Source organism: Lontra canadensis, unplaced genomic scaffold, assembly GCF_010015895.1.
Source record: "Lontra canadensis isolate GAN:19392208 unplaced genomic scaffold, GSC_riverotter_1.0 scaffold6, whole genome shotgun sequence".
NCBI classification, from domain to species: domain Eukaryota; kingdom Metazoa; phylum Chordata; class Mammalia; order Carnivora; family Mustelidae; genus Lontra; species Lontra canadensis.
In genome coordinates this window covers 12,142,437-12,430,794 of record NW_022631000.1, presented here as the reverse complement: position 1 = coordinate 12,430,794, position 288,358 = coordinate 12,142,437, and the positions used below count along the sequence as shown (strand labels likewise).

At 41.9% G+C, this 288,358-nt stretch overlaps 6 protein-coding genes across 30 annotated transcripts in view; 1 reads left to right on the top strand and 5 right to left on the bottom strand.

Annotated features, from left to right (window-relative positions):
* SLC9C1 (solute carrier family 9 member C1) overlaps positions 1-24,670 on the top strand; it is an 80,190-nt gene extending 55,520 nt beyond the window's left edge. For 4 of the 7 annotated variants that reach the window (XM_032852187.1, XM_032852185.1, XM_032852184.1 and 1 more), the window contains 14 exons: positions 351-546; positions 1,688-1,873; positions 3,694-3,843; positions 5,181-5,232; positions 6,512-6,660; positions 9,416-9,541; positions 10,083-10,181; positions 10,893-11,066; positions 16,928-17,059; positions 17,192-17,377; positions 18,852-18,972; positions 19,874-19,920; positions 22,160-22,247; positions 24,561-24,670. In XM_032852187.1, coding sequence (XP_032708078.1) covers positions 351-546; positions 1,688-1,873; positions 3,694-3,843; positions 5,181-5,232; positions 6,512-6,660; positions 9,416-9,541; positions 10,083-10,181; positions 10,893-11,066; positions 16,928-17,059; positions 17,192-17,377; positions 18,852-18,972; positions 19,874-19,920; positions 22,160-22,225 — 1,684 coding nt within the window. In that variant the 3' untranslated portion in view covers positions 22,226-22,247; positions 24,561-24,670. The other 3 variants (XM_032852190.1, XM_032852188.1, XM_032852189.1) reach the window with 3 other exon arrangements.
* A 24,422-nt stretch (positions 24,671-49,092) lies between these two features.
* Positions 49,093-75,193, bottom strand: CUNH3orf52 (chromosome unknown C3orf52 homolog). The gene is made up of 6 exons (XM_032852183.1): positions 74,992-75,193; positions 69,143-69,272; positions 62,135-62,262; positions 56,616-56,686; positions 53,057-53,238; positions 49,093-49,137 (listed from the first exon to the last, which is right to left on the bottom strand). The coding sequence occupies exons 1-6, from the start codon at positions 75,127-75,129 to the stop codon at positions 49,133-49,135; spliced, it is 654 nt and encodes a 217-aa protein (XP_032708074.1). The 5' UTR covers positions 75,130-75,193; the 3' UTR covers positions 49,093-49,132.
* A 7,143-nt stretch (positions 75,194-82,336) lies between these two features.
* Positions 82,337-113,862, bottom strand: TMPRSS7 (transmembrane serine protease 7). The gene is made up of 16 exons (XM_032852653.1): positions 113,740-113,862; positions 111,358-111,425; positions 109,776-109,969; positions 108,743-108,781; positions 107,581-107,809; positions 106,150-106,280; positions 104,165-104,277; positions 98,310-98,416; positions 94,950-95,086; positions 92,943-93,050; positions 90,595-90,705; positions 89,654-89,770; positions 88,370-88,541; positions 86,102-86,370; positions 84,403-84,539; positions 82,337-82,566 (listed from the first exon to the last, which is right to left on the bottom strand). The coding sequence occupies exons 1-16, from the start codon at positions 113,830-113,832 to the stop codon at positions 82,396-82,398; spliced, it is 2,196 nt and encodes a 731-aa protein (XP_032708544.1). The 5' UTR covers positions 113,833-113,862; the 3' UTR covers positions 82,337-82,395.
* A 17,730-nt stretch (positions 113,863-131,592) lies between these two features.
* On the bottom strand, positions 131,593-146,426 carry TAGLN3 (transgelin 3). The gene is made up of 4 exons (XM_032852182.1): positions 146,099-146,426; positions 144,775-144,949; positions 133,477-133,579; positions 131,593-132,077 (listed from the first exon to the last, which is right to left on the bottom strand). Exons 1-4 carry the CDS (start codon positions 146,276-146,278, stop codon positions 131,936-131,938), a joined length of 600 nt encoding a protein of 199 aa, XP_032708073.1. The 5' UTR covers positions 146,279-146,426; the 3' UTR covers positions 131,593-131,935.
* A 7,500-nt stretch (positions 146,427-153,926) lies between these two features.
* ABHD10 (abhydrolase domain containing 10, depalmitoylase) lies at positions 153,927-169,868 on the bottom strand. The gene is made up of 5 exons (XM_032852179.1): positions 169,692-169,868; positions 166,336-166,519; positions 160,432-160,543; positions 159,972-160,109; positions 153,927-155,047 (listed from the first exon to the last, which is right to left on the bottom strand). Exons 1-5 carry the CDS (start codon positions 169,828-169,830, stop codon positions 154,703-154,705), a joined length of 918 nt encoding a protein of 305 aa, XP_032708070.1. The 5' UTR covers positions 169,831-169,868; the 3' UTR covers positions 153,927-154,702.
* A 3,932-nt stretch (positions 169,869-173,800) lies between these two features.
* Positions 173,801-276,531, bottom strand: PHLDB2 (pleckstrin homology like domain family B member 2). 19 transcript variants are annotated; one of them, XM_032852152.1, is made up of 22 exons: positions 276,450-276,531; positions 257,191-258,530; positions 236,343-236,705; positions 230,588-230,731; positions 229,222-229,359; positions 217,399-217,527; positions 211,975-212,130; positions 210,949-211,059; positions 208,206-208,295; positions 204,702-204,845; positions 203,893-204,081; positions 201,965-202,105; positions 200,673-200,772; positions 197,682-197,696; positions 196,607-196,627; positions 194,592-194,627; positions 192,878-193,085; positions 182,496-182,586; positions 181,416-181,562; positions 179,108-179,327; positions 174,789-174,874; positions 173,801-174,170 (listed from the first exon to the last, which is right to left on the bottom strand). In XM_032852152.1, exons 2-22 carry the CDS (start codon positions 258,514-258,516, stop codon positions 174,030-174,032), a joined length of 3,996 nt encoding a protein of 1,331 aa, XP_032708043.1. In that variant the 5' UTR covers positions 258,517-258,530; positions 276,450-276,531; the 3' UTR covers positions 173,801-174,029. The 19 variants fall into 19 exon arrangements, with proteins under 19 accessions (XP_032708043.1, XP_032708048.1, XP_032708046.1 ...); XM_032852157.1 differs by having other exon boundaries at positions 204,702-204,776; XM_032852155.1 differs by lacking the exon at positions 194,592-194,627.
* Between the last annotated feature and the right edge of the window lie 11,827 nt (positions 276,532-288,358).

Here is a 288,358-nt window from a genome sequence, read left to right as displayed (position 1 = left end):
TAATCATGTCTGGCAGGTGGAAGGAATTCCCTTTGTTTATTATTATTTTTTACTATTTTTAATTTGAATTATTCCCATCTCCTGACCAAAGTATTTCTATTAAAACTAAAAATGGATGAGAGTTGAGGAAGATGGGGTAAAAAGAGGCAAAACAAGCCTCAAGACATCTAGCAGAGGAGGAAATTAAAAGGACAATATCTGAAGGGAGATGCCAGAAAGTGTTAGGTAGTGATTGCTCCTACCCAGAACTAAGCTGGGCTGTGTACTATAAATGATTAGAACAGAACTGAATATATAATGAAAGTCACTCAGTGTAATTATTTTATTAGATAAAACTCTTTTTTTTGTAGACATTGCATTCTTCGTTTATGCCATAAAATTGTATTTACGGATGAATTTGAGTATATTGGATATCTTGTGATACTAATGAATATGTTTCCTATTATAATTTCTTGGATACCTAACTTAAGTGATATCTATGACCACGAATTAAGATACTCTAACTACTCTTTTCTTGCATTTTATATTGTGGAGTCCCTATTTAAGGTAATCCAAAATTGTGGTGTGTGTGTATCTGTGTATGTGTGAATATGTTATATGTTTCACAGAGAGATTCTGTAACTTCATTTTCCAACACTAACTACACACAATTTTCTAAAGGAGTGTATGAAATTCTTTCTCACTTCCCAAACTTTAATTTTTAAAGGTAAATTTTTAAGGCAACTCAATAGAAAACATCCATACTGTAAGAACTGATTTTGTATTTGTAAACATAAATTTTAAAATGGTGTGTGTCAAAGGGAGTTTCAAAGGTATTGACAGTGTTCATAAATTTAGCAGGATAGTGTTCATTTTAATTTTTTTTAATACTAGATAGAGATAGGTAGAGTGATAGAGACCCCTTCATGCCTGAAAAACATTCATGATTTGATTTTTAAATCTAATATAAAGGTAGTTGTAAAATGAAGAAAGGGTCAACAAATTGATAATAGTATTGATAAAGCATTGTGTTATATAGACCAAAAAGTGAAGACTAAGAATATGAGTATACATGATGGACAAAAACAAGGCAAAAGCTAGAAGCAAAACCATTGCATGCACAAGGGACATCACTCCCAGTGACTGGAGCTTGGGATGGATTGGTCAGCATGGATATTAGAGAGATGTTAGATTTGTGTGGAGGGTATGGAAAACGAGACATGGACATAAAGAATAAAGAGCTTCATAGGCCATGCTATCTCTTTCACTTCTGGCATCATCTGGCATCATCTACCATTTATAGTCTAATAACTTCCAAATTCACATTCCCAGCTCAGATCTTACCAAGAACCTCAGATCATAGAGAAACTGATGACTGGATCTCTCCAACAAAATGCTATACAAACATCTCAAACAGCATATTCTAAAAAATTTATCTTCTCTAAACCTACTTTTCTTTCAGAATTCCACTGAAAACCCAATTTCCCAGACTAGCATCCACAATCATCTTTAATACTTCCCACTCCCTTAGCTATGCTTTAATATTTCAACCATTTGAATTTTAAATTAATATGCTTCCTTACTAGTATTTCAGACAAGTAATCTTAAGGTACATCAGAAAAGAATCTAACTAGTGATGTTTCAGTTATTGTGGAAAATGTTACAGTAAAAGCAAAAACAAGATAATGTATTTTTTTTTAATCAACAGATGGCTGCAATGAGGAAAGAATATTTTTTACAGGCCTGGAACCTATTTGAGTTAGCGATTACATCAGTTGGCATCATAGATATAATTCTTATTGAGACAAATTCTATTACTTATACTCTTGATTTTATTCTAACAGTAATCTTTATAAAGATTGTTCGATTTCTTCGCTTACTACGTATTTTGAAGGTAAAGAACTATTAAATCATTCAATTTCAAATTTCTACTGACTGCTTCATGAAATATGGACTAAGATCAGTTTAATAGTTTTATGATTTCCACTTTTTATTGAGATGATGTTTATATTTTAAATTTCATAACCCTTCTACAAATTAAATTTTATAACATTATTTTATGACTATCCAAATTGTATGTGCAATTTATTTAGTACATGAAAGTATAGAAATACTCAGTATAGCTTTTTCTTTGAATAGAGAGCACATAAAAAATTCCATAGTAATGTAAGTATAAATTAACCCCAAAGTAATGTTAATTTTTATAGCTACCTGGTATAAAACCTGGAAATCAACAAAACAACCATGCACACCATTCATAATGACAAAGCAAATAGTATAAATTCATACATGTTAAGAATCCAAAAATTATGCATTTCATGTTTCATAAATTCGTAGTAACATAAAATCACAACATCAAAAATAACCTTATTTGTCTAATCATCTTTCTATAACAAGCATGATATTCTTTATTATCTATACAGTTATTTCAATGACATGGGACTCACTCCATCACAAGGCATGTGAGGTATATATATGGAGCAGGTGTACATCCCCTCTCTCTCACTGGCTCGCTCTATTCATACAGAAACAAGACACGCGCACGTTTAAGCACCGTGAGAGGTACAAACCTAAGTGAGACACGGTTCATCTAGAGGTAAAACTAAGAGATTAGAATCTGTACCTTGAGAGCTTTCTTACATATGCTTAAAAAATACTTTTGCTAAGGTCTAAAAGGATGCAACTAGTAGCTTTTCCCATTTTAGTGTTAAATAAGACTGCAAGTAATGCCAGTGTGCAATTTGACCTAAGGAAGACAAGCAAAGTGTATTCCAAGGACTAGTTAATTCTTTCCGATTGGAGAATATACGGGGTCGACCAAATATTTTAAGTGAAGAAACTGGTAAGCCACCTAAGGAAATTTTGTTTAGGTATTCAGGAAATTCTGAACCCTTAAATTATGTCAAATGGTAGGCCGTGGAACATGAAGACAGATTAGACACACTCTAGAGAACTTGTAGAAGGAAAATGACGTATCATCTAGATGTTCCAATGTTACATTGTAAGGTAAGTGCAAAACAGAGTATGTACAAAATGCTAACGAGATTTTTTAAAAAGATGTCTTTTATTAGGTGATGCTTAAACTGAATCTTGAAGGATGAGCGTAAATTAGTGCTTTGAGGATTAATGGCAGTTGGTCGGAGGGGAGAGTATGAAGATTATGGAGCATAGATGGGAAAACATGGGAAACAGCCAACTCTGGGGAAGTTAAAGGACTGCTGAGTGGTAACAGATAATCTAGAAAGTTAAACCTCAGCAAAGAAACAATGAGAAATTAATGGCGGGGTCAAACAAGAAGTATAGTTGTGGTGGATTCTAACTCCCAAATAAACCTTCTGATAAGAAGGTTAGTAGAAGATTTCACAGGTAAAAGTGGCAGTACTTTATACACATTTATGACAAGCCCAGAAGATTAATTGCATTGTTTTCCAAGAATTTAAACCAGTTGGAAGTAGTATTCAATGCCCTATAGGGGACATAAGTAAAGAGTAAATTCATAATTTCACATAGGTGTCCAGCATTATTAATTATAGGGAAATCACTCTGGTCATGAAGTTATAAAAGTACCATGAATAAAATAACCTTGACAGCTTACTATAGTTACTGTTGAAAACATGTTATTTCTTAATATTATCTACTTTAGTTAAACTAATCAATATATAACTAACTAATTGTGTACAATTTATAGTAAATGGTAGTTCCATTTTTTTCCAGCTCATAACCCCAAAGTTGCTGCAAATAATAGATCAAAAGATGAGTCACCAGCTGTCCTTGAAATATGCTATACTAAAAGGATATGTCCAAGGTGAAGAAGATATAATGACTATAATTGATCAGATTTCAAGTTCTAAGCAGGTTAAACAGGTGAGAAAAACTTTCATTAGTAAGGTAAGGTTTATTCCTCCAATCTCTCAGTTGCCCCCACCCATTATGTCCTCTCTATATATGTAGATGTGGTCTTTGACACAATTTGCTAAGTAATTTCTGTAAAAACTTAAACTAGTCTACATATGTATTATTCAGAAGCTGAATATGTCTGTTACTGAATTGTCTGTGTCACAGTAGCAAATCACGAGGCTTTTGCAAGCCACCTTTTGGGGCACATGAAACATATGTGCGGTGGTCATCAGCTCCCTCCTGATGCAAATTCCACGATCTGTCAACAACAGGTGCACTAAATAGGAAATATTGGAAGATGAGATGTAATGGTAATGTTAAACAAAGGGAGACTCCTCATAATTCCCGAAGGCTCCCTTCCTCTCTCCTGCCTGATTTTCCCACAGTAAAAGAAGGAAATGAAGGGGATCTGCCAAATGGAAAAAGTAAGAATAGCTCATCTAGAAGGAAACCTTGTCTAATTTCTTTATTACACAGAAAAAGAACGAAAAAAAAAAAAAGCCAAGAGAGATTGAATGATTATGCTCAGTCACATGGCTAGTAAACAGCATAGAGAATTCTAGGGCTTAAGTTCTGGATTTTCACTTTTTTGACTGAGGTGGTTGTTCTCACAAGTTTGTCAACTATGTGAAATACTTACCTTTCAAGGCAACGTGGAACATGTGAATGTCAAGTAATATATACCCAAAGCTCTGTAGTTGAGAAAATCGAACATGTGTTATGTAGTAGAACACAAAAAGCAGTATCTTTCCTTTCTTCACCACCTGTAATTTTAAAACTCTTTTCCTAAATGTTGTTACCTGTTCTTACCTGGAAACAGATATTTAGCACTGGAATTTGAGGATACACAGTAGGAAAAACAAGGGGAACTGAATCCCTGAGATGTCCAGCTTTAGTGCTCATTTTTGTTCTAACACAGTTCAGCCAAACCTTCTACCTCATTTAAGATTGAAAGCTTTCCCTGTGGCCCCAAAGTTGAATAGGAAAGCATCAACCGTGCTTGTGTTTTTCAGAATCAATAGTACCCTAAAGCAGGTTACTTTAAGGAAAAAGAAAAAAATATGACTTGCCTTTGGGGTTCTCAAAATCAACCTGGTAATGCCACTTTTTATTCTCTTCACCAACTTGCTGGAGAAACATAAAATTTATTGCACAAAATTGAATTCTAATCCCTGAAAATTTCCTCATCACATGTTTTCTTTAAAGTTATTAGTTAAGTGAAAAAAAAATTCATCAGTTGCAAATGTAAAGATATTTTATAACAGCTTGTTCTCCAGGGGGATAAATCTTCTTTTATTTTGTAGATGTTGTTAAGGAGGATAATGAAGAATACAGGACATGCTATGAAAGAGCTGGGTATGTACCCTTCACCCTAAAGATTAAGCACAACCATCCCTTATTATCACTACTTCAGAGAGAAAATTATTTTGATAACTAAACTGATATTTGAGGAAACCTATTTATTACTAATAATAAATTATATAACTTCAACAATATCATATCTTTGGTTTGGATGGGTTTCGTGTAATATTACCTCTCCACACTTGTTTTTCCTGTCTTATACCTCAATAAAGACCTTTCAAATTCTTATTAAACACATTAACATTGCATGCTTATACATACTATTATCACCTTATAAATTCTATTTTCCTCCAAACCAAAAGTACACACACCATCCTGAGCAATACAAGGAATAAAAGTTATTTTTTTCCCCTTCACTTGCCACAGAGCTACCATCTGAGGATTTGGGATTTATAAACTGAAATCAGAAAAGAGTCTCACTAACATCTGAGGATTTAGGATTTATAAGCTGAAATCAGAAAAGAGTCTCACGGATCTCTGATATGACTGCTGGGAGCCTCTATGCCTAAATATGGCAATAGCTTCTTCTCTGAATCATGCCATGTCATGCTCCTAGTACAGAGTAAATCCTGGGAGTGGGACAGACACACTCCTATAGCATAGAGTTCATGTGGGAGGAGAAGGAGGTTTGGTACCAGGTAGTGGGCAAGAAAATGACACAGCAAATCTGAGAATTGACCAAGACTTGAGAGATTTTGCATGGCAGATAGTTGTCAAGTGAGACAAGAAGCCATCACAAAGGAAAAGCCAAAATAGAATCTAAGTGAAAGCAACTCTCATGGGCATTCAGGAATCTTCTGCCTGATAAGACAGGCAGAAGAGCATAGATGAGTCCTCTAGATGCTCAGGAATGCTGGGTGGACAATAACCAAAGATGGATGAGAAGACTTAATCAGAAGCCATACCTAAGGCACTGTTTGAAGTCCAAAATCGTAATTCAAACAGAATAGAAAAGTAGAACATAAACTCCAGACCTAGGGCCCAGAGGAGCCTTTCAATATCCTATACAGGTATATCAGTATAATTGTTAATCCTAGGGCTAGGGTTGTCTGTCCTTCCTTATGGGCTTAGCTATAAGCTGACAAGAAAATAGCAAGCAGAACTCTGTAGCCACTGGTGAATTATGATTGATTGCAGACACCTCATCAGGAAGATATACATTTATCTGTGTTGAGGGTTGTAGTCCATGGATTTAGAGTGGAAACACTAGCTTATTGTCCACATGAAATATTTAAATAATATTCTTATTTTATCTGAAAATGTTATTTTTCAGGCTACTTAGAGTATGATCACCCAGAAATCGCTGTTACTATGAAAACAAAGGAGGAGATTAATGTCATGCTCAATTTGGCTAGAGAAATTGTTAAGGTTTTTAGGTCAAAAGGTATTATTCATAAAATTGAAGGCTGTGAAATTAATAAGGTAAGGTAGCATATTTTTAAAGCAAATATACTTACTTGATATATAGTTGTTTATGATCTTCAAACCTACTTCTGTTTTTCTAATATAGGCCATCTCTGAGATCAGAATATCTCTAACTTAAAATAATTGTCTAGCTTAAAATAATTGTCTAAAGAAAAGCACCTACCCTAGAGCATTTCCTTCCTGATCTCCAATGCTCAATTTCTCATTCCCTTTCTTGGCACAGTGAGAGACCATCTCTTTCTATGCTTTTCTCCCAAACCATTGGTATGATTAAACTATTTCTCATCCTAGACTACAGTGGAAATCAGTATCTAGGAACTATCTACACCACTGAAATAACTTTTCCAATAGACTCTCATAATTTATAAAAGCATTAAGTTATATGGCAAAAATTCACTACATTTTCTTTAAGTTATTTAAATGGTACCATGGCATATAAAAAAATATAGAGGGTCACAACTAATTCTGTAAGTACAAAATTTACTCTCCAGATTGGGAATGGTATGAGAAAAAAAACAAAAGCTATTATGCTTGTGAATATATATACAAAACTTTTAAACATAATGGTAGCTAATTAAATCTGGTGGTATATTAAAAGTTTAGTATATGACTAAGAATGTTTTAGCTCTCAAAATAGCTATATAACTTATTAAGAGTTTAAAAAATTGAAGAAAAAGAAAAAGAAAAAAATTGACAAAATTTATTACTCAAAATATTTTTAAAAATTCTCATGAGGCTAATAAGAGAAGTAGAATCCTTCACTGAATAAAGAGTTTCTATTTAAAATTTAAAAGAAACATTGTATTAAATGGTAAAACATAAGTATTCCAACTAAAGTCAGGACCAAAAGGAAAATGAACAGTGCCTCTCCAAATATTGAATGCCTTGCTGGAAATCTTAGCCAGGTGAAGAAAAGAAAGCAAGGAAATTGAGAGATAAAATTTTTGGAAAGATGAAAAAGTTATCATATATTGATTCTTTAAAATCCTAGGAAAATAAACTAAAATATGTAGGATTAATAAGGTAAATCATAGGGCATTCAGAAATAATATTGACATTCAAAATCCTTCCTCAACTAAAGAAAAATATTCTATTCACAGTATTGATTAAAAACTCAAAATCCTTAAGTGTGAACCTAAGATAAAATATATAACATCTATGTGGCAAGAACTGAAAGGCGTATTTGAGCAGGCAGAAAGATCAGTCACCTTAAAGATAAAACAATGGAAATTATCCTATTTGCGGAACAGAAATAAAAAGATTGGTGAAAAGTGACAAAATCTAAGAGACCCGTGAGATCCAATCAAGAGGACCAACATGTGCATTGTGGAAATTCCACAAGGTGAGAGACAGAGAGAGAATATTTGAAGAAGTAATGCTGAAAACTTCCCAACTTAGATGAAATACATAAATATTAATATCCAAGAAGTTCAATAAATTCCAAGTAGGATGACCTGAAAGAGACCCACACCAAGACACATTATAATCAAACTGTCAAAAGACAAAAGAAAATTTTGAAATCATCAATAAAGAAGTAACTCATCCCATATAAGCAATCCTTAATAAGATTATTATCAGATTTCTTATCAGATACTTTGGAGACCAGAAGGAAGTTAAGTGATATATTTGAAATGCTAAAAGAGAAAAAAATCTATCAACCAAAAATCCTATATCCAACAAAACTGTCCTGCAGAAATGTAAAAGAAATTAAGACAGTCCCAGATAAACAAAAGTGAAGGGAGTTTATTACCATAGAACTGAAAGAAATGATAAAAGGAGTCATGCACATTGAGTAGACACCTCACAAAAGAGGATATTCAAATAACTGATACATAACAAAAGGTACTAAATTTTATTGTCATAAACTTAACACAAATTAAAACCAAGTGAAATACCAATACACAACCATCAGAATACTTAATTTTTTTTAACTGACAATATTAGCTATAGGCAATTATGTGGAACTGGAATATTAGAGTAAGAGTATAATTTAACGTAATCACTTTGGAATCGTTAGGCAGAATCTACTAAATGTGAAAATACACATATGACCTAGCAATTAGATTACAGAACCATATATCCACAGAAATGTGTACATATGTACAGCAAACAAATACAGCAGCATTACAAAAGGCCAAAGCTGGCACACTCCAAATGTTGATCAAAAGTAGACAAAACTGTGGTATATCCATATAACATAATCCTCTACAACAATGAAAATGACAGGAATAAACTTCTGCTCCCTCTAATATTAAAGATGAATCTTATAAACATACTACTGAACAAATGAAACCAGACACAAACAAGTACATACTTGTTGATTTCATGCAGATAAATCTCAAAACCAAACAAAGTTAAACTCTGATAAAAGAGGTTATCTTTAGATAAACGAAATGACTAGAAGAAAATATAAGGATTTTAGGTGTAGTAAATGTTTTATTTCTTAATCTGGGTGCTGGTTACCAAGATCTTTTCACATTGTAAATGTTCTTTGAGTGGACATTTATAATCTGTGCACTTTTTGTTTTTGTGCTATAATTCAGTTAAAAAAAGTTTACTTTAAATATTTAATCTGTGACTTCAGAATGATGATAACAGAAAAATGCTGTCAGTGGGGAGAAGTTGAAGGTTTCCATAGAACAACAAAAATCTCAGAAGAGCAAGTAAAAGAAAGAGTACCAAATCATAATTTCGTAAGCATTCTGTGAACACCAATTTTGTTCATCTTCTTTCTTAAATTTTGTGGTTTTAGTTAATAATGGCCAAAAAAAGAGAGATACTTGATTTCCTACCTGTTATCAAGCCCCTTACTATTGAAGAAGCACTCTACCATATTCCATGGCTAGACAAAGACAAAGACCATATACGCTTCATTCAGGTAATATTTTCATTTTCTGGTAATACCATCTATAATGTACCAACAAATGATTTTTTTTATTTAAAGATTTTATTTATTTATTTGACAGACAGAGATCACAAGTAGGCAGAGAGGCAGGCAGAGAGAGAGGAGGAAGCAGGCTCTCCACGGTGCAGAGAGCCCAATGCGGGGCTTGATCCCAGGACCCTGGGATCATAACCCAAGCCGAAGGCAGAGGCTTTAACCTACTGAGCCACCCAGGCGCCCCAAATGATTTTTTTTAACAAATGATTTTTTTAATAAAGACTGTGATAATCTCCAGCTTAAAACTCCATGCATAAACATCACATCTGAAGTTATAAAGATCTATGGATATCCACCTTCATCTCTTTGATATTCATAATTCCTATTTTCTCTTACAAATTTATCACTAACACAATAAGTTGGATCTTACTGACTGATATTTTAATATGTAAGAACTTTTATTAAGATGTAAACCTCAACATCCCCAACCACTGCTAATATAGTGTTTATGTCCTATATATTTGGTGATATTTTTAAGGAAAGAGCCAGGGTTGTAACATTTGACTGTGGAAATGATATATTTGAAGAAGGTGATGAGCCCAAAGGAATTTATATAATAATATCAGGTATGATAAAGGTAAGTCAGATTTATTCAAAAATGCACTTGTGAACATTAGTTAAAAATTCGATAAAATTGAGAATTCATAGTTTTCCATGTTAAGAACTGCATTGTTCCTCTTTTAGGACAATAGCCACCGTTCACTTTTCTTGTTCAAACACAATGGTTAACATTACCTATCACCTTTTATTTTATTTTATTTATTTGAGAGAGAGAGAGAAAATGAGAGAGAGGGAGCATGAGAGGGGAGAGGTCAGAGGGAGAAGCAGACTCCCTGCTGAGCAGAGAGCCCAACATGGGATTGGATCCTGGGACTCCAAGATCATGACCTGAACTGAAAGCAGTCACTTAACCAACTGAGCCACCCAAGTGCCCCTACTTATCACCTTTTAAGTGTTGCTTTCCTGTAGATAACAAGAAACCATCCAAAGGATCATCTTTAAGAGGCAATATTTTAAGTTGTTTTCATCTTGTGTTTATCTGAACTGGGCATTTAGCCACTTTAAGGCAGGTATAAGTTGGCTGAGTAGAAGGAATCAGAAAGATTGCAATACCTAAGAATACTTTTGCTAATTTAATAAATTCACTTTAAAAGGCACAAGTAAGAAGCATCCTCAAAATCGTATTTACATATTAAAATTGTTAAAACCAAAGGAAAAAATAAAAAATTAGAGAGTTTTGGTAATTAACTGGCATTTTTTTTTTCCTTCTTTCTTCATTCTTTAACAGCTTCAAAGATCAAAACCTGGTTTCGGAATTGACCAAATGTTCTGGGAGTCAGAGGAGAAAGATTATCAGCTAATGTACACAGATTTTGTGATCAGTGGGGAAATAATAGGAGAGCTAAACTGTTTAACTAATAAGCCCATGATGTATTCTGCTACCTGCAAAACCGTAGTGGAGGTCAGAAAATATCATCTTTTTTCCTATTGCTGTAACTTATTAAATATCTAGTATCAAATACCAAGGTTATTTCTGTACTTAGCATATATTTACAGTCTAGTAACTTTTTTTTAAAAATAGGAATAGTAAAGGAATAAAACTTGCTACCAAATTATACTTATCCAGTATACTGTCCTGGCAAAATGGCTTGCAAAATTAACATACCATATTGAAAGTTTTAATGAAAAACTGATTAAATGAGGACTCTCATGGGGAAATTAGAGGACATATTTAGCTATCAATACCATAATTTGGGAGGTAAGGAAGGGAAAAAGTCAGAGAACTAACATTTATTAATAAAGAAGTTGAGCAAAGTGGATGGAAGTTTTCCCAGGCACAATGAGGACAAAATTCTCAAAGCAACAAGGGCTATCACTGGCTTAATTTAAACTCAAAAAGAAAAATGATTGCAAACAACTGAACCCCATGATATACAAAAATCCATAAGTTGATGATGATACCAAAGTTTGTTTAGTTTCCAATAAGATTGTTGGGATACGAACTTACTATTCTAAAAATGGATTTTTTTTTTAAATCGAAGGTATTCAACATTTATCTGCCTTTCCTCTATGAATTCTTTCAAGGTAACCAAAAAAAAAAAAAAAGAAGAAGAAGAAGAAGAAATTTTCTTCTGTACAGAATTCCAGCTAACAAATATAGAAACAGAGAATTAGAGTATTTTCATTTTGCCATCTCAATGAAGTAATGGATCTAGGCAACAGCCATCAACTGATGCTAGAACTACTGTGTGGAATGTTAATGGGAAACTTTATAATGAAAGGACCAGGCTAGGCTGGCATCACCTAAAAAACAATCATAGTGTTACTAAAAGTGGGACAATTGGGCCTCATCCACCTCTGGAGATGATGCTGCAAAGCTGGCTCTTTGAAAAAAATCAACAAAATTGATAAACCTTCAGCCAAATTCATAAAAATAAGAAAGAGAGAGAGATGATTCAAATCAACAAAATCAAAAATGAAAGAGGAGAAATAACTGACATCAGAGAAATACAAAGGATTGTAAGAGAATATTATGAAAAACTATATGCCAACAATTTGGACAAGCTAGAAGAAATGAATAAATTCCTAGAAACATGTAACTTCCCAAAACTGAATCAGGAAGAAATAGAAAATTTAAACAGATCAATTACCAGCAATGAAATTGAACAAGAAATCAAAAAACTCCAACAAACAGAAGTCCAGGACCAGATGGCCTCACAGGTGAATTCAACCAGACATTTAAAGAAGAGTTAGTACTTATTCTTCTCAGAATATTCCAAAATCAAAGAGGAAGGAAAGCTTCCAAATTCATTCTATGAGGTCAGCATTACCCTGATACTAAAACCAGATAGACACTACAAAAGAGACAACTATAGGCCAATATCTCTGATGAACATCAAGTTACCTACTCATAGATGCAAAAATCCTCAACAATATATTAGCAAACTGAATCCAACAATACATTAAAAAAAAAAAGTTCACCACTATTGAATGACTTTTATTCCCAAATGCAAGGGTAGTTCAATATTTACAAATGAATCAACATGACACATCACATCAATAAGAGAAAGAATAAGAACCATATGAGAATTTCAGTAGGTGCAGAAAAAGCATTTGGCAAAGTACAAGACCCATTCATAATAAGAGACCTCAACAAAGTGGGTGTAGAGGGCACATGTCTCAACAAAATAAAGGCCGTATATTAAAAACCTACAGCTAACATCAGACTCAAAGGTGAAAAGCTGAGAGCTTTCCCCCTAAGGTCAGGAACAAAACAAGGATGTCCACTCTTACTGCTTTTATTCGACAAATATTGCAAGCCCTACCCACAGCAATCAGACAAGAAAAAGAAATAAAACTCATCTAAATTGGTAAGGAAAAAGTAAAATTTTCACTCTTTGACATGATACTATATATAAAAAACCCTAAAGGCCATCAAAAAGAAAAATTCTAGAACTGATAAGTGAATTTAGTAAGGTTGCAGGATACAAAACCATGTATAGAAACCCATTGCATCTCTATACACTAATAATGAAACAGCAGAAGGAAATTAAGAAAGTAATCCCATTTCCAGCTGCACCACAAATAATAAAATACCCAGAAATAAATTTAACCAAGGAGGTGAAAGATCTGTACTCTGGAAACTATAAAACCTTGATGAAAGAAATTAAGATGTCTCATGCTGATAGGTTGGAAAAACAAATATTGTTAAAATTGTCTGTATTATCCAAAGTAGTCTACAGAGTTAATGTAATCCCTATCAAAATACTAACAGCATTTTTCACAGAACTAGACCAAACAATCCTAAAATATGTATGGAACCATAAAAGAAAGTGAAAGCAATCTTGAAAAACAAAGCTGTGGGTATCGTAATTAAAGATTTCACATTATATTACAAAGCTATACTAATCAAAACAGTATGGGACAAAAATAGAAACATAAATCAATGGAACAGAATAGAAAATCCAGAAATAAACCCACAATAATATGGCCAATTAATCTTTGACAAAGTAGGCAAGAATATGCAATGGGAAAAAGTCTCTTCAACAAATGATGTTGGGAAAACAGGGTGGTTAAATGCAAAGAAGTGAAAGTGGATTACTTTTTTACACCACACACAAAAATAAATTCAAAATGGATTAAGGACCTAAATGGGAGACCTGAAGCTATAAAAATCTTAGAATAGGGGTGCCCGGCTGGCTGTCTTAGTCAGTAGCATGTGGCTCTTGGGACCATAATTTAAGCCCCACATTGTGCATAGAGTTTGCCTAAAAAATAAATGAATAAAAAATGAAAATCCTGGAATGGAGAACAGGTGATCATTTCTCTGAAACTGGCCATAACAACTTCTTTCTAATTATGTCTCCTGAGGCAAGGGAAACAAAAACAAATATAAACTATTGGAACTACATCAAAGTAAAAAGCTTCTGCACAACAAAGGAAACAACAAACAGAACTAAAAGATAATCTACTGAATGGGAGAAGATATTAGCAAATGGTATATTTGATAAAAGGTTAGTATCCAAAATATATATAAGAACTTATACAACTCAACACCAAAAAATAATAACAATAATAATCCAGTTTAAAAATGGGCAGAAGACATTAGGGAAATAAATATCAAAACCACAATGAGATATCACCTCACACCAGTCAGAATGGCTAAAATTAACAAGTCAGGAAACAACAGATGCTGGCGAGGATGCAGAGAAATGGGAACCCTCCTACGCTGTTGGTGGGAATCTAAGCTAGTGCAACCACTCTGGAAAACAGCATGGAGGTTCCTCAAAAAGTTTAAAATAGAGCTACCCTATGACCCAGCAATTGCACTACTGGGTATTTACCCTAAAGATGCAAATGTAGTGATCCGAAGAGGCACGTGCGCCCGAATGTTTATAGCAATAATGTCCACAATAGCCAAACTATGGAAAGAGCCTAGATGTCCATCAACATATGAATGGATACAGAAGATGTGGTATATATATACAATGGAATATGATGCAGCCATTAAAAGAAACGAAATCTTGCCATTTGCAATGACGTGGTTGGAATTAGAAGGTATTATGCTAAGCAAAATAAGTCAATCAGAGAAAGACAATTATGTGATCTCTCTGATATGAGGAGTTTGAGAGGCAGAATAGAGAGGTCGTGGGGGGAAGGGAGGGAAAAAATGAAACAATATGGGACTGGGGAAAGAGACAAACCATAAGAGACTCTTAACCTCACCAAAAAACTGAGGGTTGCTGGGGAGTGTGAGCGGGGAGGGATATAGTGGCTGGGTTATAGACATTGGGAAGGGTACGTGCTATGGTGAGCGCTGTAAATTGTGTAAACCTGGTGATTCACAGACCTGTACCCCTGGGGATAAAAATACATTATATGTTTATTTTAAAAAATAAATTAATTAATTTTTTAAAAATGGGCAGAAGACATAAACAGACATTTCTCCAAAGAAGACTTACAAATGGCCAGCAGACACATGAAAAGATGCTCATCATCACTTATCATCAGAGAAACACAAATCAAAACCACAATAAGATGTCACCTCACACCCATCAGAATGGCTAAAATAAAAAACCCAATAAACAATTGTTGGCAAGGATGTGAAGGAAAAGGGACCCTCATGCACTATTGATAGGAATGTAAACTGGTGCGTCACTACGGAAGACAGAATGGAGGTTCTTTAAAAAATTAATAGAACTCCCCTAAGATCCAGTGATCACACTAGTGGGTATTTACTCAAAGAATTTGAAGGGATATATGCACCTCTATGTTTATGGCATCATTATTTAAAATAGCCAAATTACGGAAGCAACCTAAGTGTCCATCAATAGATGGATGGATAAAGAAAATATTGTGCGTGTATATATATAATGGAATCTTATCTGGCCATAAAAAAGAATGAAATCTTGCCATTTGCAACAACATGGATGGAACTAGAGAGTATAATGCTAAGCAAAATAAGTCAGGGAAAGACAAATACCATATGATTTCACTTATGTGTGGAATTTAAGAAGCAAAACAGGGACACCTGGGTGGCTCTGTGGGCTAAGCTGCTGCCTTCGGCTCAGGTCATGATCCCAGGGTCCTGGGATCGAGTTCCACATCGGGCTCCTTGCTCGGCAGGGAGCCTGCTTCTCTCTCGGCCTCTGCCTGCCTCTCTGCCTGCTTGTGAGCTCTCTCTCTCTCTCTCTCTCTCTCTGACAAATAAATAAATAAATAAAATCTTAAAAAAAAAAAAAAAAGAAAACAAATGAACAAAGGAAAAAAGAGACAAACCAAAAACAAACTCTTAACTATAGAGAATAAACAGATGGTTACCAGAGGGAAGGGGGGCGTCAGGGGATAGGTGAAATAGGTGAAGAGAATTAAGAGTACACTTATCTTGATGAGCACTGGAGTAATATATGGAATTATTGAATCACTATATCGTACACCTGAAATTAATGTAACACTATGAGTCAACTACACTGGAATTAAAATTTAAAAAAAAATAATGTTAGATGACCTTTACTGTCTGACTTGAAGTCTTATTATAAATCTGTTATAACCAACACCAAATGGTATTAGCTTAAGATAATATAGATCAGTAGAACAGGGAAGAGAATCCAGAAATAGATTCATATATACACAATCAATTGATCTTTAATGATAATGGTATTCTCAACAAGTGATCCTGAAAATCCCAAATATCTGAGTGGAAGCTCTGAGCTTCAGCCCCATATATTATGCAAAAAATTTGACTTGGAATGATGATAGACCTAAACATAAAAATTAGAGCTATAAACACAGATCTTGAGATAGGCAAAGATTTCTAAGCCGGGTCAGAAGAAATACAAACCGTAAAAGGAAATATTGATAAATTGAATGTAACTAGAATTAAAATCTTCTGCTTTTTGAAAAGACACCGCAAAGAACATGGAAAAAGCAAGCCACAGACCATGGGGTGGGAGCTTTTCACAATACCTTTATCTGAAAAATTACTTGACAATGGAATCTACAAAGAATTCTTAGAGCTCAAAAATATTATTATTATTCTTACAGTTTCTGAAAAAGTAGAAAACAACATATCAAAAATCATGGAAACTTTTAAACTAAAGAGATAATATTTCATTGGAGCATGTAACCTTTTACTACTTAATTTATGAAAAGATACACAAATATTTACTACTACACACATTTTATTAGGTGTCCAGGGAACAACATGAATCTTACATAATTTAAATTCTTAGCTTTAATGTTATATGTAAATAAGAAAACCTTATATCCTTAAACTATAGGTGTACAGAATGAAATATTACATTTATATCCTCCATTTTTCAGTTGTGTTTTATTCCTATACAACACTTGTATGAAGCTTTTGAACAATGTTGTCCTCACATCGAGTATAAAATGTGGCTAAAACTTGGACTTTCAATTGCTGCAAAAAAAATGAGGGAACATTTATCTTATGAGGTAAGAGGTGTTTATATATAAACTCATCCTTCTGTCTGAATAGAATTATATTAAAATGCTGTTATCAATTAACTCTTTAGGAATTGGTATTAAACATAAACAGTAGACTACGAAATCGTGTTTTCCTTATAGGACTGGAACTACAAGATGCAGTTAAAACTCCGTAATGTTTCTGTAAAAGATATACCAAAGAACACCAAAACTGGTATCTATGATGAAACTGTGACTTATGTCATCCTCATCCATGGAGCTGTAGAAGATTGTCAATTACGAAAAGCTTATAAGGCACCTTCCTTAATTCCTATAACATGCTGTCAGGTATAGAAATGTTGATTCCTGCCTTCCAGTCAATATGACATATGTCCAGACAATGTATGAACATTAGAAAAATTGTCACTTTTCCACCTTCCCATCCTCTGTGTTTCCTCTATCACTCCATAAACACACACCACACACACCCAGTTCACTGATTGCTTTGGTCCTTGGTAGCCCAAACATCAAGGTATCCTGTTCAGTGTCAATGAAGCAGACTGAGCTGTACATTTTGGCAGTGGTTAGATTTTGGTGCTATAGTACATAACAAGAGAGGGCCTGTTAAGTTCATTTACACGTTGCAGAAAGACCACTTTCCGTGGACTGTGTCAACAGTACTCTAGGAAAGTTCTGACAGACCCATGCTGAACTGAGTATCAGTGCTATTTGCTCAGCTACTTTGAAAATGAATGTAAGATGAAGGACTTGCCATGTTTAAGGGGCTGAGTTTTCCTGGCAATCAGAATGAGAAGTTGTGCATATGCAGAAAGAAAGAAGGCAGACTGTGTGTGTGTGCGTGTGTGTGTCGGGATAGAGAAAGAAAGGCACTTGTCAGGAGGAATCAGGGGACATACAATATGTATCTAGAGAAAATAAATTGAAAGACCTCAAGTCAATTAAATTAGGCATATATTTTGAAAGCAATGAATATATGGCAGAAACCACGCTAGATGCTAAAGTGATCAAGACAAATGAGATTTGCAACTTACTCTCAGAAGAGCTCTCAACCAAGTGAAAAGAAACATATATATGTTAATGAAACATGTACAGCTATGATAGAAGTACTTTAGAGGTAGCTTTGGATCAGGAGAAAAACATGAGGTGGGGATAAGAGGAATCCAAAGATGAGAAAGAGACATAAGAAAAATTTTCTGAACAGATGCCACCAGTTCCAATGTGATAGACCCACTGAGAGGAAGGGAGATATTACTATTAACTATGGTGCGGCCTACCACTCTATTCCTGAATACATAATAGCAAAGTTCCCCTGTGGGTGCTGACCGGGAATGTAGATGACCAAGTAAGATATCCTCAAGGCAACCTAAAACCTACGAAACTCTAGTCTACCCTCCTAGGCAGAAAGCCCTGCTACTCTAGATGTGGGTACCAATGTGATTCAAAACATATCAAAAATAACCACAGGTTGAAGGATTTCTTGACGTCTACTGTTTTTTAAACTTTCTTTTGCCACATAGGTAATCTCTCTAGGTGATATTTTAAAGCATCTTTAATAATTAACTCATAATGATTTTTCTCATTTCTAAAACAAATGAGCAGAGCATTTAAAAATCAATGAAAGTACATGGGATGTTGACTTTGAAAAAACCAACATAGTCCGGTATTTTAAGATATCTATCTCATAGAGACATGTTTACTTCTTATCCCGGATACTTAGAGAGGTCCTAAGAGAGTTTACCAGAGAAACATTTAATTGTATGATATGTACTCAGAAATTAACTTATAGTCTGTCAAACTTCAGGTACAAGGCACTGAAGATTTTACAAAGGTAATGATTGTTCAAACTTTGGTTGATTTGAAAAAATTCAGATGGAACACCAGAAAGTATGTACCTTCACGTAAAGCGTCTCTTCCAGTATCATGTGAGTTAGATTTCTCTGAGTAATTGAGACCTTAATTTCCATTTATAAAATTTTATATATTTATAAAATAGCCATATATGTATTTGGAAACTATTGAATACATTCTACCTAGAGTATTGGAAAATTAATTAATTTTTCCAATTAATTAATTGGAAAATTAATTGCCATATTTGATATCTGATGGGGGAATCCAGATTGACAATATCCATGTCATAGTAGGAATTATTCTATACTTCATCTATAAGAATAAACATACATAATTATCAAAATACTATGGAAAAATTGTTAATGAGGGAATTTTTATTTTTTAAGATTTTATTTATTTATTTTAGAGCACAGTGGGTGGGGTGGGGAGAGGAGCAGGAGAGGTGGGAGAGAGAGAATCTCAGACTCCCCACTGAGGGCAGAGCCCACCTCAAGGCTCAATCTTACCACCCTGAGATCATGGCCTGAGCTAAAACAAAGATTCAGACTTTCAATTGACTGAGCCACCCAGGCCCCCAGTGAGACAATTTTTAGCTCTTCCCTCAAATTAACATATTTTATATAGCAGTAATAATGGAAATACTGTGGTACTGTCTGACTCTTCCAATTACCCACAGCCTGGCATTCATTCTCAACACAACTTAACATTGATGTATTTGGGGATGATGGGACAATAGATCATTTTTTTTATCTCTTTACAAACTTCCTGCACGTTTGTTACATAATCTTTACAATAAAAGACTTTTAAGCCTTTTTTAAAAATATGACCCTTCTTCCCACCAATTGAGACTACCACCAATTTCAGATCATAGGCCCTGAGTGTGAATGACTTGAACCTGGTCTAATGTGACAGTTGAACTAATAGAAACAGTGCTTTGTTCCAGTGCTTGAACTAACACAGTCTTTCTTGAACTAGCAAGCAAACTCTATAAAGAAGACCTTCAATTTGATACAAATATTGAGGTAAATTTAAAACAGTCTTTTTAAAAGTTTTATTTTGGGGAAAAGAGAGTCTGGAATGTATGAAAATTATCAGTGTGTTTCTCTTAATCTGAAGGAATTTACCTGCTAATCATTTTGTAAATATCGATATGAACACTGTCTGTCTTAGTCCAGGGTAAGTATAAATTGTATTTATATTTTTGGGTAAATATCAGATAAATGACAAAGAAAAACAAAGGTCAGAAGATACCAGAATATTTATTTTGAATCACATGAGCCACCACGCACTATTGAGTACCTAGTTGAGTAGCTAGTCACTAGGGTTGTCATGTACATGAGCCCCTCCCACTTCTCTGCCTTGGGATGAAATTTTGACTGGTCTGAAGCCTTCATTGCTACCTCAACTATGCATCTGAGATCTTCCAAATGGAGGCAGTTTGCTCATCTATTCACAAAGCCTGTCACAAAGCAGGAGCTCAGTGATGACCGTACTAATCTAATCTGCCCCAGGCTAACCCAGAAAAACCCATAAATATTGGTTCATTTCATAGTCCCCTATGAACTTGGACAGGTCACTTAGGGATCTTGGGATCTTCAAAACCCTGGGCCAACTTGGCAACAAGATCCCAAGTTCTGAAACATTACAGAGCCCTGGAATTGAAAGTGGGGCACAGAGAAATAGGATGGCAATACCTCACTACCTCTACACCAGCTTGCTTGTAGACTGAATCCTGGGGAGATCCAGACGAGGTAGAGAATTTATTTGTAATTCTAGTTTGTGCCAAGCTGGTCATATTACTCCAGGGAATGTTGATTATAATACCCAGAATCTGAGAGATATCTTGTACAAATACGCAATCCAGAAAATTGTGTATTTGGTTGTTAAAAATTAGTTTCACATCAAGTCCATTTGCTCTATTAGCACTAGGCATAAAATTCTAAGAACACATGTTCCTTCTCCCCTGAATCTCTCAACAAGAGTATGTTGCAGGGAAGGTGGTTACAGGTTCTGGGGAGAAAGCTGAAGGCCGTTTCTCTCATGTCTGTCTGGTCTTCAAGAGGCCAACACTTTTCTTTAATATCCAATTCCCATCCAGCATAAAAGCAAGAGGTTCACCTCCTCCCTAAACATTTTGGAGTCTTTCTGGGGAAGCTGTTCCTCAAACTTCCCTGATTATTCCTTGTTGCCTGGAACTACTGACCCAATAACATACAGGCTGAGAGTATTTGCTCTGACGTGAGACTCCTGGTTTCCTTACTGGTTCCATCACTTCTTAGCCATGTGATCTTGGACAGATTTCTTAACCTCTTTAAGCATCCACAAAACAGAGACAATAACCATACTTGCCTTGTATAGTGCTGCCGTGCAGATTAAAGAAATGGAAAGTAGACTGCAAATTGTTTGGCACATAACAAGCAATCCATATGCATAATTTCCATTATTTTCTGCTAACCCCTTCCTCACATTGTAAACTACTTCTCCAGACTTCTTGTGCTCTCCAGATAACTTATTTTCTAAAAAATACAGATATAGGTACCTCCTCTAATTCTCCCAAACACAGTTGCTGTTGAAGACTAGGAAGTAACAAAAGTAAATTACAATTTAAAAAATGAAGAAGATGAGGAGAACATTTAAGATAAAATATTAGATGGTTCCTAGGGGCCACTGGGTAGCCTATCTTTCTCTTTAGCCTGGGCAGGCTGCCAAGCTTATAAGAGTCAGCTTAATAGTGTATTTTTAATAATGAGGGAGCAGGGAAACCAATGCTCTCCTGTACATATTCCCCGAAGTGCTGCTTTTTCAAAATTAAAGAAAACCTGATGGCATGAGGTTGTTAAGATAGAGAAACTAGTGTGGAAGTAAAGGTCCATTAAATGGTAGAAACATCAACTACTGAGCCTATATAATATATAATAACTGTCAAATTGTGTTATTTAGTAAATGCTTTTTCTTCTTGATTAGATCCTGGCTCTGTTTCTGGGCCAACTCCCTTCATGCTCCCCCAAACCCTCCTCCCACCAACACCCCAGAACTGTAGATTTACCTTCACATAGCAAAAAGGCCTGTTGCCACATCCATCAGCTCTTTACAAAGTGTTTTGGTCCCCAGGATGGGAATAAAAACAGTGCTGCTGTTGTAGAAGTCCTCATCCTCAGTCCCTTGCTCCATAGACCAGATTTGACACCAGCCCTGCTTTATAACTCTAACCCATTATAATAGTCTTGGAATTTGACTCCTATCTGCTATCTCAACTTCTAGATTCAACAGCCTACAGGATTCCTTGATAGTATTAAGGAGGAAATGGACATCTATCCGGTCACCTAGAATGAGACTCAGTGAAAATCTGGTAAGCTGCCTCAGTTTCCTCAACATGATCTGGATCACACCTGTTCCTGGAGATACAGGCTGAAGCCAAAAGTTCAGGTCCCCTTTGGTGTGACAGTGTGAATTATACCCCTTTCCACTAGCCATTATTTGCTATATAATCACTTCCACTAACCTGCTGATTCTTCTAATGACACTATCTCTGAATTCTAATTTGGAAAATTAACTCTAAAATAAGATTCCTTTATCGAGATTTCTGAAATAGACTCCTGGCTTCCTCTCTTTATTCTGCTACTTAATCCCACGTGCAGCATGCTCATTTTTTAGGCTGCCCTGCACCGTGGAAGATATAAACAAGTAACAAAGATATAAACAGGTGATAAGTGATGACTTAATTTTCAAGAGCTTCTGTTCTAGTTAAGGAGGCAAAACAGATCAGAAGGCAGTCCAATAGCCATTTGAGATATACTGTGGATCATGCCAACTGAAACTAAAGGAATTCAAAACAGAAACAACTGCTGGTGAACATAAAGTCTTTGTGGAGAAGGGAAGAGGATGTTTGGAGTAGGGGACACAAGAGACCAAGACTTTTGGGAAACAATGAGTTGACCAGTCTACCTTTGGTTGCTCAAAATGCAGCGTCAATGAAGAAGTGCATGTGGGAGGGGAGGTGCACGCTTTATATGACTGTGTTACATAAAGCATATCGCTGGGTTTAAAAATGACCTTCTGATAAATCTTTGTGTCTCCATTTAAAAAATCTCAACTCTTGCATGCTACTTTCTATGACAAAGACCAAATTTAAAAATAGAGCCAAAAGGTAACAATACACTATGAAAAAGTATTTTTAGGAATTACTTGTAATATGATCAGTATCTTCATGTGGGGATAAAGATGTATACAAAATGATAAGGAAAACACTATGACTCCAATAGGCAAATTTAAAAACAGCCAGTTCAGGAGAAAGACAATACCCAGAATAGGGAGAAAATAAGAAGCACCAAGTTAAACAACAATGAAGTATTAACACTGACTTTTTAAAATTAACAATATTTACTCCATGGAAAGAACTATTTCTTTTGAAATAGCTGAAAATAGCATGATACTTGTTTTCTTATATTTTGCTGGTAGTTGAGTAAAAGGAATTTGAAGTAAAAGTTATAAAAATGTTTATATACTTTGACTCCACGAATTTGCTTCTGAGAATTAACCCAAAAAGAGTAATCCAAAGTAATAAAGTAGACATATGCACAAACTGCCCAGTGCACCACCATTTCTAATGGTAAAACATTAAAAAGAGTCCAGGTATGTGCTATGGTGCTGTGAATTGTGTAAGACTAATGAATCACAGACCTGTAACCCTGAAACAAATGATACATTTAATGTTAATAATAAAAAAGGTAGCAAAAAAAAAAAAAGAGTCCAAGTGTCCAATAGTAAGAAAGTATATAATTTCACTACAGACCATCCTTTAGAGGAAATCCACAACCATTAAAAAGATTGGTTGTATAGTCCAATGTAAAATATAAAAATGAATGCAAACCCATACATACAACTTTCTTAACATGAAAAGAGGTCAGGGGTGCTTGGGTGGCTCAGTCAGTTAAGCATCTGCCTTTGGCTCAGTCCTGGGATCAGATTGAGCCCCACACCAGTCTCTCTGTTCAGCAGGGAGTCTGCTTCTCCCTCTTCCTCTGCCCCTCCCTCTGCTTGTGCTCTCTCCCTCTCTCTCAAATAAATAAATGAAATCTTTGAAAAAAAAAAAAAAAAGAGAGAGAGAGGCCAGAAAAGATAAACACAAATGATTCAACCAGATGTTAGAAAGGTAAGAGTAGGGACAGGTGTGTTCACCTCTTATCATATTTTCCATGGTTTTATTGCTCTTGTAATAAAAAAAATGATTGTGAGCATTATTCAAATAGAAATACTCTGGAAGTTGTCTGTTCCTTTCTGCCCCTCTTTACACTCAGCAATCCCTGAGTGGTGAAAAGGAGAGGTAGCTACCAGAGCTGAGAGACCTCACTGGTGCTTCCCATAGTGGAACATACTACTCCTCTAGTCCCTAAACTAACCCTGTCCCATTCAGCAGGCCCCAGGGGCTCTCAAACTGTGACCTCCAGTTTAAATCATGCCACCACTACTTTGGGAAAAATGACTGACTCACACTTACCCACTCGATGTCCTTTCTTGTCCTCAGCAATAATGACCAGGAGGTATTTCCTGTGGGAATTAAACTGACCCTCTAGTGCATCCTGTTTGGGGTTGTAAGTCAATGTTGAAAGATTCCAAAGCTCTTTTGCATTTGTTTTTTTCCCCCCCTCCCTACTTCTGTTAGGAATGGTTGACAACACTGTTTTGAAGACTGACGCCCATATAGGATCTGCTGTCAGGGGACACCACCTGTTTGTGAAACACATTCCCCTGCATCCAAAGGGAACAACCTCAAGCCGGACCCCGTATGGTTGATCCTGGTGCCACAAGGAAAGATGTTTGGACATTGCAACCATTCCATCTAAAATATATTTTTTGGAACATTTTCTTGATCGAAAATATCTTTTATGTTAAATAGTCTGAAACATCTCAGAAAATCAAAGAGTAAGTTTTCATTTTAGAGCCAGAAAATAAGCTTAGGCTACCTAGGATAGTTTGCATACTGCTCTTAGAGCAAAAGTGGTTTGATTCACTTTATGAAAATGTATTAAAATGTAGTTTAAATGTTGATCTTAAACCAAGTATTGATTTTTGGCCTTCATTGTACTTCATGAATCTTGGAAGCACTCAGTGAATAAAATAGTAAAGAATGGAAACTAATTTACACTTGAACAATGTAACTCAGTGTCCATTTTAGTAATTATCCCATTACAACAATAAGCCCAATGCCTGGCACATCATTTTTCTTTTTAGGGAGAGAGAGAGAGAAAGAGAGAGAGTGAGCTGGGGCAGGGGGAGAGAGAGAGAATCCCAAGCAGGCTCCACACTCAGCATGAAGCCCAACATGGTGCTTGATTTCACAACCCTGAGATGATGACCTGAGCTGAAATCAAAGGTCAGCTGCTCAGCCCCACAGGTGACCCTGGCACATCATTTTTTAAAATGGTCTTAACCAGGGGCACCTGGGTGGCTCAGTTGGTTAAACATCCAACTCTTTTTTTTTTTAAGATTTTATTTATTTATTAGAGACAGAGCGCACAGAGAGAGAAAGAGAGCATGGTGGGGGGAGGAGGAGGGAGAGGCAGACTCCCCACTGAGCAGGGCAGATGTTTCACCAACTGAGCCACCCAGGTGCTCCACGCATCCAACTCTTGACTTCAGCTCAGGTCATGATCTTGTGGTTATGGGATTGAGACCCACACTGGGCTTAGCGCTCAGCAGGGAGCCTGCTTGAGATTTTTCTCTCTCCTCTCTCTCTCCCTCTGCCCCTCCCCCTACTCTCTCTCTCTCTCTCTCTCTCTCAAATAAATAGATAAATCTTTAAAAAAAAAAAAAACAGTCAGAACCAGTTAAGAGTTACTGCATGCTTCCTATATGCTATGTGTCTGACAAATGCTATGTACTTACAGACTTACTTAATCTTCACAACAACCATATAAGGCAGGTACTATTATTTCCATTTTACAAATGTGTAAACTCAAAGAGTGTGAGTAATTTGCCAAATATCTCACCACTGGTAATAGGCAGAGCAGAGATTTGGAAACAAGCCTGTGACTAGCTATTATACCATACATCTCTCAAGTATGGTAAGTCCTAAATAAATATCTGAATAATTAATAAAAATTTAAATATCTGTCTTCAGGTACACACTTCCATCCAGAGATTAGAAATCTGAATACTAAATCTTACCCTCTATAACTGTTGTAAGCATATTTTCAGAAGCCAGGTGTAGAGCTTCCATTCACAAAAGGTCCTTGCAGAGAAGACAATTTGGTTTGTTTATACTGGGAAAGTCAAATCAAACTACTATCACCTCTCTCCAAAACTGAACTCAACTGGTTTTTTATTCCAATGATAATTGACTAGCAGATATTATAGTGTTTGAGGGAACCCCACTAATGAGTACCCTTTTTCTCCTGAGGGCTGAACCAAATGAAAATTAAAATAAATGCTTGAGGCAGTTAGAGATTAAACCCCACCCCCAACATACACACACTCATGCACATGCCTTTATTAATAACTGAACTGACGTAAAGAACATGGTTGCCTTCTGACCCACAGAACTGGATGTACTGATCATCCAATGTATTGACCATTGTAGGCGTTTATCATTAAGCTTACTGCATAGCTGAGAACAACAGACAATGCAAGATTTGTAAAGTCAAATTTACTCTCTCAAGAAATCAGGAACAAAAGGCTGAACAAAGACTGTCCAGATTCTGCTTCCAAATTCATCAACCTGATAAGCCACTCCACCTCGGCAGAATGAATGAGGTGGACAAGCCATGAGCACTGGGGTAAGGGAGAGTAAAGCCCTCAATCCCAAACAAGACGCCAGGTGGGGAAAGGTCTCTCCACCAATAGCTTGTCATTGACAGTGAGTTTGGTAGGCACCGGACTCTCTTCTGAGTGTTTTGCCCTCTTTAGCCCAGGCAATCATCACAGGAATTTTAGGAAGTGGGTGCTATCATTGCCTCATTTTACAGAGGAAATAGTGAGACTTAGGGAATTCAGATAAATTACCCAAAGTCACATCTAGATGAAATGACATTGGGACTCAAATCCTCTGAGCCCATTCAATATAATTTGTGAAATAAAGTCCCTAGGCTTTATTTTGGAAATCTAAAGCATCAGAGAAGAGGATAGACTCCACAAATACTGACCATGATCAGCGTCTTGCCAGGTTTGTGTTCTGGAGTATAATCATTTTCAAGTAGGGAAAGAACCCCAAACAAGGTACTGAGATAAGAAGTAATCCCAACACCAGGCATGGTATATACCCACACACCCCCATCAGCAGGAGCTGGGTGGTTGTGTGCCCAGGACTCTTCTCTCATCTGAAAGAATGTAATACACAGACATTGACCAGAGGAGAATGCTTAGAGCTCACTTCCATTTGACTCCTCAGAGGAAACCCACTTATTTGCTTAGAGAGCCCAGAACGTCTGCTTTTAAAATTTTTAGCTAGAAGGTTTCCTTGGTCCTTTGATTCTCAGATTTCTTTTTAATTTAGCTTTTAGCTTTTATGGTGCTTAAACCCAGTTTGTATTGTTGCCCTAAATGCTTAACTTAATCATCTATGTTCTACAATAGTTTTACTCATGAGAAACCAGAAACACTGCAAATGAAGGAACATTCTTCCCAAGGTCATTCATGGCTCAAACAGTGACAAGGAGTGCTATATCCTTCACCTGCCATTAGATTCGTAAGAGCCCTCTCAGTGAGCTGAACAAATCTCCATTTTGTTGCCAAAGAGAGCTCTTACCATTAAAAATAACTCCCTGTGTTATTATGGTTCCTGGAAAGTCAGCAGAGCTATATGCGAAAATCCCTCCACCAGAAAGCAAAATCCCATCCCAAAAGTTCACTTAAGGAGGTACTGAAACTCTGCTGCTACCTCCTGTTTCAAAACAAATGCATATTAGTGGGGAATGTCAGCAATGAAGAGCCACAGTTTCAAAGACATAACTGACTCCCTGATATTAGCCAGCACTCCTACTCAGCTCATACTCTGCACCACAAAGTAAGCAGTTGGAAAATTACCCTCAACAAGGCATCTCGATAATATCACACCATGAAGTCTTCGTCCTCTCCGTAAGACCTCTGGGAAGGAAGCGGAATAGGGAAATCTTAACTAAGCTATTAGTTTCATGACTGTACAAGAACTCTTAAATAAACCAGCTTTTTTCCTTCCATAAAATGATCCATGAGGATTTTCCTTTCACATAAACATCTCCCCCAGTTCCCTTTACTAGCCATAGGAGTCTACAAAGGAGTAAGCTGAAGCCATATCTATCCCATCCAATTCTTTGAGACTGAAGAAGCTCAAAGAATCACTTATTTGAAAGGCCTCTAACCTGCCTTAGCAGCTGAAGTCAGCCAGGTGTTGCACAGGATATGAGGTGGCTCAGTCTGTTAAGTGTCTGCCTTCAGCTCAAGTCATAATCCCAGGGTCCTGGGATCAAGCCCATATCGGGCTCCTTACTCAGTGGAGAGTCTGCTTCTCTCCCTTCCTCTTCCCTGCTCCTGTGCTCTCTCTCTCTCTCTCTCAGAAAACAAACAAACAAAACAAAACAAAATACAGAATTGGGAAGCACTCTAAACACGCAAGTATGTTTCAGTCTTTCCAGACACACTGGAGTGATAACACACCAGAATTCAAAGCTAAGTATTTATTGAATAGGGCAACGAACAGAGAGAAAAGGTCCACATTCTTTTTAAACTCAGATTCTAGCTCTCTTGCTTATTATGGTGTGTCCTTGAGCAAGTCACTTGTCTTGTATGAGCCTGCGTGTCCTCATCTCTAAAATAGAGGAAATAGTATTTATCCCATAGAATTTTTGCATAAACAAATGAAAAATTATATCTAAAACATTTAAACTGTGCTTGGGTTATATAGGAAGCTCTCAACAAATAGTTATTTTGATATTAGCCTATGATCTTGAGATACAGCAAAACAGTCTTTACATTCGTCATCAATTCTCTGCAGTAATGCCAAAAGGAAAGTAAATTTCAACTCAACCTTCCACTGATTTCACCATCATCTGTTTACAAAGATCCAGGCTTCTATTTCCACTTCAATTCCTATAGTTTCTCATGTATTAGGCACTGGGGTCAGCACTAAGGATAAAAAGGATGGTCTGATTCAAAGATTTGTTATTTTGGCTTCTTTTTGTGGAGATGTGTGCTGCTCTACTTCCATTTGTGAAGTGGAGGTAGATTATGGAGTCCAGAGTCGTTTGCACAGCAATAAACGTGTGTATTATCCATGCCTGCTCTTCCCAGCTACCTCACACAATCATAGGAAATTTTCATGATGGGGAGATAACACTTCCACTCAGCTCAGCTTCTCCATCTAGTGGCCTGAGGAAAGGTGACATTTGAAGGTCAAGGAGTGATCTATCCCCAGCAATGGTAAATTGATTTCTAACCTTCACCCCTGTGGCATTGATCCTTTGGCTTTGCTCAAAATTGGAACAAATTAAGCCACCCATGGGGCAGTGTCCAGACTGTTTGCACAATCTGTTCCATCCAGAGTCTGGAATATCTTAATTCATACAGATGAGGAGTCAGCAATAGTCCTACTCACTGGCTAAATGTCCTTGACCATTTTGTTTTCCCCATGATTCGAAGAAATTATGGTTCCCTTCTGCTGACCCATAGGCTGTGTGAAAGGTACAGAAGCTATTGAGGAGGGGCACCTGGGTGGCTCAGTGGATTAAGCCTCTGCCTTCAGCTCAGGTCATGATCTCGGGGTCCTGGGATCAAGCCCCACATCGGGCTCTCTGCTCAGCGGGAGCTTGCTTCCCCCTCTCTCTCTGCCTGCCTCTTTGCCTACTTGTGATCTCTCTCTATGTCAAATAAATAAATAAAATCTTTAAAAAAAAAGCCATTGAGGAGAGGGTCTTTCAGATTGAACTTTTTTCCCCAATTTTTCCTGAAGGTAATGGGAAAGAGAAAGGTTATTTATAAGTTATAACAATTTGTCAAGACTACTTCATTTTCTCTCTCTCCCTCTCTAACACACACACATAGACACACAACTACTTTCTTCATACACAAAATGGCAGACCATTGGCTGTTACCACAGATTTCTGACACACAGAAAAGAAGGCTTTGGATAACTTGAAGACATTCCCTAAAATGTACTGTAGTTGGCCAGTCTGGAAAAGAAAGTGGTTTTGTCAGAGGAGAATGGGAGAAACAGATTAGTGCAGCCCTGGATCTCTTAGACCTGTATTCAGTGGACACCCCTAATTTTAAATATATGCTTTGTTAAGAATTTTCTTTCTTACTTCACTGCTTCACCTAATTGGCTGAGGAAAGAGTTTCCTGAACTTTATGTATTCCACAGGTAAGAAAATCTGCCGCCCTATTTTTCCTAGAGTTAATTACCTGAAGGATTAATGAAAACATTGAACAGAGGTAACTTTGGAGAAATATAATAAAAAACAAAATCTCTGGCCATCCCAGAAAAATCTTTCCATAAAAGTAGAATAAAAAGAAAACAGTTTTATTATTCAATAAGCATTGAACCAGAATGCGCAGTGAGCCACAAGTGATTGAGTGGAATCTTGACTTTTTATATAACCAAGCAGATACAACTCATCGTATACATTTTCTCAAGACAAACAGTGACTAGTCCTCAAATAAGATTTGACTGTCCCACTTGCCACACTTAATTCATCCTAAATGCATCTGGTAACGTATTTGCTGATTGTTCGTAAAAGAGAACATTTCCTCTTTTTAGCTGGAAGTAGGCTTGCGATCTGGAGTCAGTTTCCGGCTGAATTTCTGCAGCTATTCCCCAAGGTGGAGGTGGGGGGACTGGGAGGTCAGGCACTTTCTTAATTGATGGTTACATTTCCAAGAGATAGCTCCCAGATCCTGGAGGAAACATTCCTGGGTTGCTGATTCAACCTTTACCAAGATGTCCTTGCCTTTCAAAGACAGAAAGAACTTACAAGTTTTCTTGAATAAAAGAGAGGGGAGAAGGCCTCCGTCCTCATTTTCAGCAGAGAAAATAAAACTTCTTATCTTTTAATTTGTATTTGCCCTTAGAGTACCAAAATGTTAGAATCACTCATGTATTTTGCCTTGAGCATCCAGTGCCCCTAGATTGGCACTGTCCCCTTCCTTTACAGTTCCTCCTCATGCCAGAATGTGTTCTCCACCTCCCCAGGGACTGTGGTCTCTCTGCCCATTGGTAGTAAAGCCCTCCTGGAAACGCTCCAAGCCTGGGGAACAGCTTCAAGGGCGGCCGCAGAACTTGTACCCTCCCATGCTGCTCCTGACTTTGGCAAGTGTGGCCTCTGCATTACTCAAGGAAAAGCAAGAAATCAGCTTGCATTTGGTTTTATCTCATTTCAAGGAGCTCCATGAGGACAAGCATGGATCTGCTTTGCTCCACGTTGAACCCGCAATGCCTAGCATACAGTAGGTGCTCAACATATACTTGTTAAAGAAATGAAGAAACAAATGAGTGACCAAACTGGAACTGGCCCTCAAATAAAAGGATAATACCAAAAATCCATGGTTCCTGTCCCCAAGTTCATTTCTTTGTTTTTTTAACTTCTTTTTTTTTCTCCCACTGAGACATAATTTACATACAGTAAAATGCACCCTTTTTGGTATACAGCTATTCAGATTGTGAGACATGCATGCAGTCATGTTGCCACAACCACAGGACACAAAAGAACAGAAAAATTCCCTCCTGCCTCTTGAAGGTCAATCCTTCCCCTGCCCCTCGCTCCTGGCCACTGCTGATTATTTTCTGTCCCTGCTATTTTGCCTTGTGTTGAATGTCATAAAAGGTAGCCTTTAAGTTGGCTTTTTTCCCTTAGTGTGACCATTTGAGATTCACCTGGGTTGTTGCATAGATCTGTAGTCCATTCCTTTTTATTATCGGTCAGTCTTGTAGGGATGCGTCACAGTTTGTCTAGCTGTTCAGCGCTTGAAAATCATGTGGGTTATTTCCAGGGTTTGAGGAATGATTCTGAGTAAAGCCGCTGTTGCATGCAAGTTCCTGGAGATCTTGGTTTTATTTCACTTGGGTTAATGTCTAAGAGTGGGACTGCTAGGTTGTATGATGAGGCTTTGGTTACCTTTATGAGAAACTACCATGTGGTATTTCAAAGGGGCTGAACCACTTTGGATTCCCATCAGCAGCGCGTGCAGCAAGCCCTGCGTTCCTCACCGGCACTTGGTATCTTCAGTTTTTCTGTTGTTTTCAATGTTAGCCGTTCTAATAGGTGTAAATAAGAAAACCACAGACCCACAATGGCTTTTTTAGGCTAAGTCACCAAGTGGGGACTTAAGACCCAACTAACTGCAGCTTCAATCTCCTCCAGAAATGTAAGTCTTAACTGGTGAGTCAGGAATTTTCTCGTCAACATCGGTGATCTCATGGGTCCTCTCCATTTCCAAAAAGAAGAGGTAATCCACCTAATAAGATCCCCTATCCCTGTCCCTCTAAGGGAAAGTGACCTTGTCTGGAACAATTCTTTCTTTTCTTTTGCTAATAACGTTCCTGCCCCACCCTCCTACAAAAACCTTCCATTTCCTACACTGCTCAGAGCGTTTGTTTCTCTACTTGCTAGATGGGATGGCTGCCCAATTCATGAATCGCTTATAAAGCCAATTAACTCTTCAAATTTACTTGATTGACCTGTTTTTTAGCAAAAATGTAAAAAGTGCTGCATTGTGGTTTGATTTACGTTTCCTAATGACTATGGTATTGAGCATGTTTTTATGTGTGTATTTGCCATCTGTATATTTTCTCTGATGAAACGTATGTTCAAATATTTTGGCCATTCTGTTATTGACTGTTTTCTCACTGAGTTTTGAGAGTTCTTTATATGTTCCAGATTAAATCTTTTTATCAGTTATATGTTTTGTTGATAATTTCTATTGGTCATTGGGTTGACTTAACTTGTTTGAATCTTTACTTTAAAAGAAAATTCCCCCTCCGAACTCTTCCAAGACTAGAAAGTGGTTTAATAAATTTAGGAATCCTAAGTGAAAAACTCCCATGGCCTGCCTGTAATTGCAGATGGTGCTTCCCCAGAAGCTCAACGCTCTCCTTGACCAGCTGCTTCTGGTTCCCTCAGAAGTTAGGAAGAAAATTTTTTCCTCTGTTCCAGCTGACCTAAAAATTAAATTGACATGAAACACATTAACAGGAGAAAACCAAAAGCTTAATAACATGTATACCACCTCAGTATAATGGGGAGACTCAGGGAAACTGAGCAACTCTCCCAAAGGGCTGAAGCCATCACTTTAAATATCATCTTCAGTTAAAGACAAAAGAAGATGTTGGGGCTGGAGGGTCTGTTGTGGGAGGAAAAAGCAGAGTAAACAAGGGTCATGCTATTAGGCCAATTTAATTGCCTTCTACCTTACAACCTTTTCTGGAGACTTAGAGCTCCCTCTTCCTGATACCCTTACACGTGGAGATTTCCCTTGTCAACGAAAAAGTCTCTTAAAGTAGGGTAATTTCTACTTGATTTTCAGACCTTGTTTTATATCTGAAGTTTCTTTAAAGTAATCAACTTAAAATAATCAATATGCCAAAGAGGCATATCTCGGGGCGGCAACAATTGCTCCCCTCTAGGGGCTCTGACATTTTAGGAAGTTGTGCACGCGTGAGTGCTTGCGTGCACCTCTGACTCTCCTCCCCCTGGGGTCCTCCTCCTGCTGCAGGGAGGTACTCTTCTTCTTTCAGCTCTCAGCACCAGTGGCCAGAGCAACACGCTGTAAGTCAAGAGCTGACCCCATTAGAGCACCAGGCTGGCAGAGGGGAAGTCACCCAGGAGAACAGAGAGAATGGGGAACGCTCCGCCGAGGGAAAACAGGTGAGTCCAGACTCTCCAGAGGAAGGCAGGGGAGATGGGACAGAGCATTGCAGCCAGAAAAAGAAAAAGAAGTCCTTGGGTGAGGGGAGGGAACTGGGTAAAGAACTGAAAAAAATTAAGTTCCTACTGATGGTCATACACTAAGTTCAACTCCTTATAGAACTGGCCTTCTCCCCGGAATCAGAGTGAGCCAGCAGCTAGTGGAGAACTCCTAAAAGGCAGAAGGACTTTCTCAAGGGAGGTCAATCCAGTAAACTATGACTTCAGAAATGGAACTCTTTCGGAGGGCTGGCGGGGCCCTGGGGCTGGGTGCAGGGAGGTCTCCTGAGTTCCTAATGCCTGCAGGGAGCTGAAAGACATCACTACTCTTTTAATTACTATTTTAGTTCAAAATAAATAACAAGCTTCTGCCCACAGTGAGGCCTCTTCCTGTATACATTCCCTGCAAAGGGTAAGCAAAGTTCATTAAAATCGGTCAAGAATTTGACTTTTTCTAGAGCTCAGTTTCCAAATTTTAAGAGGAAATACTAAGACAATGCCTATCTTCTAGTGTGTGTGATGCTAGCACAGTGCCTTACAGTAATGTTCAATAATAAGCTATCGTTTTGGGGGACCATCATCTTCATTAACATCAAAGCAGTCATTACAAAAATTAGTACCATCCAAAACAAGAGAATCCCTGGTGAGCTGGTCTAGAGAGGATGAGCTCAGTGGGATAGGGAGAGGGAAGGATTTTTAAGGATTACATTCAGCATTCCAAGGCTCAGTCCCTGCCACTGGGAGCAAAGACACAGCACTCAAAATGCCACCTGCCAAAAGGAGGCTTGGTGAGCCCATGGGATGTGTCCTGCCCCTCCCTGAACCCAGTGTTTTCTAAAACTCCTCCCTGGTTCGTCACAGGCCTTGAGCCATCTGCAGCTAGGGCATGTCATCAGCTTATAAATCCTTATTCTCATATCTATGTGTGACTTCCTTAAATGTAGAGACTGTTTCTTAGTCATCTTTGAATTCGTTTCCTGGCATTATTTCTAACAGTAGGCACTCAAAAAAGAGTTTGATGAATGATTGGAAATGTGCAGAAATCACTGTCTTGAAAAGAAAAATTAAACAAAATACAGGTATAATGTGACTGACAAAGTCATGATTTTTATGACATTTGTAGGGTTTTTTTTCTTTTTTAGAATTTTGGTGTGCAGGTGAAGGATTAGGACATCAATACATGTTGTAGAAACATTGAAAAATACATAAAGTATAAATAAAATAAAATGGTAAATCACAGTTATAACTATTGACAATATTAGATACATTTTCCTTATTTTTTTAAGATTTTATTTATTAGAGACACAGCAAGAGGGGGAACATAAGCAGGGGGAGTGGGAGAGGGAGAGGGAGAAGCAGGCTTTCCAGCGGAGCAGGGAGCCTGATGCAGGGCTCCATCCCAGGACCCGGGGATCATGACCTGAGCCAAAGGCAGACACCCAATGGACTGAGTCACCCAGGTGCCCCAGTAATATTTAATGTTTAGTTTCTTTTTCTCTATATTCTCAAATCCCCACAAGTGAGAAAAATGGTTATCAGAAACCCAACCTGAGCAAGGAGCAGATTTATTTTCTTTATCTAGTCCTTTCTTCTCCTCTTATCCCATGTTCTCTGTCTTAGTGCTGTGAAAAATGATGACTTACATGAGACAGGCCAGTACCCTTCCACATCCCTGTGCACTGTCCCAAAGACTGCACCAAGTGGTTAGGCCTCTCCATTCACTGATAGTCTCGTGGTCATCATGAGCAATCCCAGCCATGTGGGAACAAATGACTTAGGACCAGTTGTGTGTGGAGGTTGTCGGAGAATGTTGGTGGGCTGTTGCCATGGCAATGGAGGAACCATCAGATAAAAGGTTGCCATGTTTATTAAAGAGAAGATGTGAACAGATCTGAGAGGAACAGGTGGAAGCTGAGGTGACACACAAATGGCAGAAATGACAAAAATTGGAAAAATTGGGAACTGAGGAAGGAAGCCCGAAAAGGAAGAACTTAGCTCATTCCTGATTATGTTGGATTTTAGGTGGTAGCAGAACACTCAAGAAATACCCTGGGCTCCAAAAAATCAAAGCTTCAGGGGCGCCTGGGTGGCTCAGAGGGTTAAAGCCTCTGCCTTTGGCTCAGGTCATAATCCCAGAATCGTGGGATCCAGACCCACATCAGGCTCTTCTGCTCAGCGGGGAGCCTTCTTCCTCCTCTCTCTCTCTCTCTCTCTCTCTCTCTCTACCTACTTGTGATCTGTATCTGTCAAATAAATAAAATCTTAAAAAAAAAAAATCAAAGCTTCAGAGAGAGGACACCCAGGTGAGAACAATTCCACCAAAACTTCTCCCAGCCTTTGCCCATTAAGAGTAGTCTGTCAGGTCCTAGACTTCACATACGCCACAATGGAGCATGCTGCTTTGCCCAGCAGCAGTTGTAATTACAGTAAATGTGAAGACAAGACAAAAGACAAAAACACTTTGAACCTTGGGACAGGAGAGATGCCATTTTGCTAGGAGCCTAGTGTAACCCCCAACAACCAGAAATAAGACTGCTAGTTCCTGCTATCTCTGTTCATTTAGTTCAAGTATCTTTGTGCTCCAGCTCCATCCTGACCATTCCATTTTAAACTCTATGTTTCTATTTCTGAGGTGACCACATCTCCCACATCATCATGATCATTGAAAGGTTTGTGGAGAGAGACTCTTGCAATTACCCTGATGCTGTTAAACCAAGACTTCCTCATTAATCCTTTCTGACTAGTCCCTTTGAGTGCCAGGGAATCAGTAGACTATGGAACTAGGGTCTCAGGGTCCAAGAATTCCCAAGAGTGGCAAAGCTGGGTGTTCTGTGGCCTATAGAATTATTTTCCTTTTTCCCATGGTTTCGGAGAATCTCTTGAAAGAATATCAATTAAATTAAAAAGCAACCACTGAGCCAAAGTTTGTGTCAGGAGTTGGGGACCCAGAGATCCCCCAACAGGGTACATGTCTTCAGGGCAAGCGAAGGATCATATATTTGGGGGACATCCCTAGACATGTATGAATGCATACAATGCAAAAGATGAAAGAGACCAGAGGGGTCATGGGCCTTATAACAAGGGAGAGACTGGGTGAACTACAGGGCCAGGGAAGCTTTGCATTAAGAGACAAGAACCTGGAATTGCTGTCACAGAGATGCATCTGGTATCCCTCAGAATGCACCCCAAACCAAAACATCCGAGTTGAAATGCAAGAATACAGGGCAAAAGAATTGCATGGAACAAATAACCAGCTTAAAAACAGTTTTTGCCCGAATTTAACTTTACACGACCCTTACAGCTCCATGTGGGTAAGCCGTGTAAGCATCCTTATTTTACGACAAAGGAACTGTGGCTCAAGTTTTCCAGAGATCCTGGTCCAATCAGTAACTCAAAATCGGCTGTCTGTTTTCATCAACTGACTCTCCTCAGAGAATCCAGTTTCTTAGCACTGACGAGGTTCAGTGGTTTCCTTGTGTTTCTTTAGCCATAGAAACAGAAGATAGAAACAATGGCTGAAAGTAGCACGAAGAGGATCCATGCCTTTCAGTCCTCAAACTCTGGGGTTATAGGGAGCCCCTGTAGCTATCAGAACACTCCACCATGCCAGGGCCTATGACCTCTCCTTCAGAGCTCTTTGCAAGGGAACTCCCTGGGAAGCTCACTGGGAGGGATATTTCGGGGTGGTATTTTCACAGATGCTTTACATAGTGTTATAGGGACATGGAGGGCTTTCACATTCAACTATGACTCAAGTTCAGAAAGATGCCCGGCATGATAGACCTCAGCTTGGATGCCTGACCGCAGAAAGATCCCGACCTTTTCTGCCTGCCACAAAAGAGATCCCAAATCCTGTTAATTTACCTGCCCCTTGGGTCAAAGAGGCAGATATGATGACCTGAGTCAGTTAGAGTTGCTCTGTCTTCGGCTACTTGTTCATTTATCAAGGATTTATTGAAAATAGATTTACCAGACACTCTGGCACAAGCTGGTGATCTTTGCTGGAGATGAACAAAATAAGTCTATAGGGTCCCCAACTTTATGAAGCTCTAGTGTAGGATGTGAACAAATGAATTCCATTCTACACTAGAGCAGAAAGTTCCTTCCCCCATTAGGAGTTGATAAGCAACGTCTTCACATTTCCTAAGGGTCAGTTAATGTCCTGGGAGGAAGGAGTCATTGTAGCATGATAGATGTGTCCAAGTCCTCTAGAATAAATGCCGTCTTTGGGGTTGTGGGGAGAAAAAAGGTTTTTCACAGAACCGGCAAAAGGAAGAGAGTCACCCTACTCAAGCTGTAGAAACCAGCATGGTGATTTGTGTCATCTCTCGGGGTTATTTCAGATGCTGGGACGGCTGCGTTGCCCAAGGTTGTTTCTGCCTTCCATGGTGAGTGAGAATTGTTTTCAAGAGTTATTTCCCTAAGTGTGGTTTCAATGTGGTATTTACTGTAAATCACCTGTAACTGCCCACTGTCTGTGGCCACAGGGGAAGCCTGTGACTCCCCGGACGCTCATCTGAGAGTCAGTCAGGGAAGTGATAATTCGAGCCTGGTGAGAAACAGGAACAATAGTCTTGATGGTGGTCCTTGAACCGGAAAGCCTCAGAAGCAAGGATGAAAGTGGCTCCAGTAGAGAGAAGGGACTGCTTCCTCACAGGGCAAGGGCCAGACTCCACGTATGGAAGCACACGTTTCTGTCCCTTGCACAGAGAACTCACAGCCGGGGTGATCATTCAAGTCATCCACCACAGTGGGAAAGCGTTGAGAGTGAAAGACATGCTAAAAATAGTTCAGGGTCCCGAAGTGACTGGTAAGGACATTAACTAGACTCCCTAAGCCAAGCCAGACCTATGGTCATGCTGCTTGGCGCACATGTCATTGTCTCCTGAGGTGATAATGAGCTTCCTTTATATCTAGACTGTGTTCCTCTGGGGGACTCATCTCTACAGAATAGTTACCCCTGTGGTCACATGGGCTGTGTTTGCTTGCTTGCTTGCTTGTTTGCTTGGAGATCAGAGATGGGGCTTGGGATTGGAATTGGAAATAACCTTGGCTCCTTATGTCACATGATATAAAAGAAATTGATATTTTGTTAGAAAAAAATCCCCCCAAATAGTTACCAATGACGTCACCATTGATTCTCCATTTATAAATCAATTCCACCTCAACCCAGAAAGGGGAGAAGGGAGGACACAGACACAAACACACACACACACAAGTGGAGATTTCTACCTGTCTTATCTTTCATATTTCCTTTTATCCATCTTCATTTTCCTTGATGCTAAAGGAGGTATAACTTTAACAAATGGAAGAGTTAAAGATAAAGTTTTAGAGTTCAGTGTCATTTTCTCGGAAAGTTTCAGAATATTGAAACCACCAATTTTCCTTCCTTTTCTTTTTTCAGGAAAAAAGGACGCATTTGTAAAGCAAAGCCAGATTCCTCAGAGGAGAGTAAGTCATTGCTTTCTCATCTTTTCTACTTTGGACAGACTTACATTTCCACACTGTCCCTTCTCTGGGCTTCCCAAGCTCCTTGGGCATCCTTCCAGTGTCATACTTACACATGAATCTGTGTCACTCGTCCAGTTGCTTTTATCTCTCTCCACGGGACTGTGAGCTCATCAAAGCAGGAACTGGCTACTGATCTCCGTGTCCCTTCCTAAAGTCTGGAGGCCAGAGGAGTGAACTGGAAACAATAACTGGAAAGGTGGAGGGGCTCAGAGAGCAACAGGGAAGGGCAGGCTCTTGTGGGCAAGCTTAAGTTGGGGTTTTTGTCTTGAGAACTGCAGAAGTATTGAGGACCTTTAAACAAGGGGCCGGTATGATGCTCTTTGCATGGAAAGACGCTGCGTGGGTTGCTGTGTAGAGAACACGCTGGACTCGTGCGTGGCAAGAGTGGATGCTGGAAGATCACTTAGGAGGTGAGGCAGTGGTCTCTGGAGACAGAAGAGAACTGCAGCTAGGAAGGACTTCGAGAAGGAGAGGGTGCTGAATAGCAACATATGTAAGAAAGAGAGAAAGGAAGTATAGGCGAGGACAGCCCACTGTGTTTGTAAAGAATAAAAGGGATGGAGTTTTGCCTCTGCCTTCCTGGGTCCAAAGAGCAGAGCCTAACTCATTCACTCTGAATCTTGCAAACTAGCTCTGTCAAGTGTGTGAGTCAATAATCCGGTCCTCCCACCCCTAACGTCACCTCCAGGAATCGGGAATCGTGGATCCCAGGAAACCTCAATCTCCATCAGAGCAAAACATGGTTGAAACAAAACCTTTAGGGATGCCTGGCTGCCTCAGTCTGTTAAGTGTCTGCCTTCAGCTCAGGTCATGATCCCAGAGTCCTGGGATGGAGCCCCACATCGGCTGCCCAGTGCGGAGTCTGCTTCTCCCTCTCCCTCTGCCTCTCTCTCCAGCTTGTACTACTATCTCTGGAAGAAAGAAAGAAAGAGAAAGAAAGAAAGAAAGAAAGAAAGAAAGAAAGAAAGAAAGAAAGAAAGAAAGAAAGAAAGAAAGAAGGAAGGAAGGAAGGAAGGAAGGAAGGAAGGAAGGAAGGAAGGAAGGAAAGAAAGAGGTAGAGGAAGGAAGGAAGGAAGGAAGGAAGGAAGGAAGGAAGGAAGGAAGAAGAAGGAAGAAAGACATCTAATGGTAAATCTCACAGATGTTCCTTATAGTGATACTCAGGGATGTCATAGATGGCCATGGGAATTTATGGAGATGTGAGAATCTGGGATGTCAGTCCTTGGGGAAGGTAAATCCATAATATAATAAACCAGAGGGCCTGCAGGGGCACACCCACCTCCTGTGTAGGAGGACATCCTGGGACTTCCATATGAAAGCTTACGTTGGCTTATTGAGTTGGTGTGTTTGCGAGGGGTTAGTGAGTGTGTTCGTTTGTGTCTTTGCTGAGAGACTAGAGCCAGTTGCTTTTAAATAAACTGGCTTTTGAAAAACTGGCCTGCTTTTGTGTGTCTCTGCTATCAAATTCAGGAATGGGATTGCTCAATTTAAGAATTTCGTTCCCTTGAGCATTTCCTGAGCACTGGCCCCCCACTCCTACCATCCCCTGTCACCTGCAGTAGACATGACAGTCCTGTTTTGCACTATGGATCCTTAGGGGTTCTTGTGTACTGTCTATGCTAGCCTGTGAGCCCCTTGAGGAGAAGAACTGTTTCTGATTTTTCTTTGTCTCCACAGTGCCTGGTACAGGGTAGATGTGCAATGAATTTTGCAGGAGGGAGGGAGGGGTGAGGGGATGGAGGGAAGTGTGGTTTCTCTTCCAAAGCCCCACCAAATGTGTCTCCCTCCACTCAGACTCTCAGTCTGCACAGCTCTGCTGTTTCTTTAGATGGTCCTGTCACTCCCCAGGAATGTGTCGCAGGTCATGATAACCTGCTCGGCTGCTGTTTGGGTCTCCGACTGCTCCTATCCTAGAGTCCAACCCTCCCCCCCCACTCTCCACCCTCTCTCCTCAAATCTCCCCATGACCTGAAATTGATTGTATTTTCTTTCTCCAGATAAAAGAATGTCATCTGCTCCCATGCAGGTAATGCAAACATCTCTGAGCTTTTTTCTGAGATGCCGGTGGCAATGCAGATACCCCAGATGGCAGAAGTTGGGCTCCAAGACTCCTTCAAACCTCGATATGAAAGAAGGACTTTAGATGCCAGTGCTTGTTAGCCCAGGGCCCTATATGGGGCCTGGTGGCAGTGACATCAGCCACCTCTGTTGTACATCTTACTGAAAGGAGCTAATATATATGGAGTCTTTTGTTGATGCTAGGCAGTGTGCTGGGAGCTTTGCCTGTAGTGGCTAATGTCACTGTTATAGCAACCCTGTCAGACTGGAACTATTATTTCTCCTGTAGTACAAATGAGAAAACCGAAAGATTAAGTGATACTCTCCCCCAGGTCAGACAGCTGACAAGAAGTCAGGGACATGATTCAAAACCAAGTCCCAGTTCTAGATCCAGACTCTCCCTCTTGTACTTTGCTTCTTTGCTTTTTATCTTCTGAGATTCCATTGCCTGGGATCTTGTCTTGAGGGTTTCCTTTTTGAATAATGCCAAAATCTCTAGAATAAGTGGTTAAATATCATAAGAAGTCATCTTAAGGTGGCCTCAGATTATTCTCTTATATAAGAATGGGCTGCCCTAAGGACCTGAGACTTGGGAATTATATGTGTGACTTGGGATCGTCAGGGGTCACTCTGGAACATGGACCAGAGAGGACATGTCTGGGTAGGCTGAATACTCTGGACAGCATGAGCTCTCTGGATGTCTGGGCTAGAGGTTGGGGTAGGGGCAGTCATTTAGGAAAAACAGCCAGGGGGTGGAGGAGAGATGGTCATGGAAGACAAACTTTGGCCGGGGTTGGGTCTGTGTTGAGCCTGGAGCATATAAAGGGAATGGCACGAGGCCCACACTTGATCAGGTTCTTCTTTGACCAGCAGGACAGTGCTGACCAGAGCTCCTCGGAGGATCTCTGCTACACCCTCATTAGTCACAGCGTCCTTGGGAGAAGGCCATCAGGGATCTCTGCTGAGAGGTGCTATGAGAATGTTTCCCCTAAGACCGAGAAACCCAGGAATTACTTGAGAGAAACTGAGACTTCGTATGCACTTCTCCGGGTGCATTCCTCTCCAAGCAATTTGTTTTCCCCAGAAGATGAATATGAACTTACCTAGTAGAATCTCCTTCTATGCCCTGCAACAGCCACATCTACCTCTGCTACCTTCGAAGGCTCAGGTTTCCTATTTATAATGAAATAGTTGGACCAGCACTTGTCTAATAGCAGTAAATAAAAACCGGGGGTGCAGGGCTCTGGTTGAGGCAGGTGTAGGGTCTAGAGTCTTTTAGGCTTACCCCCACTCCACACACACAACAGCCTTTGCTACAGGGGTCTCTGCAGAATCTGATTTGCCAACCACAGGACCTCTTAGATGCAGCTCACTATTCATCATCCAAAAACCAACCATCTATCCTGAACACCACTCTTTGAGAACAGAGTGGCCATCTTTGATTCCAAATGGCTTTGGAAATGGGCTGCTTTGCTCAGTGGCAGATGGGGGGAGGGGCGGTGGGGGGATGGGGGTTTCTTGGTGCTCTGCAACTATGAGCATCACAAAGGCAGACCCTTCTCCATAAAATGTCCACATGATTGTCTCCTAGAATCACAAGGAAACTTTATCTGTTATACTAAGTGTGCCAAGAGGGGGACCCACTGGTTCCACCATGTTTGAAGGCCCAACCCCTCACTCTGAGCCTTCCAGGTGGGCACCTGTGTGTTCCTCTCACCCTGTGCCACTTTGCCATGTCTTCTGCATCATGTTCGTCAACCCTCGTGGCTTTGTTGGTTACGTGAGTGGAATCAGTAAGATCTACATCATGTTTTTATATAATTTTTAATATAATTTTAATCTATATTTTTTAACTTTGTATTTTTCTCTAGAAATCTTAACAAGAAAATCATAGCATTAGAGAATGGTAGAGTAGAAAGACCTGTAGAGACATTCTAATCCCACTATCCTTTTTGCTCAGAGAGAAGCAGCACAATGTACATTGCAAATTAGTGACAGAACGTTATTCGGAGCCTGATTTCCTGGCTTCCAATTCAGCACTCTTCCAACATACTACATAGAAGAGGCTCTACTCAACTGTATGGTGCATGTCTGGTTGAACTAACATGTCATGTATAAAATTTGGGGGAAAAAATGTCCACATGGGGAAAGTAACACCCCCACACCTCCACACCATACCCCTTCTCAAATGAGCCTTTCTCCATATGTTCTGATTATTTTTCCTAATTTTTTCTTCATTGTTCCTAGAATTCCACCTATCCCCTAAAACAGGGGTCAGCAAACTGTGACCCACAGGCTAAATCTGACCTACTGTCTTTCTTTGTATAAATAAAATGTTATCGTAACACAGCCAGTCTTATTCACTTACACTGCATACATGTTCATACTGACGATGGCTTCTCAGCCACAGAAGAGTTAAGTAGTTGTGACACACACTGGAGGTCCTGCAAAGCCAAAAATATATATATATTTTTTGCCTTCTTCAGAAAAAAAAAAATTAGGCCCCCAGGCCTAAACGATAATACTTGGAGATAACGGTAACAGAAATGTGTTTGAGTATTGCAACTCTTAAGAGCTGGTACCAATAAACTGGCATGAAAATATTAAACCACAAACGATATGAATGAGACCAAGAATAATTAGCAAATTAGACTATTTCTATCCTATATTTACACCTGTGTTCTCCACTTCCTGTTTTATTTAACCCGTGGCGATTGTCTTAATTTTAAGGATGTTAAAATAGTAGAGGTTTGTTGACGAAATAGTAGATAACATTATGTGTTTAATTACTGATTTGTCCCCAAAGGCACCTAAAGTTAAATAACTGTTATTTAAAGTGCACTAAATGCCAGCGAGGAGAAATGTGGTGACAAGAGGTTGGATGAGTCCACACGCATTTGCTGAGACTTCAGGCAGTCGATGGCCTTCAGCTAAGAGCCAGTCACTTCTGGGTATCTTGTCCTCTGCCAACTTCCCATTTTCAGCCATGGAACCCTGTGGAACTCTAACCTTCACCCTTGGCCAGGATTCACTTAGGGGAAAGAGTGTGGACACTAGAGTCAGCCAGTGAGTGATTCCAATCCTGGCTCTATCCCTTCCTCCCTCTGTGACCTTGAACATATAAATTGAAGGTTAGGCTTTATCACCGGCAAACGGGAGAGTGGCATCTAGTGTATGTAATTCCTTTACCGCAGACCTTGAATAAATGATATCAAGGAGCAAAGAGGAACAAACACCTTCGCGACGTGTGGAGGAAAACGTGTTGACGGGCGTGATGACCAGAGTCATCCAGCGATCTTCCAGTGAGTTAGAAATGGCACCACTGGGTTTTAGACTGGAGTTTTTCATTTGGACATTGAACCATTGCTGGAGTTGACTGGTTTAAATACTTTTAGTACAATATAAGTTATACTAGTTTGAGTCTTCTCCTGTGAAAATATTACTTGTCCCAAATAGTATATGCCTCTTTCCTGCAATGTATTAAATATAAATGCTTAGCTAGGGAAATTTGTTCTTATAATGAAAGCCAGAGAGCTGAGGGAAGGGAATGATTTTCGAGCAAGAGAGCCGTTCGGGAGTGCTCTGTCTGCATATAATGCTAATCCTGTTTTCCAAACACTTCAGGATTTTGGTGAAAGCCCTGTAACCCTCTTCACAGAAAATGCACATTCACACACACTCACACACACAGTATTTTACACAATTTCTAGTGGTCGGGGATGCCACCCATCCCTGGAAGAATTCCTGGGTTCTTTTTTTTTTTTTCCTTTAAAGACTTTATTTATTTATTTATTTGTTTGTTTGTTTATTTGTTTATTTATTTAACAGACAGAGATCACAAGTAGGCAGAGAGGCAGATGGGGGGGGGCAGGAGGGAGCAGGCTCCCTGCTGAGCAGAGATCCAGATGTGGGGGCTCCATCCCAGGACCTTGAGATCATGATCTGAGCTGAAAGCAGAGGCTTTAACCCACTGAGCCACCCAGGCACCCCATAAATCCTGGGTTCTTGATAAGAAATGGAGACTGAGGATTTAAAATGCTCCCTTGGGTCATAGATACAATCAGGAAACTCCCCTCCCCCACGCGCTCCTTACACCTGTACACAGCCAGTTCAGAGGCACACTTCAGGCGGCAACGGCAGGTTTTGTGGTTTCCGTTTTACCTTCATAGTAGCATCTATAAATAATCCTTTAGCCTATGCATAAATTCCTATTCAGAACAGAAGAGAGGTACAAGAAAAGGGCAAAGCTAGGTCAGAACAATCTACCATTGATAACAAATAATTTCAAATGCTGACATTTTTAGGACAACCTTGGGTGACAGGTGCTTTGAATATTCTCAGGAATGGAATGGAAGGGCATAGGCAGAACAGAGCAGAGGAGTCCCCAAGATATCACAGGAGCCTTCAGACAAAAGGAGATTCTGTTTACATGTATCTGACTCTGTCCTATTTCCAGCCAGCCTCTTGTGTTCAGAAAGCAACTGGAAAGTCCCCAGATCTGAGTGTACCTCAGTTCTGCCATCTGTTAAATGGCCCAGTGTAAGTTCTTCCCACTTTCCTACAGAGGGTGCTTTTGTAAGGCACTCAGGGGGAGCCCTGGGTGATCATTATCATCCCAGGGAGACTTCTACAGTCTGATGATGACATCTCTTAACTCATCCCTTCCCCTCTCACCACCTGTGCTCTTTGTGGATGGAGTCAAGCCTGATCTGAACATGACCCGAGGGTGCCTGCCAAAGTCAGAGGCCATTGACGGTATGAGTTTGCCTAGTGGGCTGGACATTGCTCTCCAAGACTGTGGAACTCTAGACTCATCGTTTCACTTCTCCAGACCTCAGTTTCCTAAGTATGAGATGAGGGGACTGCTTGTGGACACCACTGCCAGTGACACAGAGACAATGTGAAGGAGCCTTTTATAAGGCAAGGAACCATAGTGCGAGCAGGGAAGGGAAGACTTCCAGAGACTTCTCTCATATTTCTCAGTACTGATGAGACTCTGAATGGGGCAGGGATCCATGCAGAGCCCACAGAACTAAAATGGAAAAGAGGGGTCCCTGGGTGGGCTCAGTCAGTTAAGCATCCAACTCTTGATATCAGCTCAGACCTTGATCTCAGGGTCATGAAATCAAGCTCCACATTGGGCTCGACATTGGGCTCCACACTGGGCATGGAGCCTACTTAAAAATAAAAATAAATAAATGAATGTATTAAAATGTATTAAATGAATTTAAATGAATGTATTAAAAATGTTCTAAAAGAAAGAACGTGACCTTATCCTAATCAGACGCAAACAAGTGTAAAGGAAAGCAAATCTGTTTATTCCAACCCCACCACGGCTTCAGGCTCAGCTGTGTCATCCTTCCTAGGCAAGGCCTTCTCCAATGAAAGGACACTGACCACTTTCTTCTCTGACTACCCACACCCCCACAGTCTGTCTCCAGGTTCACACCAGGCTGTTTTTTCCTGCTGTTTCCTATCTGGCCTGCACAGAGTCTTATTGCCTAATGAGACCAGCAGCTTCTTTTCTTATTATTATCCTCCCCTTCGCCATTTTTCCTGGACTCATTGCAAAACACATCATTAAAATGATCTACAGAGCTAAGTAATTGAAAAGTAGAAAAGAATTGGATGCATGGACAGAATTTTCTCTGGGGATGGGAAAAGTGGCACATACCACTATTCTGAGTGTACCCCTTTCTGCCCGCATCTTACAGACTTCCAGAAAAGACCAGTGTCTCTTCTCAAATCCTTCAGTGACGTCACAGAGAACTGCTGAGACCTCATGATGCACCAGGAGTTATGCTCATCATGAAAACGTATGACAACCAGTAAACTCATCTCCTACAGCAGAACAGTGTAGACGTGAACACCATTTTTTTTTCAGACACCTCAAAAGTCTTTAGGCACAAAGTTACAAAGTTCAGCTCTTCCCACACCACCAGCCAGAGTCAAACCTATGGAAAGTCTTCCATATGACTTGCAAGAGGTCAAGATAGTTGCGTTTTAGTGCTTTCCAAAGGAGAAGGGAAAAGCCCACTGTCCTGGCACTTCCTTCCAGCCCTGGCCCTTAGGACACTTGAGCCTGCCAGGAAAGTGCCCTGGAAGGAAGCAGAGGGGAGGAAGGGAAGACAGGGGTGGGAGGGCACACCCTGCTCTCCCTGTAGCCGAGGAGGACCTAGTCCACTCCAGCCCCTCCAGCTCAGTCTTACTCAGAAGGGGAAACTGCCCTCCGGGAAATGAAAAATCAGTTCCAGCACCATTCCCTATAAGAAAATGCCAGCCCCCATCACGCCACAGAGACTCCACACCGTGAAATCAATGTGACTGTGACCATGCCCGCACAAAAAATAATTTATTGTAAATAGTTTTAAATCCCTCCCCGTGAAAGTTATTCGTTACATTCAAAAAAGTACACACACACTATGATTTATATTGGACACGTAAAAAATAAAGAGGAACACAGGAAATGCACCTATTTGGCTAGTTTGAGGAACCGGCCTCAAAATGAGACACCAGGTTACAATAAACATATCCTCTAGTTAAATAAGGAAGCAAATTCACATTATCCAGAGTCCTGGTTCACAAAAAGACCAGGGCAAATCTAGCCCGAGACTCATGCTTGGACACGTCCCCATCCACGGCAGCCCCTCATACTGACGTCCACTTACAACCCATTTAACTGAGATCCTGGGGCTAAGAATCTCTTGTGATAGGACCACCACACTCTCCCCTGGAAAATTCCCAGCAAAACAATTTTCCCAGTGAAACAAATCCTCGGTTTCTTCATGCTAGGCCATGCTATGTCTGCAGATGATCAATACAGTTGCTAATATTGTACCCCCTTCCTGTTAACAAATTGGCATCAAGCCTCCAACAGGTTATTTCAAACAGAGAGCGGCTCTTCCTGTTTCAAACCCTCTTCAATAGGATACACATTCAATGCCTGAAGACACTGAGTTTTAGAAGAAGGCTAGTCACATGAGACAAGAAAAAGCCAGGCGCCAGCATGCACATGGTTAGCAGCCTTAACAATCCTCTGATGAAGTCTAGAAACTCTTAAAGGTCAAACCATCCCCAAGGACAGCAGTGTGTCCAAAACTCAAAACACACAGGGACCCACATTTCCAAAGGCAGTGTTCAAGAGTCACCAGAGCAATGAGGCGATGAGAAGTAAGAAACACACACCATATTTCTGTAGCCACACGTGACCCAGTAATATTGGATGATGTGCCTGAGGCTGGCTTGCTAAGACAGGCAGCTCCAGGTTATGGAACTAGACACAGAATTTCGCTGCTTTGTTGGGTAAAGTGCCTTCCTCACAGTCTTGCTCAGAGGTAGATCAAATACCACAATGGGAGTGGGAGGAGGACTTCAGCGAGAGATTGGCTCAGTTGTCCCTCACCTCCTGCCTGCCCACTCTTTCCACCAGCCCGGGTTGGGGAATCCTGCCTGAAAGGTCACCTTCGCCCTAAAGAGAAAGTGTGCACCTGTAGGTGGAGGCAACTGGCAGTGACCCTGCACTGCAAGGCCTACCCACCTTCCCCGTCACCCCCAGCCAAACCGGCTTCCTGCCTTTGCCAAGACTAGACCCCGTGAGGGGAGCTCACAGAGCTGGACACAGAGCCCAGACTTCAGAAATGCAGAGTCAGGAGGAAAAAGGACGGTCTCCACCCCTCCAGACATTTGCCAGGCCTTCTGTGGTAATTTGCAAGATCTTCTCTGGAAAACAATGTGAATTCTCTCTTCCCCAGACTTAGTGGAGCACTGCCTTCAGACACACACCAACATCCTCCCTTCATTCTGAAAAGAGAAGACAGACAAACGGAAGTCACTAATTTTTTTAAATCATGATTATTTTAAAGATTTATGCTTTCATTTTATTTCATTGGGTTTCAATATAAACTGTTCTGCAAAACTGAAATGCCTGTAAATTCCTAACAGAGTTATTTCCTTTTCAGTCAATATATATACATACATGCACACCTCTGAACGCTTTTCAGAAAGCAAATAACACAATGCTCATTTGCTTTGGCATAATTCATGATAAATAACATTTTGATGGGGTCTATTGGGTGCCGAGGACATTAAATATTCAGTCCTTCTTCATAATCTCACTACTAACCTCTAAATTTTCAGTTTGTTAAAACATATACAGCAGCTTCTGAGAAAGTCTGCTGAGAGAAATGGTGAGGACCTGGCCTGACTGAGGAGGAGACATCTGTGCAAGGACCTAGGGACACCACATAGACAGCCCACGCTCTACCACAGGGTCCTCGTGGTTGACATTATGGGCTGGATAATTCTGCATAATAGCTGTCCCGTGCTTCGTATGATGTGCAGAAGCCTCCTTGCTCTCCACCCATGAGATGCTAGCATCTCACGTACACACCCAGTCTTGAGGACTACAAATGTCTCCAGATGTTGCCAAATACCCCAGGGGTGCGGTGGGGGTGCAAAACTGCCCCACTTGGAAAGTAGTGGTCCTTGGCTAAACGTTCCAAGGGGAATCTATAAACAACCCAAACCATTTTCCTTGATACCAAGTAGTCCTTTCAAGGACAGAACTCACACATGGGTTCCTCTACCAGCAGGCAGCTCATCGGTTCACCACAAAAATATGCAAGCAAGATTCACTGTTCTCTCCGCCTACAAGTTCTTCTCCTTTCTCTCACACAAATCTGGTGTTTGCCTTAGTTTCTCATTTAGTCTACTAGCTGACTCCTTCCCATATGAGAACACAGCACAAAATAACGAACTCAGGTCAAGATGTTTAAAATAACTCATGCTGCCATTTTAAATTTGTAAAACAGAGCTTCCCTCCTCATTCCTGGGCCTCCAAACATCCATAAGGTGAAGTAGCCCAAAAAAACAGGGGAAGAGGGAGATAACATCTAGTCCAACAATTCCCTGAACATTGAGGGCTTCATGCTGCATGAAATTAGTCAGACAGAGGAAGACAAGTGTTGCATCATCTCACGAGAAAAAACAAACTCATAGAAAAAGAGACTGGACTGGTTGTGGGGCAGGGGGTGGGGGAGCTGGGTGAAGGTGGTCAAAAGGCACAAATTTCCAGTTATAACATAAATAAGTTCTGTGGATGTAGTGTACAACATGATGGCTGGTGTTACCATTGCTGTTTGGTACAGCTGAAAGTTGCTAAGAGTCAATCCTAAAAGTTCTCAGTATGTGGAAAATATTTTAATTTCTTAAGTCATTGCTCTTCCATTATCAACAACAGCCAAACTATGGAGAGAGTCTAAATGTCTATCGATGGATGAATGGACAAAAATGATGTGCTATATACAATGGAATATTATGCGGCCATGAAAAAGAATGCAAACTTGCCATTTGTAATGACATGGATGGAGCTAGAGGGTATTAGGCCAAGTGAAATAAGTCAGTCAGAGAAAGACAAATATCATATGATCTCACTCATATGTGGAATTTAAGAAAAAAAAACAGATGAACATATGGGAAGGAGAAAAAAGAGAGGGAAGCAAACCATAAGAGACTCTTAATGACAGAGAACAAACTGAAGGTTGATGGAGGGAGGTAGGGGGATGGGCTAGATGGGTGATGGGTCTTCAGGAGGGCACTTGTGATAAGCACTGGGTATTGTATGTCAGTGATGAGTCACTGATTCTACTCCTGAAACAAAGATTGACTGGTTAACTAACTAAAATTTAAATTAAAAAAAAAAGAATCATTGTTCTTTGCAAAACTGGAATATTATCTCTGTAGAAAACTATCTGCCAGGCTCACCACTAATTGCCCAGATGACCACGGTGTGGGGTAGTGGTGGTTATGGGAGGGGTAGGTTAACCCTCAGTCCCACACTGCATATGAACATGGAAGACTGGTGTAAGAACACACAGGGTCTCACTGGGCCCCTCCCAGGGGCCTCTACCTCTCCTACCTATCCCTGCCTGAGTGTATCCCCTCCCTTGGCCTGCCTGCCTTTTCTAGGTCTCTCTTCTTCCTTCTACATTTCCCAAATGGTGACAGTGTCCTCTTCCATTTGACTGATACTCATAGTCCTGAAAATACCAAATGGCTCAAATATTTCACAAGCATGTTCTAGAAAGTGGACATTGGGTCATAGAAACACTCTCTCCCCCGAAGCAGAAATGTCTCAGAGGAACAGTAAAATCTCCTATTTAGCTCTCGGATACATTCATGGGGCCCGATGCCTAGTCAGGACCTGGGCAAATGTCTCCAGGGCCATCTGCTCAAGGTCTTCTCAAAGTCTTCTTGAGCTCTCCCTGGGCTCATAGGCCGCCTGCCCTTCCCAACCCCATAATCTTCTCAACTTTTTCTCACCATCCTCCTCTATCTTCCTTACCTACATTTGGAAAAAGCTGGTAACCACCGTAGGACAGAGGGGGCTCAGAAAATCAAGACCAGTCACAACACAGCAGCTGTCACCACACCCAGCTCAGGCAGAAGCACCTCCCCTCTCTCACCTCTTTACACAAGAGGGGGTCGAAGGGCTTGCTTTCTTTTCTTCTTTCTTTTTCTCTCTGGCCTGCCTTCCTTCCTTCTTTCCTTCCTTCCTCCCTCCGCCCCTCCCTCTTTCCTTCCTTCTTTTCTTTACTTTCTTCTTAAAATTCCTGTAAGGGGCGGTATAACCTCTTCACTCTACAGATATATGCCCTCCATCTGACCCACAGGCGTGATTTATTTAATTGATCTGTGAGGAAAAAATTCATTCCCAGCAAACTAAGATTTGGCCTTCTGAACATCATCCTTTCTATTTATTTGGGAAAAAGAAAGGTTTCAGAACTGCTTTATATAACTCTTTGCCTTCTTAGACAAGGATTAGCCTACTTTCATTTCCCATCATAAATAAGTGTCACTATAACAAACTCCTTCTTCACATGATGTGGTAACAGGGGTGTTTTCCAATCTCTCAGGTCTATCTTCCGATGTGAGGCCGGCTGGCATTGTGCCTATTGCTAACCCAACCCCTGATTGGTCGTTTTCATTCATTCAACTAGCATTTACTCCTACTAGTATAAGGAGAGTATTTCTGATGGATCATGGATGACGGAATATCAGAGACAGACGGCATCAGTGGCGGCTGACATGCCTCTCCCAGCGAGGAATCAGGGTGAGGCACGAGGCCAGACACCCGGCCAAAGTTCTTGTGCAGACGCAAGGGAGGCACCTGTCTGAAGCTTGTCACCAGGTTTTGCGTGAAGTCTTAAAAGTTCTCAGATTCTAACAAGCGGTGTGTCCTCCAGGCTTATTATATGATGTGCCAATTTTCTCATTGCTCTCTTGGTTTCAAAAGTAGGTAGGTAACTTTATTATACCTTTCTAAAGAAAGAGGCTGCTTTGCCTTGTTCTGCCCTCTACTAATGTAATAGACTCAGTGACCTTCAACATAAAGAAAGATGGGTTCCCCATGTTGGGATCATTATTTGTTTCAAATTCAATACTTACTTTTCTTGTGAAACCAAGACATTTCCATGGAGCTTACAAATGATACTGCCAAGCTTCAAATGTGGGTGAACAGTAACAAGGAAACATTTAGTCATCCTCATCTTTACAATTGTTTTTTTCCCCCCCAAACACTGTCGGCTTGTGGAGGGCAGGGGCCGTGTGACCTCCACAGAGCGCAAATCTCACCAGTGCAGGCAGCAAACCCCACCCGGCTGCCCTCAGTCTGGCTCACGTGCTGACACCACAACCCACTGTCCTGACTTCCTCCACTTACCATAGAGCAAGAGGGATGCTGGATCCAGTCCCAAAGTCTCACAGCCAGACACTCCCTGATCGTGCAGATTCTGTAGTAAAACGCCCCGCACCAACTCCTTATTCATCCTGTACTTCATAAAACCGTCATCTTCCGAAGGAACCCCAAACTGCAGGTGGAAGGCTACCGTGGCATTTTCACCGCTGAAAGGCACGCCAAACAGAGAAGCCACAAAGGTCAACAGAATCCCACTGCAACTCAGGAAACGGACTTATGCGGGACCATATTTGTAGTTCCTCGTGTTCTTTCAGGACAAAATAACAAAGCGTACCCTGTTCTAGGAGAAGCTTCTTCTGTAGTTTCCTCACAGAAAGTTGAGGTGACCCTAACTTCTTCCTTCCACCTAAAACGCAGCCTCTAGGAGTCCACCAGAAGAGGCCACTGAAGGAAGAGTCACGACCCAGCTATTGTCAAGGAAGATCCAAGGCTGGCCCACTACTGGCCCCAATGTCAGCCTTTTACTCTCCCCCACTCCCCTTCCCCAGGGCAGGAAAGCCTATTGTCCTCTGTATTCTCTGCTCCTCTCCCTGCCCAGACAAGCAACCGTCAGAGCTGTTGGGTTCAACCAGTTCACTCCTTAACCTATAAAATGCTTAAGGCAGGACGCAGCCCTCCCTGCAACCCACTCCTTGGAGAACTCCTGAACTCCCACAGACCTTCCTGTGTAGTAGTAGCAAATCAGATCCCCCTGGTTTGTCTCTAGAGTGAGAAACTTGTTCTGTCCCATTTCCACCTTCCGAGACTCTCAGTTTTGCAACTCTCAATAAAAGAACCTAAGGAAAAGGAGTTTTCATCTTCCCAGAACATATTTTTCATTTCCAAAATAAAAATAATCATAGGGCTATCCTCAGTTAATTAGCAGCTTATACTGTTCTTTAAATGCTAGCTCAGCATTTAGGTGTTTCAAAGCTATCCTGTTACTTTGGTTCAAGGAGGCCCAGATCAAAAGCCAGAAATAAAATAATTAAGAAGTGACCACATCTGACATTCCCCTTGAAGTGGGTTTTTTTTTTGTATTTTTTTTTAATTTTATTTTTTATAAACATATATATTTTTTTTCCCCAGGGGTACAGGTCTGTGAATCGCAGGTTTACACACTTCACAGCATCTTGAAGTGGTTTTTTAAAGACTGGACAAGCTCCCAGAAGCCAGAATCAGGCCGCTCTTCCTGCTAAGGACAGGGAACGAGCTCCCTCTTGTGGCCGGAGGTCACATAGGCCAATATTCTGGTCAATGGGGGGCCGACAATCCCTTTATGAGCTTTGCGACAGCCAAGCCCTTTGTCAAAACCTGCCGTTCCAATGAACAATATACCACCAAGACTCTGGAGAGACTCTCGGATTACGGATGCATCCACAAGGAGGCTGGAAATGTAGGTTCACACTGTTAGCCGTCTACCCAAGTTTTCAGGTGTCCTCATTTGTTCCCTGTGTTCCACCTTCCATTTATGGCTGCCCATGGTCGCCGTCTAGACGCGCAGCCACCCTGTACTTCCACAGGTGAGTGGCCAAGGGCTCAGGCTGCCTTATGGAAATGACCGGAGGCTGACTTCCAGAAGACAGGCCAGAAGGTGAAAGACAGGGCTGCCCTGCCTAACCCAGTCCCGCTAGCCCAACCTAATCCCACTGTGTCTGGTCACCCACCGACGGAGTTCACATTACCGCTAGATTTTGAGGGGAAAGGAGGGATTTTCAAGAAAACAGAGAACCCAGCAGGCTTTGCCTCGGCCGCCCATTAGAGTGAGTCCGGCAGCTGGTGAACCAATGGGCATTTTGACAGGTTCCTGTAGTGGGATGGCTGAGGCAGAACGGGGGTCCATATGCCCCGGGGACCCAAACCCAGCTGCCAGGGGTCTGGCTGTCTCCTGCCCTCTAGCGGCAGCACATTTTGCGGGAGCAATGGCTTTTGCTTCTCAAATCAACATTGTTTTAAAACTCTGCCTGCACCTCTTAATATGAAACAAAATTCTTCCCGGACAGAGCTTCCTCTATCCCAAATTCTAAAACCCTTGGCTTTTTCTTTCAAATAACTTTTAAAAACAAATTCTCTAACATTAAGTCCTCAGCTTTCTAGCCATGTTTGACTCAATTTTCGGATGTTTTCTCCCCCAATGTCAATCCCAACCCATTATGCAATCCCACCTCCCCTGAACCCATAATATGGGGCTGGATTCTTGGAAAGACCCTTCTGGTTGAACGTCTTCCCTTTCTCAGCTCTGTCTTGAAATTGCAAATCCGGGCAAGTACACCGAGGAAACTGTGTTGGGCTTTTTTTTATTGGCAATTTAATACCAGTAATTTGTGATTAAAATGAGCAATGTCAGAGACATTACCATAAGGGAACATGCACAGTGGGGGGTCCATAAAGAGGATGAAGAGTGTTGTTGCCAAGGCAACCCACCATTGTAGGCAGTTTCAGACTTCAGGGCCCTTTCAGTCCCATCCCACTGTGCTACTGCCTGCTTTCCATGCTTCCTCTCTCAGATATATAAAGATCATGGTCTGGGAAATGTATAGTTTGAAAGGAGGGATTTCAGTCCAATACTATCTTTGATGGACACAGTTAAAAGATATTTTAGGAATAACGGATAATAAAGCTTTGTCATGTAAACCTTGTCCTAACAGTACAAAAAGATAATCAAATGACTCCTCAACACGTATACACCTTTGATCTAAGTTCAGTAGACAGAGACAAAAACATTTAAGATTAAGAGATGTAAAAAGAAAAATCATATTCACATGTATAAGCTACACATATTTAGTGTATAAAGTCTGTGTGGTAAATACGCATATAAAAAAATCACACCAAACCACTGATGGCAGTCCATTCATTCAGTAGAAGGGAGTGAAACATATTCTGTGTATGGAATTGACTGGAACATCCAGTATCCAGGGGTAGTAGGCTGAGGCAGAAGGGAGAAGGTAGACTTTTCCTGTATGCATGTCTTTACATTTTTAATATTATTCAAGGATCATGGACTCCTGTATTATGTTCCTCAAAAGCAAAAGCTAGTGTATGAATTATATCATTTACAGCACATCACGATCTGAGAACTGTTTGTTTTTTTTTTTTTTTTTTCAAGCAAGCTCCATGTCCAGCATAGAGTCCAATGTGGGGCTTGAACTCATGATGTAGAAATCAAGATAATGGAGACCTAAGCTGAGATGAAGAGTCAGATGCCTAACTGACAGAGCCACACAGCCACTCTCTGAGATCTCTTTCTAGTCCTACCCCTAGCTTATCTGAGCATCTGCTGTGAAACAGGAATGGTATACCCGGGACTGGCTTTTCCTCTCTTCCTTGTGACCTTGTTGCGGTATTTGATTAATCTGGCTTCACTCTGCTCCTTTGTAAAATCAGGGAGTGGAGCTAGTGGGTGTCCAAAGACCCTTCCAAAGCCAATGATCTGTGATTCTATCATCAGATCCTTCTGTGCTCTGAGACTCAAAAGTCCTAGATCAATGGTGATGGGGGTCGCTTCCCAGGAAAGAGACCAACACGGAAGGCTCCACACTCTTACCTGAAGTCCGTCATTTCCACTGAAGTAAAATAATGGCTCAGCGATGGGGATGATGCATACACATGGGTCAACTAAAACAAACAGCAACACGTTAAACAACCACACGCATCACAGATGGATTATCTTGCATATCACGTGACAAAGCAAACCCACTCATAGAGATTCCAAGCTAGCTCGGAATTCACTTATTCGGAAGCTCTGAATGGAGAAATAGGAAGGTGTGGGCCTTACCTATCCCAACGAAAACTCAGCATTCATTTAAAAGAACCTCATTTCTAAGGAGCAGGTGAGCAGGCTGGGAGTTTCGACATCTCTCACATGTCGTGTGGACACCTGCAGCCTTTGTGGTGAGCGTGGTCACCATGGACCCTGGAGCCCCCACAGACTCCGAGGACCCTGGGAAGAAGACAACACTGAAGTAGCTGGGAAGGCAGCACAACAGGCCCCTCAGGACCCGGCCCTTCACCAGACAAGGGCTTGTTCTCTCCTTTCCGTGGAGCTTCGTTGTAGGGAGACATGGCCATGGAAGCCCCGGGTGTGGCACTTTCCCCAATGAAGGGACCGAGGGAGGCTGGCCTGTAATCGCAGAGTTCTTATTTTATGCATCAGATTCTGCAGCCACACACCAAAAATGACACCTGTGTACCCAGGTTTCACACCCACATGTTCTACCGTAGTTACTTCAGCCTTCCACTCCAAGAAACAAAGCAAAACTAAAGCTACTCCTACTACACACCGTTTTTCCTAATTTTCTCCCTCCCAAAACCCCCCCAGCACTAGCCATGGTCCTGAAGTTGGCACGTATCCTTTTCATGCAGGTTTTTATAAATGTAATACGCCCTCATGTAATCATAACAATGTGTAGTTTGTGTTTTTATTCAAATAAAAGATGCCATATTCTACATTCTTCTGTGACTTTTTTTTTTTTCACCCAAAATTACATTTGATAGTTGCTCACAACAGTATGTCGAGACGGAGGTCATTCACGCTGACTCCTAACTACTGCAGAGATCCTATGAAATGATTACACCAACTTTTCCATTCCCTTACTCTGGTGATGTGCAGCATTTGCAATTTTCTCTTATCACAAACTATGCCCAAGTCATCTTCCAGGAACATTTCTGTGCCTCTCTTCTGATACTGTGACAGTTTCTCTTGAGTATGTGCAGACGAATGGGATCGTGGGGTCCAAGAGTGGGTGCATCCCCAACCCACCTAAATCTTGCCAAATTGTTATCTCAGCACTTGGCAGTGTTCCATTTCCCACAGCCTTGCTGGCACTTCATGTTTTCAGATTTTTTAAAAAATTATTGCCAATTTAAGGAGTATAAAATTGTTTTACATTGTTTCAATTTGCATTATTACAAGTAGGGTTGAGTATCTTTTCAGGTGTGTTGATGAACTCCTTTGGGACTTTTTACCTTTGATTTGCCTCTTGGTTTCCTGTCTTTCTCTCGGGTTGTCTGTTCCTTGGTATCTGTATTTTCTGTATCTGAAGTGTTTGGTGTTATATTCTGGACACTAGCTGCTCTTCTGTTACCAGTCTCTTCTTGTCTTTGATTAGCCTTTTCATCACCTTTCGGAGGTGGGAATCCTAGCCTGGTAGGACTTGAGGTCAAGTAGTTGAATGTACTTACATTGTACTTTTGTGAAACTGGCATTTGAAGGTTAAATGCCTTGGTCTTCTGCAGACAGCTTCCAGCACAAATAAGGAGGACCGCTCTTGGATTTGGCTACACTCTCTACCAGGGACCCAGCTCTGGGGCTGGAGTGAGCCCACTGCCAGGCTGACTCCTGCCTCGGCTGAAGTCAGTCAGCCTTAAAGGTGTTTTGGAAGGTTCAGTGGCCTCCAATGGCACCCTGGTGCTGAGGTGAGTGGCCCAGCTGCACCCATGACGGCTCAGTGCCCTCTCACGCCAATGAGTAGCAAGCAGCAGACACACCCCCAAAAAGCAGTGCCTGAGGGCACCTCTGCTCATTTTGTTTCCCACCCAATTCCAAACAGAATCTCAAGGAGCTTACATTCCCACAGTACACTCCCACTGAATTCACCTGGTGACAATTCAGTCCCTTCAAGGTGGAGCAGAGGGGTTCAGAGGACCTACAGTAAGTACGCTTCCAATCTTGTATTTTTGCTGTGATCTTTATAAGAACATGACATAAGTGGCATTACCACCCCTTCCCTTCTTACTAATAAAGAAAACAGCATGAGGGAAGTGTATGAAACCTGCTCAAGGTCACTCTGCTCATAAGGAATTCAGTCCTAGAGGTTACAGACACTAAAACCCACTTTCTTTACATTGGAGGATGAAGTGAGAAGGAAAGTGCCCTGAATATCAAAGAGGAAAGAAGCAGAAAGTGGTAAGAACTTTAAGGGAAAAAAATGACTGAGTCATCTTATAGTTTTTGAGCCCCTGAGAAAAGAATCCTGCCAGAGGCGATGCAGGAATAAGAAAGTGGCTCTCACAGGGCTGCTGAGAACATCGGGGAGGAAGAGGAGGAGGACGTTATAGATGGGATTTATTTTTCCAAGCACTTCCCTACATACACACACATACACAGATATACATACACACACGCACACATACACACGTACACATAAACATACGTACATGTGTGTACATGCACACAGATATATACATATATACATTTGCAGACATAAACAAATGTGTTATGGCAGGGGTGATGTCCTTCCAACCTTCTCTATTCCCACTCTCCCCTCCTTCTTCTTTACCCTTTAGGGCCTAGTATTGTTTTGCACATAGTCCTAGTCTCTCAGAAAAAAAAAAAAATTAAGCTAAAATTTTACATTAAGAGCTGGAATGACAAACCAGATCACTTTCAGTGTCCACTCTGATTCTTTTCAGTGGCATGGTCCCCTGCTATCATTGAGACATGTCCACATACCTGGGAACAGTTAACCACACTACTATGGGTCCAAAGACATGAAAAGGGGGTCTTCTCACCCCTGGCTCTGGATTCCTACGCCGTGCCTACAAGGCTGGATGCACACTGAGCTAGGCACCCGTTGAGTTGACTACCAGAGTTGGGCAGAGTGGCTAATTTGAGACCAGGGACATATCTTCCTGGTGTTAGCAAAGGAGTGATTGTTAACGCCTCCATCAAGCACACGGGCCAGGGTAACACAATCCGTAGCTAACCTAACCGACTGGTTTAGCAAAGCAAGCACCCCAGTGGGAAGAGAAGAAAACTGGCAGTGGAATAAGGGAAGGGCTAGGAAAACTGTTTAGAAGGGAGGTGGGGTAGAGGTGGGGTAAGCCTGGTGGTGGGTATTAAGGAGGGCACGTATTGCATGGAGCACTGGGTGTAGTGCATAAACAATGAATTTTGGAACACTGGAAAAGAAATAAAATAAAATAAAATTTAAAAACAAAACAAAATACTATGGGAAGGGTATGTGCTATGGTGAGTGCTATGAAGTGTATAAACCTGGCGATTCACAGACCTGTACCCCTGGGGCTAATAATACATTATATGTTAATAAAAAATTTAAAAATTTAAAACAAAACAAACAAAAAAAAGATCTCACACTTAACTATTAAAAAAAAAAAAGGGCAAGACGATAATGCAAAAGCGAGGACATGTGTTCCACCATCCACTCCCATTTACCTTCCATATCCGGAAACTTCTAGAAGTTGGCCTGAGTGAATGAAAGAAAGGGGCTCTTGACCCAACAGTAAGACTAATATCCCTAAGTTCTCACTTCTGTTTCTGAACATATTTGGTTGGGATCCCAGGGGGCAGAAGATTTGTCACCTCTCTGGGCCTTAATTTTATCATCTGTAAACTAGACCATTCTTTAAAAAAAAAAAAAATGTTGTACAGAGTTCCTTATATGCATCCCATAGGCACCTGTGGATATACAGGGGAAGTGTAGTGATTTCTATTTATCAGAGAAGGAAGCAGTTCGAACAGGCCTGTGCACTTGCCTCAGGGATCATGCCAGACCTTGTTCCCTTGCCACTACACACCGATGAGCTAAAATACCTACAGGATCTGCTCCTGCCAGGCTCTGCGCACGAGATATGGCTCTACAGTGGATGATTAACCTCCACTCCCCTTTGATATAAAGAATTCAGTCTGGAACACGCGACATGTGTGGATGTTGAATCATCTCATTTCTGCTCAGCAAATGCAAAACCCCGGGATGAAAAACGCAATCAAGAGGGAAAAGGCAAGAGGCTATTCACTCAGCAGCTTGATCTGGAAGCAGGTGAAAGAAAAAGAGGAAAGGGGGCTCTCAGGTAAGATTTAAACACGGAAAAGAAGGAGGAAGAAATGCCCAATAATCATCCCAGAACACAAACCCCTGTGACCAAAGCAGCAATCAAATTACACGCCCCTGGGTGTCCAGAAACTAACTCCGGGGTGACCAAGATGGACTTGCCTCCTGGCGAAGCTTTCATAGGAATCAGATGGAAACCAGAAGGGGACCCACACCAGTCTACCGGTCAGCTGCAGAGAAGGCTATAAGAGATGGCAGGCTGGTCTTGCTTAGACCCTTATCAAATACTTTTCTGGGTCTGGCTGTGAACCCAACCAGCCCTCATGCAGAGGCTGCACGCCCTCATCTTGCACCAAGGACATTGTCCTGCATTTCATGCTCTAAGAATGAAGCCACCATCTACCCATTCACCTCCCAGGAGCCTGGAGTCGTATTCTCCTGCATCCCCACATGCAATCAGCCATGAAGTCCCCTTGAGTGAGAAGACCTCTTAAACCTCACTGGAATCTTCCTTATCCACCCTGCCACTGCCCTGGGTCAAAGACCCCCATCTATCACTGGGACTACTGCTGTACCTTCTAACTAAGCTCTCAGCCTCCAGTGTTTCTCCACGACCACCAGGAAGGGCTAACATGAACAGCTGACCATGTCAACAAGATGAAAATGTTTCAGTGCCTTACCAAAGAGTAGGAAAACCTTCACGCTTCATCCCCGAAAGGCCCCATCGTACAGTAGGCAAGAGGCAACTGGACACTGCAGGACAGATCCCCTAGTATCACCAAGAACACTCCTACCTCATATTTTAAGACTCATCCTGAGTATCACCTCCTGCAAGATGCCCTCCAAGCTTCCAGCCACACCTCAGGTAGTGTAGATGACCCTCCTTTGAGCTTGCAAGATATTCTGTACGCTTCTCCTCTGTAGAACATATCCCACTATCTAGAACTGTCTGTCTAACCACGACTCTGTGACTGTGACTGGCCCAGACTCTGTGACTGTGGCTTTCTGGCACATCACCAGTCCCCCATGACATGACAGGTCGAATCAAACTTAAGACCAGAGTGAGGAGACCGAGCACTGTCCTCCAGGACGCATTTTGCTGGAGGGCAGGGCTCCTTTCTGAGGCTTGGCACCACAGAAAATCCATTTCTAAGCATCAGTTTCTGCCAAAATGCAGACAAAGAATCCAAGCCTGAAGCTACTTACGTAATCATTCGAAGAGCCCACATTCTACTGTTAAGAACTCTGTAAACAATGCTTATGATATAATTACCCTCTCCATGAGCAGGTGCGGCCATTGCTCCTCAGCAGCACACTCCTCTGGAATCTTGAGCACGACCAAGAAGGTTTTATTCGACGATAACTCAAGTATTTCATTTGCATCTTCATCGATGTAAGTTACTAAAGGGCGGAGGGAGACAAAAAGTAAAAGTAAAGTAAACACATGCTTCAAATAACAATTTGTGCCACTGGCTGCTAGAAATGACACTGAACATTCATCAAGGATAAAGGCCAGACACAGGAAGCAAGGACAGGCGGAAATGTTCTGTCTTCTTGGAGATACCACATAAAGACAGAAGCCTCCATTTATGATAAAACTTGTTCGTTTTATACCGTAAGAGCTCCCAGATTCCACTGAATACAAGCTGGGGGGGAAAGCCGGTGGGAGGGAGTGGGAAGAACGTGAATTTCTTGGTTGAACAGAACCTGCAGCCTTAACTATGTCCACAGGTGTCTGTCAAGGCAGGCGCTGGGCTAGGCTCCGGGAGCGAACAATGGGTGACGGGGGCCAGGGACTGTGAGCAAGGAACTTCAGTGAATCACCCCAGTTCCAGGCTATCAAAGACCCTGAGGAGGAAGAGACATCATGGACCAGAACCGAATGGGGACGTGGGGACTAGACATAAGCACGTGAGCCACGTCCAGACATCTCCTGGAAGACGGAAGATGGGCAGGGAAGCCACCACTCTGCAGTCTGGCAGTCTGTCCCACAGGAGAGAAATGTTGACACACTCTTTTTTTTTTTTTTTTACACTCTCTGTTTATAGAAGGGAAACCAAGCTGCACTCAGAGCCCTAAGGCCAGAGGGCCTTGCATTCCTGGCACAGTGAGTTCTGCGTGGCTGCTGGTGCTCTAATGATGGTGAGCTAATTGATTTTTAAGCAGTTAAAGCTAAAGGAAAAACACACAAGGCCAGGAGCCAGGAGCTAGAAGCTGGCACTCGTGGTAGCAGCTCTGCTCCCCTGGCTCTCCGGTGGCCTCCCTTGCCAGGCCCTCACAGGAACGCACAGGAACCACCTCTCCAGCCCTGAGAAAGGCGTGGGTGGCCGAACCAGGAGCTCACCTTGTCCATAGCCTTGACTCTCAGATCTCATGCTTCAGACAGAACACAAGCAGCCTCTCTGGCTGGACTTAGAAAAGGCCCTCGGTGTTTGATAGAAAGGCAGATGAAAAGCACTAAGAATCCTAATACTTATTCCCTGGGAAGGATGAGGAGAAAGGGAACATGCAGAACAGAGTTCCCAGAGCCTGAGATGACCAGTTCAGAGGGGCCGGCTCAAGGCTGGACCCTGGCTGGCCTATGCGAGCCTGGATCTGGGGAGGGTTCCCTCCATGCCCTCCCAGTTGGTACCTGCTGTTGGTACAAACAATGTAGCTTATGCTGATCACCGTGCCTTCCGGGGATCTGGAATTTTAGCATGGGTCGGGCAGAGGCTGCCTCCTGGACCAACCCAGGAAAACCCTGGGCCCTTAGACTCTGATGAGCTTCCCCGGTAGACAACACTTCTCACGTGTTGTTACATCTCATTGCTGTGGCAGTTAAGGGGGTCCTCAAGTTTGTGCCTGGTTTCCTCTGGATTTTGCTTTATTTCATTTTGCTATGATAAATCACAAGTGATGGGATTTGACATGTGGTCCAGGAGCAATTGGTCAAGAAAGAATTCTTGATAAGTTTTTCGGTGTAAAAAGGGTGGTTTTATTAAAGCAGGGGGACAGGACCCAGGTGCCCTGGGGTTGTGAGGAGCAATTCACGAGATACTTTTAAGTTGGGAGAGGTAGAGACAAAGGAAGTTTCCAAAAGGATTTTCATACGTCAAAGAGGACTTCAGGGATCCTGGAGGCCTATCAAGCTTAGGTGTGTTTTTTGTTTGTTTGTTTGTTTGTTTGTTTTGTTTTGTTTTGTTTCCTCTAGAAAGGCATTAACTTAAAGACACTTGGGAGTTCCTGGAGGGGTGTCTTGCTCTGCCTTGAGTCAAGTATTTGTCAACAAGCTGCAAGTTTGAAAGAATTTAATTTTATATACATTTCCTTTTGCCTTTGTTCCCCACATCAGTAATCATCTCTATGACAATATGCTGAGTCCCATGAATTCTCCCAGCAATTCACTGCATCTCGGAGGGATCCTGAGGACCCCAAACACAGGGAATTATCCCCTGCACCCTTATTTGTTGTAAGTCATGATATTATTTCCTCTGACAATAAAGTTATGTCTTCATAGCTGAAACCTTGCCAAGTACAGGAAATTGTAGCAAAATAAGAAAAAAAAAATACTAATAATCCTTTAATCAACAAGTTTCCCTCACATTTTATGTTATATATTTTAAGTCTTGGGGTGCCTGGGTGGCTCAATCGGTTAAGTGTCTGCTTTCTGCTCAGGCCGTGATCCCAGGGTCCTGGAACCAATGGGTAAGGAGTGAGCAGGAGGCAAGATCCAAATGCAGACCTCAATTTCTAGAAGTCTGCCAATGAAAAAAGAGAAAGAGAATAAACATTTCTAAAATGTCGCAGCAAGATTCTGATGAAAGAAGGTTTTGAAGGACAAACAATGCTAGCACATTTCAAGAGGCCCAAGTTGAGAAAAGTCTGAGGATGCTTAGTGAGATGTGGACAGATTTGATGGTCCATGGGTCAGGAGAAGCTGGGAAGGCTCCTGTGGAGAGCACAGGTGAAGACATTGGTCCTGGGAAGGTGGAGAAACCTATGAGAGTGGAGGGCAAGAGAAACAGGGAACAACACAATGAAATTTCAAGGACCAGGGCCTACAGATTTGCTACTAAGTTCCTGTCCCCAAGGACCTTGCTAGTTTACAACTTGCTAATGCTGTCTGCTGAGGACTTTCCCATGAGTCACCCTACACCTGGAGCATTGCCTTGTGCAACACGTCTGCCTGCCAACATGCCTTGACAGTATGGCTCTTCCACCTAAGGCAAAGACAAAACAACCTATTCAACACATGGCACTTCTAACGTCCCTGCTTACATCTCAGGACCATAGCGCTCCTACTCATGGAAACACCTGTATGGAAAGACAGTAAAGAAGTCAGGCAGAAAGCTGTAATGTTGGAGAATATCACATAAGGGTCCTTAGAGTGCTAAATCTGATCACCTTTAAGTTACATCTCTAAGTATCCACCTACTTGTCACCCTTTGGCTTGCATAATACTTAAAATTCTTTGCCCCGTCCAACAAGACTTTCATTAGTAGCATGTTACTCGGGTCTCTCTCCTCCCTGGCTGGGGTAACTCAGTGAGAAAAGCAGAACTCCTAAAGATGCTTAACGGATCTTCTAAATTGTCCAGAAAGAAGATGACTTTGAGAGAGAATGAAAGAGAGGGGAAAGCTCTTTTACCATTTATTTACATCAAGGAATTTATGCTTCTTTAGGGAGAAGAAGAGACTCCATCATTATCTTTTCCCTGAAGTATGGAGACAAAACCAAGCCTCCAGACCCAACAGGACTCCCTGGGCTCTGTTCCCCAGATTGGCCACTTCAAAAAGATTTCATTGTCTGCCATGTGTGTAAACAGCCCCGGCTCCATGCCTGGAGCTCAGCCACGATCCTGAAGTTGCCATCACCTGAACAGCATGTCAAGGGCAAAGTGACGGGAGACCCGCCCCAGATGCAGGCAATAAAGTCTGTACAGTCTGTAGAAAATTAACAGTAATAAAACAGACCACAGCTGACAATAGTTCTTAACAATGTCAGTGACAAGATACACCTCCGTGCTGAACACCCCACCCTAAGTACCCCAATGTCCCCTCCTCAATGCATTATCCCTTCTATGCTGGGACCTGTTGATTGTCCACACCTGTGTGCACTCCAGCTCCACAGTTATTAACATCTCTGCCTCTGAGCCTCGATCTGCTTGTTACAGAGCCTGGCGACAGGAGACTGAAGAGATGGCGGGGTGGCGGGCAGGGTGGGACAACAGAGGAAAAATGGCGAAGCCAGCTCCTGAGGAACCTCGCTTCTTAACGAAGCCAACCCTACATGCAGCCTTTGACTCTGTCAACACTGAGCTTTTCCAGACAGCAGTGTTTTCCCCACAGTGCCCAGAAGTTCTATGAATTCGATTCCTATCACCAGCTTGGCCATGAGGCAATGCCCAATTACTGCACATGCTCATCCCACAGTTACTTACAGAGCCACTCTGGGTGAGGCTGGGACCATAAAGGAGGGGAGCCCTGTCCCTGCCCTTTTCACCCATGGAATTTCCTCCATCCCACACTGCCTACTGTGACTCTCCCCAAAGGCCCAGACTCCTGAGGGCTGAGATGCCAAGTGAAATCAAAGTATTTCTCAGATTTAAAAAATATGAAAGTGTGCAAATCTCTGTACAGAATTAACATTTGAAAATATAATTTTTTAGTTATTTATTTGAGAGAGACAGTGAATGAGAGAGAGAGACTGGGGGTGTGGGGAGAGGGAGAGGGCGAAGCAGACTCCCCACTGAGCAGGGAGCCCAACATGGGGCTCGATCTCCGGCCCCTGGAATCATGACTGGGACTGAAGGCAGACACCTAACTGACTGAGCCACCCAGGTGCCCCTGAAAATACAATTTTACAATAACATTGAAAGTGAAGTTTGCACTACAAGCATTACAGAGTTCTTCCCTGGATATTATCCAATGAACTCTAATGTCCCTTGAGAAACGATGGAAGGAGAGAGAATCCCTTCCTCTGCAGATTGCTGTTGGGCAGTTGAAGAGGTCCGCTGATGTTTGAGAATGGAAGATAGTTCTTGGGTCTTGGGCTTTAGAATCCCTAACATTAAACCAACTGGATCTGCTGCATGCTCCATTGTTCTAGGCTCCAGAGGCCAACAGACAAATCAGCCAATGCTCAGGAGAGCACCACCTAATTGTGATGGGACAAGTTTGCATGGCTCAACTTCAGTTTCAACATCCACGTGTGGGAGTTGATAGTAAGAGAGAGTATGAAAGCTCACACTAAAACTCCTACCCTCAGCATGTCGGATGAGGTGCAGCACCTCTTATCAACTTGTTCCTAACTCGAAACCAGCCTGTGGCCTCAATGGATCACCGTCCCACCTCAATTATACCCTAAGTAATTAAGCAAACAAGGCACCTACCTGAGAAACCCACATGCTGGAGGTTGGCATATACCATCAAATTTCCCTGTTCTTTGAGGGACTTGAGACAGGAGAGGAAGAGGCTGGGAGAAGAATAGGAAGTGAAGGGCAAATGTAGTTTCTGAAGAAAACTCCCAGGACCCCTTCTGGAGAGACTCTGGGACTCCTCATCCAAGACTGGGTTTATTAAGAAGAATCTGACTCAACCCAAATCCATGTGGAGACCAGGTCACCCTCAAGAGTATCCCAACTCCAGAAAAAAACCCTACCCCTGCAATAGCCCTAATTACAAATAAAAACAATTTTCTTTTTTCTTGTTTTAAAACTGAAATGACTGCCCACTGGAGGGTACTCTATTTATGTATCATGAAAACCTTCATATCAATAATCATAGAAAATTTTAAAAGCTTTAAAATGGCATGGAAGACTGTATCATGCAGTCATTTAAAAAAAAAGTGCCACAAATAACTTTTAGTGGATTAGCAAACGGTCTCAATATAGCATTAAAAATCCTAAAGGTAGGGGCGCCTGGGTGGCTCAGTGGGTTAAAGCCTCTGCCTTCCGCTCAGGTCATGATCCCAGGACCTGGGATCAAGCCCCACATCGGGCTCTCTGCTGGGCAGGGAGCCTGTTTCCCCAGCTCTCTCTCTGCCTGCCTCTCTGCCTACTTGTTATCTGTCTGTCAAATAAATAAATAAAATCTTTAAAAATCCTAAAGGTAGGCCCCAAAATAATTAAAAAACAATGATTGGGGTGCCTGCGTAGCTCAGTCGGTTAAGCATCCGACTCTTGATTTCAGCTCAGGTCATGATGAAAGGGTGGTGAGATCGACCACCACAAAGGGTTCCACACTGGGAGTGGAGCCTACCTAGGATTCTCGCTCCCTCTCCCTCTGCTTCTCCACCCACCCACCTTGGCACATGGTCATGCTTTCTCTCTCTAAAAAAAAAAAATAATAAAATTATATATATATATATATATAAAATACAATCACATCTCAAATTATTTTTAAAATGCAAGTAAGAAAAAGAAGAAAGTATAGTGAAATTTTAATAATTTGGATGTGTTTTATGGGTAACTGAACACATATTATTTTTAAATTCATAATAAATAATAAGAATGAGGGCACCTGGGTGGCTCAGTCAGTTAAGTGTCTGCCTTTGGCTCAGGTCACCTTCCCAGGGTCCTGGGATCAAGCCCAGCATTGGGATCCCTGCTCTGCGGAGACCCTGCTTCTTCCTCTCCCTCTTCTGCTCCCTTTGCTTGTGCTCACTCTCTCCCTCAAATAAATAAGATTTTTTTAAAAACTTTTTTTATTTTAAAAAATAAATAAGTAGTAAATAATATATGTAAATTACATAGTTAGCACCATGTATGGTTTTGGTCTGTAAACACATACAACACAAATATAATGGTTATTTCCAAAATAAGTTAAAGTAATGACAGCATATAGAGACATGATTCTACAAAGTTTTTAAGACGCTTTCAAATGAGCTATTCATTATTCATCATTATAATAATGTACTGGGTATATCAAATGAAGTACAATAATTATTTTACCAAAAAAATGATAAAAAATTTCAACTAAACAGGTGTAGAGAAACAATAAAATATAAATTAGTGTCTAAGTGAGTTAAAAGTTAAGAAATTTTCAGGATCTGGTGGGCAGAGTTTGAAGTAAAACATTGGTCTCCATACTTCAGTCAGAACTTACTAAATAAAGAAACGAAATAAAACAAAGAACCACAGGATAGCTACCATCCGCACAACAATCCCAAGCCCGTTTTCAATTCATATTATAAGTAATGAAATAGCAATGAGCACATCTTCCATATCAATGGAAGTCCTGCACAAGCATTAAACAAGTTCTTAAAATGCATCAACTTAGTCCTGTTTAAATCCTCTTACCTCCAATAAGACATAAGCTTATTATGATGACTATAATGAGACCTAGGAAAACAGAGGCGATGACCATCCACAGTTTGCACTTTCCAATCAATTTCTTATTACAGGAACTCCAAGGGTTCTCCTCCTTCTCCTGGAAAGCAGAGGGACACTGTAAGGCAGTCACTGGTTTCCAGAAGCACTTCTGTACTCTCGCGAAGGCAGCAGGATCCTGCCCTCTCCAGGCCACACTTCAAGGAGTCAGGTTTACAAAGAGGCAGAATGGAACCTCACAAGAAGTGGAGTAGAGGGGGCACCTGGGTGGCTCAGTGGGTTAAAGCCTCTGCCTTCAGCTCGGGTCTTGATCTCAGGGTCCTGGGATCGAGCCCTGCATCGGGCTCTCTGCTCAGCGGGGAACCTGCTTCCTCCCTCCTTCTCTCTGCCTGCCTCTCTCCCTACTGTGATCTCTCTCTCTCTCTGTCAAATAAATAAATAAAATCTTAAAAAAAAAAAAAGGAGAAGAAGAAGTTGGCGGGGAGGGGGGGTCCTGGGTGGCTCAGGTGGTCGACTCAGGTAATGGTCTCAGGGTCCTGGGATCAAGCCCCGCATTGGGCTCTCTCTCTCATAAATAAATAAAAAAAAAAAATTTTTTTAAGTGAGGGGGAAAATACCCTAGGGGCTCTGAAGTGGGGAGGTGGGGGCGAAGCAAGACTTTGGAGGATGGACAGAGAAAGGCAGATGGACAGAGCAACCTCAATGTTGAGTCATAACCAGGCGGGCCAAGAGAATCCTCTGCCCACGTGGGTTCCAGAAGGAATTCATGGTCGTTAAGATTAGAGACAGTGAAACGTCCGAGCATCCTTGGGAAGGTTTTCAGTGCCGCCAGAGCAGTCTGGACTTAACTGGGTGTGCGCTGGGGAACTGTGAAAGGTTTTGGAGCACAAGAGCTGAGTTGAAGATGAAGAGAAAAACGATGTGTAGTTTAGAGTGAGCATGCCAAGGACAAGCAAAGAGACTACTGCTGTGCCCTGTGCTACGTAATTAGGGCCTGGGAAGGGAAATGAAAGGAAGGATGGGAGCGACACCACGAAGCAGGCTGCAGTGGGTGTAGTGAGGCCACAACTTGGTCGCTTGGTTGGTCGCTGACACCATTTCCTTTCAGTCAAATGGTCCTGCAAGGGAGGCATTAGCCCGTCTCCAAGATGCTGCCAGAGAGAGCAGGCAGGACGGATGCCTGCTGCGGGTCACGGCAAAGCTGGCACCTGCTGTCCACAGCTCCCCCACCCCCACCCCGCGTCACAGCGCAGAGCTCCAGGCTATGAGCGTGCCTGGCTGTCGTGGGGTTAGTCTCCACTGGGGGCCACCCCCTGTCCCCTGCCCCTACCGACTTCTGGGACTCTGTCCTTGCTTCCCACAGAGCCGTCAGGGAATTCTCACACAGAGACCATGGATTCCGGTGGGGGAACAAGTATGGTTCTGTACCCGCATTCCCTGCCTATGCCTGAGGGCAATGACTGCCTCCTTCAGCAAGTTCCAGAAGCTCCCTAGCCCCAACATCTTCAGCTGTAAAAGTAATAGATCCAGCTCCCAGAGCTGTTGTAAAGACCAGAGATTGTGGGCATGAAGCACTTGCTACACAAATGTTAGGCACCCCACACATGGGAGCCGTCGTTCTCCAGTCCCACAGAGCAGCTCCTGGTCGACTTTCTCTCCCTCATGCCTGTGGTGATGGCCACCAGAGAAAGAAATCGTTCACTTCAGGATGACAGTTCAGATGCACTCAGTGAGAGGTTCCCAAGCCTGGAAGCATGTTCAAATCAGCTAAGGAGGAATTTAAACCGTGCACACCTAGGCCCTCCCTAGACATGGGAGACCAGATTGCAGTGGAGGTGGGGGTAGGCCGCAGCCTGTAATTTTTTTTTTATTCATTTGAGAGACAGAGAGAGAGCATGAGTTGGGGGAAAGGGGGGCAGGGACAGAGGGAGAGGGAGAAACAGACTGGACATGGGGCTCGATCCCAGAACCCCGAGATCATGACCTGAGCTGAAGACAGATGCCTAACTGACTAAGCCACCCAGGTGTTCCCCCACTCCACTAAACCCCCCTCCCCAGTGTGTAATTTTGAGCCAACCAGAGTGAATCAGTTGCTTTATCAGGGTTGAGACCTGTTCTGAGAACTTGTCACTCTCTCCAGGAGCCAGATCAGATCTCTCCTCTTGCTGAGACCTCCCTGCCATGTCAATCACGGAGAGATCCTCCAGAACATGAGCTCTCCAAACAGCTCATTTGTCCCTGCTTTGTCTGGTTTCAAATATAAACAGATACCAGCCTATCTTCCAAGGTAAACTGAAACCAGAGAGAAGGAGGGGTGTCTCTTAAACTTCCTCATGCTTTTATCCCACTTTTGTGCCTCAGTCAGGTATTAGGCTCTTAATACACTGTAGAAGGTTCTAGAACTTTTAAGAAGGTACTTGGAAAAATTCTAGAGTAGAGGTCACACTCTGGAGACCCTGAATATATACTTTACACTGGCTCTTCTGGTTGGGTGTGAGGGGAGCAGTAAAAGAAACATCTGGACAGAAGAAAATGCTTTTGAGCTAAGTGTGTTTCTGGAGTCCAAGGACAGAGCCATCTCTCACCCCAACTGAAGACTGAAAACTCCAAAGCCACCAAAACCAAGGGCTCAATAAGGCACATGGAAAGTCCCAGGACAAGGAATCTTCAACTTCCCAGGGGACAGAAAGAGATCTTCCCATTTACAGAGCTCCTGAGAACAAAATGACTTCATGCCATTTTCAAACCTGATACAAGAAGCAGCCGGGACCATAAGATCGGTACAAAATGAAAGGGGCTGGAGTCTCAGATGAGCCGCAAAACAAGGGTCAGTGAATTTGGCCTCTTGTGCCTTCACTTATGATTTCCCTTAGAAATAATAAATTAGGACCCTGGTGCTATGAGGAGACCATTACTCTGACTTCCTAGGGAGAGTTACCTCACAAGCACACAGCCCTCGCCTATAGGAAAAGTCTCTTCCTGTCCAGCCCAAAGCTGCCAACATACAGCTTGGCCCCTTCATTGTCTCCCATCAGACCTAGGGGAGAGACACTATCCTGTGCAAAATTAACCTTCACAGACTTTAAGTCATTGAGAAATAGTCCACCAGCTTACTCTCAACCCAAGAATAAATTAACAGTGATTCTCGGCTCCTTGCTCATTAGAATCAACCAAGAAATTTGTATTTTTTAGAAATTTCCCCAGGAGATTCCACTGTACCCTGAGGGGGAAGAGCCTCTGATACAGTAGGTATATGCCACCTGTGATGAGACTCCCCTAAAAACCCAGGTCAAAGGACATACTGCCTCCTTCACCAGCATCTTCTTTCTCTCAGGCCCAAATTCCAGGTCACGGGGAGCAGCCACAGACAGGTTTTTCTATGGGGTGCTTTCCAGAGATTTTTGCAAACTGTATCTTATAGTCTACGATTGCATTATATGGCTGGAGAATTTTTGTGGCTTTCCTCTGAACAGGCCCCCAGATAGTCGCATCCCCCTTCAGATAAGGATCCAAATAGAGGACCTAAGGCCCTGTACAATGGCAGGACTCTCTCTCTCTCTCTCTCTCTCTCTCTTTCTCGTAGATACAGAAAGCTTTTCTTCCCTTTGGCTTTCCTAGGAGCAGATATTATATACATCTGGAAAATTTTTCTTAGCACGTAGGAAAATCTGTACTTTATCATCTCATTGTGGGATTTAATCCACTTGTCCACCCACAGAAAATCCAGCTGCTGCTTGTCCTAAATTCTGAACAATGCATAATAATGGGGCTAATTTCCCTCAAGCTCCAAGCCTAGAACAAGCAAGGGAAAGAAGCTTTTTCTACTGCCTTTGTAGACTCGCCCAGATCCGCCCGTCCAACTAGGAAGTTAGCCATGAGGTGGGGTGTCTTCTTCCCAACAGTCTCAAACTGAGCCTGGAGACTGCTTGAGATTCTCTCTCCTTCTCTCTCTGCCCCTCCCCCTGCTGCTTGCGGGTGCCTGTGTTCTCTCTCGCTCTCAAGAAATCAATCAATCTTTTTAAAAAATAAAATACACCTCAACTTATTCTATGTAACCAAAGAGAATGATTAATACATTTAGATGAAAATGCTCTTAGCATATGTTTTGTTTTGTTTATGCTCTTAGCATTTAGATGAGGGTTTTTTTTTTTTCTCTCTCTCTCTCTTTTTAAATGTTTCCTGTTCAAATATTTGAATGCCCTCCAAGTGCTCACATACCCTTCACCTTCAGGCCACTCTGTCACTCCCCATAGTTTTTCTATTTGGTAACCTACAAAGCTAATTTATGAGGAAGTCCAGGCTATCAGTGTAGAGCTGGCTGACGAGGAAATAATTAGAACACGAAAAGAGCCGTCTCTCCTGGGCAGGTACTAAACAACTATAAAATACTGATGCCCTACATGCGTGTGGCATGTTTTTCTACTCATCTGTTTTCAGAAAGGCATTCCCAGGCCTCCCAGAGAAGCTCGGTTAACCACATTAACGACCATTTGACTGCAGACCTTAGCACCTTGCCACAAGGCACACCTTCTAGTAGTGAAACTGTCACCAAAACTCCTATGTCTAGAATCAGTCCCAGAAGTCACTGGTATGTTCTATCTAACATGAAGCAAGTATTCTCCAATCCACTCGGAGATCCTGCCTTGGAGGACTGACACAGCCAGCCCACAGAGAACAGAACATCTTCCTCCAGCCTTCATTCTTCTGTGGTGTTCATCTCTCACTCAAACATGAAGTCCCAAATCACTCTCCAAAGTACCTATAGGTCCTTAGAAGAGCAAACTTTACAGTGTTTCCAGGAATTGATCCCGAAGCAAAAGCAGTGCTTTCCCCTTTTGTTGTCCTTGCTTATCCCTGAAATCAACAGGCCAAGAGTCAAAGGGGTGGAAGTGGAGAAGTGGGACCTAGAAAGGCCAGGTTGGAGCCACATATGTATAGGGAGAGCTCCAAGCACCCTGTAAACCTCAAGCCAGCAGTAGGGGTTAATCAGAAGGTAGATGGCTGTGAATTCGAAGTCTCTGCTGTTTTACAAGCATTTGATGAGAATGAATAATGTTCCCATCTCTGCCAGGGCTGGACCAGAAAAGAGCTCAGCCTAAGCACCACCATGACTTCCTTTAGAGATTGAGGGGAGGGAAAGCGAAGGAGGCAGAGTCTAGTTCTTTGGGACAAAAACTCTGAAATTACTTCCCATCATCTCAGCAGAGCAAATTCACTCGCCTCTCCCGGTCTCTTTTCCTGCCAAATCAAAAGGCCTGATCAGTAAAGGACAGAAAGTGTGTGTGTGTGTGTGTGTGTGTGTGTGTGTGTGGATGTGAAGCGGGACAAGGGATGATGGGCATTGGGTGAGGGTTAGCGGGGGACGGTGGCAGGTGGCTGGAAGTGTCAAGGCAGCAAAGCTAAGGCAAGGAGATTCTGAAGAAAGCGACGACTCCATCTATCACTCTAGTTCTTCCATCCTTCTTGAAACAGAAAAAAAACTTCATTTAAAGTTACAGAACTTATAAAAACCACCTCTATCCTCGCGGATTTGCTCTGAAGAGGGGAGCCGCACACCTCCACGCCAGGGTTCCTCCAGTTCCTTGGAGGTCAGAAGGATGGAGGGGTCTCAGGGGCTCTGGCGGGCTCAGGCCGACGCGCACTCCCACGTCCGCTCGGTTCTGAAGATTCCAGGACGCGCCAGCGCTCTGCGTCCGCGACGCCCGGAGAGTTGGCTGGAACCCCGCAACTCTGAGGGTGCCGGGCCCGGGCCCTGGCCGGCAGCCCGGCTCGGAGTCCGCTCTCGGACACCGCCCGCCGCGGGGCCAAGCAGGCCTTACCTGGGCTGGGCAGGGCTCCTCCACCGAAAGAGGGATGACCTGGACGGTTCCATTGAGAGGCTTCTGCTCCTCCGGCTGCCCTCCGAGCGCCAGGAGCTCCAGGTCTTCCCCCGGCGACGGGGATCTGGCCCCTTCCATGGACAGGCAGAGGAGCGCTGAGAGGCCCGCGGGCAGCAGGGCGCACACACGCAAGGGTGCAGAGTCCAGAATGGATTCCCGAGAGGCTCGCTCTCCGCCCCCCGCGGGCGCGGCGGGGCCGACCTCGGGCGGCGGGCGGGGCGCGGCGGGGCGGCGCTGGCGCTGGGGAGGCGCCCCAGGACCCTGCGGGGTAGAGCCGCCGCGCCTACTGTGGGCTCGCGAGCGGAGCAGAGCCGAGCTGTTTTTCTGGTTTGTTCAGGGCGCTGCGGGCTCGGCCTTTCCCACTTCGCGCAGATCCGGAGCAGAAGCGGAGCCGAGGGCCCAGCCCGGTGGCGGCTGTGGCCGGGATGGGCCCGGCAGCGCGGTGCCGCGGAGGAAAGTGGACGTGGAGGCGTCCAGGAGCCACCTGCTGCCAGGGCTCGCCCGGCTTTCTCTGCCTAGCAGAAGTTCATTCATTTCATCAGCAAGGAACTCCGAGGCATCTCCTGCGTGCCAGGCATCGTGCGAGGTTCCGAGCGGGTGAGAAATAAATGACGCCTTCCCTGTATGAGTCCAGAGTCAGGCAAAGAGACGGGATGGGGAGGTGGAGGGGAGGGCAGGCTCTGGACCCAGGCTGCCCAGGCGAATCCCCTTTCACACGGCGCCTACAGGGAGACCTTGGGCTTCATCCTTCCTGCCAGCTTTCTTGTCTGTAAAGTTGGCAGCGTGTTAGCGCCTGCGTAATGGAGCTGTTGCCAGGATTAAAAGAGTTGATGTCAGTAAAGTCCTCGGAACAGTGCCTACCAACGTGTAGAAAACATTCACAAATGTTTATTATCATCTGCCTTTGAGAAGACGAGTCACAGACACCCCTCACTCCCAACAACACACATACACACACACATAACCTGAGGGACAGGCATAGGCACTCACACACAACGTGTAGTTCAGAACTTCTGCTTTGGGGAGCCTGGAATAAGGTTTGCTAAGCACTGTTTGCGTTGATCCTCTCAAGGTTCTGTTCTGAGCTGGCTTGCCCCCAACACAGGGATTGAGACCAGTGTGAGGCCCCAACAGGATGCATATAAATACGTTTCACTTCAGAAGATGCTGACTTGTGTCCCAAAGTCTGGCATCCTTGATGCCTACTGTTCAGCTGCTTCGTAAATATTGGATATCTAGTTGTCTCTTGCCTGGTACGGGATCATCTGGGCTCTATCTGGCAGCCTTCAGGGCGCCTGGGCGGTTAGGTTCATTGAGCCTCTGACTCTTGGTTTTGGCTCAGGTCATGATCTCCGGGTGCTGGGATCCAGCCATCCCTGGGCTCTGTGCTCAGCATGGAGTCTGCTGGAGATTCTCTCCCTCTGCCTCTCCTCCTCCCTCCCCCTCTACCCCCTGCACCTCCCCGGGGCTCGTGCTCTCTAATAACTAAATAAAATCTTTTTTAAAAAAGAACTGGAGCCTTCAAAGGGGGCCCTCCCAGTAGTATCTAGGGCGAGAGGACTACAGCCCAGCAAGGAGGAAACAGACGGAAATAAATACTCTGACCTCGCTCTCCACCTGTCACTCTCCTTTCTGTGACTCCCTTTGGAAACTGGTGATAGAAGTTGGGGGTCGGCCTCTTAGAGCTCACAGAAGAAAATGAATATAGGGTGCAAAGAGAAAGGAAGCCTGCACCTTTCTGCACCTTTCCCTACTGACATCTTGTCTTCTTTCCCAGACACTCATAGTCAGGACATCCCTCTTTTCTGATCAGATTCCTCTTCCGGGCTGGCCCTCACCTCTCCCATTCTATCGCCACCCCCACTTCTTTGTATATGATGTTCCCTCTGCTAACAATGCTTTTCCTACCCATTTTCTGCATAGACCGTTCCCACTCATCTTTAGCTTCTAACCGAGACATACTTTTTCCACAAAACCTTCCCTGACTTGCCTCCTCCACCAGAAGTTACTCACAGTCTCCTCTGAGACCAATACACATTGTACCTGGGCTAAATGCATCCGATTCAGGCCAATTTAATTCAACAAATTGTACTGAGTGCTTGCTCTGTGTGTCACACATTCTTCTGGGTGCTTGAGATATGTCTAAAGAGATAGCTAAATAAAAATCACGGCCAGGGGCACCTGGGTGGCTCAGTGGGTTAAAGCCTCTGCCTTCGGCTCAGGTCATGATCCCAGGGTCCTGGGATCGAGTCCTGCGTCGGGCTCTCTGCTCAGCAGGGAGCCTGCTTCCTCCTCTCTCTCTGCCTGCCTCTCTGCCTACTTGCGATCTCTGTCAAATAAATAAATAAAATCTTTAAAAAAAAAAGTCACAGCCATTGTGAGGCTTATATTTAATGAGGGGAAATAAGCTTAAACAACGTTTCTAGAATATTTGAAATGCCTTGTGCTGTGCAAAAAAACAAAGCAGAGGACGGGAGCCTGGAGTGTCTAGTGGTGAAGGTTAAGGAAAGAGGAGGGGGGGATTACAAATAGAGCAATCACGTCCGGCCCCATCGAGAAGGTGGGATAAACAGGACATGGGGACACAACGTTCAGCATGGCGACTGTAGTTTAGAATATGTGTTGCATATTTGAAAGTTGCTAAGAGAGTAGATCTTAGAAGTTCTCATGGGGAGAGGGAAAAAACCTAGTACCTATGTGTAGGGAAAGACATGAACTAGACTTACTGTGATGATCAGTCACACAAATATCGAATCATCATCTTGTACACCTGAAACTAATATCATGTTAAATGCCAATTATTCCTTCAGTTTTTAATGGGCAGTTGGAACAAAGAGTTAAAGTTGGTAAGGACAGTAGCTGTGTTGTGTCAAAAGAAGAGGGACGTTCAGGATAAAGACCGTAAAGTGGGGTCCGTTTGACTTTTACTGTCCGAGAATCAGTAAAGCAGCCTGAAGAGCTAACACGAAGGATCAGCAGTAATTTTTTTTGTTTTTGTCTAAGCTCCTTGAGGTACCTGTGAATTCCCAGTGCTTAGCTCCGCGTGGAGCATGGTGTCCTATATAAATGTCAGTTTGTTGGAATAATAAAATGATATTCTCAGCAACAATGGTGTGTTAGGCCCAGGGCCCGAGACTCTGGCTAGAATCACCAAGACCTCTCAAACCCGGACCCCCAACCTTACCCAAGGCCCAGACAACCTTTCCCACAGTTCCCTGGATTGACTGCAGGAGCTCAGTCTCAATGGGAGAGTCCCTCCCTATGTTGGTTGAATCGCAGCTGTCTTCCAAACTCTCTTTCTCCTCGAATAGATGCTTAAAATCTTCTTCACCCTCCAGAGGATCAAAAAGCTACTGTTAATGGTCACAAACACACTCTACACCAGATCTCCTAATGCTTTCTGAGTAGTGGGGAGCAGGGTTTATGTAATCTCTAAACTAGATTAGGATGTGTTTCTAGAATTTCATAAACCTAACCCTTGCACACTGTTGACATGTCTATGGTAATATAGGTTTTGAAGACAAACAGATTTAGGACTAACCACTGTATGCTCTTGAGCAAGTTGTTTAATATCTGTGAGCTGCTGCTGCTGCTGCTGCTGCTTTTTAAAGAGAGAGTGAGAGAGAAATAGAGAGTGTGCACACAGCAGGGTGGGGTGGGAGCCAGAAAGAGAGGGAGAGAGAGAATCTTAATTCTCAACATGGGGCTCGATCTCACCATCTGAACTCATACCTGACCTGAAATGGAGTTGGAATCTTAACCCACTGAGCCTTCCAGGAACCCCAAGCTTCTTTTCTCATTATAAAATGATTCCTACCCAGTAAAGACAATTAAATGAAGTAATTAGAGTAAAGCACTTAATTCTATGCCTGACAAATAGCAGGTTCTCAGTAAATATTCCCTTACTTTCTGTGACTGTAATCATCTTTGTAACTAATAGCCACCCACCCCCAACCCTTAGCAGCCAACAATATTCCTTGACTCAATAGATTTTCTTTTTATATTGATTTGTGTTCCTGTCCTGTTTCATTTTCTTGATCACTGACACCAGCTGACACCTCCTAATATTACTTGTACTACTTAAATTCTTACTTGCAACTTGTTTCTGATTTCCGATAACTGAAAATTTCTTAATCTCCAGAGAGCTGATCTAGAATGTAGGTAAGTGTCCCAATCTCTTCTTGAGGACTTTTTCATCCTGCCAGTTAGTCTGACTCTAAACTAAGGATTCAGAATGAGTAAGAAAGTAATGTTTCTCCCTTTAGATAGAAACAAATTTAGATTTAAACAATTGTTGATGGAAGTTGAAGATCTGGGGACAAGAAAACAAATTCTACACAGATTTGTTTTTGCCATTTCTTTAAAATCTCTTTCTATAGGGGTAGCTTTTTAAAGGGTATTGTTCTTTCATAAAGTTATTCAAACATGTTTTTTAAAGTATACTGTTCTTGCACATATAGTTCTTTTTAATACAATTTCAAGTTATTATTGACTCAATTGCTTTAGTTTCCTTAAGGAGTAAAATGTAAATAACATTAAAAAATTAAAACCTCTTTGTTGCCAAGACTTGCTGACCAGTATAAGATTTTCAACTTTGCTTTTCTTGTCATAGTACTTGCTCTTTTTCTTTATCTCTCCTTTGAGAGCAAATAATTTCCCAAATGATTATTGTATAAACCAAAAAATAAAGTAACATCATCTAAGTGACATCACCAAAGCACCAGCGGATCTCATTACCTTCAAAGAGGCCTGTACTTCTGGAAATCACAACAATATGTATCCATATGTTGTCAGGTGACAAGCACTTCTACTCTAAACATAGGCAACTGGGTCAGCCTCTCAGACTAATCAAGCAGAAAACAGTTGAGGAAGGGTTGGTTTGTGATGTTGCATTCTGCAGATTTGAAGACACTGTGAAGGAGTGCAACATTCCCCAGTAGTCTGGTACATGGAAATGTTCCAGTCTTGGTTTAAGGAGGCCATTCCAATCTACCAACTAAACCAGTCTTTGGATTTGCCTCTATCCATACTTTTACAAGAATGAAGTATATAGTTCCATGTCATCCTGGCATCTAGGCATAATATAGCCAAGTAAGCTAGGTTGGTGTTTCTGAACCTTCCCCCCCACCCCTGCACTGCTGAGGAACATGGTATACTCACATTTGTGCAACCAAGTGTGTAGAATGGTAGCATGTATGTGTGGTTTGGAAAAATTCCCTGCGATGAATCTGATAGATCGTGCTAGCCCTCCTCCGTCTCCTAACTGAGATCACAAACTTACTCAAGGTGTTGGTGATGTTTTTAAATAGTAAATCTCCTTAGAATTGACCATGAATAAAAAGTACAATTCAGAGATGTCTGGGTGGCTCAGTCGATTAAGTGTCTGCCTTCAGCTCAGTTCATGAGCTCAGGGTCCTGGGATTGATTCCCACATTTGGCTCCCAGCTGAGCAGTCTGCTTCTCCTTCTGCCTGCCACACCTCCTGGTTGCAAGCTCTCTCTCGCTCTCTCTCTCTCTCTCTCTGGCAAATAAATAAAATCTACCTAGGTGATAGCAATCCCAGGCAAAATAAACCTGGTTTTTAAGAACTGTCAGCCTAATTTGTTCTTCTACACAGTGACATTTAGTAGCTAAGTCCCACTTTGTGAATTAAGAGGTGCACTTGGCACTCTGAATTGTACTATGCTGTAGCTGGCTTACTGAATCCTTAGGGACCCATTCAGAAAGGTATCATTAAAAGTTGTCTTTTATGAAACAAGATGGGATTGGGAGGGAGACAAACCATAAGTGACTCTTAATCTCACAAAACAAACTGAGGGTTGATGGGGGGAGGGGGGTTGGGGGGGTGGGGTTATGGACATTGGGGAAGGTATGTGCTATGGTGAGTGCTGTGAAATGTGTAAACCTGGCGATTCACAGACCTGTACCCCTGGGGATAAAAATATATGTTTATAAAAAATAAAATTTAAAAAAAATTAAATTGGAAAAAAAAAGTTGTCTTTTACCTGATGGAAACAATCTTTTGGCAAATTAAAATATATTCTCTGAACTGGGAATTGTTCACTATTTCAGGGACATTAAATCCATATTTCAGTTTTTCTGTCATATCCAGAGAATGACCCCTTTTGCTCTTTTTCTCTCCTTTTACTGTTACATTAAGATCCTCTGAAGCCCCACAAAAACCATTTTCATTATTCTGGATCCTACTTAAAAATAGCATTATTACTTCTTTGACTTTGTCCCAGAGAAAACAAACGATATCATTCTTCTCCTTCCTGCTGTTTTCAACTAGTCAGTGGTATTGTTAAGTGTAACCTCTGTTCATGGAAAGCCTATTCCAAGATTCAATATGAAACCTTCTAAATCAAGATCAAATAAATCAATAACTATGATGTTTTGAGCATGTACTATAGGTTTACAACTATGCCAGGTATTATAATGCCCTGAAAATAGAAGTAAGTCTAAGCCATCAGAGTTTTATAAAAAAAAAACAAAACAAACAAACAACAACAAAAAAAAAAACCCAGAAGCCAAATGATAATATTTCTGAAAAATCTGACTTTCAAAACAACCATCTAAAAATTCCCTTCTCATTCAACTGATGAACAGGATTATCACAATTTCTTAAATCCCATGTAAGTGCTTTCAGTCGAACTACCATGATGCTTCATTCCATGATTTTAGTGCAGATAGTTGAATGTCATCCTGACATCCTGAAATAGTCAAGTAAGTTAGGTTGTCTGTTTTGTTGTTTAGTTGATTGGTTTCTCTGTACACAATATTACCCTTTGCCATGGCTGAAGAAAGTCTGTTATTATGTGGTTAGACAAAATTGGATTGGAAACCAATAATATAGGTACTTCCTTTGTCAATAACTGAGATTGGGTTCATTTGCATTTATAAAAGAGACATTTTGTACATTTACTTTTATTATAACACTGAAATCAGGCATTTTTAATGGAATGTTTTACTTTAACAAATTAGATTTGACTAAATTCTTATAAATATCTGTACCTTGAATAGAAACATAAAGAATGGATTCCTGAGCATCTTACCCATTTTTTACCTTATTTAAGAGTCTTGATTCATGACATTAGGTTTTCCTCCATTTCTGAATCAATGGCCCCTTGATGTTTAAGAAGGAATACAACTCTAGTCTTGAAGCAATTTTTTATGGAATAAAATACATATTAATCTCTCTGTCTCTCGATAAGTACCAAATGTAAGCAATCTGAAATTTACAGAAGAAAAAAAAATTGGGTTTCCTTTTAGGGTTAATTGCTGCTTTTTTTTTTTTTAAAGATTCTATCCCAGAAATCATAGTCAAAACTCCAACTTGTACTTTTACAAAAGAGAAGGGACATATTTATGAATCCAGGAAACAAAATTTGACACTCTTGTGTAAACACCAGGAAAGTTTGGTCTTCCACATCCATGTCCCCAGCTAACGATGCCAGTCAAAATCCATTTTCCATCACTTTTTCTTCGACAAGATAAAGGTCCACCCGAATCTCCCTACACAAGAAGATAATGTAAGTAGGAAGTATCGTTCTCCTGTGATCATCAATTTTGTCATTAATGTGTTTAATGGATTGTATCAAAACTCTCATTCTGGAAAGTTTTCACTTGGCCAATTATTAGGTAGTTTGGAGAAGGGTCAGGAAATAATATGAAACTTCTAATGTCATTTGAGAATTATTCTTCCCAAAGTCAAAAAGCTGCATTTAACACAAGAAATGTAATTTCTTAGTCCAAGAGTATCTTCACAATATTCTTGTAGGGGAAACAACTTTCACACATCCCAAACGAAGAAAAAAAACTCAATAGTAGTGGAGGTAGCCAAAGTAGTAAGAGTAATGATGATAATTGCTAACATTTATTGAGTGTGAGCTGTCCGCCAACCTCTGTTTTGGGGTCATTTAGCCCTGACAACAACCTCAGGAGCCAGGGTTATCTTGAAAAGTTGACCTCTGCCTTGGGGCCATGCAAATTCAGTGGTTGGCTTTGGATTCTGACAAAGAACAATGAAGAATTACACCCTGAGGAAACCCCTATGGCTTGCTGGCCCACAGCTGTCAAGGACAGATCACCCTCATTTGAGAGTCCCTTCTGATATCTCAACTCCAAAAAGCAAAGATGAAAATAATTCAAAGTGTAAACATAATTCCTATAGTATCCATCCTTTAAATTATAACATCTGGGCTTTATTTTTCTAGTTTGGAGGACAGGTAAAGCTGCAACTTAGCTAGAGGCAAAGATAAAAAAGCATTCCAAATTTGCCCCGGAGTCCCACCCCCCAGTTCCAACCCTGCTTAAGTGAATTCTGGCTGGTGAGAAACTGGACTCTTTTTTATTTTAATTATTGCAACACCAGCTCTACTAAGTCTAAGTTGACTTGTAAACTCTGATTGCTAGGTGGAACAGGACTATATGACTGCCTAGTCTCAGGAAGCAGCCAAAACATAGCAGTTTTAGTATTAGACAGATAAGGGTTCACATTCCAGCTCAGGTATTTATTTACTAGCTCTGTGACCTTGGGTAATTTGCTTACGCTCTCTGTGTCCAGTTTCCTCTTCCGTAAAATGGTCGTGAAAGAAAGACTTAAATGAATTTATGTAAAGGATCTAGTGCTTGCCGCAAAATAGGAGTTCAGAAGATAAAACCCATTATTACAATAAGATGAGTATTTGTGGCACAGTGGCTAAGGTTTTAGAGAGATGTGGGAACAGCTCCCACTGCCCTCTTCAGCCTCGAAAACATCTGTTCACCTTTGGGCAATCATATAGTTATCTGCATAGATTGGAATCTGAGACTTGGATACATATCCATGAAGATGAACTCCAACTTGACCCCTGTCAGGAGGCCTAACCAGAGGCATAGGAATGAGTGTCCTCTGTTGCCTCTCCCACTCCTCTTTCCCTTTCCCCAGCCTATGCATCAAAGGAGCAAGTGAATAAAACCCTGGTATTTCAGTAGAGAAATGGCTGCTAACCATCCTAAGACATTCTGTGTGTGTGTGTGTGTGAGAGAGAGAGAGAGAGAAACAGAGAGAGAGAGAGAAGACTGTTTTGTTTTTTAGTTCTTGGTTACAAGAAAATAAATCATGGCAGAATGATATATCCAAATCTCATTTTCTAAATGTTGGAGGAAAATACATGGGAAGCAGAAAATTGAGTTTTAAAGACCTAATTATTTAATCGCCTTTCCCTGATCTTAGGCAATTAGATTATAATTAGTCTCTGAGTTAAGGGAAATACCTGTCCTAGTTCTTTCCCAGTGTTGTGCAAGTTACACATGAAAGCACGTATGGAAAGCATGGCATCTTGGCAAAGGAAAGGTGCGATGACTTACCCGGCAGGCATCTCTCTTGCCTGACAGGACCCCTGCACACAACATCCGCGAAGTGATGATCCCGTAGGTAGAAACACAGAGGGTTTGGTCAATGAGCTCTACCTCTGCTTGCTGCAAAACAAGGGAGCCTTTATTGTCTGGAAAACACATGGGAAGTGGAAATCAGGGTAATGATTACACTTATTCAGGGTGCCATCAGACCACCTACTCACATTATCTCCTTATCCTCAGAACAATATTTTATGGAAATTCTTTTATAATCCCCCTTTTGCTGATGAAGAAATAAAGGATGAGGAGGTTAGAGGGAGTGCCCAACCTGATGGCAAGTAACAGAGCAGGACTCACACCCAAGGTCTGACTCAATATCCAGCTGAGCCACACTCCCTCACTACGTACTTCCTGCTTCCGGTAGGACTGTGAATCCCAACAGTCACTAATACTGGTTACGAGGCCTACCTTTTAAATGGAGCAGCATAACCTGATATACGGGAAAGAACTGGAAACCATAAAGACATAAAAGTTTTGTTATACCCTTTTCACTTCCTTTTTATCCTGCCTGACTAAAATGATTCCGAAAAATAAGTACACTCACACTCATGCTTATAAAGAGATGACCCATGATAAGCTGTTTGAATCGACTCTTCCCTCCTGTGATCTAAAATAATGTCATTAAAGCCCCGAGCACAGTCCTGATAGGTTATGGGGATTGGAGCCGTGAGCCGCTCTCTGTCATTAGGGTTCTGAGATCCCAGCAGGCCCCTGGGACATTAACTCACATGCCAGCAGTGAGCCCTGGAGAAGCTGCCCACAAGGAACATTTAGAGAGTGTCAAAAGGAGGGCAAGGGTAAGAGTCAAAGTTGGCAGAAAATGCATCTGTCCTTAAACCCTTGGAAATGGCTGCCCGGGAATCTGAGATGTGGGGGAGACGAAGGAAAAGCGTCAGCCCTGGGGCTCACAAAGCTGTGGCTTCTTCCCCTCACTGCGTATTCAGAATCAACCTTTAATCCTAGACCATGAAACACCTTGATGGAGCAGATGTAGGGACATCAGGACATCCCTACCACTCTGACCTTTGTGCATAATGATAGAGATGCCAGCTAGGGTGAAGGGATTGTAAAGAGGTGTCCTCTCTGGGTGGTCCAGTTCTAGGCTGATGTACCCTCAGGTCTGAATTTGCAGTCTGGGGAGCTAAGGACAGGCTGGTTTTCAGTCCTGACTCTCATCTATCTGGCAAGTTGCCCTTGTGATGGACAGAGCTGCTCAACCCTCCAGATAGTTGCCTCTGACTTGACATAATAGGGTTTGTTGGGGGGGGGTGTGTGGCTGTCCTCTTCTTTAAGAAAAGGAATCCCTTCTTTGGGTGAAAGGGAACCTAAAGAGTAAAGAGGAACTCTCTTCTGTAGTGGAAAACCTAGCAAAATTTGGAAAAGGCCCGTACCGTCTCTCCAATCTTGCCCTGTTCATAGAACCCCCCCACCCCCGCCGCCCCGATGTGGTGGGTCTTGCTTCTTTTTGGGGCAAAGGAAGAACATCATAAAATAGAAATAATTAACACTGCCTCCATTCTACTTCTTAGAATTATCAGGAAGCTCAAATGAGAACATATACAAAAAACCCCCATGAGCCCCAAAGCACTCCATCAACGCAAGTTAGTATTATCTGGAGGGGGAGGGCATGACCCTTCACCCATTCACACACCTGCTTCATGCCTTCGCCCCCAGCCAGTCACCCAGCACTTCTCCCCACCGCGCACTTTCTGGCCAGCAGGAGGAATGCATATTGGCTGAATGAGCTGTTTCAGGGTCTCAGGCCAGGCTGTACTGAGCTGTAGCAGAGCAATGTCATAGTCAAAGGTCTGACTGTTATAGTACTCATGGACCACAATTCTTTTCACTGGGGAGATGAACTTGGCATTCCCCTGCACGTACATCCCGAGGTGAGCAGTCCATGGCGTGGGGTCTGACAACCTGGTAGAAAAGGAAGGAAGCATGAAGTCAGTGGCCAGGGTTTGAAGAACCATCCAGGGTTTGGACACAAGCCCTCCGCAGCCTGACAAGGGCTGAGGGAAGGAAGCCTCCCTTCCAGTCCCATTGTAGTCCCTGGCTCTGTCCGCGGACGTGGCGAAAAACACAACTTTTCCGAGCCTCCCTGTCTCCTAGCAAACAGAGTTGAAGGAAGGTGTAGTAGGGGTGGTGCATAGTAGCCATGTTCCAGAAAAGTCCCTCTGCCATCCTAAAGAACTGCTGGAAATTCTGTTGCCCCTGCTATCATGAACCACACGCAGGTCAAGAATGTGACTAGAATTAATTTGTTACATTCTTCCTATTCATGCTGACACAGGCATCTGATGGGGACAGACAGGGCCGATAAGACAGTGATCTGGGAATCCTTTTGCCAAATTCAAATGATATGAATTCAAGAGAATTTAGAAATCAAAGTACAATAAGGAGGAATTTGATAAAATTCCTTCTTGTCATCCATCTACCAGAAGCCTAAAAGATCACGGCTACAACTGCTCAAGCATGACCATTCACAAGGGCCCCACTCTTTGCCAGCCCTTCCAGAACTCTACTTCTGACTTTCGTGGCCTTGCACAAATTTACTGAGGGTCTTGTGGTCTCCATGTGAGGTATCCATCTCCACCTACACAGCAGCCTTGTTCTAGTGGGGTAAAGAGATTGTTCTAGCGGGGTGAAGAGATTGTGAAAGCTTTGCAAGAAAAATAAGGACAGAGTTCAAAGAGTGTGGCCCCGAATCTGCTGGTCTGACATCTCATGGTTGGCATCGGGGACCTGGGGGAGTATTAAGGTTAACATATTACTTGGAGCAGTGTCATAGTGTAAAAGACTAATGATCGAAGACAAGCATAGCCATTTTAGTCATGAACGTGAATTCTGTAAGTTCCAAAAGAAGCACATAGTTCAATTATATAAAACCCTTGGAGGTTTTATATTAAATTAGTATTTTATTTTTTACTTTATTTTTATTTATATTTCATTTATTTTTATGTATTTATTTTCTATTTTATTTATACTTTATTTTATTTTTTATTTCATTAAATTATTATTTTATTCAAATATTAAAAACCCTTGGAGTTTCCTAAATGAATAGAGCCACAAAGCTGTCTTTTATTATGTTGTTATGTTAATGTTGACTTTTGGACCCCACCTAAGGCCGGGGAGCTGGTGGCCAGGAGAACCAACTATGTAATTGGAGGGTCGCAACTTTCAGTCCCACTCGCTGACCTCTGAGGAGGGGAGAGGGGCTGGAGGTTGAATCTACTGCCAATGTCAATGATTTAATCAATCTTGCCTGTGTAATGAAGCCTCCATAAAAACCCAAAAGGACAGGGTTCTGGAGAGGGCATGATAGCTTCTCGCCCTTTCCCCAAACCTTGTCCTGTGTATCTCGTCCCTCTGGTTGTTCCTGAGTTACACACTTTTACAATAAACCAGTGATCTAGAAAGTAAACCACTTCTCTGAGTTCTATGAACTGCTCTAGCAAATTAACTAAACCCTAAGAAGAGACGGTTGGAACCTCTATAGCTGTTGAGCCAGAAGAATAGTGACAACCTGGACTTAGAATAGGTGTCTGAGGTGGGGAGGAGGGAAATGCCTCCTAGGTCTGAGCCCTTCACCTGTTTAATCTGATGCTATCTGCAAGCAGACAGGGTCAGAATTGAGTTAAATTGCAAGACACTAGACTGGCGTCAAAGTTAGTTGCCTGGTGGTGTGGGAGCCCCCCGCCCGGCCAACCACCAGTTTGGAAATTGGGTGCAGAATCATTACCCTTCCACTCCAAATAGAAGTCCAGTGCCTGTTCTACACACACACACACACACACGCGTGTGCCATTTGAACTGCTCGAATGTGCCAGCGGGAAGCTTCCTTCCACAGCTTGAGGGCAGATGTATGGTCTGGGATCAGAGAGTGTGCCCTCTTAGACTAAGAAGTGAGATGCCCTACCTGTTTCCGTGGAAACAGTGGGCCGCAGAAAGAAGCCACTCCCTGGAGATGACCGAGGCTGCGCAGTAGGCCGAGCCGACAAAGTGGAGACTGACTTGCCACGGCCAACCCCCTTCCTGTGTGTCGCTGCCCCCAATGATGCGGTGGAGGGCGGAGGAGCCCCTGCTGCAGCCTTCGGAGAAAGGAAGGGCCACGTGACTTAAAAGCAGACTCGGGGTGGGGGGAGGGGAGCAGACTTGGAAGAAAAACTGGAAATTAAATCGGATTTCAAGCTGCACTGGGAACTGAGACCAGACAAGCAATTTGAAACCTCTTGCTTCTCTAGAGAAAAGGCACCCCCAGACCACTCCCTCCGGAGAACAGGCGGGACACAGTGTCTCTGGACAATAAAGCACATTGATTCAAGGAAGAGGGGCCTCATTAGCAACAGCTGCGTGATAGGGACAGTAGCCTTGGGGCTTAGATGATTGGGGAGGAAAAGATTAGTTCCAATTGCAAGAGAAGCAAGTGCATCTTAGGGGGCGTGCTGATTTGAGAGAAATATAAGAGAAAACCTATTAAGACAAACTAGTTACCAGAACAATTATTTTCCAGGGCACAGTTTTTTTGTTTTGTTTTGTTTTTTAAAGATTTTATTTATTTATTTGACAGACAGAGCTCACAGGTAGGCAGAGAGGCAGGCAGAGAGAAAGGACGAAGCAGGCTCCCCGCCGAGCAGAGAGCCCGATGCAGGGCTCGATTCCAGGACTCTGAGATCATGACCTGAGCCAAATGCAGAGGCTTTAACCCACTGAGCCACCCAGGCGCCCCCCAGGGCCCAGGTTTGATAAGGATGCTACCCGGCCGCCAAGGGGCCAGTTAGAGACCACAGACTAACACATGGCAGATTACAGTTTTCAGGGCCCAGCCGAAGAGAGCAGCAGCGCTTGGCGTTGATTCTAACACAAGGCTTAAGTCACAGTCATCCACCGTGTTCCAGTTTCTGTTTCTTTTCTCGCGGATTTTTTATTTAGGAGCCTCTCCCTTGATTAGAGTTACCAGAAAGTGAAAGTTCTCATTATAAGCACCTGAGGCTTTAATGCTTGTTGTCGAGAAAACAGACAGGATCCCCTCCAGAGGTTTTAATTCTGAGAAACCATTTCAGAAGCAGTTTGCCAATATTTACTATTCTTCCCAGGACCCCAACTTTTGCCAGGGGGATTTACCCCAAGAAGGGAATAAAAATGAACAACTGGAACACGAGGAGGGCGTACAGGGAGTCGAAAGGAGAGTATTTCTACTCACTGCAGCCTTCTTCGTCGCTTCCGTCTGGGCAGTCCACGGCCCCATCACACTGTGCGTTTTGTTTCCTAAAGCAAATATCATTGCCGCATTTAAAAGTCCTGTGGCTACATGGAATGCCTAAAAATGAACAAAAGAGAGTAGAGTTTTTCCTGCCCAGAAACAGACTTGAGGGAATGACACTCAACTCCATCCTCCAAGGATGGGGTTGGCCTGGGCATCAGTATTTGCCGCTCTGGGCAACATGGCAGAGGGCAATGAAGCGAGCCCACGGTGACCAGCCCCCTCACCCCAGCAGAGCCATCGAAAGCCAGGCAGACAGGCAGGCCACCTGTTGAGAATCAATCCCATGGCCCCTCCTTTCTTCTACCAGAGATGCAAAACGGTTGGCCTTATTGGTTTCTTTAGGCCGTGGCCTATTGATTATTTTGTCGTGCTTTCCAAGAAAATTTTGAGCAAAGGGTAATACCATATCCAGTCCTTTCACAGCATTATGGGGGAAACGGGCAGGCTTTGGGAATCCCAGCACATTTGTTCACAACTCTAGTGGTGTGTGTTTCTGCAGGGGCTGGAATAGAATATGCCATGCCATCACGGTATCTGGCAGGTCCCGCTAGATCACGTCCTCAGCATCATTTACTCTCCAGCGGCATTAAAAGCAAATAAGCAACGAAAATCTTCCGGTATTCACACGACACACACGCACGTGCGCGCACACACGCACACGCTCAACACACACACTCAACTCAAACAGTGACCAACTGTCCCGTTTTGCCTGGTCCCAGGAGGAATCCAGGGAACTGGGTTTTTCAATGCTAAAACTGGGTAAGTCTTGGCAACACCGGGACACATCAGTTTTCCTACCCCCCCACCCCAGGGGTATTCAGTTCCCACTTAACGGAGTACACTGGAAGAACGGCAGAGCGCAGAGGACTCTCCCTCACTCTGAGTGCAGTTCTGCTCATCCTGGCCGTCCTCACAGTCCCTGAAGCCGTCACAGACCAGAGGGCCGGGCTGCCTTAAGGAAATGGCATTACAGGCGGGCTTAGGAGTCACTGGAAGGAAAACAGACAGAAAGCTCATGAGCCTGAGACATCTTGGGCCTCTGAGAACCAGCAGTGCCCCTCTCATGGTGCACATGGCTAAGATGACTTACATAAAACACAAAGTGTCTTTTCCTCCAACCTGACACCTGCTAGAGAAAAGCAGAGGTTGAAACTTCGCTGTAATCCCTAGTGCTCCGAGTTGGTCAGGTCTGGTTTTTGCTTTTGCCCAAACACATTCAACTATGGCAACTTGTGTACTTAATTACAACTAAATGCATCCTGAGATTTTCTTTTAAGGTAAAGAAAAATCATAAGTTGTTATCTAATTTGAACTTGTCTGGGGCGCCTGGGTGACAGTCAGTTCAGCTCTAATTCTTGATTTCCGCTCAGGTCACTGTCTCAGCGTGTGGAACCTGATTAAGACTCTCTCTCTCTCTGCCCCTCCTCTCTCTCTCTCTCTCTCTCTCAAAAAAAAAAAAAAATCAAATAACTAAATACATAAAATTGAACTTGTCTGCCTTCCTAAACAAAGTGGGAGTGGCCTTAACTTGAGGATTTCTTATTCTTTTTTTTTTTTTTTAATCTCAGGGCCCTGACTACATAGTAGGTGCTCATTAAAGTTTTGTTGAATAGATTAATAGCTATGAGATCTTAAAGGACAATAGGCTTGTCATCTGTGTAGGAAAACTGTCTTTAAAATGATTTGTCCTGGGTGATCCATTTCCTGAATTAAGAAACACCATTGTAAATTATCACAAGTTTTCTTCTTTGGAATATTTTCATGAATTGCCTTTGGACAAGGGACAGGCACACTTATATTAGCAAGCACTCTTGGAAGATATGATTCCTTTGACATTTCTGGTTTTGTGAAAAGTGATCATTTTTTGTTATTTGCTCTCGTGTTTTCAGTGGCATCTCTTGTTAGGGGCCGGAGGTAACAGGGGAGGACATGACTGCCCTGAAATGTTCATTGAGCTTCTGGGTGTACCTAGCTGACTCCTAGAGAATATTTTCCAAAATGGCACAATGAGAAATAATGATTACCAAAAACAGCCCTTTTTATACAGTAACAATAATCATAGCAGGGGATGATAATAATGTAAAAAAACACCAGCAACCTTGCTCACTATATAATGGCCAGCATTTATTTTCTTAAGCAACAGAAAACCCTATAGATTGAGAAGGTCACTGAGCCCTAAGTTAAGAGAGTTTTACTTTGTTTTGTCAAAAAAATAAATAAATAAAGGTGTAGAGCCACAGGTTGTTTTTCACAAATATAACTTTTTCGTAGTTATATTAACTGTACTATTTCTCCAAGAATATGAAAGGAATTAAATAGCTTCACCATCACAATTGTATTTGAATGAAAGTCTGGATCTTTAGGAGAAAGCATTGCCGACGGTGTCATATGGTCTGATGAACTGTTCTCTCCATATGACTCCCTGAAACTGGAGATAGATTCAGGAATGATGTGCAAATCGTAACGAAAAACCAAGAGAGAGAATCGCTGTCCAAAATAGGAATTTCCAATACCCTGCCCCTTCGTCATTGCAAGTGTGATGCTGTTGCAAAGTATACAGGCAATAATAGCAATAGCAGTAATTCTCTCCTTCCCAACACCAGTGCTCCATGAATGAATGGGCTGAAAGTGGTGACTTCTCTGTTAGTTGAAGATTGTGGTTCATTGAATTACTGGCCTCAGATCCTCACTCCCTGTGGGAGTATTATACACTATTATACACCTCCACTTTTGCATGGCCCCAAAGTGTGTGTGATAAGCTTCCTACCCCTTGACTGTGGCCTTAGCTCTAGGATTCGCTCTGAGTGATGGAATATGACCTAAGTGATGGTGTGCCGGTTCCAAGCCCAGAACTTAAGAGGAGCACTGTGGTTTTGCTCACCCCTCCTTTGCTACTACCACAGCCATGGCCAGCCCACTGGTTCAATGAGAAAAGGAGCCATGAGCAGTAGATCTGACCTCAACCTGGAAAGAACCAAACTTAGAACCAAACCTACTGCTTAAAACAGAAGGACCCAGCTGAGGCCAGCCTAGATCAGTCCTATCTCAAACAACTCACAGGTGCATGGTCTAGAATACATGATTATTGTCAGTCACTGAGTTTTGGGTAACTTGTTATACAGCAATAGCTAGCAGCTACAAAGACCCAGGATATACATCAGCAGCAACGATGGCCCTGAGAAGTTACTTGTTCCTAAGAAAGCCACAGAAGAATTCAAATACCCACCACAGAAAAGCTCGTCACTTTCATCAAAGCAGTCATTTACTCCATCACATCGCTGGGCCTGAGGGACACACAAGCCAGAGGAGCATCGAAAAGATCCAACAGGACAGGCTAGAGACAATAAAACACGGGAAGTCTTGGGTGAGTCCCTAAAAGTCGTCAGACCACATGAACAAAGAATGATGAAGTACTAGGTGGTTAAGGAATTGGCCATGTAGAGACAGTAATTCTACAGTTTCTCCATCAAATCAAGCTATAGGTGACAACTGAAAGATAAAACAAGTGACTTTAGGAGAGCAGAGAAAGTAAACTAACCCACCAGAGGCTCTGAGTGGACACTGGCTCCAGGTCACAGGTATAGTCAAACTTCCACTATCTCCATCTTTCACTCAGCACTCTGGCTTCATCACTGACTTGGAGAAAGTGAAAGCTGGAATATGTTTTAGAGAGTCCAGCAGTTTTGGAATGCAGTCTTTAGACTCCCAAGGGAATTACAAGTGGCCTTCTGGTGTCTCTGAATCCTATATGATCACAGGCACTGTTCTAAGGACTCTGTGCTTTTAAGTCCATTTTCAAGTGATTACTGTCCCCAAATACATTAGTAACCACTGATCTTTGACACTTGGACCTAGAGAGATTAGTGACCGGCCTCAAAACTCAGGACTCCTGCCTTCTACCTTCCAGTCCACTTCAACCAGGCTACTCATCAAAGATCCATCTTCTGCCTGATCTTGAATTATAAGTCCTGGACTTATAGCTAAATATATTAGAAATAATAAATCCTTTGTTGCTATCGTCTGAATGTTGGTGGGCCCCACTAATTCTTATGTTGAAATCCTAGTGCCCAATGTGATGATACTAGGAAGAAGGACTTTAGGAAAGGAATTAGGTGATGAAGGCAGAGGTCCCATGAATAAGATCAATGTCCTTATAAAAGAAGCCCCACAGAGCTCCCTCAGCCTCCTCCACCATGTGAGGATACAAGTCTGTGACCCAGAGAGAGCCCTCACCTGACCATGCCGGCATCCCGACCTCTGACATCCAGCCTCCAGAACTGTGAGAAATAAATTTCTGTTCCTTATAAGCTACCCAGTCTGGAGTACTCTGTTAGAGTAGCTGGACAGACCAAGACACTCTCCTTGTGCAAAAGAATGAGGGAAAATGCATGGTCTGGTCAACCCCTATCTCCCTGGCAAACAACGGAGAGGGTAGGTTTCTAGAAAATATTCATGTTTGAGAAAACAATTGAAAATAAGACGATTCACTATTTACCTGTTATTCTTGCTAGAAATTATAATATTCTGATATTCAGAAGTATGATAGTCCAGATCCAGGAGCAAGTATATTGGCAAAGAAGGAAGGTTCTAAATGAGCTTTCTCTCAAGTCTTATCCTCAGAGTGATTAACCCTTACTTTTCCCCTTTTAAAATGGATCAAGAGTTTCCTGAGTCAATATCTAGTCTCTGCAGCTCTAAAGACTTCCCCCAAACACTGCTGACTACCTCCTGGCCACTGTCCCCGTGGTTCTCAGTGTGGAGGGTAACATTTTGAGGCCTGCTGTTTGAACTCTCCTTGACCAACCAACTCTCCCTATGGGTCATGGGCTGAAGTGAATCACAACGGTTGTCTTCTGATCCACCAAATGTTCATATAAACATCATATGTACAAAGACTTAAGAGTAGCAGGGACAATAAATCAAGAAATGGGTCTGTCCCATATAACATAAGAATAACATAAGAAAAAACCCTTTCTCAATTGTAACAGAGAATTATGTCATTTCTTCTACAATTTAAATGATAGTAGTAATAAATACATAAGTTTATGTCTTATTGATTATGTATTTTGTTTATATTATGTGTATTTATAATATATTTATTTACACATTAGTAGTAACTAAGCAGAAATAAATCAGCTTTTATTCCTTAATTTCTCAAAGTTTAGAGTTACGAAGGATGAGGCTCTGTTTAACCGTTTATTAGAGTTTTCTAAAAAGCGAATTCCAGGCTTACGTTGACTAATGTTGTAACTTCCATATTCCACCAGAAGCGGCTGGTCGGAAAGCCTTGAACTGCACTGCAGCTGAATGCGAGCAAGCGGACTAGGCACACGGAAAATCGTCTGGTGATCCATGTAGGAGCCACAGTACCTGAGGAGGTGAGAGTCAGGGAAGAGGCGTGATGAGGCTCTGTCCACGCATCCCCATTGACAGTGAACACACAGACACTTTGGCACTTAGGGCTTGGTAAGCAAAGATGCTCACCGCAGAGCTAACGGTAGTTCTCCAACGTATGCTTAAGTGACTGACAGAAGTTTCTGTTGCCTCGATTTTCTACTCTGCTAAATACAACAGCAGTACTTTTGACTGTTATCTAGTGTTCTCCTCACCAATACTTGCAATCAGAAGAAATACGGGTCCTCTTTTTCTTTCTGTGTAAATAGCCATATAATAAGAAATGCCTGTTTTTGCCCACAAACCTCGCCACGGAGCAGAGTGGAATCCATGAGCTCAGGATGAAAATATGGAAAGAACCCAGCAATAGTTAAAGTAAAACACAACAATATTTTTTCAAATGAAATTGAAAACCGATGTGCGCTTTGGGGTTTGTCCTTGGTAGAATTTCAAAATAACAATGTCTGCCCGCAATATTTCCTTACCTTGATTTTTCTTACTTCTTGTACCTAAGAGCAGATGCCCCTCCTGTTAGTAATTCTTACGATATGAGCACTGTGGTTAGTAGAACATGAAATATTACTGTGCTCTCTGGGAGCCAGTGGTAAGTTAGGTCTCTGCCATGTGTAGGCAAAGCTCTTCCCAGAGTGAAACCTGCAAGGTCTCAAAGGGAAACAGCAAGCACACGGGCTGAGGAGGGACATCCTCCACTGGAACTTGTGAATGCCAATCGCTTCTCACCCCCAAGGCCCTTGAGCTGGAGTTTAGAGGGGAACAGTAAGGAAGAGGGGCATAGTGGTGGCTAATGGAACTAAAATTTTTTTTTTTTAAAGTGAGAAATTAGAGAAACCAGCAAGAGTTGGTTTATAGATACAGACACATGACAGGTAAGAAAACTGAGAAGTCGGGCCGCCTGGGTGGCTCAGTGGGTTAAGCCTCTGCCTTCGGCTCAGTTCATGATCCTAGGGTCCTGGGATCGAGCCCCACATCGGGCTCTCTGCTCAGCAGGGAGCCTGCTTCCCTGCTCTCTCTGCCTGCCTCTCTGCCTACTTGTAATCTCTCTCTCTGTGTCAAATAAATAAATAAAATCTTTTAAAAAAAGAAACAAAAGAAAAGAAAACCAAGAATTTAAATAGGTGAAGTAAAGTGTTCAAGTTCAAAGTAGTGAGAAAGTAGAAGAAGGATTAGGACTCAAGTCTGTTGGTACTAAGCCCTAGAACTTTCTAGGGCACCAACAGCTTTCCTGTCAGGAACTTTGCTCTGCAGAGCTTCCTAGGAAGAACATCCATTCCTTCAGGGCTTATAGGCTGCCTTCTAGCTGCTGTGAGCTCACACACCCCATCCTCACCTTCTCTGAACTCAGGAGCACTAGGCTTCCTTGTGCCGGCATTACCTTTTCCTACTTTCCCATTATGCCTTTAGGCAGCTTTTCAGCAAGGTATCAGAAATTAGTTCAGTTAAATTCTTTCCTTTTTAGATGAAAATAACTGATAATGGGAAGGGCTGGCATTTTAAATCCTAAGGGCACAACTAGCATCAAAAGAATCTGATTTCTCCCAGCTGGCAAGACAGAGGGAAGAGCTGGCCCCTTGGAGAAAGTATTTAGGGCAGAGAGCTTTTCTGGTATTGATTGGTATTCTTGGGAGAAGATCTTGTTCATACTTTGGCAGGAACACTCTGTGGGTGGTGGGGGTTGTTACTTAGGACAAAAAAGAAATAGTATCACATTTTACAAAACAATTGTAAAGATTTGTTTTCTGGACCTCTAATGAAATACCAGAATGCAATATTCTTAAAACTTGGAGAGGAAGCACTTCCATAGTATTTACCCATCCAATGTCATTTCCAAAGCAATTCTTTTTTAATACAGTTGACACATGATGTTACATTCATTTCAAGTACACAAAATAGTGATTCAACAACTCTATCCAAAACAATCATATTAATTATAATAATGGTTAATATTTTTTGGTATGTAGTATGCATTATTTAATTGAATGCTTACCATAAAAAAACCCTCATCTCATTTACAGACTGAAAATCAAAGAGATTAAATTATTTGTCCTAGTTAATACAGCTATGAATGACAGAGCTAGAATTTGAACCCAGGTATTCTGCCTCCTACATAATAGACCCTGATTCAAAAGTACTCCCAAAAGAAGTACAATCCACGTCTTAATAATGGATCCAAGGATGCTCTTAAATCAGGTTGGACTTATCCCAGTGAAGACAGAACCAATGACTACTTTAGCTCGTAATCCGAGAGCCTAAAGGAAATGAAAGAAGGTTATTCAGGAAAATCATTTAGAAAAGGAAAGCCTCATTCATGGATTAACAATGAGCACAAAATTAGCAGGTAAATCCCTTAGGATAACTTCACAAAAAAAAAAAAAATCTTACCTCAAAGTAAACTTCGAAGCTATTCTGCTATAAAGACAGGACATTCTATATTTTTTTAAAAAGATTTTATTTATTTACTTGACAGAGATCACAAGCAAGCAGAGAGAGAGAGAGAGAGGAGAAAGCAGGCTCCCTGCCGAGCAGAGAGCCCAATGTGGAACTTGATCCCAGGACCCTGAGATCATGACCTGAGCCAAAGGCAGAGGCTTAACCCACTGAGCCACCCAGGTGCCCAGGACATTCTATATTTTTTATTACAAGATCTATTACAACTTCAGAAGCAAATAAAGAATAACAACCACTACAGGACAAATGAAAGGCGAGAGTGAAGAGCTCCTCGGTCAGTACAGGAAGCTCAGTCATCTAGATTTCTCTCATCAACCTCAACCCATGTACCAGCCTTAGAATACATCCAGGCCAGTGTAGCCTCTCTTCCTGCAAAGAACTGGCTAAAGGTTTCTACCTTTCCTATCACCAAGATTCCTATTTACTATTTCCTCCAGGGCTGCATGGTTTGAAAGACTTCATCTGCCAAGCTATTTTTGTAAAATGTATAGTATATACACCCATAGCCCAGCAGCAATGAGCAATGAGCCAAGGACTTGGGAGTCATAAGACATTGAATCTTGGCTTAATCACATATGACTGAGTGACCTTGAGCAAGTTCTTAGCCTCTATATCCTTCTATTTCCATATCTGTAAGTAGTAAACTGCAAACTCTTTGGGAACAAGGAATCCAAGGCTTTGAACTTCTGCGTCAGGCCTTTCATCAGATTCCTTACATCCAGAACCCACTTACATGTGCTCATTAATTTCCCACCATCCATGGTCACAGCCTTTCGCACTCTTCTTGGTTATTGAATAGTTATGGAATTTCAGTGCTATGCCGAGGGTTGAGAGCGAAGTCTGTGAAAAACAAACATAAGTCAGAAAAATGTTTCAGTTGAAGGATACATTCCAGGCTGATTCCTCATTCAGAGCTCATTCCCTTGACTTGCTGTTCTTGGGGCATTTTATTCTTTGTGCCCTATGGCTTTTGGTGGGGTAGACCCAACTCCCCTCCCCCAACAAACTGGAATGAGGAGAGCATAATAGAGAGGGAAGTGGGTGGCCCAGTTCCCAGGGAGCCGCTGTTAGGTCCCAGTTTCAGTGAGCTGGGTGACTTGGGACACATTAGATTATCCCTAGGTGTCGATTTCCTCCTTGTAAATAAGCTTGAAAACACCCCCTTGTTAATGAGTGCACACAGTTTCCTCCTTTACTGACAATAACAACATAGTTTATTTAAAGCACTACTCAGATTATTTAAATAAAGGAGAAATGAATCAGCGTCCTCTTCATATTCAACCTGGGTATTCCTGAAGGCAGCCACTGAGTCACTCCTAGGTCTGCCCAGACAGGATCAAACAAGAAAAGAGGCTGCCTGTACAGCACCCATGTGAGAGCATGTGTGTGCATGCACACACACACACACACACACACACACACAGCTGACCTTTTGAGAACATTCTATGACATACACATACATTATGTTTGTGATGTCATGATTTTAAGGGTTTTTTTTTAAAGATTTTACTTATTTATTTGACAGACAGAGATCACAAGTAGGCAGAGAGGCAGACAGAGAGAGAGGGGGAAGCAGGGTCCCCGCTAAGCAGAGAGCCCTATGTGGGGCTTGATCCCAGGACTCTGAGATCATGACCTGAGCCTAAGGCAGAGGCTTAACCCACTGAGCCACCCAGGTACCCCACAAATTTAGTTTTAATTTTCATTTTGTCCCAGAAATTATTTAGAGAGAGTTTACACATTTCCTGGGAGTGGAATTTTTGTTCACCCACTCTTAAGCTTTCTAATTCTATACTAATTAGATAAGAGATTATTCATTGCGTGTATTGTTTTTTAATGTTTTTATTTATTAAGGATTTTGATGTGATCGGATATGTGAACACTCCAAGGTCATTTGAAAGAAAAGGGTAATGTATGTGTGTGTGGTATACTATCCCTCATTGCTGTAGTTATTGTCCCCACTACCTCTGTCAGGAACCAACGGAAAGGAACTAAAATCCCTCAGTTAAGCATTGTCCATTTCTCTTTGTATTTCCTATAGATTTTGATTTATGAGTATTAATGGCATGTCCTTTGGTACATAAATAATTATCAGAGACCTTCTCGTGGTTCACCCTCTTATCATCATAGATCACCTTTCATTTCTCACCCAGTGTTGTTGCCCTAGTGTTGATTTCCACTTTGTTGAGTGCTAAGGTTCTGATCCCAGCTTTCTTTTTGTTTATAATGTCTGGTATGATATTGCCCACCCTTTTACTTTCAGCTTTAGTAAATCACTTTTTATGCTGCCATCTTTTGTAAATAATATACAATTAAGTTATAATTATAGTTTTAAGTTATTGAATCAATTTGTGATTCAATACTGTTGTCTTTTTGTTTAAGAGATGGATTTTACCCATTGACTTTTTTATTGCTCTGATAGTTGGTTTTTTAGAGATGTCATCAAATTTGATGTTACAATTTCTTTGTTGTGTGTATGTAATTCTTTCTAAAATGGACTTAAATACAGCAGTCCTCCTCTCTCAACCTGTCTTCGAGAGGGAATGAATCAGGTTCCTTATGCCTCTCATTTAAACATCACAACAGCTCTGTTAGGAAGGAAGTATGAGTCCAAATTTATAGAAGAAATCAAAACCAACCAAAAATAAGTGACATGCCCAACATTACCCTGCATTTCCCTGAAGGCCATAGTGTGTCATGGCACCTGGAAATGGACAGTGAGGGCTCAAGAGGAACCAGACTGTCTTATATTCAGTAAAAACCAAGGGTTCCTGAGGGCACAGAGTGACTTTTTTCCCCAGTCTTGTTATCTAATTTTTACTTCACATTTAAAAAAAAAAAAAAGAAAAAAGATGCCAAAGGATAGTAAATATCTTGAGTGATCACTGTAATTTTATAGCTTAAGGACATTTTCCAATGCAGTTCTCCTTAGGAGGCTTACGTAGGCATTTTCACTGTGTTCCATCAATCCAAAGTAAAACAGATTTAAGTGCATCACTGCCCGCCCAATCTACACAGCCCCAATTAAGTTCCTTTGCACACCAGATTCTACTGACACAGATTCGCACACAAATCTACATTTGTGGCCAGATTGGCCAAAAGGCACTACTGATATTAACCAGCGTGACCAGTGGGGTCAGGAGGTGCAGGTCCACAAAGCATGTGAAGTGTTTTGTTCAACAAATGAACAAAAATGGAAAACCACTACATATGCTCTTTCCTTCTATGTCCTGTGTTCTCTGTTCCCACTGCCCAACCCCTGCCTTTGCTTTGGGAAATTTTACCAAGTAAGGGGGAGGATTTCTCCTGATCTGGACCTGCTCTGTTGAAATATTTCTCTAGTCAATGGTAGCAACAGGATGCAGGACAAGTTTTATGCATGTCCCTTCTCATGCACGAGTGGTTATGTACATACAGCTCAACCCATCTCCAATGGACACTGGAAACTTCGGTGTTTCATGTTTCCTGGGGAAGCAAGGAAGACCCATTTCCAAAGTGATAATGAGGAGGGGAATTGACATGGCCCACAGTAATATCGCTTGCATCGTTTGCACCTAAATTGGTGGGTGCTAAGCTGATGGCATCAGTGATAAAACAATCCAAAACCTCACTCTATGTTTCTCTTCTGAGATCGCATACCAAAATGTGTTAGTTGGAAAACAAAAAGAAGGAAGAAAGAGGGAGGTAAATATTCAACTAAGTATTGTTATGAAACATAGGGAAACTGAACATCTTTAGGACCCTGGCAAAGGAGGGGGGATGCGGGATTTGCTCATAGAAAACAGCTTGATTCCTTTGAATGCTGCCTGGGTCACTTTCTATTTGAGTAGCCTCTGGCCAATGGCTTGCCCCAGCTCTATTTCCCTGTTTATAAAATGTGACAAGTTTCTCTCCTATATCACAGGCATGCTTTAAGAGCAAATAAAAATGTGTGTGTCCAAAACAAACAGAGGTGACATGTTCTAAGCCTCAGTACTCTTTTACACTTTTTCTTGTTTCACCACACTTCTTCCCCTGCAGTCTGTAAGCTCCCAAGAGAGCAAGGACTTTACCCTGCTACCGAGTTTTCCCTATGGTTATGGACCTGAAACTGACATTCCGTAAACATTTGTTTATTCTTGGGAGAAAAATCGCAGGGACTTCAAGTTGGAGCGGGAGTTAATCCTTCTCAAATAAATGAGACCATAAAAACTCAGCTGAAAGGGAGTCTGCAAAAGGGATTGATATTTGGAAATCAGACTAGGCACTAAGAAGGACTAAGGATGATAGAAATCAACTCTTGTGTATAAAAGGTTTGATCATGCCTTGAGCCGATATTTTTATCACTTAAGTCATTCTTCTCAGTTGTTTGTAATAAGTTCAAAGCTATTTTACAGGTGACTTTTTTTTTTTAAGATTTTATTTATTTATTTGACAGAGAGAAACACAGCAAGAGAGGGAACACAAGCAGGAGGAGTGGGAGAGAGAGAAGCAGGCTTCCCGTCAGCAGGGAGCCCAATAGGGACTTGATCCCAGGACCCTGGGATCATGACCTGAGCGGAAGGCAGACGCTTAACAACTGAGCCACCCAGGCACCCCTACCTACAGGTGGTAATTTTTTTAACATAATTTCCATTTGCAGAAATATGCTACCACGCAATTTTAGGTGGCTGTTCAAAGTTATCTGAGAAAAGGACAGCTTTATTTAACATCCACACGAGGGGGACCAACCTTGACCTCTGGGAAATGGTGTGTCACCAAAGTCTGTCCCCAATATTTCCAGTCTGTCTCCCATCTCCCCTTCTCACTCCCTCAGTGGCGTGCTTTTTGCTTTATAAAGAGTCCTTTTTACTCAGTTTTTCTAACCCTTGATCCTTAGTGAAACAGAATCTGATATTCTTTTTTACATTCTGACTAGAACAATATTTAGGGATCTTCACATTAGGTATTATGGGTTACCATGGAATCGATGTTTATTTTACCTCAAAGGAACTTCAAACATTTGACAGAACTTTGGGGAAGGGGTCAATCTTGTTCTGGCTGTCATAGAGAAGATACACTTGCTTTTTGGAGAGATAGAAGAGACAGATTTGATGTCTCTCTTTTTCCTTCTCCAACTCATGAGTGACCTGAGGCACTGAGATTCTGCTGCCCTGAGGCATTAAGAACTGGTAGTGGGCAAGAGTCCAGAAGCTTTGGGTTTTAATTATTTTGGAAATGTTTTCAACCTTGATGAAAAAAAAATAATTTAAGGATGTATGCCATCAGGAAATGAAACTAAGTACACATATGAGTATAATAAAATTATTTAAAATATTTAACCCTTGGGGCTCCCAGGTGGCTCAGTTGGTTGAATGACTGCCTTCGGCTCAGGTCATGATCCTGGAGTCCCAGGATTAAGTCCCGCATCAGGCTCCCTACTCGTCGGGGAGTCTGCTTCTCCTGACCTCTCTCCTCTCATGCTCTGTCTCTCTCTCTTTCAAATAAATAAATAAAATCTTTAAAAAAATAAAAAATAAAATATTTAACTCTTTGTGTACAAACAACACAGGCAGCAAACATGCTCCTACCTCAGGGCCTTTGCTTCAGCTGTTCCCTTTGGCTGCAACACTGTGATTCTAGGGATGCATAGGGTTAGTTCCCTCATGTCTCTCAGGTTTCTGTGCAAATGCCAGCTTGACGGTAAGGTTTCCCCTGGCCATGCTATTTAAGGTAACAAATTCCTCACATCCTAGCCTTCATACTCCAGACTGCCCACTCAGCTCCAGAGCCTCCTTCCCTGCTTTGTTCTCCATAGCATTATACTGCCATGTACCATACTGTACATATATTTGTTCATTTGTCACCTGTCTCCGCCTCTTATATGGCTAAGCCCCATGAGAGCAGAGCTTTAGTGCGTGTGCGTCAGATATCATGGATCCCAGGGTCTAGAATACAGCCAGACACATAGTGGGCATTTAATAATAACATGTTGAATGAATGCAAGCACTAAACTTCTTGTCACTTACATCTAATTGCTATGCCTCACAAAAATGATTTTATACATACATGCCGAAAGAGCCTTGCCCTACGTCCCTCCACAGGACACTACAGTTGGAGAAAGAAGAACAGTTATAGACTAAAATTTTTAAAGAAAAAAAAAAAAGAAGGAGCTCTGTTAGGGACCAGACAGAGATGTATATATTTTATATAAATTTACAAAATTTGGTTTGCTTATATAACTGAAATATATGTTGCCTAATTCAATGTATTCTTTCTTTATTATTCTTATGGTGATGCTGATAGTGAAATAATTAAAAATTAATAAGTGAGCTCTATCATATTAAAATAAAAAACTGTTTGATCCCATAACAGTATCTTTGCATTTTTTAATACAGATGAACAAAATAACAATTGGAAAAATAAGCCCGTTGGCAAAGAACAGTTAATTTATGGGCAGATAGTTGAAATTACAAGGACCTTTCATGTTCTAGGTAATGTGTTTGATTAAGGCTTAAGTATTAAAAAATTAACTCACATTCTTTTTGTAGTAAAAATAAAGGTAATTAAAAATAGATTCCTAAACGTAAGATAACAATATTTTTCTAAAGTGTGGTAAAACTAGGCTACCTGAAATTTCCAGGTACACTTGCATTTCGGAGGATAGTAGCTTGGGTAATATGGACTTGAAATTTTCCCTTCAAAGCCAGTGATTTCTTTGACCAATACTGTGTTTTCACACTCTGAAAAAAATATCCAGTAACACGCAATGATTTGCAGTTGTGAGATTATGGGAAATGCATTGCATACATTTCTTTAACTACAAAAGCACACTCCTTGATCATCAAACTTACATACTTTTTGAAACTTAAACCAGTTTTTCCAAAAAGAAATAGCACCCTATAGATATATAGCTAAACGTCTTGTTTAAATTCTATATTTCTTTTCAATCACATTTTGACTACAGATCTATAGGACGCTATTAATCTCTTTAAAAACATAACTCAAATATATTTTAAAGCTTCTAAGCCTATTTGTTCTCATTAGTGTATATTTGTTGTTGAAGAAATATACTCAGTTTACATAACGTTGTTCTGTTTAAATAAAACAATCTAAACATTTATTTTTACTGTAGGGGCATCCTTCTGCTAAAATGTAATTTCCTTTATCTATTTTGTTTGCTGCTTTCCCTAACACCTGGAATCATTCCTAGCATATAGTACATGCTCAATAAATGTTTGTTCACAAATTTCACTGTAATACTTCTGAGCTAATCATATTTTTCCATCTTTGGAGTTAGAGATAATTTTCAACTCAACAAAATCTCAAATAGCTTGTTCAATTTGGCTCGTTAAGTCAACTTTGTATTTAGTTTTGTAATAATTTGACCAAACAAACCTATCAAAATAAGCCACTGCCTTAAAATGTAGGTGGACTTATGAAGCTATGACCATCTAACTTAAGCCAGCTCCACTGCCCTCCTTGCCCATCTCTCATTCTGATCCTTTAACCTTATCAGGGCTCATAAAGAAGTTACAAAAAGACTAGACTTTCAGTGAAGGCTCACTTTTATTTTGTTTTACTTCGCCAACCCAAGTCAAAAAGAGAAGAGGGAAAGGAAGCTAGGTCACTTTTTTGCTCACTCTCTACCTAGGAAAACCCATCAAATCTCTGGGTTTTACTTCCGGTGCACTTTCTAGGATGGCATTCACACGTATTGCTATTAACGAGAATTCACGGAAGACAGCCACTGTAGTGTGAGGTACTGCACTATTACCACTGAGCTGCGAATGCGCCCTTCTCTGGGGCTGTGACAGGGACTTTTCCAGCAGCTTCTGTCCTTTGCCACCTGGCTTCCTGCCAGGCCCTGCCCATAGGGGGCGCTGCAGGAACACTAGCACCCCGGAGGAGGAAGAATGGGGCTTCCCGCGTTTCTGTTTCCTCTTCCCGGGAAAGTCCCCCGAGCAACGATTCTTACCCCATCCTCCTTCCTCCCTTTTTCTCCCCTCATTCTTTCCCACTTTTACCCCCGACTCTCTCCCGCCCCCACCCCGCGCAACTACACTTTCTTCCTGTAGCAGAGTTGAACCCTGTTAGTTTTCCCAACTTCCGTTTTATTGCATCTTCCTCAAAGATACAGCCCCGGCTATCTGGCAACCCCTCCTCGAAGGTCTGGGTCCCACGTCCGTGAACACCCGCCCCTGAACTCAGAGACACCGGCTCCAGCTGAGCAGCAACCCTCCTCTCCCCTCCGCCAGGGGTCTGAGTTTCAGTCCACAGACCCCCCCACATTATAAATTGTCAGCGTTGTCACCGATTTCCTTTGTGCCCCCCAGAACTACAGGGGGTAGTTGCTTCCTACAAGTATTACACCCAGAACAACTTAGGTTTTCTGCCTTTTGAGTGACCTAGCTGACACCTCCATGCCGAGTTAACAGTTGTTCACATTAATGCTCGCAGTTTAAATAATGCAATCTCTCTCCTCTGACTGGACCCTGAGTCAAGGTTCCTGACTAATAGGACTGGTTTTACAACACAGCCTCAGGAGAGATAAGACTGGACTATGATAACAGATATTTTTCAAGGTGACTTTTTTTCAATTAGGAAAGACTTACGTTCTTCTGGAATGACCTCGAAAAATGCCCGGATTCCTGATAGCCTCCATATCTGAGGAGACTTAAATGACACCAACATGAGATTATTTGTGGAGACAAAGGACATTATCGTTCTTGTGGGTTCACAAATTCTGAAACCAGACAACAAAACAAAAGTCCATGAGTAATAACAGGTTATTGAGCAGTAAGCCTCCACCCACCGCTAATTCCACCCATCTCCCCGGCCATCCACACAGTTCTTGTTAGGCACACTCCACCAGCCAGATCTTCAACTGCCACAGGGCACCACAGAGGGGAGGTGATAAAGATATAGAAACTTTTGCCGGGTAACTATCAGAGAATTCTCCTGGATGGCTGTCACTGGACCCCCCTTGAGATGCAGCAAGGCATAGGCAACTACTGAAATGGCTACGGTCCTGAGTTCTGGCCTCAGGAAAACTGGGTTCAAAACTCAGGTCCATCACTTAACTGGCTGAAAGAGCCTGAGCAGTCAAGGAACTAATCTTCAAAGATGCCAGCTCCCCGACTGTGAAAGGGTGGTAGTACCAAGATTCTATTCCTCACAGCACTGGGGTGAGGATTAAGTGTGATAATAGCAAAGCATGTCTGGAAGGATGAAAAAAATAATAATAATAATAGCTGAGAAATCAGAGCCAGTGACCAACTTATATTTCACTGTAACCATTACATACTGTTGAAATTTCTAGTAATGCATATTCATCACCAAAATATACATACGTAGAACACGGTTGCATACATACATAAGCATTATTAAAAATAATAATTAATGTGCCTTTTTAGCACAGTAACAAATACTAAATTTTTAATAAATTATAACTATCATTATTAAATCATCAAGATAATACTTAATAAGCACTCACAAAAAGATATCTGCTAGTAAGTAAAAAATATTAGGGTATGTATAGATATGTGTGTGTGTAATTATGTATATATATAGGAATGAAAATATTTGTGCAAAAACATAACAGTTGTTCTAGGTAATGGGATTGTGAAATATTGATCTTGTTTTTCTCTGTTTACTTTCATAATGAACACTGTTTTATCTTTATAATAAGGGAGAAAATTTAATTGCTTTACTAATGGTGTGCAATCATCAGAAGATTTATTCTCACATGCTAATGAAACAGATTTCATTGCAGTTGCAATAAAAGTAAAATTAAACAGAAGAGTCAGCTAGATTTCAGAAATATTGGCTGACCTTCCTGCTATACTGATTTTGACCCTTGTATGCAGCAAGTAAACAGTGAACGTTGTGTCCCATAGGCTCTGGCTCATACAGGGGATATTAAATAAGGCATGGGTCAGTTCTTTGATCTCATGAGCGCACACAAAAATAGTTTTAAAAGTCTAAGGGAAACAAGATACTGCCCAAGAGAGACACTGTAAAAAAGTCTTTACTCGCCAGAGTACCTATACAAGATGGTGCTCCGGATTGGCAAGAGGGAGTCGTAAACGGTCAGGGAGTCAGTGACACAGTTGTCAGCTTCAATCTGGACGGACTCTATCGAGAGACGAATCAGATAGCCCACGATGGCCACCAGCTTGAAGTGACACATCAGCCTCCCTGAGGTTGCAGAAATCTCCAGAGGGTAGCGGAGAGACAGATGATCTGCATAGAAGTACTGAGAGCAGCCTTTGTCTGTGGAGACAGCACTTTGTTTTGTTTTAGGAACTTTTTAAAAAAAAATTTTTTTTAAAGATTTTATTTATCAGAGAGAATAAGAGAGAGAGAGAGAGAATGAGAGAGAGCAAGCAGGAGGTGCAGCAGGCAGAGGGAGAAGCAGGCTCCTGGCGGAGCAAGGAGTTCGATGTGGGACTTGATCCCAGCAGCCTGGGATCATGACCTGAGTGGAAGGCAGGCATAGACGTTTAACTGAGTGAGCCACCCAGGTGTCCCAGGAATGACTTTTCTAGATATCTTTATAAAGAGTAAGGACCAAAGAGTTCATATGGAGGACATCTGCTGTTTTTGCCAGCCTGGAATCTGTTCCCCTCTCTTCTGGTAACAGCACCAAGACTTACTTTGAGAAACTACCCCTACCCTGCCTGTATGGTTTGGTTGGGGTTAAACTCACCTCTACGACCAGAGATGGGCACATGACCCAGACTGGCTAATCAGAGTAAAAGAAGCTGGTTCATGAATGGGCAGGCCAGCCGATCTGAGGCACTAAGTTCAGCCCCAGAACTTCTGAAAAAATTCTGGAAATTTGTGTGGGCTTTTTTTTTTTCTACTATTGTTGCTACTGGTAAATTCTAAGCTAGGATCTATTGGTTGCAATTCATGACACTGAGTTAGAAGAATACACTCGAAGCTTCCACAGGGAAAAGCAAGGATGCAGAGTTCTGATGATATTTTATTTTGCAACCTGGCCCCAAACACGCCTGAAGACAGCACATTCCATGTATGTCCCAGTTATAAGAGCCAATCACGTTTCTTCTGGGCTTAAGCCAGTTCAAGTGTATTTCTGTCACAGGCAACATTACCAAATACCATCATTTGAAAAAGAAAACTACAGCCAAAAAGGATATTGATTTGGAGACAGCGTAGGAGAAACTGCATGTCATACTTTACCAGATCCTATGGTTGAAGAATAATCTGACCGAAGCCCAGCTGCATTGAAAAAACACAGGGAAAAGAGACTGTCAGTTCCAGCATTCCAGCATTTTTTGGAATTTTGCTTAGTGAAAATTCCTTTCTGTCCAGCAATTCATCATTTCTGGAATTTGCTTTAAAATGATCCAGGGAGGGTAGGGGAAGTTGTCTGTGTATTTCAAGAGCAAGTGGGACGGCCATGAGTTCATAGTTGTTGAAGCTGAATAAAGGGTAGATGAGAGTTCATGACACTATGCTCTTTACTCTTCTTGATGCTTGAAATTGTCCATAGCGACACATTTTAAATATCTTTAAGGGTAAAGAGCAACAAAAGAAACATAATAATAATTAGTCCTAGATCTGAAATAGTATTTGTGGTGCAGACTTTTCCACTCGAGATATTTCATTCATTCATTACTTACCGGCCACATACTACTACATTACATGCCTGGCATGTGGAGATACATATATAAAATTTAATATGATTAATATGATTTTAATAAGATTTTAATTTACATTTAAATGATTTGATATGATTTAAATCAAGAGAGAAAGCATAATTTGGGGGGTCACACAATTAATTAAAGTATTTTACTGGCGAATCAAACTATGAAGTTTGCATTTTGGCAGAGCTACTCAAGAAGCTATTGTGGAACACTGGGCAGCACTCTGTAGTACAGCTGTAGTTCTGTCTGGACAAGGGAAAAGACAAGGTAAGCTTCAGCAAAATTCTCTCTTCTTCAGGACTCGGAGACTTACTTTGAAGATTCATGAATTAAATATAGGGCAGGGGACACTTGAACAAATTCAATCTCACATATATTTTGAACCCACTTGTATTGCCCAATCATCGTATATAACATTTAGCAACTTCCTTTATCAACACCCTCAGCTAATCCTGTTTCACTGGGATTGTGGAAAGAATACTTCATTATAATATTGACTGTGTTTAATGGCAGTTTCAGGAGTGCTGCAGGAAGGAATGCATGAAGGAGAATTACCCAACAATCACCATTTAGTACCACAGAGTCCATGTCAACAGCCAGGCCCTGCAAGCTCCCCACAGAGGTTCGGTTTATGATGTTCGTCTGGATGGAGTCCTTCAAAATGGCAGCCACACAGTCCTCACAGAAGATATGGCCCTTGGCATTTGGCATGACAAACACAATCCAAAAGTGGACAAGGAGGCCACCTTTGTTGTTGCCACTATAGAAAAAAAAAAAAAAAAAGAGGAATGTTCAGGTATATATCTTAGGAAGTGGACTCTCATAGAAAGCCAGTGACCCAACTGGATGATTCAAGGTAAGTCAGTGAGGACATCCTTCAACTTCCAAAATTTCTTTTTTAAGAAGTCACTGATTCCTATTGTTGGAACTGGGAAGGGAAAGCATCATAGTATGTGTCTTGCTGTGTTGGGTTCTCATCTAGAATCATTCGTGTATAGTTGCATTTCCCTGGAAAATACACTATTTTTATGGATATCAGAGATTCACTGCTATTACAAATAAAAACAACTATGATTTTTGACACTTTACCATGTCCAGACATAGTGCTAAATTCTGCTTTATCCCACTTAATCTTATGAGGAAGGTCCTATTATTGCAGTTTTACAGAAAAGGAAGTCAAGATCAACTCCAACTGAAAATTATATGGCTAGTAAGTAGCAAATCCTGGAATCCAGTCCAACTTGGTTTTCAGCCAAACCCTGGAGCAAGAGCTCTAAGTGCACAAATACTGTCATGTTTTATGAAAAACAAACCTTAAGTGTTCTATGGTAAATAATGTAGGAAAGAGAAAGTAAACAAACTGTTCTACTCCCAGACTTCTTTTTTTTTTTTAAGATTTTATTTATTTATTTGACCGAGATAGATCACAAGTAGGCAGAGAGGCAAGCAGAGAGAGAGAGAGAGGGAAGCAGGCTCCCTGCTGAGTAGAGAGCCCAATGCGGGACTCGGTCCCAGGACCCCGAGATCATGACCTGAGCCGAAGGCAGCGGCTTAACCCACTGAGCCACCCAGGTGCCCCTACTTCCAGACTTCTTAATGTCTTTGGTATGCCAAAGGGAATTGTGAGTCTCAGCAGAGATGCAGGAAGTGAGGGGACATGGCACACAGTTTGAGAAATAAGTTTTAATAAAACAAATCAATTAAAAATTCATAAAATTTTTAATTTTATTTATGAATTTAAAATTCATAAAAATTTTGACACAAATTATTTGACCATGAGATCCTTTATTTCCTCAGAAATTCTCCAGTGATCAGTTTTTAGCTGAATATATTTTGAAAAATCCTGCACTGTGTTTTGATTTTACCCCCACCCAATGGTAGCCATATTTGTGGCCATTGTGCCCAGGAGCATTAATACGGGGGTGCCCAGGACCCCAGCTGTGGGGAGAGGGCAGGCTTTAACAGATGCAGAGAAAAACTCAGCATGACAGCAGGGGAGAGTTGGGTCGCCAGTTGTGGTAAAACGTATTAACCCAAAGCCGCCCCCAGGAAGTTACTGGAGAATGGTCATAGCTGAGCCCTTCCACAGCCTTGAGAGGAATTTACAGAAGTAAACACAGACGTCCCAAAGCAAGGGACATACATTACCTGACATCTGCAACGACAGACTGCTTGTAAAATTTAGAGAAGGCAGATGTTGTATAAACCAGGTTTACCTAAAAAAGAAAAAAACGAGGTTTCTGAAGTTTTTCAAATTGGCTTCATCTATGGTACCTAGCATGCTGTAGGTCCAAACTCTGACAGCTAGCAGGGAGAAAAGCGGGGCTCTGGCTGAAGCCTCAGGTGCTGAGTTACTTACTGTCCCTGTGCTCTCTATGAAGAATAATCAGTTACCTTGGTTCATTCACTACTGTCTTGAGACACCCTAATTAAGCTTAACATCTGTATTCTGCCTACTCCAAAGGTTAATTATCTCCTCAATTAATAAGTCAAACTCCTTTAAGTACATTTTCAAAGTACTTGACCTAACCTCTTTTCTAGCAATGCAGTCTAGAAAATTTATATTCTTAAGGACACATTGCGGTCCGAGCCACTAGGGGGCAGGCGGTGCCTTCCGCCGGGTCCGGTCTCTAGGGAAACACCCAGCCCTTTTAAAACTCCAGAGTTGGAGCCAGAAGAGAACTACTTCAATTTACCTTCTTGGCCCTTCCTTAGCATTTCTAACGCCAGACTGAGTCTCTGCGAAATCTCCTGCTCCTGTGTTCCCCTTCCTACTTAATAGCGAAGTCACCCACCTAATTGTGAGGTTTAAATTCACTATGCAACACAGAAGGTGTTATAGAAAACCGCTGAGCCCCCCTATGTGTTTCTCTTTTTCTTTTTCTTTTTCTTTTTTTTTCTTTTTCTCTTTCTCTCTTTTCTCTTTCTCTTTCTCTCTTTCTCTTTCTTTCTTTTCTCTTTTTCTTTCTCTTTTCCTCCCTCCCTCGCTTCCTTCCCTCCCTCCTTCCTTCAGAATCTTTGGACTAATTCAAGGAATAACTGATACACAGTAAAGGTGAAAGGTTTAGCTACATAGTCCGTGTGTGGGTGGCCTTCAGGAAATAGGAGTCACTGTGCCGGTTGTTTTAGCTTGCCCTCTCTCACACACAGCCTTTCCCCAGTCTACAGGGCAGGGCGCCTGTCCTGGCAGTAGGGGCGCCCCTGTGTAGGGCACCCTCTCCATTACTGTGCAGATACAAATTGGCAGAAGCTTTCTGGTGGGTAATGTATATCAAGAACCGTGAATAGATTATTTTATACACTTTTAGGGGATCAGTTAAGGAAGTAATCACGGATATACACAATCTATGGAGCAGTTTCATGTAGCATTACCCATAGGAGCAATAGACAGCTTGAATATCCAATAAGAAGGGATTGACTCTGCCATTTACAACGAGGTGGCTGGAACTAGAGGGTAGAGGGTATTACGCTAAGGGAAGCAAGTCAGTCAGAGAACAAAAATACCATAAGATTTCACTCATATGTGGAATTTAAGATACAAAACATGAACATAAGGGAAGGAAAAATAAAATCAGAGAGGAAGACAAACCGTAAAAGACTCTTAATTGTAGGAAACAAAGTGAGGGTTGCTGGAGAGGAGGGGGGTGGGGGGATGGGATAACTGGGGGATGAACATTAAGGAGGCATTTGATGTAATGAGCACTGGGTATTGTATGAAACTGATGAATCACTAAATTCTACCCCTGAAACTAATAATACCCTATATGTTAACCAAATTGAATTTAAATTAAAAAAAATTTAAAGGGATTGGCTAACTTTGTAGCTATTAAAACTTACATTTTTTAAAGAATGTACTTGCATAGAAACATATAACCTAATGTTAAGAGGAAAAATTCAGATTATAAATCTGAACATCTACTAATATTCCAATATTGTGCTGTCCTATATGTCTCTGTGGTCCAGAATAAAAAGGGCTCTATCTTTGCAGATGATGTTAAAGAAAGTTTTTTTGTTCCTTTTTGTAATTTTCTGAATTTTATAATTTTTTATGGTTAAATACATATTAAATCTATAAAGAGAGTTTTTATTTTGGGTTTTTTTTTTAAGTAAAGAGATTCCAGTGTATTGAGGTTGATATAAATGTGTACAGCTCCTAGAATTAAGCAGTATGATTATAATTTTAGTTCTGGAAGGCATTTTAAAGATCAACTGACCCAATTCCTTTATTTTACAGATGAGAAAAACTGGAGCTCAGAGAGCTCTTGCTTTCACTTTCAGCAATAAATAAAATACATGAGTAAACAAATTAAATTAAATTAATTAGCAGTTCTATCAAATAAGCAATTACAGCCAAGATGAGCTAAATACCGCATTCCCTCTGACTACTTCCTTGATCCTCCCTGCTCACCTGGGAGCACGGTCACCTTGTGATCCCTCCACCGCAAACTCTCACTCCCTGACCCCAATCTCCCCAACCTCCCACACAACCCTCCCTCCTGTCTCCGCCCCCCACACCCTCCATCATCTCACCACTTGCTGCACAGTCTGTGCCACTGACAGAAATTCCCTGGACTCTTTCTGTCGGTATTCAGGAAGAAACTCAATGTTAGTGATGCGAAACATCCCAACAAAGTAAAAAGCATCTCTGCTTTCTGTCTTACCTGTAAGACAGGAGAGAAAGCGGGTAAGGGACTTTTCCCTCTGTGTGGCAGTGAGGCACTGTCTGATTTATGTCAGTATCAAGCTCATCAAATGGTTTGTGTCATTTATTTACTTATTTTAAAGATTGCATTTATGTATTTGTCAGAGAGAGTGGGCAAGCACAAGCAGGTGAAGCTGTAGACAGACAGAGAAGGAGGCTCCGCGCTGAACAAGGAGCCTGATGTGAGACTCGATCCCAGGACCCTGGGATCATGACCTGAGCTGAAGGCAACTGCTTAACCCACTGAGCTACCCAGGTATTCCTATTCAAATGGTTTTATTGGACAGCTACATATGTTCCTGGCTCATAGCCTGGGAAGGCTCTAAATGTCGTTACTAACAACACTTCCATTAGCAGTAGATCAACATTTCTCTTCGGATAGTCTGTTCTCTGTACTGACTCCTGGTAAATACTTCTGAGCAAGACTAAAAGGTAAAAGAACTTGTTGACTTTATACACATGCTAGAGTCACTAAGGGACCAAAAAGAACATATGCAATTTCCATGGATCCTGAGTCTGAAGACAGTAAGGAGGTAAGAAATGTCTACTCTGAGGTCAAGTGAGCATAGTGTGGGAGAAGGGAAAGGCCCTCCAGCTGATGGTCACTGAGCTCCTGGGGGCTCCTCCTTATCTGACCTGTGAGGCTGATACGCAGGATGCTGGGTGAGCCTTCAGCTCTGTGCAATACATGGAGAATTCATTCTTCCTCTGAGCCACAAAGCCTGGTTCTCAGCCCAGTGTCAGGTCACTCGTGCTTAAATACTCTGCCCGGTAAGGACCATGGGATTTGGTGTCAGGCCTGCCCCGAAACCACTGATGACACGACATGAGCAAGAACACTTCTGTGTGTGACTTGCCTTAGAGCACCTGACTATAGCTTGGGGAATTGTTGCGGGGGGGGGGGGGGATTAGGGGCTCTTCTTTTTGCCTTTCATTTTTGTTACCACGGTCTTACTCCTCGGTGGTACCCTTCGCCTGGCTCCCGTGGCAGTGGTACATTTCTCCCCTTTGATGTATGTCCCACTATATCATAACTTCTGTCTGTATGTCTGTCCTTTAAGAGTAACAGTAACTTCTTTTTGTCCCTCAGCGTCTTTCGTAGCTCTGAAGCTCAATAAATGTTTGAGGAAAGAAAGAGAGAGAAGAAGGGTAGTAGAGGAAGAAAGGAAGAAAATTTCTCTGCTAGAGTAATGCCCAACATTGAATTAGGCTGAATTAGGAAGAAGGGGCACCTAGGGGAGTGATAGGAAGCCACCCCCTTTGTGTGAGCCATCCAGGGTCACAGTAGCCCCATGTGGGGCGTGAGGCTGTGTAGGTGTGGGAGGGGGTGCATTGGCAGAAGGCCTGAGCTGATGGGCTAGATTTGTTTTTTCAAGCTACATGACCTTGGATGGATCACCTTGACTCACTACCCGTATAAAACAATGTTTGTTTTCATTTCTGATTTTCACAAGGAACTGCTTCTTAGATTTTTGTTGTTGTTGTTACAGACTCTAAAATTTGAGTGGAAGCCATGCCTTCTATCTAGAAGCTCACACAGTCTTCCTGCATCAGTAAATACTCAAGGGTCCGGATAACAACAACACAAGTGAGATCCATTTACCCTTGAGCTAGATTACGCTTACCCAGCTCTTCAGCTCAGCCCAACGTACAACAATCTGCATGGTCACAATATTGTTGTTTGTTGAACAGTTCTCCATTGTTCATACCCGTTTCCCTTTGCTTATACTGTTCCATCTTCCTGAAACGTCCTTCTCTGATTTTTCACACAGACAATAGACTGCTTCTACACAGTGATGTCCCAAATCTTTACACAAAGATGCTAAGGCAATTCAAATTTATCCGTGGAGGGCCGGCAGAGAACCGATGGGAAATAAGTTGGTTCATTCTGGGTTGGGATTGTGTTTTGTGTTTCTTTTAATTGCCTATTTGCTTGACTTCCTTCCCTAGTCTTCAAGCTCCTTCAAGATACAGATTCTGTCTGTTCTCCAGCTCTGCGTCCATGCCGATCACAGGACACAGCTCACAGTGGGCATATCAAGATATGAAAGAAATAAATTTTGAACAACTGGTTCATGAAGCCTTCCCTGGACCCTATTCCTGGGCAGATTAGATGCCTCTCTTCTGTGATCACAAAGTAATTGCTTCAGCAAAAAAAAAAATAAGATTAAAAAAAAAATTAAAAATCAACTTGCATCCCCTCTCCAGCACTAAACTGAGTTTTCTGAAAATGGAAAATGCATCTGTGAGCTTTCTGAAGGTAGGAGATATATCTTGGTATGTCTGATGTCTTACGTTGTGCCTTGCAAATTGTAAGTAATCTGTTTCTGTGTGTGTATGTGTGTATATATAAATACATATGTCTGTGTGTGTATATATATATATACACACATACATACATATAGATAGATCCTGAACTGTTTAATACAATATTCATTCATCCCTTGCCTATAAATCCTGCCTCACAACCAATTTTTAATATCCTTGAGAGTACACGTATCTTGTATCAAACATATTAACATGTGTGGGGTTGGAAGTTGAACATCAGCCACCAAATGCTATAGGGACTGAGCGGCATGGGTAAGTACTCTTTAAGAAGAAGCTTAGTCAGAACTCCTGTCCAAAAGGATCAGTCAGATAGACCAAAGCATAACCAATCAGCTTAACAAAAGCATAAACACAGCGGAGAGAAAGATGCATGAATGAAAGGAAGCTTGGGAGCTGGAAATATGAGGTTGCCTGGAAACCAGCAGTGGGTGGGATGAGGAAATGAAACAACTGAGAATCCCATTCACTTCTTAAAGCTAAAAATGCATTACATTTCTGAACTTACCCAAAGCTCCCGAGCTCCTCCGCAGCTCCTGTCATCCTATCTCCCATCCCTGCTCCTCCTGCCCTCCCGTGGCAAGAAAGCAGTGGTGGTAAAAGGAATGGGAAAGGAATGGGAAAGGAATGGGAAAGACAATTCTGCTTTCTTCCTCCCTAAATCCTCCACAGTTTTGGGAGTGGCTACCAGTCAGGGAACTTGGGAAATTCTCTCAGACATACCCCAGGCAGCTGGGGCACGCAGTGCCCATGCCGATACCACAGGACAAGGCCTAGCCCCAAAAGAACACGGATTTTCACTCACTGATGTAGAGCCACAGAAGTGTCCAGGCTATGACTGCGAGGATGAAGAGAAATACTGTAAAGACAATGATTTTGTTTTGGACATTCCAGAAGGGAGCTTTCTTCTTGGATGGCTTCTTGGGTTTGGCTTTGCTGATGGCTTTTCGAGGTGCTTGTCTACCTGGCAGCTTCCCGTGGGCACTGACCACCTGAACTGAGATATTGGATATCTTAAAAAAAGAGAGAGAGAGAGAGAGAGAATTAAAAAAAGAGAAGAAAGAAAAGGAAAGGAAAGAAAGGGCGAGAAGTGAAGAGAAGAGAAGAGAAGAGAAGAGAAGAGAAGAGAGAAGAGAAGAGAAAAAAGACAGTCTAGAACACATGTGGATTGGAGTCACCCAGTCAGGAGAATCTTAGTGCTAAAAGGCCTCAAAATATCAGTCTACATAATCAATACAAGTGTAAAGAATGATTTCCATTAAATCATGTAATTGAGAAAAATCAGACATTATATGAACCCCAGTGAATTATTCATTACATGAATCCTAGATCCTCTCCTCAAACTCTCCAGTTCCACTAAATAGATGCTATAGAGGATGGACCTGAATTTCCTGGAGGGTGGCCCAGAGGACCCGAAGGTCAGGAGGTCAGGAGTCTAGGAGGGTCCTCTCATGTGTACATAGCTCACTGTGGGAATAGGTGGGTGTTTCACGTATTTGTATCATGTTGCCTTTCTCCCACCATCAATTTCTCCTGTCTGAGGCAAGACTGAAAGTAAGAATATAAGTGAGTGCCTTATAGAAACAAATTGATTTCTCACTTATGGCTTCCTGACTGGGTGTTAGAAGAACAGAAGTTGACATTCCAGTTTTCGTGCAAGGCTGTGGATAGGAACCAGGGCCTCCTGTGTGTGCATAAGACAGCCAATGTGCTGGTCAGGGACTCAGCATCTCAATGGCAAACGAAAGAATTATTTAAAAATAAAGAATTAAATAGAATACTCAGAAAATTATTGGTTTTAGCATATGGATCTGCGAAGTATCCCGTGCAAGAGGAAAAAATGCATTATTTAATTGTTTCCCTTCTCTTTTTTTTTTCTCCTCTACCCTCTGTCATCAGATGCTGTGAATTCTTTAATAATGTATGCAAGAGTTTAGCTTCTTTGAAGGAGAGATTTATACATGTCAGGGTAACTAAACTCCAGTGATGAAATAACTTTTAACCACACATTCCTTTAAAGGCAACAATCTAGCACACCAGTTCCAAAGAGATCATCTCTCTTTTGAGTGCTCTTAAAGAGTTCTCTCATTCTCTCATACTCTCCCTCACTCTTCCATTCAAAGTCCACGTCTTTAATCCTACCAGTTAATAGGATAATATGTGGCCAAGTATATTCTGAATTATTCATGGACCCCTCATTCTCTTCGCCAAACACCCTTGTCCACCCCTGGAGTGAAATGTAGCTTATATCCCTCCCGGTGAAACTGAACTAGACCAGGCTTCATTGAATGGGATGTCCTGCAGGCATGAGGCTGGTGTTTCCCCAGAGAATAACATTCTATTGCAGAACGAGCTATGGTGCCAAATTATTTTCAAATATTTGCCCAAAGAAGTCAAAAAGGGAAACGCACAGAAATGCTGGCGTGTGTAGGACTGACAAGGCCAAGGTTGGGTCCTTCGGGGAAGGAACACATTATAGGCCGTTTCAGTTAGCACTGATTAAATTTTAAAATGGAATTTGTATAGAGATCAGTACAATTTCCCTGGAGTTTTAGAAAAACAGTTGCAAATCAATTGCCAAGTACAGCACTTTGAAACAAGCTCACATCGGTAAAAATCCATTAAGTACCGTAAGAAGATCAAGTATGTTATTATTGCTGGCTTTATTGGTATAAAGTCACACAGTCTCATTTTACTAACCAGGTCACCAATAAATGGCATTCAAGCAAGAGAGAAGGCTTCCCATGCTGTACTTACGCTCACATCCGCAGGTTTGGATGAAACGTCAGTGTTTTCTTTGTCCATTGTTAGGTTTTCCCTGTGTGAGCACAGTGGGGTCTCAAAGCTAGTTTTTATCCTCTCACATTCTCTCTTGAGAAAGGGTGGCTGCGTCCAAGCTAGCTTTCAGAGGGAAGGAATCAATTTACCTCCACCCGTCCAGTTCAGAAACTGAAGCTCCCTCATTACTATATAGTGAGTGTTAAAGGGACCTCGCACCCCAACTTGGCACCCCAAACCATAGGTTTCTTGACATAACTCCTTACGAGTCAGGGCCTCAGAGCAGAGCCTCAAAGCAAGATCGCCTCAGTGACACCTGCAACAATCTGAAAATATTTACAAGTCATTAAAATATTGCCTCTCAGTTTTAAAATTAATAAGAGATGAAAAGTTAAATCAAATTTTTTAAAAAAAATTTTTACCGGTATCTTCTAAAGAATTTACTAAGAGATCCAACTTATAACCCCCCAGTCCTGCTTCTTAGAAATCTCCACAGCCCCATTTCTCCTGCTTGGATCCTGGAAGGTTCCAGAAGCCTAGCTCTCTGATTCTGCTCGTGACCGTGCAGCTACAGGCTCTGAAAATCCCCATTCAGGGGGAATTTTTCTTTTTTTCTCCCCGGTCTTGCAGTCCTCTGTCAACATGGGCCTTTTCTGGTGAGAAGATCCTGCACTCATCTCCCGCATTCCTGCCCACACCAGCCTGAATTAGGTTCAAGGGTGGGAAGTGGGGAATCATGAAGGGCATTGTCCTTAGCAGGTAGGGGAGGAAAAGGCCGGGTTTGCTCACGTGTTTCACAGCTCGTCCCTGTGACACAAACAGGCTTTCCTGTGAGCACAAAGCATTAATGGAAAGCAGATCAGTGTCCCTTTAGACGAGAAGCACTGCTATGGACACAATCTCCGGCCTCATTCAAGGGCCATTTGTAAGAAAGCACACGAGAAACTGCCGACTGAAAGTGGTCAAATGTTAGTTAGGTGAGGACAGAATGACAGACAAACTATGTCATGTGCTAATTCACTTCCTGGCTTTGCAATTTATTAATAACACTGATGAAATAACTAATAATGCTTTAGGCTTTATAAGATGGGGAAATCTAAAAATAGAGCTCTGTTTAATTGTCCCTATTTTCTGTATTATTTCCCTTATTTCTAGAACTACTCCTTCCACCTGTGTAAGTAGGCTCCATGTCCTCAGCAGTGGCCACTGACAAAGATTCTCTCTTTGAGAGTCAGCCCTGAGACAGGCTCCTCTGAGCCCTCTTGTTGACGAGGCCTCATCCCTTGCCCCTATCCCTTAGCCCAGCTGTAGCAAGAACGCTGCTCTGAGTTTAGTGAGAATTCCCTCTGCCCCACAACTTAACATCTGATCACCCTTGATACCCGATCAAGGTCCTCATCCCCCACCCTTGATGTGTAAATCCTTGGCCTGCCTTCAGTGAGAATCTCCCTACCCTTGATGTCTTCTCAGTGATTTTCTAACCCACTGGCCCCTTACTCTGCTCACTAGCCACAAATCACCCGCTGTCTTTGCTGTGTCTGGAGTTGGGCTATGTCCTGTCCTGCAGTCTCTGTCCCTCTTGCAATGGCCCTGAATAAAATCTGTCTTCGGAGCCTTTCCCTGGGTGTCCATCTGCTCTATTTCTCTTTGACATCGCCATGACTGGGAAGGGATAGCAAATCACAGGAGGCTACACTACATGCACAGGATTTTAAAACAAGCAGAAAGACAACCAACGTCTGCTTTATAGTATTACCATATACCAGCAATTCTAAATAATGTCTAGATAATAAATACTCCTCCCTGAAAAAAGCTCTGACTGGGATAAGTTTGAAACAATTGCCTCCCGTTATTACAAATGAGTTTTAAAAATATGTATATACAAGCTTCAAATGAGCTCATTTTTATTCTCATCTTTCAGTAAATAATGAATGACATGTGGATGTTAACTGAGAGACTCCCATGTACAGTTGGTCTCGAAGTCAAGACTCTGTGACACATGCTTCTTTCAGGAGTAAGTTTCTAACGGTCTGGATTCATTTGAATTTACTCGGCGCAGAATCCTGGGTCTCCGACAAACCCTATGGAGCTGCATATTCCTGCATTTAAAAAGAAGGTGTAGCATAAGCAACAAGAGTACCATGACAAAGATGAAGAAATGTAACTTCAATATTTCGTTTTTGTTAATCCATGTGACCATTTGGAGTACATTTACATTGCAAATTTTAAAAAGGCATACAAGGGTGCCTGGGTGGCTCAGTCAGTTGGGTGTCTGCCTTCAGTTCAGGTCATGACCCTGGAGTCCTGGGATCGAGCCCCAAGTCAGGCTCTCTGTTCAGTGGGAATCTGCTTCTCCCTCTTCCTGCTGCTTCCCTAGTTGTACTCTCTCTCTCTCTTTGTCAGCTAAATAAATATATAAAATCTTTTTAAAAATAATAAAACAGGCATATAGGGTGTAAACTGCAAAGTGTAAAAATTTGTATATAATATTTTGTATGTGATACTTATTAACTTTATTTTTTACTATCATAATTATGCATACAAAAATGAGTAAAATTTTTCAGTTTTTTCCAGTTATTATTATTCGTGTTATTTTGTGATTTTTACTGTAGTGACTTTCATTGTGTAAGAGAAAAGATTGTTAAAAAACGATCCACTCTAGATGGAGAGTTATACGATAAAGCAAGTATAGCAAATGTTAATGGTTTACTCCAGGTGTATGAGTATATGTATTTATAGTACTCAATTTTTTCTGTTGTATGTTTGAAGTTTTTCTTGATAAAATGTTGGAGGTGGTGTGGAATTATCATTTCTGGGGTTAAAGACTCTAGACAAGCCATTGGTTTTGAAAGACAATGATGAAGAAAGCTGGGATGCAAGATAAAGTCTGGGTGACTGAACCTCCATCCATCTCCCTGTTGCCTTTACTGACACGGAAGTTCTGCTACGGAGCCCCTTCCTTCAATTCCAGAACACATGATCAAATCACAACGGCCAGACAGAGGTTGGTGCTTCTTATCCTAAGCCGTGTGAAAGACAGTGAAGAGGTTTCTGTCCCCTTCCTGGGAACAGAAGTCCCTGTGCTACGTGCTGACTGACAGGCTAAGGAGATAGTGTGCAGTGACCTGGATTGAAGGAGAAACACTTCTCCGCTGGATTCAGCAGTGGTCCTTGGGAGCCCACAACTGACCCAACATATCAATTCAATGCACACAAATATTTTTAAAGTGTCAACCTTCTATCAAATGGCAAGCCTGGTGCATCTGAGGGTCTGAAGGTAGGGCCAAGTTATGCATCTAACCTGAGAAAGGTTCTGAGCCCCTGGCGTAGAAGGCAAGTAGCAGGTGCCACCTCCATCCTTGCGCTCAATTCAGTAAAAACATAGAGTTGGGCTGAAGAGCACTTGAATAAACTAGTCCAGAAGGGATCTACAATACAGCCCTAACCATATACACCTAGAGGGTTCAGACTGACCCACGTTGCTAAAAAGCATTTGTACAGAAAGTGATCCCTGTTTTGACTTGGTCAAACATCTGGTTCCCTGTAGGTGCTGAATCAGCTCAGGGCTTGATGAAGGAATGAATCTGCCCCCAGCTAAAAAGTATTGACTTTGGAAATTATGCAAAGATCACTAGATTATAAAGGGGTACTTTGTTTGAAACCAACTTTAAAACTCAGATTAATCAGGTTGAAAGGCTAGGATTGGGGAAATGACAGAAGTGATAAAACATGAGAACAATATATGATAGACTGAACTAAAACAGAGAAACCAAAATGAACTTGATGCAGGAAGGCTTGGAGAAAAAGGAAGAACAAAAACAAGAGGAGGAGAAAACAAAAAGGCAAGAGCAACGAAATCATTTTAAAGGTGTCTCCCCTGGCATGACCAGGCCTGGAGAACATCTCTCTTCGTAGCAGAGTCAAGCCTTACACCGTTCCACAAAGTAACATTTCCCCACCAATTTCCTTTGTCACGCTGTGCAGCACTCTGAACTCCAGTGTGTCCTACCAGCTTTCCCAGAGGCTATGTGCATATTCTGGAATCTGAAATAAATCCCATTCAACTACTTGCTCATTATCCTAAATCATTCCAGATTAGAAGCCCCGATGGCCTTGATGTAATTTACAAATAGCAAACAAAGATCTCAGCATATGGTCGGGTCATTTCTGTCAAAGATCAGATGCTTGGGAGCACAGCTAACATCCAAATAAACACATTAGTGATGTGGTAAAGCAACAATCCTACCCTCCACTACCCCCTAACACAACAATCCTACCCTCCACTACCCCCTAACATTGCCAATTTTCATAGGCTTTCTGAGATTTCCAATTTGAATTAGGCCTTTTCTCCTAAAAAACAGTTTGGCTTTCCAACATTTCCTATCCTAATCAGGGAAAGTTACAGAGCACGGAAGCAGGTGTTTCTCCCCTTCTTTTTGCAATTACGAACCTGCTGTAGGTTTCGTTCCAGCCAATACATAGCTGTGTGTGGTTTCTGTCACAGTGGTTGCTAAATTCTTTTTTACTCATTTCCACTGGTATCTCTATTTGATTAAGGCTTACCTAAAACCTCAAGGGATCTCAGAGAGGGGTTTATTCATGAGTGTATCTCCTGGGCCGTCCCACTGTGACTGATCTCACTTTAGAGTTCTAAAACATGGTTGGTAATGTACTACACGGTGGCTAACGGAACATTAAAAAAAAAAAAAAGTCACCAGTTTTCAGAGTTAGGTCACATTTGCTTTATCTCTTTTTTATATGAACATATAACTTTTTTCTGAACCATAAAATAATTAATTAGTTAGTTAATTAATTAATTTAAAAAATATGGTTGGTGGCACCTGGTTGGCTTAGTTGGTTGGGCATTTGCCTTTGGCTCAGGTCATGATCCCAGGGTCCTGGGATTGAGTCCCGTCTCAGGTTCCCTGCTCTGCAGGGGGGGTGGGCGGGGGCTGCTTCTCCCTCTCCCTCTGCCCCTTCCTCTGCTTGTGTTCTCTCTCTCTTTCTCTGTCAAATAAATAAAATCTTTAAAAAGTAAAGCATGGTTGGGGATATCCTTGGACCTAGCATCAAGAGGCAAGAGGCTCCAGCACAGTTTTATTGTCTTTCCCCAATAGGCTAAGTGCCTCTGACTTTTTGAGGACGATTGTTGCCATCCTCTCCCTTTCCCGTCAAGCATAAAGGGCATATGAGTGGATGTCTCTGCTAAGTGATCATTTGTTACATCAGTGTGCTCCAGGGGATCAGAAAAAGACTTACTTTCCGTGGTATCTTTGCACTTCTTTCACAAGGTGAATGTTACCAGAAGTCCTTGACAGAGCCAAATGCCAGTTACCCGCAGCTGTCAAGTGCCTCAGTACAGGTGCCTCAGCCTCACTGCAGAAATTAGCGTCTTACCAAACCAGGAGAGGCTGGACTCTGTTTCCTGGGCTGGTATCAGGCGGTAATCCAGAGCCGTGAGGCAGGGCTGTGCCAGTAGGGGGCGCCAGTGCCCGACTCTCCTAGTGATAAACTCAGGTCAGCTGAGGCAGTCTCCGTTCTTAGAAAAAGCCCAAGGGCAGCCTGAGACTTGACATATAGCAAGCGCTCAGTAAATCTTGGCTAATGTGTTAATTAAATAGTAATTAAGAACATCTACTAATTATCATGGATTAAGGAATACAACATTGCCAAAGACCTAGTTTCCCTAGAATTATTTCTTTTTGCCACACAGGGCTGCGTGTATTACAGACTAGTTTGCTTCTCAAAATTAAATATTCTGCCCCAGCGGAGAGTCTCACTCACCTTAGTCTAATCCTGGCCTTAATTAAACGATTCCAAAGAAAAGGGAAAATCTATGTAACATTGATATAGCTTTGCAGGAATAATCCTAATGAAGAGTTAGTTGTATGTTCAATGTTCACATGTAAGACAAGCTGTATTAAGTATTGGTTGCTCCTCTATACACCAGAGCACTCTGAATTCAGGAAGAAATTAAACACATCTTTTGAGCTGGGTCCAGAAAATTGTACATATTTGTGTTTTCCTGAATTACAGGCAAGTAGAACTGTGAGTTCCTACTCTGGAAAGATTAAATGCTGGTTGAACGCAGTGGGGGCCAAGTATTCACCTGTGTATCTCCCAGAGCCCAGCAGTGTGTCTCAAATGTGGAAAGCAGCTTAGTATAATGGAATTCATAAAACTCTGAAATCATCATATTCAAAGTTCAAATTTCTAGTTTCCCCATAACTAGCTATGAGAACTTGGCAGTCCTTCACATCCTCTGGCCCTCACTTTTCTTATCTGGAAAGCTATGTAAACATTCCCCTTGCAGGACTGTTATATGCATTTGAAGAGATGAATTATACAGAGTGCCTGACAATTAGTAGGTGCTCAATAAATATCTTTCAAATTAAATTCCCTTAGCTCATTATTTTTTTCCTTCAGTTGTTTTGAAACAGGATTTCTTCTCAGGCAGACTTTCTCATTTGCAATCTCTGGGAGCCAAACCCATTCCATCATAAGACTGATGCAGTGTTCTCCCAAAGAATTATTGATCCAAGAATGTGGAACCAGCATGGATCTTTAATTTTATCCGACAGAAGGCAATTCAATATCTGTTTCATTAAAATAAAGGTCAATAGAGCAATAACCGCTCTAAACCCAGTTAAACCATAGTGAAATTTATCCTTGCTCTTCAAAATAGCTTTGCATTCTCTGCTTAGGGCCATAAAAGTTGACATATTTATTTTGTGAGTATATAATAGGCTTATAGCCACATTAGATCTTTGATTTTGCTGAATGACAAATTAACCACATTTTGCTTTAGTCCTCTTGCCTAAGACATTCAAGTTGAATTCTGTAAGTAATAATTTCTGTTCTGGTCTGATATTTTGCCTTTATTATTATTTTTTTTAACCAGTTGACCCTTCTGTCTTACCAACCCTGTGTACGTCAGAGTCAGTAACAAGCATGAACAGCTCATGGATTTAATGTGCTCTTTGGCAGAGATGAAGAATGTTGGGATTTGGGGTTAGGACCCAGCAATCATAAAACTCTTTTGCAGCTGCTCAGGAAGAACACCAGGTTCCACTAACATCTTAATTCGCAGATGGTGACTTTCAGGACATTCGTGCACGTATTTTTTAATTGATAATGCTGATGAGAGCATAGGGAAATGGCCACACTTATCCTTTTTCGGGGGAGATAGTGACCTTAAGCTTACTCCTCATCCACATACCATGAGGGCATTACCAAACTCATGTGAAAGATGGCCTTGACTCTGCATCATTCAAGAGGCTGACTGAATGGGGACACTTAGCTTTCAAACTGTCCAAACGAACCAGGCATATAAACAACTTGCAAGAACGTTGTGCTCATTTCTGCCAATATTGCTACCAGAAGTTACTCTGTGCTTCTTGTTACCATAGCAGTGAAAGATTCATAGTCAACAGAATTATTTTCATTTTAATGACTGGTGAGATTAGCAGTTTTGAGGCGATGGAAATTACATTTATTATCAACAATAATGCAGCAATCTATTATGTCATTAAAGCTTTCTGTAAATGATAACTAAAATGACAGCATGCATAGAAATAAAAGCACAAAACAAAAACAAGGCTTTATGAAATTTGAGCTTTGCATTTCCTCTAACATAAGACCAGCCTCAGTCAATGTTGTTGGTGGGAGGGGTGATAGAAAAAGCAGACAACTCTGGCCTAGTCTGTCTGCCTGGAGTCAGACATTTTCTTAAGTCATCTTTCTGTGTCTGACATATTAGACAACCAGAAATGGGACATATGGTCACACTGCAAGCAGGCACAACACTGCAGATGTCACTAGCCATTAGTAAATCTTTTTATTTCCAGGATCACCAGGAGACTTGATCTTGGCTCCTGGGTTGAAACAGATGTGTGAAGCCAAGACTCCTTGTCTTGATCCAGTGGTGGTCTTGAAACCATCACCAGGGTAAGTTCTATAGATTCCACATCAAGGGGAACTCTAACAAAGCTGACTGAGTTAGTCTTTTGAAAAATAACTTGAGAACAAACAATTTTGATGCCTTCTTTTAAGATCCAGACCTTTAGCTCAGTCTCCTGGAGGTCTAAGATGGAATAAGGCTCTCAGGCATGGGTACCACAGGTCCTTCCCACATCACCATGACCCTGTTCAAGGACACCAGCAAGGATTTGTCTGGAAATGCAAGCCTGTTCCTCATTATTTTAACTCTGTTGGGTGCAGACAGATTGGGGCAAATGATAAGAAAGCCCATACATTCCCAGAATGGCACAAAGCAGAAGTTCCTGGGTTCAATCTCCTCTGGCAAACATTCCCAGGCCAGCTCAGCCCAGAGAATTTTCCTTCAGAGAGGCCAAGTGAACATGGCTCCTATTTGGCCCTTAAACAAGCAATGGATATAAGGAGCTGCAGAGTGATTCTGTTTGTTCAATAGACTGCAAAGTCATCCAATTAAAAGCCATTTTTGTATTTCATTATCTCCCTAATTTGTTATACAATTCCATAAATATATTAGGGATTCAGTAAATTCTTGTTGATTGATGGCAGGAATGGTTTTCTAGTCATTTCCATATCTCCAGCACATAGGTGGCTTTTGCTAATTCCCAGGACAGTTTCTGAATACATAAATAAAGGAAAAGAATAGAATGCTACGTTAAGACATGACTTAATAAAGCTTAGGAAGAATTAGGATTAGCAGAAATGCTGAGTAATTAAAATGAATGAGTACTTCTCTAGAAGCTTCTAAAGAAGCTTCTAAAGATTAATTAGTCAAATGATGAAGTCATTTCACTTTTGGTCTCTAGTATTATTATAAATAAAACTTAGGGCTTGGAATAGGTGATCTCTCTATGATTTTAGAAGAGGAAAAGGCAAGGAATAGAACATGAGTTCAAGTTTCTACTTAGGGCTAGCCAGGGATAGGTCCCCAGAAAGCCCATCCCCCAGTTAAAATATTTTAAAAAGGGGCACCTGCGTGGCTCAGTGGGTTAAGCCTCTGCCTTTGGCTCAGGTCATGGTCCCAGGGTCCTGGGATAGAGCCCCACATCGGGCTCTCTGCTCAGCAGGGAGCCTGCTTCCCCTCCACCCCCCACCTGCCTCTGCCTACTTGTGATCTCTTTCTCTGTCAAATAGACAAATAAAATATTTTTTAACAGAAGTTCTCTTAAAAAGAGAGAAAGGGGTTCATTCTAACAGATTTTTAAAATTCACTGCTAGAGTTGGTTAGATATTATTTTATATAGCATTTTTCACATCTATGTTCCCAAGTGGAATCAGCATGTCATTTTCTTATTCTTGTTGGGTTCTGGAATCAGTGTTAAATCAGCTTCATGAAGTGAGTTAGACTCAATATATTCGTCTTTTCCTAACAATTTCTTGAATTTATCAGTATCTCTGTATTTCCTCCAAGCAGGACACTTTCCTCTTCTTTCTCCTTTCCTGGATTGTTATAAATAAGCTTTTCCTTTAAGGAGGGCACGTATTGCATGGAGCACTGGGTGTGGTGCATAAACAATGAATCTTGGAACACTGAAAAAATAAAATTAAAGAAAAAGAAAGAAAGAAAGAAGAAGAAAGAAAGAACTTTTTTCTCTCTCTGTTGTTTAGTCCTGGTTTTCTCATTAACTTCTCCTCCTTTCAAATATCAAATAGCATTTTCCTGGTAAGATATTTTTCTAATTGAAATACTTAATGGAATTATGTTTTCAGGTGGTCTTTTTGCTCCATTTTTGGGCTTAAAAAATTAGTTGCTATGTAGAAAATTACATGTTCAATGTTTTCTTTTTTCCCTTCAGCTCCTCGAAAATATCACCTTATGTCTCCAGGTTACTGCTGAGAAGTTCAATGTTGATATGATATTCCCCCCTATATGTAATGGGCTTTTACTTTTTAAAACCTTTGAGAGTTTTGTGTTTATTCTTAGTGGTCTTACATTTTACTATAATGTTTCCCACTGAGGACTCCTATCATTTATTTTTGGTATCTTTGTCTTTTAAAACTGAGTCTTTAAGTCCTTTTTTTTGTTTGTTTGTTTTTTTAAATTTCCAGGAAATTCTCAAAAACATTTCTTAAGAGTTTTCCTCACCTATATTGATCTTTTTCCTTTCCTTCTAAGATTCCAATTACATGATTTTTGACCCATATCACTTAACATTTTTTTGTGTTTACCATTTATTTGTGCCTATCTTTTTTAGAATGCCTTGTTTTGATATTCCAACTTATTAGCTTGTTCATTTTATCCATTCTACTCTCAATCTTTATTTCACTTTTTTTTAAGATTTTGTTTATTTATAGAGAGCAAGTTCATATGCAGGAGCGGGGGGGGGGGGCGGGTGCCGGCATGTAGGGCAGAAGAAGAGGGAGAAGCAGACTCCCCACTCAGCAGGGAGCCTAGCATGACTTGGGCTGGAACTCAGGACCTGGAGAGCAAAACCTGAGCCAAAAGCAGCCGTTTAACAGATGGAGACACACAGGCGCCCCATTATTTCATTTATTTTTTTTTATGTTCTATATCCCCAGTTGATTTTTCTTCATGATGGGTTATTGCTTCATGTTTCCGATATTTTCCCTTATCATTTTTAGACGACTTTTAAATGATTCTTCTGTCTGGTCCATGGATTCTGCTTCTTAGGGTAACAGTGATCAGGTGTGTCTTTTGATGGTAGATGGTACTTTTGTTCCTCAGGAGTCTTCCGGACAGACGCTGCCCGCTGCCCGTGAGCTCACATTGCCCTGAAGTAAATTGCTACCTTGATTACAAATACAAAGTGAGGAAAGGGGGAAAATGCCTCAGGCCCCAGTTTGGATTGCTTCTGGGGACTCTCAGGAGCTGGAAATACTGTGTTGAGGTAGGTGGTCTTTGGAATTACATTCATGCTCCGTTAACTCCTACCCCTCCAGTCCACCTCATCCCCCTAGGGCCTCAATTTTTGTTAACAGCCTCATCTCCAGGCTGTCATCATGCAAAGAGACTCAGAGGTGGGAGCCTGAGGCCACTGGGGTGCTCACGCTGAGAGGAGGAAATGCCCCGTGCCTGAAAGTCCAGTCAGTGTTATCCCCGGCTCCTCACTCACTGCCCTAGATTTGGTAGGCTACTTCCTTCCAGCTCTGAGCTGATTTCCGCTGTTTTCCTGCCTCTTCGTGTCTCTGGCACAGCAGCGGTGGACCAGGGTGGTGTGGGGAACCGAATAGGCAAAGGCTGGCAGCCCCCTTGCAAACCTATGTCCCACGCTCCCACTCTCAATCCCAGACAGGGACCTGACCACCTTCCATCTCTCTCCAAGAATTCCCTCCCAGTTTTATTTCAGTTTTTTTGGTTTTCATCAACCTTCCTCTCTTGCTTTTGTGGCGACTTCGAGGTAAGTGTTCAGCTGCCATGTTCATGTGATGTCTTTCCAGAAACAGAAAACTCACCAGTGGCTGTCAGAGTCAATAGGGCTCCTACAGGACACATTAGCCCCTTTAGGTGACTCAGGCTCATTTCCTTTACTGATTCTTGTTTTGATAATATTTAAAGTCTTCTAAAATCTTATGCTGAATCCTAATATATAAAATAAATAAGATCCATGATGCTCTTACTGAAGAAGGAATGGAGACCCAGGATTTTGCCTCTTATAAGCAGTGCTGCCCCCCCCCCAGGGGGATCCCATAAAAATCTCTGTGGAAGCCTAGAACTGCAGAGAACACAGTTTGAAAGCCATCCCCCAAACCATTACAGGGTGACAATATCTACAGTTTCGTTTGTTTTTGTCTTTCCTTGTTAATTAACAAAGCATTATATGGATATGACGCCTTATTTCTTTTCTTACTAAATGCATGACTTTTTTTCTTGCTTCTGCTGGTAAGAAAGAATAAGATTAAGTTGGGTGGTCCCAAGGCTTATTAGCCTTCTTAATTTTTATATGGCTGACAGAATCTGTAGAACCTATCCCATCTTAGCTAAAGCTCAGCCTTAGGCAATATCCAACCGTTTTTAGGGATTTAGATCCTCTAAATGAGTGTAAGGGAACAATCAACACGGGCCTCTAACTCCTGGCTTCTGAAGAAACTGTATCAGTGTGGGCATCAGAGCCAGGGTCTCGCTGCTGGGGGAAGATTATTGGTTGGGAAGTGACAACTGCTCTTTCCTTCCACAATCACCCATCCATTTGATAAAACCACCCATCCAGCAAGTACTTCGTAGGCATCATATGCGAGCCCCTTAAAGAATTGGGGTTTGGGTTCGCTCATTCCCGTGTCCCCCACTCCCTTCGCAACCTTCCCATCCCCCCACCTCCCTACCCCACCCCCACCCCCACCAACTGCTCAGATTCTAGCATCTTAAGCACAAGATAGGAAATTTGAACCAGGGGATCAAAGAGCTTGTTCTTGAACTCATGGCTATAGACTGTCAGAGTGGGCAAAACTATCCCTAAACGCCCTAGACGTCTACTGCCATTGCCAAGATAAACAACACAACCTTCTTAGGGCTTCCTCAAAGCTCCCACCTAACAGCTTCGACTCAATTCCATCCTGCGGGCCCCATGAGCGAATGAAAGCCAGCCTTGCCTGCCAAGACGCTGCCCCGAAGAACGAAGTTTACGTTTGAAGCCACAAGACTAATTTGTTTATTAGGTGTGTTCTAGTAAGTTGAGGAGGGGGCATTTTTTGGCAAATAAATAAATAAATAATCAGACAAAAGGCGACTTTGGGGGCCAAGGAGGAGCTCAGGAAGAGGAGGCGGAGTCTTTGCATAGTTCTACATGAACGCAAGGTGGCAGCAGTGGGCAACGCGGGTTTGCAGCTGAAATGCGGCACTTGCAAAAACCAGAAACAGGAGGCTTTCGAGAAAGAGGAGAAGGTCAGAAGGTGACTAACTATTTCTTTATCACAGAGACTGTGGTGTGGAACATTCGTCCTCTCTCCTGGGAGGCTGGAGGCGGCATCTTACATGATCTGCCTGGGCATCCCGTAGCCGGTCATGCCTGCCTGGGAAGCTCCCTTGTTGCTGCCCATCTGCAGGCCAATTACGTTCTGTCCCTGGCGAAGCTGCTCCTCTGAAAATCCTCTCCGATTCTGCTGAGCTTTCCTGGGCAGAGGAAGTGAGGGGAATCAGGTCATTCTGACAGTCTTCAAACCCTTTCCAGGATATGCAGTTAGAATGGCCCAGGGTTGGATTGGGGTGGTGGGCAGGGTGGGGTGGGGGGGAGTTGTCAGTCACTGGATAGAACACAAGATCACCAAATAGAATAGTAAGCCTTGTACTGAGCTACAGTACTGATAGCAGCTATGCTCCTACCCCGGGCTATGCTCCTACCCTGGGCTGTGCTCCTACCCTGGCCATGGTCCTATCATGAGCTCCGTGCCTACTCCAAGTATGCTGCATGATACATGAGCTCTCTACTCCTTAGAACCCAGATGATTTTTTAGAATTTGCATGAAAGAATTAGGGGTACCTCTCTGAAGACTTCACTCTCAGATAACTTTCCTGTCACCCACTCTCTCACAGTTACCTCAAGCCCTTGTGCAAAGTACCAACAGCTCTTCTTACAAAGCAGGTCATTAATCCCAATCCACCTTTCCCTGTGTCGGTCCAAGTATTAATGCTCCCGTTTTAGAGCCACAGGACCTAGGAGTCAAGGAGGAAACGCTTTGTACTCTTCACCAGAGGTCAGCAAGCTTCAGTAAAGAGCCAGAGAGTGGGTAATTTTGGTTTTATGGGTCATATAAACCACGGTATGTCACTAACAAAGGGGGGACTAAAACCAGAGTTTCCACTAGCCAGCATCTAGGAGGTTTTTGGACCAGATGCATTTAAACTTGTACTTTTTTATAACGTCTAGAAGAAGAAGGAGCGAGTAGGGAAATGTAGGGTCAGTTATCTTCTACAAAGTGCTCTTTTGTCCTCATCGCCCACTGAGCTACTGGGTTGAGTTTATGTTCGCTTGCTTCCCCCCACCCCTAAAAACAGCAACAACAGCCGCAAAATCAATCCTTTACTGACATGACCACATAAGACGTTATCCAGACCAGGCCACCCTTGAAAGTGAAAGTGACCATTGTCAATAAGTGCACTGGGACAACAGGCACAAACCAGGGCACATTTTCCCTTCATCGAGAGCAAGAATAAATGGATAAATGAGTTGACTTGGGGCTTCTTAGATCATAATAAAACCAAGTTCAGAGCTCAAGCCCCCTCTGAGAAAAACCAGCCAGTCCTACTCGGCCTCTTGAGAAAGAGCATGGCCCAAGCCCGAGGGTCCCAGTATCTAGCAGGAAACACTCAACCAAGTCTGCCCTGGGTGGGCTGTTGGCCTCATGGCAGCATGGGTCTTTCCTCACTCTCAGGTATCAGCTGGGGGACCAGGAGTGCTTGCCCCTAAGGACTTTATGTCGTATCAACCTCTGAGGCTTCAGATGCTCTCTCTAGTAGGATCTTCCTCTGCGGGGGGTCAGCGGGGTACAAAGAAGCAGGAAGTGATACTCACCTGTGAAACCAGGATGGCTCTCCCCGATAACAGCCATCATCCTTGGTGACTGCGACGCTGCCGAGAGCCATCAGGGTCCTCTGCACGGCTGCCATGTCCTTCCCTGCAAGCCAACAGAGAAATGAGGGCCAAGCCTGTGTCAGGGCTGAGGAATCTGGAAGGATGGGGCTGGCCCTCTGGAAAGGAAGTTCTGATAGGAGGCTGTTGGCAATCCCATCCCAGGGAGGGGGATAGCAAACACTTCTCCAAGCCGTGAAGATAACTGTAGCAGAACTACCCAGGAGGGATCAAAAAATCACCTTCCTACTCTCTGTGTGACTTGCCCAGTTTCTCATCCTTACAGAGTTGCCATATGAGTAAAACATTCCAAACTCCTATCTGTTCAGATACAGGGAGGTCCCTGCCCTGGGCAGAGGCCCTCACCACCGTGGGTTCTAGAGGCTGTGGCTAGGGGAAAGCCTGTGGCTAGGCTTGCAAGCTGGTCCACAGAAGAGGATTTTCCTCAGGACTGAAGGCGGGGGCGGGGAGGAAACTAGAAAGAAGTTGTTTTGGATGACTTAAATGCGCCTAACCCCAGGTGCCTCCTCTCTTTCACTTTCTCTGGGTTAAACGGGTCTAAAATCACCCAAGTGCCTCCCATGGAGTACTCACTTGGGTCTTGGGGCTGGAGACATGCACGCGAAGGAAAGCCAATCAACACAGAAAGCACTCGATGTGACACAAACGAGAGGCCCTTTATTTTGTGCAGCCTGGAAGGAGCTAAACAGAGATGATACATAGCTGGCTTGTGGGGCGTGTGTGTGTGTGTGTGTGTGTGTGTGAGAGAGAGAGAGAGAGAGAGAGAGAGAGAGAGAGAGATGTGTGTGTTGTCCCCCTTCACACAGTGGGAGAAGGAACATGGTTATCTGAGGAGCCCCGTGGCCCTGAACCCACAGAGAAGACCACTGGCCCTACAAGTCAGCCTGTTCCTCCCGTCTTTCTGCCTTTCCTCCCTTCCAGCTGACTGCCAGGCCCTGGACTGGGAAAGATGCTACCGTGCGGTCAGCACCGACTGAGAACCAGATGTGTGGAGTGTGGAGAGCAAAGCTCAAGGCACAGGGTTAGTTAGAAAGGAGAGCAGCGTTCAGCAGGGCAGGTGGGGGGGCGGGTCAAGCTATGAAAGTTAACGGCAAGTGTTGGAGCATCTGGGTGGCTCATTGGGTTAAGCCTCTGTCTTCGGCTCAGGTCATGATCTCAGGGTCCTGGGATCGAGCCCCGCATCGGGCTCCCTGCTCAGCGGGGAGCCTGCTTCCCCTCTCTGTCTGCCTCTCTGCCTACTTGTGATCTCTCTCTCTCTGTGTCAAATAAATAAATAAAATCTTTTATTTTATTATTATTTTTTTAATTTGACAGACAGAGGAAGAAGCAGGCTCCCCGCTGAGCAGAGAGCCCGATGCAGGACTCGATCCCGGGACCCTGAGATCATGACCTGAGCTGAAGGCAGAGGCTTAACCCACTGAGCCACCCAGGCACCCTAAATAAATAAAATCTTTAAAAGAAAGAAAGAAATACTAGAAGGCCCTCCTTGGGGGTGCCTGGGGGGACTCAGACTGTGAAGCCTTTGATGTTCAGTCTCGGCTCAGGTCGAGATCTCAGGCTCCATGCTCAGCGGGGAGTCTGCTTGAGATCCACTCCCTCTGCTCCCTCCTCCATTCATGCACTCGCTCCCTCTCACTCTCAAATAAATAAATCTTTTTTTAAAAAAAAAGGCCCACTTTGCACTGAGTGAACCATCTGTGGTCTTCCCAGCCGGGCTGCTGCAGCTCGGTCACCAGGGAATACAGAATTACAGGAGAGAGGCAGACGGAGAGCAAGACCGGAGTAAAACTCTCATGAAACAAACCATTAAGGCCCACAGAGGAGGTTCCGTTCAGGATGTCCATCTATTCAACGAGGAGAGAGAGATAGCAGATCCTCCTTCCCTCACTTTTCTTCCCCACCCCATTAACCTCAGAGTGATTTCCGGGATTCTGAGGCGAGGGTGGGTGGCAGACAGCTGCCTGGAGGCAGAGCTGTCAGAGGAGAGACCCCGGGTGCAAGGAGCGCCTGGGGGTGGGGGTGGGGGTGGTGCAGGTCAGAGTGTGTGGCAGCAGATGGGCAGAGGAGGGCACAGGGAATAGTGAGACACGAGAGCAAGCCCCGAGGTGGTTAGAGAGTGACTGATCTCCACAGATAAAAAGCTTTTCTCTAATCATCACTGTGTAATGCGATCCCTTTTTTTTTTTTTTACTAGAGCTGTAGTGATAATGTTCTGAAGGATCAATCTGGAAAGAGATAGGGAGAGGGTCTGCTCTTTAAATAGCGAGCCAGTGAAGGGAGCCTAGAACAATGATTAAACGCAGGGAGGGACGCCTGGGTGGCTCAGTTCGTCAAACAGCTGCCTTCGGCTCAGGTCATGATCCCAGGGTCCTGGGATCGAGTCCCACATCGGGCTCCTTGCTCGGCAGGGAGCCTGCTTCTTCCTCTGCCTGCCACTCTGTCTGCCTGCGCTCCCACGCTCTCTTTCTCTCTCTAACAAATAAATAAAATCTTTAAAAAAAAAAAAAAACACAGGGAGATTCAGGAAGGTTAGAGTGCATCACTTAGCTCTGCTCTGTACAAGGAGCACACAGGATGTCTGTTTCTGCTGGATGGAAAGAGCAGGTCTGCTGAGCCCTGGAGCTGGGGCACTGTGCAGCCTGACACCCAGCAAGTCAGCCACAGATACGACCCCGCGGCCAGGGGCACAGCAGCCAGCTGTGTTAGTGCACACACCCAGCCTCCTTCCGGAGTCACTAGCTGGTGTGCATACTGCATGGACCCAGGCAGGAAGGAGAAAAAAACGTTGGGGGCAACGGTAAGACATCCAGCAACCCACCCACCCTCACCCTGGAGAGTGGAAGAGGGAGCAACGACATGATTGGGGGCAGAAGAAGCTAGGGAAGGAGTTCTGCATTTGACAGGGACACGTTGGAGAAGTTTTTCTTTTTCTTTTTCTTTTTTTTTAGTTTGACAGACAGAGATCACAAGTAGGCAGAGAGGCAGGCAGAGAAGGAGAAGGGGAAGCAGGCTCCCCGCAGAGAGTCCGATGCAGGACCGGATTCCAGGACCCTGAGATCATGACCTGAGCCAAAGGCAGAAGCTTTAAGCCACTGAGCCACCCAGGTGCCCTGGAGAAGTTTTTCTCAAGAAAGGTCCCAAGGAGAGAGATTTGCTATAAATTCAAGGCTAGACACTTTATTATACATGACATCAACCCAATGGAATTGATATTATTGCCTCCGGTGTAGGGATAGGAAACCTAATTCAGGGAGGTTAGTGAACAGGCCCAGTCACTCAGCAAGTAAACCAGAGCCTGACTCTGGCTCAGGTGTCAGAATGCAAAGTCTGCAAACAGTCCACCAGGCCACCATTTCCCATGGGTCCCCATCACAGGCTGGTTGCGGTGCCACGGTCCTCGGTGATCAGAGATGATTTGAAGGGGTGGCAGTGGCTGCTTCAGTGCCAAGGCTAGAGAGAATGCACAGGGGGACAAAACTGGGTCACAGTCCTTGGTCCCCATTAGTGCAAGGGTACCAACCCTTGGTAAAGTCTTTGAGTGTTTTTGTCTGGAAAAATTTCTCCAGGTCTCAACTCAAATAAGGTTATAGCAAGAGGAAGAGTTGGCGGGGGTAGAGTCCCCCATCAGCGTGCCAGTCAAGTTCCTCATTGCCAAGATTCTAAGTAACACTATGAACAGAAATCTGCCTCTCTACCTTGTCTAGCTGATTTTCCTGACGTGTCTGGTTGGCTTTCTAACAGATGTTCTTTATGAGGAGCTCCAGCATTCTCGGATTGGTGGAATGGCCCAAGGGTCCTTTTCTAGCCTCCTGTCTCTTACCAGTTCAGAATTCCAGATCCCATGCTGCTGGAGAGAGGGGGCCATTTGCAAAGACTTTCTGTAACTTGGGGTCACATACTCAATGTCTAGAGGAACAATGAGGTCAAGGAGCATCTGTGAATCTTGTCACCACCTGCCTAGAACATGACACTTCAGGAGTTTTTCCAAGCCTCTTGGACTACTTATGAGATGCTATGGGGGAGATCTCCTCAAAAATATGAATTTTGACATCACTCCCCTGAGAGATGGGAAATTCGGCAGGCATGGGGTGGAAGCTCTGGAATTTCATATTTTTAATCATCTCCCTAGGCAGTTTATACCATCGGTTAAGTTTGAGAAACATGATGACTCTCAAACTAGACTGTTCTTAACAGCTCAGATTCTAGAGCGATCTCCTGGGATGATTCTGATACAGCCAGATGGATAGGCACCCCTGCCCTGGCACTTTGGTTCCCCCCGCTTTTTTTTAAAGATATTATTTTTTATTTATTTGACAGACAGAGAGAAAGAGAGAGAGAGAGAGATCACAAGGAGGCAGAGAGACAGGCAGAGTGAGAGGGGAAGCAGGCTCCCTGCTGAGCAGAGAGCCTGATGCGGGACTCAATCCCAGGACCCTGAGATCATGACCTGAGCTGAAGGCAGAGGCTTAACCCACTGAACCACCCAGGCGCCCTAGTTTTCCGTTTTTTTTAAAAACATCGTCATGTCTGGCACATGGTAAGTTACTACGTAACACTCCTTAAGCAATAACTCCTCCCTTCAGAGCTATCTTCCACAAAATCAAATGGTAAAGTCAATAATTAGAAGGGCTCCGATCGAAGTCGGGAGCCAGCTCAGAATCCTAGCACCATGCAATCTCTTTGCTCCCTGAAAGCTACCAAAGATATTTGGCAAGACAACTTGAAAACCACTGCTGAAGGCTTTTCTTCCAAGAAAAAAAAAGAACGGTCTTAAAAGTGCTGGGGATTTTCTAGATGCTGAGTCCTTGGTGGTGACCTAAAAATGAGACCACTGGTCATTAAAAGGGGAAGTGACACAGGGAGTAGGAGGCACCAGGTCCACGAACAGCTCAGCGTTTTGATCCAGCAACAAGGAGTCTTCTAGCCTCCTCTTATGGGAGGGGCTGATATGAGATTTGGAATTGTGGAAAATGAGACAGTGGTGCAGCACAGTAGTCTCCCTCATCTCAGCTGGCCAGCCTTTTCTGAGAGAGTCTCCACATCTGGGTGTGCCCTTTCTCCTGCCTTATCACAGAATGTGTTTCCCCAGGTGTGGTCTTGCCCACCTGACTATGAAATGATAACCTCTGAGGGCTGGGGCAAAGGGTGCTGTATTGTCAGGTCCCTGCCCCACCCCCAACTGGGATTTTTTTTTTTTTAACCCAGTGTGGGGCTTGAACTTGAGACCCTGAAATCAAGACCTGAACTGAGATCAAGACCTGAGCTGAGATCAAGAATTGGCACCTGGGGGGAGCCTGGGTGGCTCAGTGGGTTAAAGCCTCTGCCTTCAGCTCAGGTCATGATCCCAGGGTCCTGGGATTGAGCCCCGCATCAGGCTCTCTGCTCAGCAGGGAGCCTGCTTCCCTTCCTCTCTCTCTGCCTACCTGTGATCTCTATCAAATAAATAAATAAAATCTTTAAAAAAAAAAAAAAGAAAAAGAAAGAAAGAAAGAATTGGCACCTGGGTGGCTCAGTGGTTAAAGCCTCTGCCTTCAGCTCAGGTCATGATCTCAGGGTCCTGGGATCAAGCCCCACATCGTGCTCAAGCCTGCTCCCCCCTCTCTCTCTCTGGCTGCCTCTCTGCCTATTTGTGATCTTTGTCTGTCAAATAAATAAATAAAATCTTTAAAAAAAAAAAAAGAGTTGGATTCTTAACTGAGCCACCCAGGCGTCCCACCACCAGGGATACTTAAGGGTTTTCTCTCTCTTGAATTTTGTTTATTACTTTCATGATATCTTATGTATGTCTTTGGGAAGAAAAAAATAATCGGAAGGGTGAAAGAGAAATAAAAAAGACCAGAAAAAGGTCATTTGGGTGGGTGATATCAGACTGGACATTCTACTTTCAATACTGAAAGTTTTTTTACAGTTTGTAGTCCAAACTCTTTGCTTCAGAGCTACTTCCATTTTTTTTTCTTTTCTTTCTTTCTTTTTTTTTAATCAGTCTTAACTCATCTTTGTTATTCCTGGAATACTGACCTTTTTCATCTTTCTGGAACCATTTCTTATTTCCCTGAGTAATAACTTAGGCATGACCCCAGTTCGCTACTCAAGGTAGAGGTCAAAGGAGAAATGTCAGAGAACAGAATGGGCCTGCTCTGTGAGTTTTATAAATTTTTGTTGCTTGCCTTCCTGGGGACACTCTGTCAGGCGGTGGTTCTCAAAGTGGGGTTCCCAGGCCAGCAGAAATAGCATCACCTATGAATTGGTATGAAATCCAAATTCCTGGGTCTTACCCCAGATTTAATGCCTCAGAAATTCTGGGGCTGTGTTTTCCTGAGCCTGCCAGGTGATTCTGATGGGTCCCAGAGGCTGGGAACCACTGCTGAAGGAAAACCCTGCCAAACATGATCACGAGCAGCACTTGTGGGAGTGGCGCTGGCGGCTCTTCTGACGGAAAAGGAGGCTGCTGGCAACAGGCATGTGGGATGACTCAGGTCACTACAGGTACATCACAAGATCCCAAAATGTCTCTCAAGTTGGGTGAAATCTCATAGCTCTTGCTGTGAAGGAATGACACACACACAGCAGCACCTCCCCAGGGAGTATATTTGGACCTTCCAGGCAGTCCTACCCCCAATATACACCACACTCCTCCCTAACTCCTTGTCATCATGGAAGGGGAACAGGGAGCCAGGGCAGAACCACACGTCCAGGACCCTTGTCAGTAGGACAGCTGAGAAAAGTCATCAGACTGGATTGATCTTTGAGTCTTGCCTGCTTGAGCATTCTGGAATTCTCCCTGCCTAAGGCTTGCTCACTGTGTGGTGATGCCAAGAAACCAAAAGGTTAGTTGCTGGTGGTCTTGTAATAGGGGAAGGAAGCCAACATGTATTGGGTGTCTATTAGCCAGGCATTGTGCTAGGCATTTTACACATTTAGTCCTTACAAAAACCCTCTGAGAAAGACACTAGACCTACTTACAGAGAAGGAAACTGAGACACTCAGAAGCTAAGCACTTAAACAAGTTGATAAAGCTGGGATGCAGAAGTAGTTTCAACCCATCTGCCTAACTCCAAACTCATGCTCTTTCCACCAAGATCTCTGGGGTCTTGGGGCACCTGGGTGGCTCAGTGGGTTAAAGCCTCTACCTTCGGCTCAGGTCATGATCCCAGGGTCCTGGGATCGAGCCCCGCATCGGGCTCTCTGCTCAGCAGAGAGCCCGCTTCCCCCTCTCTCTCTGCCTGCCTCTCTGCCTTCTTGTGATCTCTGTCAAATAAATAAATAAAATCTTAAAAAAAAAAAAAAAAGATCTCTGGGGTCTGGAATTGGCAAAGCCATATATACTGCACGGAAAGACATCAAGAGGGTAATGACCACGAGATGGAAAAAAGACAAAAAGGAGACGTGCAAAGCCAGCCCCTCTGTGATGGAGAATGGCTGATGCAGTGAAGACACCACCGATGACAGAGAGAAAATGTCATCCAGGCAACCCCACCAGCTTCTGCCTGAAACCATTCACGAACTCCATCTGTTCCAAGACAGAACATGCGCCTTTCTAGCCTTGCTCCTCCCGCCCTCATTGTCCATTTCTCCTACAAAAGAACAGGCCAATAATGACAACAGTATTTTCTTTTTTTTTTTTAAGATTTTTTTTTTTTTATTTGACAGAGAGATCACCAGTAGGCAGAGAGGCAGGCAGAGAGAGGGAAGCAGGCTCCCCGCTGAGCAGAGAGCCTGATGTGGGGCTTGATCCCAGGACCCCGAGATCATGACCTGAGCCAAAGGCAGAGGCTTAACCCACTGAGCCATCCAGGCGCCTCGACAACAGTCATTTTCACACTGCCACCATACATTATGTTCAACGATCACCAGCCACTATGCTAAGTACTTTCTAATGCATCACCCCATTCCATCCTCATGTCAACCCTGTGAAATAGACACTATTACCCCATTTTACAGCTGAGAAAGTCGAAGCTTGGAAAAGTTCACTGAGAGGTGGTGGAGTTGAGATGTGAACAAGGCAGTCTAATTTCTGACTCAGAAATCTGTATTCTACCAGTTTCCAGGGTAAGTTTTCTTTGAGTCTTTCTGACCAGTACATTCCCTAGCTCTCACGTGTTCTCTCTCATTCTCTCTCTCTCTGTCTCTCTCACACACCTCCTTTTCCTGCTCCTTCCTTTTCTCCTTCTCACTTTCCCTCCACAGGAAAGACACTGACGTCGCTCTCCTGAGTCATGGGCAGTTGAGACACCCCTTCCGGGTACCCGTAGCAAATCCGGAACCTGCCAGGCATTGACCTTCCATCATCCAAGAGAAAGACTTCTCCAGTCCTCTAAGCGGCCCTCAGCCCTCGATTCTTCCCCAGCCCTGAAAGGGATTGCTCACCCCCAGCTTCCTCCCAGGGGAACCTTAGTAGCTTTGTCTCTAATATCCCTGTGCTTGGGTTGTTTTCTGGGCCATTGAGCCCTGAGCTCCTTTTCAAAGCCCTGAACCTTTTATTCTGGTAGCTCCCAAGTCCATTTCAAACATTCGACTGTGCCTCTAAAAAGGGGTTTCAGGACAATGGGTCCATTTGGGGCGCCTGCCTCTCTAAAAAACAGAACCCCAAATGAGAAGGCACTCGGCAAGCCTGGGCTCCTGCGGCTTTATTCATCTACAACATCAGAGCCCCATGGAGTCACTGGGTGGCCAAGGGCAACAGACCCCTGCTGGGAAGATGCCAAACAGGGAAGACAGGGAGCAGGAAGCAGAGGAGGAAAAGAAGTCCCCAGGTGAAGAAGGTTGGACTGGCGGCAGCCACAGCCACCGCAGCCACAGGGCATGGAATCGGGTGAATAGCAATAAACTGAAAACCACCGGCAGAACGCTGGGAAAATGTGGCAGGGAGCTAAGCAAACGGCTGATTCAATAGCTGTATGTATAAACACGCACACCCTCGTAGGCACGCAGACACATGCCAGCCCTCCGGTTGCTCCTGAGCCACAGCGGGCTCTGGCAAAAAGGACCCAGTCTCATCCCTTGGTCCACTCTGCTGTCCGACGGGTCTCACCCTGGCCTTGCTCGAGGCAGCTCTGCCCCTCCCTTCTCTGCCCGGAGCCACCTGCCTTGCCACCCCTCGCCCCACGGTACGGTAACCAGCCCTGGCCTGAGCCTCTGTCAGTGATCCTGAACATCCCCTATAATGCTTAGGACTCTTCCTGAACCTCAGTCCTCAGTGTCCCATGGAGGGGGCCGCCAGAGGCCATTTGGACACCCCTAAGCATCCACTTTCCTATTGTCAGCCATGCCTACCTACATACCAGGTCAGCCACAACACCTCGGAGGGAGTCCCCTTCTTTGCCTCTCGAGGTCCATACTTTTTCCCCCGGGGATGAGACTCCTCAGTATCTGCCTCATCTCCTGTTTTCTAGCAGCATTAACCTGGCCTGGAGCCCGCCCGTCCACTACCTTACCTTGGGCTGCCACAGTCAGTCTCCCTTCTGCTTCTTGACCTCCCTTTCCCTTAAGAAATATGAACATACAGGGCTGGGACAGGCGCTGTAGACCTCCCCCTGCTCTGTAATCAGGGATCCAGTGCTCCCTCGAACCCTCCTCTTCACTGCCAGCCCCTCCTGGAGATAAAGTTTCCCTGCATGGTCTTGGATAAACGTGCAAAGGCAAGTAAGACAGCCTCAGTCACGTAAAGACAGGAAAGCACACTCGGGGTCCCCATCTCCCACAGACCTCCCACTTTCTTCCTCTTCCTACACACTTTCGGTACCTGGGGGGCTCACTCTTCTATTCACAAGAACTGCCTAGTGCGGGGGCTCCATCATTCTGTCCCACAGACCCCTGACTCCACCCCCTCATCTCCATCTTCCTCAGTCACTGCTGGGACTCAACAACCCGCTCCTGGTGCAGGTGAAGGAGACAGAGACGATCAGAGCATGGCACGGCTTACGGGTTGAGGCCCTATCCTCCCAGCATCAGAGAGACCAGCTTTGAGTCCCCGCTCTGCTGCTAGTTCCTGGCCATATGGTGGAACAAGTAATTATAGGCAAGCTTCTGCATCGTCTTCTAGGAAATGGGAAAATTAACAACACTCCATAGAATTGTAGGAATACTGATTGGCAATACACAGTAAAGGCCTTCCACTTGCCTCCTGCATGGGAAACCGTCCACAGGCACCACTATCTTTATTGCTGGGAAAATCATCCTCGTTTTGATCTAAAGAGCAGAAACCAAGCCTCACCTGTGACATCCACGAGGATGTGGAGGTGAGCATCCCCAAAGTCCCACACCAGTCCCAAAGGACCGGATATCTGAGTTCCTCCGTAATGGCAAACACAGGTAACCTGACGGGGGTCTTGGGATTCTAATAACTGGCATGTGAAAGACACAGGAAATACCACTGCACTGGGCATCCTATGGGTAGAACCGCTGATAACACCCAGGGCCAGCGAGCACGAGGCTCTGTATCTCCAGAGCCTGGCCGGCTTCACATGGGACAGTTGCACGGAGGGGCACACACATTTGGGCTCAAGGGGGACACGAGGCCCTATAACCATGGGTCTCAAATTCTTGGACACTGTCTCCAGTCACAGCATTTTCCCCGATAACAGTGGTTGGTTAAATACGTCCAGAAATGGGATTTGATTTTTATGCCTCATAAGACTCCTTCAGTCAAGTCACAAATGTGAAAGAAAGAATCATGTGTCACACTTCCTGAGCGGAATACATATCTGGAGTCCCCAAGCCCTCTGACAACAGTTTAGTAAAAGGTCGGGGTGCTCTTGCTTTCTCAGATTGAATGACACAACTGCGCCTGGCGGCTTTGTCTGGAAGCCCCGCTGCTGGTGAGTCAGAAGCATGCTTACCAACCCCCTTCTCTTCCAGGAGCTACCATTTGTTCTGCAAGAGTACGTTGTGGGAGGGGTCATGGGAATGAACGACATCCATGTAACCATTTTAGCTTCCTCGCAGCAGAGGCCTCCGTTTCCACCCTAGCTTGCTGAGGTCCCTGCCATGTCCTCGGGGTGTGTGTTCCCTCAGAGGAGGGGACTCTTTTCAATAGATCATCACAAAGGGGTAGGCTAACAGTGCCCCTGGGTCCGGGCAGCGGATAACCCCACCCCCCTGCACTCCCCGCCACAGGGGCACACATGGGCCCAGGGAAGAACAGTGGGAGCAGGTTTCACAAAGAGATGGACAAAGTAGAGGGGGAGGGGGGGCAATCCCAAAGGCCCAAGGGCTGTTTACCTTCCCACAGATCCACCGTCTGAAAAATGTCCGTGGTCCTGACGCCATAGATCTCTGCAGCTTTTAGGAACTGGGAGATTTGCTCCATCTGCTTAAAAGCCATCTTTGACTCGGAGATCTTGGGAATGGGCTCCTGTCCTGGTGGGTATAGACTGTTTATCAGCTTGCACAGGACCTGAAGGGAGAAAGGGGAGACAAAATCAGGGTTTCTTTTTGTACGCATCCCATCACGGATGCAAGTGAATCCAGGCCCTACAGGGCACAGCTTACAGGTTTGGGCTGGAACAAGTCTTGCGCCCTAGGAAGGCACTGGCTCAGGGCTGGGTGGCCGGGTTCCCATGCCAAATCCCAAAGACCCAGGCGGCCTCACTCCCTGAGCTGTTCCAGACTCTAAGCAGGTCCTGCAGCCTAGGAATCCCCTTCCCTCCTTGCTCCTCCCTTCCTTCCTCTGGGGGAGGGAAAGAATGTTTACAAATAGGGAAAAATGTGTGGTGATGAGACCGTGATTGCAGATTTTCAACGGAGGGAGGGGAGGTCAAATAATAGAATCTAATACTATCTCTTTTATCAAAAGGCAGATCAGAATCAGGCTTCAATAATTCATCGCATATGTGCCAACGATGTATAAAATAACCGAACCAGGTACCATCCTCCTAGTTGCCCCTAACCCAAGTCCTGGGAAACCTGGCAGAAGCGGGGAGCAGCTGTTACGTAACAGTAAATCACAGCCTGCAGGGAAAAGCTGGGCTTTTGGGAATCAGCAGTCCCCAGCCCCCAAACACACCAGAGCCTCTGATCAGAAAAGCAGTTCTCAAATAAGGATTCCCTTTAGTTTCTCGAGAACCCATGCATTCAACAGACATTCGGGACCCCCAGACAGCAGGGCTCCCAGACAGAAGGGAAGTATGGGAACGTGTTTAGTCTCCCTGACCCCTTCCTTTGTTGTACTTTGTAACTAACTAACCCACTCCCTGGGCGGGGAGGGAAAATGACTCTCCAAGAGCTGAGGGACCCAAAAGCTGGAGACAGGGAAGGGAAATCCTTATCTCCATTCCCACTGGAAAAAGCAAAAAGGCTTCTAATTTGGCAAGAACTCCAAAGGAAGCTGCCCTGTATCCGGTGGGCGCAGAATCCTCTAAGCCATCTAGGGAATTGTGCGGGAGCCCAGCTCCTCAACCCTGAGGAATAAAGGCATGCCCGTGCCCACCCGGGGAGACACAGAGATTGGCAGCCGCAGCCCCTCCCGCAGCCTCGCCTTGGAAGAGAAAGCCCTGGAGGGCTTCCCAGCCCACTGCCCCGGCAAGCAGGACCGCTCCGGCCTTACCGTCCCGTCCATTAACCATTGCTGAAAATGAGCCCGGCCGGGGGGCGGGTGCTCTATGTCCTCGGCGCACTGCAGGATGATCCAGTCCACCAGCTTGTTCTCCAGGTCCGCGTCGTACTTCTGCTCGATCTTCTCCTGCACCTCTCGGCTTAAGCCGTAGCTCGGGCCCCGGTTAGCCATCTCTGGAAGACAAGAGAGGACACGCGCGGCATCCACACAATAGCAGCGGCGGCCCCGGGCTCCCTGCGAGCGGGGCTGGGACGTGCGGGGCTGGGCGGTCTGGCCCAGCAGCAGCAGGAGCGGGCAGAAAGCCGGGCGTGGTTTAAATCGAGGAGCCAATGAAGCCGCTGGGGTTTCACCTACCAACGCGAAAGAACAGCGCAGCCACGCGCCGGTGACTCTAGAATAAAGCTCCTGCTGGTCCAGGGGCGCCGGAACGCCCCTCTCGGTCCCGCCTGTCGATGGGATGAGATGGGATGAGATGAGATGATGCGCTCGGACTCACAGTCTAGGCCGAGCCCCCCCGGCAGCCGCGAGGGGGGGAGGGGGGCGCTGGGTGGTGGTCGTGACTCCCCCTCTCCAGAAGCGCTTTGCAGAGGCAGAGACCCTGGGATGGGAGAGAGCAGGTCATGAACAGGCAGGAAGGCAGGCCGCCTTGACGTTCAGCGTCTGCGGCTGCGTGGCGCCTGGAAGAAGGGTGCACTGATTCGATTTTCTCCTGGCTGAGGAGGGTCAGGCCCGGGTCGTTGCTAAGAGCCGTGCAAAAAGCCCCGGCCCTCTCCTGTGTCACTCAAGCCCGCCCGCCTCCCTCCCGCTGAGAGCCGCACAATTCTTTCCCCTCCTCTGCGGGAGACGGGGCGGATTGTCTACCCGACCAGCACACAGCTGCGGGGGGCCTGGGGCCTGGGGGAGGGTCCATCCTGTCAGCTGTCCATCTGTCGGGAGTTGCCAAACCACTTTCCCTGTGCCCTGAGGTAACAGTTGTCGGGCTGGACCCGAGGGAGGAGCGGAGAGCCGCAACCATTCACTTGTGAAGCTGCCGGCCAGATTCCATCCAGAAACTTCCATCCTCGTGCGAAACTGTGGTGTCTCAGTTTGACTTAACCAAAGAATGCACCTTTTTAATGCTATTTTTAATCGAAAGATACTAGGAGCATGTTTCCTCAATTAAACAGGGCTCAATGTCAATGTGCTAAGAGACTCGTGGAGTGAAAGGTGTTGATAAGAGTGTGAGCATTTCATCTGTCTATTGTAGTTAAGGACCTAGCAGGCCCCACTGGCATGCTGCCCCCCGGGGGGGGACTGAGTATTGGGTCAAACAAGACCTCAGGACAAATCAACTTAGACCCGGGTTGGCCTGAAAAAAAAAATTTTTTTTAAGATTTTATTTATTTATTTGGCAAACAGAGATCACAAGTAGGCAGAGAGGCAGGCAGAGAGAGGGAGCAGAGAACCCAATGCGGGGTTCAATCCCAGGACCCTGAGATCATGACCTGAGCCGAAGGCAGAGGCTTAACCCACTGAGCCACCCAGGTGCCCCTGAAACTTTTATAACTGACAAAGAGCTGGGCAATCAGCTTTCCTAGACTGTAAAGCACTTGGGGGCAGGGGTAAGGTCTCATTGGCGTTGTGTAGGTCTCTGGGTACTTTTCATGAGAAAATCACCCCAAAATATGTTCTTTTGGTTCATTCAGCAAATATTTTTTGAGTGCTTAATGGTGCCAAGTACTGCACTGGAGAGGAATCAAATAGAGCTCTTTCCCCTGGGACAGTTTGCTCAGTTGACTTGGGCATATTAGAGAAAGCAATTCTGGTACATGCAAAGGTAATCTCGGTCCCCGTGCAAAACTGGTTGGAAGCTCGGCAGGGAATGACTCCTTAAATAATACAGGTATTGAGAGAAATCTCCTGCCAGCTGGGGCCTGGACTAGTGGAAATGCAATCACTTGGTAGACATGGGGGCAGTCTGTCTGGGAGAAGACTTCGTGGTCAGTAGCTGAAGGCATAGAGAGAGAACTCGGAGACACACAGGGTTGTAAGAGAACCTGCTTTTAGAAGAGCACTGGGTTTAGCAAAAGGCACGGAAAGGACGGACTAATGCAGATCTTGGTGCTGCATGGAATCTTCAGTCGAGGAAGCTCTGAAGACAACAGAAGTGTCTCTGGAGACTTGGGGGTTGGGGAAGAGTTTAGAGCAGGGAAATTTTCAGCGGAATTTCACAAGTCACTGAGTTGCGTCTTGGGTGGCAGCAGGGAGGTCAATTCCAACCTGCCACTAAAGGAACAGAGGCCCAAACAGAAGGCATGTCACTTTCTCTGTGGCTGGAATTGCTTGAAGGAAGAGGTTGGTTTGTTATATAAAACTAGAAATAATTCTAAAAGATGTACATGTACAGTTACCTTCTTTCCTCTTCTTCATTCCTCCCTTTCTTCCTCTCTCTCTTTCTCTCTTTTTTCTTTCCTCGCTTCCTTCCTTCCTTCCTCCCTCCTTCCCTCCTTCCTTTCCTTCTCCTTCTCTTCTTTCCTCTTCTTTTCTCTTTCCTTCCAGGTAATTTGTACCCAAAGATTTACTTCCATCATGACAAAACAGATTGGGGTGCTTTAAGCAAATGATTGAGCTCATGGTTCTGGAGAGGATACAGTGGCAAAGAATGGGGTTAGGTTAGAAGTGTCCCGCAATCTACCAAAAGTCTTTAGAAAAAAAAATGTTTGATCCCTGAGGGAAATAGGCTCAACTCTACATTTACTGAGGTCTACTAGGGTTAGATTAATTTTCTCGATAGCTTTTTTAAAGGGCCTATGTATCTGAGTACAAAAATGCATGGGACATGGCAACTAGGTCTAGTAGCAAAGTTAAACTTGCAAACAATAAGTACCAGCTAGGTGTCATGCTAAAAATATGCACAAGGTACTGAGGTACAGTGATACCTAGAAGAAGGGGGTAGGGATTGGGGAACAGGTTTCTAAATGAGATGACTTTAAGCCTCAAAAGATGAGTGGGTGTTTATCAGGTGAAAGGGGTGAGGTGTTACCAGGTGGATGGGGTGAAGCGGGAGGGGTCAGGAACATCAGGAACATGGCGGGCAAAGGCAGCTTCGTTAGGCAGGTGAAAATGTTCCAGTATCAACAGAGCCTAGGATCAAAGAGAAGAGACATACAGGAAGAAAACTAAGGCGTGGCTGTCATGGAGGCTCTAGACCATAAAAGAGTCTGCTTGCAAGGGCCCATGGTTAAATTTTCAGGGGTTGGGAAAGCCAGTTGTCACGTAGCCATTATAAGCAATTAAATTATATAAACTTAATTACAAATGTTAAATACTCAAAATAGATTACTTCCTAATTTATTTTGCTACATTTTACTATTACATGTACTTTTGAGAATATTATTATGTTTGCTATCTCTTTACAGAGTATTTACTGTATAATGGTGTGCTCCTGACCATTTCTGCCCAACTTGGTTGAGTTCAGTGACATCACTGTGATAGCTTCAAACCAGTCATTAAAGAAATATTTATGCCATGGATGTTGGCAAATTTATAAATCAGGGTGTTTTTATTTTGTTGTGTTTTTTTTTGTGTTTTTTTTTTCTGGAAAGCTAGCTGTTAAATATTTACTGGCTTTGCCTGCCACTGGACTTATGCAAAAGAATTCTGAGTTGTTTTATTAGGGAAAGAGAATCATCCTATTGATGTGTGTGAAGGAAAAAGAGATGATCGGAGTGCCTCCAAATTTGACTGGTATAACGGGTTAATGGTGCCATTTATTGTAAGGGGACTCATTTGGGAGGTACATATAGGGGAAAGGTAACAGAGTTTGTACTTCCTACATCTGGGAGGCCCATGATCCATCCCAGTGCATTAGATAGTTGGTTTAACGGGTCTGGAGCTCAAGAGGAAAGTCTGGAATGGAGGAATGGACTTGAATCACCTGCATGCAAGGAGCTGTTAAAACTAGGAATGTGGCGGGGCACCTGGGTGGCTCAGTTGGTTAAGCCCCTGATTTTGGCTCAGGTCATGATCTCAGTCAGGGTTGTGAGATCAGGCTCTGCACTCAGCAGGGTGTCTGCTTGAGATCCTCTCTCTCCCTCTTCCCCTCAAAAAACTAGGAGCATCAGTGTGGTTGTTTAGGGTAAGTAGGGAGAGAAGGCCAAGGTCAGAATTCCCCAGAACGTTAATGTTAATGCAGTGGGTAAGGAGGACAAGTGAGCAAAGAGCTGTCAGGGCATGGTCAGCGATGCCTGGGGGGCAAGCGTGTCAAAACAAAGCTCTTGACCTCAGGGAGATTGGTACATACATGGGAATAGTAAAGCACTTGGGTTTTTTTTTTCTTTTTTTAAAAGATTTTATTAATTTTTTGAGAGAGAGAACAGCATGAGAGAAAGAGAGAGAGCATGAGCTGGGGAGGGGATGAGGGAGAAGCAGACTCCCCGCTGTGCAGGGAGCCCGATGCAGGACTCGATCCCAGGACCCTGGGATCATGACCTAAGCAGAAGGTACACACTTAACCAACTGAGCCACCCAGGTGCCCTGTAAAGCACTTAAGTTCTATCAAAAAGAGAACAGAATTCTGTTCTTGAGAGTGCAGAGGACCCGATGACAAACCTGTTAGAGGGGTGGGAACAAGTTGGGAAAGGCTTTCACTGGGCAACTGACACTTGACCTTTATATTTCTTTTTTTAGTAGAAGAGAGTTTTTCTGTCAGCAAAACCCTGAAAGCCCAAGAAAAGGGAGAGTCCAAATGTTTGGAAGGATAATTTCCTCAAAAGACACAATTGGTTAAAAAAGAAAAATTGGTTGCATTTTACTAGGTATATTCTCTAAATGTACAAAAGCATCATTTTTTTTTAAATCAAAAGAACCATGCATACCATGTGATTACGTCTCTAAATTAAAAATGACTAGATATGTATTTAAAGGGCATCTTTAAAAGGTGTATCTAAATTCCATCCATCTACTTCTTTCCTTCAGAAAATAAGAGTTTCTTAGTTGTGTGGGTATTATTTTATCAGTTTCAAATTTAATGAAAATTAGGTGTTTTCCCTTTGGGCACTGACCCATTCTGTGGCTGGTCCTATACCCCTTGCGAGCTCCTTGCTTTGTAAAGCTCAGCCTTGCCCCAGGCTCTTTCCCTCCTCTCGTCCACACATTACTTTCTATTGGCTGCTCAGAGACCAGCTACTGTTCAGATTTGTGTCTGGACATGCGTCTAAGCTCAGCAGATGCAGCAAAAGCAAATTTATTCTGTGGCCTCACTTAGGTTTCCTTACCATTGGTGTCTGCCTTCTCTCTCTCCATCGCATGGGCTGAGGTTGTTTAGAAGTCTCATGTCGCTGTTAAAATAATGGAGGGGCTGCTGCTTGTTCAAGCGTTTTCCGTGTCACTGGATACGTGGCATGGAGTGGTTTTAGAAAAAAAAAAGGGGGGGGGGGGCGCCTGGGTGGCTCAGAGGGTTAAGCCTCTGCCTTCGGCTCGGGTCATGATCTCAGGGTCCTGGGATCGAGCCCCGCATCGGGCTCTCTGCTCAGCGAGGAGCCTGCTTCCCCCCCCACCCCTGCCTGCCTCTCTGCCTACTTGTGGTCTCTGTCAAATAAATAAATAAATAAAATCTTAAAAAAAAAAAAAAAAAGGAGAAAGAAAGAATGAAAGAAAGAAAGAAAAGAAAAAAGAGGGCTTTAGGGGAAAACACTGGGGGGAAACTCCCACTAAAATGCACTAGAATACATCTCATTGATACAAATACAAAATCATTTGGAATTTGGAATTTGTGATTACCCTCTGCAAAGCTATATGAGATTTCAAAATGGCTTTTCCAGGGACATCTGGGTGGCTCAGATAGCTGGGTGTCTGCCTTCAGCTTGTGTCATGATCTCCAGGTCCTGGGATCGAGTCCTGCATCGGGCTCGCAGCTCCGTGAGAAATCTGCTTCTCCCTCTCCCTCTGCTTGTGCTCTTTTTCTCCAATGAATAAAATATTTTTTAAATAAAAATAAATAAAACAGCTTTTCCTATTTTCAGATAGTGAAGGTTTCTCCTCCTCCCCTTTGCTAACCTTTGAATGTTTGAAATGATACCACACAACTAACCTTCTTCCAGCTTAGCATCTTGAAGAGAAGGTGCTTTGAAAGCCCTGCCGGCTTCCTTGCTGCTTTTTCTTCCTAAACCCCACAAATTATGTCCACCAGTTTCTCACCAGACTGTGCTCAGGGCGTTATAAGTGAAAAGATAGTGACTCCTGTGCGTGTGTGTCATTGTTCTAAGGTACTGTACTTACTGGATCCTTATGCTTTATTACCTAGCTTTATGTCATTTTACAGCTGACAAAACTTCAAAGAGGTTAAGTAAATTGCTCAATTACAGGGTTTGTAAATGGTGAGCTAGGAGTTTAAACCCACACCGCATAGTCTGTCCCTAACCTGAATGCACATTGCCTCTACAGGTATGCTACAAATCTCTACTCATGCTTATTACATTTTATTACGAGTTTAGCTCCAGAAAAGTCCTGTGGGCAAGGCCACTTTCTCTTCGTCTTTTGAATCCTTGTGACTAGCGGTGTCTGGGCGGAGCAGGCCCCGGAACACCTACCCTACTATCCGCTATCAACTCCCGCTGTCACTAGGCACGACACATGCACGACTCGTTTATTTGAGTGCTCAGTGACTCCTGTTCAGTATAAAAGAGAACTCATAGATTGCACTCCTGTAAGGCATTAACATTTTTAGTATCTGAGTCAGGGGTCCTGAAGACCACCTGTAGGTTCGATAACTTGTTAGGACTCAGAGAACTCAGCACCTACTTCTCAGAGCTAGGACTTCTTAGTGAAAGGGTACACAGTAAAATATGCAAAGGAAAAAGAGGCAGAAGGCAATGTCCGGAGAAATGAGGCAGAAGCTTCAAGAATTCTTTCCCAGTGATCATGCCACATGAGCTGAAATTCCCCCAGTAAGGAGTTGTGACGATACCTGTGAAATGTGGTCCACCAGGCCAGTGCCCGAGTAGTGGGAGCTGGCCACTTAGGCAGCCTCTGCCTGCCACTTACAACTGCAGACTCCCAGAGGGAAAGGTGTTCAGCACAAATACTACTGTTCATGCAGTATAGACAGTTTAGGCAGAGTGAGCCACTTTTATCCATTCTGGGAATAGTGGAAACCTGCCAAAGTCAAGTTCCCAGATGCAACCGTGGGCTCACCTACAAGCTGGTCTCTCTGAGGCTAAGCACTCAGGCCTGCTGTTAGCTTTCTTTAGCACAGGAATTTTATCCCGATTTTCTGTGTCATGTTGTCAATTTGTTTTGCTTGACACCAACTCAGTAATATCAAGGCTCACTACTGCACAAGCTCATTTTAGTTCTTAAAAACACCTATGTAATAATTGCATTTTGTATTTTCTTACTATCTCTACACTTTAGAAAGCCCTCTGACATAGATAGTAGTCACTTGGCTATTTGTACTTAAGGCACATATTAACAGAAAAGGAATGTTTCTGCAGGCAGGCAATAATATATAAAGATTAATTACCTCTTTAGAATATACTACATCATTAAGATCACACCCCTCCCCCATTTAAATGACATACAAGCCAACATTTAAAAGCGATATATTTCCTTTATATTACTGTAAAGTTTTGAGCCTTTAAAAAAGGTTAACTTTAAGTTTAAATATAATACGCAGAATATAATATATAAAGTGGTATCCTTACTTTTTCAACTTTATTATGCTTCAGGATTTTTTCTGGTCATTTCAGATTTATTTTAATAAAGACTGTCCTATATTTTTTGAAATGCATTTTAAAATCAGAAGCAATTTTACAAATCTCTGTATATGGCCAACACCAAAAAAAGACGAAAAATTCCAGCTTTATTAACAATTCTAAGTAGACAAGAATACAACAAATTAAGAGGTGTCCTGATTTAACATAAGCATTTAGCAGGTAAACATCTCTTGAACAAAAAAGTAGGAAATATTTTAATTAAAAAAAAAAACATGCAACATGGATAGATCTAGAGGGTATTAAATTAAGTGAAATAAGACAGAGAAAGACAAAATATGATATGATTTTACTTATATGTGGAACCTAAAAAGCAAAACAAACAAAGCAGAAACAGACCCACATAAACAGAGAACTGGTGGTTGTCAGAGGGAGGGGTGGGTGGATGAACAAAAATAAGTGAAGAGGAGTGGGAGCTACAGGCTTCCAACTCCAGAATGAGTAATCACTGGGATGAAAGGTACCACATAGGGAACAGAGTCAATGGTATTGTAATAGCGCCCTATCGTACAGACAATAGCTACACTTGTGGTGAGTTCAGTGTAACATATAGGGCTGTCGAATCACTATGTTGTACACCTGAAACTACAGAACACTGGTGTGTCAACAATACTTCAATTTAAAAAAATCAAAGATTGAAGGAAGGAGAAAATTTTCCAAACAGCAGCATGTACTTTCTTCACGATCTGCACCATTTGTATCCTACATCATTGAATCAATACTCATGTGATTATTTACAAAGTAGAGACAAGAGGAAAAAACCCAAGTATTGGTGTCTTTCATTTGTTATCCCTCTTCCAAGCTTCTGGATCCGCTAGTTTACATACCAACTAAAAATGTGATTCTAGTTAACTACAGTTGAAAGCTTATCAATTAAGTCATCAATAGTATAAACAAGGAGTTGAATGTCCGCTTTTTCCTTCATTCGGTGATCACTATGCTTTCGGAGGATGACATCTACATCTGCACTGACCACTCGGTCAGCAACCTGTATGGATGTATGCCAAGGTATGATGTCATCTTTCATGCCATGGAGCAGTCGTACCGGGCAGTTCACCGGGATAGGGCTATGTAACAAGCAGTGGTGTTCGGCTTCCTTAATGAAACTGTACTGAAAGTGATAAACTCCGTCTTCACTGTACCTTGATGGCATGGCCCATACGCCTTTTGTCTCTACTTCCTTTTTGACCTATTGGGAAAAAAGAGGAAAAGAAATATATGCAACTCTAACACATGCAGTAGTCTTAAACAGTCTAAGGAAAGCAGTCCTAGAGGAAAAGGAAAAAAAGAGATAAAAATGTAATAATGATAATTATCAATAATTAAACATTGTGCAAGGTACTCTGACAGGCACTTTACACACAGTATCTCATGAGATCCTGATAAAAGTTGTTATTATTGCAAAACAAAAGAGGGTATTGGAGTCTAGAGAGGTTAAATTTCATGTTTAAAACTGAAAGGTAACAACTGTCATGGCTAGGATTCAAACTTAGATTTCGCTTTATCAGGTAACATCTTAAATCAGGTGCTGCTTCATCCTAAATGAAAGGGAAAACGAAGGGGAGAAAAAAGTAATTTCTTGGAATAAGTTCAGGTATCATTCAGAATATATAAAACCAATTCTTAGGAATAACAATTGTTCAGATTTCAAAAAGCACAAAACTGAGTGTCTATATGTGAAGTTACTAAAATGGGGAGGGGATAAGGGAAGAAAAGAATCAAGCCTAAAACTAAAAATGAAAAATAAAATAGTAGTTACTCTGTCATAATCAAACATAGAATTTCAGGCTGGGAGTGTCTGGATGGTTCAGTGGCTGGGCATCTGCCTTTGGCTCAGGTCATCTCAGGATCTTGGGATCAAGCCCCATGAGCCCCAATAGGGGACTCACAGCTCAGTGGGGAGTCTGCTTTTCTCTCTCCCTGTCTCTCCCCCTGCTTGTGTGCTCTCTCTCACTTATACTGTCAAAGGAATAAATAAAATCTTAAAAAAAAAAAAAAATTTTTTTTCAGGCTAAATGTTACCCCCCCCCCCCAAAAAAAAAAAGGCACTGCTTTCGCCTTCCAGAGTCCTAGGGAATGAGAAAAAAAAAATGTGTTGTTTTGGAAGACAATGAAGTCTTCCAAATACTTCCTGAAAACTGAATAAGGAAATCATTTCCACACTTACTCTCTTAAAATGAAACACTGGGTATCTTTTGATTCTTGAAGAATTTTTTTTTACTTATTAGAATTTGTCTTACTTTTCGGATTATAATTTGTCTTTACAATTTTTCTTTTTCATTTTTTTAAGATTTTATTTATTTATTTGAGATAGAGATGGTGCAAGGGGAGGGGCAGAGGGAGAAGGGCGAAACAGGCTTCCCAATGAGCAGGGAGCCACAAGCAGGGCTCAATCCCAGGACCCTGGGATCATGACCTGAGCTGAAGGCAGACACTTAACAGACTGAGCTACCCAGGTACCCCTTAAACAATTTTTCTAATTAAAGTAATGTACACACATTATAGAAAACATGGGAAATATACAAATTATAAAAAAGAGTAATCACACATAATCCCACCTCTTAGATACAACACCCATGAATACTCTGGCCCGTTTCCTTCCAATATTTTTCTCCACGTATTTGGTTTCATACATGTAATATGTAAAACGGATATCTATCACACATTCATACAGAGTTTTCTACATTGCTTTACTTCTACATAATACCTGGGTTTTTAAAAAAATTCTATGAGGTTTTCAAAGGTTGCACAGTAGTCCATTATACTGGATCTAAGATAATTAAATATTTCCATACTGCTGGGTACTTCTTTTTTTATTTTATATTTTTTCCTTTATTTTTTTAATTTTAAAAATATTAAAAAAATGCAAACCCTTGTGTCGAGGGCTGACTTGCAATGGATTGCAGCGAGGGAGCTGCTCTGCTATGTACGAACCTCCGAACTGCTGGGTATTTCTATGAACACCTTGAGCACAAAGATTTATCTGTATATAATAACTTATTTGGAGAGATTATATTTAACTAATATATCAAGATATAAATATTTTTATGGCTCTTGCAACCATATCATATTAAGGGCATTTCTGACTTGAAAAATAGGTGGACATCTTATCAAAAATAAGGAAAAATAAAAGGAAAGAAAAACCAAATATAATATATTGAAAATTTTTGTATTTAAATTTTCAGTGAAGATATGGTTTTTCCATATTTAAAACACATTAATTTACTGCAAATATGAAAGGAAAACAAGAATTTAAACAGTAAAATATGTATGCTATAATCCGTATGTATTTAGGCATTTTAATATATTCTTTAAAATTCCAAAATGATTTACTGATGTGAAAAAGCTGTGTATCTGAAGGCTATACTCTTAACCATGTCTTCAAATGATTTGAAATTAATAAAATTTTAAAAACTGTGAGATACATTAATCTATATTAATATCAAGGCATTTAAAAAAAATTTTATTTATTTATTTGCAGGCAGAGAAGCAGGCAGAGAGAGAGGTGGAAGGAGGCTCCCTGCTGAGCAGACAGCCCGATGTGGGGCTCGATCCCAGGACCCTGGGATCACGCACGACCTGAGCCAAAGGCAGAGGCTTTAACCCATTGAGCCACCCAGGCACCCCATCAAGGAATCTTCTTCATTAAAACATGGGAACTGAATATTTAAGGCAAAAATTGATATTCAGGGGCGCCTGGGTGGCTCAGTGGGTTAAAGCCTCTGCCTTCAGCTCGAGTCATGATCCCAGGGTCCTGGGATCGAGCCCCACATCAGGCTCTCTGCTCAGCGGGGAGCCTGCTTTCTCCTCTCTCTCTGCCTGCCTCTCTGCCTACTTGTGATCTCTGTCAAATAAATAAATAAAATATTTTTTAAAAAATTGATGTTCAGTAATCCTCATGGTACTCAGGATAATTCCTAAATTTCTAATTTCAGTAATTAGAACTCAGTTTCATTGGTTATTAGATCAAGTGGGAACCATGGTAATTACTAAGACATAATTAAGAACAGCTGCATTTTTAGTATCCCCGTTCCCATCAAGCTGTTATCTGCCACTGAATTGAATGAATACTGTCCAAAGAACAAACTTCACTTTACAGAATATTATATGTACTGAACCCTCAAAAACAAAAAGTTCAGAAAAGCAAAAAACATCATTAACCGAAGAAAACGTACAATATATATTAAGTTCTACAGCTAGAAGAAACCACATCAAGGCGATGTGGTTGCGAAGCTTATATTCGAAACAGCTGTGCTTCCTGTCTGACGGCCTCAAGTGTTCAAAGAAGGAGACATTGTTAGAGTCTGTTCCTACACAATAAGCAATGCTGAGTGTTAACACTGCCTGGGCTAAAGATGATAGTAACAATCACCACTTTTGCTGCCTTGCCATTGTTAGAGGTAACTGCTTCTGTGAAGAAGAGATAGTGGTCTTAGTGCCCCTGCTCTCCCATTATACATGCTTTTAAATTAACATGCTTCTATTAACCACCATTTGTTGGTCTGATTCAGGATTAGCAAAGACATGCCCTGATTTGCAGGCCATAGATCTTCTCAGTCACTTAGGTGATATTTACCATACCCACCCTGAGTAATGTGGATACATACACATAAAAAGAAATATACAAAGATCCTGTCATTTACTGTAACAACAACAACAAAATTATTTAATCACCTCCTCCTCAATCTGCTACGTTCTCAAAATAATTTCCTAGCAGGAGAACCACTATTTAACTGAGTTAAAGGATGGGTTAAAGGGTTCAAAGTTTATATGCAGAAAGATGCAATGGTAGAATTTAGCAGAATGAGGATACTGAGCAACTATGCATGCATGAGAAACAACTAAGATAGCAAAAAATAATAATAATAATCATCATCATCATAATTTTTTCCCCCAGAAATCTAAGCGCAAGGTAGACCAGCTTTGTAATCTTAGCCCTCAGAGGAAATGACATAAAAGCACATTTGCAGACAATGCCATTTTTTCCAGAAGCTGAGAAGAATGTGGACTGAGAAATAAGCTCCGAACGGTATAATCTATGGCACTGGTATGCACCAGTGCAGAATGAGGTGAACGTCAATATACTCTACTATTCAACACTACATGTGCTTCTTCCCTCCTCCATGTGCTCATCTGTTCTCTAGCGCAGGGGTTCTCCAACCTCAGCGGACTACAGCAGACCACTGGCCGCAAGGGGAGCTCAGGAATGTGCATTTCCAGCACGTTGTCAGGTGAAACTGAGGTTACTGGCCTTGGGACATTATCTGAACCAACACACAACTGGTTTTCTTTTATTTTCTGTGCCTCAATCCTGCCAGGATCATAATCCACAGGGACACTTAGATCCTTAGGGAAAAGAGAGGCAAAGAGAACTCAACTGATTACAAAAGAGTAACAAAATATACACAAATAAACAGCCTTGACCCACGATTCCTTTACCCCTGCAGACAAGGGAAGTGCTTAAACATATGCCCAATAATGAAGCACAACAAGTACATTACCTTCATTCATTTCAGAAACCTCATTTCAACCATGATTTGCTGAAAGGCATGCTAATAATGAAAAGCAAATTTTTGTTTTAAGTGAGAATTAGTTATAGAAAAGAATGCCAACTAAGTGTCTAAGCCAGGAATGGCAAATCTCATCTCCTGTGTGCTAATTCTGATCGACTGATAGTGTGTATTTGCAGAGCTCTGCTGGGAAAGGTTCTGAGGCTGCTTTCACGCTTAAAAAAAAAATTTCAGAACTGATGACCCAAGTCTAACAAGATCATAAGTACTAATTCCCATATGCCATAAAGTAAGAAAAAGAGGTACAAAAAGAGATCACAATGTATAAGTAAATGTGATTTATAAAGAAAATGTTGCTAAAAAAAGAATTTAAGTGTGATTTCATTAACATGGTTCAAATATTCAGCAGAATGATTTGAAGAGGCTGTGAAAAAAAGGGAACCTTGAACAAGAGACCAATTAGTTAAAGAAGGTAGAGATTGTACACAAAAAGGCAGCTAAGGCAAAAAGATGAGCCAGCAAAGGAAGTCAAAGGACAGATGACACATGAACAAATATTCAAAGAGGGAGCAGGAGAATGACAGGAGGTTGCTTGTGACTTACCTCAACAGGAAGCTGATTGAACTGTGTCACTAGGCCATCTACAGCTGTTGCTATACCAATAAGGGCAACAACCCTTTGTGGCCTTGCAATTGCAGCATGAAACATAAGCCATCCTCCAAGGCTAGATCCAACTAGTATCTAAAAATAAAAATTTATAGTTTTAAAGAGGAATTTTCTTTTCTGTAAGTGGACTGAGTAATTTATGTATGTACTTTTGTCTTCTACATCCATTAGCTCCCAGACTTTTAATATTTGGCACAAAGCAGAATTAAAATTATGACTGCAGTGAAAAGTAAAATGCTTACTTACATTTTGTAAGAAAGTAAAAATGACAGAACAAATTTAAATCAAATACCAAACTGATGGTTAAATATTTAAACTATTAAAATTTTCATAGCTAAAGAAAACAGTTAAAAAAGCATGAGGTTAGTCAATAATCATATTTAACAAAAACAGCCACCTGCGGTCCTTCAGCTAAGTCATCAATTATAGAAAGAACATCTTTTCTCCATCTTCCCACTGTGCATTCTTCTAAGTTGCCATCCGAATTTCCAACTCCTGAGTAATCAAACCTAGAAAAAGGGAAAACAAATCTACATCTAAATATCTATTCATATGTCTGTTTCTCTGATTTTTGAGGAAGACAGTACATTTACCATTATTACAAAGCTTAAAATATATTAAAATGAAACACTGAGGTCAATCTGTATTTCAGCAGATCCTACTGGCATAACCTTCAAATATCGCCTCCAGCCACTAACTCTCTCGCCCTCCCCACCACCAGCCTCGGCTCCCTGTCACTATCTCCTCTGATTGGACCAGTGTGACAGTCTCCTCTTAGGTCTCCTGCCGCCCTTTTCTACCCTCGAGTTCTCTTCCCCATGTAGTCGTCAGTGATCCTTTTAAAACAAAAATCATGTCTTGCACAAACCCTCTGAAAGCTTTCTATAACCTTTAAATAAAATATAAAGTCCATACCATAATCTAGCCTCTGACTACCTCTCTGATCGTTTCTTCCTGTTCCCTCCCTCCCAACTGTTATCTTCACTTGCCTTCCTGAAGTTGATGGAATACACCACCCACGTTTGTGCCTCAGGAGTTTTACATCAGCTTCTCTCTCTACACTTCCAGAGAGCCAGTTTGCTTGCTCCCTCACCTCATTCAGGCCTCCTACTCCAATGTTACATCCCCAGCGATGCCTTCTGTGACCAACTCAATCCAAAACTGTGCTTCTTTCATCATTCTCGAATTCTGTCCCCTGCTTTATTTTCTTCATGGCATATACTGCTACTTGACATAAAAGAAACCTATGTGTTTGTGGTCTGTCTCCAACACTAGAATGGAAGCACCATATGGGCCCAGACTATTTTGCTCCCCACACTGCTTTCTTGGTACCTAGATCAGAACCTTGCAAATGGTATATGCTTAGTATTTACTAAATTGATGAAAGGAAGGAGGCAAATCAAATTTATGAACACCAACTCATCCCATTAGTTTGCATCTCCTTCCAACTTTCGAGGTCTTCAGGTTCGAAGTCTGTGTGATCTGTGCATTTTACATTCCTTCAAGGCTCAATTCAACAGATCATGAAGTATCATACCACACCTGCAGGTTGCCTTAAACCCCAGTCCCTGGGGGAAGCCTTCCTTCCTCACCCAAACTCTTACTCAATGTTTAAGTCAAGGCACTTCCTCTGAAGCACTTTCTTTGATATATATGCCCTGCTTACTACCATCAGTCACTTCCTTTATATGTACTCCCTCGACACTTTTCATACTATGTTGTAATCAAGTTTCAAATGTTTGTCTGACTCTGCTGTCAGTTCTTCAAGAGCAGACTGTTTTATTCAAATCTGTTTTTTCCCCAGGGTACGGAACACTGCTTCCTCCTGTACCATTCTCTCTCACTCTCTCTCCTTTCTTCTCATTCATCTCTTTCTCTGCAATTTGGTAAGACCAATATTATGCTGCAAACCTGGCCTATCACAGTAGCCTCCTGTCTCTATGACTAGTCTCTTTCTGAATGGATCCACTTTATACCTGTCAGGTTTCTTCTGTGACATGATACTGACATGCATAAACTTCAGTGGTTCCCTGTGACATACAACATAAACATTTAGCACGTTAGCTTGTTTTTATAGACCACTAGCTTCTGGTCATGTCGGACTGACCTTTTATCATTTCATCAGAGGCCACTACTGCCTTGACCAAACTAAACAACTTGCTGTTACTCAACTGGCTCCTGTTCTTTGTCCTGTTTCATGCTTCCTACTATTCCCTTCACCTGAATACCTTCTCCTTTCATTTGTACAGCTCATATGCTCTTAGAGCTTAGTCCAAATGAATCTTTTTTTGCTGGAAAAACTTCCCAGGAAAGCTGAAGAAAAAATCTCTACCTAATGAAACTTATATAGAATTCACTTTTAGCAGTCACAATCAATTTCTTATAACCTACTCTAGAAGACAGTTTGTGTGTGTAGTGTGCCTCATCATTGCTGTGAGACTGTCAGATCCTCACAGGGAACACCCTTCCTGGTTTGTCTCTGCATTCAGAAGCAAGGCATGTAATAAGCCTCATACACTTGAGTATCACAACACATACTAAATAAATAAAAGTGGAAGATAAAAGTAAAAAGAATCACTTTATTCAAATTTGAAGGATTTTGTTTACTCTTCAAATCTGGTGAAAACTAATCCTAGTGTTTTCAGTGTACGTGTAAGAATATATATGTGATAAATAGCATACGACATTGTCTTAGGGATTTATAAGTCATGGAGAAAGAAGAAATAAACATTTTCTTTAGGTAAAGAGTGAAATGATCTGGGACCCATAGGAATTGTGTAACAAGAGCACTGCTGAAGCCTCAATCACAGTTACTACTTCTCACAATCCCGGGGACACGGCAGTGAGACCCAGGAGAAGAGGAAAGACACTGGCCAATCCTCCTTTTCCCTCCCCTGCTGGGCAATTGGGCATCTCTACTTGCTGCATCTTTTACACCTGCCTTCCAAATATGCATTGCTGTTTTGGGCGGGGGTCATGATCCCAAGGTCCTAGTATAGAGCCCCGTGTCAGGCTCCTTACTCAGCAGGGAGCCTGCTTCTCCCTCTCCCTCTGCTGCTACTCTGCCTGCTTATGCTCCCTCTGTCAAATAAACAAATAAAATCAAAACAAACAAAAAACTAACATAATATGCATTGCAGATGCAGAATATACGTAGAGTCCCTCCAAAGAGGGAAAGGCAAACATTCAGTGATACTAAAATGTATGGGTAAAAAATGCAGTTCACTCTTGCAGAACCCTAATCAAGGGACGAAGATAATTTAAACATATTCAGCTGTTCGGGCTTTAAGAAACAGCAACACACCACTGTTCTGGCAGCCTCAACACTCTGGGACATATCCTTAAATCTACAATTAATTATTCTATGACAAATAACTATGAGAGAATACTAGCCCTAATGCCATGTCCTACATTCCGGAGCTCTAACTCAATCTTATGTTAGGCACGGGGAGAGGACATCAAGAAACCATTTTCCTATAGCCATACGTACCATTTCTTATACAATATACAAAACTATTTCTTTGTTCAAGAACCAAGATCTTAAATAAGAGCTTTAAAAAAAAGGGGGGGGCGCCTGGGTGGCTCAGTGGGTTAAAGCCTCTGCCTTCAGCTCAGGTCATGATCCCAGGGTCCTGGGATTGAGCCCCACATCGGGTTCTCTGCTCAACGGCGAGCCTGCTTCCTCCTCTCTCCCTCTCTGCCTACTTGTGATCTCTGTCAAATAAATAAATAAGATCTTCAAAAAATTAAAAAAAAAAAAGAAAGAACCAAGATCTTACAGCCAAAAACACAACAAAATAAACTAAGAAACTAGAATACATATAAAAGATAAAATCTCCAATAACAAGCTAACATGCAATCAATAGTTAACAGTGATTAGATTGCAATGAAATTTGATAAAAGCTAATAAAAAGGAATTTGGTTAAATTAAAACTTTGTGGTGGGACACCTGGGTGGCTCAGTTGGTTAAGCCGCTGCCTTTGGCTCAGGTCATGATCCCAAGGTCCTGGAAGCGAGTCCCACATCAGACTCTCTGCTCGGCAGGGAGCCTGCTTTTCTCTCCGGCTCTGCCTGCCACTCTGCCTGCTTGCGCTCTCAATCTCTCTGACAAATAAATAAATAAATAAAATCTTGCAAAATATATATGTATTTAAAAAAATTAAAACTGTGGTAAAGGGCTATAATTTTATAAGATTTATAAAGATATATTTAGTTTATGTTTTTAACACAGTACTACTTAATGGTCTGTGCACATTATAATTCAATCATGTTTATTTACTTTAAAAATATATTTCGAATGTTTCCAAAGTGCAGAAAACCCAGAGATGTCAAGTCTTATAGGGAGACAGGAACTGGTTACAGTGATCATAGTCTCAATTTAAATTCAAGAGCCAGTAAAATGACAATTTCTTTTTTTAAATTTTTTACTTTATTTTTTTATAGAGATTTATTTTATTTATTTGACGGACAGAGATCACAAGTAGGCAGAGAGGCAGGCAGAAGAGAGAGGGAAGCAGGCTCCCCGCTGAGCAGAGAGCCCGATGTGGGGCTCAATCTCAGGACCCTGAACCGAAGGCAGACCTGAGCCGAAGGCAGAGGCTTAACCCACTGAGCCACCCAGGTGCCCCAAAATGACAATTTGATTCAGATTCTTTTGGGGACAAAAAAGAATGATGGCAATTTTTCTGATATTATCATGTTTTTGACCCAGGTGGTCCTCCTTCCTGTATAGCTCTTCCTTCTTACCCATGTCTGAAATATCCTTCAGTGTGCCTTTATGAAGTATTTTTTACCCAGTTCAATCCCCAGTTTTCTCTCACTTTGTACAATTAAGTACACTGTTCTTTTGACACAATCACATTCTGATGAGTATTTTTGCTTTATTTCTCATATGTATTTTATTTTGTGTTTCCCCCACCTAATCGTTAAGAACAACAGCCATGTTTTAGAAATCACTGTGTGTTTTACAGCACCCAGCAATACTGTTAGAAAAGACAGATACTTGGAAAAGACAGTCCAGACTTCAGAATAACAGTTAAGTCAGAACAGATTTTTGAAAGTTCTGAGCATGAAAATAAAAACCACTCAGTTAATATGATAAAAGGAGTAACACTAAATCCGTATAATTGATATAATCTCAGCTAATATACTGAATAAAATCTAGAAGTTTTTTAGTTTTAAAAATTTATTTATTATCTTATTTCTGAAAGATGTATTTTCTAGACCCACTGACCAAATTTTAGTGAAACTACTAACAATTTAGATGAATACATTTTTAGGCTGTTAGTGATAAAAAGGATTCAGTAATTATCTTTAGTTCAACCTGCCCCTTTTTTATGATGAAGAAAACAGTTCCAGGGTTACTGAGCTGACTCATCTTGTCACAGTTATTGCTGGAACTGATTCTAATACCTGTACTTATTGAACCCAGGCCGTGTCCTTTCTACCAAACAGTACTATCTTTTCTGGCAAATCAGGCCCTGTATAAATGATTGTTAAGGTAAACAAACCCAGTAACAACAATGTAAGCACATTCTTTTACTAAAATAATTATCAGTATGAAAAATTAGGAACTGTGAAATCAAATTTTTGTTCAACAACATATATCCTCTCTATTTATCCTTCTACATAATCAGACTACAGGAGTGAGGGGAAAGAGAAAACTCATTGGAAATGTGAACTATACAATACTAATTTTAGAATACCTTCATTTATTTACTTTTTTTATAGGGGCACGGAACACCAATGAAAATACTAAGCCAGAGAAATAAATTTTGGAGTTACAGACTACAACTTAAAACCAAGGAAACGAATGGGCTCAATATGAAGAGGACAGGAAATGAGAACTTAAAATATCCCAGGTAAGAGACATGAAAAATATACAATATTCTTTAATTCATACATTTTTTGAATACATAATTTAAAAGTAGAGTTATAAAGAATGGCCAAATAAAAGCCTTTATGTCCCCAATGGGAAACCACAATATAATTATGACATCACAAGAAAGCCAACTACTATTATTGGTTTGTTGTCATGTTAGATTATTATATCAAGAGTTTAGTTACTATTAGTTTCCTTTCCTGCCAGCATTGTCAGTGTGGCACAAAGACCATTTTAAAACAGGTCTTTTAAAGGTTTCATTTATGATAACCCTAAATCACCAGGTTAAAGTTTACAGACCATTAAAATAAGTTAATTCATAAAAGCACGGGCATTTGCTTCAATTGGTTAAAGCAGAAATAATTCTCTGTTGCCATGCTAAATGGTAGTAGTATTTTCTCTGAAATACGTTGTTCCTACCTTATACAGGCGTGACCTAGAGATCTGCAAAACTCTTCAATCGCCAATGCTTTTGTACCGTTCATATTAGAAATATAGCCAGGGATGAAGATAACTCCTGGACTTTTGCCTTTTAGCTTCTTATAAGCCAGGTTTGGAAGGTCTGGTCGACTAAGGAAAGAGACTGATGTCTTTTGTCTGCAAGCTAAACAAAGTACACAAAACATAAACTACAGTTCACAAATACCATTTTTGGAAAACCATATACAATTGGCCCATGAGCAACATGAGGGTTGGGATGCTAACTCCCCATGAGTCGAAAATTCACGTGTAACTTCTGACTCCCCAAAAACATAACTACTAATAGCCCACTATTGATTGGAGGCCTTACTGGTAACATAAACAGTTAACACATATTTTGTATGTCGTATATATTACGTATCATATTCTTACGACAAAGTAGGCTAGGGAAAAGAAAATGTTCAGAAAATCATATAGAAAATATATTTACAGTAGTGCACTGTATTTATTGAAAAAAAAAAAACAACAATGTATAAGTGGACCTTTGCAGTCAAACCCATGTTGTTCAAGGGGCAACTGTATGTTTTCAATCTTAATTTTGTCAAATTGATGTCAAAACTACTTCCATTTAAGAGGAAAAACAAAGATTTGAAGTACTAAAATCACAAGCCTACGCATGGTTATCTTCTAAACTCATATCAAAATCAGTGCCTTTGAGCGAGGTCCAATCCTGATTCTTTCAAAATATGCAATGAGGAGGAAATTTCAAGGCAATAAAAGATAAAGACTTGTAAAAAATGTTTTCCTGGGCGCCTGGGTGGCTCAGTGAGTTAAGCCGCTACCTTCGGCTGGGGTCATGATCTCAGGGCCCTGGGATCGAGTCCCGCGTCAGGCTCTCTGCTCAGCAGGGAGCCTGCTCCCTCCTCTCTCTCTGCCTGCCTCTCTGTCTACTCGTGATCTCTCTGTCAAATAAATAAATAAAATCCTAAAAAAAAAATGTTTTCCTGTTGCTGCTGTATCATCTCTCCTAAATAGTATCAGTGTTCAGATTTATCTACACTAGTTTTAGCCTTTTCTTGTATGATTTTCTTTTTAATTTTGTCTATGTTTGAGGAGTTTCACATCCTCTACTGTTTGGTACAGAGAGGAAGAAACAACTCCGGCCTGCCCTTGAGAAATTGTTCCAAAGGTGGGGGTGCTGGTATGCTACTTTTACCACTGGGTCCCTTGCCACCCACAAAATCATGGGCCATGGTTAACAGCCAAGCATGACTCTCTATTACCTGAGGTGGCTTCAATGAGCAGTTTCTTTACAAGTAACCTTGAATAATTTATAATAGTACCATTTTTGGAAAAAGATTTTTCATAGGGTTCTGCAATCACTCCATGTTTTATTTGTTGGTTTGGCTTTTTGTGAATGCTACACAGATCTTCATGTAATTTAAGTACAACAGTACAACTGGCAAACTTTACAAAGTTACTCATTGTTTCATTGTTTTTGAAGATTTTTCCCACCATAAAATCTATACTTGCTCTTAAAAAATAAAGTAAAAAGATATTTAAAGAACATTAAGTCATTTAGAATCCCACTCCTCCTTCCAAAGAAATTAGGTTTATGGGGTGCTGGGTTAAGCATCCAACTCTTTGATTTCAGCCCAGGTCATGACCTTGGGTGCAAGATGGAGCTCAGCATCTGGCTCTGTGATGAGCCTGAAGTTTGCTTGGGATTCTCTCCCTCCCTCCCCTGCCCCCACATATGTGCACACACGCACGTGTACACACACACACACACACACACACACTCGTGGTTTCTCTCTCAGTAAATAAATAAATCTAAAAAAAAAAAAAGGTTTGTCTATTTCTTTACGGTCTTTTTCTGGACCAACAAAATCTCCTGCATTCAATGAAGCCTTCCTCTCCTTTACTGTGGCCAATGAAAACATCTTGGCCCCCTCCATGTGAGTTAATAAAAGCTTCCCTCATTTTGGATTTGAGACTGATTTTTTTAAGTAGGCTCTATGCCCCAGGTGAAGCTTAAACACACAAACCTGAGATTAAGAGTTCTACACTCTATCAATTGAGCCATTCAGGCAGCCCAAGAAGTTGAATTTTAAAAACTGAATTGAAGGCCTAACGCTATCCCTATTACATACTAGTGTGTTTCAAAGTTTCCGAGTATAGTGAAATATGCCAAATCTAAAAGTTTTAGTGAAAACCAGGGCTAACAGGGTCCAGTTATGTTAGCTGGTGGACTGTATTTGCAAAAATGTCAACTTCCCATTTCCTTCCAGCGCTCAAAAATATCCCTCCTACCTTCTTCTTGATATTACTGCCCCAAACAGGAATTTCTTCCAGAGACAATTACAATTTACTTCATTTTGGTGAGTTTTAAGTGGACAGGTTCTTAATATTACACCCATAAATGATCTTATTATAGTAGAAGGATTAGCTCAAAGCCTGATGCATAAGTCCTTAACGGTGTGCCAAGGAGATGAAAGAGCATTACAATCTAGTTAATGAACTGACATACCATACTTCGCTGGAGGAACTTATATACAACAAGCCTTTAGGTTGTATACAATTAAATGTAAGTTAAACCGATTATACACACTTAAAATTTTTAACTAAAACTAAGGGTGTCAGCAATGACGTCTCTATTGCAAGCACAGCGCACTCGGCAGCTTCTATGGCAAAGGTGTAAACAACACAACCGGAGAATAAAAAGACAAAATTCAGAAAGACACTACATATACTGAGGGTAGGGTGGTACGGAGAACAATCAAACACAAGATAAAGAAAATATTCAGATGCTCTCATTTTTGGTCCAAATTTTAGTTTCCTTTGTTGAATAATGATTATGGTTTTCACTGAGCTGGGAATATCGAAAAGGCAAACTCAGAAATTAGGCTGGATGACCGAATCTACACTTTTGCAACAACAAAAAAGTTCATATCGTTAAATTCCCTCTAGTGAAGCAAAGGCAGGTCTAAGCATCCTAAAAGAGTCAAGATTTGTAAACCCCTTAGACCTGAAGAGAAAAGACAGAAAAAGCAACTAATAAACGCACATCTTAATATTTCCCGGTGTTGGCACTTAACGCGGGGAGACAAGGAGAGTAGCATCCTGAAACTGCAAAGCGGAAAACGCCAGCAAGGGCCGGGGCTGGGCAGGATACCCAGAACCAAGAAGAGGTCTTCTTACTACCTCCACCAGAATTGTTGAAAGCGCCTAAAACAAGGATACTAAGAATGGGGGATGAACATTTTTAAATAGGGCGCCAAAAACGCACTAAACAGGAACGGACTAAACCCGATGTTCGAAAGAACGCGTACTTCTCCCGTCTTTCGGCCACTGACCTAGGAGCCACCGTGGCGTCCCCTCGAGCTTTCTTTTGAATAATGCGGTGAGGCCACGGTGGAAGCCGAAGACGGCCGCTTTGCTCCACCTCCGACAAGGTACCCAAGCGCCCAGAGACGCCATGCCGGTTGCGGCCATCTTCCCAGAGGTCCCTGAGCACCGAGCTCACCTACAGAGTCGCTCAGCGCACAATAAGTAGGCTGCGCATGCGCCACCGGCCGGAAGCCCGGACTTGCTAAAGAGCACCCCGGGAGAGTTTCAACAGAGAGCGCACATGCGCAGAGCGTCGTCGCGCTTGCCCTCGTCACTATTGGACAGCTGATTCTCTCCGGCAGTTTTTGCCCTTGATGTCTGGGAATGTTTTGATTGACCTCAGTAGGCGACCTTTTTAATGAGCAGATAGATATTACGTGGCTGAAGGTGCGGAGAGAATCTGTATCCAACGTTCCTAGATAGGAAACCATCTGATCATCCCGAGGACACTAGGCAGCGGAAGCATAAAATGCTAGCTAGGCTGCTTGCATTATAAATCGCTCTCTCGCCCTGATAGTTTTAAGCCATACCGGAAATGCTTCCAAGATCTGACCTTAATCCTGCTTGCAGAAATACCCAGAGCGGACTTGTCCACCGCTCCTTCGATTTTTCTTAAGCTCTTTGGATGCCTGACAGTTGTTTTTTTTTGTTTGTTTGTTTGTTTGTTTTGTTTTGTTTTAATTATTCCGTCCGCTGCCTCGTGTTATGTGCAAAATAAATCCCAGTAGATAAACGATCTCAACGGAAAAATAAAATTGAGAGGATTTAAGTACAGAGAATATTTTAATAGCTTGGGGATAGAAGGGACTCTCTTAAGCAAGATATGAAACTAAATTCATTAAAAAATGTATATGAATTTCAACTTTTTGAATGGCAAAAGTCATCTTGAGTCAAATGGGAGTCTAGAAAAACTGATTTTACAGAACAGGTAACAGAACGTTAATACTTTTATTCAGCCTGCTCCTAGAAAAAAAAGGGAAAAAAATCTATTAATTTCAATAGAGTTAGTCGATGTCTGTGAATAGGCAGTTCATACGTGAAGATATTCAGCTTCACTAATTGAAAAATGCAAATTGAAAAAATAACGTTACTTTTCTCACACATCAGATTTGCAAAAATTAAAAAGAGCAACTATTGGCAAGGACCCTGGGAAACTCGCACTCGTGTAAGTTGGTAGGGGGGTCAGCTGCTAAACTCTTCTGTCAGGTAATCTCACCACATCTATTAGGATTTATAAAATATGCAAAATTTTCAGTGCTCTTGACCCAGTGGCCCCACTTTGTGACTCTCCTGTAGAAAACAACACTAGTTCATAAGGCGGTATATTACCTGCTAAATTTTTATCTGCACCATTTTTAGAAGGAAGCAGAAGAAAAAAATGGAGTAGTCAATAACAGAAAAATAGTTGAATAGTCATTCAATGGGCATAGGGGTTTCTGAATTTTAGCTCTGGGACCCTTCCAATTAATCCTGGGGGTGACGAGCATCATCACGTAAGATCTTCATTTTTTCTACTTCAGGTTACTGTGGTTGGTGTGATACTTAAGTAAAGCCACTTTATATGTTGGTCATAAATTTTGGAGCAATGACTGGTGCTAGAGTTAGAGGCAAAGCTGGATACAGTGAATCAGCCTATCTTTGGTATGTCTTGGGAACCTGTCTTATTGGAACATACTGAAAAACTTGGTTAAATAAAAATTAAATACTTTCTTGAGTGGTGTAGTGCCAGAAATAGATAGCAAGGAGGGCTGCTTGATTTCAGGTTGTACTCCAAAAGCTGGTAAGCTATTTCGCCAATTCTCCATTAGGCCCGTTGTAAACTACAAAGGAATTAAATCAGTAAGGTAATACACAATGCACATCACTTCACTATCCCTTGTATCTTAATAATCAACATTTCTCACTGTGGTTTTTTGGATAATTGCAAATATTCTCAATCATTCCTTTCCTTATTCTCTCCCTTTATTTTTGCAAATCTTGTATTTTATGTGCAGCAAAATGAAAAAAAAAAAAATCTGACTTGTGTCCATAATGGGAAAAGCACCGTACATGGACTGTTTTCTTTACACACCCTTATCAGTATAACAAATCAGGAAAACTTGTGACTAGGTCAAGTGAAGATGCTTTTACCCACAGTGATGGGCTTGAAGTAAACTAATCTGTTTCCATACCCACTGTCAATGTTGCATTCCTTAACAGGAGTTATCGATAGGACATATTGTGCAGGGCCATTTCTCTCTCTGAAATCTGCTGCCTTAGCCCAGGGAGATAAATGAGTCACTATCAAGTAAAGCCCTTTATTCACATCTGCATGATTTTTTCCCTGCTGGAGAAGTAGGCACAGTCCTTGCAATCCCCAGTAATAACTGCATCTCTGTAAAAAGACAGTAAGAGAAAAAAAAAAAAAAAAGACAGTAAGATGTCAGATTTGTCAGGGGTTATCTCACTTTGTTAGCAATAGAAATGTGACCAGAGAGACTCAGAATTACTTCGGTTTATAAAACTACAAATCGTAATGTGAACACACAACTTTTGTGGAGATTCACAATTGACTTTTGCTGATTAATCCATCCCCTGTCATGTCACCAACAGGTAACTGCCTCATGAGAGAGGAGTTTATTTTCAAATGTGAAATCTGGTCAACATTTGAATCCATACTCAACATATTTTAACACACGTTTTAAAAGGTTTACTACATCATGCAAGATATAATGCTGATTCGAACATCTTTATAATCCTACAAAGTACAGTACAGACAAGTTATATCTTTACAATGACCAATAAAATGTTGGCAATTGCATTTCACTCTTTTAGATCATTATACAGGGTTTGGGGTGATTCTCTGAAAAAAACACATTATAAAAAAGTCTTTTGCAATCATGACCTTGTCCTCCACTGTTCAAGTAAAATCATGTGTCATCCAGTTGCAAAATCATATTATTGGCAACATGTATACAAACCACACTGCAAAGTTTTAAGAATTGTACCCCATCAGGCCTGACAAAGATTTTATGGACACTTTCAATCTAATTGTTTCACCTGTACTAGTAAGCAAAGCCATCATTTTCTACTTCTATTCATTTGCCAATTTTTAGAAAACAGTACGTTCATACTTGCAATACACACAACATAATAAAGCAGGATAAAGTCATTTGAAAAACTGTTATAAAACAGACTTGCCTGAAGTCATTTCATCCAACAAAAATTAATTTAACTCTAAAAAACAAAGGCTAAATGTAAAGAAATACATAATGAAATTGTACATTACAAAGAACATTAAGTCGAAGTTCATTTTCCTTTTTATAGAACTATGCTACTTCAGTAAGTAAGTATTTTAATTGGTCTGTTCTTTGGTGAAAACAGAGGTCTGATCCATCCTTATATCACATGAGGCTGCAATCAACAGCTGTGTTCCACAAAAAAGAGGAAACAGACAATCTAAAGGAAATCAGCCACTGGCTGCCTTTATTCTCAGCACTGGGGATGGAGAAATCTTTAGCAAACCATGAAATAATCTCCTTATCTTAAATTGCTCAAAGTGACAGAATGTTTAATAAGGTGGCTTCTGTCTAAAACACTCAGCTTTATGTTTTTTCTTCTTTTATGAAAAGCGACTTGCTGTGTATATACGTACAATAGCTTATACCAGCGGTAACTCTTCAGAGTCAACTTTCTAGACAGTTGATGGCATCAAAGTACCATTTGAAAATGAAGAGTAACGCTATATGCAATTCATCACCTGGAACTACCACTATTAAAGAGAAGTCATATCAAGTCTTTGGTTTAGGCGCAGTACTTAATAATTAGGGCAAAACTCCTCAGAAAAATATATTCCCTTCCAAACCCTTATTTGCTTCTATTTATAAAATAACCTCCAGAAAAATGCTTTTTAAAAAACCGGTTGATAAGCAATAATGTCACTACCAATAACTGGGGTGCTACAATAATTTCATATTTCCAGGTACACACATTTTGTAAACCGTTCCGTTTATTTCACCAAAGTAAACAATCGGCAAAAATAGTTTATAAGAAATGTTCCTGTAAGTGATGCTATTTACCAAAATAGTGGTTTTTTTTTTTTTCTCATGGGTGCTTCAATCCTTTTGCTATTTATGATCCAGCTTTGGATGTAAACCCCTTTTCTTCTCTTTTATAAATGACTTCCTGTTAATATAAAAGGAGTTCTGAGTATACACAGCGAGAGGGATGGGTGCGCCGGGTCCTCCGGTCTGGGATCGAACATGGCTTCGTTCTCGTAGGAGATTACTGCAGCCTGCCCTGCCGTCGGCGGTGGCGCCCCGGCCCTACAACAGGAAGTGCGTGTACCCTTCCGCGCCGGTGACGATCACATCCATCCAGATCCGCATGGCTTCCGGCGACGGCGCGACCATGTAGTAGATTCTGTCGTGCGTCTTGACGCTGAAGGTGAGTAGTGGGTTAGGACTCTAAAGTCAGAAAAGGAAAAGGAAGGTAAAACATACACCCTGAGATCACCTTAAGTGACCCAGACATAGGGGAAGGCTTCTTCCTCTTTAGAAGTTCTAGATGTACGGAACTCTACATTGGTGTTACTGTTGTTCTAGTGGAACCTGGGGCCCCACCTGCAGCAGCTTTCTGGAGGTCGGTTGTGTTTCCAGACTTTCTGCACAAGAGATCTCACACAGAGAGCTCGTCAATCAGTCCTCTCAGCAGCCAGGTTGTAGGCACAGCTCTAGCCAGTACCTATTTGATAGTGGGTGCTCCATAAATGACAGCTCTTCTTAGCCTGCTAAGATTCTTCCTCGCAAGCAAGTAGTAGCTCCTTCTTAGAGCCTCACCAAAAGTCACTTAACAAGGTCTTTTAAACTAATACGAGCAATTTTCTCACTTCACCATGACTTATTTCCCCCCTCAAAAGATCAGCTGTATTAATTACTTCTGTGTTCGCTTTTCTAGAAGCGTAATTATTATATCAATCAGTTATGTCAGAACAACAAATCTAAATTGCATGGGGTTCAAAAAACATCTTTTCTCCCAACTTAATTATGCATTCAAAGGACAGAAATCTGAAAACCAGTGTTTACCTTATTAGCGTTCTTGAGGTGATCATAATACACTTCTTCAATGGCTTGGAAGTATATCACTCCTTTTAATTTAGCTTCATGCTTGTCTGCAATAATAGTGTTAAAATACTTTATCACCACGGAATGACTGGAAACATTATAATTTCAGTATAATTATTACAATACTGATCCAGTTTTTAAATTACCTAAGATTAATTTGGATAATTTAGGTGAAAGCATTAGCCCAGTTCTATACTGAATAAAACAATGAAAAAAAGGAAGACTCAGCCCAGACCTCAGAGACTAATTGACTTTGCCCAAGGCTTTCCAGCAAATCTTCAGTCAAAAGACAACCCAGAGCTCCTGATAGTCAAATTAGCACACAAATTATAACCACCACTGACACTGATACAAATATCTCCTCACATTCTCCAGACCAGTGGTTGTCCCGGAGACATTAGTATGCAGAGCTGTTGTAATGAAATTTGTAAGAAGGGTATTTTTTGGACATCATTTAAAATAATATACTACTTATATTCCTTTCCTATGAATTTCTTATCCATCATGCTTTTTCTCCTGTTCCTGAAAGAGCTTGTCAGTAATTTAATGTCCTTTCAATGCAGCATTTTCCAAGCGATTTCTACGATTTCATCAAATTTGCCATAAAAACCAAACCAAACAAAAACAACCAAGCAGGGGTGCCTGGATGGCTCAATGGGTTAAGCCTCTGCCTTCAGCTCAGGTCATGATCTTGGGGTCCTGGGATCGAGCCCCGCATCGGGCTCTCTGCTCAGCTGGGAGCCTGCTTCCCCCTCTCTCTCTGCCTGCCTCTCTGCCTCCTTGTGATCTCTCTCTGTCTCTCTCTCTGTCAAATAAATAAATAAAATCTTAAAAAAATAACAAAAACAAAAACCAACCAACCAAACCAGCAACAAACAGGATCCCTCTGGGATCTAATAAATTCTTGAACTATTTTGTAAGATCATAAATGCATGTGAGCATACTAAAGAATTTTAAAAGCATGGATGGGGTTGCAAAGAAAGAGACTCTATCATATGCTGCTGATGGAAGTGCAAATAAGAAAGCTTTGGGAAGGCAGTTTGGGAAAACAAACCGATTAAAAATGTAAATAATCCTCTCACTCAGCAATTCCACTCCTCAAGCTTTATTGTATCAGAGCTACTCATGCACAAGCACATGGATTTGTGTTCTTTATGGCAGAAGACTGCAAAAAATCTGCTTGAATTTAACAAGGGACCGATTCAATTAGAGATCGGCCATACAGTGGAATCCACACAGCCACTGAAATTCAAGACTAGGTCTGTGTGTGCTCATTAGAGAAAAATCTTGAAATACTGTTATGTGAACAAAGTGAATAATTGGCCCCAACTATATAAAAAAAAGAAAGAATACATAGATATAGTGAAACATATATGCAAATGGAGAAAAGGTCAGAACGTTTGTGATGTGAAAGAGACTTTCATTATATAGACTTCTGTTCTATTTTTAAGAATTTTATTCATGAATGTCTTTTTTTCAACAACAAAAAGCTAGTCTGAAAAACAACAGCCCTGAGAAGTTCAGTGGAAAATAAAAAGCTGTTAAAGTATATTTAATTCAATATTTCCCTGACTTATTTGACCCTGTTTGACCATGGACCATATTTGTATGTTTGTTTTACTCTTTCTCAGGAAACACTGTTTTAATTCATGCCACGTTCACTGGGTTTCCATCAGTTTCTGTTAAAGAGGTCAGTGTGTCTCTCAGATATTCACGGGGAAGGATTCTGTAATATTAATGGGAACACAGCAATACTTTATTTTCTGAAAACAGATGTTAAATAAAATCTGCAGATGAAAGTAAATCTTATCAGTGTTTCCAGGAGGCAGAAAACTGGGGAATGAAACTTTCGTTTGTAGGGCACTTCTTATATGGGAAAGAGCTTAAAAAACACTGACCTCACAAGGACAGGGTGAACTAAGAGAATCAATAATGCTATTATAAACTAACACGAGAAAGCTATTCATTCAGTTTCCACATTATCCCATCAATTTACAGATATATTTTCTGGGTCTTAGTTTTCTTTAGAGACTTTCCTAAGGGTACCGAGTTAATATGGAGGCCTGGGGGCATGATCAGCACAGGGACTTAGAACAGTGTCAGCACTCATGGTGACAGCTCCTTCACAAACACAGAGACCATCTACCTCAGCGGGAGCTGAAGGGGTACGGTGCCTGGGGGGGGTCCAGTCCAGCCTGAACTGCGATCTCTATGGCTTCCTGTGGACTGATCTATTCCTGCACTTGGTGATGTTTAGGGAGACTGGAGGTGAGGGGAGTAGACAAGATAATGATGGCTATCAACAGAGCCAAACGAACAGCATTTGTCAAACTAGGACTCCCTGGCCAGTTATATAATACGTAAATATTAAAAACCTGAATGAGGGGTGCCTGGGTGGCTCAATCGGTTAAGCATCTGCCTTCAGCTCAGGTCAGGATCCAGGGGTCGGAATCAAGCCCTGCATGGGGCTGCCAACTCAACAGAGAGTCTGCTTCTCCTTCTCCCTCTCACTCCCCCCTGCTTGTGCTCTGTCTCTTGCACTCTCTCTCAAATAAATAAATAAAATCTTAAAAAAACAATAAAAATAAAGACCTGAATGAAATGTAATTTTTGCCTGTATTATGTATTACACTTCTGAGTAATCATTCATATACCGAAATGGTTTTGGTCCTTAAAACAAAACAAAACAAAATGAAAACTGATCATCAAGAAGTTTGAATTTGGAAAAATGCATTTACATGGTCAGAAGGAGCACAGGTTCTGACACGGGTCAGAAGGAAGGGGAAGTAAGCAACTAATCAGGCTGCCAAAGGAAGGAAAGAGAAGAGAAGCAGAGAAGAGTGAAGCTGTTTTGTCTGAAGCTGCTAATTAAAATTTTACTTTTGGAAAATTCTGGGTGAGATTGTCTGTGGAGACTAGCACAGTGCAAAGTTTTGTTTGTGGATTTTGCAGACGCTAAATTGGGATTTCTTCTTCAACTAGCATCTTTTCTGTTTTACTAACTGAAGAGAACATCTCTGGATTCCTAATAAACCCGACATCAGAAAGCTCAAGAGAGGCAAGCAGGGCCCCTGAGGGTTGGGCCACCTGCTTCAGGCCACTAGCTGCTGGATTAACTGGAGCCCCACCAAAGTGCTCCCAAAGGTATGCACCCCTACCCCCTTCTCACCCGAATTCTGGGGCTCCACAAGCCAGTGTTCCCCTTCTTTCACATGGCTTTTTGGTCACTTGCACTTCTCTTTATAAATGTATCCTGACCTCACACCATAGATGAAGGGACTGGGCCGTTTTTTCTTATTTATGACACCGGTCTAACAATTTCTGACAGTGCTCATAAATGGTGACACCTTCACCACAGAGAAGGGTCTCTTCATAACCTCTGACTTAATACTACTTTTCTTCAATTGTTGAAGAGAGCAGAACGTGACCTGGACTCACGATGGATGTGTTTCCTATGTGACCCGGGAGACTTCTTAATAAGAACCTCAGTTACATCCATATTCCTGTATTTTTCAAAGATTCAGTAGGGTAGTTTTCTCATAATCCATCATTTAAAGAATCCAAAAAGAATTCAGTCATTTAGTAAATACTTGTTCACTTGTTCGCTGATGAGCTTTACCCTCTGCTTCAATAACCACTTTAGTCTATAAACTCTAGCTGAGTGACTGTCAGCCAAGGCTGCCTAATTGTGTGTGACTTAAATAGGGCAGATGACCATAAATAAATAAACAGAAACCTTTTTCTGGCCTCATGGTTTAAAAGCCAATATATTGGTCTAAAAAGGAAAATTCCATTTACTACTTATTTGGACTTCAGCTTATTTCAGAACTGGAAGAGATGAATTCACTTTTTTTTTTTTTTTAAAGATTTTATTTATTTATTTGACAGAAAGAGACAGAGAGGGAGGGAACACAAGCAGGGGGAGTGGGAGAGAGAGAAGCAGGCTTCCTGCTGGGCAGGGAGCCCAATGCAGGGCTCGATCCCAGGACCCTGGGATCACGACCAGAGCTGAAGGCAGACGCTTAACTGACTGAGCCACCCAGGTGCCCCACGAATTCACACTTTTTAAATAATATGTAGTTTTTATTATTTCTAGAGAAGAAATTCATATCAGGGGGACTATCCTGAATATAAAATAATACATATCTGCAAAGCCAAGATTGCCATTAATTCTATTACTTACCAATCAACCCATCCAGCCTGAAGTTTATTACCTTTGCTCTTTAACAGAGAGTTCCTGATTTGACTATATCACTTAGCGTTTTCTTTTAATCACTCACCTGCATAATAAGAGAATGTGCGCTTGTTCCGATCAAAAACAAACCATCGTTTTTTCCACGTTTTAATTTTTCCACCCATTTTGATAAGGAATCCTCGGCAGGTCTTCTCTGTGATTGACACATGATAACAGGTATCGATATTGTGGCCAGCAGTCTCTACATGGCTTCGCAAATCAAAGTCTTCCTTCCGGACAGGCAGATAGCGCGTCAGAGGTCGAGCCTGGAAGAGAAAACCATGTCAAATATAGCTAAATATTTGTTGCGTTTCAGGCCACAGATGTTTAGGTGTGGACATGAACTGAAAAGCCTAAGTGTTAAAATGTCCAAATGATTAGAGGAACTTGAGATAAACATTAGAGTTTTAAAAAGTGCATAGTATTTTAAGAAGGATGCTACAATACGTGGGGGTGGGAGGTGGATAAACTCAGGGGAATAGATTCTACTCCTTGAAATGGACAGAGAAGGGGCGCCTGAGTGGCTCAGTGGGTTAAGCCTCTGCCTTCAGTTCAGGTCATGATCTCAGGGTCCTGGGATTGAGCCCCGCATCGCGCTCTCTGCTCAGCAGGGAGCCTGCTTCGCCCCCTCTCTCTGCCTGCCTCTCTGCCTACTTGTGATCTCTGTCTGTCAAATAAACTCTTTAAAAAAAAAAAAAGAAAGAAATGGACAGTGGAGAAAATGGAAAATGCCATTAATCTTAGCTTTGTAGGAGGTACTTAGCACTTAAAAACAGGGAATCCTGTGAGGCATGAAGTTCCCTTGGCTGCTTCCTCCAGATGAGGACTCCTTTCCTGTGAAGTTCCCTGAACCTCTCCCAATATAACCTAACATCAGTTCTTCAGTATTCTCAGACACCACCTGATGGGTGAATATTATTTAGTACTTCCCCCCACCCTACCCCCTGCAAGATCTCCCAAAGCTATAACACATCAACTCATACACACTCCCTGATAGATATCAAAGGCAGAGATGTTGGTTTTGAAAAGTGAAGCTAAAATAAAGTAAGCAGTAGAATCAAAGCCGTACTCGATGAGCTGCGCAATGAGCAGATATGAACAAGAGCTACATAGATGCTTTTTATTTTACTATGGTTGGGAGGAAAGGATCATCTAATCCAGGAAGCTTGTATCGCCAAGGGTCATATTTCTAAGATGGTGTTTCATTTATTCTGTTAAATAACCCCGCCCCTCTGCTCTGGGGAAAATGACCTAAATATATACTTAGAGGCAAACCTTATCATTAGGATTAAAATAGAATTATGCTTTCTGGTTCAGCTTCAAATAATAGGCAGGCATGGATGACCTTCACTGCGAATCATAATTTGGCAGAGGATCAACATAATGAAATAAAATGAACACGTTTTCTTCTGTACTTTTCCTTCAGTATTTTGCCTTTGATTCTGTGGTGTTTGACTTCAGACAGATGTCACAGACACTGATGCCTCAAAACACAGTCTTCAAGAGAGCCAGTCTCTCACTGCGTGAGTTAAGAAAAAACGGCCCAGTCCCTTCATCATTACCACACTGCCAGCAACTATAAAGAATAGGGGAAATGGCACCTTTTATGAAGCCTAGTAAACCTTGGCAAAATGGATTTGAACCTGATATTAAAGGGCACTGGATGAAATTTCATTTTAGTTCCTCAGCAAACATAGATTATGTAGGCAGCCTTAGTGACAGAGATTCAAACTCTAAGATAAGCCAGAGAGGAAGTTAAAGGAAATGCGTGGTTTTCCTGAGTTTTGTTTGAGTTCAGAGACCTTGCACACATGTGTGGACGGCTGTAGCAAAGGGACATGTGTGATAATACAGTGGTTAGAAAACCAAACCAAAACAAAAAACCCACTAACACTACCAAGAAATTGGGTTGGTAAAATTGTTATTTGTTCTGGAGTGTTTGCTTCCAAAAATGGCTTACTAGACTCTCTTCTCTTCCTCAACCAAAGGCTCAGTTTGGGTGTTCTATTTGTTTTCAGTGGTAAGTCAAACTGCATTTTTCAAAGCTGCTTAGAAAAAAACATGCTTCTTTTAAATATACTGCACAAAAGAGGTGGAAGAAAAAAATCCCTCTCCCATAAAAATGTACCACGCATGACTACAGAAATGTGCCATTTGGCTAGTAGATCCCAATGGGTTTTGAGATAAACATACATTTTTTGGTCTCTGAACCCCCCCATCTGTCTCTTATCAGTCACATGTCAAGGGCTGCTGACGGCAAGGGGTCTGGGAAGGCATCCTGACGAGCATGATCGTCTTCTGCAGAATGACCACCAGGGGGCGACCTATTCTAAGCCATCCAGAGGCCCACCAACCTGTGCCCTCTGTTTCTCCCGTATTTTTACTTCCTTTTCAATTAATTTCTGCCGCTGGCTAGTTTCTTCCTGCAATCGTTTTTCCAGAAGTTCTCGGCGTCGTTTTTCTTCTTCCAGAGCTCGTTTCTTGGCTTCCATTTCCCGTTCCTAAATATCATCATGCAGAACAAAATTAAGACATGTTGGTTACCCTTTAACGATTCCAAAAACTAATGGAAAAGAAAATTCACACTAGATAATTGCTGGTTGTATAGCCTGGGTGCTCCAATAGACCTCCTAGACTAAAATCACTTTTCTCACATAGTTTTCAAAATCATCTCACACAGAAAGGCAGCCACCACATTTAACCAACAATTGAATATTGGGTGAAAATCCCACTTGTGGTATTCAGTCATTTCATACAGACGACCACCTATCTCCCACTTTTAATAAAAAGGATCACAAATTGTCACCCAACACTAATCGAGGCATTTAGCCCTCCTTTCGAAGGCCGTCTTTTAACCAAAGGCCATCAGTCCTGGTCCTTCCAGTTCCTTTGTTGCTCTTCGGCTTCCTGGCTTAAGGTCAGAGGCAGAGGAAGCTCAGAGGGAAGTCAGAAGAGGAAAGGCGGGGCCCTTTAAGGCAGGATGCAAAGGCATTTGGGGGGATTCCTAAGGAAGTTCAGATTCTGGCTTGAAATACAGTCACAATAACTTGGGATTTTAAATATTATAATAGCACAGTTCACACAAGCTGGCAAGGAAGGGAGAGTCCATAAAGATATGACATTCCTCCCTGTTCCTTGGCAGGCAAACAAAGTGTCCATCAAAGGGAAAATGCAATACAAAGCACTCATTTCGGTCGACACTGACACTCTACATATTTTAAATTACAAAAAATTGTGGTGCAGTAAGGAGCCTTAGAAATCTTCTCTACCACCGTTACTTTTCAGATAAAAAAAAAAAAAAATGAGGCCAACAGGGTTGAGTGATTACTCCCAAGATTATATTGCTTCTCAAGACCCAAGGACAGTTTCCTGTCACATGCAGGCAGGATGAACCGTTGCCTCACGGACCTCTTGTGTAAAGATAGTACGCCTACCCTGGACTCAAGCAGCCGGGTCTTCTCTGCGTGAGCCTGCTTCAAAAGTCTCTCCATTTCTTCTATCCTGGCAATATTTGACGTGCTGGCACTGAAGAGAACACAAAGGCCTTTTAAGAATGTTGCTTGAGATTGAGGTCTCTTGACACACATACACATACGCGCACAGGCACGCACACGCACAGCTTCCTGGAAGGCGCATGACACGATCTGAAGTCATTTAAAGGATGTTACTTGGCAAAGTCATTGGCCTGAGTAGGCCAGTCAGTTTAGCTCTGAAAACTGTAGGTGCCATTGATTTACCTCAGTTTAGGAGACAAACTATAGGCAAGAAAGATAATACCAAAGTAAAGTGCCTTACTCATAAATAAACAAACCCCAACTAAATCTAACGAAGTGTTTTCAAGATGCTTTTTCCAGAGTCTAAAAATTATAGACCGTGGGAGGGTTTCCTGTTTCTTTAATTGTTCAGAGATACCAGGCCAATAAGACAATCACCGAAGTTCTACAGACATGACACCTATGGTGTGAAGTCACTTTATTTGGCTTGGAAGTGTGTCCCCAGCTGCTTTTTTGCTATGCCTCTATACACATGGACATTTTAGGGGGTGCCTGGTTGGCTCAGTTAGAAAAGAATGTGACTCTTGATCTCCAGGTCATGGGTTTGAGCCCCACATTGTGTGTAGAGGTTACTTTAAAAAATACACACACACGGGGCGCCTGGGTGGCTCAGTGGTTAAAGCCTCTGCCTTCGGCTCAGGTCATGATCTCAGGGTCCTTTAAAAAAAAAAAAAATTCCTGGGATTGAGCCCCGTTGGGCTCTCTGCTCAGCGGGGAGCCTGCTTCCCCCCTCTCTCTGCCTGCTTCTCTGCCTACTTGTGATCTCTGTCTGCCAAATAAATAAATAAATAAATCTTAAAAAAAATACACTCACAGGGACTTTTCTTTCTTACATGATGATGCCAGTTAAAAAAAAAACACATACAAAAACCTCTAAAAGTTGCAACAGAAGGGTGGTGGCAGTTTTGTCAATAATACTCATCCACCATACCGATAAGGGAACCCCCATGAAGGGAATCCAGAGCCTCAAAAGAAATCCATCTTGAGAAAGACATCATGCAGATGAGTGAAGGAAAAAACCAAAAGGAATAAAGGCTGCAAGAACAGTTAGGGTAAATAAAGAGAAAGAAAAGAATGTGGAAGTGATTAACACTAACCAAAAATGTTATTTTTCTCTTACATTTCATTTGTGTGTTCTAGAAAAAAAGGCATGACCTAGGTCAAAACTTCCTTACTCTAATGTCCCAGCCATAGAGAACCAGTGTTATTTCCTATGTGTGTAGACTGTGTAGCCATTTAATAAATGCTTGTTTTCTAGACTCTCTTGGGGACAGAGATGCTTTTGTTCCTGTATCTTCCATCGCCTGGCACACAGTAGGGATTCATGCCAGATGCATTTACATAAAAATGAATTTTTATGAAAATGAAAAGGATAATTCTTAGTATAGTCTCCCCATATGATACTGTTGAACAACTCAAATCTAGAATGTTTCAAACACAGGGCTAAATTCCTTTACCAAGATAAATGACCACAGTAACACAGTGCATATGGTTTATCTTAAAATCAGTAGCAGCAGTTTTACAGTAGCTTCATTCCTAACTGCCAAAATTTGGAAGCAACCAAGATATCCTTCAGCAGATAAATGAATAAACTGTAGTACTTCCAGACAATGGAATATTATTTAGCATTAAAAAATGAGATATCAAGCCATGGAGAGACATGAAGGAAGCTTAAATGCATATTGCTAAGTGACAGAAGGCAATCTGAAAAGGCTAAATACTGTTTGACTCCAACTTGATGACATTCTGGAAAAGTCAAAACCATGGAGACAGTAAAAAAGATTAATGGTGGCCAGTGGTTTGAAGTGGGGTGGGCCGTGGGGTGGGGGGGGGAGGATGAGTCTGCAGAGCACAGAGGATTTTCAGGGCAATGAAAACCCTCCCTATGACACTATAATGATCGATATATGATGTTATACATTTGTACAAACCCACAGAATGCATAACATCAAAAGTGAACCCAGTTGTAAACTACAGACTTTGAGTGATAATAACGTGTCAATATAGGTTCATCAATTTTAACAAATGCACCACTCTGGTGGGGGATGTTGATGATGGGGGAGGCTGTGCGTGTGTGGGGACAGGGGGTATACAGAAACTCTCTGTACCTTCTTTTCAATTTTGCTGTGAACCTAAAGCCACTCTAAAAAATTGTCTTTTAGAAAAATTGTATCCATCCAGGAAGGGGACAGCCTTAGGACTGCTGTGTCCTTAGAAGCTTAACTAATATCTCTGTACTTTTCAGGGTTACATTGGGTCCATTGTTAGCTGGGTGTGTTCTCCTGATAAAGAGAGAACAGTTCATTTCCATGAACTGTTGGGGGAGGTACAAAGGGTAAGTTCTGTTCTTTTCAACCAGTAAGAATTAAAGAAAAAATCTTTAATATTTGTACAGGAATGTGTATCTTCTTTATCAAGAACAGTCAAGGTCATAGATGTTAAGTGGCACACTTCATCAGCTCAGCTAAGAGAGCCAAAGACAAACATCAGGCCCTTTAATCACACAGTATCGTGTTTATATTCGATTGTGTTGTCTGTGACATCAGGTGTCTATGTCTTATGTCTCCTATTGATTTGGAAATAAATAATTTAATTTCACTAAGTCTCAGGTCTTAAAAACTCACCAATATTCTAACCCCCATTTGTCCTTTAGTTCTTTCTAGAACATACTCATCTTTTCATCTAGTTTGTGCCTGAACATTGTTAGTTACGGAAAAACTTTCTGTATCCCTTCTTTCACTGTTGGGACATCATTGTTAGAATGTTGATAAGCTGAGTCAAAATCTATCTTCCTATGGCTTCCATTTATTGGCCTAAGTATGACCTTGAGCTCCTTGAAACCTGTCCAGAGGAATGGGTTGGAAATAACTTGGTTAGAAACAAATATTTTCAGTCCATGGTTTTTCATAAATCTATAATTTGGGCATATCCTGGGGGTAAGTTTTCAAATAGTTATCTGTCTTTAAATCTGTTTGTTCATTTTTTAGAATTTTTCAGGGTGTTTTCCATTTATCTTATAATATTTATAGTTAATTTTCTGCCAATTATATTCAGTTTGCTTATTTGGCGATATTTCCATAAATGTCTTAATTTTTGCTCCAAAGGAACTCAATTTTCTGAAAACACTTGATACATAAAAACAATGATACATGTTAACACTTACCACCTGAGTGTTCATAACCTGTAGAAACCTAAAGTCACCCACTTTTTTAAGCTACATTTTATATACTTTAAAGCTTCTTTGGTTATTTAGTTAAAAAAAGACCTTGTAGGGGCGCCTGGGTGGCTCAGTGGGTTAAAGCCTCTGCCTTCGGCTCAGGTCATGATCCCGGGGTCCTGGGATCGAGCCCTGCATCAAGCCCCGCATCAGGCTCTCTGCTCAGCGGGGAGCTTGCTTCCCCCTCTTTCTCTTTGCCTGCCTCTCTGCCTACTTGTGATCTCTGTCTGTCAAATAAATAAAATCTTAAAAAAAAAAAGACCTTGTATTCACAGATACCTACTTATTCTCTATAGCCCCACTTTTGCTATTTTTGATGTTAATATTTCCTTGACAGGTAAACCACTTTTATTTAGCAAAACTCCTACTGCTCTGTGGTACTCTGTCACCACCATCTTTACTTTTCTGTCCCATCAGGGTTGTGCCTACACTGAAAAGGAAAGGCTGCTGCAATGGGAATGCAGGGAAAAGTCTAGACTGGTCATACCATGGCATCAATGGCAGACACCAATGTCAGCAAGTGAAATCCTGAGCACTTGCCATGCAGAAGGAGAGTCTGATGTCCCTGAAGATAAGCTTGATACTGCATTGCCTAGAACACAACACTCATCTTTGTTTTCTCAAATGCGTCCACATTATAGGAGTCGTCATGTTTTCTTTCCATTGTTCCAACTTCTGACCTTCCTAAGGGCAGACACACATTTCTGATCTTGCATGTGACTGCTGTAAGGATGCTGATGATACTGAGTCATCAGGCCATTAACGATATAAAGATGACTAGTTTGGCGACTTCTCCTGCTCAGTCACGTTCTGCTGTTTTATCAACTGAAGGTTTTTTTTGTGTATCTGGCCAACTTTAGTAAAAACCATATTCATAAAGAAAAACAAAACTTTCACCAAGGGTAAAGGAATCTAAATAGCAGATATAGGATTTTTAGGGCTTTTTAGAATATTCACTTCATAGGCAAAGGTAAAAACAGAAACAAATGTAAGAAGAAAAGCAAAGAACAACGGCATACAAAGAATAAGTAAGCAAAGCAAAACAGAACTAAACTAATGGGGGCTAAACAAAATTCTCCACAAAGACACATAAAACTTTTCCAAGATGGCCATCAGTGCACCAGTATTGCCACTACATGGAGCTGGGGGCACCTGGGTGGCTCAGTTGGTTAAGCCACTGCCTTTGGCCTGAGTCATGATCCAGAGTCCTGGGACTGAGCCCCACATCTCGCGGGGATCCCTGCTTGGCAGGGAGTCTGCTTCTCCCTCTCTCTCTGCTCTTACCTCTGCTTCTTTTCTCTCTCTATTTCTCAAATAAATAAATAAAATCTTAAAAAAAAAAAAAAAGAAGAGCCAGTATCCCAGAATATTTCTTTTCAATTAATCTTCTCAAGTATTTTTTCAGCTTCAACAAATTATTACTCCTCTTAAAACATCTAGCCTTTCTCTGTCCAGTAGCTCCTTGAATATTACAAGAACATAGCAAGCCCTCCGAACTCCCTAACCATTTCTCACATGGTTTGACACATCTGGTCCCTTTGGCACTTGGGTGCCTCTCACCGCCTCCCACCCCCCCACCCAATCACTTTGGTTTTCTGCATCTCTTCTCAAAGAATGCCCTAGAATAAAATGCAGACACTGTGTGTTGACTATCTAGGGTAAAAAGCAGAATACAAACTTTTGCCTAAAATGAAGAAATCTGAAGCATCTCAAATTCAGATGAAAGCATCCCTTAGACCCACGTTCGGCCACGAATTGCCCTCAACTCCATGCCCCATCTTGTGCCCTGCCCCACATGCACAGTGCTGGCATTTAAGCTACAATGAAGGATCAAGTTCCCCCAACGTTTCCTTCAAGTATGAGGGCAAGGTCAGGGCTTGGTAAATTACTAATAGCAATTGTGATAATAACATATCATTGTAGGCGGTGAGCAGAACATTGCACGGTCTAGGCCAAGTCAGTAATTTCAGCAGAAGAGAGGTTTTAGGCAGAATGGACTCCCAGCTGCCATTTTTCTATGACCCAGGATCTGTTTTCTTAGCTTTTTGTTTGTTTAAGGTGTAAGTAATGATGCTGAAAAAGCAAACATACTGTCTGACTCAAGTAACTTTCTAGGAGACACAAAAATGATGTCTCAACAAAAAGCAAAGGGCCAATGTACCCACAGCTCTGAGTAATTCTGTAATTCTACAAATGGCTTTTTGTGACATAATAAACCACAAGACCAGGCTTCTGTCACTAGAATTTCAGCATGGAATTACCTCTTTAACATACATATCATTTCAGGGTATTTTAATACATAGCTTTAGCAAATCTCACCAAGAGAAGATGTGTTAGTCTCTTCTTCCTCTTGCTACCTGACTTTAAGAAGTTCTTATTAAGGATGTGTTGTCATAATATACATTCCAAACCATTAGTTTCTGATTACCCATTTGCCTGATGTTTATCATATTATTTCACATCATAACAGTGGATACAAGCTTACCTTAGGATAGCATGAATTTTTTATTTTTTTTAAAAGACTTTATTTATTTATTCAACAGAGAGACAGCAAGAGAAAGAGCACAAGCAGGGGGAGTGGGAGAGGGAGAAGCAGGCTTCCCACAGAGCAGGAAGCCCAACACGGGGCTTGATCTCAGAACCTCGGGATCATGACCTGAGCAGAAGGCAGACACTTAATGACTGAGCCACCCAGACACCCCAGGATAGCATGAATTTTTAAAAGTAGATGGTGGTACAGAAGCCAAATGTTTGTTTCCCTCCCTCTTCCTTTTATACTAAGCCTTTGACGGGTATCTTCTACTTTGGCTTTGACTTTTTTTGACATTCAGAGGGTCAGACAGCTGAATGAAATACGTACTATTGGTAATTTCTGACTGTGGTGACTGGTTATCTGTGATGACTAGCACTGCCAGGGCAGGTCTGCGTGAACTAAGGATACAAAATGACCATGGTCATGGGTAACCACCTGCCAGGAAGGCTCCATGGTGATGCTGTCCTCTTCTTTCGGTGTATTTAGCAGACTCATTCTCATTCTCTACCTCTGGAAACCATTTTAAGAAAAACCAACAGGGCAAGCAAATAAAAATAAATTCAGTTCTTGCCCTGTCACAGTGCTTAAGTGTCCAGATCCGAAGTCGTAATGCTTGGTAATTATAATCAAAGCGGATCCTTTTTGGGTAATTTCCTGTACCCATTGTTGCACTGCAGCTGTTCCCTGCCACTAAATAGAGAGGTGTAGAGTGATCACTTGAAGGGATGAATATTTACTTTCCATTTTTGGAGAGGAGGAAGAGGCAGAGAGTGGAAAAATGCCAAGACAGGCAAATGCTTAGAGTGTATTTCTCTACTAAAGATGGCTCAAAAATAGATAACTAGGGGCACCTGGGGGGCTCAGTCGGTTTAGCATCTGACTCTTGGTTTTGGCTCAGGTCATGATCTCAGGGTTGTGGGATCGAGCCCCACGTCGGGCTTGGCACTCAGTGCGGAGTCTACTTGAGATTCTTCCTCCCTGCCCTTCTGCCCCTCCCTGCATGCTTTCTCAAATACACAAACAAAATCTTAAAAACACAGGTAAATAAAAGGTTAAGCTATCAAGAGTTCACCAAAGGGGCGCCTGGGTGGCTCAGTGGGTTAAAGCCTCTGCCTTAGGCTCAGGTCATGATCCCAGGGTCCTGGGATCGAGCCCCGCATCGGGCTCTCTGCTCAGCAGGGAGCCTGCTTCCCCCACCCCCCGCCTGCCTCTCGGCCTACTTGTGATCTCTGTCAAATAAATAAAAATCTTAAAAAAAAAAAAAAAAGAGTTCACCAAAGAAGTATTGGTACAAGATGTTCACAATTATTTGGGAAGAGGGGAGAATAGTCAACTGTTTCCAAAATATCAACTAAGTACCAAATGCCGCCGAAACATGGCTGTCCCTCTGACGTCGGGAATCTGGGCTCTCGCTTTTTTTTTTTTTTTTTAAGATTTTATTTATTTATTTGACAGAGATCACAAGTAGGCAGAAAGACAGACAGTGGGGAGGGGGAAGCAGGCTCCCTGCTGAGCAGAGAGCCCTATGTGGGGCTCGATCCCAGGACCCTGAGATCATGACCTGAACCAAAGGCAGAGGCTTAACCCACTGAGCCACCCAAGTGCCCTGGGTTCTCGCTCTTAATGCCCACTTTTATTCCTCTTGTCACCAAGCTATCATAGTTGCTGGGTGGCTGAGTTTGTTTGTGTCTTGTTATTCAGAAAGCACCACATCTGGTCAGTTTACTGTCATTTATGAATAATTGCTCAACATTCTAGGCTTTCTGTTCTGAGCACATACTGGCCTGGCTCGGACAAGTGCAGGACAGCAGGTGTCACCAGAGCATCTCCAGTGCCAGCTGGTTTGATGTCCACCCCTTCCACACGCTCAAGTGTCTCCCCCAATGTAGTCATGTGAAAATTTTTAAAAAGTGATCTATTGTATCTTTTAATATTGAATAACATGAAACACTAATCCTTCTAACCTGAAATAATAATGGCAGCCCCCAAAAAGCTTTACTTTTTTTTTTTTTAAAGATTTACTTATGTATTTTTAGGCAGGGAAAGAGAATCTTAAGCAGACTCCCCTACTGAGCATGGAGCTGATGGAGGGCTTGATCTCATGACCTGGAGATCATGACCAGAGCTAAAACCAAGAGCCAGATGCTTAATCAACTGAGCCCCCCAAAGCCCTATTCTTTATCATTACATAATCTCCTCTTTCAATTAAGGTCATTCCCATGTGACAAGCAGCAATACAATTCTTATTGTTGCTTTAATATTTTTCCCCAGAGACTCCTTTCCTTCTCTGATAGGGTATATCCAATAATATTAATGTTTTACCCATTAATGCCAAAGGAAAACACACTGTATACTTTATTTACCACAGAATGTTAACATCTGCCTTCTTCTCCTTTTCTCCAACCCTTAACATTTTCTGGCTATAGTGTCTGGTTACAGTTAAATTTCATATTCATTTCATTTATGAAACATGAAATAACCCAAAGCTAAGTACGTTTTGTTGGTATTACTTTCCCTGTCTCTCTGTCATTCTCTTATTATAGGTGAGGGGAGAGCAAATTATTCAAATAAAGAACTAATTTATATTTACAGGATGGTAATTTTCCATCAAAATGTTTTAAAATTAATCATTGCCTTGTATTCAAGAAACGACCCCTCCATTTTACGATTAGCAAGTAAATCAGGACCAAGAGCCCTCTGTGATCTGCTTCAAGGAGCATGATCATCGCCCAAGGAGTACAAGCATTCCTGCTTCCAGCCTGCGGCTTCAATCCAACAGAGGGAAGTTCGTTAATGGCAATGACCCAACTAGACGTTTGCATTTGGAACACATAAGTGCTCAACTAACATTTACTGAATATTGGATGTTTCTTAGGTTGAGATCATAGTATTAGTATTCGTGGAATGAATGAATGAAGGAGCCTATAAAGCAATGAGTGAACAATTCCGTCAATTAAAATAGACCAAACAAAAATTTTTAATATAACAAAATTGAAAATATGGCCATTTTACTGTATCCTGAGGTATATACTCAGTCAACACTTACTGAATACCTACCATGTGCTAAGATCTCTGCTGGGTATAGTAATATCAATAAAACATACTTAGCTTTGGGTTATTTCATGTTTCATAAATGAAATGAATATGAGACTTAACTGTAACCAGACACTATAGCCAGAAAATGTTAAGGGTTGGGGAAAAGGAGAATCAGCCAGCCTCCTTGACATTGAGGAATTCACCAATTAATTACTGAAGAGAAAATTTTATACTGCCATGTGATCAGTGATATAATAGAAAAAAGAGTCAAGTGCAGTGGAAACACAGAAGGAAAAGGCCCTAAAGGAGAGCTTTTCCTGCGTTTCCAACCCAAGTTTAAGCCTAACAGATAAGGAAAGTCTCCCCAGGCTCAGATGGGAGCAGAGGGATGGGGATGGTAAAGATATTTACAATGCCAGACACTACTGGTGCTCAGTAAGTATGGATTGAGTGAATACACAAATGGAAGGATAATTTGATGGTAGACAGTGTCATGCTGGTAAATCAGTTCTCTGGAGGGAAATGAAAACCCTGACATATAGCAAATGTCCATTTATGTGGAGTATATACTGCCACCATGGTCAATTTCAAACTACCAACATGACATCACTGATCACACACAGGTAAAAATATGCACATTTGGCACTTGCCAGCTAGCATGACCCAACGCCAGCCCACTGTTGACTCTAGAGCACTCCATTAGTATTCGTGGAATGAATGAAGGAGCCTGTAAATCAATGAGTGAACAAACTACTTGATTCCAGGCCTGGGACCAATATGGTCAAAGGCACAGAGATCTGAGTATTTATAATCCTCTCAATTAATAAGAAGCCCTGTGAGGCATGTCAGGAGGAGAGAGTGAACGGCGAGTTGGGATGGATCCAGAATGCAGGTTCTAGGGCGTGACTTTACTCAAAGGGGAGTAGTTTTTGAAGGGGCAGAGTACCAGGACCAGATCTATATTTTAGATGTGCTTTTAGCCCTAATTCCATAAGACCATCTTTGCTTGCCTCAAAGTATGAATATGAATGTGAATGATTAAATCCTTACCAAAATTTCAATATGTGGAACAGTTCTAAACCCTTCCTCTTAATGAAACAGACACGTAAGAAATTCTTCGAAATTCTTACTATACTGTCGGATTTCTTTATACAATCAAAAGTAGTCTTAATGAGTCTTGGAGTCAACCAACAGAGGCAAGTAAATTTTGAAGCACAGTGTACACGTGAACTCAAATGTAAAGAAAGAGAGTAAAGGAGAAAAATGGATTATATGATGTCTGACTGGTTAAGCCACAAAGGATACAAGGAAATTACTTTCAAAGGCTGCCATGACACTCAACCCTCTTCTGCCCCATAGACTATGTCTCAGAAATCTGGGCTTGTACATTCACGTTGTTCCACACTGATGCCTTTACTTTATGAGACCAGCAGAGGCTTTTCTAAACTGGAAGCCCCAACGATGAATACATCTTACCTAGAGATATTGTCAGGCGAGCAGGCGGAGATGCTGGTTTCCAGGCTGTCGGAGCTGTCTAGGCTCAGCGTGTCAAAGGCCTGGTCCTTGTAGCTGTGATCGGGGTAGTGGAAACTGTTCAAGTAGACATTTGATTCAGAGGCTGTGCGGTTGTAAAAGTCAGAAGATTTCTGCCTTTGTCCTTCACTCATCTGTTGGTGATTATACCCTAAGGAAAGAGCCATAAATATGTTAGTATGCCTCATCTTCTAGTCTCAGATCTTCTGAGACTCAAACCAGCAACCCAAAACATCTGCGTACAAAACTTGGACTTTGGTCTAATTTGTTTTGAAGCCAAGAAGATCAAAGACACAGCATCATGCTCAGTGCAAGCGAGGTGGTCTTGGGCGTGATCTTTTCCGTCAGTGGATCATCTCACATTCTCCTTTGCCATTCCCACATCTCAGCGTAACTGAGGATATAACCGCACACACACACACAAACAGGCAAACCAAACCAGAAGAGAAACACAATGAAAGGCCCTGTATCTTCTAGAAGTAGCTGGGTTCAAGGGAAGCCAGATGACTCCTGGTGACAAGCAATAGCGTGGTCTAGGACAGTCACTTCCTCAATGGTATTCAAATTTAAGGAACACTCCATCTGGTCATAAAACAGCAGGTGGACCATCGAGGTGTAGGATTTAAGAAACTTGTATCTCACTCATATTACCACTAACACTTTTAATCTGGTAAAAATCCAAACTGCACATTTTTCTCACTTTTTTTCAATTTTCCTTGCCTGCTCATTATTTAAAACATCCACAGCCAATGATTTAAAACAATTCTCCCAACTGGCACACCCCTCCTAAGGACCATATATAGAGCTCTCTTGTTTTTCTGCCTTTGCCGTCAGCCCTCAGCCAGCTAGTGCTGGCCAACCATAGGACAATGTAGAACTCACATCAAGAGCAGCCAAAGTGCTCTCAGTCCCAGGCTTCCTCCTTACCCTGGTACTTGCTCAACTGGCCTGTTAGATCACTGACTTTACTTCGTGTTGTTGCTCTGGCTTGCTTGCTGGTGGCTGATTTGGGGCAATGCAAGTTAAATTATTCTTCCTTTCTCTATGTACCATACAGGCAGGAAGCAGACATTGAACTGATAAACCAATTCCTCAACGCATTAAAAACATGTTTCTCTAGCCAACAGTAGGTTGCCACCCCTTTCTCCCTCATCAAATTTACTACCAGATCCATTAAGAGTTAATGATTGGACTGTTTGAATTTCGCCTCTTTCCTTGAGCTCTCCCTACCCTTGCTGAGGCTTTTAATTGGTAATGAAAAATGTCAAAAAAAGCAGAAGCCACATCCGTGAGGATTTAACAAAGCATCGGACACATTTCTGTAAAATGATTTTAGTTCCAGGGGGAGTTTGCCTGGCCAAACTACGTGGAGTAGTTTTAAATATCAAAGTGCAAATATGTTAGTTCAGATGAGGGCGTTTCTGGGGAAATAACCTTCCTTAATATAAGCTGTAATTAGATATTACAAATACACACACAAGAGCCACATATCACTCAGCAAAGGGAAGATGCAACACAAGACAGCACAGCACGACACTTCGGATAGAGGGCCATCAATCATAGTGATTAACGCGGGGAGCAGTAAGTGAAGCCAGTGCATTCATAAGCGTGGAGCCTGTGCCTTTAAAAAAAAAAAAATCATTACTCAGATATTTACCTTTGATACTTGAATTTTTGGAATTACTAATCGCTCCTTTTAAATTGTTCCAGTTATTATGAAAAGGAGAGGGACAAAAACAAACAAACAAACAAAAAACAACACCAGAAATTATTTGAAAAAGTCACGCATGTATCTTTCCTAGTGCTTTCAAAAAAGCCCTACTGGCAAAGAAAACTTTGACGCTGGCACTGACATCGTGGAGCCACTTTCTAGCAGTCGTATGAAAACCAAGTCCCTAAAAGACAGCCACGGAATTGAAAACATACGAGAATTATCTCCTTGGCACTGACATGAGGAAAGGCGAATCCCTATGATGCCACAAACACCCTCTTGGAGGAGCAGAGAAGAAGGTGGGTCCTGATCCTCGGATCGCCCACTATTTTTTTTTCCCCCAAAAGTAGTGCAAATAAGAAAATGAACTTATGACCCTCAGGTGAAGAAAGAGCACACTAAAATGACTCAAAGATGTCAGATATGGGCACCAGGGCCAGCCGTGTGGCTATGTGCAGCACGCTAAGGGCTGTGAACACAAATGCTCCAGGTCACCCCATTATTCGTCGGAGTTGGGCTCTATGTTTGAGAGAACCTTCCACCCTTCTGGCGGTAGGATTAGCGAGTGCCTTAGATTTTCAGGGCCATTTAAGTGAAGTAACGTGCTAATGATGAGCATGTATTTCCTGGCACAGGAATTTTGTTTCCAGGGTGAGTGGAAATGTTCTACCTCATGGACAGGCTCGTTTCTCCCACCTGGCAACCCTCTACTAATAATCACAGTGAACTCAGCGACCACCTGGCTTAGCATCCTCCCTTCTGAACTTCAAAAAATTCAGTTACTTCTGCAATCTCAAATAAAGGCCTGGACCTCTTCCCTGTGATTCTGGAATTGCACCCGTGTGATTCCAAAGAGCTGGCTTTGGGACCCAGTCTCTGGCCTGCTTGTCCAAAGGTACAGAGACTTTTAATGGAGGAAACACCCCAGGAGAGCAACAGGACCAAACGAGGACCCCTGGTAGGAGGTCCAAGAAGAAGTGCTCGTGCAGCTAGGTAAACCCAGAACAGGGGCAAGCTATCCCGGGGAGGGGGACCCAGGTGCCCTGATCACCACGGGATCCCCATTTATTCAGTATGGGGAGGTCATGAACTAAAAAGCTGCTGAATCAATTCATTTTCTCATCTATAAATTCCAGTTTCGGCGGTGGCTAAATAAGGAAGTGGAATGTGTCTACTATCTGGGGTGCGGGTGGTGGGGGCGAAGTAAGTGCACGGGGAAGAATGAGACTTTTCCAAACCCTGAGACTACTTGGTTGTTTTTGTTTTTGTTTTTAAATTATGTAGCAAGAATAACATTCAGCAGTGGGACAGCAACTAGAAAGCAAAGAAGGCCTTGTAAAGGCTCTACATCCTTTCTACCCAGGCAGAAATAGCCACTGGAGGGAAGTTACAAGGTTTATAATGGGAGAGCTGACAGTGTCTGAGGCTCAGCTCTCAGCAGAGCCCATGCAAGGAACCCAAACCAATTCAAGTCTCGTCACTGTCCAAGAGAGCCAGGAGAGAAGACGTGCAAGGCCTATTTCTCATTCTTATTCATACCTATCTATGAATTCTGGCTAATTACACCTGAAAACTCCTTTGTGACTTAACTATCGTGGGATATCGTGTTATCCCACTGTGGGATATACAGTGTTGCCAATATCTTCCAAATGTGTGTTGTTTCCTTCCCTTTTTTTTTTTTTAAAGGGGGATGGAGCAGAGGGAGAGGGAGAGACTCTAAGCAGATTCCAAGCCCCGTGCAAGCCCAACACGGAGCTTGATCCCACAACCCTGGGATCATGACCTGAGTCGACATCAAGAGTCGGACACTTAACTGACTGAGCCACCCAGGCGCCCGTGTCGTATACTTTAAATAGTTATTTGGGCTTAATAGAGAAAATGAGATTATTTAAGACTATAATCTGGGTTTAAGAGGATAAAATTAATCTGTCTCTCTGACAAATTAGCCTAGTGTAGCTCACCTGCTGAGAAATTCATTCTTCCTAACCATAGTCCACAGCCAGGAGATGAAGGTACAGGATGAGTCAGGAGTCACGGACGAAGAAGGGGGAAGACGGAGAAAGGGAGAAAGAGACAAGATCAAAAAGGATGACGGGAGACCAGAAAAACAGACACCTGCAACATGCCATCCTCCGCAGTGTCAGTCACAACACCAGATTAACAAGGCAAGACAGATGTTCACACTTCCAGATTCCATCTGAGTTTACAGAGGAACCTGGGAAGTTAAAAAATAATAATAAGCTTCAGATACATGCATACTGTTAGTCAACAACGTTTGGAAATGAAACATCTTTCACACATACTCGCCAACCAGAAAACAGAGAGAATAAAAACGAGATCATAGTGATAAAACAGTTCTTTTTCCCAGGCAGACAGCAGCACATAGTTTTTAAGAGCTAGGATTTATCAAATGCCATTCAGTTATTCAAGCACAGGCCCTCAAATTTTCTATAACCAGGGCGTCCTCTGACACCCTGCATCTCTGCCACCCTGTCCCGGTCATAAGCATCTCATTTATTCAAGCCAGTCACGCAAACTGGTCTTCACTCCTCCAGGTCACAAGTGTTCTACAATGGGCTTAAATGGAATAAATAAGTAGGAGCGTCCTAAATCCTTCCCTCCTCCCTTGCAGCGGGCCTTATTTACACCTGCCCTTTAGAAAGGAGAAGCCTCCTGTTTTACACTTAGCCTACAAACTTGACAATGCCCACTCTGATCTTTATCTAGATTCTAAGTCTTGCAAAAACAATGCTCCCCCCACCCACCCACTCTGGTTTCCTGCAGGGTCTGACCTTGTAATAAAAACAAAGGGGCTCCTGCAGCTGCCCCTGTGAGTGAACAGCAGCTGCCCTCAGGATTGGGTTTCTAGCAAACGTGCAGCAATTTTTCTCTATTGTGTAAAATGTATGATCCTCTGGCTAAAAATGCACTATTTTACAGTTTCAAATCCGATCATTTCTTAAAGATGACTTAACAATGACCTTTCACTAGTTGCTGAAAACAAAAAAAAACACCAAGCGAGGAGGTTTGTCATACCTTTCTTGGACTTTCCTGCGTTTAACAGAAAACAAAAGGACAAAGATTTCATTCATTTGAGAGCTTACAAAGGAACATTTCACAAGTGGTACAAAAGCCAATAAGCATTACAACTTTAAGAGCTGAGTTCCTGGGCTCTCTGCTTTAAACTCTGCTCTCAGAGATCTTTTTTTCTAGGAAAACAGTGCTGATGGAAGGAAGGCTGATACTTACACCATTGTTCTTGATGTATCCATTATGAACAAGCAGCAAAAAAAAAAAAAATAGTTCACTTAAGTTAATTGTGTAACTCCCCCCAAAATGATAACATCTATTACATCTGAGTTAATGAAAATGCGTTGGGTCCAGTTTTTTCAAAACCATGGACTTTTACTTGCCTTTGCCATTTTAGTGAAGCCAAAACTGTGTTAGTGAAACAATTCTAAATGCAATAATGATTCATCCCTCCTGGGGATGGGCCACCTGTAGGGGCTTAGGAGAAAATCCTGCCAATTTTCCGGTCTATTGTGACTCTGAGAACTGCACTCCCTGCCCCTCTTCCTCTGGCTTCACAAGACACATCACCTCTGCTGGGACCAACACGCACAGGATGGTTCTCGATTTCCTCAGAAGTTGCCCCATCAGCACCACATGAAATTCTTGAAGAAGAACCCTGCTGGAGAGCTGCAGCAGGAAAGAATGCAGCCGCAGTCTTCCCAGATACACAAAAGCAAAGCACATCGGTGAAGGGCCAGAGCAAAGCTAGCTGAAAGTCGATGGATTTTGCGGAGTTCATCCTTAATGGGGCCTTAATGGAATTGGCTCACACTTCCTCTATGAACCCATCATGGGGATTCCCATTCTTTGTTGGGCAAAAGGAGATTAGAAAAATAAAGATCAAGCATCCTTTGGTTTCACCAAAATTCTCATTAAGAATCCTCTTACATGGGGCGCCTGGGTGGCTCAGTGGGTTAAAGCCTCTGCCTTCGGCTCAGGTCCTGATCCCAGGATCCTGGGATCCAGCCCCATGTCGGGCTCTCTGCTCGGCAGGGAGTCTGCTTCCCTTCCTCTGTCTCTGCCTGCCTCTCTGCCTACCTGTGATCTCTGTCTATCAAATAAATAAATAAAAATCTTAAAAAAAAATCCTCTTACATGATAATCTGAATAGCTCTTGAATTCGCAAATCTCTCCAATTAGTATAAAGGTCTGGTTTTCATTACTCCTTAAGAAATAACTTTTGACATAAAATGTGGTGTTGTGGCCAATCCAAGCTCTGAGGTCTTCAGCCAGTGGGAAAAACCCATTGAAAAAGTCTATAAATATCACAGAAAAATGCTTTAACAGAAAATGGACTTGACCCACAAGTGAACAATGATAAACGAGAGCCAAAATATCAAGACTCGCTTATGTTTATTATTTATAAATTATAAGAGATATCGTAACTTTATAAATCATGAGATATTTTAGCTTAAGAAATTATAGCAAAGAAAATAAAAGTGGAGTTCAATCAACTGTATTTGATTCACATGTTAACACTGTAAACCTTTCATGCATTATAAACCTCTCTTATGAACACTACAGCTCTATGAACTCTTAAACCACATCTGGTGATGATTCAAAAACCTCATTCAAGTGAGAGAGAGCTATATATATATATATGTGTGTATATATATACATATATACATATATATATATAAAACATACACACATATATATTTTATATATACAAAATCCATATATAATATATATACATAACATATATGTATATATATATTTTTTTCCTTTTCTTTTTTTTTTCTTTTGGCGAGAAACCTGTGTTTATCCCCTGGTACCACTGGCAGAAGGGCTGAGCAGTCAGAACTGAATTCCAGCCTGGTTGGAGGGAAGGGTTTCAATTCCACTAATGCATGAATGCATTTAGAGCCCAAATGGCGACCACTCCATCGGCAGCCCCCTTTATATCCTGGGCATTCCCCCATCACGGCATGCACCACATTTCATTTAAATCATCTTTTTTTTTTTTTTAAGATTTTATTTATTTATTTGAGATAGAGCAAGAGAGAGAGAGAGCATGAGAGGGGGAGAGGGAGAGGGGGAAGCAGACTCCCTGCCAAGCACGGAGCCTGACGTGGGGCTCAATCCTAGGACTCTGGGACCATGACCTGAGCTGAAGGCAGATATTTAACTGACTGAACCACTCAGGAGTCCTTAAATCATCTTTATGTATCTTTCTTCCTCACTAGAGTATAAGCATGTCAGGGGGTGAGGACTGTGTCATTTATTTGCATTCTTGGTCTCTAGTACCACGTCTGGTCAAAAGTTGGGGCCCATATAAACTATTGACCTAAATGACTGTGTTGACACAACTCTAATCCTCTCGATGAGAAGCTCACCTCTGGAAATGCATTATAGTAACTTCTCTGAGCGCCTCAAAGACTATTCGACAACTCCATTACAAATGCAGTGTATTATTACTAAGAAATAAAAGATGCCCAGGATCTAAGTCTACCCGAAACCTAACAACCACATAGAAGAAAAAGCTCAGATCCCATGAAAGGCCCAATGGGAATGTGGTCCTGGGCCACTAGTGTGTCCTCTCAATGACTCTTTAGCATGTGTTGCAACAGAATAGTGGCTCAGCGCACAGACCAGGTAAGTGGCTTCATTAAGGCAACTGGCGATCTCTCTGGATCTCCACCGTCTCTCTTTTCTTTCTACAGAATGGGAAGGTTAGTCATTCTCGAGGAGCCTTCCTGGTTTGGGAATTCAACTGAATTGAGGAAGTGCAGTGAGTATGTTTAAAAGGTGCCTGCCATATGTATAATAGGAAAAGTTACCTTAGTACAACAATAAGGCGACAGAGATCCTTCCCCAAAGAAGACTCGTTAAGGATAAAACCCAGGATATTGGTTGTTCCCTCTCTAATGATCCCCACCCCTGTTCTTGCTCCCTCTCCCGGAGAAATTCTAACACTTACCCACAGACACGATGTGTGATTTAATAGGTACGTACCTCTGAGCGTCCTCCGAGAGTCTGAGTCTTTGGTCATTGTCGCCAGCGAGTGAGGGAGGACGCTGCCACAGCTGTTGCTCTGTCCCAGGGGCAGGTGAGCCTGTGAGAACCAGGAGGAGACATTTCAGGCAAACTGCCCGCCACAGGGTCCTTCAGGACAGGGCCACATCCCTGCCTACAAAACTCCAGGGTAAGCCCAGTAGGCAGGGATGGTAGGAAAGAGGAACGAAGGCGTCCCTGTAATTCACGCTAAGAGGCAAAGGCCGGTCACGGACCCTTCCAAGGGGCCCCACGGCGGGCTCAACGTCACAGCAATCTCTGCAGGGGAAGCAATTCCAAAAATGAAGACAGATGGGGCAACGCTGTCCAAAACCACCTTAAAGGACAACTCAGTTCTTCATGCACAAGGAGCCGGGGGCGGGGGCAGGTGCAGGGACAGGAATGCAGGCACATCATGCACAAGGAAGAGAAGAGGTCTACTTGCTCAAGTGTACCAATGTCCTGCTCCCCCTCAACACTGGAGAAACCTACTCAATATTGTACTCTTTCAAAATAGAAAATCGCAGTGTGCTATATACTCGGGACCCCAGTTTATAAAATAGATTAAAACAAAGTTACCCTGATGGAAGGCAAGGGAAAGGCCCCAAAGCCTGGCTCACTCAGAACCTCTTTCTCATCTGCCCTTCCCCCTCTTTCTGCAGTGACCCCCCTGGACACGTCAGCAAAACAGGAGTGAGGACTCAAGTGTCACACCACGGGGGTTCATTGTCCCGCTTCACTGCTAACCAGCTGAGGGCGCTTGGGCTAGTCACTTAGTCTCTTCACACCTCAGTTTGTCCAGACGTACAGCGCAGATACTACAGCGTGCCTTGGCTGAAGAGTGCTGCCAGATTTTAAAATGAAACAATCCATATAAAGGGCTTAGTGCAGGGTCAGGCTCACAGAAATGCTCTCAGGAAATATTTGTGGCTACTATTCCTGGAATCCAGAGTTAATATCCTCCAATTTCCAGATCTGGGAGGCAGTCATGGGGAATCTATCATGTAAATGCACACTCTCTGCCACTTGTGTGATGGTAGAAAATACCCAGGCCCAGGTTCTTTGGTCCTGGACGTACAATTCAGTACATCCTCTGAGTAGGATAGAAAATGCAATGTAGTTCTCTGTCTGCCCAACAAGCAAACTTAATGGTTTATTATTCGGCATTTTATTTAAGAGCCTTTGCATGTTGGCCAACATGAGGACAAGAAGACTCACTGAACGCAAAGCCCATGGTTCACCCCACGTCCTACCTTTGGGGCGGTGCTTCTCCCCATAGTAGCACTGCTGAAATGTGGGGATATGGAAGGTGTGGTTTTCTTTCGAGGCAAAGTGTCACTCAGATAGAGGCCTTCTTTATGCTGTTTTTTCCTTTCTTCCAGACTTCTAAAATGCTTTAAATGCAAATGTAAAGCAGAATAGCAAAACTTGACTAATTGAAAGAGGTCACTGAAGAAATTAAGAAGTACGCATTTACAAAGGAGTTTTGGAATTTTAACACAGAATTAAAAAAAAAAATCAACTTATACTTGCGTTCACTAACAGACTAGGGCTAGCATTTTGTAAGATACATAGACACTGGAAGAATTTATTACTTAACCAAGAAACTTAAAAAAAAAAATCCACCTTTCACTTTCATAGTTAGTTCCTGCAGCCTTGGGGCCTCAGGACAACTTACAAATTATTATGATGGTCGCCATGTGGATGGCGGAACAGCCAGTGGACAAAGCAAGTAAGCAGTTTTTCCCCTTGTCTTTCTGGACAGTTCTATGTGATGGCACAGATCCCAGTGTGAGGAGAACAAGGAAGGGAGAAGATGGAGAGAAAGAGCGAGTGAACAGGGAAGTTGTTTTAAAGTCGGAATAATATTTTAATTACATATAAACGCTTCAAATCCATATAATGCTTCCATATAAGGCATTCTTCTAGGTTATTCTTTCATTTAAAAAAAAAAGCTTAGTCAAGAAACCCCTACACTAATCCCTCATATTTAAAAACCCTTCTGTTGACCATTTCTTTTTTTTCCAGATTCCTAAGGCAAAATTTTTGCCAACTTGAAATTTATCCAAATTTTTCTTAGCCTCCCCCCCAAAATGTCTTGAGTAATAAAGTTATTGGGGTTTGATCATTTTTATACTAAGCTCAGGCTGTTAAAATACATAAGAATTAATGCAAATCTGAGTTAACAAATTTATGATCAATCTTTAAACATGCCAATCATGAAATACACCTGCATTTTAACTTTATATTATCTACTTACACTAGTTACTATTTATTAACCTAAAAGTAGCGAGGAGATACAGTCCTTTAACAACAGGTAAAAGGCAATAAAGGTAACTTTGAGAAATGCAATGGCTGGGCCCAGCAAAGCAGGGCTCATCTAATTGTCAGGGACTATGACTCCTTAGCATCTTCTGGGGCCAAATTCATATAGAAATCTGATGATAGTTGAAAGGAAACCTCAAAAGAGACTTTTGAATACCTATGCATGATTATACACTAGATGTACCAAAAGAAGGGTGGCATTCATAATGAAATGTTTATTTAAAAATAGGTGATCAATAAAAACTTCTATGAGCCAAATGCATTACTTGTGGTGTGACCTTGGACAAGCTATTTACCTCTGCTAAGTAAGCCTCAGTTCCCTAAATGTCAATAAGGAGATCAATTCTTATTTCACAGATCATTAGAAGGAAGAAAGGAGATATTTATTTGTAAAATGTTTAGTGAATTATGACTCATAGCGAGGGCATGATGTCATTATGATTTCGGTAACATGTAAGAAAAATATTTTGTGCTGACACAGCAACTTTTTATAGCATGGATTTAATGGAAATAATTATTAGCATTTTGAAAACTACCTGAGACAAGTTACACTATTTTGGCTGAATGGGAACTGAAGCATAAGGATATAAAACATATCTAGCTTCAACATATCAAAAGTCAAGAGAGGACAGTCAAGGGGTCAAAGTTTAGGACAATCCTAATACCCCTAAAAAATACTAAAGGTCCTTAAAAAAAGCATAAGAGCAAAAGCCAACCAAATAAAAGAAAACCCACCAAAGGAATAGGTATTTGTCTCTTCAACAAAATACCTTTGGAAAAGTGGAAGGAAAGATTCCACATCAGTGACTGCTGTCAAGGTCAAAGTCTCAGACTCTGAACACCAGTGCCTAGTTACCTGTTGCTCCTGCTGCTGCCGCTGCCTTCTGTGTTTCTTAGCTGGTAGAGGAGGAGGTGTGTCATTTAATGGGAAAGGATCGACAGACGGAGCCAGGACTTCGGGCCAAGGGGCTGATGGAGGTTGAGTGACAGGATGAGGAGAGAGGGTGGAAGGAAACATAAATCCAGAACAGACAGGTGATCTTTGCTTTATAGGAGAAAGAAAAAGTATGTATATGTCCATATGAAATGAAAGAATAAGACAAAGAAATGAAATCGATAATCTCCTTATTCTGTTTTCTTGTATTTTAATCAGGAAGTCACAAATGGTGGGAAGGATCTTTCAATTTAGATTTTTGTTAAAATTCTACTCTGGGAACAACTTGGAACAGTTAGAAGATACTTTAATTTACTATTCTTTGCCCCTCCCAGATGTTTTAAAAAGGCATAACATTAAAAAAAAAAAATCCATCCCACTAACACAAGAGAAAACAAAATCAAACTGGAAAAATGATTCAAGCTAACAATTTGAGAAAGGCTTTTCGGTTTCTATGAAAACGAGGTTGGGTCAGAGGGCTACGATCTAGATTTTATAATTTTGAACTCAATTCTCTTGGTACTGCACTCTGCACCATATATTTCGTAATTTCCAGTATGAAGAGTCACAAAACAGTGCCCCAGGTGGGTATGTTTTTCAAACTCAGCATCACTCTGGCCTGCTGGTCAACCAGATGTATATGGTCACACACACCTTCATTTTCAGGTAACCATGGGTTAATCTCTGACATGAGGAAAGCAGTGAACGAATGAAATGTCATGCCAACACACCTCTTTATTTTGTGGCTGGCTCACCAGCACAGCTGTGGTAGGCCCAGTGGCAACAGCATCAGCGTCAGCGGGGAACTGAGTGGAAGGGGATAGATTCGTGGAATTGACACATGGCTCATTAATTTCATTTACACTGATATAGCCCTAAAAGGAGGAATTCAGAAGTTAAACACAAAGAAAGCAAAAGCTGAGGCATGCAAGAGTATTAATGCTCCCAGTACAATGGAGTTAGCTTTGAGCGGCACAGCCAAGTATCTGTGGAATGACCAAATGTTGCATTAAGGGAATCATCAGCAATTAAAATGGATTTATGACACTTAATCTTGAAAAGTGATATTACAAGCATTACACATAATTTGGGGGGGTGAAGTCAAGATGACTAAATTATATATAAATAACCTAAAACCTTCAATTTTAGATTTTCTAGAGGTAACAGCATTCATTCTGTTGATTAAGGGTGTCATTATACAACATTTAAAATAACCACACACGCACAAATCTGAGATATAAAATTTACAATGCAATCTCTCATTCCGTAATTCAAGAACCTTTTCCACAAATCTTTATTTTTAGATTTTCTTCTTTTCTTCTGTTTTTACAAGTTAGAGTGTGAGTAAAAGTGGGCTGAAGTCTTCAGGTTTTTGTACAGAGAAATTTTATAAATACTAATTTATTTGTAATGCAATCTAGCTTTTAGGTCTCCTCTTGAGCCTTCCCCAGCAAGATAAATGTGTACACGTGTGCCCGCGCGCACACACACACACACACACACACACACAGAACCTGCAGGAGAGTTGCAGCTCGAGGCTATTTCAATTCAAGGCAGCTTCCCCAACCCTCCAGCTCTACTCCAGGACAGAGAATTGCCCATGACAATGATTCAGTTTTGGCTTCAGCTTCAATAAAATACCCATGAATCAAAACCTGGGAGATTCAAAACTCCCAAATTTATGTTTGAGGAAAAGGCACTTGTAAATTTTCATGGAAAGTATTTGTACAGACCAATCGTAATTTTCACCATATCAACAAAACAGTGGGAAAAGTAGAAGAAAGAGTATAGAATAATATTTCTCTTTTAAAGGTAAAATTGAGTTAAATTTAGCACTTGGGATCCTCCATTAGCCCATCAATCCTTTAAAAAAGTGGCTCCAGGGTAGGCAAAATATCATTATGTTGGTGAAGCAAGAATTTCAGGCTGGAAAGCAAGTTTTTTACTGATTTATAATTATGGCAAAGTGGGGAAAGCTAAAGTTGACTATAAATTGTAGGTTTCAAAATGCTGCTGAATACAGTCTTGAACTTCATGGCAATAGATACCATGTAAAGTTTCAGAAGATTAAACTGAAGAAAGGAAATTGACAACTGGATTGTTAAATTTCCTTTTGTCTTTGGTAATGAATGGGAATGAAGAGAAATGACTTTCAGTTATGCTTTTGCTCAGTTGACAGCGTGGTGTTTCAAAACAAAGATTTGATTCTATGTACATCATAGACCATATAACCTGATTTATTGCTTCAAACATGTATGCCATGTGTCAAAAGTGGCACTTGTTTGAAAGAGTTAGATATAAATTAATCACTCCTTAAAAAAAGAGAGAAGGGTGAAAGAATGAGACGGTGAGAGAGAAAGAGAGAGAGGAAGAAAGGAAGAAATTCAAAACATCTCGTGAGCCAAGTCGGCTTAGTCCATGAAAGAGAATAGTTACCCAACAAACATAAGAGTTGGAGACATACCAACTTTGGTTTTTGATAGTCAAAAACCAAACGGGCTTTTGGCATCAGGAAGTCTGCACAGAAAAAGAACTCATTAGCAGAAAAGGGAAGATTATTTTTTTGTACCAAGAGGTAAAAAGATGCTAGAGTTTATCTAATTCACTTGGATGCCACAGTCCTTCAAACTCAGTAGGTCTAGAGTCAACCCATGTATCTTCCCTCTTAAGCCTGTGCTGGCCCCAGTCTTCACTACCTCAAGAAAAGGTCCTTACTGTTCAGCTCATGACTCAAACTGGAAAAATGACATCATTCCTAATACCTCCCTTGATTTACTTCAATCTTATATCCAACCTATCAGCAAGGACTGTCAGCTCTGCCTCCAAAATATGTCTGCATCTGACTATTTCTCTCCATCTCTCTGCCATTGCGTGAAGGCAAGAGAGAAGCATCTCCAGCCTTCACTACTGCAATCCCCTCCCTCCCAGCTCCCCTGCTTTTCCTCTCACTCCTCATAAACTGGGCCAGTGGCCCAGAGGGATGCTTAACAAATGGATATCAAATAATATCACCTCCCTGCTTAAAATCTCTCACTCAAGGACTGCCCAGCCACATATGATAAACCATATTTCTTTAACACACCTCGTAAGACCTGGTCCCTGCCCATCTCACTGATGTTCTCTTCTTCCGCTCCACTCCATCCACTATGACCCTGTGTCTACTGAATCTGTGAGTTCCGTCTTCTGAATAATGGAGAGAAACTATGAAACTGAATCATCTAATAAAGCTCTTTCACAAAATTCTTCCAAGATCCACATTATTCATACTTCTTCTGTGATGAGCATCTACTTCAGACACCTATACTCACACACAAAATACTTCCTATGTAGGAAGTCTTAACTTTGCTATTGTTTAAAAAGATATTTAGAAATAAAGGGTTTTGGGCTTTTTTTAATTACACACATTTTTATGCAGAAGCAAGCTTTTTCTTTAGCTTTTTGGAAAAAAAACAAATATAAAGATAATGACTTTTAGTTGGGACAAATGATAGCTACACTCGTGTGCACAGGTAACATACAAACTTGCTGAATCACGATGTTGTACACCTACAACTAATGTCACATGTGTGTCAACTATACTAAAAAGAACCAACTTTTTTCTTTCTCAGTCAGGGTTATGACTTTACAAATTAGAGTTAAAATATTCTTCCATCATAGCAGCATAGCTCCATAAAAAAAAAGTATTTCAGAAAGATGGATGTTTGGGAGCAAGAATGTGTGGAGCTTAATGCAAATAGGATTTTCTAAGTTAGGTAGGGAAAGAGCACAAACAACATTGGGGGGAAAAGAGACAGAGAAAAGAAAGGCACCAGGCTATCTTATCAAATGTGCAGAGACATTTTCATTTGCTGTCAGATTCAGGAGAAGGAGAAGTAACATAAGAAAGAGGAGGAACTGAAGAAGGGCATTGCAGAGAAGAAAAGAATTTAAGACCTAATCTTGGTTTGGATCTTAACTTGTCTGAAGCCCCAAGTTAACCCACAATGTCGCTGTCAAGCGTGGTCTGCGCACACACACACACACACGCTCACAAACACACACAGTGCACCTGCACTAAACACAAAGATAATCTGTGAAATCCTCAAAGCATAAATAAAAGGCAGGAAAACCATAAAGCACTGATGCTTTCCAAGTCACTCAAGTTAATGTTTTCCTATTTAGTTAATCATCTAAAACAGAGGCACAGCTCTTGATCTCTAAGGTGATAGAAGGGGACACAGAAAATCACAGCTTACCTCTTTCAGAGTACTGGGGTTGACAGGAAACCCTTTCCCCCCGGAGAGGCTGGAGTATTTCTTTTCCAAATTACAAAGATTTTCCTTTTCCTGAAGGAACACGAAAATTCTATTAAGCTTGGCCAATCTTAGATTTCCCTGATGACTAATGATGTTGAGTATTTTATCATGTGTCTTACTGGCTCTTCATACATCTTCTTTTGTGAAGAGTTTGTATTCAATTCTTTGGACTGCTTTTTAAAATTTACTTATTTATTGAGTGTTTATTGATCACTATTGAACTGGAGGAGTTTTTAATATAGTCTGCATATAAGTCCTTTGTCATTTCCTCTTTAAGAAAACTTCGCTCACCCCAAGGTCAGAGAAGTGCACGAGCAGTCCTGCATTTCCTTCTAGAAAGTTTATCACTTTAATTTTTCTGCTTCAGTGTACAATCTGCCTTGAATTAATTTATATGTGTGGTGTGAGGACAGAGGCATTAGTATTCATTTGTTTGAATGTTTACCCAGGTGATACAGCACAGTTTGTTGGAAAGACTTTCTTTTTCCTGGATTATCTTGGAGCCCTTTGTGTAAAAAAAAAAAAAAAAATCAATAGATGGTATATGTGTGGGTTTATTTCTGGACTTTCTGTTTGGTTCCATTGATCTATGTGTCTAGCTGTATGTCAGCACCACATCATTTTAAATACTATAGCTTTAGAGGCAACTTTGAAATCAAATAGTATAAATCTTCCAACTTGGTTCCTGTTCAAAGTTATTTTGGCTACTCTATGCCCTTGGCATTTTCATACAGAGTTGATTCTCATTACTTGTAATTCTTATGCTCTGCAGCATTGCCGTGAACACTGAAATGGTAAACACTGAACCCTTGTTCCTACAGGAAATACAGAGATGGATTACTGTGTGCTTCCTCAAAAAAATTTCATCAACTGATCAATCCGTAACTGTGCTTTATGTGTGTTTCTGTTTAAAGATACCGTATTTGATATATAGTTGATTAAACACTGAACTTGTAGCTAAAAGCACTGTAATTTATGCCTGAATGAAACTTACTTAAGACACACATTTTCTCCATGAGGCACATTGCAACCTTCCCGCCCTTAGGAACACTAGACAGTATGTTAGCACTATGCTGGGGAGGCATTTTAAATAGCCTAATCAACAAAAAAAGCACAAGCAATGTGAAAACACAGCACAAAATAATCCACAAAAAGGACTCTTATTTACTCCATGAGAGTTGAAACAGGAAGGTAGACTGTTGCTTTGTTCAACCTCAGCAGGGAATTTGTATGCTGCGGGACTCAAGATTTTTGCCACTCTGCACACATCCGTCCGTGAACTGTACGACACGTATGATTGGGGGGCTGCGAGTGGACTTTAGTGAGCAGGCAAATTCACAAATACAGACTCCTTGAAAAATGCAGATCAACTACAGATTTGAAGCATCCATGTGTCCATTTCTACAAAAAAAGGCGGCTGGGATTTTTATTGAGACTGAGACATATCTACAGATCAATCTGGGAAAATACAAATCTTCGTAATTAGCACAATTTTTAGAACAGAATTATATTTTAGGTGTTTTAATGAGGAAGTGGTATTTGTCTGATGGTGATCACCCATTCTAAAAAATCTATCACTATGAGATTCCCCCACCTCCTTTTTGCTAAAACTTCAGAACTACTTAAATCCTACTTATTACACTATCTGATTTAAGCTGTGCCTTTGAATAGCATGTGCAAAGAGTGGAGCGCATATTAATGGAAGGGCTCGTCCCCAGAGCAGGAGACAGGGATGAAAAACCATAAAACCATTCTGAGATTTCTGGTGTCAAAGAAGCAGGAGGGGAGTTGGCAGGGATTTGTGTGGGCTACATAGGTGCAGCTTGAGTGGACGCATACTTCAATGTGAAGGACCAATTTTTTTTCCCTTCTCAACCTGAAAATAGTTAAATGCCCAAGTTGAGAATATTCCAGCTACATGTCTGGTAGTGGGGAAACACGGTCTAGCCTCATCCTTTAGTCCCTCATTCTTTCTCCTGTACCCCATTCTGGGTACATCTCATATTTTCAGGATCCCAAAGCATCACATCCTATGCAGGGGCCTGCATACAAGGCTCAGCGCTGAGACCAGCCCATCAACTTTAATTAACTTTTGGTGTCTTAGATCTTAGACTATGTCAGAAAATCAGACTGGGCAAAGGAAACCCTTTCTGTGCAGTCACATTAGGCCCTGGGCAGATGGGACCACAGTCCCCTTGGTGAGGATGGTCTTGCCCCCATTGCTGGGACTACCTAGCCAATGAAGCCAAACTAAAGTCAATGGGGCCATTGCCAGGTGGGGACCCATAGGCAAATAATTAATCAAATAATTTGGCCCACAGCAGCTGGGCCAAATCGTTTGACAGCAGCAAAAAAAAAGCAGAATATGTTCTACCTGTTTGAAAAAAAAAATCTGTTTTTTCAAAAGAAGAAAATCTGAAAACGTACATATTTTTCATGGTTTGAATTTTCACACCATGGAAAAATCATGAGGAAAACATCCTTACTTATTTTCTGAATTAATTGTTCACAGAGCATCAGCTTACTAATGTGGAGGATTAAATAAAAATGTATATTAAAAAGCCTTTTTAAAAATTATAATCCACTATTCATTATCAAAAGGCACTTGCTTTGAAGGAAGGAGCTTCCCCCAAGCTGGAACCTGAGTTTTATTGCAACCAGTGCTAAAAAAGGAAATACTTACTCTCTGTAACATCATTATTAAATTATTTTTTTCTTTCACAAAATGATCTTGTTCTCTCTGAGCCTGCTGGACAATGTGATTGGCTTGCTTTTTCAGTGCAGAAATTTTTTCCTGGAGGAAAAAAGATGATCATATACAGACGCCCGTTAGACATTCAATGGTTTGCCAGTATATCCTGGAAAAGGGAAAAGTGTTTACAGCTGGATCAGCAATGAGGACATTTTTGCTGGTGGTAGGCAGTGATTCTTATCTAGAGACTGTGAAGTAGTCTCTTTGACCTGCCAAGATGAAGGCTACTCTTTACCTAAGGCCAATCCAGTCCACGTGGTTTAAAATCTATTTGAAGAATGCAGAAGTCAACAGGAGATGCCTCATGGGAAAAATAACAATGTAAGTTCTTATTTAAGCTGAGAGCTTAAAAAGTCACCTTCTTCATCTCCCTTCCCCTCAGTTCTACTGGTTTAGTATAGAGCAGCTGGGATGTGATTCTAAGTTTTGGAACAAGAGCTAAATTCTGGGGCGGGACATCAAGAAGGAGGTGGGCAGAGCCAACAATGTGTATGGCGTCTGGCAGGGCTATTTCTAATGGTAATAAGCTATCAGCCAACTTCGGGAACTATGAGCAGTGAAAACCGAAAATGCCAAAATAGACTTTGTTCGCAGAACTATTCTAAATCTAGTTACTGTGATTGCAAATGCAAGTAACTTAAAACAAATATCTGAATTCCTGATTTCTCTCTCCCTTGGTTTTCCCATAAATGAAAAAAAAAATCAGGTATTATAAATCAATGGCATCTACAGCATTAAGTAACAGCAACTAACACATGTTGGTGTACCTAGCTTGGAGCACTATTTGGTATGTAGATGGCAGGCTCCATAATCTGTCAGATGTGACATGTGGGGAAACACACCTGGATATTTGAATATAAAGACAGGTAGACAGAGAGCTACATTAATGATGATTCCTGTCAGGGAGTGAGGGGCGAATGTGGGTTTTTCACACTGAATGACACCTGGCAAAAGTACCTTTCGAGTCACGATGTTCCGCTGATACTCAGCTACTTCACGTAGGAGCTGTTGGGTCAGGTTCTCCTTCTCCTCATCCAGACGGCTCTCACGCTCAAGCTGCTGGAATTCCAGGTCTTCAAAGTGTTTGCTCTCCACATCCAACAGGTCGGCATCCTTTGGAGAAAGGGGAATGAAAACAAGACATACCAGAATGGCTATAGCCATCTTAACATGAAGAAAAAAAATATTAAAAGCAAACAGTCCAAAATATCTTTCCAATTACTAAGCTGACCAGGGCTGGACCATGATAATCCAGTCTTTTGGAGTTAAATCCTGGAGCAGTGACCATGAGAATGGAACTGAAAGGGATTAGGGGTGGAGCAGGGAGAGAAGCACTGGTTGGACCATTAGTTTGAGACTGTTCTGTGAAGGTAGGACTTCTTGCTTGAAATCTACTAGGTGGTTTTAAATGGGCCCTGAAGTATAAAAAGAATTTGGTAAATAACTAAACATTATCTGTCCACCAAGGTGTGACATGGTCTCTTGAGAAAGCTCCCATTTTCCAAAATTTTCAAATGAAAGGAGATTTTAGTATAGAAATAAAATTCAAGATTCCAAAGTTACTGACTACAAAAAAAAAAAAAAAACAGACTCAAAATCTGGCATACATAGAAATTAGATCTATATGATATATATATAGACATGCATGCTCCAATAATTTTGTTGAAAGGAGAAGTCATTGAAAACATTTGGTGGTTGGTATTCTTACACTAGGCTTCTGTGAATCCCTGAACATTGTTTACCAAGATTTTCACCGGAAGGGTGGAAGCACAGCATTCATCAGGCACAAAGAAGGTCTCTAATGGTTAAGTACTACTCTAGGAATAATCTTGAGGGCATTTAAGAAAGACCAGAAATTATAAAAATCAGATGGTCATCAGATAGGCATTTCCTAACCTACAAAATGTCTGAAGACAGAAGTGAATCCCTATCTGTGCAGAGACTGGCACATGTTGTATAAACAATTCTTTAATCTACATTTAAAAAAAAAACACTTAATTTTAAGAGACTTTGACAAGACCATAAATAAGGTATAGAAGATTTAAAAATATATATTATTTGTAAGTAATCTATGGTCAAAAAGAAACAGTAGCTGGGCTGGGCTAGCTGGTTTATAACTCTACATAGGCAAAATTGCCAGGACGTGGCTTTTTTTTTTTCACTTGAAACATCAGAAAGAGTTGGATAAATAAATATGATAAATTAGATTTCTATCAGTTTTTAAACATAACACCCCCTCTTTTGGTTTTGATGTGAGTGATAAATTAGGCCTTTTAATCAAATGGAATAATATATTTCTGTCTTCTGGAATGAATTTTATTTGGGGGATGATTCACAGAAGGATGATCAACTACCATGTAATTACAAGCGGCACTATAGCAACAAGATTATTATGTCAACACAGTGGATTCTTAAAAGTTAAGAGCAAGAAAAACAATTTCAAAAACATATTCAGCATTTTTGAGCACTCTTTTTTTTTTTTTTTTTTTTACATTTTTAATGGCTAAACAGAAAGCAGTCTTGGTTTCAGGTTATTGGTGGGCATTCAAGTTTATCAGACATTTTATGCTTATAACTTCTAAAAGAATGAATGAATTTGGCCCAAATCTAGTCACTACTGAAGTAATCGAGAGATAACTCGAGTGTTATTATCTTGAAACAAAATCCCTGCAGTCTTGAAACAATACATCAGTGGACATATTTATTCACACAGTCATTCATAGTCAAGTTTTTATCTAAAAACTTTCTTTTAAGTCTTTCAATTAAGCTTGGTTTGTGGCTAAAGATTATTGAGAGAAATAGTTTCATAAACTTTTTTTTTTTAGTTTATAAGTAATCTTTACTCCAAGTGGGTATGAGTCTCACAGTATGCCGACTATGGTAGTCCCGTAGTCCGTCGCTCACTCCACATCTGGTTAATAGACACCATGTGTTATCTTAACCATGTGAAGGTCACAGAGCCACTAATTTGTTTGCAGTAAATATTTAAACTGTTGCATGAAAATAATACACACTGGGTAGGAAAGTTGAAAATTAAAGCTAAGCTTAGCACTCAGATTCTGCTGATACCATCATCTGATCAAGTTGTCCAAACAATTAGAACGTGTGTATATAAACTTACACTGTAAAAGAAAAACTGGGGAGGGGAAAAGGCTTTGCAAAGATTTTAGATAAGAATAAGAATTCAGGGCATGGAATTTGGGGGCAGGAGTCATTGAATTTAATATACAGTAATATATACAGGAAGCTCAAAGTGACGGGCAGGACTAGTTGAATGAAAATTTTAACTACGCTTCAGTTGCTAAAAGGAATATTACAAATCTCTGCTGGATGGCAATCTCAAAGGCCAGGCACCAAAGGACATAAACGGTTGTGCTCAAGAAATTTCAGTGCAATTCCTTCTTTTTTCCAATAACTGTTTTGAGGATTTCTATGGCAGAAGTTTACATGCAGTCCATCATGCATTTTGTTTTGTTTGTTTTTTTGCTTAGCAGAGGGACAGAAGAGAATAGATGTGGTATAGCAGGAGAGATTCTCAAGACAGCTCAAGGCCAACTTTGAAAAGAAATTTAAGTGGGGCTTGGGGTTTGTTCACATTTCTCCATCTTATGCCTTATAGTCAAACACTTTAACTGCACAGTTTTGGAATTTGGAAAAAAAGAATGGAAATCATTCGTGCAACCTTCTCATTTTATATATGAGCACTGAGACCCACAGAAGTTGAAGGATTTACCCAAGATTAAAGGATAAACTGATTGTAGAACTAATGAGAAAATAGGTCTTCTAATTGTTGATGTCACCGAACATGTATATTTATATAATATGTATATATATTATATATATATATGTATATATTATACATATATATATATTATATATATAATCAAGAAACTGAAATCAACCATTCAGTGAGTAAATTACCAAAAGCACAAGAAAACTGTTCTCGCCAGGTGTCTCCTCCATTTACTAGTGGAACTCATCCTGGCAACAAAAAAAAAACAAAAAACAACAACAACAACAAAAATCATTTAACTCCTGCTTTCTTTTCCACAATGCTTGCATCCCAGGGAACTACAGGACTGGTGAATCCACCTCACTACATGCAACTACTCAGATGAAAGCTGTATTCTGACTCCAAAGCAGGGGATTAGAAGTAAGAAGCCCGTTCATAAAGCTATAATGTTGTGCACAAAAAATCATTCATTCCATAACTTCAGCTTAAGTACTTGGGATAACACACATTTAAGAAGATGATGTTCTTCCTCTTCATTTATTTTTTTCTTTTGTATGACTTGCCACCTAATGAAGTTTGTGGTAATAAAATCACCTTTACTGCATCTAGTTTAAATGCCTTTGGGAAAGCTTCGTAGGGAAGTTGCATTCTGAAGATTTTCAAATCTGAAGGGAAATGAGCTGTGGTAACACAGGAAGTTCCTAGTATGAACGGACTTCTCATGAAGTAAGTGGACTTTATAACAATTAAGCACTGGGATCAGTGGAAAGTTACTCTGGTCATCATCCCTGCAAAATTAGTGGACCTCTTAATACAGACGAACAGAAGCTACCACAAGCCAGTTATCTCTCCCAAGGAAAGGGATTTATGATAAGAATTTTATACTCTGCTCAGGGAGGAAGAAGATAAGGGTCTTTGCCTTGAAAGAGTGGAAGAGACTGTCTATATCACTTCCTGTCCTCTTCTGGACATCCTTAGAATGTACATACATTTAGAGTTATCCTACAGAGGCTAGATTAAGAAAACAGACATTATTTATATCAATCCAAGTCTCAGATATTAGTAGAATTTACCAATTTTTATTTGCAGTGGTGTTTATAAAGAGTCCAAGCAATATTTGGATAACTAGAGGCAGAGAAGAACAAAATATGTAAGTTGTTGCTGACTCTAGATAAAGTAAAAGGACCACTGTTTAAAATCATTAGTAATGAGGAGAGCTGAAAACCAGTGAACCAACATAAAAAGCCGTTTCCCAATCTCTTTGGTGAACTGGCATAAACACAAATTACAAGCAAATATAATTTTATAAATACTAATGTTTTCCCAGTTATTTTCACCACACGATTTCTAGAGAATTACGACATTGAGGGACAGGAAATTTTCTCTTCTTACAGCAAGTTCAACTGTATACACTAAAAGGAGTAAAGAGGAAGAAGTATTGTTGGGACTTTTTTGATCCAACATAGTAAGAAAGTTACTGTTTGTTAAAATATTAAAATCATTAAGATGCAGGTTGACCTGGCTGCCTTTGGTACTGTTCATTAAGATGCTTTCAGCCTCTGTAATACACCGAAAAGTTTTAAATGTAATTTTTCATAACCTAATGCTACTCTAAGGTATCATATGTTTTTATATTAAAGACCACCTTAAACATTTCCAAGGGTGGGGCTACCTCAGCTGGTGTTTCCACTTGCCGACTCCCAAGAAGGTCCTGACAGAATAGCATGCGTGAAACTAGCCTTCTTTTCTAGTCACATGGAATCATGAGCTGTTAGTCACTTAGCACAAATTACTATGACATGACTCTTGGAGATCCAAGACTGCTCCCCAGCTTTATTTGGGCTGCTGTCCAGAGCAAACAACCCCATCGTTAAGAGGCTCTGAAATATTATGTGGTCTGGCCAGTGTTTGTGAAACTCTCCACCTCGAAGCCTCATTTCAGCAGATAACCAGCACGGCCATGTTAAGCACAGCCAACTTCAATGATCGGAAAATAACCCCATAAAACCCACCGCAAAGTCCACACTGCACTAAGCTTCAAAAAATGAGGAAGCTCGCCTGAGAAGATGCGGAGGATATGGCCCTGCATCTTGGGTCTTGGTGTTTGCTGTGGCGTGCTAAGAAGTTCAATGACACCAAGAAGCAGAAAGAAAAAGAAACACAGTGAGTGGTGATGGGAAGCAAATCAGAGACAAGGATCGTCTTTGGACCCAAGTGGAAAATCAGGCTGAGACAGGTAAAAACAAACAAACAAACAAACAAACAAACAAAAAAACCAACGTCCCAAGGGCAAACAGTACTCACGGATGCAGCAGAGAATGCAGGAAAAGATGCCAGCTGATTTAAATGCTACAATCTCAGTGTCAGTTATATGTCACAAAGAACAACTCTCTTTTGTTACAAAGAATGACTCCAGAACTATTTTTTTTGCATTATAAATTAGTGAAGGATTCTAACAAGGAATTGTCTGAATAGCATAAAATAATATATACTATCAGCATGCATATTTCTATTTTAAAAGTATCTAATGACCAGAACTTATGCAAATTTATGCTGTGTTAAGTAGGAAGTCATAGGTAAGTGGAACTTCATTGAAAAAAACACCGAAAAACAAAAAAACAACTGGCGCATTCCTGTTTACTACTGACCCTCTTCAGTTGTTGTTGTAATTGTTCCCTCATGGACTCAGGACAATTGTCCAGCTGGGTCTTCTGCTCGGAGTAAAGCTCCTGAAGCCTCTCTAGTTTTTCCCTTTCAGCATCAAGCTTTACCTTCTCCTGAAGTTCAGAAATCAGAAAATAGAAGAATAGAAATTACCTTCACACCCAAAGCAGGCATTAGTGAACATTTCCCAAGGATAACACCAACACACACACACACACACACACACACACACACTCACACAAACATACGTACACGCCCGCACTGTATCCTATGCATGTAGAAACATACCTAGTTAGTGACTAAGATAAGGGGGGTGGAAGTGGAAGTAAAGACAAAGGGGCCCCATTTCTGTATTCTTAAAACACGGTCCACATCACTGGGTACTGACAATGACTGACTGCCTTCCTTCCTTCCTTCCTTGCTTCCTGCCACCATGTTTAAAGTGGAAGAAGCTGGTCAACGGTCAACAAAGGACAAAAGAAATGCCAACCAAATTTATAAGATAGCCTTACAAAGAGTCTGTTGGCAGAGACCAAGGCAAAGGAAAGCGGCATTTACCTCAAGTATAGTCGTGGTCCAATTTGCTCATGGCATTTGTTAAGCAAGCTTTGCAAATTACTGTAATTTTATTTTCAGACCAGAAGCATGCCAGGTACACTAGTCGACACCCTGGTCACCTGAAATAGGTCTAGCTATCTGGCAAACTTCAAAGCTTAAGCAATTAGAAAATCTGATTCTAAGGCTGAGAGAGCAGGGAAGGAGGCAAGCCTGACAAAGCAGCGAAGGGAGGCATATCACGCAGTTTGGATACACCGACACATGACATTTACTGTGGAGATGAAGACTTCTCTACATTCACGGATATAAAAAACACTTGAAACATGGACTGTGGAAAAAAGGAGAGAACACCCAGGTGTCAGAAAATAGAAGAGAAACGTGGAGATAACACTAAATCCTTCCCCAGTCACACAGTCCAGAGGGATGCTGGACATTCTCTGGGGTCCACCAGGCAAATCCTGTAATAGTGATTACATGGCCTTCCATGTCACCTTTTAAATTGAGAAAAAATACTCCAACCCGTTTAGTGCCTGTCTTCCCAACCTGGGTGCCCTTTATGATGTTCTAAAGCCTTGAAGCAAATTTTAGACCTGATTCTCCCCTGTTGTAAGTCTGTCAGCCTACACAGAAGCTCTTCGTGAGGGATGCCTGGGTGGCTCAGCTGGTTAAGTGTCTGCCTTTGGCTCAGGTCATGATCCCAGGGACTTGGGGTCAGGCTCCCTGCCCAATAGGGAGTCTGCTACTTCTTCTCCCTTTCCTACTCTCCCTGTTCATTCTCTCTCTTAAATGAATAAATAAAATCATTTAAAAAAAAAAAAAGCACTTCATGAAGCACTACCATGATATGGCCCTCATTAAGCACAGGGACCACCCCCTTATTCTCCTTGTCTCATTCACCCTAACTGCAGACAGCAATAAAACTGGCTTCTAAGCTTGATCAGAGAAGGATTTTTTTTTTTTTTAAGGATGCAGCTCTCAGTCCCATAAAATTATACTTACTATAATTTCTTCATCCAAATGGCCATGATTTCCCGTGTAAACATATCTTTAGATTCTTTATAAAAGAGGCTATGGTTTAAATGGAAAACTATAGGACATAAATAGCTATACCAGTTCACTTAGGTGTCCATTTTTGGCAGAAAATTTCTAGATGTCAAGGGCCGTTTAGAAATGCATATTCAGTTTTTGTTTGTTTTATTTTGTTTTAAATATTTTATTTATTTATTTGACAAAGAAAGAGAGACAGCGAGAGAGGAACATAAACAGGGGAGAGTGGGAGCGGGGGGGGGGGGGGTGGGAGAAGGAGAAGCAGGCTTCCAGCTGAGCAGGGAGCCCAGTGAGGGACTCGATCCCAGGACCCTGGGATGATGACCCGAGCTGAAGGCAGACGCTTAACAACTGAGCCACCAGGCATCCCACGTATTTAGATTTGGAAGTGCAGTTTTTTACCCTCAAAATGATTAAATACGGAAGTGATAAAACTGAGAGTCCTACTTCATCTATCAGTTTAAAAATGTTTCTGCAGGGGCCCCTGGGTGGCTCAGATGGGTTAAGTGTCTGCCTTCAGCTCTGGTCTTCATCTGCAGGTCCTGGGATCAAGTCCCTATCCCCTGAGTCCTCGGGCTGCCTGCTCTCTGGGGAGTCTGCTTGCTTTTCCTTCTGCCTCTCCCCTCTGCTCGCGCCTTCTCTCCCTCTCTCTCAGATGAATAAATAAAATCTCTAAAAAAAATAAAAAATAAAAATAAAATGTTTTTGCAACTGAAACTTTTGCAGACTATTCAGAAAGTTTCCTCCGTCTTTTCTGGCAAGTGTGCACCCTGTGCAACCCCCCAGTGCAGGAGGTGGAGAGGGGCAATGGCTTGGAACATAGAGTGAAGGATCATCACGTGTTCATTCACAGGAAAGCTGAATCTTCAAGGACCAGTCAGATTCAGCCTTTAGTTTCAGAATGAATCATTTTTTTCCCTTTAATACAGCCAGCAATACAGAACACCAGTCGTCCTTTGGATAAAAAAAGGTGTTATTTCTTCTATGCATGGATCAAAGATTGCCCTATTTACACAGCAAAAGAATTTTATCCAAAAAGAGTTCTATTTGTAGATACTGTATCACTGGATTTTGCACCAATTCTAGTTCTAAGAAGAAAGTTAAAAAAGAGAAACAAAGAAAGCAAAAAAGCAAGAAAGAAAACTATCCAATCCCCTTAAATACCAAATGTGCAAAATTGTAAAATTTAAAGTTACATTTGACAGAGCACATTGATACGATATTTGATTATATGGAAAGGCACTGGCCTGAAACACGGATCTCAAATCTGAAGAAATAGCCAAACTAGGCCTCTGAGCTCCCCATTTTGTATTACTACTAATAAGCACAGATAACGAAGAAAAAGTACCTTATGTTTACATAGAGCCTTCCTTCTGAGGTGCTCAAAATGTTTTGCAATTCCGTACAAGGGGGCCGTGAGAAGACTAATGCAAGAGGGCACCATCAGAACCTTCTGCTTCTCTGTTTACGGGTAATGCTATGATCAAGACTTGGGTCTCAGAACAAAAGCTTAGTGGGGCCAAAGTGAGGGCAAAGGAAGTAAAGGGCAAGGATGAAAGGACCAGTAGCAGGTGGGCCTGGCCATCAATCATGGAGGACGAGAGACGTGATATCACGCCCATGCCAGCCAGTTGGCCAACTCAAGCCAGAAAGAAATTAATATTCCTACTTTCTATTTATTGCCCAGAAAGTTTTCAAAGGAAAATTAGCTCAGGCAACCAGTTAATTAGACCTGAAAATATCACCTTCTACGGTGAAGACAAGTATATGGACAAATTAGATAGCATTTCAGGGTTTGGGAATTCTCTCTTTGACATGCAAAATATGAAAACTGGCTGTTACTTCCTTTCCCCAGATTTAAACTGGTACACTTGCCTATTACGATTCTTACAGGCTCGACAATTTCTAAATTCTAAAAAAGAATTCTAAATTCTAAAAAACAATTTCTAAAGGCCAAGTTGGCAGAGAGCTTTACTTTTTTTTTTTTTTTTTTTTTAGGATTCACGAATCTGTTTTCAAGAAACAAGTATATTTAAGTGAGTTGTAATGAATTTTAAATTAGATAAAATTTAAATTAAATTTTCAATAAATTTATTAAATTTTAATGAGCAAATTTAATAAATTTGTATTCAGTTGAACAGATTTAAGTTTACTGAAAAAAATCAGATGACAAGGAATTGGAACACTCCAGGAAAACCCAGATGCACAAGGGGGCATTTGTAAAACCAGGCACAGAATGTGACTTCACCGGACATGTGGCTGTGTCTGTTCGCGCTGCTCTTGCACGGATTTGTCATTATGTACCCACAAAAGCCATGTGGGTCACAAATTCATTGCCAGATTCTGCCCTTTCTTTATGTTTAAGACTGATGTTCCTAAAGCGTATGTATGACCAACAGTCATTATTCACAGCAAAGTAAAGCAGAAGTCAGTATATAAAATCGGACCTATATTCACTTGAGTTGTTTATTCACTCACTCAGGGACTATACGTAGAGAAAAGAGGGAGCCTGGATTGCCTAGGTTGCTCAGTTGGTTAAGTGTCTGCCTTTACCTCAAGTCATGATCCCAGGGCCCTGGGATTGAGCCCCACATCGAGGTCCCTGCTTAGTGGGAGGCTGCTTCTCCCTCTCCCTCTGCTGCACTTTCTCTATCAAATAAATAAAAAATAAAATCTTAAAAAAAAAAAAAAAACAAGAAAGAAAGAGAGAAAGGAAGAAAAGAGAGCGCCTGATCACTGTCCTCATGAAGTATGGTCCAGTTAGCTCTGTGGTTCTTAGTCTGGACTGCACATTAGACAAATCTGGGTGAACTTTAAAATATACTATTTTCCAAGTCTCCATGCAGTCAGACATTCAGGAGCAAAATAGGGTATGAGCATTTTAAAAAAATCCCTCCATGCTCTCTCCTATACAGCCAGGTTGGGAACCCCCGAATGAGCTACACAGAATGATGTGGAGAGGCAAAGGCAATTAACAACAATTCGATTTTTTAAATGAAGACACGGGACATTAATATACAAGGCACCAAAGAGTGCTCTTCAAATATTTGGCTTATTGCCTTTACTTCACAGTACAAAAGGCCCTTTTGCAAGTGACACTCCAATTGCACAAATTTTTACATTCAGATTAGATGCCTCAAGTAAACCAAACAAAAACTGTACCATGAGATTCCAATACCCAATGCACGTTCAGAGAGGAAGGATGCATTTCAAGCTCAGATGCAAAATGACTGTCTTCTAGTGAGACAGATGATCAGGAGTGTGGGTGAGTTTACCTTAACTAACTTGAACTTGTACAGAAGAATTACCAATAATCTTTAATGAACTTAATGATTTAATGAACTTTAATGAACTCTCATCATGGGACTACTTTGCTGGCAATGTGGTTAGAAGACAGTAGCAAGTTTCTCTCTTTTGAATTGTATTCTTCTTTTTCTTTTTTTTTTTTTTTAAAGATTTTATTTATTTGTCAGAGAGAGAGAGAGAGAGAGAGACAGCGCTGGCGAGCACAGGCAGAGAGAGCGGCAGGCAGAGGCAGAGGAAAAAGCAGGCTTCCCGCCAAGCTAGGAGCCCGATGTGGGACTCGATCCCAGGACACTGGGACCATGAACTGAGCCGAAGGCAGCTGCTTAACCGACTGAGCCACCCAGGCGTCCCTTGAATTGTATTCTTGAAAGAAGGAATTGAAATTTAACTTGTTGGCTCTATTTGAATTTCAATATTACACAGAAAATTCCTGAAACCCAGTGAAGACATAATTTTACCACATCTAAGTAATATTTGGTAAGCAGATGGTTCAAGATTACTCTGAAAAGATGCTTACTTTATTAGCTTGTGAGGCTGCCAGATAAAACAGAGGACACTCCATTAACTTAGAATTTCAGATGAATGACAAATTATTTTTTAATATAAGTATGTCCCAAATAATGCTTAGGGCATAATTACACCAAACTTTATTCTCTGTTTATCTGAAATTCAAATGTACCTGAGCATCCTATATAAATATTTTATTATATATAAATATGAATATATATATAGGATGGGATGTATACAGGTTATTTATTTACTTATTTATTTGTTAAATCTGCCAACTCAGTTAGCTTAATAAAGATTTTCTTAAAACTTAAGGTCCATCTTTGTAATTCCCAAACATTTAGCACACAACCCAGCACATGCTAAGTACATGGGTGTGTTTTGTCAAACACTGGGTCAGGTTTGGAGTTGATGCAGTGATGTGTTTAAATTCATTTAGTACCTAAGCCAGCATTTCTAAGCGCAGTTGATCCAAAGTCCTTTCTATATACCCTGAGATTACTCTTCCTTCTAGTTCCTAAACCCTGTGGTTTGGGAGGTAGGCATCCTCATGGGTTCAGAGATTAGGCTATTGTTTTAGGTCCAAAATCACTTATCTGAAATTCTTAAGGCCAGATGTGTTCCAGATTTCAGAACATTCTCAATTTTATAGAAGTAATGCAGTTCATATAGCATATATTAAAAGGCATTTCCAGTAAGGTCTGGACCAGTACCTATAATCAAACACATTTCTATTTCTGCAACTACTTATGAATATTTATAAAGGTATGAATATCAGTCAAAGTCAGGTTTTGTAACCAACTAAATTTTGGTGCCAATCTTACAAAATGATTCCCCCCTCCCACCAAAAAAACTTTTCAGATTTTAGAACTGCAGAGAAAAGAATATGGACCTGTGTCAATGGATGCTGGAAAGCTGAGAACTCATTCTCTACATGCCTCTATAGAGGCACATCCTTATACTTCTTTCTGCAGATTTCTTTTCCTTTAACTTTGACATTTCAATTACACAATTGATGGATTAATTTAGTGTGAAAAAAACTGGACAATCAGAACACTAGGGATTTCTATAATCAAAAAACCACCAGAAAAAAGAACCTTAATCTGTAATCCTGTTGACTGAGTCCCCAAATCCCAAGATACTCTTCCACTTCCTCCAGCTAACTTTGAAATGTAAGAAAGAGGCACGGGAAGGGCTGGGTCCCTTCTGAACACCGCCTGTGACTTGGCAAATGTTCTGCACTCCAGAAGCATTAACACTCTGCTAAGGAATTCTGGGCCAGGCTCTCTGTCTTCCCCTGGCTCTGAACGATGGGTGGAGAGGAAGTAACAGGTACCTTGGCAAGATAATAATGTGGGAATTAAATGTAACCATTTTAGATACAATGATACATGCTTCGAGTAGGAGAACTAGTCAAATAACTTAAGATTTCTCTGTGGCAGGAGTTATATGGCATGGAGTGATTTAAGCTTCAATTCACACCTTTAAGCCTGTTTAGTTACAAACAAGGCCAGGACGGCAACAAGATACCATAATCTGTCTGTGTGAGGACAGATCCTAAAACAAAGAGTGGCTGAGCTTTATGATGAGCGTCTGGGTAACGGAAAGTCTCTGAGACTATATTTTCTGTTGTCTGTATTTTAGACTGTTTATATTTTAGATGTGTAACGTATAATAAATAAGTCATCTATAACATTCAGGTTCCCCTCTGTATCTGAAAGTGGAGCGCTCCTATGAAACCCTTCCTAAACTGAAATGGTATAAAGCAAAGAAGCAATTACCAGTAATTTACATGGAAAAAATGTTAAGCTTTCCCAGACCCCCAAAATAACTTCTCTTCGGCTTTTCTGATACCTTAGGACACATCTTGCTCTTCTAACAGATACACCAAGTAAATGCAGATAAAGCACAGATGTCCACAGACACAGTTGGAAGCTGCGACTGCTGATGCGGAGATGCTGCTGTAGTTCCCAGGCAGGGGGCTAGGTGGCGCCACTCTGGCTGCTGGGGGTGTGACGGCGCACTCCCGGCAGCACAGGCGCTGAAGGCTTTACACACGCTGAACGCTAGGGTCACGTCTCACCGCCATTTTGCTTAAAAGCGGAAATCCTCTTCGGATTTCTCTCAGCGAAAACAGGTGCTAACGGAGGTCTTTGGTAAGTGTGAAGCGTTGTAACGTGAACTTTCAAAAAGTGAGTTACACCTGTAATTAATTTATTACCAACTAGCTAAAACAGAATGACAACCCCCAAATCACTTAAGAGAAATAATACCAAGGACCGGCCTCGAGTGCCAAGGGAAGGATGTCGATCTTTTCACACCAGTATTTGAAATCTGGGGTGTCAGTAAGCCTTCCTCCTGCGGCTCCAGGCCTTGTCTCCAAAACAGTAGGGCCAGGCTTACAGGACGTGCTACCGACATCTGAGGCGGAGCTTGCCCGGCAGGGATATCTTTCCAGGTTTTGGTTTTCTCATTCCAGTTTCCAACAGCAGCAACAGGTGTGTGGAAAAGGAAACGAGATCCCAAAGGGCAGAGGCCACTTCCTCCTTCTGTCTTGCACTCCCGCTGGGCTGGCCGCGTGACGGTGAGCCTACTGGCATGTGCATTGAAGCACACCATCCCAGATGGCCTGAGCTTGGCAGCGCGGAGCTCTAGCGCAGGTGTCTGGCTCCGTGTTTCTGCTAAGGGCTTGCTGTTAGCAGGAGCTCTAAGGACAGTATTGCCGAAGCATGCTGGGTGGTATGCTAGCCGGTGCTATGAGCCGGTAAACAGTGGAGAGCACTGCCTGTCTCTATTTCACATGCCAGAGTGGGAAATCCATACCTAAGAAGCCCCAAACACATGTAAAGTATGGAACGGGATTTGTACGGGGACTCAAAGAACAACAGGGTGAACATAATCAAGACTGGAAGGGTCTGAAAGGGCTTTTCTGGAGAGCTAACAATGAACCTAAGCCCGGAAAGATAGACCGGACAAGATATGGAATATGGGAAAGGAATTCCAGGCATGGGAAATAGGTCTGCAAGGAAACAGACTTGGCAGGAGGTGGGGGGTGAGGGAGAAGGATGGCTCTTTAACAAATAGAAAGAAGGTCAGCATGTGCATGGTGTGAAGGAGGGGGGAGTGATGAAGGCCCACCAAACAAGTATATAAAATTTATATAAAATACGGTGGAACACAAATCAGAGTGATAGGATCTACTTTATATATTTTTAAAAATCTCTTTGGCTGCTGTGAAGAGAATGAACTAAAGGGAGGCAAGTGGAAATGGACGGAAAGAAGAGATTCTGATGGTTTAGAAGAGAATGCTGTTAGTGGAGATGCAGAGAAGCTGAAATCATTGAGAACTCTTACTGTGAGGGTGATGGAGAAAGAAGTGTCAGGACTGACTTCCGGGTTACCATTTGGACACAGAGGTGGCTGGGGAGGCTATCTCCTGGCCTGGGAAAACTGGAGGAAGAACAGGATTGGTGGGGAGGTGTGTAGAAGACAAGGGGAAGGAGAAGATCAAGAGTTCATTAGGCGCATTGAGTCAGCAATAGGTGTGAACTGTCTAAGTGTGGACATCAGGTAGGCTACAGGATCTGAATCAGACTTTCAGGAAAGTGTTGTAGGCTAAGACATGCACTCGACTGTCACCAGCATTTACAGGTCATGGGGCACCACAGCTATAAGAGAACAAGAGAATACAAGAGAAGAGGGTCAGCTTGGAGACAAACACTCTAACAACCAGTTTTATAGAGCCAGAGAAATAAGAAAAGGGAACTCAAGTTGGAAAAACCAGAGAGAATGAGTAAGAGAAAGACAAGGAAAACCAGAAGAGGAGACACCAAGAGGCCAAGGAGCAGGGTGAGGAGGGGCAAGTACAAAGAAATAGGGTTGTCCTCTGTCTTGAATGCTGCTCAGGACATCTGATCACAAGGGGACTAAAAAACTTGCAGTGGGTTGGGCAGCATGGAGGTCTTTTATCATCTTACCAGGGACAAATCTGATGGAGAAGTGGGGGCCTAAACCAACTGGAGTTGGGTGGTGGTTAATTAGAACTGAGGAAGAGGGCCCACAGTATAGGAAGAACAGTTTGAAAAGCACGGTTCTGATGAAGAGAAATGACATAAGGCAATAGCTGGAAGGTAGTTTGTTTTTTAATAATAAGAAAATGTAAAAATAATGTTGGCATGTTGGCAGTCAAAGTTCAGTAAAGAGAGGAAGGCTAAGGAAGTGGGGTACAGAAGAGCTGACCTGGAGACGGCGGGATAGAATGACACCCAGAGCACATCCCAAGCCACTTATCTTTGAGGGGGGGAGAGAACCCTCCTTAGTGGGGAAGGGATGGGACCGATTGGATTTCTCAGGGAAGTAGCTGGTAAGGTCATCTTGGTGGGAGGAAAATGGACCAGAGGTTTCAACAGAGTGAAAGTGTGAAACAGCCGTGTCATAAGACAGTACAAATTTATTCGAAAATGCCACCAAGTGGTATTGAATCTCTGAGTTTGGTGGTCAAAAATACGTGTAACATCATAACCAGAATACAACATCATAACCAAAAATACTATAACCAGTCTGTTTCTACTTCCCTTGTTCTTCTCTGGAATCTCTCACTCAAAGCCAGTTTCTGCCATTTTTCACACCCTGTGATGACAGACAATAATCCCCCTAAGACCAATGTATACCCTAACAGCTGCATGAGTCGGTCCTTTACTTCAAGCCCCCTGCGTCCCTTCTCCTATGCAGAGCCTCTGTCAAGCTTACCAGAACAATAATAGGAAGGATGGAGGTGGCTTCCTTTCTTGTTTCTATCCATGTCCCTGGAGATCCACCTCTCCTTTAGAGCTACAGAATATAACATGACTTTCCCTGGGAGGTGGGATTAAGCATTGAAACCACTTGCTTCGCTTTTGTGTCTCATGTTAATGACGGAGACAAATAGAATTTTCAGGCCATGCCATGTGTGGGCTACACAAAGATTAATAACTACATGGATAAGGAAGGCAGAAAGTCTCATAGAGAACATGATACCCATTCTTCTGTCCCACAAGTTTACCAGTAGGACATAAAAATAAATACTAATAAGCACCCCAAACAAAGACATCTCACGGTTCCCACAGTTTCTTGCTGTTACCAGTGCAGAATCTTGGAAAACCAGAAGCGTCCTTTACTGCAGATCTAGACAATCAATCCTTTGACTTGGTTTTGGGCTTTTAAAGAAAATATACCAACTACCCAAATGGATTCTTTACTATTTCAAAGTCTGGAGCTAGAAGAATATATATAAAACTTAATGTGAAAAAGCTGGGTAGTTAATCTCAACAAGCAGGCAAGCAAGAAATTGATGTGTAGCTGTTAGTCTGACATCAATTTCTGACAATATCACTTTGAGCTCATTCTCTGGCACCAAGATCAAATGCCCTTATTTATAGGTCTCAAACAAAGAAGAGCCTAAAAAGGAAGCTGCATTCAGCAAAAACCCTTTCCACATATTACCTACCAGAACTTACTCAAACTGATTTTTTCCCCTTTTTCTCAACTTAGTGGAGAAGATAGTGAGCAAGGAAGAAATATGTTCAAGTTCGTTTGCGTTTTCCCTCCGAAACTGGAATTTCATTTTTTTAGGGTTCGTTTAGCTGTAACTAACTCAAAATGGGAGAGAAAAGTAAAATATTTCCCAGAGGAAATAAACAAATAAACAGATAAAAACCCAACTACAACCCTGAATTCTAAAAGCTGCGAGTAATTTTTCCCACTTGCCCTAATAGGTATCAGCTAATATTCAGGTTGTGGCCTGAAATGTATGAGTGAGACCTTTTCCAAGGTAAGTGTCAACCGTGTTTCATGGATATTTTCCACCTGACAGTGTGTGAGGATTGCCTGACAACTCCAGTGCATTTGCCAAAGAGCAGTGCCCTTGCACTGAAGACAATGGTAAGTCAGGACAGGGGCAATGAATGGTTCCCATTCAAATTCTTAATAAATAGAGAAATGAAAAAGAAAAAAGGCAACAGCAGGTGAATGTGCTTAAGTCATCCCCACGGGATACAAGTAATTAAGAATAAACTTCTTATGCTAAAATAAATCTTTAAAAAACACAGCACAATCAGAAGAGCAGAAAGCCTGTTGGAAAAAAGCGATTCACTCATCTCAAGTAGGTTAAGCTGTCAGGAATATCAACTTGAAAGTTCTATGGGTTCTAGTCCCTTAGCATCCACGGCTCAATCCCTGACAGTTCTTTGTGAAGAACTTACCTCATCTTAAGACTTTCCTCTAGTACCACTGTCTCCAGGAACATGACACACAAATCCCAAACCATGGGAATTCATACAACATTTAAATTTAACCAAATGGAACCACCATATTGCCCCTAAAAATTGCATTCAAATATACTTTTCTCTTACCTTAGTCTTTTCACCAACAATGTTCTTTTCCAGTTCTGCTATTTTCCGATTTAGATGATCCAAAATTTCCTTCTCTTTCATAAGTTCAGTTGTTTCGGATTTCTGTTCTCCATCCAAAAGAGCACATTCCATATCCAACTGAGGACATAAAACAAAGCTCAGAGGTGTTTCACCTTCGGAGAGATTCTCAATTGCCCATTTTAGAGGTGCATTTTTAACAGCCACAAATTTCAAAAAGTACTATGCTATCAGCCAGACTGCAGGCTCTAGAGAACACTCCAGGGAGTTTAGGTGAGCCTCAGAATTCCTATATAAGGAAGCTGGACAGTCTGCAATATATTTACTAAGAAATCCACCTATTATTTAATTTTTCTACTATAACTCCCTTTCTGCTAACTTCTCAATAATATTTTGCCTATTTGCTCACATTCAGACTCAAGCACAAACCACCTTGGGAGCAGCTGTGTCTGTCTTTGTCCACAGAGCTTGGGAAGTGAAAATTACACCCAGCCCAGCATGCAAGCGATGCATTCCTAGCAATGACAGCAGGAGGGACGTCCAGGGTCTGTGGATAAAATGACAGGTGAGCAGTCCCCTTCACATCATCTGTGAGTATATACATGGTAGGCAGAATCAACATGCTCCATCTCACTCCATGGAGTTAGTATGAAAATGGCCCCTTTCTCTCATTATATAATAGACTATGTGTCTGTCTCCTCTCTGGTTTGCAAACCTCTAGAAAGCTGGGTCTATGTTTTCTTCATATATAAAACCCCCTATATTCTGACATGATGTCCAGCTCATAGTAAGCATACTCAGGAAATGTTTGTTGGATTTGAACATGGACACCTAAATATATGGGACCTCAACTGACAGATCTGTAGCAAATCAGAGAGCATACACTAGTTAAGACAAAACTGGCTATGCCCAAAGTACATCCAAAAAGTCTCATCTGGGGTGGCTGGGTGGCTCAGTTATTAAGCATTTGCCTTCGGCTCAGGTCATGATCCCAGGGTCCTGGCATCGAGCCCCACATCAGGTTCCCTCCCCCATGGGAAGCCTGATCTCCCTCTCCCATTCCCCCTGCTCATGTTCCTTCCCTCGCTCTATCTCTGTCAAATAAATAAATGAAATCTTTAAAAAACAAAATGTCTCATCGGACTTAAGAAAAAAAAAAAGACAAGGAAAAAACTTTTTTAAAAAAGGTATTTTTACCCTAACATGGACCCACTGAAAGAAAATACTAACTCATGTTGATTTCTATGTATTCTGCTTCCAAAGCTCTGCCTTACGAGGCAGTAATATTTTTAAGCTAAAGGAAAGTGAGAAGAAAGAGAGGCGTAAAACACCAACTCCTATTTTATACCTCTCTGGAAGATTCGTCCATCTGGTCATTGATATCTTTGATTTTTTGTTCAAGTTCCTCGAGGTTATTCAGAACTGCTATCCGGGTCTCTTCCATTGCTGCCAACTCCTGAATCCTTTGTTCATCATTTATAACCTCAGGGGTCTGCAATTAATCAACACAGAAAAGGGCTATTCACACTTCAATTCCAGAATGGCCCAATTTACACACCAGTAGAAAGCCTGGGGTTTCACAGTCTCAGTGCCTCTTTAGATTCTAAAAGCGTCCTTGTGATTGTTCTGTTGCAATTCTGCATTTTCCCACAAATCCTCAGCAGTGAGGGTCTTAAGTTACCTCATACAAACCAAATTAAATTCATCCATTCATATTCTTTTGAAGTTGAAATAACTAAGTTTGTACATATGAGGAAGTTGTGGTCCATAGAGATTGTAGTGACTTCTCTTAAGGTCATAGAGAAAAGTTTGGCACAGCAAAGAACTAGAATCTAGACAAGACTTTTGACATCTTCCTCGGGGATCTCTTGGGCATGATGCTACCTTCACTCCAAGCTCCATATTCTCTCCCATCTCCAAGTAAGCACTGTTCCTACAACAGTTTCCCGAATTTCTAGCCGTATCCTGAGCCCCACCACTAGGGTTATCTGTGAATGGGCATTCATGCTTATTTGTCTCCTTTCCAACACATGGTGGAAAAGCAAGGGCACGATACACTTGGCCCCTCTCGCCTCAGTGTTCCTTGAAGTGAATGACCAGGATAATATAGGCCTTATTACTTTGGTGATTCCCCAAATCACTGAAAACTATACACTTAATATGACATTAATTCATGTTTCACTTCTTGTGTTCACACGTTACTATCTTATCCTACAGCACCTTCTTCCTGTATAATGTTTAAGACACTAACTGGGCCAGTGGGCTTCTCTGACACAAAATATGGCACTGGTCACTTCACAGAAAAAAACTTGAGTTCCTTGGCAAGGAATGAGAAAGTCAGGAAAAAAACTGGGTAAGAGAGGACATACTTATACCCCTGAACAGAGTGATGACAGGTGCCCAGGGAGGAAGGGAGCATTTGGGATCATACACACGCAAACTGGGACTGCCTATTGTTTTAAGAAGAGAGTATAATGAATTGAAAATCGCCTCTTTCAGCCATTTCAGGTAGTTATCCTAGATATCAGCTGATTAGTCTTTCTGTAAGTCCGGGGATGCTGGGGTAGAGGTACATCACTTACTCAATTTTTATCTCTTTTTGAAAAAGAAATAATTTTTCTGCATGAGTAAGTCAGCCATGAAACAATTTCACAATTGGACATTAAACACAGCAGCCTCAATAAGTAAATTATTGAAGATTACTCATTAGTATTCAAGAATATTCATATTAACCAAAGAAATAATTAACATTTGGTATGCCACATGAAATTCATTTGATTTATTAGATGATCTTGAAAATAACTTCAAGAAGAGAGCCAGCATGTGGCCTTCCTTATTCACAGTCTTTATTCTTTACCCTACTTCACTGCCCCTTAAGGAGATCAAACAATTGAGATGTCACAGTATCTCAGGGTGATTAGCAAAGGTACGCAGGCCTTCCAGGCTTTGACATTTAGACTCCTAATTGCCATCTTAAATGCAGTATCTTGCCAATTAATAAAACAACCGCTGACCTTTTTATCACAATGAATCTCATTGTCTTAGTACTCAGGTGGCTGTTTTAGGGTGAGAGGAAGGCCCGTAACAGTGAATGGCATTCCAAAATCACTGACGTGTAATCCTAGCAGGAAAGGCCCAAGAAGGCCAGTATCCTGTTGGGTGAACATTTCATATTGGGTTTCAGCTGCCAGCATGGTTTAAAAATATCTCTCACTGGTGGAAGTCAAGCATTAAGAGCAAACAAAAGCTGAGCAATCTCCACACCCTAAGCTTTCTAAGCAAGTGTCGGGTGAAGAAAGGTGACAGTGGCGATTATAAACGTCTAACTCCAAGTTTCTAAACAACTGACCACAATGGGCACCGTAGATAATAGACCATTTGAAAGACTGTTTATAACCATCAGTGCTATCTAGGAAATGGTCGTTCTTTTTTGTTATTTATAAAGAGTAAAATCTTCAAAAGGCATTCCAAAACTGAATGGTTGGTGATGGAATGGGATGAGCGTACTGTTTACACACATAGGAGCATCCCCAAATACGCCATCTATGAGGTAACCTGATCTCCACAGAGAAAAGGGAGGGACGGTAGAAACGAGACACTTTGTTTCTGCTTTTTCGCCCCCAAATCTCCTTAGAAACTCCTTGCAACCAGAGGAAGGTGCAAGTGTGACGGCGGTCCACTGTAGACAGAATGATTACTCAACAAGAGAAGAGGGAGAAAATTCTCAAAGAACTTTTTTTTTCCCTCAAATAACAATATGAGGTGATGGATGTTAGCTAAACTAAGCGTGGCAATCATTTCACGATATTTGTAAGTCACGTCACAAGGCTGTACACAAAACACACAAGTGCTGTACGTTTGACTTATATCCTAACACTACAGGAAAAAAGAACAGTGAGCTACTCTCAGCTTTCACCTCAGGTGCCAGAAGACAGGTTCACAAAAGCCAATTAAAATGAGTATATTCCGGGGTGCCTGGGTGGCTCAAGTCAGTTAAGCATCTGACTCAGTTTGGGTTCAGGTCATGATCTCAGGATTGTGAGATCGAGCCTGGTCGCAGGCTCCATGCTCAGTGGGGAGTCTGCTTGAGAGTCTCTTTCTCCTTCTTCCTCTCCCTCTGCTCCTCCCCCTTTGCTCTCACTTTTTCTCTCTAAAATAAGTAAATCATAAAATATTAAATTAAATTAAATGTGCATATTTCTAAGGTCATCTGTATCTTTATGTGTTAGCTAAAACTAAGTTCCAGAACAGTAAGTCTCATGTTTCCTAAATATCATCAAAATCTTTGTTTCCTTAAATCAATGGATCTGTCATATTCTTCTCCTCTGCATTTGATCCTTAGATCGATTAATAACAAACACTGTCCTTTGCTAAGTAAACGAGTTAGTGAGCAGATTACTAAGAAGAAAAGCATCCAAAACAAATGCTCATTTAATAAAACACTCTTCTATCTGCTGTCCTGGGATGACCTATATCTGTCTCCGAAAAGTCATACAGGCAAACCTCCGTCCTTGGAACTCATCCCCTCCCTCACTCCCTGCCTAAGCTTCTGCGAGGTAACCAGAGGCGCCTTTGTTATTTCCTGTCTCTAAAGGATGCACAGTCTTACACGTCTGGCCACAACGGAGGTTGCTCTAAGCTTTAGAGGCGTCCTTTTCCACAAAAGCATATTTGGGCAATTAGAAACATCCGCCACGATCTGCCCATTTACACGACAGCAGCTCTCCTGTCCTAGCTCTCTTCAGCAGGAAACCTGTCTTCCTAAAGATGGTCCTTAGAGAGAGACACACAGCTTACTGTTTTACCAAAGTCTTGCAGCTGTCCATGTTGGAAGACATTTAAATGAAAAGAGAGACAAGACTTCAAAGGAAGCCTAAGGGCTGATGTAAACAGCTCAAGCTTTCAAATGGTGGGTCATTTACTTTGCTGAACACAACCAACTTTTGATTCTGCCGCCCATCCTAGTTTCTAAGAGTTGCAACTTTCTGGCAATGGAGACAGATGTCTTATTTGGAAGTACTTTCCACAGAGAATGAGTAAGGTCATTGTGGTCATTAGGAGAAAGAAGGACTGAACATTTCCAAGTCCTGATGCTGATGCTGGGAGAACTCAGAAGGTTAGTCCAGGATGGACTCCTGATGAGGAACACTGAGTAAAAAAGTCAAAACAAACATACACACTCCTCCTGAATAATACTCCAGGTGATAAACTACTTCCGGAAATTTGCACATGATAATGTCTTTCTCTTAATCGGTTTGTGTCATTCTCTTACAACAAAATTTTAACTGATAATTTTTTTTTTTTGTTTTTCATTCTTTGGCTATAATGGCCAAGAATCTCAGAATTGAACTTAATGGTCTGAGTTACTTACTTAATTAATTAATCCTCTTTACTTAAATAAATTCTTGTGATTATAGCATCTGTTTTTTCCTCCTGATTACTATTTTTGGTGTGTTAATTTTATTCCAATAAAGCTTATATCTTCTTGTCACTCTCTTAAATCCTTTCTAGAAAAGAAGTAGAATTTATTTTAATTTCATAGAAAAAAGATTCTCGGAACACTTAGGTAGCTAGTCAGTTAAGCGTCTGACTCTTGATTTTGGCTCAGATAATGACCTTGGAGTCATGAGATCAAGCCCCAGGTTGGTCTCTGCACTGGTCATGGAGCCTGCTTAAGATTCCTCGCTCTCTCTCTCCCTCTGCCCTCTCCTTGCACACTTGCACACACTCTCTGTCTCTCTCTTAAAAAAAAAAAAAAAAGAATCTTAACCTGTGTGAAAAAAGTTACACCAAAAGATTTTCCTCTAATTCCATTTAAGAAATCCTCAAATTTGGAAGACATTTTGAAATCAATATACAACCAGAAGACTAAGGAATAATGACTACATATGAATCTTAAACACTTATACATCTAAAAAATATCATAAGTACACATATTTACTTATGTGTAAGTGTTTAAGACCACTCATGATAAAAGACTAATTTCCTTACAAATAACTCTAATGACTTAGTAAAAACAAGGTAAGAAATTTTTAAAAAATGGGTGAAGAACATGAGTAAGTGGGTCAAAACACAAATTCACAACTAAAAATAAGAAAAGATGTCTAACTTTATGCATAATTAAGGGCAAGCAAATTAGACACCAATTAATTTAGTATATTGAAAAATTCTGAAAATGTGCAGCCTTGGAAAGTGTATGGAGAACAAGGCATGCTCACTGTTGGTGGAAGTGTCACCTGGAAATATGCAGTCTTTCGAGAGTACCATTTGGAAGTACCGATTAAAATGAATAACATAGGGGCGCCTGGGTGGCTCAGTGGGTTAAAGCCTCTGCCTTTGGCTCAGGTCGTGATCCCAGGGTCCTGGGATCGAGCCCTGAGTGGGGCTCTCTGCTCAGCAGGAAGCCTGCTTCCCTTCCTCTTTCTCTGCCTGCCTCTCTGCCTACCTGTGATCTCTGTCTGTCAAATAAATCAATAAAGTCTTAAAAAAATAAAAAATAAATAAAATGAATAACATACAAACTCTTTGACCCAGCCATTCCAATTTTAGTAAGTGAACTTGAAGATACATTTGCACAATATTCACTGCATATCCATTTTATTAGTAAAAAAACTAGAAACAATTTAAGTGGTATTTCCAAACAATAGAATACTAGCCAGCTTTTAAAAAGAATGAGCCAGAGCTGTGTGTACTAAAATGCAAAAATGTGCAAGATATTGAGTGAGGCAAAGAAAAAGGGCAGAACACTGTATGTTTGCATCTGTGCGTCCATGCCTGTGGCTGTAATATGCACAGAAATATGAAGAAGGCAGGTAAGACACTTTGGTGTTTATTTCTCAGGTGTACAACCGGGAGGGGGCAGAGAAAAGAGAAATTTCCTTCTTTGGAGTTTTCTGTATTGCTACAATTCTTACAGTGCACACTTGTTACTTAAGAGTAAACGCCCTAATTTGCTGCACCTCATTTAGCTAATTACCTCTTAAATTGAAGCTTCACTGAAAACATTTTGGGAAACAAGTTCGACAAAGCCTTTCATCTCTGGGCCAAAGCAGAAGCAGAGCCCCGGGCCCTAAATCCTGATCTTTTTGCTCTGTCGCCTTTACCTTGGGTAGGATACTAAGATAAGCAGACTCGCTGGACGTTTTCAGGAAGGCAGGTGTGAGGTCCCTGAGCAGCTCATCATTCCTGATGCTCCTGGGGGAAAGGAAGCCGGCACCGCTCTGCCCAAAGCTCCCGAAGACCGCTGAGTTGGCATCGTGGAGAGAGCCTTTCGGGTGGCACCTGTACCTGGCATCAGGGCTCACCACGGCTTCCTCAAACACGGACTCCTCGTCAGACAGCTGCAGCTTCTCAAGCTCCTTGTTGATCTTCTGCACGTCGGCTACGGTGGTGCCGGTGGACAAGTGACTGTCAGGCTTCGTGTATTCAGCACAGAGACTGAGGATCGTCTCCAGGCGCTGTCTCTCCTAGAACACAGAAGAGGGGACGGTCAGAGAGTTTGTGACAATGCAGACAATCACAAAGGAAAAGATCGAAGAGCCTGGGACCACTGGCGATTTCATCCCACAAGTAAACCCACAGTCAGGGGGCTGGTGATGAGTTTCCGTCATCTTGGATGAATGTGTTTAAGGATCCAGGCGAAACCCCGGGGGGAAAGTGCCTGATTTTCTTCCCAAACTCAATTCGGGCTGTCCCCTCTCCTTAGATGTCCCAGTGTGGATCCTCCCACGTAGCAGCCCCAGGTAAGCTTTTTCTCCTCTGGACACTTCAAAGTTGCTTTTTTTTTAAAATCTTCTTTTTAAAAAATGTTCACTCCCCCTTCCTTCTCTACCACTCTACCTCTTTCAACCCTATCAACTTAACACTTGTGCTTAAAGTTACTTCTCTAGCATCCTAGTGAAATAGACACACAAAAAGAAAAATACTACTTAAAGAATCTTGTAATTTAAAAGAATTTTTTTCTTGAATTTTTTTCAAGTTTTTTCTTGACATGCCTCAAAATTTTCAGTACTTTTCTTATGTCTTGTCATGAGATAAAGGTCTTTTCCACCAATTTCTCACATGGGTAATTAAAACTATAAAGAATCAGAAATATTGCATAAAAATGAAAAACTTTTCATGTCACGTCCAGATAGACAGCAATGTATTTCAGATTCTGAGATCATTTTGATTCGATTTAACTGGAACATAAAATGATAGTTCATTTGCTTAAAAAAATATATATAGGCCATTGATGTCTATAATGGTACTATTTCTTCACCAAGCTCCCCATACAAAACAAGTGGATATTTATGGTTTTGACTTAAAGTAAATTTTCTATATATTTTTGAGCAATAGGATGTAATTTATGAAGTGTTTATCATAAATCTCGACAGCACTGTCTGGGGTGTGGAACCTTAACATCTCTGCCTCTCACATTAATTCCAAGGCCAAAGTGAAAATAAAATAAGATAACAACAACAACAAAAATCTGTTGTGATTCCATCTACCACATTGGAAAAAAAATTCAAAAGCCTTCCATGGAAAAAACGTAGAGAATTTTAAAATAGCACCAGGCTGCTGTTTATAATTTCTAATTGCAGCTAATTCGTAAAGACAAAATTCTGAAGGTACTCAGTTCTTTACCAGTTGAAGGACTGACTATCCAATAGCAAAGTTAAATAGAAACAGAGCAACATAATGTCTTGGTTTCCATTAGATACACTAATTCAATGACAAGACAGAAGTCATTTAAGTTGCAGCTGACTTTTCTCTGTCCTCTAAAGTTTGCCCACTTCACCCCTGCAAAAGCAATAGCTTGATGAAAAGGACTGTCACACTGGCTCCTATGAGCCCCGACCTCCCATTCACTGCCTGAACTTGTGGCCTCCCGCGGCAGCTCCGTCCTCATGGCCTCGTCCCAGGGCAGGCACTGATCCCATGCGCTTCTGCGCCCTGTCCACCCCGGAGCCCCGGGCTTATTTCTCTCTGCAGCCACTGCCAGCTGCCAAGCCCTACCCACCTCAGCTTTACGGGGAGGGAGTGAGGGGGGCACAGCATTCACTGCTTTATTTTAAATTTCTCTGAGGAGGGAAGGAAGTTTACCTGGGAATATGTAAAAACCACCTGCAAGGGCATACTTGAGGGGACAGGAACAGATGCTGTATTTTACCCCTTCTCAGCAGCATCTGCACGAAACGCTAATGCTAATCTCCAAAGGAAAGTTCTCTTTCTGCCATTTAGGTGACTTAAGTTGAAGCATCTAAAAACTCCTTCTTTACTGACGACCTTTATAGATCGCAGTGTGTACACATTAGCCTGGATAGTAATTACGATGTGGGATTATCTGAAAGTTGTCAATTCCCCACTTACCAGGGCTTCAAAACCACGGAAGGCACTTCTGCCTCGCCTGTAATACATAGCAAAATTCCTCCCACATCTCTTTCCCAAAATAGTTTCTGCTGCCGCCAGTGCTCTTGCTTAATTCCACAGGGAATAAATGATCCCAGCCTTAAGATGAATGCTATTTCAGACAGTGAAACGCAGTATTCAAAGGCTTGTGCACAGGAAGTGTGGTTTACTGGTATGTGCTTCTCTCTATTCTTATCACCCCATTCACAGCCAATCTGTCCAGGCTTGAATCACACACACACACACAGCACTGCCGCCTGTGAGTCTCAGAGAAATCCAGGCTGCGCTGAGACACGCTGAGCTGCACCAAAGAAAAATAAACTGATGTCAAGAAGTACGTCAGAAGAAAGTCTGCAAGGCATTTCAGAAAGCACTATATGCAGCCTTTTAAGGAAAACCCTGTACAGACGTACTCTCATAAAATCACTCTCCCCAGAGCCCTCTTCACTCTGGAGTCTTGTTCCTTCCCATCCATCACTCCAATATTCTCCCCTCTGGGAGAGCCTAAAACCAGGGCACCTATTCCACACCAGCAGACCTTTGAGAACCAAACAGGTCACTAAGAATAGTTATGCTGGAACGTCAAGCTCCAACAGGGACCGAGATGGATGTCCGCCCACCTAAAACCCAGCTTCATCTGGCATTTCACCTGGTGACCTGCCAAGTTGGGAGGGCCACTCACTTGAAGGTCTTCAATTCCTGCCCACCTCTCCCAACCAGCATTCTGCAGCCCATTCTTTTGAAAAGGCCTAGGCATCTAAATGGCATGAAACATGGGTGCTGTGACTTTGAAAAGTAGATCATTTGAATCAAATTATTTTAAATACATTTCTTTTTTTTTTTTTTTAAAGATTTCATTCATTTATTTGACAGACAGAGATCACAAGTAGGCAGAGAGGCAGGCAGAGAGAGAGGAAGGGAAGCAGGCTCCCTGCTGAGCAGAGAGCCCGATGCGGGACTCGATCCCAGGACCCTGAGATCATGACCTGAGCCGAAGGCAGCGGCTTAACCCACTGAGCCACCCAGGCACCCTTAAATACATTTCTTAACCTCCCTCTCTGTTTTCCCTTTCCTCCTCTCCATATACCACATATATAGAAGAAAGATTTGAAGGGGACACAGGATCTTAAAATAGATACCAGAAGAAAATGGTGTGCGGTTCTTTCCCCCAGCAATTAAAGAAAGAAAGAAAGAAAGAAAGAAAGAAAGAAAGAAAGAAAGAAAGAAAGAGAAAGAAAGCAAGCTGCAGACTGAGTGTGTTTTGATCTCAGAGCTTTCTTTCTTTTTCTGAGGAATGTGTCTGGCAATGCCTCTCTCTACAGCCCTCGGTCAGAGACCTCTCCCATCTCCCAGCCCCATCCATCCCCTGGTAACCAACAGCAGCCAGTCCGGGCTACAGGACTGGAAATGTAGTGCAGAGGTAAATCACATAGAAAACAGTTGCCTGATACCCACAAAGGCAGTAGGAATCTTTGTTGAACTCCTTGTGTTAAAATTAACTATGTTGGGTCACTCGTTAACATAAAAGCAAGGGTCAACTTTTAATGGCTAGAAATAATTTAGTCGAAAGAAGGTGTTTTTTTTCAAGAGGACCTGTTATAACTGATAAGTATGACTTTACTTCTCTCTCCTGTCAATCCTAGTGATTCAATATCTCCATAATTGCCAGTTCATCAAAGATCTATTAAGTTATTCTCAGGCTGTTACTGTGCTGGAGACACAAGGACAGAAAAAGACAGCATTTCTACCTTTACATCTTTAGCGGAAGGCATAAAGAGTTAGTCAAAGACAAGGGTGCTAACCGATTTACAGAAAACCAATAAATTCACAGATAAGGAAGTAGTGGACAAAAATTAAAGAAGGACAAATCTGAGTTGAGACCCTGGGATAAATATGAGTCTGTGTGGCCTGCTGGCCAGTGCGGTGGGCTGGGCAAGTCTATAAAGGAACCATGTAAGCCACGGCATAGAGCGGGGATTAAAGAGCATGCTCATGATCCGCAACTGCCACGTGACTGCAAAGATGGGTTCTGTGGAGGAAGAGGGACGAGGCACACGCAGAGAAGTGGGTCAACTCTCCATCTCTGTATACCAGGACTTAAGCAATCCCAACAACCCTAAATAAAGAACCAGCAAGAGTCAGAGAACCTGGTCTAAAAGTGGATGGCAGAATGAGATGGAGCCAACAGCGTGTAAGCAGAATATCTAAGACTCCATGAGTGAATTCTGATTTCTCATTTAGGTAGGAAAATGAGGGGGAAAAACAGAGCGATGGTTAAAAGTCTTTTATGTGAGTCTTTTTGTTTTTAGAGATAAACCCCTTGGGGGTAGGGACTAGGGCTATGATGATCAGTTCTTGTCTTTTTGGACACAGGGTAAAACAGTTTTTCAGTCTCCTACCCCTAAACTTGATGTAAGTGTCAAACTTGCATTGGCCAATGACATGTGAGAAGCAATGTGTGTCCCTTCTGCCTGGATGGCCAACACATGATCCATTACTGTCTTGCTTTGCCATTGCAGAGTGACGCTCAAGGTGGTGCTGGCTCCCTGAGCCTTGACCTCGAGCAAGGAAATAGGGAGCAGAAGCCTCATTCAACCCATTCTGGCCATGGAGAGGGGAGGAGAAAGAGACCTATGCTGTTTTAAGCCTGAGATATTTTTTTTTCTTTTGTTTTCTCCACAGAAGTCCATTATGATTGATAAGCCTTGCTTAAGCTCAAGCAGGTAACAGGCCCAAAGTTTGGAGACAAGGGCCTCAGAGATCCTACTAAGGGCAGCTCATTTATTTACCATGTAATAAAGAATTTGGTTTTGCCCAAAGGGAGGCCTGGCTTTCACTGTTGGACTGTGGGCTTCTGGAAGGTAATATATGTCATACCTGATTGGATTATCTTTGTTTAAGACACACTGGAGCACTCCTGCTAATCAGTCTCCGGAGGAGGGGTGGCCACTCCAGAAGTCGGTCAACCCAGAGATGAGATTAACCAAGTGGACAATCAATCAGTCGTGGCTACATGATGATGTCTCCATAAACACTCTGGACTCTGAAGCTTACGAGGTCTTCCTCGGCTGCCCACACTCCATGGGTACTATCACACATCAGTGTAGGTAGCATACCACATCCGGACTCCACAGGGAGAGGGCAGCAGAAGCTTTACGGAACCTCCTGACTCTGTCCTCTGCTTCTCCTTCGCTTCTCTTCTCTTGGCTGATCTTCATCTTAACCCTTCCCTATAATAAATAATAATCCTAACTACAACAGCTTTCAGTGGGTTCTGTAAGTCTTTCTAGTGAATTCATGAACTTGTGGATGGTTCCCAGGAACTCCCTGAACTTGTGCTTGGTATCAGAAGAGAGGACGGTTGTATACGGAGACAGCGCCCTTTCACTTCATAACTGGCCTTCATGTTTATCCAAACATTGCCCTAGTATTATTTTTATCAGTTTAGGATAACTGATCTAAGAAACTATGTATATGTAAGTAAGAAGTTTTTATTTTTTTGGTTTTACAAATTATCTTCATCAGTGTCAGTGTAATGTCTAGCTAAGAACATTTTATCTTCCAGTCTACCTGGGAAGTCTACCTTCAGACTTGTGGTCCGGGCAGCGCTTTATTTTGCCATCCATTGTTTAAAAAGCATGTGTGTATGTGCCCCATCAGAGGGTTGCTCTGGAAAGAGGTCCATCTGACAAATGAGCAATGGCTTGTGTGACGTATCTGTTCTGGAGGCAAGTTCAAGTCATATGAAGACTTACTAAATAATGTGACAGCTATGAACTGATCGGCAAGCATTTGCTACGTGAAGATTACTAGGAGGATTTTGCATCAACTATACCTATTCTGGCTCCATGATAACAGAAAACCAGATGCTGAGGAAAAGTAAGGCATATGCAGATAACTAGGACACCGCTTACCACTCAGTGATTTTTCAGTACTCATTTCTCAAATATAGTCAATACATCCCAATACACAAAAGCACCGCCTAAGGAGATCAAGGTTGTCCTGTGCAATGCCTAAGCTTCCCTCCTCTACCTCTTTTTAAATATATGGTCCTCCTTTCTTCATGGTACCACAGTGGTTAAGAGCAGGAACTCTGGAGCCTCAATGCTTTTTCCGTAGCTATTTGTGAGGCTCTGGGCAAGTCATTTAGCTTCTGTGGGTCTTAGTTCCTCATGCATAAAGCAGGGAATTACTAGAGTATCTATCTTGTAGGGTGTCATGGGGATTTAAAACACAAACATATATATATATATATTTGTGTATATATATATATATTATGTATACATATACAAAATACACACACACACATGCTTCTTGAACACAGTATACACAATATAAGTTAGCACAGGCATCTAAGGAGAGTCCCTCAGTCTTCCCAAGGTAAAGCCCTCTACCTGCCTCACTTAGTCTATATGCCCTCCCATTATCCTTACGGTTTTGTTTCACCAATTTTCCCTCCCCTACACCCTTACTTCCTCTCTCAAATCCTGTGCCTCTGTCTGCAAATGTACTCAAGTCCTCTCCTTCTCCCACCGCCCCAGACAATAAATTATCGTCATCACATTACTCCCAGATTTACTATTCCACTTCCTTACTTCCCTTCACACCTCCACACATTCCCTATCTCAAAGAAGTCACCAAAGCTCAGCATTTCACTTCCACCATTCCCAGCTCTTTGCAATCTAGAATAGTGTATCCTGCCTTTGTGCAGACTAGACACTCTGTAAGAGAAGGGGCACCTCCCATTTCTCCAGGAAAATTACAAGTACAGTGAGCAGAAAGGAGAAGCGCTTTGAAATAATGGTATCAGGATTCTACAAAGAAATCTCAGTGCTTCTCTCTGTAACCATGTATTGTAAGGATCTGTGGATAAATCAACTTCTTTTTCTCACACGGAACCACTGGGCTTTCAGAGCAGAGTCTGTGTCTAAGTTTGACTAAGTGGAAAGAACAAAGATCTGGATTTGAAATTCTGGAATGTACCAGACCTATAACACAGTTCTTATCACAGTTCTTATCAGGTTCAACCCTTTGAGTTTCTATAACCTGGTCTGTAAAACAGAGATGATAAGATCAGCACCTGCCCTAGGCTTCTTGGGAGGAATCAATAAAGGAGTGTGTGTGAGAATGTTTAAGTTGGTTCCTGTCACAAGGCAGGTGCTCAGTGTTTGTTATCAATGATTAGAGATGCTTTCCATAAAAAATTGGAAGTGAAATTGATAGCTGTCTTGTGGGTCCTGGAGAATCATCACTAATACAGGAAGGAGTCCCCCCTTATGCGAGGGGGATATGTTCCAAGACCCTCAGTGTGTACCTGAGACCACGGATAGTACTAAACCCTATATACACGATGGTTTTTTCTATGTGTACATACATAAACATGGTAAAGTTTAATGCATTAAAGTAGGCACAGTTAAGAGATTAACAATAACCAATAATAAAATAGAATAGTATAACCACGTATTGTGATAAAATTATGGATGTGGTCTCTCTCTCTTTCTCTCTCAAAGTACCTTATTGTACTGTACCCACCTTTTTTATGATGAAGTGAGATGATAAAATGCTTACATGATGCGATGAAGTGAGGTGAATGGCATAGGTATGGTGCCTAACGTTAGGCTACTACTGACCTCCTGATGGTGGGTCAGAAGAAGGATTACCTGCTTCTAGACCGAGGCTGACAGCAGGTAACTGAAACCAGGAAAAGCAAACTGCAAAGAAGGGGGGACTACTGTATTAGTTAACAAGCAAACCTAACAGCTGAATTCAACTGTTCTCAGGGAAAGGCAATACAGGAAAAATATCTGATGCAGGCAAATGTCTCCCTGAAAAATTCACAGATCTGTGGGGCTCTTTGGCCAGTCTGGAAGGAGAGAAAAATCCTCTACTGCCCAACATTCCCTCCCGGGGTGAATCACATGCCTGAACTTCTGTCAACAGAGCTCTGCCCAGTTGCCATAGCAATCCAGGGAGGAAGAGATCTTTTCAGTCTCTCTGTGCCCTTTGGTCATTCTAGCCCCACCATCACAGAGCAACACATATTCCCTATAGCACATTAAGTCCAGGAGAGTAACTTCTAGAAGTAACTATTCCCCCCAAATCCATGCTCCTCTCCAATGCACACAATTCATACTTGACATAAAACCCAGATTTCTATTTCACATTTTCTCTGACTCTCCCTTACACTCCCGAGATTATCAGTGTTCCTGTCCTATGAGTACACGCATCATTCAAATACCTGAGGAACTTACCATCTCCTGTCTTTGCTCATACTCAGACAAAGAAACTCAGCTCTTTTAATCTCATTTCATAAATCAACCCCTCACACTCAAGATTTTTTTTTTAATTACTATTACTCACTAGTGTGTCAACATCTCCCTTAAAGCTACTTGTCCTTACTGCAGTCCTTACCCACTGTCCTTTTCTATGTCCCTATTTTAGGAGCTTGTAATTAAGAAATATATATGTGCAAAATTAGTATATACTATTTTATGTTCTCAATACATTTACTAAATAGATGATTATTAACATATCTAATAATTCAATAATATGAAATATGTTATATAAGGATATAAATTATATATAACATATATATATAGACGCTGAGGTAATGTTGATTTTTATTTTCCTTTACATCGAACATGTCCTAAAATACTATCACCTGACTTAATTGGTCCTGTTACTTTTTAGACCAGGAATGTTTGCTTCAACTCGCTTTTTCCACTGGCAGTTATTTCTTGCATTTGTGAGCAGATGCAAGTGCATCTCTCACTACAATAACCATCTAACTTAGATCTGCTGTATTTTCGTCCTTTTCCTAAGGCCTTTCTGCATCATTTTGCCATTTAAAATCAACTGGCAGACATACAAGTGATGAAAAATTTTACTTGGATAAGATATCAGGGTTGAGCTGAACTACTCTTAAAATATTAATAGATATCGCGTCAAAGAAAGTGCTGATTATGAATGACTCCATAACACTGTTGCCTCAGCTCAGATAACTGAAGGGGGGGAAATCATGCACTTCTCCCTGCAACTGAAAAGCACTGGCTACAAACAGGGAATTCATGTGATCAGTATATTCATAATTTGCTCATAGCGTCTAAAGAAGTATGCCAATTATTTTTCCTTGTACATAGTGTGTCAAAAGAAAATCTACAAGGTTCCTAGATCCCTTCTGTTTAAAAAATTTGTGCTTTTGCTACACACCATTAAGGAAAACACAACAAAAGTCTAAAATATTGCTGTTCATTGGCAATTTCACCCTGGCTTAACCAAGTTCCAGGGAATCTGTTTGTTTGTTTGTTTCCCCTGAAGGATCATGGTTTATAAAATGCAATCCACTGAAATACCTTTAGAATTTTATGTAATATTTAATTTTTTCAATCCACAATTAAATCTCCACATTGGAAAATCTACCTAAAAAAATTAAGGAACCCTCTTTATGCACAAAGAAGTTGGTAGAGTAAAAAAGTAGGAAAGTCTAACATGTAAAACACAAAGCCAAAAACGGGTGGACTATCACACATCACCTGAAAGTTTTGTAAATGCAACTATTTATGAGAGATATATTACACGGAAAATACCGTGTTCTAAAATTTATAAAAGCATGCTACAGTTCTATATAGAAAAAGGCAAAATAATGGCGTTCCTAGGTGGCTTAGTCAGTAAGTGTCCACCTTCTGCTCACGTCATGGTCCTAGAGTCCTGGGATCGAGCCCCATAGCAAGCCCTGCATAGCAGCTTCTCACCTTTCCCTCTCCTTCTGCCTCTCTCCTGGGTTTGTACTCTCTTTTTGAAATAAATAAAATCTTTTAAAAATGCAAAATAAACAGTGACAAGTCTTCTTTCTCTACTTGAGATGTTAAGAAAGTAACTACATTTTCCTTGCTTCCAGAACAACTTTTAAAATTGTAATCTCTGCCTACCATGATTTAGGCCTTGGTCTTCATGATCTAATGGGAAAGACAGACTTTCAATATTCTGGCTCTCTTATTCTGTAATCAGAATGAAAAACTAATACATGTCTGAGAAACTTATTCTTTTTCTATTTAGGCATTTTATTAAAATTGTCTTTTTTCAAAATCCAAATTACAATACCAGAACTGGGATACGGTCTTAGCAATTTTGAATGAGAAACATCAATTTTTCCAAACCAAAATTCTTCAGCAGAACATGCCCCCGTATACAGATTTCCCCCTTGAGATCAATTAGACTTCACCAGAGCAAAGTTCTTGGCTGTTCTGAACTTTAAAAACTAATCTCTCTGACTCCTGCTTCTGGGAAGATGAGGTGGAGGTATTTTTCCCTATTCTTCCCACTGAGTGTAACTGAGAACCTTGGACACATTTGGTATAAGACAAACAGAAGAAGACCAAAAGATGAAGAAAAGGCAGCAGATCAACTGGGCACCTAGGGACCCAGAAATGAGTTCCCTGAGATTTCCTTCACCTCATACATCCCAGACTTGAGCTGGAGAGAAGCAATGACATGGAACATCCTAGTTCAATCTCCAAAGACTTATGCAGCGAGGAAGAAGCCAAACTCAAAGTATATGATGACACGTATGTAACATTCCTATGATAATAAAATTATAGCTCTGGAGAACAGACGAGCAGACGCCAGGGGTTAAGGAGTTGCTGAGAGTAGGAGGAAAGTGGAGGAGGCTACAGAAGGCCTGCAGGGGAGAGTTTGGGGTGTTGTATCTGCTCTGTATCTTGACTGCATCAATGTTAATATACTAGCTGTAATAGGAAAACTATAGTTTCGCAAGATGTTAGCACTGGAGGAAATTGGATAAGGGGTACACAGAATCTCTATGAATTATTTCTTACAATTGCATGTAAATCTACAATTACCTCAAAATGAAAAAGAGATTAACTTTTCTGCAAGTGACTTCCAGTAACTCCTAATCCACACAAATGGCTGACAAAATCCTTCCAATGAAAAAGTGACATATGTTTCTATTCTAATATGTATTCTATAATTTTTTTAAAAAAACTAATAACAAACTTTTAAAGTATTCTTCAGAGCAGATATCCCATAAGCTTTTCTAGAACCGGAGAAGAAAAATTCACCTTACAATGAGCCAGCACAGTCACTAGACCTATTAGTGGATGAAAAAGTTTTAAAAGGTCGCTGAATAAATGGCTTTTAATTTAGATAATTTAACAACCAATATGGGGATCATTCTTCTACGAAGAAGCGCTAGTCATTCCCCATTACCCTGTCTGTATTGATATACTATATTTTCAATTTCCATCTTATTTGTACCTTTTCCTGTGAATTTTATTTCTGAGCTTTATTTCTTTTTAGTCATGAGCCTTCCTGCATGAATTTATCATCTTAAGAAAAGAAGGAGACTCGCTCCCTGGCTGACAGGGCAGCTGCCTCTTCATCCAAGGTGTTTTCTATATTTTTGTGCTGAGCCCAGAACACTAAACTGCTTGAGGATTCACAGCACACATCCCTCAATTCTTAGCAGGGATCTTTAAATGTGTGGCACCATCAAGAGGCAATAGCTTGTACTGCCACTGTAGGAAGGAGCTACGGTTGTCTCCCTCGTGTAGAGAAACCTGCTTTTAATAGCAACAGTCACAGACTAGTGTAACAAAGAATTATACGGAGACGTTGGCTCTGTGTTTCTCCAATGTGGGGTCACTAGATTATTGCTAAATGCTACTTTTTTTCTTCCTTCCCATCACTCCTCTATGCATCTAGTGATCCAACTGATGGAGAAGAAAAAGATGTGATAACTGTTTTTAGTCTCAGTTGACTGAGGACAGTTGATACTCTTAATTTGCTAATGATTAATTCCTTCAATATTTACTAGACAACTACATACATGTGACAATTGGCCACTTAAAATACACAGAGAGAACGTCTGCAGTTTATTTTCTGATGACCCAAAGTGATCTAACCGGACAGGAGTCTACTTCATACTTCTCACTACTTAGAGATTTAGTCTTATTTTGTTAGAAATGAAGGAAGTCTGTGTACAGAATGGACAAGTGATTTACGCAGGTAGAGAGCATCACCATTCTAAGCTTGTACTGTCTAATATAGCATAATTATTTTCACTGTTTCATCAAGTTTCCTTTTTTAAGGAAGATTTTATTTATTTATTTGAGACAGAAAGAGCGAGAGAGAGCATGCGTGTGAGTGTGCGGGAGGAGCAGAGGGAGAAGCAAGCTCTCCGCTGAGCAGGGAGCCTGATACAGGGCTCGATCCCAGGACTCCGGGATCACGACCTGAGCCGAAGGCAGACGCTTAACCGACTGAACCACCCAGGCGCCCCTCAAAAAGTTTTCTGAACATAAGAAAATTTAAAATTGCACATATGGCTCACAATTATGGCTCCCATTATATTTCTGAGCTAGACCACTGACCATCCAGGTAAAGGCATCAAGGTGAAAGGTACAGAATGGCAGAGAACTGACAGACTGAAATATTAGAGCCAAGGTTTCACCAAAATGCGTGAGTTGAGGGCTTATGCTAACTCTGAAGATTAAATAAACTAATGTAACAATAGACATTCTGAGTCAGAATATAGAAAGTGAGTCATAATTTCTAAAGATCCCTTTAAAAAGTCTAAGCCAAAAAAAAAAAAAATGTCTAAGCCACCAAGTTAATTTGGTCAGTAAACCAACCTCTCACCCTCCTGGAGTTTAACTGACCCACTCCCCATTAGTGCAACCATTTTTTAAAAATTACAACTCTGGGACGCCTGGGCGGCTCAGTGGGTTAAGCCTCTGCCTTCAGCTCAGGTCATGATCCCAAGGTCCTGGGATCGAGGCCTGCTTCGGGCTCTCTGCTCAGCAGGGAGCCTGCTTCCCCGTCTCTGCCTGCCTCTCTGCCTACTTGTGATCTCTCTCTCTCTCTCTCTCTTGTCAAATAAATAAATAAATAAATAAATAAAAATCTTTAAAAAAAAAAAAACTACAATTCTGTCAGGATATAGCAGGGGGAAGGGCCACACCAGGAAGAGATCCCTTCCAAGTTCGTGAGACTGGAGAACAAAATAATTTTCAATACTTAAGCTTGCCTTCACATTTCAAACACATTCTTCTCAGAAAAAAAAAAGATTAATATTATGGCTAGGTTGCGTAAGACGTTCTCTTAACGTTGCCATTCTGCCTCCAACCAAGAAACGCTGTCAAATTCACAATGCAAAAAAAAAGTCTGAATGCCCAAACTGTCTTTGGGGTCAGGAATCACAAGGAAGTGCAGGTAGCAAGAATCCCGGCAAGAAAGCAAGGCACACCTTTGGTTAGAGTCACCTTCACCTGACAAGGCTCACACTTCTTGGGCTCCCAAATGGTTTTTCCTAATTATAAAATTAAATAGCACCAACCTGTTTACTCTCTCTTTTTTAAAATGGTATCTGCATCTTACCATTTTAAGATTAGTGAACATATACATTTATTTTATAGAATGCTGTAATTCCTTAAATATCCACCATTATGCTGGTATTTACTTTTAGAAATATAGGTCTCTGGGCTGCTCAACAGTACACAAGCAAGACTCTGGGTCCTGCAGCCTTGGCCCCATATAACCCTGGAGAGCACCACTTCTTATAAAGAATGCTAAGAAATTTGCAAAATAGAGGAAACCATCTAATTTTCACCTTTTCATTTTTAACTGCATATTGGAAGGGAATTGCCCCACTTCTGGAAGCAAAAGAATGCATTCGTGCTGAGATATTTGCATTCTTTTTCATAGAGCTTCATGGTTACCTGGAACCAAGTGCACAAACTTAAGTTTGGGATGTTTGAGAACAAGGGGGAAAAGCTTCGACCACAGAATAATGAAAGCCAGAATGAATGTCATTAATGGATATCAAAAACATTCATTTACTCTTTTCAAAAACAGGTGTACAATGCTTCTCACACTCTCATCAACGGCTAGCAGGTGAATATACAGCAGAGAAGAAGACTGACACGGTCCCAGCCTCGTGCAATCTACAAGTCTTCAGATGTAAAGAGCTTTCAGAGAAGCTACTGGAACAAAATGTCTTCCAAACAGCACAGAACTGCTGACCCAGACATTTCATCTATTCCAATAATAATACCATGGGAACATTAACATCTTCCTTGAAAGAAAGCCAACCTTATCTTCAGGATGGTAGAGCGTGTAGAAAGTTAGAAACCTGGGGCTTCATGAGATGGGCATCACATTACAACACATTTGAAAAATAAAAGGCAAGTGTGGCCCCACATAGTTCCATATGGCGACAATGCTGCTTACTGAGGCACCACAGAAGACTGCCATCAGCCAGAAAGAAAATATTGGATTGCTACAGTGCAATTTGTGGGGAACCACTGGTTCTCCACGATAGCACACAGATGCTTTTGGCATTGTAACCAAATCAAGATTCTTAGCAGCACGCAAGTTTGCTACAGAGTTTTTTCATTTCCCCCCGTCTTTTTAAAATGTTTTTTCCCTAGACCTTAAGATGCACGAGATGCCATCCTTATGTCGATATTACTGGGAGGGAGGCAAATAAGAGGACTAACAGAATATTCTGTCTACTGTACAATTATTCCTCTAGCCTCTAGAAAACCGAGTGTGTCATAGAATCAGCATCCTAGCCTTCTGGAGACAGCTCATCCATTCATGTCCTCCACTTGGAAAATAGCTGTAACCACCACAGACCAGCCCAGAAGGAGGTCACGGGGTCTATGGACTGGAGTACATACATTTCATGTGCACAGAGCCCTCTCAAGACCTCACTTGGACCTGGTAACTCTTGGTTTGGAATATTTTTAAACAAGGCTTGATATCTGGTTTCAAAAATCAAAAAATGAAAGAAAAGGCTGGCATAATGACAAAGGCAAGAACTGGCAGCTGAGAGCAAGAGAGAAGGAATAAAAATTATGAAAAACCAAACATCTCAAATAGCACAGCAGTTAGAGGCCACTTAATGTAGACTCAAAGTGGATTATTATACTTCATAAATAGGTCCTTAGAGATTCATAATTAGGGTTCAATCTTTAAGACTCAATATAATTACCTTGAGTTTTCAAATAAAGATTGAACAAGTAAAAAACAACAACAAAAAAATCCAGATGAAACACTAGTATAATCACAGCTTAGCTAAAAAGTGCTATAGAAATTATGCTCAGTGAACCAACCTTACTTTGCTCAGTTTCCTGACTAATGAGTTAAATAATTCTTTGGCATCTATTCATTTTATATTTGTGTAAGAGTTCTGGGTTTTTTTGAAAATTATGCTTTGACATTTTGGAGGTGCCTGTGAAATGTCCAAGTACACTCGTCTTGTGGAGTCAATTAAATTGCATTTTTCACGAAATAGATCCCATGGGATGGAAATCCAGGCACAGCTTCTCTTGGTTCCTGGAGTAAATCCCAGATGGCAGGAGAACTTTACCTTCACTGACTTGCTCTTTTCTGCAGTTTTTGCTTTCCTGGCTGTGCTTTGCTTCTGTTTCTAATTTTTGACCAAGTTTGACCTGGGTTTGGGTTTGCACACAAACCAATAGTTATCTCCACTGGTGGCAGTCATGAGTGGGGATCTGGTTTTATGGTGTGGCCACTTGTGATCTGCAGGTAGAACTGAAATTCAACCTTGCTCAGGTGAGAGTTGACTGAACATTTGTATTTGTTCTTGTTTTAATTTGTTGGTTATTTCGCTTTCTGTGAGTTCAAATCAGGACACTATTTTGTGCCCAGTGGAACAGTGAGCAGTCTCTTGAGATATGGAACAAGTAAATTTTATGTTCCAGTATTTACTTTTGATCTGTAGTTGAAGCTATAGAACCAAATTTTAAGTTTTTCATCTGAGGCTCTGTACCTCAGGGGGGAAAAAAATCACTGTGTATGAGGGAAGTATTTTCCTACTTCTTGAGGATAATAAACTAAAATAAAGAACCTCTGTTCTGATTGCTTTAGAGACTAATCAGCATCTAGATAAATCTAACATTTCCAAAATTCTAAGAAAATGCAATGAAATTCTAATAATTAAAATATGTTCACATTTTAAGAAAAAGAACTGTCCACTCAAAAAATGCTGATTTCAGAAGCATTTTTTTCCTTAGAAAGCAAGTTTACGTGATCAAAGCAAACTCTCGTACAAGTCAGACTGATTTAACAACCTGGTTTAAAAATCAGCTGTATGTTTTTTCCTTATTTTATCAATGTACGGTATAGTACATATGTAATTTCCTATTTTTTTTAGAGTTATTCATTTAAGAGAAAGAGAAAGAGCATGAGTAGAAGAGGGACAGAAGGAGAAGGATACAATCCCAAGCAGACTCCACACTGAGCACAGAGCCCAATTGTGTGGCTCGATCCCAGGACCCTAAGATCATGACCTGAGCAAGAACCAAGAGTCAATCCTCAACCGACTGAGCCACCCAGGCGCTCCTATAATTTCATACTTAAAATAAGTTTGGATTTATTTTATCACAAAGGGATTAGTTTACCTGAATTTTTTAAAATGTCTTATAATATTAGTTTGCTGAAAAGATAAGCTAAGATCACTTCCATATAATGCTTAAGGTGAAGAAAAATATAAAAGTTGTGCTCAACTAAACTGAATTATAATTGTGACACACCTTTTCATATCAATAGTAATCATGTTCTGTGATGTGTCAGTTTAAGCATAATTTCCAATATCTTTAAGTTAGATACTTTTTTTCTTAAAGTATCTGGTTGTTCTAGAATTGACAAAAGACCATGAAGAACAAAAGATGGTGAAAATTTAAAAATTGTAGGTTTGCACAAAGGGAGCTTTATTTGATTTGGTTTATAATACTTGAAATAGTAAGCTATAAATATGTAATAAAATGTTAAAATTATAGCAAAGCTTGCACACTTTGATGGGTTTATTCATAAAGTAATTTTAAAAAACGTAATGCATGACAAATACCTTATAAACATAAAGCTAAAATGCAGTTACCTATATTGAAATGACAGAATGATCTTGGAGACATCAGCCTATGCTTACAAAAGGTAATAAAAGGTTATTTTTCTACATAACTTGCCCAGGAAAGCAGAGAGATTTGGTATCTCACAGGAGAAACTTTTGTGCTATATCCCTAAATATTTCAAATGAAAGTTCCTCATTTCCTAATGATTTAAGATTTCTTGTTTATTATAAAATGTTGTTGCTTTATTCAGTAGACAAACTGCAAATATTCATTGTTCTCATGCATCCACAATCCTGTATTAGTCACGTAATGAAATCTTCTCTAATTCATATTTGATTTTGCTTCCCAAAATCGGACCTTAAATTCAGGGAAAAAAATTTTTTTCCAACTTATCTTTTATACATGATCCATCCTTAAGTTTTCCCACTTGATCCCTGGGCAAGCACCAGATTTGTTCCTTAACCTTACAAAAAGAATGTCAGAATTAATTAGGTTTGCTATGCCCCTTATTTATGAATAGCTCAATACCATCAAAAATAGCATAGGAAGATCTGTCAAGTCAAATGAGAAGCTCAGCCTTCCCTAGGCTAATTTTGTATGGGTAAAATATTATAATACAAATAATGCTCAGAGATGGCGTACTTTACAGAAAGATCCTGGGTGTCTGTGAATGTCCTCACGCTCTGTGATACGTTCTCACCCTCTGGGGAAACGTTGGTTAAATAAGACCAATGTCTTACACACCGACAGAGGATTTTACCTCTCCTTGCTGATTACTCTTCATGAGCTTAACCACAGATGGACCACAGACACTTACCCTTACCCTCACCAAGTGGTCTCTGCTTTCCTCTCGTGGTTGCTTACACACTCTGCGGCTAGTTACAGACTAGAATGTGCCTTAAACAAAGAGTCTCAGAGCCTTGTAGATAGACCTTTACCAGATACTCTCTTCAATCTCGAGATTTCAGAAACAGACTTGTGAGTAGAGGCTTCTGAGTTCTTAGCTGACACTGCACAAGCAAGCACAAAACAGCAGTACAAGGTGGTTAAACCAGGACTTTTTTCAGTCCATGAATAGATGACTTCATGAAATCAAGATGATGACCCAAGATGCAAAGGAATAAGAATTCTATAGAACTCATCGAACTGATCCTGGAAATCTAATTTCCATATGTCTCATGGAAAATCATTGGCGTTGTGTGTAATATTCTACTGTCTAAATGGGGTACACCTTTAGCATTCATTTCCATCTATCTCTAACCCTCAATTTAGTTGACTCTGATTTTGTAAACTAAAGGAAACATTCTTTCAAGGGTAGCTTCTTCTCCTTGGTCCCTTAGAATTCAGGAAGAAATATTTTTCCTAACTCACTTTTTTTTTTTTTTTTTTAGTTTTTTGGTTTTTTTTTTAAGATTTTATTTATTTATTTGCCAGAGAGGGACAGCATGCGCACAAGCAGAGGGAGTGGCAGGCAGAGGGAGAAGCAGACGTCCTGCTGAGCAGGGAGCCCAATATGGGGCTGGATCCCAGAACCCTGGGATCACTTCCCGAGCTGAAGGCAGAAGCTTAACTGAATGAGCCACCCAGGTGTCCCAGTCACTTTATTTTTTAAAAGCAATAACATTACTTGCATGGGCCAATAAGAATCTCTCTTCCCTTTTACTGGGATGTAATTAGACAAACGGACTAAGCAACAGGGGCCAAAACCAAAACGTCATATTTAAAAATAAGCCTCATTTCATTGAATATCATAAAGGCCATTATGAAGCAAAAAAGGGATCTAACTTTATATTTGGAGGCAATATCCATAAAATTCTCCCAAGAAATTGAACCAAGACCTAGTTTGTGACTTACAAGACCCTGACTTGACAGGCAGTAAGGAAGGTCACTTCCGGGATTGTCAGGAACCTTCATAGATTTGGGGAACCTGGAGGAACGAGAAATTCACCAATACTTAAAAGTGCTAAAGATGAAAACTGGAGGTGATTTTCGAGGTTGGTTTCCTGTCCTTGGAACAGAAGAGGAAATAATAGCATCTCAGGAAGATCACTGGAGTGAGGGAAGCCACTGAAATGCTCTCCTGGATTCCTTAATAAATTATCCAATAGAGCTTAACTTTCTGGCTTCACTAAGAGTAGCTGCTCAGGGATGAACGGTACAGCCTAGGAGACAGAGGCAATGGCATAGCTTTGTAAGGTGACAGATGGGAGCCGCACTTGCAGTGAGCTTAGCCTAAGGTATAGATTTGCAGAATCACTATGTTGTACGCCGGAAACTAACTTACCTAATGTAACTCTGTGTGTCAATTATACTATAATAATAATAATTTAAAAAAAAGTAAGAGTTGTTCATCACACTACAGAGCCAGATTTGCTGCGCTGCATACAAGAAGGCTTATTCATATGCTAATTAAAACTTCTCCTGAACTGTCAATGAATCAAGCCCAAATACAATGCCTTTTTGTGACCATGAAAAATCTCTGGAAGATTATTTACGATAACAAAGGAAACTGTCATACTGGAGCACCATCTAACAGAGCCACCCAAGGAATACAGAATTTTCTAAGGGTATGTACATTCATTTGCATTCACTATTACGGGTTAGGCTATCTGCAAGGATCAATACTGACTTATCAACATCTATGAGGGACACAAAAGATTCTTTGTGTAAAATTCCAAACAATTTTTGTCCTGGATAGATGCAAATGATTTCTGCCCATTCGAATCCAAAGGTTACGATTTTGTTATCCTGTAGGGCATTACTCAGCTTGGTATGTGATTCAGAAATCTTACTCCAGCATACTTTCTTTTGGCAATGAAAATCCTTTTGATACTCTTTTACTTTTGTAAATCAGCTTTATCCCCTTGCTGCATCCCTCTTTAAGGAACAACTCGGCATTAATGAATTAAAGTCAATTCTCACCCTGTTCGTCCTAAGAAACACATAGACAAAAAAGTCTATGCTTAAAAGAAAAAGAGTAAGAATGCAGCAGTTTGCCCTCATTCATGAATGGGACTCTCAAGGGATAGTATCCCCCTTTCTTACTGTTTTCAGTATTTCCCACAGTAAGCAAAAATCCATTTTCAACAGAAAAAGACAACTCAAAAAACTTCCCTGGATGTGTACTTGGGTGTCACTGTATGGACTAGGAGACACTGCAGAAGGGAGTATGGTGGGGGGGGATGGTATGCGTATGTGTACAGAGCAGGAAAAAGGCTGAGCAACATTTAGCTGACCTTTCAATTTTCTAGACCACTTGCTCTACAGAAAAGTTGAATTCCTAAATAGTCGTGATTTCCCCAATTACTCCTATCAGACCATGCCATATCAATTTGATGGCAGCCGTAATACAAATCAGTGTTTATTCACTGTCTTAAAGAAAAGTTTGAAAGACTTATAAGAAATTCAGTAAAATTCACAACCACTTGGTTAGGTTTATCAGGAATCTACACTTGAGAGGACTCTGCAGAGCCACGTAATCTAACACTAGGTACAGGTAGGCCTTCAAACGCCCCCACACGACCAGCAATAGGGACTGAGAAAGGGAAGGACAGCAGAATTCTAGAAAGGCAAAGCAGTGGCTGGGGCACGTGGAGCTCCTACAGGCCTCCAAGTGTGTCTCCAAGAAGCTGCTCAAGGGAAGAGTGAGGTCAAGTCAGATGAGGATTACCAGTCGCTCCATCTCCTGCTCCCTGAGTCTCTCCTCCCTCTGCCGCCGGTGATAATCCATCAGGTCATCACGGCCGGAAATGGAGCTGATGCTGCTTTTCCTCTCCCGAAGGATGGGTTGGGGAGTTCCTGAGGCCTGTCTGAGGCTCTCCAGGTCTGCATCATCGAACTCGACAGACCCACAGGAGAAGTTCCTCCTGGCGGAAAACACGTCCCCAGGAGGAAACAAGTGCCCTGGGCCGGGCCCAGAGTAGGGAGCCCTGTCAAGGTCATCAGAGGTGCAGGAGGAGGTGGAGGCCAGAAGCATCTTCCGAGCCACTCGAGGACTGGCAGGGACGCTGAGGGTGGAACTGACATAAGGATGCCCCTCCGATGCGGAGGGTTTATAGGGTAAAGCCCCTGAACTCAAAGAAGAAAAATTCAGGTAATTGTCGTTGTCTATGATGCTATGAGGTAGATCCTTTTCCCCCAGTTTCGTTCGTTTGGAATTGCCCAGAGAGTTTCTGGGAGGCAAACTGAGGGGCGTCAGCTGGTTGTCAGTGGCCCTGTGTAACCTGGGGAGAGAGCGGCTATAGGCTCCCATGTGACTCAGGCTGCTCCCTGAATACTTCCTGGTTCTTAAACCGATGTTTTCAGACGCCAGCTCCTTGTGTCGGCTCAGCTTGGGCTGAAGGGTCAGGTTGTCCTGGATGCTCATTTTCCTGGCTTGCTTTGGGCTTGAAGGCATGCTTGCCGCCCCTGATCTGCTGATGGGAGAGGGGCCAGTGTCGCTCAGGGAACTTCCATTCCACATGGTCAGGAGTGAGCCAGACGCCTTTCGGCCTTCCAGCCCCCCGAGAAAGTAGACATTGTCATGGGATTTATTCCTTAAGCTGTATTTGGAATAGGGAGGCTTCTCTGCGAGCCTCAAGGACCTTTCGCTGTCCCGGCCAGTATAATGATCAAAGTCCGCTTTCCCAAGTGGGTACCCACTGAGGGAGGGGGAAGTGCTGAGGAGAGGGGTGGGTGGTTTCATGGAAATACTTTTGTCAGTTCCATCACAGGAGAACTGCTTGCTTCCCTGGATTTTGGCCAGCGAGGGGCTGCTCCTGACATTGGATCCCAGAGGGGAAGGGCTTCTCTTAGCAGCCACAGGTTGTGAGAGGGTTAAGTAAGAGCCCGAATAGTCTCCATTGGCTTTAAACTTCAGGCTGGAGGAATATTTCTTCGGGCTCAGGCTCTCCATCATGTTTGGGGAACTGTCCTCGAGGGAATTTGCCACAAAGCTGGCCTCTAAGCTACCATTCTGTAAATCGAGCGGCTTTTGCTTGTGGCTGTGCTCCGCCATGATCTTGTTGGAATCTGTAAAGGGGGGGGAAAAAAAGAAAGTTTTACTTAGCAAAGAAGATTGAAAAAGACCAAGTAGTTGTCAGCCTACATCTGAACAAACAGCCTTGCCCTCTGATGTAATTAACAAACATGATGTAATCAACAAACACAAACCCTGTTTTAGTAATAAATCTCATTAAACTACTGTAAAATGAAGAACCATAAAGAACACTGATCTGGAGAGGGGGCGGCGGGGCGCACCTGGGTGACTCTGTCAGTTAAGCCTCTGCCTTTGGCTCAGGACATGATCCCAGGGTCCTAGGATCAAGCCCCACGTAGCGCTCTCTGCTCAGTGGGGAGTCTGTTTCTCCCTCTCATTCTGCCACTGCCCCTCCTTGTGCTCTTTTTCTCTCAAATAAATAAATAAAAGCTTAAGAAAAAAAAAAGAACACTGATCTGGGATGCTTTTTGTACAAAAGAAAAATAATTCGAGAGGCCATCGATGATATTTGAGAAAAACAAATGCCTAACAAAGTACAGGTGAGGTTCTTCCATAAAAAAGACAATTTCCTGTTAGTGTCCTGGTCCTCGATGGACCACCTGCTTCCTGAGCAGCAGGCAAATACCCAGCGTGGTAATGCAATGCACCCTCCTTTGGACGTCTCTGCTAGAATCATGAACTGCTCAGAAGTACAGTCCTGCAGAGACAAAATTCACATTCTGGCACACAAAGAAAGTTTCACGTTACATACTGATCAGTAATGTGAGGGTCAGAAGATGACCCTTTAAAGGGGTTGTGAGAGTCACGTTCTCAATAAAGATGTCATAAAGTTCGTGCACCCATCAGAAGAAGGCAGGTAATCAAGGAAACAGAGAAAACAGGGTTCCCAAAACTATTGCCATGTCAAGGTCAGGAGGCAGGATTTAAAACCTGAAACTGAAGTATTCTTCAAGTTCCAGGTCCCCTAAATGAATCATGCTCATCCTTGATCTCACACTCTCGCCTCTTGTGGAAACACTTTTCTCTCTTCTTTGTACCCACGTGAGCCCACCCATTCTTCATGGCTCAGATCCGGATTCTATCCTCCATGCTTACAGTTTCTTTAAAAACGTATGCACCCAGAAGAGTATTTTTGGACTCTAGTTTGAATTGCATTAACTTAAGAAACTAAAGTTTTAGGTTATGAAAACATACTTTAAATACAAATTATCACTGCAAATGAGAAGGCTTGTGTTTGTACCCGATAAAAATATGTATTCTGCAGATTATCATCAAAGCAAAGACACAGTTTTAAACACTCTCATTGAACTCAGGCACTGCTGAAATCATCCAACACCTCAGGCTCCTCAGACACTATGTATTACTACTCTGGTCTCTGTATCAGCAGAGTAGCTCATGGTGAGTAACCAATTTTATAATGTGCTTGTTTCCATAACGATACCACAAATTCAAGGAAGAGGGGTAAGTGTAGTACTTCCATCTCATCTCCGACCTCTCCTGACTCCCATGGACCCACTGGTGAGACAATCAATGAACACTAGTTTTCAATTTCTGTCACAGCCTTCCCCCCACGTCCTAGCCAGAGATCAGGGACTTTGCCTTCCTTGCTCAGCTTTGCAGACTTCCTCAGCAGATTCACGCAGTAGAGTAGGGATTGGCTTCCTATCCAGGCTGGGACCAAGAAACAGTCTGGGTGCTTAAATCCTAGATGGGCTAAGTACTGATCAACTTGTAAAGCTCAGCTTCCCCCAACAAGCTCTGCTTGGGGTTCTCTACCCTCCAGCCCAAATTCCTGCCCTGAGGGATTAAAACCATGATTATCTTTTGGAGCAGACCTTAAAAAAAAAAAAAAATTGAGATTCTCCTTTAGAACTGCCTCCCAGATGGAATCTAGTCTTGCAATCTGGCCTTTGTCAGGTCTTTCAGTCTTCAGGGTCAGTGCCATCTCTGCTCCCAAGCCAAACATCCCTTTCAGCAATTGTCTATGACCACCAGCTATGACCTTGAAAGCAACACGAGCCTGGTTTCAGACACACCTCCCTCTGTCCCCTCGGAGGACTGAAACCAAGATGACCTCCAGTCATGCTCCCCTCTGTTCTCAATGGACTTCTTTCCACTTGGTCTTCCATGCTGAAATTTCAGCAAACCTTGGCCCATTCCCTCAAGTTAAATATTTTCGAATTGAAGAAACAAGGAAAAAAGGGGGCCATGAAGACATTACAGTGCTATCTATTATGGGGGGGGGCAAATAACCCAAATATTTATTTTATTTCAGCTTTATTGAGGTATGACTGACAGATAAAACTGTAAGATATTTAGAATGGACACTATGGTGATTTAATGTACATTATGTTATGAATGGCGTCTCACCATCTGGTTAGTTAACACATCCATCACTTCACAAACACGTGTGTGTGTCTGTGCTTGTGTGAGAGAGAGAGAGAGAACATTCAAGTTGTAAATGAGTTGGCACAGATTTTCAGCTACAAGGTGGGTATCTGAGGATCTAATGTAAAACATCGTGACTATATTGTAGTCGAAAACATTGTTACATCACTGAAATTTGCTCAGAAAGTAGAACTTAAATGTTCTCAGAAATACTTCACTTTTAAGTCGATTAGGTTCTCATTTTTCCAAAGCTCTTGTCCAATTGTTGAGCCAGATATTAACTCTTCTAAAAAAGCTTCTTGGTCAGACTAACTTAATATGTAAATATTTGATGACTTTAACATTTTTCCCAGCTCTTCTTCTTAATGACTCAGGCAAAGCGTTAAATCATGCAAATGTACCCATTCCATACTCTAAGCATCTGAAAAACTAGAAAATCAAACACAATGCCTTCCCTAATATGAGTAAAGTGAACAGAGTGGTTACAAGACAATTCTCAGAAGTCTGCTGAACATAGCTTGTAAAGTAATATTAGCATCCTCATCTTCTAAAAAATGTAGTTAACATACTGGGTATTTACCCCAATGATACAGATGTAGTGAAAAGAAGGGCCATCTGTACCCCAATGTTTATAGCAGCAATGGCCACGGTCGCCAAACTGTGGAATGAACCAAGATGCCCTTCAACGGACGAATGGATAAGGAAGATGTGGTCCATATACACTATGGAGTATTATGCCTCCATCAGAAAGGATGAATACCCAACTTTTGTAGCAACATGGATGGGACTGGAAGAGATTATGCTGAGTGAAATAAGTCAAGCAGAGAGAGTCAATTATCATATGGTTTCACTTATTTGTGAGCATAACAAATAACATGGAGGACATGAGGAGATGGAGAGGAGAAGGGAGTTGAGGGAAATTGGAAGGGGAGGTGAACCATGATAGACTATGGACTCTGAAAAACAACCTGAGGATTTTGAAGGGGCGGGGGTGGGAGGTTGTGGGAGCCAGGTGGTGGGTACTAAGGACGACACATATTGCATGGAGCACTGGGTGTGGTGCAAAAACAATGAATACTGTTATGCTGAAAAGATATTAAAAAATTAATTAATTAATTTTTAAAAAGTAGTTAACAGTATATATATTTGAAGTGGTTCTGCTTACTGTGTGGAAAAATCTAAAATCCCAGCAGAAAGTTCTAAGTACTTCATTCATTCAATGGTTCTCAGGTGCCCACCATGTATCAGATATTGACTTAGGTATTAGTGGCGCTGGCGAACATTCCTGTTCTCCTCCTCTCAGAAACAAAGAGGTGTTGCTCTTGCTCCCAGGGTCATAGGCGTGTATGGCTATGTCTCCTAAGAGAAAGTGACATGTCAGTTCCAAGCTGAAACATGAAGGGCTGGGGCATGATTCACTCTTTCCACCCCCTTGCCAAGATGCCTAGCATGAATCCAAGTTTATCCAGACTTTATTAGCCTATACCCCTCAATGAGGACACCGTGAAACAGGACCCTTGCCAACCCAAGACTGTCTTAAGCCACTGAGATTTGGGGGTTGTTAGCTACTACGAGGGTGTTAATCTTCCTTAAGTTCTTACCATAAACTAGGCTTTCAGCTGGCCACTGGGAAGTATGTGGTCATAGACCACTTCCCGCCTTTACACAGTTTATGATCCAAAGAGAAAGACATTTGTATGAACAAATGATTGCCACACAGTGTGACACGTGCCTTTACAGAGAACTGACTGACACTGGTAAAGGATAAAACCAGTAAGAGTGGGAGTCTATGGAAAACATGGTAGAAAGAAATGACAACAAAGTTTAGTCGCACTGAAGGAAAGGGAATCTGATGAGTACTATCTGATGGTAGTATAAGACCACTTCTACACCTAAAATTCTGTGTTTTTAAGGGTATAAACAAACTCCCAAGCCCATCAGAGGTTATGCTACTTGCACATGTAGCAAATATCCTGTCTCCGACGGAATTAATAACAAAAATTGTGAAGGAAAAAGATATGGTTATTTTCTGTATTATGCTCCTTTTGGAAAAAAAAGTCTAGTACCTAATTCTGCTAAGATGAACTGTATTTAATAATGATGCATTTCTCTCTCATAGTAATCTAAATCCTTACCCCTCTCCACCACCGTGTATGATATGCCCTCAAGGGTCCCAGCCATTTGCCTACCCTAAGAGTGGTTTAAATTGGAAAGCAACCTTCCAACCATTTAGGATATTTTAGACAAGGCTACAAAAGGAAATCCATGAGATATTAGAATAGACAAGAAGAGAATTAAAGTCAGTTAGTGGGGAGACTTTGGTTTTAATATAATGTATACAAAATGGGAAACAGAGCTAAGTTAGAAGAATTCCCACAATGTGCAGAGACAGCAATCCTGAAAGCAAGCCAGAGCACACGTGATTAAGTAGAAGTCAAAAATTAAACAGCGAGCCCAAACACTGCATTTTAAATATTTACTCTGTGAACAGCACAGAGCTGAAGGGTTTAACACCTCAGGTCAAAAATGGATATTTAAAAGTTTAATTTTCTTAAAGATTATAGTTTTTCTGTTTTCTCCTAATAAAACTGGTCAGGTCACTATGTATAAAGCAAATAAATTCTATTTTGGTATGGGAAACAAAAAGCTTAATTTTTGACTCAGCCATCTAAGATGATGATGTCATTTCAGATGATAAACTATATTACTATATTTGAACTTATTTGCAGTTGCAAATGCTACTTAATAGCCCAAATAAAATACTAACAAATTCTCTTCCCTCTTCATTTGGGGAAATAAAACGAGAGAATACCAAACTACTACAGACCTCTTACTGCATTATGGGGTGCTAACCCTTGATACCCCTCACCTCCTCACACAAGCTTTTCTAAAAATCAAAAAGTGTGATTCTTAAACAGTTTGGTTGGCCCAACAAAATGCAATACCAAAATACTGCAACATAGTAGTTGCTGAAAAGATCAGATTTATAGACTCGGGAAGAGGCAAGCAGGACATTTGCAAATAAGCCATATCTGAGAAACATGCAACATTTCTCCCCCATACATACATACTTGTAGGGGAAAGTCAAGCATGATGTGGATGGAAGAATGTTCCAGAGAGTATTTGAAGGGATATTCCTGTTTGATACCCCAGTTTTTCAGTTCACTCTCACTGGGTCTGTTAAGGTTATGTAAACATTTGGCTGTACATGTAAAAATTTATCACCAAATACAAATACAGAACTGACTCATTTTCCTGAAGTTTGGTTTACCTGCCCTAGCTGAGTGCATCTGTATACTTGTCTCAACTTGGTATCTTTTAATTCTACCAATCAATTCAACTCAAAAGGTAAAGAATCAGCTGGTGCCCTTTCTGAGCCTGGGAGTGACAATCATGGCATGACACCTTTCTCCTTCCCTACTTCCAGAGTATTCTCTTCATTGCAGTTGAGATCACGTAAGTGGAGGTTTAGAAATGGGGAAAGCACAGGAGGACGGAGAACGGTATCCAGCATGTCCTTTGAAGGAGGATGAAAGCGTGAGCAAGGAGGGGAGAGACAGGAGGGTAGAGAACCCAGTTGGGAGAGTTTGGGTTTAATGAATTCCCTGGAAATGAGGGAAGGATTGTTGGGACAGGAACACTGCAAACAGAATGCATCAGAGACCACAGCTGAGGAAGAGCTAGGATGGTGGCAGGTAAAAGGAAAGTGTTGTCCAAGTGGCAAACGAGAGGGAGGGCATGGCGGAGAGAGATTTGCATTAACATGTGTAAAAGGGGAGGCAGGTGAGGAAGACTCATTTTCCAACCTGGCTTCTGGGTCTACACTGATGTGTTTATTTTGGGTTTCCTAAACATCTTATGCAAACAAAAAGAAGTCTTAGGGGAATTATAAAACGACTGCATTGTTACTATAGAAGCAAGAGTCCTGAGGGCTTTAGAAACTGTGTCTATTACATGCATATCCACAGAATGGGCATGGAGAAGGGGAAAAGGCATCTGGTGCCCGTCTGAGAGAAAAGACAACACCGGGAAGTCTAAACAGGAAAGAAGTTAATGTGTGTTAAAATGTTTGGGCTTACTTTCCAATCCATAAATTTAATCCCCCCAGAGCTCCTGTTATTTTATCACCTGGAATGTGCATCAGCTCACTGTCAATTAGAAAATGCCAGAAGTCATGAAGAGCTCTCCGGAAGATTGCACAGAAACTCACAGCACTTTTTCCCTAGAGAAGAAAATTACATGAAAAACTAATCTCGAAGATCGTGTTGGTAAGTTTCTTGGTAGCTCCTTTCCTCTCTGACACACAGTTCTGGCATCTGTTTTGAAACAAGGGTTCTCCAGCGCCCTTAACACTCAGTAACAATACAGTGAAGCTGACCCCGTTGAAACTGTGTCACCAGCTGTGAATTTATGGCCCTGCAATGGCCAGCGCTGGAGGGATCTAGGTTTCAAGAGGCTGAAAACACACCCAGAAAGGTAAGTTTTTTTTTTTTAATATTTTATTTATTTATTTGACAGACAGAGAACACAAGTAGGCAGAGAGGCAGGCAGAGAGAGAGAGGAAGCAGGCTCCCCGCTGAGCAGAGAGCCCGATGTGGGGCTCGATACCAGGACCCTGGGATCATGACCCGAGCCGAAGGCAGAGGCTTTAACCCACTGAGCTACCCAGGCACCCCCAGAAAGGTAAGTTTTAAGAAACAAACAAATTAACATAAAGTGTGTGTTGTGTTGCATTGCACTGCCTTGCGTTGTGTTAAGGGAGAAGGACTTACACTCTGGTCCATATAAATGCAGTTATCCAGAAACCCAAAACAGTTTGGAGGGGTCCTTAACTATATGATGCATTACTTGTCGTCTGACACTGTCATGCACAGACACTTCTTAGGGTCTCCCTGGACGGCAGGGATTCATCAGTGGAGGACTGGCGGAGCAGGGCAGGCCATGGGAGAGTGGAGACTGTTTCATATAGCTGGGGAGAGGTGAGGATATAGATTATGGAAGCAAACTCAGAAAAAAATAATAACCCTCCAAGATCAGGAAGGTATCAATTAAAATTTCTACCTTATTAACAAGTTTGAGTCTCCGCTGTACCCTACACAGGCCCATGGAGATTGGGGGCTGGCTCAGGGCACCTCTGCTGTCGCAGACCGTGGCTGACGCTGGTGTTCAAAGCTCTGCCAGAACACTGGTGGTCTAGGGGCTGGTCTCTTTCAGCGCTGATGTTTACAATATGGCGAGGTTATAAATAAAGCAAGCACTGATGACATGTAATTGAATTCAGACACCAGCTTAGAGCAGTCCCTCAGAAGCAGTGCGATTCTCTACAGGAATTCTGGGGAGGAGGGGTATTCCTGCGGCAGCAGATGGGGCCGGAGGGGGAGCTTTGAGAGGACGAAAAGGGAAAACCGGGAAATCTATTTCAGCCTCAAACTCCAAGCTTAAGAATGGAGAACAACGGATACAAAACCTCCCTCTTTTTCCACTAATCTCAACAAGAAAACATGATGTGTGTGGGGGGGGGGGGGCAGTGGCTAACGAGAAGCTCCAGGAACAAGCACTTCCTTCTCTAGCCATATTCTTATTTCAGGACTCCGAAAGCAGCCATTTCCCCCACTTCCCCCATCCTCTGTTATCCAAACATCATCCTCATTGAAATCAGTCCTCTTCCCTCTCCCTTTCACAAACATACCCTCCTTTTGAACAAATATTTCCTTTCATCACTAAATCCTCCTCGGCCTCCTCCATCTCTGCAAAGAAGCCTCACCTCTCCACTCAGCCCTACACTCACGGGCAAACACCTCCCGGCAAACATCCCCAGACCCTGTCTGCTCCACAGATCTCCCTCCACACACAGTGTCTGGGAGCATCCCGAAATCATCGTCTCAGCACTCATCTCCTCATCCACGACTCCCCTCATCCTGCGTCCTAAAATCTCCTCCTTTAAACTCTTCATCCTCACTCAAGCTTTTATATCCCAGTGCAGAGAAGAAAAACACTTCTAATAGTAGACCGAGTACCCTTGTTCTTTTTGCAAATAAACAGAGCAGCCAGTAGATTCCCACTCCTCTCCCCTTGCACCATGTTCTTTGTCATTTAAAGATCTGCCTATTTCGGGGCACCTGGGGAGCTCAGTAGGCTAAGCATCTGCCTTCCGCTCAGGTCATGATCCCAGAGTTGTGGGATCAAGTTCCACATCGGGCTCCCTGCTCAGCGGGGAGTTTGGTTCTCCCTCTGACCCTTACCCCACTCTTGTGCTCTCTCTTGCTCTCCCTCACAGATAAATAAACTCAAAAAAAAAAGGAAAAAAAAAAGGGTCTGCCTATTTGAACAAAATCATTATTTATTATCCATTAGACACACACACATAGGTTGATAATCTCAAAGGAGGATATTTTCATCTTCTTGTAAGATCCAAAAAAAAAAAAAAAAGCAGTCCCACAGGAATTAATGTATTTTTGAATGGCAGAGCAAGGAGGCTCTTTTGTCTCTGCAGATGGAACCCATTCACAGGTGGATGTAAATCTTAACCACGGGCAGTTAGGCACCCACACCCTCACAGACCCGCATGCTTCCCACATGCCCACGGCAGCAGGAAACACACGAAGGCTCCCGGGACTGCCAGGGGAGGCTCCCCAGAACTCAGACAACTCAGGGCCCCCTTACAACTGGCCGGCCGGCAGGGTGACCCACAGCCGGGCCGGGGAGAGAGGTGAGGACCATGGAATGGCTGACATGACTTCTCAGGACACCGATCACACAGTTTCTCTCTTGGTCCGCTTTGGTTTTGGTTTTGAAGTTTGGCTACATTATATTCTTGAGTCACCTAAGCAGTCAGGGAAACCATTAAAGAAAGATCAGAAGCATCAAAGACTCCTGCAGGGAGGACAGAGCACAGATGGGAGTGGTGAGCGATGAGGGATAATGAGGATATTTAATGCAGCTGGAAGGAGTGAGGACAGAAAGTTATAAGGAGTTCCAGCTCCTTCCTATCACAATAAAGGAGGCTAACCCCACGTCACCGATCCCTTCTGTCATCTCTCGCTGTACTGAAGTCTAAGCTTTGTCCAAAAAAGAACTCCACATGGTATTCCAAGGTTCCTAAAAGTAATCACAACCAACAGCAATAGCCCTACTTCAAATGAGGATCTTTATCTCCTGTATCAGAGGCTATTTTCTGGTAGTCTAGAGTGTTATATGGGAATAAAAATCTTAGAGGACTGCTGTGGAGAGTTTTAGTAAAACATCAAGTAGGCGGATTTAAATAAAAATTTGTGCAGGGGCGCCTGGGTGGCTCAGTGGGTTAAAGCCTCTGCCTTCGGCTCAGGTTATGATCCCAGTGTGCTGGGATCAAGCCCCGTATCCAGCTCTCTGCTTAGCAGGGAGCCTGCTTTCCCCTCTCTCTCTGCCTGTCTTTCCGCCTACTTGTGATCTCTGTCTGATAAATAAATAAAATCTTAAAAAAAAAAAATTTGTGCAAGTCCCTTCAATAAGACTTCTTGGTACAAACTTTGAAATATTCCTTAGAATCTCCAAGGAATTCGGCAGCATGTTTCCTGTGACAGCTCTCTCCAGCGGGTGAGGAAGGCAGGCAGGAGGGAGGCCACAAAGCACAACCTCAAAACACAGATGGGCCATTCAGATTCTCTTCCCACCCACAAAATCCCTGACTCGTACCTAACTCCTCAAGATGTGACTTTTATCAGTTAGATTCACATCAGTGTTCATGCCGTTATTAAAGTAGCTTTAGCAATATTTTAAAAAAGATACAATATTAATGCAATAAACATTTACATACATATATTATAAATTCAGTTCAACACAGTGACATGGTAGGAAAGGTCTCTAATTAAAAACATGCTGTCTCCGATTACAGAAAACACCAGGTCGAGGAAATATAATAACCACCACAGAGATGCTATCACTTAAATCTAGAATATGGGAAAGGTTACAAAACAACAACAACACATCCCAGTATCTTCAACCAGCATATGGCAAAGGAAAAAAAAAAAAAAAAAAGAACAAGAAAGAGAGGGAGCTGTTCTGGATTAAAGGAGACTTGGGAGACATGCCAATTAAATGTAATGCATAGGCCTTATTTGGATCTTGTTTTGAACAGTCCAATTATTAAAAAAATTTTATGAGACAAAAAGAATCTGGACAGTGACTAGAAAATAGATGATATTATAAATGCTATTTTTTAGGTGTACTAATGATATAGTTATTTTTAAAAAAGCCCTAATCTCTTCGAATTATTTTAAATTATTTATGAATGAAATAGTATAGTGTTTAAAATTTGCTTTATCACAATCCATGTTTTGGGGGAAGAAGTAAGGTCTACAGATGAAGCAAGGTATGGAGGGTACGTGAGATTTCACTGTATTATTCTGTTAACTTTTGTGTATGCTTAAAATTTTCCATAAGAAGATATTTAAAATGTAAGATGTATGCATTTTGAAAATCAATATGAATAAAAATATATGAACATATATTGACTTAAAAATTACACTGGTTCACTTTACAAAGCATCATGGGGTCCTATCAGTGGCTCCTGCCTAATTTTTTTAAAGTATGAAATATTAACCCTCTATCATATTGAAGCTCTTAAAATTAGCTCTTAAAAGCTGATTTTTTTAAACACATGGGGTAAATTTGAAAAAAAAAAAATGCATTGTCCAGATTCCAAGGGTCAGGCGGTTACATTCAGAATGCGTGCTAGATAATGCTAGGTGCAGTAACTAAATTTCACCACTAAGTGTGCCCAAAGAAGAACCATCTCTTCAGAAAGTTAAAATGTAGAAGTATTCACAAAAACTGCCAACCTTGCTATATCTTGAAGAATGTGAGCCTCAAAAAAACTTTAACACACACACACACACACACACACAAGCCTTATTACAGATTTGTGCTAAGAGAGACTGACAAGCTTTATAGATAAATTAGGTTCCTCCCTTTTTGAAAGTGAGAGAGTTAGAAGAAATTTAGACTCATATTTTTCAGAGTTCTTTATAGAATCCTAAAACAGTTTCAGGTCAGGATGAAGATTCCTGAAATTTCCCCTCCCCCCAAATCCAAAGTTTCCAGATGTTTCTTTTTTTTGATCATTGGTATAATTCATCCCTGGGTTGAGTGATTCTGACTATAAACCTGGAAGAGTCCTCCTCTGTTATGTTATCACCACAGTGAAGATAAAACCAGAGAAGTGGGGGGACTCGGGAAATAGCTAAACCGGGGGTCATGTCTGTGTGTGTGCAGCTTACTTCAGATTCATGTCCCAAAGCAGAGGGGTCCTCCAGGAAAAAGCATCCTTCAACTCAAGGCCAATTCTGAGCAAGAAAGATATTGATTGACCTTAGGATCATATTCGGATAAAGATGCTCTCTCTTGATCCTGAAACCACCTTTAGGGACTTGAATTGGAAGCTGAGAGTCTAAGGGACCAAACTTTGATCTTTTCACCACCCTGTCCACATTCCAGTCTACTGATCAAAATGCAATCTCTTAAGCGTCATCTTTTAATCTTCCAAAGTAACATTCCCTAAATCCCAAAACACTACATTCCCCATTCTCTTGCCCAAAATTTATGAACTGGGAATAGCCAGAGCTTAAGTAGGCTTAGGAGAGATGAAACAAACACAAGGTAACCCCATCTTCCAAAGTCGTGTTTTTCCCTTCAACTCAAAAACTGAGCAGATGGATTTCAAAAATGCCGTAAAGTAAACGAAATGGTCATGACACCATCTCCTCATTACTTAATGGTGGATTACGCAGAGTGGGTATTATAAGACACTGCTTTATTATAATAAATAAAGACCATTTATTGCTTGGGAGGGAAAGAGAAAGGACTTGAACCAGCAGAGATCCATAATCAACTAACTAAATTCAATTTAATCAATGCTGTTGTTTATAACTGTGACCAAAAGACCTAATATAGGAAATGGTTTCATTAGGATGTCATTTTTTTTTGTAATGGCCAATCTAGTACAGAGAACATTGGACAGGCTGCCAGGAGCATGAGTCAGGAGACCCGTCCTAGTCCTGGTTCTGCCAAAATCTCCAGCAGAAGCAGGAGCTGGAGCAAGTCACTTTGCCTGTCTTCACCTTGTCTTAGCAGAGGCTTCCTGTATTTAAAATGGTAAGGGCGACCTGGTCCAGCTTTCTGGACTCACGGAGATGCTGGTTCAGTAACACACGAGTGCCAGTTCTACAACGCAGGAAATGGAAATGACCACAGAACAGAAACATGTTTTAGTGATAAGGTGGCAGCTACCTAACTGGGAAAAGCTTGCCCCCACGCTGTGGCCCGTGACATTCCAAGGGCATGCTACATTGTTTCAGCATAACATCGTGGGAAAAAGGCCCAGTCAGAGCTATGTTAATGCAATATCATATGGGTATTTGATTCAGCATGATGTATAAGAAATACTTGCTCTGCATTCCCACAGCTTGCCATTTCCTTAAAAAATCTTAAGCTGTTTTCGAAAACCTACTTCTACGATGACGTAAGCAGCGTGGCAGCCAGACATCACTTCCCAGTCTCCCCTGAGTATCTATTGGCTCTGAAGCACTATTCATGCTGGGTCTGAACTGGTCAAAAGAACACAGGAGCAGGCTTTCCTTCGCTTGTGACTGTTCTTGCTTTAGTACTACAGTGGTCAAGAAATACATCTAGGAAAAATCTTGTAACCTTTAGCTTTTTGCTATTCCATCTGCTAATTCCACAAGCATACTGCCATTTGGAGAAGTCACACACAATGTGCAAACCAAATATTCCAAGATGATCAGCACTAATCTCCGCAGAACTCCAGAATTAGCAGCAAGTCTGAGAAAAGGCCGACCCTGCTTGAGGTAACGATATTAAATATTGGCATGCACAAACTTTTCCTTTCCCTTAATTTGTAAAGTAAGAAAAAGCAGCTTGTCTAATAAATCAACTTCTACACACTAACCAAAACGTCTCTTATAAAAAAAAAAAAACTCTCAAAAACTTTTCCATGTGCCTTATCTTGCACTCTAGATCTTACTTATCTGTTTCTTTGTAGAGCAAGCTTCTCCAATCCCTGGTTTTCCCGTCACATCTCAATAAAATGATTTTTAAACCTGGGTTTCTTTTCTATTATTGACCATTAGCTGCTACAGCTATAGTCACATGTAAGAAACATCCCTAAACATCATGAAAACAACTGTGTGTAAATTTAACCCCTAGAAGATTCAAATCCTGTGTGATGGAGACAAGTTCTTGTCTGTTTATCCTGAAGGGATCTGACAACCTGAGCTACCATATTTGGTCTCATTCACTTTCAAAAGACGAGTCATGTTACTCAAATGCCAATAAATATTTCCAAGCAACAGTTATTTAAAAACAAAACAAAACAAAACAAAATAAAAAACAAAGCCAACTCACATCTCCTCCTCCCATTGTCTGAAAAAAAAAAAAGTAAAAAAGGGGGATCATGGGAGGGGCTGCTACTGTTCTTTACTGTGGCACCTGCAGGCAGCAGACCCCTTAAAAAGTCCTCACTTTCAAATCATTTCTAAATCTTCTACTGTGTGCTTGGCCTTGAGGTGCACCCACTGGCTCCCTGCTGAAATGAGAAGAACTTACCTCAGCACAGTTCAGAGTTCCCACCTCTCCCAAGAAAGGCATATGAAAAAAAATTTTCTCTAATGCCCAAACCTCTGAAACTAGAGGATTATTAACTACCACAGCAGGACCACTTAGCACACAGAACTAGAATCTGTAATCACAAGCCTAATGACTAAACGTAGAAATGTAAATGTTAGCATACAAATGTTTGTCACTGATCAGGCCATATGGACACGGCTCTTCTGATAATTCAAAGCTCACTGAGATAACCCCTTTCTATAAGCAGCCATTCACAAATGCCCTGCTTTTTAAACTCTCCTAGGAAATTAACAATAGCTTTATGCTACTATCTGTTCTTCCCCATTAAGTAAAAAGATGGAGTGGTAGAGACGGGGGGTATAAGAAAGCACAATGGCACAGGAGTTAGATTTGACTTGCAGGTCCTGCACTAGTCAGGCAAGGTGAGTGCATCATGGGCAAAGGAGTCAGAGAAGAGGATTTCTTTTTATTTCCAAGATTGTTTTGTTTCACTTGCCCAAAGGATAGCTGAGCTCCTAACCCAAGCCCTATGCAATCACAGTTATCATAGATAGCCATTCAGCATGTGAATTTCCCCCCAAATTGCCCCCATGTGTGCTCATTTCCTTATATGCCAGGTGTCTTTTTAAACCCCATACTCAGGAGGCCGCTCTCATTTCCCTTCTGTCCAAGACAACTCTATCCATTCATGTACTCTACTCTTAACCCATAAGGCAGGGAGGGACTAAAAATCTCAAATGTTCTGTTTTGTACCTGGATTCAAAAGCAGCATCTGCTGTGTTTGTAAAACCATCTGTTGCCCACTTTACTGTGGGAAGGAGGATGCAGGCATCAGATGTGGAGTGTCACAGGTCACACAATGGAATGATCTCCTTCTTCGGGCCAGAGATCTGATCCACTGCCTCCATGGCTGACGCTACTCTTCTCCAGTCAAGGGTTTATTTATTTCCTCCTGGAGAATAGTACTGCTAAACTCCAAACTCTCACAAAGGGTCAGGTCCAGGATTGCGTTTTTTTGTCTGTTTGTTTGTTTATTACAGTTGCTTGAATTTCAATTTCTAAATTCTCTAATTCTGGGTTATACCTAGAACTACATCTGCCACAAACTCACTTGAGACCTTATGAGTCACTAATCTCCGGACATGTCTGTTTTCACATCTATAAAATAAGAAGGTTGAACTTGGTGATCTCTGAGGCTCCCTTGTGCCCTAACACTCCCAAATTCTGTGATTTTTAAATGAACTCCAAGTTGCCCGTGAACACAAGTTCCTTCACATCTTTGGCATACTGAGGCTCTTAATGCCAAGGGTGAAAGCATCTGGTGCTGACGAAAAGGCTCCTATGACATGGTCTCTTTGTGTTTAACTAGAACACAGTTGGTTTCTTGAAGAGCCAAAGTAGACTAAGATCCTTAATCTTATTAACATATGCCCATGAGGTAATGAGCTAGTATTTTAGAGTATTATTCTAGAGCAGTTTTCTAGATTTGGGAGCTGAAGAATTCTTTGGGTGTGTTCTGTGTATTGTAGCATATTACACAGCAGCTGAGGCCTCTCCCCACCAGATGCAGCCCAGCTGGCAAGAGGGGATGTTCCCTACCTCCAGCTGAACAGCCAAAAAAAGTTTCCATACATTGGCCAATTTCCCCAGCCTGGGGTCGGGCGTGCAAAATCTCCCCTCATCCTCAATAGAGAACCATGGCTGTAATGGGTATCGGGGCTTGAAAATAAGGTACATCACTCAAAAGTTGTTTTTGTTTCACATGGGTGATACTCACATTCTTAATAAGTAAAGCACTCCAAGACCTAACAGTGAGATTTTTAAAGCACATGTATTCCACTTGAAAGAAGTACAAAGCTCCGCCTTTACAAATCATTCATAGCAGGCCTCCCTGCGAAGGGTTGAGAACTAGCACACAAATTCATAACCTCATCTGCTCTTCTCACAGGATCTTCCCCAGTATGCTCCAGAATCAACTCTTGGCTTGCAGACTTCAAAACAGCACTTTGAAGAGAAGAAGGAAAACCAGTGGTTTGCTTTGATCAGTTTGGCTTTTTCTTCCCTCTCTTGTGCAAAAGCCAGTAAATAAGATGTTTCTGAAAAGGTTGCTAATGAGTTCTGGCTTTGGTCTAGATTCTTGAAGATAGGGGTTAGCAAACTCTTAGCTCCATTTCCCAAGTATCTTTCCTCCACCACTTCAGAGACACCCCCTATTGGTCAGTCCTCAGCCCAAAGAACAGCAGCTACCAGCTGTGCAAGACAGACTGAAGGCTGCAAACTGCAATGATTACTCCTCTTAACCAAACATCTCATTTTCCCACTGGTGAGAGAGGCTGAGATTTGCAAACCTCTGGGTCTCAGAAGGTGAAGGCTACACTAGTCAACTCTCCCTGGCTTTTAAAGGAAACACCCATTTTAAACGTTTTCAGGACTTTTACAGAGTTTCTTAAGCGTTTGTACTTCAGAATGTCTGTACATTAAAAACGTAAGGTGAAAAAGAAACACTTTTGAAGGACTAAGTGCAGGGTATGAAAAGGGAATTGTGAATAGACACAACTGTTACTTTTCAAAGAACTCAGCTGTTTATTCAAACAAATATTTACACAATTGAGGGTAATGGTACCAGGGATATAGCCATTCTCTTAAAATAGTGGGCAAGTCTAGAGGTTTATTTATCCCAAATCCAGCTACTCTGTTGCTATCCTACCAGGAAGCAAGAATTCAAGTGTACTCAGGGCAAAAGTTTAACCCTCTGAAACTGAACTTCGTTTGGAGCTCTCCCAGCTGAACTCAGATAATGTCAGAATCTCAGGGACGGATCTCAAACGCCTCAATTAAGCCAAACTAGGATGCTTCAAGTTACACTCCAATACTTGAAAGTATCTGCAACGTACACATTTCTAGAATGAAGGGAAATATGGCTGACAAAAAACTTATACTGAAAGGAATCCACATTTGTGCACCTCCTCTCCGAGTTCCACTGCCAGGCGCGTTTGGCAGTGACTAGTCTTGCATTCTAGAACTCTTGGGAGCTACTTCAGAGCTGCACAAGGAAGACTTCTAGGGATCAGGGCAGGGCCAGCCAAGAGTATTTCCAGCCCCCCGCAAGTCTACCAACTTAAAAGGCTGCAGGCAGAGTTCCTTCTTTTACATAAGAAAGGCAGATGCGCAGGCTTTGGAAGCCGGCTGGACTTCAGAAGCTCTAGCAAACAGGACACTTCTACTCTGGAAGGGACAGCCTGTCAGCCTTTTAATTTCCTGGCGGTGGCGGGAGTTAGCCAGGTCCTCGGCGCTTCAATAAGTGATGACTGCTAGTGCTAAGTTACTGAAAGCACCAGCAAACATTTCAGCTGCGCCTCAGCCCTGCCGGACGAGGGCTGAAATGGGGGTTCAGAAAATTCCCCAACGCCTGCAGCCTCTATCTCTTGGGGTACTGAGACCGCCATATCACAAACTTTGGGGGATCCAAAGCCAAGTCGGAATCTGAGGTTCTGCGCGGTTCAAACTTGGGAGCCGCACTCTTGAAACAGTGGAATCACAGAAGGGCAGCTAGCCAGATATTTGGGGCTAGGAAAAGGGTCGTCTCCGAATCCCGCGCCCCATATCATCCAGCAGCAGACCTTCTCTTTTCTCCGCTCATCGCGACAAAGCAGCTTTCCACCGCAGATCCCAATCCCTCTCTCGTTGGTCGTTCCAGAGTTCTGGGCAAAAGTTGCCTCCGGTCCCCCCAGATCCCGCCTGTTCCTTACAATCGCTTTGTGAGAGTTTCCCCTACCCCGACACTCCCTCCCCAGGATGCTCGCCAGTAGGGTCCAGTCACCTCCTGGGGTTGAGGCCCCGCAAAGCTGCTCGGCCAGGTTTCCGCTAACCCCAGCCCAGGCTTTTGTCCCTGGAGCCTGTAAGAGAAGCAAAGCAACTCCGCGTCCTCGGCACGCACTCACCGTCTCATCTTTCCTCGAGCTGCGGCTCTCCACCGGCCCCGTCGCCCTCTCGCCTGGCCCTGGCCCCTGCCCTCCCTCCGGCCTCCGACCCCGGATCTCCGGCCCCGTGCCGGGCCCCGACGCAGCCCCAGCCGCAGCCGTCCGGCCACTCCGGACTCGCCGTGCGCAGTCAGCGCGCCCCTCCTGGGCCCGGGCGGCCACTGCCTCCTCTCCGCCCCCAACCCTTCGCCGCGCAACCGGCGGCGACCAACTCGGCGCGGGGGAGGCAGCGCCCCCGGGGAGCGGCCCCGACGCCCGGAGCCGGCGCGCCCCACCCCTCCCGGCCCGCCGCCGCCCCCTTCTCACCTGGTGCGTCGGCACTGCCTGGTCCCCGCGGCCAGGGCGGGAAGGCGCGCTCGGTGCGCCCCGGCTCCCTGTGAGGTCCCCCTCCCGCCGCGGTGGTGAGCTCCGCGCTCCTCGGTACTGTGCCCCGGCCCCTGCGCACAGACCGCGCCGGGCACCCAGCGAAATGGGGCAGTAAGTCAGAGAGCCGCCCAGCTCACGGGCGGTTTACAGTTGGGGCTCTTACTACCGCTGGAGGAGCCCGGCTGTTCGCCCCATCACCCCGTGCCAGTTCGCAAAGCCGCCTTTACAGCAGCGCACTGGAGACGTTTGTGGCAGGCTTTCCTTTTCCTTTCCGCCCCCCTTCCCTTCGCTTCGCTTCCTTTCCTTTCCTTTTCTTTTTTCTTTTCGTTCCTTTCTTCTTTCTTTCTTTTTCTTTTTCTTTTTTCTTTTTTCTTTCTTTTTTTTACGGTCTGGAAGAAGGGCGGGAGGGTACACGTCCTCCGGTGATGATTTCCTCACCCGCTGTGGAGTTTCTACTGGGAAACTCCCAAGTGGCCACGCCTCACCTGCTCCCGACAGCTCGCCTGGGGGCAGGTACCTGACGCGTCAGAAAAGCAGCTTTGTAAAATCTGTAGGGCACGGCCTCAGCTAAGGGCTGAGGATTCGGAACTAACTCATTCTGACTTCCCTTCGGTCCTTTTCAAAGTTTCTCTGTTTTCCAAAGTTGTTTTTTTTGTTTGTTTGTTTGTTTTTTGTTTTGTTTTTTTTTTTTCCTGAGTTGCTGCAACCAGTGAAAAGAAAGCTGGTGTGAACGTCCTCCAAAGGATGCTTCCGAGGAAGGCAAGGAAGCGGACCCAGGGCAGTCCGCAGTGCATCTGGGCAAGCGGGAATGTGAGCCTCTGCCAAGTTCTGAGCCCGTCTCTGGGGTTACGAAGATGAAGGCCCTCAGCCTTCAAGGAAGCCGCAGCAGCAGGGACGAGAGTACCATGAACTGTGGACTTTTTAACATATGCTTAGTATGGCTTTGGGGAAGCTGCTTTAGCTCCCAGTGACATTTTCTTCATCTACAAGTGTAGTAATAATGATACTGATGTTGGAAGTCGGTTAATAAGCTTTTGGATAATGTAGGCAAGGGATCTGTCACCATAAGTGGTCCTAGTAGTCAGTCATTCAACAAATGGCTTATTTCACGGAATGTTCATTCATGCAGGTGAAAGCCTGGTTTCTAATTTCAGGGAGAAGCTCATCTATGAACTGCTTGCTGTTTTATAGGCCTTTTTTTTTTTTTTTCTTTCCTCTGCTGGCTCTTTGCCGCACAGAAACATACATGGGTCAATCCAACCATTAAGTGCTCCAGCAGATCTCTCTTCTCTCACATCATCAATTTTCTCCCTTTATTGGCTCATCTCCTTCAACATAAAATCATGTTATGTGTCCCATCTTAAAAACAAAAAGCTCCTTCTTGAATCCACTTCCCCCACCAGCCACTTGTCTTTTTTTTTTCAGCTCAGCTATAGCAAAATGCCTTTTAAAAAGTGTTGATAAAACTGTCTCCAGGTTCTGGCCTTTCATTACTCCAGTCAGGCTTTTGCTTTGCCCATGTCACCCGTACTCTTCTTATGGAGATCAAACTCCTGAGTCAAAAGTTCTCTCAGCCTTTACCCCACTTGAGCTATCAGCAGTAAGGAACAGCTGATCATGTTCTCCTCCTGGAAATGAGTTTGACATTCACAACATCTTATTTTCATGGTTTTGTTCCTCACCTTTGCTCCTTGTCAGTCTCCCTTGCTGGTCCCTTCTCTTCTCCCAGCCTCTGAGCAGTGGAGTGAGTTCCCGGGGTTCAGACTTTGGTTCCCTTGTCTATCCACACTCACTCCCTTGGTGAGTTCATCCTGTTTCGTGGCACTAATTACCACGTGTTTGGTAATGACTCCCAAATCTTACCTCCGGCTGGGCCATCTCCCCTGAACTTCAGGCTTCAGGCAAGGCCCACTTGGATGCCTACGGGGCTCCTCCCACTTAACATTCCCAAACTTGAAATCCTGAAATTCCTCCCTCCATCTCCCAACCACCCTGTCCCAACTGAAGTCTGACTCATATCAGGCCTAAAACCTTGGTGTTATCCTTGACCTTTCTATTATTCTTGCATTTCAAATCCAATCCATCAGGAAATCCTTTTAGCTCTACTTACACAATGAGTCCAAAATTCAACTACTTACCACCTCCACTCTTACCACCATCCAGTCCAATCTACCATCATGTTTTCACTTTGATTACCCTCGCCCTGTTTCTACTTTTGCCCCCCTGTGGGCTCTCAACACAGCATCCAGAACAATTCCTTTAAACATTATGGCAACTCGTATCACCCCTATCCTCGAAACCCTCAGTGACAACAAAAGCTAGAGTTCCTAGAATGACCCAGAAGGACAACACATGATCTGCCCTTCTCTTACTTCAGCTCCTACTTCCCCCACCTCACTCACTTAGCTCCTGCCACCAGGGCCTCCTCAGTATTCCTGGACTGGATTCCTAGACAGCTATACTTCCATCTCAGGGCCTTTATGCTGGCCTCTCTGCCTGGATTTGCCCCCTCCCCCAGCCACCGTGCTCCCTCACTCCATCACTTCCTTCAAGACCCTGCTCAAATGTCACCATGTGCCTCAGGCCTACCCTGACTACTCTAATTAAAATTAAACATGTATTCTTCATACCAGTAAGCTTTCTTTATTCTTTTATTGACAGAGTTTTTACCTTTTATAATATTATAAAATGTACTTTTAGAATTATATTTATTGTCTGACTCTACTCACTAGAGTGTAAATTCTGTGCAGGCAGGGATTTCTGTCTGTTCTCTCCAGTGACATATCCCCAGTGCCCCTGAATGATGCCTGGCTTGTAGTATGAATGATGGCTTTGACCCAGAGCACTATGGTTGCAAACATTTTCTTGCCCAGAACGATGCCACTCAACTAGACAGACATTTTAGAGACAAGTTGTTCTCCCCCAAAGGGTCTGAAGAGTATGTCTACCAACACAGCACACCTAGAATGACAGTATTTAACAACATGCGTGTCTGAGAAAAAATAGCTAATGTTCATTCAGAGCAACAATTGCTGTATATACTAAGCGCTCGCCCAAATATATTACAGTGTTATTTTATTCCTCTAACAACCCTGTCAGGTAAGTGCTATTATTACTAACAACCCTCTGAGGTAAGTACTATTATTACTCCCATTTTATGACTGAAAAAAATGAGGCACAGAGGAGTTAATGGTCACTCAGTTAATAAGTTTGGGTGGAATCAGAATTTTCACAGAGGCAGGATGGTGTTAGGGTCTATACTCTTAAATACTCCCCTCTTATCTCTTGTTTGGGTAGGAATGATATGTCAGAGGAAGTTTCTGGATAAAGATTAATTCATAATCACCGGGCAAAAAAAAAGTGATCCTCATTGGCCTCTTCTCACTGCCTTGTTTTATTTGTTGACATTTTAGTCTCTTTTAGTTCAGCCAAGCTCCTTAACGGCAAGAGGGATCATTGTATTCATATTTGTGTGAACCACTCAATACTGCTCGATACTTGATACTCACTTGGATGAGGCTCAAAGACGATTCGTTCAATGTGACTTTTTATAAAGTGACTAAAGCCACCAACGCTTCTCACTCCTGCTGCATTGGTGTGGTTTTCAGTAGCTGGCATAATGCAACAAGGGCCTGGAGATGAAGAGGTCCCGGGAAGCCACAAAGCTTAAACTACATGTTAAATGCAGACCTCAGGCATCTTCAAATGTGGAGAAGGAACTCAAAATGTAACACTTGTTATTATGTAACAAGTATTATTACCAGAATTTCTTCTTAGTTATGATGATATTTAAAGAGAAAAAAAGGGGCGCCTGGGTGGCTCAGTGGGCTAGAGTCTCTGCCTTTGGCTCAGGTCATGATCCCAGAGTTCTGGGATCGAGCCCTGCATCGGGCTCTCTGCTCAGCGGGGAGCCTGCTTCCTCCTCTTTCTCTCTCTGCCTGCCTCTCTGCCTACTTGTGATCTCTCTGTCTGTCAAATAAATAAATAGAATCTTTAAAAAATAAATAAATAAAGAGGAAAAAAAAAGAGCTCTTTCCTTTCACTTTTTCCATTTCCTAGGTTCTTTACAACAAAGTGCCCTCTTTAATCCCAGGCCAGAGCCACACCTCACTCTCTCTCTCTGCCATTTCCTATTGTCCACTAGGATACTGGGTTGTAAACTAACCCCTTCTCCAGGATCTGTAGTGGTTACCATACCCGATCTTACTTTGCTATATCCTCCCCTCACATAGGGAAAGGAGAAATGTTGCACAAAGTTTTATTATAAGTTACTTATGGATCATTCCATTTGGACTTAATTTTGCTATGGTACCCTCTCATTAACAAAGACCAGTTGGACTTGATTAACTCGTGTCCTGAATCTGCACATCTCTTCGTCTCTCTGTAGTGATAGCTTAACACATGTTTGTAGGTATTAACTTGGGCCATCCTCAACCCCAGTCCAATTATTTGTACTGATGTTCTCTTTAATAACATGCCTATATAAAGAACCAAGACATTTTTATTTGCAGAGTGCAGTGGAAAGATCACTGATTTGGGAGTCAGACAGACCTGGGTTTAAACCCTGACTCAGCCCTGTTGGAATGTGTTACTTACTTTTATTGAGAAACAAATTTCTTTCCTGAAAAAATGAGACTAATAACACCCAACCCATATTTTAATGAAGGAATGTGATAAGGGCACCATGCTTTTGACAGGAGACAGCTAGCACACAGGGAGCATTTGAAAGTGTAGGGTTTTTTTTCCTTTTTAAAAAATAAAAGTGCTTTATATTTAAGGTATATAACATGATTATTTGATGGTCATACAGATAGTGAAAGGATTACTACAGGCAAACTAACAAACACATCTTCTCACATAGCTACCTTATTTGTGAGGGGGTAAGAACACCGGAAATCTACCGTTTTATCAACTGTCCAATATTCAATACAATATTATTAACTATAACTCAGCCTGCTACACCTTCGATCTCCAGACTTATTTATACTTTCACTTTAACTCCCTACTCTTTGACCAACATCTCCCCATGTTTCCCAGCTCCCTGTCTCTGGTTATCTCCTTTCTGCTCTCTGCTTCTCTGTAATCAACTCTTTGTAGATTCCACATATAAGTGAGATAATGCAGGTTTTTTTCTTTCTGTGTCTGGTGTATTCCACTCAGCATAAAGTCCTGACCAAAAGAGAAATTTACAACCCAATTTACCTTCTCTTGTGGAACTGTTGTCAATGACATTAAGCCTTTCTTTTGTACTATCCTATGTAAGTCGAGTTCCCCACCATAAACTCATTTTAGAATTTAGTACTGGGATACCTTTTCTCTCTCTTAAAAAGTCGATGTTCTTTCATTTCTTAGAAAAGGTATTTCATCTATTTTCACAGTGGATTTGCATTCGTCGTTAAGGAGAACTATGTAAACCCATGTTTCCCTTTGTATCCTGGTTGCCAGGAAGCTCAAAGTCATTAAATGATTGTATCATGGAAATAAGGATTTTGTTTCCTACTACTTTTTTTTAACATCTTTAATGTATTTTTATTCCAATTACCTTACTGGATATTTGGACTTTACTCTATGTTCTCAAATATGTTTTTAAATATATGAAGTATACACAACACATTGGCTCTTCAAATTAATGCCATAAAATTAACCAAAGCTAAGGTGGGAATTTATCCCTGTGTACATCTTTATGTTCAAACTATTAAGATTGCTTCTCTGATTATGAGAGTAATCTAAATACACGTGGACCATCTGATTAATTTCTGCATCAGATGTTCTCTTTCAGCCCTGTCCCCAACCTTGTCTGTGAGTTTGTACTGGAATCAGGCAGGAAAAGGATGCTGGGGATGTGTGTGTACATGTGTGTGTGTGTGTGAGAGAGAGAGAGAGACAGAGAGAGACAGAGAGAAAGAAGAGACTTTAGATTAACCTATCCCAGCAGTGTTTATCAGGCCCATTTTTCTAATCACTCAAAGAGCCTGAATTGGTCGACTTTTCCTGCATGGCAGCCTTGAGTTTTCTTTGTAGCTTATCTGCCCATCACAGAGAACAGCAGTACCCCATGAACGCTATTCCTGCGTAATGCAGGGAGCTTAGCCTATCTGCCTCTCCCCTTTGTGTTCCCTTTCATCTGACTCTCACCATGTCACCAGTTATCTCATTCCTTGACTTCAAATTCCCTCATGACATGCTAGGCTATGGTATGCTATGTAATATGATAGGACAGGATATAGCATAATTCTCTGGAGCCTGTTGGATAGGGATAAGGGCTCAGATTGATGTGTTGGATCTAGACAGACCTTGCTGCTCTAGAGACTTCTGCCAACTCAGAGCAGCAGCCGGGATTCAGCACATGAGGAATGTTAAACATGAAGGCAAATTTACTAAGCATCTACTGTGTTCCACATGATATGCCTGGATGAGTGGAAGATAGAGCTAAAATAAATCATTTATTATGTGGCTCTAGATAAGGAGTTTACTGCCAAGCAGGGAACTGTAACATGGTAACATACAATAAAACATACTGTAAAAAAGTGATACAAGTGGGTTCAGGGAAGGGTTTCTCTCTGCCCAGTGAGTCTATCAAGGAAGACAACACATGTGATCTTTCTATGGAGAAAGGTCCCTTCTAGACAGAAGAGAGAGTGTTAACAATGAAGCCCATGCAGACTAGAGAAGCAGGGCATCCCACACGGATGGAAGCGTGAGAGATGACACGGGGGAGTTAGGAATAGCTATGGGGGGAGGGGAAGAATAGGGCTTAAAATTTTAGATTTCATGTCTAATACCATTTTAATTAGGTCATTTCCTTGCTCTAAACTTGCACTGGCTCCTCCTCGCTGGACAAATACAGGAAGAGCTGGCAGCTGTGTAGGAAGTGGACGCTGATTATATGGGGCTGGGATGAAAGAGAAAGATGAGTTCCAGCCACATAGTTTGAAGACTCCAGTAAAGCCATAGGATTCTCTTTCCTCATATGTTAAGTAAAGCTGTCAATCCAAGTCAAGGCTGCGCAGTCTCATATTCACTAAAGGCTCAGTCAAGATACCGAATGGCTCTGTCCACTCCTGACTGCCATTCTTTTCCTCATGTTAGGATGATTCCATAGTTACAGATCATAAGAGGCTCACAGAAATAAGCATGGAACAGGTACCTTTGGGCTGTTGGGCCAAGTGTTGGCCTGGAAATTCAATGATTTAATATTCCAGGGAACCAGTCGTGTCACCGGGGGCTTGGGGCTACTCACTTGATCTTTTTTGTAATGTTTCACATTATGGGGATAATTGCACTGTCTCTCTCAGGGGGAGTTGTTAAGAGAGCTAACGAAAACATTTGTGTTTAGAACTCAACGCTGGCTAGAGATTTAGTGTCAGTACTCAGGAAGTTGTATGTGGTTGTTTGAGGCATTTAGTTCCGAGATGCAGATAGCCATGTTTATGACTAATATGGTTCTTCTAGAGTCATTTGAATTTCTGGCTTTTGCCAAGAACCAAGTTTATATGAGTTACAGTTATGCCTAAAGAAGATGGTATTCCTTTGCTCTTTCTCAAACAGGAACCAAAAGAAACTCTATTTAAAAGGTCTTTCTCTGATTGTTCAAGAGGTTGATTCCTGATACTGGTCTTGTATTTATAAGATTGACATAGAATCTCCAGAACTTGAACATGAGTCGATGGATATATTGTGTCTCTAGTGAGTAATATTATAGTTCATTTTATAAAAGTCTTATCAACCCAGTACAGTACAAGAGAAAACCTACATACGTTGAAATGAATTTGCCAGTCAAGAAGGCAAATGTAGATACTTTCAAAGGGGACATTTCTCTCCCCCTATCCCAAGCCTGCTGGCAGAACAGTAGCTCTTCCTCTGTTTCCTCTACAAAAAAGCCTGGATAAAGTTTGAGGATCCCTAACAGCAGGAATGATGGTGGGGGGAAATCACCTAAGTGCTCCCCATTCCTCTTGTCCATTAACACTGATAGGCAATGTCATCAAGACAAACCCTGATGTGATTTATTGTTTTCCTATTACACACGCTAGTTTTTTCCCCCATCCCATCTGGCTCGTGAAGTTCATCAAAGTGACTATCCCGGGTGGAAAATTCCTTACACAGTCAATTTTGAAGGATCCATATGGATGGATAGCAACATAACCCCTAATTAATAACTCATTGATAATTAGATCTCTAAAGAAAGTTTTAGCTCTAATGAGCTATTAGCATTTCAGGTTAAATTCTCTAGGACTCCATAAATAGTTGAATGCTTTGATTCTATTGGAAATATCAACCTCTCTTTTTCTATTCCAGCTGTCACAGTCCTTAGTACGAGAAAGAAGAGGGTTGAGGGGTACACAGGAAGGAAGGTGTTGATCACATACTGTACACCTTTAMAGGAGTCCCTTGGGCACAGCAGACCTGGTGTCCCCAAATCATCATTTCCTTATTCCACGTACATCCCTCAACCCTCCTCCTTTTTATAGTCCATAATTAAATGAAAAGTCACACCTTACATTCAGTCATCCAATCCCCCCCAGTCTGGAAAGTGTCTTCAGTCTTATTTCCCCAACCCCTGTTACTTATCCATTGCCAAACCATATCATCTTTACCTCTTAAATGTCTGTCAGTAGATCTCTTTTCTCCATTCCCTTTGCCTTCATTGATCGCCTGGTATTCTTAACTTCACTCCTAGAGAAGGAGCCCAGGAGCAAGCCCAGGTATAGGGAAGATATGATTTCATTGGACCTGAAGCTAGAGAGACAGTGGTGTGTGGTTGGCAAGGCTCACCCAAGGCAGTGGAAGATGGGAAGAGTCTAAAGGAAGAGCTAAGATCCACAGTTCAGAAAGAGAGAAAGTACCAAATCCAAGACCCTGTGTATTTGGGCAGGAGAAGAGATGAGGTTATGGGGCTATTGCTGAGGGAATACTCAGTATTTGAAGTTTGCACTTAGGGCAGGAACATGATGGCCCAGTGGGACAGGTGTAGGCAGACATTGGAATTGTAAGCTTCCAAATCAAGCCTCCAGTCTCAAGAGCACTCAACTAAAATTCATAATTATTTCATTTGTCCTTTTTTTCCCCTAGGTCCCCACTAGAATCCTAAGCTTTGAAATCAGGGACTCCTCCACGTGTGTCACCATTACACGACCCGGGCTTCCCTTAGTATTTCAGACATGGTAGACACATAATGTACTTATTGAAAACAGCATGAACTGGTATTGAATACTGAAAATCTAATCTCATCACCTCAGTGCTTAAGAATTCCTCAGTGACTCCATCAAGACATTAGGCTAAAATAAATCCAGAACCCTCAGCTTCGCATTAAGCAAATAAACAGAAAAAAAACCATTTGGTTAGGTCAGGTTATTTTCCTAGTGGGTAGCTTACCATTTCCTACCCCCCTGCCTGCAGGGAGGGCTGCTTTCAATCTCAGTACACTATTTGTGGCTTTTTGCATGCGTCATACTCATTCTTTCTTAATAAGCAGCAATAGTTCAGGAAACACACTTTCCAGAAAGCTTTTCTCAACTTTATCCCTGGCCTTGGTCAAGTAAGAAGGCAGTGATGGTTAATTTTGTGCCAGCTTTGCTACGGCCAGGTTATTTGGTCAAACACCAGTCTAGATGTTGCTATGAAGATTTTTTTTTTTTTTTTTGGCTATGATTAACATTTAAATCAGTAGACTTTGAGTAAAGCAATTGCCCTCTATAATGTGATTAGGTCTCATACAATCGTAGAGAACATAAGAGCAAAGATTGAGGTTTCCCAAGGAAGAAGAAATTCTCCTCAAGGCTATGGCACAGAAACACTGCCTGGATTTCCAGCCTGTGACCAGCCCTACAGACCTCAGACCTGCTAAGCTTCACTACAGTAGGTGACAATTCTGTAAAATCAATCCATCAATCTCTCCCCACCCCACCCATATATATGTATATATGTGTATATATACAGAGAGAGATTGTGTTTCTTTGGAGAACCTAGACTGATACAGAAACTTTCTATTTTACCTCCTATATCTAGAACTTTGCAGAATGAGTCAATGAAAAATTAAATCTAACATGAAATCACCCTCCCTTCACAGAAGAGCACTTGGCAGTGCAGACATAATCAGCTCATGGTAGGGAAACACTAGTGAGGTTAACTGACACCCGGTCCCCAGCATATCCCTCAGTAGCCCCTTCCCTGTCCCCACGCATGACTTGATCATCTGAGGCAGAATCAAAAATAATGAGGAAAATAGACATTTTGTGAGTCCCTTCATTCTGTTTTGAATGTGGGGGAATACATTACAAAGATTTCAACAGCCACTACCAACCCTCTGATTGGGAATGGCTGCGTGGGACCTCTGCCCTCCTGGAAGGAGGCAGCAAAATCCTCTGCTCCTCTAAGAGAGCCTAAAAGACGGGACACCTCTCTCTGTGCATCCCGTCTCAGCCTTTTCTGTGTGGGCTTTAATTTTTGAATGACCGAGGAGTCACTGAAAAAGACCTATCCACACCAGTTGCTTTGGCCCGCTTGTCATTCTAACCTCTGGTCTAAACAGACCTCAACATGTCTTCAGTGAGGTAAGTTAGCAAAGGACTGAAGCTCTAGGCAAGGATTGCCAGTCCCCAGAGATTTTTCTCGTGCTTGCTGGACTCTTGAATTTATGCTGGAAAATGCCAGATCATTCCCAGTAGGTATGACGGAGTAGGTACTGGTGAATATTTATCGACAATCTCGGCCAATGACGTGCACACTGAGAGTTCTTACCAGTAGCCACTTTGTCAGGTCCCTCCTGCTCGGGGTCCTCTCTCTGGATATTGCCTTCCTCCATAAGGAACTTCTGCTGAATCTCAGAAGAGAAACTGGGATCGATGTTGGCCTATACTCAGTGAGAAAAGAAAAGTACCATGACTGGGAAGCAAAGGCGACCTCTGAAAACTGAAGATCAATAGAGCTAACATATGGGGAACATGAGTGGCTGTTGAATTTGAAAAACAGACATCCTGGATCATCTTCTAATCCCACTGCAGACTACCCTGTAGAATGACAGATTTAAACCCCATCACCAGCAACAGCACACTTTGGCAGTGGGGGGATGAGGGAGGGCGCCTGGGTGGCTCAGTTGGTCAGTTGATTAGGTGTCTGCCTTCAGCTCAGGTCATGATCTCAGGGTCCTGGGATAGAGCCCCCATCAGGTTCCCTGTTCAGCAGGAAGTCTGTTTCTCCTTCTCCCTCTGCCCCTCCCCCTGCTCATGCACGCTCGCTCTCTCTCTCTCTCTCTCAGTGGCTCTCAAATAAATAAATAAAATCCTTAAAAAAAAAAAAACACACACACACCTCTGGGTAGAATTGTTACAGATTTAAAAAAACAGATGCCAGCAAACAAGTATGGCCAATATTTAGACAGAACAGTCAGTTTCTCAACATAGTTGTCCCAGCTTGGGTTTTATTGTTTCTTATTTTCTATTTTTCATCCCATGCTTTGCCAACCATCCTGTTAGGTACTTAGTCTTTATTATTTCTTTTAACTT

Bases quoted from the DNA above. Each gene is read 5' to 3' on its own strand.
- CUNH3orf52 (XM_032852183.1), bottom strand. From the start codon at position 75,129: ATGGAAGGGGCCAGATCCCCGTCGCCGGGGGAAGACCTGGAGCTCCTG. The intron at 56,687-62,134 runs GTAATTATATCA...TGTTTGTTTTAG, and splicing joins CGCACCTGCTCATGGAGAGG to TTGACCCATGTGTATGCATC. The intron at 53,239-56,615 runs GTAAGAGTGTGG...CGTGCCTTTCAG, and splicing joins GTGGAAATGACGGACTTCAG to CGGTGAAAATGCCACGGTAG.
- TMPRSS7 (XM_032852653.1), bottom strand. From the start codon at position 113,832: ATGTTTCGCATCACTAACATTGAGTTTCTTCCTGAATACCGACAGAAA. The intron at 109,970-111,357 runs GTAATGTATGTC...TTTTTTCTATAG, and splicing joins TCTGTCGTTGCAGATGTCAG to TGGCAACAACAAAGGTGGCC. The intron at 106,281-107,580 runs GTACTCTGGCGA...GTCTGGTTTCAG, and splicing joins CGGAGCACCATCTTGTATAG to AATTTGTGAACCCACAAGAA.
- TAGLN3 (XM_032852182.1), bottom strand. From the start codon at position 146,278: ATGGCTAACCGGGGCCCGAGCTACGGCTTAAGCCGAGAGGTGCAGGAG. The intron at 144,950-146,098 runs GTAAGGCCGGAG...TTCTCCCTTCAG, and splicing joins AATGGTTAATGGACGGGACG to GTCCTGTGCAAGCTGATAAA. The intron at 133,580-144,774 runs GTAAACAGCCCT...GTTGGCTTGCAG, and splicing joins GACGGTGGATCTGTGGGAAG to GGAAGGACATGGCAGCCGTG.
- ABHD10 (XM_032852179.1), bottom strand. From the start codon at position 169,830: ATGGCCGCAACCGGCATGGCGTCTCTGGGCGCTTGGGTACCTTGTCGG. The intron at 160,544-166,335 runs GTAGGAACAACG...CCCTTTTTCTAG, and splicing joins CTAGGTCACGCCTGTATAAG to GTTTGATTACTCAGGAGTTG. The intron at 160,110-160,431 runs GTGGCTGTTTTT...TTTTATTTTTAG, and splicing joins ACTTAGCTGAAGGACCGCAG to ATACTAGTTGGATCTAGCCT.
- PHLDB2 (XM_032852152.1), bottom strand. From the start codon at position 258,516: ATGGCGGAGCACAGCCACAAGCAAAAGCCGCTCGATTTACAGAATGGT. The intron at 229,360-230,587 runs GTATAAAATAGG...TTATGTCCTCAG, and splicing joins TGGACGAATCTTCCAGAGAG to TTGGATATGGAATGTGCTCT. The intron at 208,296-210,948 runs GTAAGTATTTCC...GTGTTCCTTCAG, and splicing joins TAATAATGATGTTACAGAGA to GAAAAGGAAAATCTTTGTAA.